The following is a 239677-nucleotide window of genomic DNA, read 5'->3' as shown; positions in this document are numbered from 1 at the left end:
AATCTGAGCATGCCAGTGAACTAGAGGCAGTGGGCACCTTTCCCAGACAGCGCCAGTCTGCTGCTGAGTTCTCAACCCTCCATGTTCAAGAAAACCTCCAGGTCAAAGCCAAGTGCTTGAAGAACACAGTATGCATACGGTAGGACAGGCCTGGAACAGTGCATTGGTTGGGGGCGGATAAGGGGGCAGAGGCAGGCAAGGAAAATAAGACAGAGAAGGCACAGTAGGGAGGGACCCAAAGTAATAGAATCAGAGGACATTTGAGACTGAAAAGTTGTTCTGGCTAGTTCAGTCCCAATGCCTAATTTTAAAGACAAGGAACGTGGTGTCCGGGGAGATTTAAGTGGTTGGCTGGAACCAGATAGGGGCAGAACTGGAATGAGACCTGAATGGTGTTAGGTGAAAAGGTACATGTTAATAACCACCCCCCCCCCCGCCAAGGAATCTAGCTTCAAATTTAGCAGTAGCTTAGGTTCTAACATAATCAACCTTGGGGCGCCTGGGTGGCTCAGTCTGTTAAGCCTCTGAGGTCAAGCAGGGAGTCTCCTTCTCCCTCAGCCCCTCAGTCAGCTCGTGGTCTCTCACTCTCTCTCTCAAATAAACAAAATCTTTTAGAATATAAAATAAATAAATAAAAATAAGTAAGAGAATCAACCTTGAGGTATTTTCTTAATGTAGTGGCCACTGTTGGTGGACCGGAATCAGGAAAGATAAAGAAAGCACCTTTTAAGAGATTAGTTAATTCATTACTGTCAATACAAAACTTTGGGCCCTTAGACCAAAGTTCAACGCAGAATCCACTTTTTAAATGATCATGCAATTAAGTTATAATCTTTTGTCAACAGGATAAGGGAAGAAGCTGCTGCTGTAAAAACATATATTAGGCAATGATCATGCTGCCTGCTGTTGCAAATAGCAGGGAGAAAGGGAAAAATTGTATAACTAAATCACAATAGCATTGATTATTTTCACTACGTGAATTAATAGAAATTACATTAAAATTTTAATAGGACTAAGTAAACACATAGAACACTATAGTAGTATGTGGACAACTCTTTCAGATCTGGAATAAAATACCCAGGAATAAATTTAACCAAGGGAGTGAAAGCTCTGTGCACCGGAAATAAGATACTGACAAGAGAAACTTGAAGGGCGCAAGGAATGGAAAGACGTTCTGTGCTCACAGACTGGAAGAATGAACATAGTTAGAATGTCCATGCTACCCAGAGCAAACTACAGATTCGATGCAGAGAGAGAGAGCAAGAGAGGAGGGTTGGGTGGGAGCCGGAGCAAAAGGAAGCAGCAGACTCCCCGCTGAGCAGGGAGCCCGATGCGGGGCTCGATCCCAGGACTCTGAGATCATGACCTGAGCCAAAGTCAGACGTTTAACCAACTGAGCCACCCAGGTGCCTCTCGAGCATTTACTGATCTCCCAGAGAAGCTGTTAGATGCTAGATAAATTGCATGCGGTTCCTGTCCCCAAAGAGCTCACAGTCCAGGGAAGGAATCAGACAAGAAAATCAATGATCAGGGTGTGATGGTGAGTGAAGCGATACACATGACAGTCTAGGGGAGCACAGAGAAGAGCAATTTAGCTAAAGGAAAGGGGTTGGTGAAAAAGAAAGGCTTCCCCGAGAAAGTAACTTGAAATTGAGTCTTCAGGCAGCCACATGGCGGAGGGTGGACACCCGTGAGTCAGATGCAACCACCAATGCGAGTACTACGTGGTGTCTGTCATAATGCAGCCAGAGGAGATGCATTCAGAATCCAAGAATGAGAGCCTGAAGCCATGTAGTGACAACTGGCCTACAAAGGAGGGGAGCGAACAGAGAGAGATCCGAGAAACAGAAGGGATGGGACCTGGTATCCTATCGGATGGGGAGGGTGAGGGAGAGAGAGGAGCCCAGGCTGCTTGTGCCACAAACTGTGAGTGGGAATGGAAGAGGAGCAGTCATACGGAAGGCAGTGATTCAGTCTGAATCCTTTAGAATCTGAGGGGCCCCTGGAACATACTGGAAGACTTGTCTCATAGGCCATCAACAGAGAGATCTGAGGTGGAGAGGCTTTCAGGAATTAGCATCATTTAGGTGGTGGTCATGGATAAGCTCACCAAGAGCTTAGATCACCCAGAAAAGGTAGCATGCTGTAGAGAGAAGCAAAGCTTTTGGACCTGTACAAACTTTCTTGTCAGGTCATTACTGTGTAACCTTAAACAAGTTTTAACAGACCCAAAGCTCCATTTCCTCATCTATGAAATAGGAATGATGATATTCATCTCATGGATTGTTGTGAGGCTAAACAAGCAGTTCATAAAGTAGGTAGCACAGTGCCTGATGACACTACCCAAGTCTTTGGGGTGGGTCAGTGAATGTCATCTCCTGGAATTGTGCAGTACACGAACTGCTCAGCTGTACAGCACGGCCCTGCCCTGATACACAGTAAGAACTTGCTCACTGTTATTCATCTAAGGAAGGGAAATAGGAAGTGAAGAGACAGGAATGAGAAAAAAGAACCCAGGGGCACCTGGGTGGCCCAGTCAGTTAAGCATCTGACTCTTGATCTCAGCACAGGTCTTGATCTTGAGGCCGTGAGTTCACGCCCTGCATTGAAGTCCATGCTGGGTGTGGAGCCTACTTAGAGAACAAAAAGAAAGAAAGAAAAGAGAACCCAAAGGAACCCCAGTATTTAAAGGGCAGGTAAAAGAGGAGTCCTCAAATAAACCTAAGAAGGAACCGCTTCTTTTAGACTGCAAAAATAAATGTAACAGTTGAGATCACAGACTGAGAAGTAAAATCCAGCCAACTACAATCTGTAACAATATTTTTCCTGAGCAATAACAGATGTGATATTACAAACTGTCCACCTGAGACTGTAGTCATTTTGATATTCATAACAGAGAATCATTCCCTAATCTGAATTATAGACCATCCTAAAGAAAAGTCAAACAAGACCTTCCCATGAACAGTAAGCAATCCACACTGTAACGGGAATTCTATTAACTTGTGATCTACCTAAAGTCATATAAGAGCAAAACCAAAGTAAGTCCAAAGCATACTCAAAGTTTTCCCTACATGGGAGGCCAAAAATAAATATAGAAATAGAACTACTAGCTTTCTCAACCTGTATGTGTAAAATGCAACATAATAATGTATACCACATTATATGTAGTATATAACAGATACGTTATAAAATGCAGAGGTCCTACATAAGAAGAGAATCAAGAGGAATTTCTTCGTTTCAAAACTGTTCTCTTTAATATAAAGAAAAATCAAGGGGCTCCTGGGTGGCTCAGTTAGTTAAGTGTCTGCCTTTGGCTCAGGTCATGACCCTGGAGTCCCAGAATGGAGCCCAGCTTCCGGGCTCCCTGCTCGGCGGAGAGTCTGCTTCTCCCTTTCCCTTCGCCCCTCCCCCCACTTGTGTTCCCTTGCTCACTCTCTGCCTCTCAATTAAATATTTTTTAAAAAATCAAGATTCATTCTTAGGCAGTTGAAATTGGTCTTCTAATATGCCTCAGTAGGCAAATTAGTAACACATACCTTAGACATGACATTTTAATTACATCCTGCACTAAAACCTAAATTAAAGAAAAAAGGTTTGCTCAGTTTCAAAAATCAGCTGAAAGAACACAAGTATTGGGAAACCAGCTTCTGCAATAAAGTGCAATTCTGTCCACAGGAAAAGATGTGAGGCAAAGGTCGCGGTGTTCTGCCACTGCTAATTGCCATTTCTCCTTTCCAAATAGCTATAACTTCATTTGCATTTTCCTGGTGCATCTAATGAGGCCCGTGTTTACACCCAGGCAAAACTTACGGAGGGTATTAAGCACAGAACTAAGAGTTAGACACAGTAAAAATAAGACTTAAGAACATTACCAAAATAGGGGCACCTGGGTGGCTCAGTGGGTTAAGCCTCTGCTTTCAGCTCAGGTCATGATCTCAGGGTCCTGGAATCGAGCCCCGCATTGGGCTCTCTGCTTGGCAGGGAGCCTGCTTCCTCCTATCTCTCTATCTCCTATCTCTCTGCCTGTCTCTCTCTGCCTACTTGTGATCTCTCTCTGTCAAATAAATAAATAAAAGAAAAGAAAAGAAAAGAAGAACATCACCAAAATAATGTGAGAGAAACTATTCTGGAGATATGCTCCCAATGATATATATGACAGTCATCCAATTACCTCTGACTTGTTAACAGAAGTTTTCCAAAAGCTGGAAACATGTCATTTGGTTCAATTTCAACCGTACAAGAGCATCTCCCAGAGCAAGTCAAAACCAGCTGAGCCCCAACAAGAAAAACTTGACCAGAATAATCTCGAGCTGCTACGCAAGAACCCATCGTGACGCAAGATAAAGAGCTTAGCCAGAGAGCAACGCTCCAAAGGGTTCAGGTGTTCAAGACTCGGACTATCCCACATATAACACCACTAGCAAGTTGGGATTATGGGCCCAAGAGAAAATGGGACTCAGCATTCTTGTCCATCACCCAACTGCAGGGAAAATGATTGCATTAGGCCTGACTTCAGATTCTCCACTAAAAGAGTCCCTGGATGGGTCAATCAGCTAAGGGTCTGCCTTCAGCTCAGGTCATGATTTCAGGATCCTGGGATTGAGCCCCATGTTGGCTCCCTGCTCTTCGGGGGCCTGCTTCTCCCTACCCCCATAACCCCTACCCCCGTTCCTGTTCTCTCTCTCGAATAAATAAATAAAATCTTCTTCTAAAAAGAAAGGTTCTCCACTAGAAAGTCCAATGAAATAGTCTTCAGAATCCTTTTATTTGCAAAGATTGCATTAATCCTTCTACGAATATTAACTTCTCCTCTGAATTCCTGCATATCAGACAATCGATGAAAAAAAAAAAATCCCCAAACAATGCTGCCATACATCATCATCCCAGACACTGTGCCAGTCGGTGGCTCTCTTTCCTCTTCTTACAAAATAGTGAATCATAAGGTCCCCAGTGAAACCAGAAGCCAGATAGAACTAACAAATACAATCTATCATCTGCAACAGATCAAAGAAACCAAATTAAGGCGTGGAAGCCACAGCTAGACAGAAGCTGGATTGGGAAATGCAGGTACCGCAAGAGGGAGGGATCCTCTTCTGTATAATGCAACAGAAAAGTCTCCCTTTCACTTGGGAAGCCTGTTTCCTTTCCACACCCTCACCTTTCCCCTGAAGTCCTCCAGACCTTCTTCAGCACATGCCCAGGTATGGAACTCTGGCAGAGCTTCTGCAAGGACTTCGCTACATATTAACAACTGTAGCAGAAGCCACCAACCCTGTGCAACAATGTTTGCACGGCCAACCCAAGGGAATCTGAGAGATCCTTCTTACAGATCAGTGTTCCTTAAGTGGATCTTTCTCATTCCCTTTGGCCTCTAGAGGAATCCTAGATTGGGAAATACAGGAAAATCAGTTGAAGCAAGAACTGCGGTTACGTGACATGTCTTTGCAAAGTGCCCTTTTCCAGATTGTGCCTGACCCACTTAACTCTACTTATCTCGCGGAAATCACAGTGCCACTAGTTGCAAGTAATTAACAATCTTGTAAGGCCAGTAGTGAAGAAAATAATTTACTGCCCAGAGTCCTCTCTGTTCAGATGCGTAAGTCTTTCCCTCCTTTCTCACTCAGATCTCTCTTTATCCCTCAACTATGGCACCTAGGGAGCACTCAAATTATTTCTATCTTCCTCGGTGGTCTGTCAGTAGTGTGTCATAGCCTGTTTTTCACTTCCCACATCAGGCCGTCACTCACCATGTGCTCAAGTTAACAGCCTGGGGTGTCTTGTAAGCATTTTTCTCTGTGATCATTGAAACGTGCACACACACTCCCCGCTAATCTCAGATCTGTGAATTAACTATTCATATTCTTTGTCCATTTTGCTTTAGAATAATTTCTATTTTTCCTGCCCATTTGTAAGAGCTCTTTTTAAATTATAGCTATTAACACTTTGCCTGAAATGTTTTACAAATGCTTTTTCCAAAAAAAAAAAAAAACTGATGCCTTTCACTGTCTGACTTATTTCACTTAGCATTATGCTCTCTAGATAGCCATGTTGTTGGAAATGGGAAGATCTTGTTCTTTTTCATGGCTGAGTAATATTCCATTATATTTATACCACCTCTACATTCTCCATTCATCTACCGATGGACACTCAGGTTGCTTCCATCTCTTGGCTCTTGTAAATAATGCTGCAATAAACATAGGGGTGCACATCTTTTCTTTTTTTTTTTAATTTTATTTATTTATTTGACAGAGAGAGATCACAAGTAGGCAGAGAGGCACGCAGAGAGAGAGAGAGGGAAGCAGGCTCCCTGCTGAGCAGAGAGCCCGATGCGGGACTCGATCACAGGACCCTGAGATCATGACCTGAGCCGAAGGCAGCGGCTTAACCCACTGAGCCACCCAGGCGCCCCAACACATCTTTTCAATTAATGTTTTTATTTGCTTCAGATAAATATCCAAATGTGGAATTGCTGGAAACTTAAGGTAGCTCTATTTTTCATTGTTTGAGGAACCTCCATACTATTTTCCATAGTGGCTACACCAATTCACAGTCCCACCAACAGTGCACAAGGGTTCCCCTTTCTCCACATCTTCACCAACACTTGTTCTTTCTTGTCTTTTTGACACTAGCTATTCTGCCTGGTGTGAAGTATTATCTCATTATGGCTTTGATTTGCATTTCCCTGATGCTGAGTGATGTTGAAAATCTTTCCAAGTGTCTGTTGGCCATATGTATGTCTTCTTTGGAAAAATGTCTATTCAGGTCCTCTGCCCATTTTTTTAATTGGACCTCGCTTTTTTTGGTGATGACTTAAAGAGTTCTTTATAAATTTTAGATATTAATCTAGGGTTTCCAGTCTTGATTAAGGGTTTCCCAAAGACCTGAATGATCTATTTCTGAATCTACTCTGTTCCAAGGGTCTATTTGTCAGTTGCTAGGCCAATACTATCTTGATTATAGTGGCTTTATAATATTCCTATATTTCATACTTATCTTCAATAGAATATTCATCAATATAAAATGTTATGATCATTTTATGCAATTTTTTAAAAACCCATGTATATTCTGTTTTTGAACTGTGGGAAATTTATATATTATGTATATTTTATGGTTTTTCTATTTAAGGGAATAATTCTGCCATTTCTTAGAACTTATTGCTTAGAAAAAAGCTTCCAATTTCTACATTTATCTCACATCCAGCCATCTCCCCGAATAGTTTATTCATTCTACTAGAGTGGCTGTTCTGTTTCTAATTTAGTCTCACATTTGGGGGTGTATACACAGTCATCTCAGCAACAAGAAAAAAAATTTTTTTAATCTCTTCCAATGTCTTGTTGCATTTCCTATAAGATTAAAGATAATGATAAATAAAAATGCTGGTCATATATATTCTCATCTAGATCCTTATTTAACTGTTTTTAGTATTTCACCATACAAAGTAAACCTGTTGTTAGTTTTTCGCAAATAGTCTTTATTATGTCTAAATAGTTTCCTTCTATTCCTCCTTAAGAGTTTTATTAAGAGTAGTACTGAACTCTGCTAAATGTTTTCTCAGCAGCTACTAATATGATCATGTTACTTTTCTTTGAATTTTTGATATAATGGATATGGTGGCTGGATTTTCTCATATTGAACCTAATTTATACCCTGCAATAATCCTTTCTTGACCATATTGTATTGTCTTATGCTAATATTAAAGGTATGCTGGTTTCGTAAAGTGAATTGGGGAGGTACTTACCTTTCCCAGTGATCTGGAAACATTTAAATAATAGTGTAATTATCTGACTTTTTTTTTTTTTTAAGATTTTATGTGTTTGAGAAGAGAACACACTCGCGCACATGTGAGAAAGAGAGAGGGAGAGAGAGACCCTGCGGACCAGCAGGGGAAGAGGCAGGGGGAGAAGCAGACTCCCCGCTGGACAGGGAGCCCGACCACACCCACATAGGGCTCTATCCCAGGACCCTGGGATCATGACCAGAGCAGATGCTTAACCAAATGAGCCAACCAGGCACCCCTAATTATCTTACTCTTAAAGACAAAATGACCATAAAATTTCTCATTCAAACCAGGACATCCTGAGAATGAAAGAAGATGCTAATAAACAATTAAAATCAAATAACGTTTAAAATATATAGTGACTGACAAAATACTTGGTTTGTGGACAAATATATTGGTGGACTGTGGTTCAATTCAGAAATTTTCAGAAATGAAACTTTAAATAAATAAAACATGTTTGCATTCATTAAAACAATTTTTAAAGTTCTTTATATGGTTTATTTTAATTTTAAAAATATGGCAAGTTAGGAGCAACTGCGTGGCTCAGTCGTTAAGCATCTGCCTTTGGCTCAGGTCATGATCCCAGGATCCTGGGATCCAGCCCCTCATTGGGCTCCCTGCTCAGTGGGAAGCCTGCTTCTCCCTCTCCCTCTCCCCTGGCTTGTGTTCCCTCTCTCATTGTCTCTCTCTCTGTCAAATGAATAAATAAAATCTTAAAAAATAATAATAATATAAAATTAAAAAACAAAAATTAAAATATGGCAAGGGAAATTATTCTTGGTGCATATTCAAGTACTTAATCAGTTTGTTACCAATACTGAATCATTGCCATTTTTATGAAAGATGTTATATTTTCAATATAATCTTATTTTTTATTTTTTTATAAAAATTCCTGGACTGTTCTTCAAAGGTATATTTCATGTTAATACATTTGACATTATTGAGCCCTCTTTTCTATAGACCATAATATTTTTAATTGAGAGATACTTTCTCTTCACTGCCCAAATACCTGGTAAGCTCAGAGAAAATTCTACTGCATGGAGTGTATTCTTAATTTGTATTTTATACTGAGAACTGTAAATATTTAAGCCAAAGTATTTTTAAAGATACTGGTTTTTTTTTGTTTTTAATACCTTTCTTGGAGAAATAGCTATACAAAAAAATTCATAAAATGAATTCTACTTATGATTCCTTTTACTGTTTCATCAAAGTTAGATCCCTTGAAATCACAGACCTTCTCAAATTCAATCTATTTTGAATTCTTGAGGAAAACACAAGTGTATCCTACTAAAAATAGTATTTCTATCAAAAGAATCTTCCCTCAATTCCAGATATTCTAAGTGCAACTATAAAATTTCAAAATTAAACCCTGTATACCGTATTTGAATTCTTTTCACTTACACTGGTCAGTTCCTACATTATAAGGATAAATTCTAGCACCTTCCTGTTTGCAAGGTTTGTTTTCCATAACTGCAAATTGCAAAACTTCAAAACCTGAATATTTCTTTTGCTTGCTCCATTAATTAATACTTCGATTAAAAATTTCTAATTTATCTCAAACAAAATACAAATTTAGAGGACTCCTTTGCAAAAGAAAAAAAAAACGGTCAATATTATCGATTAGCACTGATTTACAAAGCAGTTCTTCAAAGACTCAAAATATTTGTAAAATCTGATTGAGAATGACCAGCAAGGACAAAAAACATGTGCTGGATGCCAAAGAACTTTTCATACTCCACATCAGCTGCAACACAAAAATGTTGTAGTTCACCAACTCAGTGTATGTAGAAGAGTATTTGTGAAATTTGGCTGTTATTTCTACTTTCATTGTAGTTTGTTTGAAAGAAATAATGACTTCTCTATGCCATTATATATGCACATTTCTGTTCTATGGATTTTTTTTTTAAGACTTTATTTATTTTGAGAGAAAGGGGGAGAAAGCACAAGCACGGAGGAGGGGCAGAGGGAGAAGTACTGCCTTCTGAGCGGGGCGCCCCATGCGGGGCTCGATCCCAGGACCCAGAGATCATGACCTGAGCGGAAGGCAGACACTTAACCGACTGAGCCACCCAGGTGCCCCAATAAGATCAGTCCTTTTTTTTTTTTTTTTAATTTTATTTGTTTCACGGATTTCTTATCCTAGTAATTCCATTGTGTATACTTGGACATTGTGCCCCACCAAAGTCCTTATTTGTGTTCTCACTGAAAAAGAAATCATTTTCAGCACCTGCCAGGGGCTGGATCTCAACGTGGGGGTTGACTCCAGAAGGGTGCCAGGCAGCTTCCCCGGGGGGGCGAGAGGTGTTCTAAAACTGAATGGCATGATGTTCGTACAATTGCACAAGTTTTCTGAAAGCCTTCCAACTGTGCACTTAAAATGGGTAAAACTTCTGGTACATAAATTTTACCTCAATACAGCTGTTAAAAATATAAAATTTCAGGAACACCTGGGTAGCTCCGTCGGCTAAGTGTTAGACTCTTGATTTCAGCTCAGGTCATGATCTCGGGGTCATGGGATTGAGCCCACGACAGGCTCCGTGCTAGGCATGGAGTCTGCTTAAGATTTTCCCTCTCCCTCTGCCCCTCCCCCTCCCTCCCTTTCTTAAAAAAAAAAAAAAATATATATATATTTTTTTATTTTTTGATGGTAAACTTTTAAAACAAATTTATGATGGAATTCACAGTAATATTAAATGTTTAAACTTCAGGGGAATGGTGTTTCTAAAAGCTTTTCTGAATTTTATGAAAATAATTACACCATTCAGGTAAAAAATGTAATTGATTTTCTTTTTGAAGCATCTGGTAACTTTTATATGAAACTAGTATAATCTGTGTGTTAACTCATCTTCCGCTAATGGAGCCAACAGATCAATAGCGATGACTTCACTTTTTTTTTTAAGAGATTTTATTTATTTATTTGACAGAGAGAGAGAGATCACAAGTAGGCAGAGAGGCAGAGAGAGAAAGGGAAGCAGGCTCCCCGCCAAGCAGAGAGCCCAATGTGGGGCTTGATCCCAGGACCCTGGGATCATGACCTGAGCTGAAGGCAGACGCTTAACTGACAGCCACCTGGGCGCCCCTCATTATCATCTTTCTTAAGAGACAGAAATTCAGTATTCAATTTTTCATGAAACTTTTCAACTCTTTAGCTCATTTTCTGCAAAAGGGGACTATTTCAAAGTAAATTTTATTTTTTTAAAGATTTTATTTATTTGACAGAGAGAAATCACAAGTAGGCAGAGAGGCAGGCAGAGAGAGAGAGAGGGGAAGCAGGCTCCCCGCTGAGCAGAGAGCCCGATGTGGGGCTTGATCCCAGGACCCAGAGATCATGATCTGAGCTGAAGGCAGAGGCTTAACCCACTGAGCCACCCAGTTATCCCTCAAAGTAAATTTTAAAGTAATTTGGTTATCAATTTACACCACACAAAAATGACAAAACCACTGCACCTAGAACAGTCAGATTCCCACACTTCGCACTGAAGTCAGCCTGGCAGCTTCCTGCTTTCTGTAGGCCACAGAGGTGGGGTGAAGAGGGGATGGTACAACCATCTGGTATACCTTCGGGCAGGCCTAGGAGCACTGAGTACCTCTCCCACCAGCAGGCCTGGGACAAATTAGTGGTCCTCAGCCACCAATGTAGGAACAAGTTTCATTTCATTAGTCAGCGAACTACACACTGTCCTTTAAAGAGGGTGTAAACTAACTTGCATTTGGAGAGAATTTGGGGGTGGGGGGGGGATACAGGGTTATATTTAAGCATGTGTTAAAGTAAAAACATTCCTCACAACACACACATCACACACACTATTAGACACCACCGCACAACCTGGTATAATAAGGTAAAGGATTACCATCCCATCTTATTTCAGTGCATGCCAAAATCATGAGTCCAGGGGTGCCTGGGTGGCTCAGTAGGTTAAAGCCTCTGCCTTCGGCTCAGGTCATGATCCCAGGGTCCTGGGATCGAGTCCCGCATCGGGCTCTCTGCTCAGCAGGGAGCCTGCTTCTTCCTCTCTCTCTGCCTGCCTCTCTGCCTGCTTGTGATCTCTGTCTGTCAAATAAATAAATAAAATCTTTAAAAAAAAAAAATCATGAGTCCAGAACCAATGCCACAACAGGCAAAAACTGAGACTTCTACTGATCTGTTTGAACCTTCTGGATGAGTCGATACTGGTCATTTACGTTTTTTCTTCCATATTTTCAAATGTGTTTCTATAGACGTCTGCAGAGTTTTCATGTATATTTCTTATCATTCTTTTGGACTCCCTTGCTTATATAGTTGTGTCTGTTTTCTCAATCCTAACTTAAAAATTTTTTACTTTTCCCAATCTTTGTCTTAGTCTTTCTGCTTTTTTCTTCCTATTTCATTAATTTTAACTTTCAACTTTATCAGAACCTTTTTTTTTCTTTTTTGAGGGAAGTAGATATTCTGCTAATCTTTTCTTCATGAATAAAAGATACATATTATATATGTAATATGTGTTTATACACACACACACACACACACACATATGTGTATATATATATTTACTGTTTTAAGTTTTCCTTTGAGTAAAGTTTTGGGTATATACTATGCCCTAAAAATTGGGGTACAAAGTATAATTTTTACTGCTTTCTAAAGAATGTACCATTTCGGGACACGTGGGTGGCTCAGTTTGTTAAGCAGCTGCCTTCGGCTCAGGTCGAGATCCTAGGGTCCTGGGATCGAGTGCCACATCTGGCTCCTGGCTCAGCAGGGAGCCTGATTCTCCCTCCTACTCTGCCTCCTGCTCTCCCTGCTTGTACTCTCCCTCTCTGTTAAATGAGTAAATAAAACCTTAAAAAATTTAAAATAAGAATAAGAATAATAATAAAGAATGTACCATCTTTTCAATTTACTCTTTAATCAAAAGTTTATCTGGGAGAGTATTTTTTAGTTTCAAATGGTATTTTGGGAGGTCAAATTTTTATTATTGATTTCCAGTTGAATTGAAACATGTAATTCGGAAATGTGATCTTCAAAATCTCTGCTTTTTATATTTGGAACTGTTTTGCTTTGTTTTTGTCCAGGCTTAATCATCCTATTACTTCTAGTAATTGGGGTTCTGAAAAATCTCACATCTCCAGAGAAATAAATGGTCCCTGAAAGGCGTCTTGGCGATGTGACCTGGTGATCTGCCCTGCTCACCTAAAGGCTCAGTCGCAGTAACAACAGTTGTGTTCCAGTGTCCCACTGCAAAAGCATTTGGACTTGCAAATCCGTAATCATTACACTTCTAAGTAGGAACAAGACAATTAATTATTTTTAACAGCCGGATGATTGTATCACCTTGGAATTTAATCAAAACAAACCAAAGAGCATGCAATACTTCTGGATGGTACCCAGCAAACACGTAGTGCAAGTTTTCATTTTCCAACCTGGCATCTCAATTCCTCCTCGGCATTCACAGGTACCAGTAGATATCAGTTAACCTGCTGCCCACCTACCAATCCAGAAGAAAAACATATTCTTGCCTGTCAAGAATCAGTGTCTCAGCATGATTCACTGAACCCTGAGCTGCCGGGGGCTAGAAATATTTTTAAATGTAAGCAACTGTTAAACAGGTAGTCCCACCAAGGCTTTGAAGACTCTGTGCTCACATCAGATCAGCCCTGGTGATCTCAGACTTACACAATGAGCACATTTAATAGAGGAAATCTTGTTTAAAATCACCAAGGAAATTCCAAACTCCTACTAAAGAATTAGCGGATATTTCAACAAATATACACTTGGAGACAGGGTGTTGTGGGTTTTGGTGTTTTTGTTTTTTGTGATTTTTTTTTTTTTACAGTTTCTCCTAAACGTTCATAAAGTGGAAGCTTCCTCAGGTCTGGCCAGTTGCTCGAAGAAACAGATTATACTGTTGAGCACCCCCCGTGTGTCAGGCAGAGTACTTGGTTCTAAGTCTTTTGTATGTGTTACTTCATCTCTTCACAGAAGTAGTCATTAGAGGAAAAGATCTAAGTTCAATAACATTTATAAATGTTTAGTAGCTGATATATCAGAAAAGGCTCATTTAAATACAGATTGGGCTAGAGAGCTGTTTCATGATATAGGCCATTTGGGGTTACATTATGACTCCTATGTTTTCACCTCTAAGTCACGTAGAATCCCCTAAAACTTCCAAGATCTTAGATTGGGAGCCCAGCAAATTTTTGTTTCGAACATGGACCCATAGACCCACGTATTTACTGTGTAATAATTGCTATAAAAAATTAGTTAAATAATGACTCATCAAATCAAATGACCTATGAGATCCAATGCCACCTAAACTATTTTTTTAAGATTTTATTTATTTATTTGACAGAGAGATCACAAGCAGGCAGAGAGGCAGGCAGAGAGAGGGGGAAGCAGGCTCCCTGCTGAGCAGAGAGCCCGATGCGGGGCTCGATCCCAGGACCCTGAGATCATGACCTGAGCTGAAAGCAGAGGCTTTAACCCACTGAGCCACCCAGGCGCCCCCTAAACGACGGCCCCTAAACTGCCTACGTTTCCAGATTGATCTTCTGCCCCCTTTTCCCTTTGCATCTAAGTGCCAACCATATAAAACTATTTTCAGGGACTCCGAATTTCCCCTTCACAAATGCCCCTGGTTCTCCACCCGCCCATGCTATTGTGACCCACCTTCTTCACCTGATGAGCCACTCCTCCTGCCCCAAAATGACCCTCGTGGTGACACACCCTCTCCACTTGCACTTCCCTCCGCCTCCCCCATCAGGCTGGATGGATGGCCTCCTCCAGTCTTCCATCTTTAGTAGAATGCTCTTACCCAGAATGAAGGCACTCCTTCAGCAAACACATATTAAGCTATTACCAGGCTCATCATGAGGTGCCGGCAGAACAACAATGAACAGAACAGAATGCTTCACGTGGCGTGGCAAAAGTCAGCCATGTCTACCAGGCAGTGTGGTGCCCCGTGGTCCCAGGGAGCAGCTTTGCCCGCCTCGCCCTACACAACAGGGAAGAGCCTGGGCCACAAAGTGTGGGAAGCCGACAGACAGGACGCTGGGGAAAAGGAAGGCTGAGAGTACACCGAGAGAGATGCGTAGCAGATAAGCTTTGTTGATGGCAGAAAAAAATTTCACCAGCCCAGGCATGCCATTTAAAAAAAAAAACAAAAAACTTTCAAACTACTCATTTATAAACTTTTTCAGGCTGTACTAAAAGCAGACAATCCTCCTAGAAAGTCACCTCTAACTTTATTCCTCATCATTATTCATATCCAGTGCTTTCTTAATTCCAATGAGGCTCATTAGTAATATGTGAAAACTTCCACATTTTATCTGAAGACCAAAAGGAGCTTTTATGACTGCCCTGATAAGCGTTGGTCCCTGAAGATAAACAGTTCAGCTGCGGGAGACGTTAACACAGCAAACCGAGGACAAAGTGAGGAAGGAAGGCTCCTTCCACTCCCTGCGTAAAGCGGAGAGAGAACCAATCAAGACAAATGACAGAAACTTTGGGGTTTCTACTGGTCCAGTATGGGGTTCTTGTCAAACACTTGTCTTCCTTCCTTTTTCGTTTTGTTTTGTTTTTAATATTTTGTTACTCTGGATTTTATTTTTTTTTTAGATTTTATTTACTTAGAAAGAGAGAGCATGAATGGGGTAAGGAGCAGAGGGAGAAGCAGACACCCCACAGAGCAGAGAGCCCGATGCAGGACTTGATCCCAGGACTCCGGGGTTATGACCTGAGCCGAAGGCAGACGTTTAACCGACTGAGCCACCCAGGCGCCCCTCTGTCTTCCATTCTATGGGCCCATGTAGGCTGAAGCACTCCTCCTCACCAATCCAAAATTGTATCCTCTTTGACCAACAGAGACAGAACTTTCCAGAGTCCCCCAGAGTCTGATGCTGTTACTTAAATTCTGAGAAGTAAAACAAGCAAACACAAAACTTCCCATCTTTGCAAACTTTTTGTTACACAGACTCCTGCAGGGAGGGCCCGGGACGACAAAGAGGTGGTGGGCCCTACCTTTGGCTGCCCAAGCTGGACATGGGGAGGCAGGAATCAGAGCTGAAAAGGACACGGTCAACTTGAGTGGCCGCCTGCCCAGTTCAGGCTAATTGTTTCCGTTCAACAGTTCAGGCAGCTCAAGATGTTCCTTTGATAATCATATCAACTTCTGCCTCTCATCCGAAAACATAACAATAAATGTTCCAAACAAGCAGGAGGCAGGCACTGAGGTCTGTACCGTGCCCTGAATGACACGGGGCTTTATTTTATGCCGCATTCAAAAATTCAAATGAGGCTGAAATGACAAAGGGTTGAAAACTATTACCCCTTTCCTGCAAGGGCTTGAGTACGGGACTCTCGGCTTGGAACCAACAAATCTCTAAGTGAATGAGAGCATGCTCATGACAAACTAGTTTTTTACAGAGGAAGGATCTTTCCAACCTCTGAAAACAAATAGAAACCTGTTATTCTAGCAGTGTTACTACATTTGACACCCTCACATGCACAATCTCGTTGACGGCTCACCGCACCCTTTCGGCTGGTTTTGTCATTCCCTCTTACAGATGAGGAACCTGGGCACTGAAGAGTGAATAGATTTGGGGCACCTGGGTGGCTCAGTGGGTTAAAGCCTCTGCCTTCGGCTCCGGTCATGATCCCAGGGTCCTGGGATGGAGCCCCGCATCAGGCTCTCTGCTCAGCGGGGAGCCTGCTTCCCTTCCTCTCTCTCTGCCTGCCTCTCTGCCTGCTTGTGATCTCTGTCTGTCAAATAAATAAATAAAATCTTTAAAAAAAAGAAAAGAAAAAAGAATGAATAGACTTTCTCACGCTCAAACAGCCGGTGACTGGCGCAACGGGGACTAGAGCCCAAGACCCAGGCCAAGCGACACTCTGCTAGTACGCGCCTATCTCCCAAAGTAAACTTAGAGGTGAAATTAATCTCCCCTTGTTCTCACATCAGGAACGTTTTTGTAAGGAGGCCAAAAATAGAAGGTTGATGTAAAACATTTTAATTCTATTTTTAAACATCTACTTAGGGCAAAAGGCCAGGTGTGTTGCCAAAACAAATTAGACATTTTTCCTTATCTCAGCAGAAGCCCAATCCTAACCAAGAAGAAGAATAGAAAACATACATTGGGAAGAGAGTCCAACATGAATTCTCAGCACTGGCCTCCTGCAAGAAGGAAGAAGCGAGTTTCCTGGAAGAGGGAACAGTCAAAGTGGATGACTCAAAGACTATTTCGGTATGAGATCCTGTTTCAACCTTGCTGTCCATCTGTTTGCTGAGAATGTAAAGTTGTCTGGGTCCAAGTCAGAAAAGGGGATGAAATCATGTACTAAAAACACTTCTGCAGGATCTCCACGAAGGCACATTGGGATTACACAACACAGCCATGCAGTTAGAGGCCAGAGCCCACCTTCCCGTTACCTGTCGGGCCTCCTGTGCCGCCACGATGCCTCACCCCAGGGAGGTAAGTTCAGGGATTCAGCTAAACAAATGGGGAATGCTATAAAACTCATTATGAATCTAGTGCAGGTGAATTGAAGGGGGAAAGCAACTCAAAGAACTGCATGCAAGAAAAAATAGTTAATAAATATTTTATACACAGGCATCAAATAACTCGTAACAATACCTATTTATCAAACAGCGCAGCCACACATTTTTCCCCTCCCTAGCCGTCCTCCCCAGACTCTCACCTTTCCCAGGGGAGTTACTAAGGACAGCAAACGTACTACTCTCAAATCTATCTTACCACCCTTCCTTTGGTGGCATCTAGTACACCTGCACCTTTCCACACCTGCAGCCCACACCTGTCATTCACCTGCGGGACTCCATGGTTTCTCTCTCCCTCCTGCAGAATGAGAGAAAATGAAGGGTCCAGAAAACACCAAACTTTAGAGAAGTTCAGGGGAGTTAGCATTCAGAAAGGAAAGGAATTCTGGGCTTTAATTTTTTTTTAACATTTTTTTTAATTTTTATTTTTTTAAAGATTCTATTTATTTACTTGAGAGAGAGAGCATGAGAGGGGAGAGGGTTAGAGGAAGAAGCAGACTCCCCGCTGAGCAGGGAGCCTGATGTGGGCTCGATCTGAGGACCCCAGGAACATGAGCCGAGCCGAAGGCAGTCGCCTAACCAACTGAGCCACCCATGCGCCCAGGGCTTTAATTTTTTTAAGATTTTATTTATTTATTTGAGAGAGAGAGATTGAAAGAATGAGTAGGGGAAGGGGCAGAGGCAGAATCAGACTCCCCACCGAGCAGGGAGCCCAATGCAGGACTTGATCCCAGGACCCTGGGACCAGGAGCAGAGCTGAAGGCAGGCGCTTAACCGACTGAGCCACCCAGGCATCCAAATGCAGGGCTTTAGACACTAAAGAGTCCAGAATCCAATTTTAAGAGCAAGCAAAGTACAAGGTAATAATTAACATTTCAGCTATACTGTAGACCAAATGATCATTTACGGTCGGCTAGAAACCTAAACTTAGCCAAGTATGATATTATTTCCATAGTCAATAATGAGTTCTGAGTTCTAAACAACAGACCTGCACACAAATTTCTGGAACACCTAATATTCATAAGTTTGGGCCACCTACCAAAAAATGTAACAATAAATTTTTCTCCTTGAGTTTCTTTCTCTTTGCCATTGCAGAAGAATATAGAAAGTATACATGTGTATGACTGGGCGATGACCCTTGACCTCCTTCCTTAGGTGCTCCTTCAGCTGAGAAAGGATCGGCGACCATTTGTTCCGAAGCCCCCTAAGTGAGTGTGTTCTTCCCACTGTGCCTGATGAAAGTAAGCAGCTCTACTTCTGGTTACGTAGCGACTGTAAGGGAAAGGGCTCTCCACGTTATCATAAAGAAGAGTAAGGACGACAGGTTGGGAGAGGGTTTTATTTGATTTATATTGGCAGAGAGAGTCAGTGGGTTTCTGCTACTGTAGCCTAGGACAGACGTAGAGCTACGAGAAAGCAGGTCGTTTCTTCCAAGTAGATACTGTAAGTGTACTCGTGTGTGTGTGTGTAAAGGCAAATAAGCTATAAGGAATAAGATTGGAGGGACAGTGATGATATGATGGGGAAAATCATTGACATAAGAACATATTGGCCAAGTCTGTCATAGACTTGTTTGCTCTTCAAAGAACTATAATCATAGGTCAAACCTGGGGTGGAGGGTAGAGGGACTCTTTGACTTCTCCATGTAATAATTGGAGAACCCAGAACGGGCTATAGTCAAATCAGATGAGTGAGAAAAGACAAGAGTCAGACATTCCTACCGGTAAAGTATGTTGCTCTCAAATTCCACGGTAGCCGTGTTTGGACGAGGTAATTCTGCCTCCTTGGCTAAAGCTGACTGGACCCAGAGCAGGTACCTGTCTGCAGCAGAGCTAACCAGACGTTCTCTACCAGGAGTTTGTAATTTGGATTTAGGGACAGCTAATCTCTGTGCTTGGTTGAAGCCATGCAGCAGCCCGAATATTCTACATCTACATGAGCTACAGAAAAACCGAGAAAGAACAATAGAGCAGACGTGCGCAAGGAGGTAAGACAAGAATCGGAGGAAGAGAAGAGTGGGTTTCCCGTTCGCAGGTCCAGCGCCTTCCAGAAGCCACCTGCATCCCTATCTTCGAGTTCCTCAAGACACTCCTTGCCCTTCTATCAAATTCTCCTTGTTTAAAGCTAGTTCAGATTTATTTCAGTTATTTAAAATCAGAAACACCTTGATTAAACCACATTACCCTGGAGAAAGTCAGCATCATGTTATGAAAAGAATATAGCCTTTTGAATCTGCCAATGCTGGGTTCAAATCTTGGCTCTGTTGAATTCAAGCTGTCTCATCTAGAGTACGTTTCCCAACCTCTTGGGGCCTTGATCTCCTCGCCTATAAAATGCAGATAATGGGGGCGCCTGGGTGGCTCAGTGGGGTTATGCCTCTGCCTTCAGCTCGGGTCATGATCTCAGGGTCCTGGGATCGAGTCCCACGTCGGGCTCTCTGCTCAGCAGGGAGCCTGCTTCCTCCTCTCTACCTACTTGTGAGCTCTCTCTCTGTCCAAAAAAAAAAAAAAAAAAAAAACTACAGATAATGACTGCCGTGTGTAGTTGTGAAAACCAGAAAAACATATGTAGAGCCCCTGGCACATAGTAAATACAAATTAAATGGTAACTGTTGGTGGAACTCAACATCATGGTGGTAGGGATGGCATCATTTCAGGTACCTCAATAGGAAGATTATATATAAAACTTGTGAATACAGGGGTGCCTCTGTGTTTTCCCTTGTGCATCCCACCTTGAATTCAATGTGCTTAAATATGAACTTGGGCTTATCTACCCAGTTGCTCTTATCAGAAACACGGAAGTCAGCACTGAGTTCTTGAACTCCCAGATCTCAGCATCCTACCTATCCCCTAGTCCTGTCAATTCTACTTCTTTCTTTCTTTAAAAAAAAAAAAAAAAAAAATTATTTATTTATTTGAGAGAGAGAGAACAAGTGGAAAGGCAGAGGGAGAGGGAGAGAGAATCCAAAGTCACCAGATCTTTATTTTTTAAATATCACCTTGACTACAGTGTAGAAATATGTTGAACAGTAGCAAAATTTAATACAGGTGCCTCTAGGTAAGAATCCGCTTGGTAGTCCAGGTGAGAAATGAGACCAGTGGTTGCAATGTAGTTGGAGAAAGGTAAAAAGCTTCATCATTATTAAGAAATAGAAGGTGGGGGGGAAGAAAGAGAAAGAGGACATTTGTTCAAAAAAGAGAGCATACTGAGGAGTGGTAGAATAAGGAGTGTCGGATAGACTCCAGTACAGGCCACTAAGAAGATGGGAAGGGTCTGGACTTGAGCCCAAGGGTAGAATTTGCCCGAGATAAGAAGGGACACCTCTTCCTTAAACACTCATTGCTGGGTGAGACTTCCCAGTGGGGCATACACATCTGTATTCCCTTTGATTCCATGTTGTCCTTAGGAGAGGGATTACAAACCTTGGAATGTTGGCAAATACTATTATTCCCATGAAGACGGGACCTACTGAGAACGAATCTTACTTGGAGCTCTTGGTGCATCAGTGAGCTTCAGTACACATTCTCAGACAAGCCCCTGAAAACCTACCCCAGTCAGACCAAAGAGATAGTGATCGACTTGTCACAAGTGTGCACAGGACTTTCCCTGTTTCAGCCCTGAAATCCCTGTGTCCCAGGAAACCACACGATCCCAGCAAACTGGAACACGTGATCAGACTAGATCGGGCTCCAATGCAGCCCCCGTGCATGTTAGGGGTATGTTCCTTCTCCGTAGTAAGTCAATTACCCTCTCTAATAACAAATTATCAAGCTTACCTATTCATATTTTTAATCCAAACTAAATCTTAAGAGTTTTCTGCTTGCAGGGTAAAGTAAAACTCCTTTTTATTCCCTTCATAGACCCTCTAAGAGGCAAGGCTAATGACATAATTCATTTGCTCTATTTCCAATCTCACTCTCTAAGAACCTACAATGTCCTGGAAGACAAATCCAGCTATGGATCTGCTGAAATTTTTTGCCCCTTTAAGAAAACTAAATGATTATTCTATGCAAAGTAAAAAAAAAAAAAAAAATTTGATGCACCACAGAAAGAAAATATTTTATTTGGCCCTTAATAATTCAAGATTTTGCTTGTTTTGTTAACTGGATAAGTCTCTGGTGGCATAAATTAATTAGATACATAAATACTCAAATATAGAATGATTCAGCATTTTCATTACAGTACACAATACAATCTAGAAGGAACCTCCAGTTAGACTCCCAATATATCTAATGATTGTTGGGGGACAGAGAGGAGCCAGAGCATTTTATTTTATTTTATTTTATTCTTTTAAAGATTTTATTTATTTATTTGACAGACAGAGATCACAAGTAGGCAGAGAGAGAGGGGGAAGCAGCCTCCCTGCCAAGCAGAGAGCCCCATGCGGGGCTCGATCCCAGGACCCTGGGATCATGACCTGAGCCAAAGGCAGAGGCTTTAACCCACTGAGCCACCAGGCACCCCAAGCCAGAGCATTTTAAATAAAAGAATTAATTAGTGTAATTCAACTTGAAAATAATTAGCTAAAGTAAGATGCTTTATAAATATAAACTGCTAAATTCATACATTTAAAACAAATTGCTAAGTGACAATTTCACTGCAAAATAAGTCTCAATAAGAGAGATTATATACAAAGCTTAGTGCCTTTCAGAAGTACTGATGTACTGATATTTCAAAGTAATATATTTGTTTCACCAGCAACAAATATATTGACATAACATTGTTTAAGTTTAAGGGGCATCATGCATTGATTTGGTACACTTATATATTGCTAAGTGATTACTATGTAGCTTTAACTAACAGCCCCACCACCTTACATGAGTACCATTTCTTTTTTGTGTGTGTGGTAAGAATTGTACATTAGATCTTCCAAAGTTATGCATAATACACACAGCCACACATGCACATGCGCATGCATGCACATATCCCCCCCCCCATCTCCATTCATTTATCCATCCATGGGCACTGACATTGTTTCCGTATCTTGGCTATCATCAACGATGCTGCAGTGAACATGACAGTGCAAAGATCTCTTTGATATACAGTTTTCATTCCTTTCAATATGTACCAGGAGTGGGATTGCTGAATCATAGGGTAGTTCTGTTTTTAATTTTTTGAGGAACCCCCCATACTGTTTTCCACAGTGGCTGCACGAAATTACATTCCTACCAACAGAGCATAGGGTTCCCTTTTCTCCGCATCCTCGCCAACTCTTGTTATTTCTTGTCTTTTTGATGATAATAGCCTTCCTAACAGGTGTGAGGTGAGCTCTCATCGTGGTTCTGCTTTGCATGTTCCTGATGATGAGCGATGGTGAGCCTCCTTCCATGCACCTGTTGGCCATCTGTATATCTTCTTTAGAGAAATGTCTATTCACTTCCTTTGCCCATTTTTTCATCAGATTGTTTTTAGGTTTTTGTGCTGGTTTTTGGTTTTTGCTCAGTTGTATGAGCTCTTATCCCTAGATACATAGTTTGCAAATACTTTCTCCCGTAAGTTGCCTTTTCATCTTGTTGGGGGTTTTGGGGCCATGCAGAAGCTTCCAGTTGGACGTAATTCCACTTACTAATTTTTGTTTTTGTTGCTCTTGTTTTTGGTGTCCTATCCAAAAAATCATTGCCATGACCAACAATGAGTTTTTCCCCCTATGTTTTCTTCTAGGAGTTTTATGGTTTTAGGCCATATGTTTAAATCTTTAATCCATTTCAAGTGTGTAAGACGGGGTCCAAGTTCATTCTTTCGCATGTGGATTTCCTGTTTTCCCAATTCCATTTATTGAAAAGCTGATTATTTTCCAATTGAATATTATTGACTCCCTTGTCAAATATTAGTTGACTGTACATGTGAGGGTTTATTTCTGGACTCTCTATTTTGTTCCGTTGGTCTGTGTGTCTGTTTTTATGCCCAAACCATATTGTTTCAATTACCACAGTTTAGTATAGTTGTAAATCAGGAAGCACAATGCTATCGCCTTTGTTACACTTTCTCAGGATTGCTTTGGCTATTTGGGTCTTTGGTGGTTTCCCACAAGTTTTAGGCTTTTTTTTTTTTTTTTTCTGTTTCCATTGGAATTTTGATAGGGACTTGCACTGAATCTATAGATGGCTTTGAAGGGTATGGACATTTTAACAGTGTTAATTCTTCGGATCCCTGAACACAGGTATCTTAACATTTAGTTGTGTCTTCTTTATTTTCTTTCACAAAATTTTACAGTTTTCAGTGTAAAGACCTTTTGCCTCTTGGTTAAATATATTCCTGGGGCACCTGGGTGGCTCAGTGGGTTGAGCATCTGCCTTTGGCTCAAGTCATGATCCCAGGGTCCTGCGACAGAGCTCCGCATCAAGCTCCCTGCTCAGCGGGGAGCCTACTTCTCCCCTGCCTGCCAATCCCTTACTTGTGCTTGTACTCTCTCTCTCTCTCTTTCTGTCAAATAAATAAATAAATAACGAAATACTTACTCCTAAGTATTTTACTGTTTTTGGTATTATTGTGAGTGGAATTATTGTATTTCTTCTAGTTTGTTGTTAGTGTATAGAGATGCAGCTAATTTCTGGATGCTGATATTGTAGCCATCAATTTCACTGAATTTGTTGACGAGTCCTAGTTGGTTTTTGATGGGATCTTTAGGATTTTCTTTTTTTTTTTTTTTTTTTAAGATTTTACTTATTTATTTGAGAGAGAAAGGGAGCACGAGCAGGGCGAGGGTTAGAGGATGAAGAGGACTCCCCACTGAGCAGGGAGCCCGAAGGAGGGCTGCATCCAGGGATTCCAGGATCACGACCCCTTAACTGACTGAGCCACCCAGTCGCCCCTCTTCAGGGTTTTCTATGTATAAGAGCATATCACCTACATCTGCAAACATAGATAATTTCATTTCTTCCTATTCAAGAATGCTTTTTTTTTTCCCCCCTGATTGGTCTGGCTAGGACTTCCAGGGCTATGTTGAATACTAGTGGCAGGGAGAACAAATCTCCTGTTTTGTCCCTGAACTTAGAGGAAAAGTTCTTAGCTTTTCACTGTTGAGTATGATGTTAGCTGTGGAGCATTTATATATGGCCTTTTTTATGTTGTAGTACATTCCCTCTATACCCATTTGTTGGGGGTTTTTGTCATAAAAGATGTTGCATTTTATCAGTTTCTGTGTATATTGGGATTATGATTTTTTTCGTCCTATTACTGTGATATATCACATTGATTTGTGTATATTGAACCATCCTTGCATCCCAAGGATAAATCCTGCTTGATCATGTGCTTGTAACATGCTGCTGAATTCAGTTTGCTAACATTTCGTTGAGAATTTTCCCATCTATATTCATCAGGGATTCTGGCTTATAGCTGTATGGGTTTTTTGTTTTTTGTTTTTTGTTTTTTGTTTTTGTTTTGTTTTGTTTTTTCTTGTAATGTTCTTACCTGGCTTTGGTATCAGGGTAAGGCTGTCCTCATAAAATGAGTTTGAGGGTAGGGGTTGCCTGGCTGGCTTAGCTGGTAGAGCATGTGACTCTCGATCTCAGGGTCATGAGTTCAAGCCCCATGTTGGGTGTAGAAATTACTTAAAAATAAAATCTTTTTAAAAAATGAGTTTAGAAGTGTTCACTCCTCTTCAATTTTTGGAAGAGTTTGAAAAGGGTTTGGTGTTAATTCTTCTTTTAATGTTTGGTAGAAGTCACCAGTGAAGCCATCTCATCTTGGGCTTTTCTTTGTTGGGAGGTTTTTGATTACCTATTCAATGTCCTTATTGGTTTGTTCAGATTTTCTATTTCTTCATAATTTGGTTTAGTAAAATGTATGTTTCTAAGAATTTATCCATCTCTCCTAGTTTTTCTAATTTGTTTGCATGTAACTGTTCATAATAATCTCTTATGATCCTTTGCATGTCTGTGTTATATTCTATAATGTCTTCTCTTTCATTTCTGAGTTTACTTGAGTCTTCTTTTACTCTTAGTGTAGTTAAATGTTGCCGTTTTTATTTATCCTTTCAAGAAACCAGCTTTTAATTTCATTGATGTTTTTCATTGTTTTTCATTTATTTCTGCTTTGATCTTTGACATTTTCCCCCTTTTGCTCACTTTAAGCTTAGTTTGTTCCTTTTATTCCCTAATTCCTTGAGGTATAAAATTGGGTTATTTATTTGTGACCTTCCTTTTTTCTTAAATGTAGGCACTCTTTGCTATCAACTTCCCTCTAGAACTGCTTTTGCTGCCTCCCATAGGTTTTGGTATGTTATGTTTCCATTTTCCTTCATTTTACAATTTTTTAAATTTTTCTTTTGATTTTGTCTTATGCATTAGTGTTCAGGAATATGTTGTTTAATTGTCACATATTTGTGAATGTTCCAGCTTTCCTTCTGTTACTGATTTCTAGTTTCATACCATTGTGTTTAGAAAAGATACTTGGTATGACTTCAGTCTTCTTAAATTTGCTAGAACTTACTCTGTGATCTGTCATATGATCAATCCTGGACAATGTTCCATGTGCACTTGGGAAGAATATGTATTCCATCTGTTGGACCATCTGTTCTATATATGTTTGTTAGGTGCACTTGGTCTAAAGGATGGTTCAAGTCCAATGTTTCCTTGTTGATTTTCTGTCTCACGGATCTGTCTATCCATTAAGTGGAGTACTGAGTCTTCTACTACTATCGTATTGCTATCTGTTTCCTCCTTCAGATCTGTTAGGATTTGCTAAGTATATTTAGGTGCTCTGACTATGGATGCATATATATTTATAACTGTTATATCTCCCTGATGAATGACCTCTTTATCATTATATAACGTGTCTAAGCTTGTATGTTTTTGCCCCAACAATGTGCTGAAATGTCTCTGAACCTTGGACTTCCGCAAAGGCTTTCCCATCCGTGGGGGATCATCTAAGACAGTGCTTCCCAGGGGCTCCCGGATCATGGCTGAGAGAGTCTGGGGCTGGTTCATGGACCACAGTACCAAGGTCTATCTGCCTATTACCTGATGTACAGGATGTCAAACCTCCTCATATTCCCTTGGCCTGTGGTGTTAAAACCCACAGTTCCCACAAAGTCACTTTCGCCTCTCCATATATTTCTAACCTACTGTTTATTTCTAATGTAATAATACACCCGTTGTCATTTAATGCTCATTATTTCCAAAATACTAAGATGCTCAGATGGAAACTGCTATCAAAAGAATAAAACACAATATGTTAACTTTCTTCCATCATTCACAGTCCAATTGATTACACACGCCACTCGGTTATTTACTTCTTCTCACTCTCAAATTCCTGTTGAAAATTGATAGTAGGGATGCCTGGGTGGTTCAGTCAGTTAAGCAACTGCCTTCAGCTCAGGTCATGATCCTGGGGTCCTGGGATCGAGTCCTACATCAGGCTCCTTGCTCAGCAGGGAGCCTGCTTCTCTCTCTGCCTTTGCCTGCAACTCTGCCTACTTCTACTCTCTGACAAAAAAATAAATAAAATCTTAAAAAAAAAAAAAAAAAGAAAGAAAGAAAAGAAAACTGGTAGTAAATAACCCCGAAGAAACTGGGAGGAAGAGGGGGTTTTTGACACCAGAGTCACACCTGAAACTCTCTTACCACAAGACAAAAACTGATCTTGCTGTTGACAAACACAGCCAGGAATATTAGACATTGGTCTACAAGTCACAATGTTTATACTATGCATTCTACAATAAAACAAGGGGTTAGCAGGCTTACAACCTTGAAAAAAGGACCAAAACTAAAACAACACTCTAGGGAAGGGAGACATCATTGTCAAGTAGGTATAGTTGGTATTCTGAGAAATTGCATTGGGATTTCATCCACATCAATGCTCCTCAGAGAACTAAGCATCGATAGTATTAATGGAAAATAAAAATCTAAAGCTGCCCCTGTTCTCCCTCCATCCGGCTCAGGTACCGCTCAGCTTTAAAGGAACGAATTTGTCTCCCTGCACTCTGTGGCTAAACTCTTTGCAGTCCTCAGCAGAAGTACACTCGAATCTGGTAAAGGGAAAGGAAGTGTCACAAGCTAAAGTTTCTCTCTTTCCTCAGAAATAAAGGCACATGATGTCGCCATCTTGGGTATTGTCATCGTTATGAGGCTTTCTGGGTTCTCGGAGTATGTTGATATCTATATTCTAGTCCCCAAAATTGTTCACAATAGCTAAAATAGGAACTGTTTCAAATTAGTTCTTTTATTTTTTTTTAAAGATTTTATTTATTTATTTGACAGACATCACAAGTAGGCAGAGAAGCAGGCAGAGAGAGAGAGGAGGAAGCAGGCTCCCTGCAGAGCAGAGAGGCCAATGCGGGGTTCAATCCCAGGACCTTGGGATTATGACTTGAGCCGTAGGCAGAAGCTTTAACCCACTGAGCCACCCAGGCACCCCATCAAATCAGTTCTTTTAGATTACCCCTAGTACTATTCCTTTCCCTAACAAGGCTACGGAAACAGAACAAGTGCCTCAGTGATACTAGAAATCACAATTCTTAAAACACAGTAGTTAGTTAGAGAGACAGAGTGTAAGTTAAGACAGTGGTTCTCAACCCAGGTCACACGTTAGAATCACCTAAGGGTACTTTTTAAGAACAACACTTGTCTGTCTTTTTTGCTAAAGCAGTAAAATCCAGATCCCTGCGGGGGAAGGGAAATAGATTCCCTAAACAATTTTAATAGGTACCCAAGTTTCATCAAGAATTAGGTTTGAGGGGTGCCTGGGTGGCTCAGTGGGTTAAAGCCTCTGCCTTCGGCTCAGGTCATGACCCCGGGTCCTGGATCGAGCCCCGCATCGGGCTCTCTGCTCAGCGGGGTGCCTGCTTCCTCCTCTCTTTCTCTGCCTGCCTCTCTGCCTACTCTGTCTGTCAAATAAATAAATAAAATCTTAAAAAAAAAAAAAAAAAGAAAGAAAGAAAGGGAGGGGGGCACCTGGGTCGCTCAGTCATTAAACATTAGTCATTAAGCCTTCAGCTCCCGTCATGATAACAGGGTCCTGGGATCAAGTCCCACATCGGGGTCCCTGCTGGGCAGGAAGTCTGCTTCTCCCTCTCCCACTCCCTCTGCTTGTGTTCCCTCTCTCGCTGTGTCTCTCTCTGTCAAATAAATAAATAAAATCTTAAAACACACACACACACTTCCTGGTCCAAGATGTCCGCAGCAACTCCATCATATTCAAGACTAGAAGGAGGAGGGAAAGAGAAAGAACAAAAGAACATTGTGCCCCTCCTTTTGGACAGCCCTTCTGGAAGTTTCTAAATGCTTATCTTCTATCGGCCGGAACATGATCACGTGGCCATTGGCTGCAATGGGGGCAGGCAAGTGTAGCTTGTCACAGGGCTAAGGTTCTGCTGCTAAAAAAGTTGAAAATGGAATTTGGGAAGGTACCTTTTCGTCTCTGCCCTGATGAATAAATCAGCCTCTTAGCTTGGGCTCCCTCCGTTCCGTCTTGCTCTCTCTTGCTTGAATCAACCTCATTGTCCTATGGTGTCCCAAATCATTATTGGCCTCAGAAAACAAGAGTGAGAGGAAACACAAAGTTCTAAAACTCGACACCATTATTGTCTGCCACGGTTAGTTAAATAAACTCTGGCGCCCCCCTAGCCGGACGCCCCAGCAGGATCTGTTGTCGGACATGTCACAATGGGCTCAGTTTGCTTCACAGGCTGGGTTTAAGATCAAGGGACGTGCATTCAGTGCACAATACCCACACCCCTTCTGGGTAAGGTACACATCGGGCCGGGTCTTTTCTAACATAACCCTCGGCTAAAAATAGAGACTGAAATTCTTCCACAATCCGTTGAATAGCAGGTATACAAAGAGGCAGTCACTCTTGAAATATAAATCACCCAATTTTCTTACATCTATTTGACCCCAAGGCCATTCTTAGAGACTTTGTATGCAGTGGAGCAACTAAAGCAAGAAGCCTTTCGAGAATGGGCAGAACCACGTTGCACGGAAAGTAGGTCGCCGTAAATTTCTATTTCAGTGTCGCACTACCTACTGTATACAGCTTGCCCTGAAACGCCTCTCCCTATCCTATACCTATCCAGGCACCAGTGGCCTCATGCTGCCCATGGTTTTGGTCCCTAATCATAGCGTTCTCATTGCAAAGAGGCCGATTCCAAATCCCCACCCCCAACTGCCAATGTTTCAAACCATCCTGGGGGACACCCACTGTTGTCTCACAGCGCTGATGGTAGTGTTAGGAAGACACGCTACAGAGCATGACCCGTGCGTGCCTCTTCTAGTTAATGTCAGGTGGAAATGTGCATCTATCTGAGACTCCATTAAGAGTGTTATAAGCTGAATTCCCCCAAAAATTCATATGTTAACATCTTAACCCCCAGTACCCAGAATGTGACCCAGATCTTGGAAAAGGTAATTAAGTTGAAATAAAGTCATAAGGACAGGCCCTAATCGAATACGACTAGTGTCTTTATAAGAAGAGGAGATTAAGGGGCACCTGGGTGGCTCAGTGGGTTAAGCATCTGCCTTCAGCTCGTGTCATGAACTCAGCGTCCTGAGATCGAGCCCCACATCAGGCCCCCTGCTCAGCAGGGAGTCTGCCTGTCCCTCTCCCTCTCCTTCTGCTCCTCTCCCTGCTCATGCTCTCTCTCACTGAAATAAAGAAACAAAATCTTAAAAGAAGGAGGAGGAGAAGAAGAGGAGGAGGAGGAGGAGGAGGAGGAGGAGGAGGAGAGTAGATTAAGACGTAGGTCTGTACAGAGGGAAGACCATGTGAAGACACAAGGAGAAGATGGCCATCCAAGAACCAGAGAGGGAAACCTCCAAAGGAACTCAACCCTGCTGACATCTTGATTTCAGACTTCCAGCCTCCAGAACTGAGAAACAAATTTCTGTTGTTAAAACCGCCCACTCTGGGGGACTTGGTCACGGCAACTCTAGCACACGAATACAAGGATAATTATTTCAGATGGCACCAACTTCCTCATTGGCGTTCAGCCCCACTGAAATCAGGCCAGTTCAGCAGTTATCTTCTTTGCCTGCAGGCAGGCCTAGACCCAGTCAAGGGCAGAGTCTTGTGTTTCTCATGGATATTAAAAAAAAAACAAAAACAAAAACAGAAACAGGGTGCTTGGCTGGCTCAGTCAGTAGAGCGTGCAACTCTTAATCTCAGGGTTGTGAGTTTGAGCCCCATATTAGGCAGTAAGATTTACTTTAAAAATATCTATAATTTGAACACAAAAGAAAGCAGTACTGGATTCTAACATTAGCATAAAATAGTCATTCATAAGTTCATACTGGTAAAAATAGATGGTTGAATACATGAAGGATGGCAAAGAGTCCAGTCTCATACACAGAACCATTCCACATCATTGGGGTAGTACTCTCCCCTCAAGGAAACACAGCATAACTCCTCACTCCTTAAGTGTGAACAACGCATGGTAACTTCCTTCAAAAGAGCACTTTGGGGGAAGGGAAGAAGTGGAGAAACGTCGCAAACACTACCTCAGCCAGGTTATCAAGCCCACACCAACCGTGACAAGCCATGTTGACCATATGTACTGCTGACAGGGTGTAATGAGAGTGACACTTCTCTGGTCATCCTCCTAAAAACCCATAACACCAGATGAGTTATGAGAAAAACACCTGACAAATCCCAAATCCCAGCTGAGGGACAATTTAAAAACGCCTGACAGTGTAGTCCTCCCAACTGTCAAGGTCATCAAAAACCAGGAAAGCCTGAGACACTTTACCAAGAGGAGCCTGAGGAGAGATGAGGACTAAATGTTATGTGGTATCTTGGACCGGATCCTGGAACAGAAAAAAAGGACGGGAGGTAAAAAGTAAAGTCTGAATAAAGTATGAACTTTAGTTAATTTTAAAAAATAGTAATAAGAATCTATAGAAAAATGTGCCCTGTAGAATTTCCACAGGTCAGAGTCCTTTTTCCCTCACTGCAAGGACTCCCAGAAACTGCTGGAGTCCTGGCCAGCTACAAAGCAGACGAAGCAAGTTTGTTCATGCAGTTGGAAAGGAAGAGGGGTTCATCGTAGTGCAGAACGGAAATAAGCCCCGTACGGTTATCGGAGGCAACTTGTGGTGGGGGTCAACGCTGAAATCAAAAAGGAGCAAGGGATTAAAAAGCCGGTCATCTGACGAGGGCCAACTGGTCACCCATTCAGTGCCATTTCCTTGGTGAATTCTCTGCCCTGAGTCTGCCCTCAGCCCTTAACCGGTTCAGTAACTATTTCAACAGTATCTTGAACTTAATCAGACTCAAGGACGCTGACTCATCCTAACTAAACCCCAGGGACTATGATATAAGAAAACAAAATGCCACCTTGTCAGGCAAACCCAACGTGCTGGGCTTTGATGGGGAGGGGCCTGGGAGTCTGCATTTCTGACAGGCTCCCGGGTCAGGCCAATGCTCTTGGTCCAAGGACCACATTCTGAAGGGCGAAGGTGTGAAAAAGATACAGGGAAGCAAAGAATCCCATTTTATTGGTGCGCTGGAGATGGATGCGATCACAGGAGTGGTTGACTCCTTAATGCCATCAGGCTTTGGTTGCCTGAGGCCTCCGTTCCCAGGACAAAGACAAATCCGCTTATCCCCAGCCCTGGAGCATTTCCCAGGACGGGTCTGTGTGGACACCACTTATCTGCGCTCCAGAAACTATTACCTACCTTCCCACACTTAATCTCCCCCTCCTACCTCTGGTGGGAGAAACAGACTCTTAATAGATGTAAGTAAAGTGCCCGCAGTAACTTTATGAGCTGGTTTTGCAGACCGAGGAGTCCTTTCCTCCAAATGAACCTGCTCCATCCCGGCACCGACCCTGCGTGTACAACTTTCCTAGTTAGTCTCTAAAGAAATGGTTATTTCTCGGGGCACCTGGGTGGCTCAGTGGGTGAAAGCCTCTGCCTTCGGCTCAGGTCATGATCCCAGGGTCCTGGGATCGAGCCCCGCATCCCGCTCTCTGCTCGGCAGGGAGCCTGCTTCCCCCTCTCTCTCTCTGCCTGCCTCTCTGCCTACTTGTGATCTCCATCAAACAAATAAAATCTAAAAAAAAAAAAAAAAAGAAATGGTTATTTCTCTTAGTCTACATGGGAAGGGGGGGGGCTGCATTTACGCTGAGGCAGCAATAGAAAAGATTCTCATGGCTACGCCATTTATGGAGTCTCAGGGCAGTGCCACACACGGGTGAGGCCCTGGGCCGCAGCGGGGGACAAATTCAAACAAGATTCCCGCCCTCCTGCCGCGTGGTCATCTGAGGAAAACGGCGCCTCGTCCTCACAACAGCTCCACGCAATCCATCCTGCAAACTCCCACTTTCCCTTTAGCTTCAGCTCTCAAGAGCCTTGAGAACACAGGGGCTCCCCGCCAAACTACAAACCGCCCAACTGGTCAACCACATCGGACAACGCCTTTCCCCTGGTTTCCGTGTCTGGCCTGTCACGTTCATTCGGCCACACAGACACCCAACACTAATGCCCATCCGCGTCCGCCAGGTCGAATCAAAGCATACTGAAACAGAGACAGCTCTCCGGAATCCCTAGGCCAATCAACGGCAAGCGGGTAATGCATTTACAGGAGGTATATGAAGAACCACGATTCGAACAGATTGGTGCAGCAGGAAAGGAAGGAATGATTCCATTTCATTCATTCAGCCACTTTCATACACGCCTACTTCGGGAAAACACCACTTGGGGGGACGGGGGTGGTTCTCCAAGTCCAGCATACAGAAGAATCCGCTGGAAGGTCTGTTGAGAATGCAAATTCTGGGGGCACCGGCGCAGGGGAGGAGGGGTAGGGGGTGGGGGGTGGGGAGCTCTGTTGGCTAAGTAAGCCTCTGCTTTCAGCTCAGGTCATGATCTCAGGGTCCTGGGATTGAGCCCCTGCTCAGCCCGGAGGCCCCTTCTGCCCCGCCCCCTCGTGCTCTCTATCTCTCAAATAAATAAATACAATCTCAAAAAAAAAAAAAAAAGCAAATTGCCGGGGCTCCCTCCCCCTACCCCCTCTCCCCCACCTGCAGCGTTGGATTCAGGAGGCTGGGGCGAGCCTTTTTAATCTGCATTTTTAACCCACACCCTACATGATCCTGAGAAATACTAACTTAAGTCTGATTCTCTATTTTAGTGGATTTCAACCCTGGCTCACATTCCATTTCTGTGAGAGGATGAAAAAAAAAAAAATCCTCATGCCTATACACCAAGACCCCAAAACAATCAAATCAGAAGGTCCAGTGTCTGAGATGCCGCCATCCGCGTTTTCTCAAGCGATTCGTGCGATCTCAAGGGATTCGTGGTTAGCGTTTCCAGGTGATACTGTTTGCTGGGTTGTTAGACACCAGATTGCAAGCCCCTCCCTGAAGTTTCTGATTCAGCAGGTCTGTCTGGCGCAAGGCCCCTCCAGTCAGCTTGTCTAACAAGTGCCCCGGGTGATTTTTACAATGGGGTTTGAGAAACAGCTGAGTCAGAGACCTCCATCTCCAGCACCTCTGCTCCAATGGACCTCTCGACCAAAGTTTTAGAGACCCCATCCCATGCATCTAGTGGGCTGGGTTGTCCCAAAGAGACAGAGACAAAAGCCTGCTGCTTAAGACCACAGTGGCCTCGTTAGCCTCACTTCTACTACTAATATGACTAATATAATAAATATAACGTCTATAACTAATATATACTATAGAATAGAATAACTAATATATTATTAGTAATATGGAATTACCAATTTCTCCCACTGACTTCGCACCATGTACCAGGCATGTGGTCTTAACGGCACCAACAGATTAACTAATGTAATCTTTACGACAATGATATGAATAAGGACTCTCCTTAGTGCTAATCCATCAGTGAGGAAACTGAGGCACAGAGGTTAAGGAGGTGGCCTAAGCTCCCAAAGTCACCTAGAGGGTGAACCTGGACCCCGACAGCAGGGGACCAAGGTCCGCTCTCTCTCACCCAAAATGCTGTAACGGTGCTCAGCAAACAAGAGTTTGAAGAGCCTCCTTGCCCGTCGCTTGCCGCCAGAAAAAGAACACAGAAAGGATCCAATCAAGGAAGCTCATGTTTACCGAATCCCTACCTTGTGTTCCAAGCGCTGGGCTAGGGGCTTTGTGTATATTATTGCATCTAGTTCAAGAGTCAAATCATCAAATCCCTATTGTCATGGACACCCTACAGGAACCTCAATCAGTAATGGGAAGAGTTAAAAGCTGCAGAGTATTTTGCAAAAAAAAAAAAAAAAAAAAAAAAAAACAACCACAAAGCCTCCGAAGAACCCTTCCAAGTGGACTTGGCCGCTGGGTCCCGCAGAGAGAGCCAGCTGTGGGGGTGCGCGCTGGGCGAGAGGAGGCTGAGCCCAGAGTGACCAGGGCTGGCCGTGGAAGGGTCCGTGAAGGAGGCGGAAGCGTGGGCAGCTTTGGCTCGGAGAAAGGACAGGGCTTCCTGCAGTCTCGGGAAGGGACAGGACTTTCCGCCAGACGTTGGGCTTCTCGGGGCAGATCCGAACAAGTTCGGACAAACGGCGAGGTCCACCCACTTTGAGAACCGACTCAACAGACGCTGCCTCTGAAGATACGCCAACGTCTCCAGCTGCTGCAGGGAGACACAGGACAATTCCTTCTGTCCCGCCTGACATTTCTCCCTGAGAAGCAGCACAGGATGGACAAAAAGGGGTAGAATCCACTGCTTTTAACTCTGAGAACTTTAAGCATTTGGCAAGTGGCACGCGCTGCCTCTGTCTTTAGGGGAAATAGTGGTGAGTGCCTGCCAAGCACCACCTTTCTCCTCTCTCCGGGCAGGGACATCACGTGACGCCAGTCCCCAGCAGCACATCTGGCCAAGTGATGTGGGGAACAAAAGAAGAAGAAAAAATATCAAGTTTCCTTACTACTTAGAGCCCATAGACATGTCCTTGAAACAGGCAGAGTGACAATCTTCTAGGGACTCTACGGCCTCAATGAGGGCAGAAGGGCAAAAGGCAATCTTAGCCCAACACCCAGGATGTTGTAAGTCTACTTTCACATATAAAAATTCTTTCAGAAACTTCCTTTATTTCTACCCCCCAAGATACATGTTGGCAATCATCTCCCAAGCAGACGACCCACTGATACACATCTGAAGGGTCTCATGACTGAGGTTTGATTAGACGGTAATAAATGACCATTTCCCAACAACAGCTAGTCCTCAAGGTCCTGGGAACCTGCCTTCTAAAATTCCTTAGAGAATTACTCTCTCCCCAAACGCCCTCCCGACTTGAAAGTATATAATGGGCCACTCCCCATGACCCCAGTGCAGCTCATTCTGCCCACGGGTCCTGTTCCCATCCTTTAATAAAATCACCTTTTTGCACCAAAGACATCTCAAGAATTCTTTCTTGGCCATCGGCCTTGAACCCTAACATCCTTCCTACATCAGAAGAAGAGCAACAAGGAAATGTGCCTGGTTTCCAAGGCTCCAGACATCCAGTGCGGCTTGCCAGGTCACAGGCGACACTGAGGTCTTGACAGTATTGGAACTTAACGCTAAACAGCTGAACAGAAAGGGTCTAAAAGCAAGCAGAGACTCAGAGACACAGACAAGTCCCAGAGAGACTGAGAATGGGAGGTCTAGGAAGTTTCTAGAACACGAGCTCTTCAGTCTTTTCACGTGGGCTGCTGACAGCTCTGAGCCCAAAGACATTAACTGGATCTGAGAGGTAGAAAAAATTCTACAGGTAAATGAATCCCACTCTTAACTGAAGTAGGAATGGGAATGCATGGTTTCCACGACAGATGTGTTCCTATTCAACCCCAAGAACAAGTGAGTTAGGTGTGAGAAAGTCACAGAACCCCAGGAGTGAGGACACTAGATAAGGTAACAAAGTGTAATAAAGCCTACAAGAAGGTCCAATGAACAAAAGGAAGCAAAGCAATGATTTTCATTGAAGGCGATAATAAGAATAAATTAATGTTTGGGGGCGCCTGGGTGGCTCAGCGGGTTAAGCCTCTGCCTTCGACTCAGGTCATGATCTCAGGGTCCTGGGATCAAGCCCGGCATCAGGCTCTCTGCTCAGCAGGAAGCCTGCTTCCCCCCTCTCTGTCTGCCTGCCTCTCTGCCTACCTGTGATCTCTCTCCCTGTCGAATAAATAAATAAAATCTTAAAAAAAAAAAAAGAATAAATGAATGTTTAAGATCGTCCTACACCTCCTTCCTTCCTCCCTGAGCTCCTACCATGATTTATCAGCAAGTTTGCAAAATAACCATGACCAACAGGAAAAGAAAAAAAAGGAGAAGAGCCTGATTGAAGCTGATTGAGGAGTTTATTATTTTTCAAACCTTCCATTATGTGTTTTATTTCTCCGGGCATGTAGGGCTAAGCACATACATCAAGTAAACTAATGGTCCAAGTTTTGTGTGTGTGTGGGTTTTTGTTTTTGTTTTACCTCCTGAGTCCAAGCAGTAAGAGCTGGAAGCATTTATAATTCATCATTGTTTCAAGACAGACTACACTCACATTTCCCATCTTTAATACGTTGCATCTAAAAACCTACACCGACTGCTCTCTCTTTGCACACTGTGAAGCCAAAATCTCCTGGATGTGTTCTGGCAAACAAGGCGATACCTGCTTCTAACCCATTGCACAGTCAAAGCTAGCCACACCAAGTGTTTGCTATGTCCTCAGACAAACCAGACGAAAAACAAGCTGTTTCTAAGAATTATCTGTGCGTGCCTATGAGCAACAAACCTAGCAAATTCTTCCCCCGGCACATGCCCTCCCCCGCCCCGCAGCCCCCGCCAAAAAAATGTTTTGAAAACACCTATTAGCTTAAGGAAATGACCAGTTGGACAAATCTCTATGAGAGCAATTTGCATTGGTTATTTTCTATGTCTCTGTCTCACTTAACTATGACGATTGTGGGGGCGGGGGGGGGGGGGACTTTTTCTAGGTCCCCCCCACCCCGCCACATATCTTATATTCTTCATGGAACAGAACAAAGTCTCAAAGGCTCAGTGAACACTGGTGAAAAGAACGGAACTTGCCTAAGGTAAAAATAAAACGTATATGCATTTGTGAACCATCCTTGCCTAAAACCACAAATAAGATAGGACTGTGAGGGGCCCCTGGGTGACTCGGTGGGTTAAAGCCTCTGTCTTAGGCTCAGGTCATGATCTCAGGGTCCTGGGATGGAGCCCCGCATCGGGCTCTCTGCTCAGTGGGGAGTCTGCTTCCCCCTCTCTCTCTGCCTGCCTCTCTGCCCACTTGTGATCTCTGTCTGTCAAATAAATAAATAAAATCTTCAAAAAAAAAAAAAAAGATAGGACTGTGATTAGGCCTCAAGCACACACTCACCTGTCTCTCTACATTCACAGTCATCTGGCGCTTACACCTTATTTGGTTGAAAGGAAGACACATAGAGAGCTGTGTGACTTAATGACACTCGTCTAAGAAAACTTAGGGCAGAACCTGCTGTTAGAATTCCCGTGGAGAATCACGGAGCCGAAATGTACAGTCTCCGAGGAAATGGTTTGGCCTTTCTGAGTCTCGTTTCTCTCATCCGCATTACAGGGTTACCTTAAAACTCCTGTGGAAACTAAAGATGTTGACAATGGCTAACACTTATTCTGCATTTATTATTTGCTACAACTGCACTAAATGACATGGACATAGTATTTTCTATATTTATGTTATCTAAAATGTCCTTTCATGGAATCCTCCCAACAACCCTAAGATTATTAATTCCATTCTACAGATGGGGACTTTTATTTTATTTTATTTTAAAGATTTTATTTATTCATTTTCCAGAGAGGAAGAGAGAGAGAGTACAAGCAGAGGGAGTGGCAGGCAGAGAGAGAATCAGACTCCCCAATGAGCAGGGAGCCCGATGCGGGGCTCCATCCCAGGACCTTGGGCTCATGACCTGAGCTGAAAGCAGATGCTTAAGCAACTGAGCCACCCAGGCGCCCACATTTTGAAATTCTTAAGTACGCATCAAAGTTATTTTATAGGGCCAGCTTTAGCCAAGGGTGAAGAATGACCCACATAGAACTTTAAGAAAGAAAATTCAAAGTGTCTCACAATAAGTAAAAACCTACAAATTAATTCTTTGGAAGTTCCTCTTCCAAAACCCTTTTTTTTTTTTTTTTAAGATTTTATTTATTTATTCACAGGCAGAGATCACAAGTAGGCAGAGAGGCAGGCAGAGAGAGAGGAGGAAGCAGGCTCCCCGCTGAGCAGAGAGCCCGATGCGGGGCTTGATCCCAGGACCCTGGGATCATGACCTGAGCCGAAGGCAGAGGCTTTAACCCACTGAGCCACCCAGGCGCCCCCCAAAACCCTTTTTAACTGGAAAAGGGAGAGCATCCCTCAAGCTTGCTGATTGGAAGCAAGCTAGTAGAAGGGCAAGTCCCCAGAAGCTGAATTCAGACCGTGAGTTTCTGTGCCAACATGTTCAGCTCGTTACGTCGCCATCCTCCACCCAAGCTTCTTAGCCTATAAAAAGTTGATAATCAGGGAACCTGGGTGGCCCAGTTGGTTAAGCAACTGCCTTCGGCTCAGGTCATGACCCTGGAGTCCCGGATTGAGTCCCACATCAGGCTCCCTGCTCTGTGGGGAGTCTGCTTCTCCCTCTGCCCTTCTCCCCTCTCATGCTCTCTCTCTTTCTCTCTCTCTCAAATAAATAAATAAATAAATAAATAAAATCTTTTTTAAAAAGTTGATAATTATAACAGTGCTTAATTTACAAACCCGTTGTGAGACTTAATATTTGTTTCGGTGAGGATCCCTTTAGGTATGAGTGAAGCCCTCGGTAAACTTTTAAAATGTAAAGAGTGTGTTAATTAAATGTAAACTCTCGGGGTGACATAAATAAATGTCCGTCTCCACGTTACCAGCAGACCAGTAAAAATGAAGTGGAATTTAAAGAATAAAATAGAAAGTCAAATTTGATAGAAAGTATAAACTTAAAACGTCACTTAAACAATTAATGCCAAGTTCCTGAGCTTTTTCCAAAGCACATTTGTAACAAAACCTAAAGAAAATAGTGCAGCATGGTTGCCAATGGGCAAAGGTTAAGAATTTCCAGAGATGGGGAGAAAAGGGTATGGGGGGCGGTCTGGGTGGCTTAGTCGGTTGAGCATCTGAGTCTTGATCTCAGCTCAGTTCTTGATCTCAGGGTTGTGAGTTCAAGCCTCGCACTGGGCTCTATGCTCTGTACGGAGCCTACTTAAAAAAATAAATTTCCAGGGTGCTGGGTGGCTCAGTGGGTGAAGGCCTCTGCCTTCGGCTCAGGTCATGATCCCAGAGTCCTGGGATTGAGTCCCACATCAGGCTCTCTGCTCAGCCGGGAGCCTGCTTCCCTTCCTCTCTCTCTGCCTGCCTCTCTGCCTACTTGTGATCGCCATCTGTCAAATTAATTAATTAATTAATTAATTTCCAGAGAGGGAAGAAAAGAAATTCTTAAAAAAAAAAAAAAAATCACATTCTACCAGAGCAAAGCACAACCACCCAAAAAAGCCACCCAGAAAAACTCATTGGAAATAAGCCATTTACTGAACTTCAGTGAAGAGGCATCACTTGCTGGTTGATAAGAAAACAAAAAGGAATGAAAAATCAAAATTCTCTTGCTGCCTTTTTAAACACATGTATAAAAGCCTGAATGATGGCTTCCCTTGGAATACTATAAATATACGATCTTGGGATGCCTGCCTCGCTCAGTCAGTAGAGTATGTGACTCATGACCTCGGGGTCGTGAGTTTGAGCCCCAGGTTGATCTCAGAGATTACTTAAGGAAATAAAAAAAATTAAAAATTTTAAAAAGAAAAGTACAGAATCTTCCAGAAGCCAGTTAACCTTCCTTTAATGGGTATGGAGTGACTGACAGAGGTTCAAGCATCATTCAATCCTTTCTGTTTTGTCTTACAAAACAGAGCCTGTGAGGCAAAGTTCTGCGCACCCACACAGCTCCCTCACTTTATAGAGAAAAAAAACTGACACAAGCAAGTTAAATAGTTTTCTCAACTCCCGTATTTGTTCTTTAAAAATGGACACCAGAAGACAAACCATAAGAGTCTCTTAAACTCACAAAACAAACTGAGGGTTGCCGGGGGGAGGGGGTTAGGGAGCAGGTGGTTGGGTTATGGACATTGGGAGGGTATGTGCTATGGTAAGTGCTGTGAAGTGTGTAAGCCTAATGATTCACAGACCTGTATCCCTGGGGCTAATAATACATTATATGTTAATTAAAAAATTAAAAAATTTTTAAAAATGGACACCAGAGTCTAAGTGTTTCATTTAATGTGAAAATTACTATTTATTTAATGGGGAGTCATTGGGGGGAGGAGCAGAGGGCAAGAGAGAATCTCAAGCAGACTCCTCACTGAGTGAGGAACCCAATGCCAGGCTCAGTCTCACGACCCTGAGATCATGACCTGAGTTGAAACCAAGAGTCAGACGCTCAACCAACTGAGCCACCCAGGCTCCCCTGGAAATGACTTTCTTGAGGAATTTAGTCCAAAGGAATTAAATACAGGGGATTAAAGGGTTAAATAAATAACCTGGCTCACCTTCTTAGGATTTCAATCAGAAGCTTTTAAAGTTCCTTGCTATTTCAGTCAGGGTCTTTCAGATGAGGGAAAGTAATGATCTTTCTGTCCCTCGCAAGTTGAGGCTCATATTTTAACCCATATTCAAGTTGTGATTCTGCATCTCCCTTGGGGTAGTCACCAGACCTTGTATATGTAAATGTACGATGCTCATCCGAAACAATCTTTTCTTATGTTTATTGTGACCGTACATAAAACCATCCCCATCGTTAAATGGCAAACTCTGACCCTCTTTTGGAGAGACGTTCCTGCCTCCAAACTGAATGCATTATCCCTTTAACCTTGAAATTATTCAGGGATCAGCATCATATACACTGGAAGAGAAGCCAATAAATCCAAAGGGAGATGATTTAAGAACAATAAAACAACCTACGGGAAGCAAATAATAAAACTAACACCCAGAGTAATAACCCCCAAGTGCTTGCACACCCTTTTCAGTAAGACTTTTCCAACTTCCTGCAAGGAAACCCAGTGCTTTGGATCAACTCTCCAGGCAGAAACTCTCCCACGGGATGAGGCTTCAGAGACGCTTAAAACGGCCCAAAAAATCATAATGACACCTGCCAATTAAAAGAGCCTACTATGTGTTGAGCAATTTACCATCCATTAACCTACCTAATTCAAACAACAACCCTGTCAATTGGGAATTATCATCCCCGTTTTTGAGATGAGAAAACAAAGTCTCAAAGAGGTCAGTCATTCGCCCCAAATCACCTAGCTAATAGATGAAGGAGCCAGGATTTACTATGGAAGCCTGACCTTTCTAGTGCTAAAAGCCAGAATTCCTTCTCCAGAAATACCCTGTAAATGCCCCCCACCCTCACCACTCACCTGAAATTCACAACTTTGTTTGCTCTGCTTAAACATCTCCAGAAATGTTTCTGTTTTATCTGAAACAGTGACACACTCTTTGGCTACTTACTGCATTTGCTGAGATGAGCGTCTCTGATTAAGAATTACTGTCACCCAACAGAAAGTAGGTTCTGTGGGAAGATGCCATAGGACAGGGAGGTTTCACCCGTGCCAGGGAAAAATGAAAGGACGGGGGCGTCTAGCCAGCCTTCGGCAGCATGAAGCACACTGTCATCCCATCATAGGTATCTTTTTCATATTGGAATTAACTGAATGAATTATAGAGAGGCTTGGCCCAAACTTTTCTATTAAAAGAGCTCTTCTATAAATATATTTGGGAAACTCGCAAGTAAATATATCCCATGGATATGAAGAGACCCAAAGAATTTGCTGCTTTTCCTTAAGAACAGCTAAGGCACATTCAGAAATTCCTGGTTAGTGTTAACATTCAGTCCGAGGAGCTCATTCATTTAACCAGTATGTCCAAGCACGTATGCTGTGCCTGGGCCCGATGGTCCATTGACCACGTCCCCAGACTCCGTCAGGGAAACCAGAAGTGCCTTCCTCTTTGGCCTGAATAGTTCATGGGCTGTTTTGATTGTAGCTGGGGAAGATGACGGCTGTGCCTTCAGGGTTAGAGGAAGTGGAGTGTAAGTCCGGGGAGGACAGGTGAGGCTGGAAGGAGGTTGCTTCAGAGCTAAAAGGAGCTTTGCCTCTATCAGAAAAGCATCTAATGTTCTTTGCTCAGAACACAGAGTATCCCTTGAAAGCGTTCCTGGGTGGCTGGGTCAGTTGAGCATCTGCCTTCAGCTCAGGTCAGGATCCCAGGATCCTGGGACCGAGCCCCCGAATCAGGCTTCCTGCTCAGTGGGAGTCTGGTTCTCCACCCCTCCCCCTGCTCATGCTCTCTCTCTTTCAAATAAATGAATATAATCTTAAAAAAAAAAAAAAAAAGCTGCTTCCTCTTTGCGCTGGAGAGAAACAAGGTAAATGGGGTATACATAAGCATGGCAGGGGAAAAACTAGATAACTTGTATGTTTGAAAGACCAGATGTTAAATACCTGTTTTCCAAAGATCCTGATTACACACCAGCTTTTCAGGAACATGTCGTTATATAGAAGCAGGATGTGCTTATTTAACTAAGTGCAGAGCACAGAGGAAATTATTAGCGATGGTAGAGTTTATGTGGGAATTATCCCAGGAGCAAGAACATACCTAGAGTGTTCGCGCTGGGGTAAGTCATCCAACACCACTTCTCTACATGATAAAACTATTCTTAGTGATAATCGCAAAATGCAACATAATAACTGTGATGACAAAAAAAGCAGCACAGTCAGGGACATTTTTATTTTACTTAACTCAGTGTTGTGCCCCCCAATAATAAAGAATAAAAAAGAAAACTCAAAACAGAGAAAAGTGATGGACCAATGCCCTTGAATGACTTTAATGTATTTTTGGAAAAAAGAGAGAAAACCTTATATCTATATATCAGCCTATCTTTATATATGAATGATGAATATTAATTTTTCTATGCATAATAATATTACAGTAACCAAACAGGCTACTTTCAATAAAAATGAAGTGTCTGAAAAAGTGACAGTTTAGGTTAACTACTAAATCATCATATTGATATAACATGGCATTTTCTGGGTTTTAAGGGCATCTGGGTGGCTCAGTCAGTTAAGCGTCTGCCTTTGGCTCAGGTCATGATCTCAGGGTCCTGGGATCAAGCCCCACTGGTCCTGGGATTGAGCCCCCCTGCTCAGCAGGGAGCCTGTTTCTCCCTCTCCCTCTCCCACTGCCCCTTCCACCCCCCTCAAATAAATAAAACAGGAATTTTAAAAGTAAAATAAATTTTAATTTCAAAGTCAGTATTCAAACTCAATAAAATGTCACATGTAAACTAAAATTCACACTCACAAATAAAAACTGGACTTCTTGGGAGGCCTGCGTGGCTCAGTCACATAAGCATCCAACTCTTGATCTCAGCTCAGGTCCTGATCTCAAGGTCATGAGTTCAAGCCCCACATTGGGCTCCACGCTGGATGTGGACCCTACTTAAAAAACAAAAACAAAAACAAAAAAAAACAACCTGGACCCCTTGCCATTTGCAGCATTTCATTGCTTGAAATTTCAAGTAATCTCTGCACCCAATGTGGGGCTTGAACCCACAATCCTGAGATCAGCTGCCATGAATGTTCATTAATTTTTTTAAGATTTATTTATTTATTTGACACAGAGGGAGATCACAAGTAGGCAGAGGGGCAGAGAGAGAGAGGGAAGCAGGCTCCCCGCTGAGCAGAGAGCCTGATGCGGGGCTCGATCCCAGGACCCTGAGATCATGACCTGAGCCGGAGGCAGAGGCTTTAACCCACTGAGCCACCCAGGCACCCCATAAATGTTCATTCTTTAAAACAAACAACAACAACAACAAAACAAGGGACACCTGGGTAAGTTGCTTCTCCCTCTCCCTTTGTCCCTCCCCCTGCTTGTGCTCACGCTCGGTCTCTCTCTCTCTCTCTCTCAAATAAACCCATAAAATCTTCAAAAAAATAAAAATTTTTTAAAAAGGGAACGTGGTAGCTCGATGTTTAAGTAGGAGTTCTCCAAATTAACTGCCACATGGAAACAATGTATATGAAAGAGTAAGTAATACAAATGTGCCTATTCGCAGTTTACATAAATATTAGTAACGTGCAATGGTAACTACAGTAACTGTTTAGAACTTGGACCAACAAAAAGTTTTTTCAGGGAAGTGTATTTTATCGGTGACATTTGTTTAGATTTGTCGCTGCATGGTTACATTAAAAGCAGACCAGGAAAAAAAAAAAAGTAGACCAGCTTTTAGATGATTTTATTATTATCACAATTATACATGAGTCACCTGGGTGGGTCAGTCCGTGAAGCAGCCAACTCTTGATTTCAGCTCAGGTCATGACCTCAGGGTCCTGAGATGGAGACCTGCACTGGGCTCCACACTCAGCTGGGAACCTGGTAGAAGATCCTCTCCCTCTGCCCACTGCCCCCCCTGCTTGTGCTCGAGCTTGCTCTCTCTCTCTAAAATAAATAAATAAATCCTAAAAAAAATATCGAGCACAGTTACACAGGCAATGTACCATTGTACACTGGACCCAGGGCAGGCCACGCCTCCCTTACAAAGTCATGGCCAGGGAGGAGTTCTAAGTCAATTCTTGAGTAAGGTAAGAAACATAGACTCATTCACTAAATACAGAGTAAAGAATTACAACAAGTACAAAAACATATATTTAAATAATGCCTCCTGGGGCACCTGGGGGGCTCAGTGAGTTAAGGGAATGATTCCTGGTTTTGGCTGAGGTCATGACCTCAGGGTCCTGAGATCGAGCCCCACATTAGGCTCTGCGCTCAGTGGGGAGTCTGCTGGAGATTCTCTCCCTCTGCCCCTCTCCACCCTTGCATGCACTCACTCTCTCTCTCTCTCTCTCTCAATTAAATAAATAAGTAAATAAATTTTAAAAATAATAATAATGCCTCCCTCTCAAGAATACCAAAATACTGGAAAGAAATCTGCACTTGGATGTTGCACATACATGTCCACCATATAAAAAGGGCTCAAACATAGGTATCTTTCATATGTAAAGATACCACTGTCGGTTTTATTTTTGACTTGCCACTGTACACGCAATGATTTATTCCCATTTTCTTGAAAAAGATACTGCAGACCCAAAAGTCAACCCGTGCTTTGGCAGAGGTTACAAATACAGACACACCACTACTGGCGCGTTGAAAACAAGTTATCAGTCCATTCGGACGGCCTCACCAGGAGAACCACGACATCTGAGCCCAGTTCTCGAGCTTGTACTCAAGTATGTTATTCCCGGAATGTCACACTGGCCATCTTCTCTTAATTTCAGCAGACTGAACGCCATGACGGCTCCTATCCCAAAGAACAGCCAAGCCACCGTAAAACCTCAAGAAACCCGACATCCGTTAGCCCCTGAATCTCACCACACTGTCCGTCCGCCATGACAATTGCACCCTTGAGTGCCATCAAGTGTGATGGGCAATCTGGTGCGAAGCCAAGACTGGGGTCCTGGAATCCAAAGCGAGGCTGTAAAATGAGAGCCCTCGTGGACCTAGGTAGTAGTCTGCGTGCCCCAAATATGTGCACATGGCCCTGTTTCCTATATAGGGATTCAACGTAATTAAGTTCAATCCGTTTCAATCTGAGTCATAGTTAATCATTACCACTGTGCCAGGTCCTGTGCTAGACAGTAGGGGGACATGCTGGGGGTAAATATGATTAAAACAACCCCTCTCTCAAAATGCTCAGAGCCCAAAAAGGGAAGAGGAGAACATAGGCAGTAACCTCTTCGATATCAGCCACAGCAACTTCTTTCAAGCTATGTCTCCAAAGGCAAAGGAAACAAAAGCAAAAATGAACTTTTGGGACTTCATCAAGATCAAAAGCTTCTGCACAGCAAAGGAAACAGTCAACAAAACAAAGAGGCAACCCACGGAATGGGAGAAGATATTTGCAAAAGACAGTACAGACGAAAGGTTGATATCCAGGATCTATAAAGAACTCCTCAAACTCAACACACACAAAACAGATAATAATGTCAAAAAATGGGCAGAAGACATGAACAGACACTTCTCCAATGAAGACATACAAATGGCTATCAGACACATGAAAAAATGTTCATTATCACTAGCCATTAGGGAGATTCAAATTAAAACCACATTGAGATACCAACTTACACCAGTTAGAATGGCCAAAATTAGCAAGACAGGAAACAACGTGTGTTGGAGAGGATGTGGAGAAAGGGGAACCCTCTTACACTGTTGGTGGAAATGCAAGTTGGTGCAGCCACTTTGGAGAACAGTGTGGAGATTCCTCAAGAAATTAAAAATAGAGCTTCCCTATGACCCTGCAATTGCACTACTGGGTATTTACCCCAAAGATACAGATGTAGTGAAAAGAAGGGCCATCTGTACCCCAATGTTTATAGCAGCAATGGCCACGGTCGCCAAACTGTGGAAAGAACCAAGATGCCCTTCGACGGACGAATGGATAAGGAAGATGTGGTCCATAGACACTATGGAATATTATGCCTCCATCAGAAAGGATGAATACCCAACTTTTGTAGCAACATGGATGGGACTGGAAGAGATTATGCTGAGTGAAATGAGTCAAGCAGAGAGAGTCAATTATTATAGGGTTTCACTTATTTGTGGAGCATAAGGAATAACATGGAGGACATGGGGAGATGGAGAAGAGAAGGGAGTTGAGGGAAATTGGAAGGGGAGGTGAACCATGAGAGACTATGGACTCTGAAAAACAATCTGAGGGTTTTGAAGGGGCGGGGGGTGGGGGGTGGGGTGAGCCTGGTGGTGGGTATTAAGGAGGGCACGTATTGCATGGAGCACTGGGTGTGGTGCATAAACAATGAATTCTGTTACGCTGAAAAGAAATTTTAAAAAATATTTTATTTATTTGACAGAGAGCGAGAGGGAGCACGCAAGCAGTGGGGAGCGGCAGGCAGAGGGAAAACCTCCTCAGGGGCTCGATCCCAGGAAAGTAGAAGCAGACGTGTAACCAACTGAGCCACCCAGCTGCCGGAGTCGGAAATCAACCACCTGATCTCAACTAGACAGTGACAAAGACATCTGTAATGTCTATTTCTCTTTTTGCATACACATGAGTATGAATAAAGGACCATTTAGTTAAGACTGAAATTGTGCTAGACACTGCAATAGCTATTTAGTCCTCCAGTATGTCCTGAAGAATGTGTATCAGGTTTACAGACGAAAACCCCACAGAGAGATCAAGGTTACCTGGCTAGTGGATGGCTGAGCCGGACTGCGATCGAGGCTTACCTAATGCCAACGTTGAGGTCTTAATCACCATCCAACATTTCCTCAAAATCAGCTCCGTGCCTAAACCAATCCCTTGCCTCTTTATGTACTAACATAACACGGTTATGTTCTCGCATGCTCTGCTGTGGGACTACAGCCGATCCCCTCTCACGACGACTTCAGCCAGAGCCCCCCCTTCCCTGTGTGCTAAGCAACAAAAGGAAGAGAAACTCTCCAGCTAAAATGACTCAAGAAGGAATGAGATAACTGAATACCTTTCTGTACTTCACACACTGAAGGTTTTCCTGATGAATACAGTATAAAGAGAAAAAAAAAAGTAGTCCCAACGGACTGAATCCAAAGAAAATGTCTTCCCAAAGTTCAGAGTACATCCAAATATTACCCAATTAAAAAAATGGGGGGCACCTGGGTGGCTCAGTGGGTTAAGCCTCTGCCTTCGGCTCGGGTCATGGTCTCGGGGTCCTGGGATCGAGCCCCGTGTTGGGCTCTCTGCTCAGCTGGGAGCCTGCTTCCCCCTCTCTCTCTGCCTGTCTCTCTGCCTACTTGTGATCTCTCTCTGTGTCAAATAAGTAAATAAAATCTTTAAAAAAATAAAATAAAAATAAAATAAATAAAAATAAAATAAAATAAATAAAATTTTAAAAAATTGCATGAAGAAAAAATGGGGAGGAGATGGGGGAGGGGAAGAGACCATAAGAAATCAAAGAGCCAAGGAAATGTTCAGTTGAAAGACAGAGGATCCCACCCTCTCCAGCTCTTCCTCTGAGTTAAGACTCACCCCTCCGTGTCCCAGCCCTGCTTCTCGCCACCCTGGAGAAAAGGAAATCCTGTGTGGCGATCCACTTCACTCCTCCCATCGTCAGAAACAGCCCCTAAACAACTAAGTCTGGGATCTGTGACTGTGGCACAACTTCCTTGCTTTTTAAGGAAATTATATCAAATTGTGGTTGGAGAAAAAAAAATGGCTAAGCATTCTTTTAAAAGTTCAACAGAGTCTAAATTATGGGTTTGGACACACAAGAATTTAATCTGATTTTAAACTGAATTTGCTGAAGCCGCTGCAAAGATGAACTATGTAATTAGAGCCTCTACCCAGTTAATAGAGCTGCATGGAGGAACACAGAGTTAAGGACAGAGACCAAAAGGCTTTTTTCTGCTTTCTGCATTGAAGTCATTTTTCTCTTTGGTAACAGGAAAAGGAAACATAAATACTCTATCGCATCCTTAATGTGCAAACCTGACATTAGCTTTAAAATTATATTTCTCACAAAATGTAAATGTTACCACTTGCTGTAAAATAAACTTAGACTTTTTATGGGGGAAGGGGACTTGTTCCTTCAAGCATTACTAAATGAATTTGTTCACATTTAACATGGGTTTCACACACATCAATCAATCCATCACACTCACAATATATGTAACAGGAAAGAATTCTTTTTTTTAAAAATCTTATTTATGTGTTTGAGAGAGAGTGCGTGCACGCATGAGAGCGAGGTGAGGACCAGAGGGAGAAGCAGACTCCCCACTGACCGGGGAACCATTCATCCCTGGACCCTGGTATCATGCCTTGAGCCGAAAGCAGATGCTTAACCGACTGAGTCACCCAGGTGCCCCCTCAAAAGGAATGATTCTTAAGTCAGTGTTAAGAATTCCTTCCTGTTAGGGGTGCCTGGGCGGCTCAGTAGGTTAAGTGTCTACCTTTGACTCAGGTCATGATCTTGGGGTCCTGGGATCGAGCCCCACATCAGGCTTCCTGCTCAGCGTGGAGTCTGCTTCTCTCTCTTCCTCTGACTTCTCCCCCTGGCTCCTGCTCACTTACGCTCTCTCTCTCAAATAAATAATTTTTTTTTCTATTTTAAAGATTTTATTTATTTAGTTGACAGAGAGAGATCACAAGCAGGCAGAGAGGCAGGCAGAGAGAGAGAGGAAGGGAAGCAGGCTCCCCGCTGAGCAGAGAGCCCGACTCAGGGCTCGATCCCAGGACCCCAAGATCATGACCTGAGCTGAAGGCAGAGGCTTAACTTAATTTAATTTTAATGTTAATTAAAATTAAATCTTTATTTAAGATTTAAATAAATCTTTAAAAAAAGGAATTATTCCTTTTGAAAGTCTTGACCTTTTCAAATAATTTTAAAGCAATTGATGTCTTCTTTATTAAACATTTTTAAAAGCCCTGATTAATCGAATTATTTCCCACTTAATTTTTAGGACTGAAAAGAATCTCGAAGTTCACTAAAACGCGAGGTGGAGGATACAAAAATCACACTTACAGAAGACAAAAGAATCTTTTCATTATGTCATACCAGCCGAAACTGGACATACCTGAGCAAGTTTTAGAAACAAGGGAAGTCATGATCCCCGTGAGTTTGAATTTAAACTTAGAATGTCTCTCCAGTGCTCAAGCTAACCTCAAGATAACACAAGTATCACTGTTTCAAAATACGAAGAGAACACTTATTTTTAAAAGCGATTGGTTTTGGGACGCCTGGGTGGCTCAGTGGGTTAAGCCTCTGCCTTCAGCTCAGGTCATGATCTCAGGGTCCTGGGATCGATCCCCACATCGGGCTCTCTGCTCAGCAGGGAGGCTGCTTCCCGCTCTCTCTCTCTGCCTGCCTCTCTGCCTACTTGTGATCTCTGTCTGCCAAATAAATAAATTTAAAAAAAAACTTAAAAAAAAAAGTGATTGGTTTTAGTCTGTTCATCAAAATTGAAACACAAAAAGCAATGCCAATAATTGCAGTAGACGGTGAATAAACTTAATGGAACAACTAACCTGTTAAACAAGAAACCAGGCTTCAGTTAGTGAACTCCAGGCTGGACGTAGTGATGCATATTTAATCACTCAAGAAAGACTCCTTTGGCACATGGAATATTAAAATGTTACTCGAAGAACACAGCTCCTGTAAAGCCTTAACAATAAATACTAACTTATTCCTCCTACAAATTAGAGGTAAGACCACGCTGTTCATAATACCAACAGCAACACTGCTGTTCAGAAATTAAGGGGAAGAGTGCCTGGGTGGTTCAGTCAGTTAGGCATCTGCCTTCCGCTCAGGGTCCTGGGATCTGGCCCTGGGTCAGGCTCCCTGCTCAGCTTGAAGTCTGCAGCTCCCTCTCCCTCTGCCACTCCCCCTCCCTCTGTTTGTGTGCTCTCTCTGTCAAATAAATAAATAAAATCTTAAAAAAAAAAAAATTAACAGGGAATATTGCTCCTACCAGGTTAAAAGAATGAAAAGAGCTTAAGAAGGGAATTTTCAAGTGCACATGAAACGTGGTCAGGAACTAGAAGTTGGGACATGGAAAAATTGAAAGTAGTGAATGTAACTCACTTACCAGGAAATGATATAAAAATAATCAACGCGTTCAATAAAAACATCATGCAGAATTAGGTCAGTGACACAGGACCTAGAAACGTCCTGCTTGTCTCCCCACTCCACACATCCGCCCGTCAATGCTGGCTGCCTTCTCACCTACCCATCCAACGTTAAAAAGCTAAGAAAGAACAGGGAGGTGAGAGGAGCCCCCCCACCCCCAGAGAGTATCCAAGTACGTAACCTCCAATGGGGAGCCTTTTCAAAGTCACGGCCGTAGACATTTAGAACCGGCAGTGAGCGTGTGAGTACAGCTGAACAGAACGTCAAGGTCCCCACAAAGAACTTCTGTTCTGCCCTGCCCGTGCCCCGGAGTCAGCCTTGGAAACTTCTTCCTGTGCCTCCACCACCTGAGAACCCGCGGAGGAGGGACGGAGGCTGCGAATTCCAGCTGTCCCCCTTCCCTTCCAAGACTCCAGGTGGCCCAGGGACCTTGGCCGTGGTACGTGACAGCTACGGAGTGGGTGAGGGCGGCGTCCCATCTGGTCCCGGTTAAGACTGGCAAGGGCAAAGCCAGCTCCTCCCAGTCCCAGGTTCCTCTTCTCTCCCTCCTTCCGCCCAGTCGCCCAGGGCTCAGACACCCAGGGCTCAGACACCCAGGGGCATAAAGCTGCCGTCCACAGGCTCCAAAACGTCAGCCTCACTCCTCTCTCCGCAAATTCCGATCTGCTGAGAGCTCGTGTGGGTGAGGCTGCTTTACATTCGCTCTCCCCACCTCGACTCCCAGCTCTTTCTCACGGTCAAGTTCAGTCCATCTACTCCTCTCTGGCTTCCAGGCAGTAAAGACACGGAATCTGGGGAGAGGCTGGGGTGTGGCTTGTTTGTGTCCCTCGTACCCGATCAATCACACACACCACTTGCTGGTCTTAGTAAATAGCAAGGAGGCACCAGGGAAGACTTGGAACTTCCAGACGGGCAGGAGGAAACGCACCTCTGCTCTGCTTTCTCCCACCACCCCCCAAGGGGGGCAAACTCAGCGCCCCTCAGGCCACCTCTTTTCCAGTCTTCTACTGTCAACAAAGAAAGGCAGTTCGCATATAGCCTGCAAGAGGGATGAAGTCTTGGGCACACTGTGCTAAATGAAAGAGGCCAATGACAAAAGGACGAATGTCACATGGTTGCACTTGCAGGAGACCCCTACAACAGGCAAATTCAGGAGACAGAAAGTAGAAGAGACGCTTCTACCATGGGCTGGGGGTACTGAGGAGAGGCTGGGGTATTTCTTAACTCATTTTTAAAAAAGATTCTATGTGTTCATTTGAGAGAGAGAGAGCACAAGCAGGGTGAGGGGCAGAAGGAGAAGCAGACTCCCCACGGAGCAGGGAGTCTGACGTGGGGCTCGATCCCAGGACCCTGGGATCATGACCTGAGCCAACAGCAGAAGCTTTACCAACTGAGCCACCCACACGTCCCAGCATTTCCAATTTTCATCACGGTTTATTTCTGTGTCTGTTTTACCCACTAGTCCTTAGAGTGCCTTCGGGAAGAAACGTCCACATTCACTTCCCGCCTCACAGCACCTGGCACAAACCAGGTGCTCTAGACAGGGCTGAGAGCACCACGGCCCTGCCTTACACCCCGCTCTCTGGTTCAGCCTCTCTGCTTTCCTCCACTACTCTGTTGTGTTTCTCCCCAGGCTCAGAACAGACGTGATGAGTCATGAAGAAATTGTCTAGCAAGGCAAGTTCCCATTGGGATCTCCTTAATCTTGGTTTCACCATCACAGATGGGAACTATGAAATGCAGAGAAACTTTTAAGACCTAAAAAGAGTTATCATCCAGGAGTTACTAATTGTAAATGACTGTATACTTGAAGCATGAGGCCACAGAGACACGCCAACACACACACATACACACATGCAAAAGATTACTGACAATTGTACAAATTTAGAAACATATTAAGGATTGCTTTTTTTTTTTTTATGTCTGTAAGACAGGAGTGGTACAACTCCACCCACCAAATTATTTTCCTTCCAACTGAGATGAATGTTGCTAACATCTCATTTTTCCATGTAATGAGTACACCATTCAACAACATGTTTATTTTTAGAAGTACGACTCAGTCAAGAGGGTCAGGGTTCTACAGAAGTTAAAAAAAAACAACAACTGTGTAACAATATTGAATCAAACTCCAGATCACTAAACAGTCTGACCCCAATTACATGAGGGGCGGATGATGCTTATATCTACCTGAGGTTTTTCTCCTGTTTTCATAGCATCAGAAATGGACAAATTAGACTTCATTTAATATCTCAAGTAATTTTTGGCCTCTCACTTTTTATTTAGGCTGAAGCCCAGCAGAAAAGTCCATGAAAAAGAAACATTTGACCACCATTTTTGTCTCAAGGGAAATATAAGGTCAGGCAGCGGCTCTGAAGGAGTGTTTTCTAGCTGTTTCTAATGGAAAACAAGCCCTTGGTTAGGGGCCCCGAATGAGAGAGCCACCTACCTCCCACTTTCTTCTGAAATCAATTCCTCACAGTGTCACACAGTTTCGGGATTTGAGTTGAAGGTCATTTCTAGCCATGACATCCATATGCAAACACGAATTTAAGACTAATCAAAGTACAAGTAGAATTCAGGATTAGAGAATTCCAGACTTGAAAAAGCCTTAGGAGTTGAGTTCAAGGCCCTCACTTTACTAAGAAACAGACCCGGAATGATTAGAGGATTTGCCCAAAGTCACAGACACAGGGACAGGCTCCAGACCCCATGTCAGGTCAAATGTTTCCTATTCTCCCTGCTTTCCTGAAGCCCCTCACTCATCAACACTTATGATAAGAACAATGGGTACCACATGTGTCTCAGATAATAGCACTGGCTTAATCTATAAGGAAGGACAATGCTACATTTGTTTTAATTAGCTACATAGCAATTCCTTCCCTGCCCTGCCCCAAGAAAAAACAAAAATCTCAATTAGTGAGGGCAAATAGCCACCCTAACATTCAATGTAAGACATCCTGAAGATTTTTTTTTTTTTTAAAGAACATTCTAGGGGGAAAAAAAACCAAACCCAAAAACATTTCGAAGTAAAACAAAAACAGGATAATCACTACCTCCAGCATACAGAGGAGGGAGACAACATACCATAACATTTGTAATGAGTTTGTTCACGTTTATGGAATATCAAAACTGCCAGCTATGGACTTATCTAAATTTGACCATCATTCACTATTGAAATGTGTAAGCTCAGTGTAGAGCCCTGTGTGCTTCCTGGGGACATTAAAACAGGATTCTTAATTAGTCTAAAGCGCCCTCTAGTGTTCTTATGTGAAAACTTCCTTTAGGATCGGTGCCATCCTACTTAATGGTTGAGAGTTCCTTTGCCCCGGACGGTCCTGGTTTAGGGCCTATTGTCCCGCCAATATTTGCTGGATATTTTCACTTTAATGGAGAATTACTACTCTGTTGGTTTAATATCTGCTGGATATTTTCACTGCAATAGAGAATTACTACTAATAGTCACATTAAACGTGGAATTGGCTAAGTAGCCCCCAACTTTGTATTTCCAAGCTTCCCCGTGGGCTTGTCCAGGACTGTGCGAGGCGCATGAGCATTGCTATGAACTGAATGTTTGTGTCTCCCGAAGTCCTATGTTGAAGCCTTAATCCCAAGTGTGATGGTATTTGAGGTGGAGCTTTGGGGAGGGAATTAGGTTTAGATGAGCTCGTGAGAATGGAGCTTTCTTGATGGGACGACCCCTCTTCCCGTTTGCACACACAGAGGAGAGGCCATGGGAGGCTGTAAGAAGAGGACAGCCATCTGCAAACCGGGAAGGGGGATCTCCCCAGCCACGCGAGCTGCCAGCACCTTGATCTCGCTCTTCCCAGCCTTCAGAACCGTGACAACTAAGTCTTTGTTGTTTCGGCCACTAGGTCTACGGCACAGTGTCGGGGCAGCCCGAGCTGCCTGAGAGGAGCAGTGAACAGAGAGTTCACTCTAACACGTGGTTAAATCTGGAGGATGACCAGCAACGACCCAGCTCCATTTTCCCCGATCTTTCCCAAACACAATGGAGCTAAGACTTTCTTTTCAGAACTGAGGGCATTGGCTTACAGAAGACAACGCGCTCAAAGCGGAGCCTCCGGGACAGCTAACAACCTCTCCAGCCTCTTGGCCACAGGGAGAGAACCCAGAACCGCCCCATGCTCTTGGGCTCGGCCCGCTGGGAGGGCCACGGCCACGGGGAGCTCCGCAGGATGCATGAACCACAAGGCGGGGACAGTGGGACTGTGGGAAATCATGGCTCAGGGGCGTGTGACAGACTTGCAGGGCACAGACTCCAATCTGGACACTCCAGCCATATGACCTGGTCATGTCTTAGAAGATGCATATCTACAACTAATTACATTATTGTCTGGTGATGCTCTTTTTTTTTAAATTTTGCAATCAGCGCTTTCAGCCTTAATAAACTCAAAAGGGAAGCTTCTATTTAGTAAAATATTAAGTGCTGTATTTCTGCTTCTCAAGTCAGTTAATGACGAATGGGAAATTGCACAAAATGTCATCATTCCCAGCCCCCTACCCCCTGCCCCGGACTGCCATGGGGACACAGTGCAATCAATAACCGGGGAGGGCGCCTGGGTGGCTCAGTGGGTTAAAGCCTCTGCCTTCGGCTCAGGTCAAGATCCCAGGGTCCTGGGATCGAGTCCCACATCGGGCTCTCTGCCCAGTCGTGAGCCTGCTTCCCTTCCTCTCTCTCTGCCTACCTGTGATCTCTGTCTGTCAAATTAAATAAAATCTTTAAAACAAAATAAAAAAATAAAAAAAAATAACTGGGGAGAAAACCTAAAAACATGAATCTGCTAAAGCAGCATCATAATGGACATCAGAAGTCTCGAGCTTATCGAGGGGCTCCCAGGTGGCTCAGTCAAATTAAGAGACTAACTCTAGATATCGGCTCAGGTCCTGACCTCAGGGGTAGTACGATGGAGCCCCAGGTCAGGCTCTGTAGTCAGCACGGAGTCTGCCTGGGATTCTCTCTCCCTCCACCCCTCCACCAGACACTCTCTCTCTGTCTCTAACATAAATAAATAAACCTTTAAAAAGGAAAAAATAAATTTTTTAAGTATTTTTGCAGTGATATAAATAATTTTAGTAGAGCATGGTGTCCACGGTAAAAATCACTATCTTACTAAATTAAGAGATCTCATGTTAAATTAAGATATCTCATTAAATTAAGATATGGAGCAGAACTGGGCACCTAGGTGGTTCAGTTAAGCAGCGAACTCGTGGTTTTGGCTCAGGTCATGATCTCAGGGTCATGGGATCCAGCCCTGTGCTGGGCTCGCCAGCCGGTGTAGAGTCTGCTTGCTCCGTGCCCCCCAACCCTGCTCACATACGCTTGACGGCTCTCTCTCTCTCTCTCTCAAATAAATAAATAAATAAATAAAATCTTTTTTTTTTTTTTTAAAGATACGGAGCAGAATTATAACTGGAATTGGCGAATTGGCTATGGTGCAAAATGTAAGTCATCATTTCACCCAAACAAATTGCAAATAGAAGCGATATTTTTCAAATTTTACAAATTTTGAATGTGCCGAGTAAACTACATAATTTTTGTGATGAAGCCGCTGTCTGATCAAAAACAACCCAAAACCCACGACCGCACGACCCGGCAATTCCACTTCTGGGAATACAGCCCAAGGAAATGCAAACACTACCTGGGAAAGGCGTGGGAACCCCCGCGTTCACTGCGGCATTACCGACGGCCGAGAAGCCCGAAGCAGCCGCGCGTGTCCACCAGGGGACGGATGAACAGAGAAGCTGAGGTGCACGCACAACGGAAGAGTACTCGGCCGTCAAAAAGCAACAGTGAGGAAATCCTGCCGTGTGAAAACACGTATAGACCTTGAGGGCATTACGTTATGAAATAAGGCAGAGAAAGACAAATACTGTATGAGCTCATGTATGTATGTATGGGTGCATGGTAGGAAGGAGGGAGGGAGCGAGGGAGGGAGGGAACGAGGGAGGAGAAGGAAGGAAAGAGAAAAGAAAGAGAGAGAGAAAGCAAGCCTGCTTCTCCCTCTCCCACTCCCCCTGCTTGTGTTCCTTCTCCCCCTGTGTCCTCTCCGTCAAATAAGTAAATAAAATCTTTACAACAAAACAAAACAAGGGACCCCTGGGTGGCTCAGTGGGTTAAGCCTCTGCCTTCGGCTCAGGTCATGATCTCAGGGTCCTGGGATTGACCTCCGCATCGGGCTCTCTGCTCAGCGGGGAGTCTGCTTCCCCTTCTCTCTGCCTGTCTCTCCGCCTACTTGTGATCTGTCTGTCAAATAAATAAATATTTAAAAACAAAACAAAACAAAACAAAAGTTACTCCAGGGAGATGGGTAGGGGACGGATGAAGTAGGTGATGGGGATTGAGAGCACACTTGTCATGGTGAGCATGGAGTCATTTACAGAATTGTTGAATCACTATATTGTACATCTGAAACTAATATAACACTGTATGGTAACTGTATAGGAATTAAAATTTAAAACTTAATTTTAAAAAGGTACTTCAAGGGGAAGCAAAAAAAAAATCAGTGTCAAACATCATATTTTATCTGATTAATACATTGTATTCACTTAGTTTTAACCTCCTAACTCAGTTCTTGTAGAGATATTGGGGTTTTTTTTTAAAGGTTTTATTTTTTTATTATGATTATTTTTTAAGATTTTTATTGATTTATTTGACAGAGAGAAACACAGCGAGAGAGGGAACACAAGCAGGGGGAGTGGGAGAGGAAGAAGCAGGCTTCTCAACAAGCAGGAAGCCCAACATGGGACTCAGATCCCAGGACTCTGGGATCATGACCTGAGCTGAAGGCAGACACTTAACGCCTGAGCCACCTAGGCGCCCCCTAAAGGTTTTATTTTTAAGTCATCTCTACACCTAATGGGCTCAAACACACAACCCCGAGATTAAGAGTCACACGCTCCTCTGACGGAGCCAGCCAGTCACTACAAGAGATTATGTTTCTTAAATAAAAAATATTATGGTTTACAGACAAGAGTCAATTGAAGGTGTCAACAATGTCAACTTTATTTTTTTTTATTTCTTTTAAAGATTTTTATTTTATTTTATTTATTTGACAGAGAGAGAGATCACAAGTAGGCAGAGAGACAGGCAAAGAGAGAGGGGGAAGCAGGCTCCCCCCGAGCAGGAAGCCCGACGTGGGGCTCAATCTCAGGACCCTGAGATCATGACCTGAGCCAAAGGCAGAGGCTCAACCCACTGAGCCACCCAGGTGCCCTTTAATTTCTTTTAGAGTGAGAGAGAACTTGCATGTGCAAGGGTAGGGTGGGGGGGCGGGGAGAACAGAGGCACGGGGACAGAGAGAATCTTAAGCAGGTTCCAAGCCCAGAGTGGAGCCCAAGGCCAGGCTCGATGTCACGACCCTGACATCATGACCTGAGCTGAAATCAAGAGTCAGACACCCACCGATTTCAACTTCATTAACATAAAGTACTTCAAGAACTGTTGCAGATATTAGAAATAACTAAAAAATAATATGTCCATACCAGAAAAAGATCCTTCTTTAGAAAAATGTCAGGAACCTGCCCATTAGAGCCAGATAGGACTGAAAACTCATGAAGTATGTGAAAATGTAACCAAAATAATCATTCCACTTATTTTTCATGTTCAAATAATACCAAGGGTTTTTATTATTATTATTATTATTTTGCTTTAATACACATGGATTTTTTAGTTTTTGGAATGAATTGCATTTCTTAAGTTTGTAAATAGACCTATCCCTTAAAAATGATTTTTGCCCCGTACCCCCCAATCACCATGTTCTGCTGCCTTTCTCCCCGCGTTACAGGACACACTTCTGGCACACACAGAATGGGCTTCCAGCCACTGAGTGGATTTGCTTCCACCATGACCTCGGAACCCATCACCCACGTGACCAAGGCTAGGCACAGCTGGCCCGGACTACAACTGAAAACCCAGACATCAACTGTCCCAAAGAGCCTACAAGAGTCACTTGCCCCATGCCTTCAAGGTCCTGGTGCCTTCTGCGTGCCTGCTCTTGCATTCTGCAAATGCTTGTGTTTGGCTTTCTGTGGTGCCCTCCACACGGAAGGCCAAATTCTAAGGCGGAGATCTCTTCCATTAACGTGAGTTAAATGTTACTTGACCTCAGACCTCACTGTCACTAAAATCACAAATTCCTTATAAGTCCTTGGCTATCTTCTAGAACAGGAGATGCTGTGAAAAGCAAGAACAAACGTTTAATTATAAGTTTAGTCATTAAATTCCGCACGTGGTCCATATTCCACTCTGTCCCTAAGTGTCACGGCTGAGACTAGAAACTCAAGACTACGATTGTGTTCTTTCTTTTTCCTGAGGCTTTCGCCTTGTTTCAGTTGCCCTAATCTTGTTTGAGATTAGCGTGCCCTTTACCGAGAAGAATAAAAAGGAAGACATAATTCCCAAGATAATTAACAAGGTGCTACCAGACAATGAAAATATATAATTAAGTGGATGAAGCCAAAAATCTTTTTTATCGACCAAGGATAGTAGAGTAAGGTTTGATTTAGATCAGGGGTGCCCCAAAGTGGGGGTGAGGTGTGACTTGAGACAAAGATTTGATTGCAAATAGTCGGTTAGGGAGGGAACAGAGTTGACTTTCCAGAGGTGCCTTTCCAGACACCTGCAGCGGAAGTCCCCGGGGCAGTAAATGGTAAGATCTGAAAGGAAGTGGGCAGGACTCTGACAGTAGGGGCCGTGCCCTTCCAAACACCCAAACAAATCGTCAAAATCTAATAGTGACGGATTTTCAGTATTCATAGCCAAGGAAAACACCGTAGTTCTAATTTTAAACATCCTTTCCCAAACAAACAAAACAATTCTGGAATATCAAATAATTTAATATTATTAGATAAAAGGGACAGAAATATTTAATTTTAACTTCTTTTTAAATTTTTATTTATTTATTTATTATGAGAGAGAGAGAGAGTGAAAGAGCGAGCGCACATGCATGCAGGAAGGGGGAGCAGAGACAGAAAGAGAATCCCAAGCAGACGCCCCACTGTGCGTGGAGCCCCACCCAGGGCTTGAACCAACAAGCCTGCTCAACCGACTGAGCCACCCAGGCACCCCTAATTCTGATTTCTGTTAGGCTTTGGGTTGCAAAAGATTTAAAGAAAATCCAAGAAATCGGCCCTACCGGAATATAACAAGGATTTCTCAGCCTAGTCAGAGCCCAAAAGAGTGTCAAAGAATCATTTAGTGACTGAGCTGGAGGTGAGTATAAACACCTAGAAACTCAATTCAGTTGTGCATTTCGCTGCATCAAAGAAGGGAAGGACTTGCCCATGGTCCCCTAATCATCGATCCAAATGGTTTTCTTATTTAAAGAGAAAAATTGGGGTGCCTGGGTGGCTCCGTCAGTTAAGCATCTGCCTTTGGCTGGGGTCATGGTCCCAGGGTTCTGGGATCGAGTCCCATATCAGGCGGGGAGCCCGCTCTCCCTCTGCCTCTGCCTCTGCCTGCCGCTCCCCCTGCTTGTGCTCTCTCTCTCTCTCTCTTTGACAAATAAATAAGACTTTTTTAAAAAGTGAAAAATCAAGGTTTTCATGTGGTTTGCTTGTTGTTGGTAATTTATGGACTGTGCAACAGTGCTGTTCTCTCTTTCACATACACATACACAGGAGGGAAGGAAATATGTTTCCCTGGAAAAACACTGATAGGAACAGATTCTCTAAAACATCCAAGTTCAGGCCATTGAGCGTTCTGAAATCCACCGAAAGGAATGCAGTTTTCTCCAGATACCAGATGCCGAGTCTACAATGTGTTGAAGAATTTCTCACCTAATTTTCACCGCTGAATACCGCTCACCCATTTTACATCTACCCCCCCCCCCCCACGGCAAGAAAAATGACAAGCATTCCCAGGGTCACATCCTGGGTGGATCTCAAAGAGTATTGGAAATAGCCCACACAGCTGTTAGCATCTCCAAATACACAGTCCAAGGCATTCAAATGCCTGGTCTGCAGTGCGGGCGGTGAGACAAGAATACAGCTCCTTTTTTTCAACCAAAGATAAATGCCATATTATGCCTGGAAGAGCCAGGGTCAGCCGAGCTCCCAGGCAGAGAAGAAGATCACCAGTGTCAACGGCAGGAAACGGTTTCTGGGAAGGATGCACAGCTTTGACTAACTGAAGACCTTTCGAGGCCAAAACAACGTGGTTTTGTTACATTTTGGAAAGAAAAGTACTGCTCTCCCCTTCTTTTTAAAATCAAGAACTAGCTTTTGAGCAGGGAACCTGCTTCTCCCCCTCCTCCCTGCTCATGCTCTCTCTCTTGCTCTCTCTCTCTTTCAAAGAAATAAATAAAATTCTTAAAAAAAAAAAAAAGAAAGAAAGAAAGAAAAAAGGTGGCTCAGTCAGTCAGTGAAGCGTCTGCCTTCGACTCAGGTCATGATCGCAGGGTCCTCAGATCAAGCCCCTAGTCGGGCTCCCTGCTCAGCGGGAAGCCTGCTTGTCCCTCTCCTCTGGCTTATCATGCTCTCTCTCATTATCTCTGCTGCTATCTCTGTCTCTTTGTCTCAAATAAATAAATAAAATCCTTTAAAAAATTAAATTAAGAACTAGCTTTTGGGGTGCCTGGGTGGCTCAGCCATTAAGCGTCTGCCTTCGGCTCAGGTCATGATCTCAGGGTCCTGGGTTCGAGCCCCGCATCCAGCTCCCTGCTCAGCAGGAAGCCTGCTTCTCCCTCTCCCATTCCCTCTGCTTGTGTTCCCTCTCTCGCTGTGTTTCTCTCTGTCGAATAAATAAAATCTTAAAAAAAAAAAAAAGAATAGAAGAAGAACTAGCTTTTAAGTATATACAATAAAATGTCAGCTCTGGTCTTCCTGAGTGATGTAATTTCAGTGATTTTCATGTTCTTTACATACTTAAGTGTCACTTTGTTTTTTGACACACATGTATACTACTTTTATAATCAGAAAAAAAATTATGTAAGCTAGGGCGCCTGGATGGCTCATTTAAATGTCTGCCTTCGGCTCAGGTCATGATCTCAGAGTCCTGGGATCAAGTCCTGCATCGGGCTCCCTGCTCAGTGGGGAGTCTGCTTCTCCCTCTGCCTACTGCTCCGCCTGCTTGGGTGCTCTCTCTCTCTGTGTCAAATAAATAAATGAAATCTTTTTAAAAATTATTAAGCTATATATTGACTTTGAAAAAAGGAGGGAGGGCGCCTGGGTGGCTCAGTGGGTTAAAGCCGCTGCCTTCGGCTCAGGTCATGATCCCAGCGTCCTGGGATCGAGCCCTGCATCGGGTTCTCCGCTCAGCGGGGAGCCTGCTTCCTCCCTTCTCTCTCTGCCTGCCTCTCTGCCTACTTGTGGTCTGTCTGTCAAATAAATAAAAAATAAAATCTTTAAAAAAAATAAAATAAAATAAAATAAAAAATAAATAAATAAATAAAAAAGAAAAAAGGAGGGAAAGACAAAATACGTAGAGAAAAGAAAAAGGAGTAGAAGGAGTGTGAACCCCTCCATTCATTCGACAAAGAACTCTTGAGTCAGAGACCAAGGGAGGGTCGGGCTCTCGACTGTGGTGTTGATAAGGAAGCAGAGAAGGGGCTTAGAGCGGGGGTGGGGTGGGGGGAGCACCACCCGGCGAGCAGTCAGAGAAGGCTGGTCTGAAGAAACATTTAAACTAAGAATCAAAGCTGACCCTGGGAGGAAGAGTGGGGAGACAGCACGTGCGTGAAACCCCGGTGTAGACCTTGGTGACTCCAAGTTGACCAGGAGGGCTGACATTTAGAAAGAAAGAGGCACAGTGGAACGGAGGGGGGCAGATTAGAGAGATAAGCAAGTGCCAATTCCTTCCTTTGGGCCCCTGAAAGCCCAAGATAAGGAATTTGTGTCTTAATCTCAATACAGTGAAAGCCGTGAAAGGATTTTAAGCAGCGGAGTGAAGTCTTCTGGTTTTCATTTTAAATTGGTCATTGTCACTGCCCCGTGGATTGCAGGGGAGACAAGGGGCAGCGGCTGCTGTATTCGGAGCAGCCAGACTGCCTTTTTCACCCCTGCATTTGTTCCCTACCAAATTCTCTGCAGCCTTAGATCCTGCCCACCTGGCACTGCTGCCCCCAAACTGGCAGAATCCTACGCACTCAGCTCCCAGGCGCCCCTGCGATCTTCAGCCCAAGCCCACGAACCCATCCCAGGGAACGTCCCCGTGTTCCAGGCTCCTCTGGGAAGATGAAGCCCTATTCCCCCATAATCACCATCTTTTTTTATTCCTCTACTTAACCTTCTCGTCCAAACTCGTGCCACCTTCTGTGTTCCTGACCTCAGGGGTCACAGGGTTTTCTTTGCAAATAATTTTATTTCCCGGGATTGGGAAACAACCGAGGTTGAAAAGGACATTAGAGATGTTCTAATTCAACCGGCAGGTTTTTAGGACAAGAAGCACGCCTTGTATGGTTAAAAGACTTTTTCAAGGTCTCAGAGGTTAGGATTTCTGACTTCTTTTTTTTTTTTTAATTTACTTATTTGACAGAGAGAGATCACAAGTAGTCAGAGAGGCAGGTAGAGAGAGAGGAGGAAGCAGGCTCCCCGCTGAGCAGAGAGCCCGATGCGGGGCTCGATCCCAGGACCCCGGGATCATGACCTGAGCTGAAGGCAGAGGCTTAACCCACTGAGCCACCCAGGTGCCCCAGGATTTCTGGCTTCTTATTTAGAGTTCCTTGCATGAGTTCAAAGCAATTTTTTTTTAAGATTTTATTTATTTACGTAACAGAGAAAGAGAGATCACAAGCAAGCAGAGTGGGGGGGAGGGAAGCAGCCTCCCCGCTAAGCAGAGAGCCCGATGCGGGGCTCGATCCCAGGACCCTGAGATCATGACCTGAGCCAAAGGCAGAGGCTTAACCCACTGAGCCACCCAGGCACCCCAAAGCAATTTTTTTTTTTAAATGAACACTTGGCACGTGCTTCGTGTTTGACGGAACAGATCCACACACACCATCCTGTAGAATCATTAGCAATAGAAATAAACAGTACTCCAAGTACAGATGTAGCAACATAGTAGATAGAAACGGGAGCCTAAGAAGGATGAAGCATTGAGAGAGAAACTCAGCCAGGCTCAGACGCAGGTCTTCTGACTCCAGGCACAGCATAAACTACAAAACAAAAACAAAACCAAAAACAAACAAAACAACAACAACATAATGGCCCTATTGATGGGTGCAGGTAATTCAGAGTCAAAATTAGAGGTTTCCTATTTCTGCTCCTCATTTCGGTTCATTATAGGTTCATGTGTATTCGTTTTATGTTTCTTATGAAGATCAGACTTTTTTTCTGTTTTGCTGTGGTTAAGGAGGGACTTTGTCCAACGCTGGGAGCTTATTGCAAGGAGAGTGAGGCGCCTTCTGAGCAGGAGATAAAGTCTAAAGAACAAAGACAATGAAGAAAAGAGATGCAAACTTTGCCGATTTGTGGTTGAGCCAAGGCTTGGGTGTGGATACAGACCCAATGCCATAATAGCAAATACCATGGTGGAAAGATGCCCTCTAAAATTAGTCTTCTTGTTTTACGTGAAGCTTAACAGCAGAATTCCATCGTCGTAAAAGAATGTGGATGGTTCCATAAAGTTCATTATTAAAAGATCTGAACGATGGACAAGTTGGATTAGTTGAACTGTGGCTTTTTTTTTTCAGCATTATTTGAGGTTAGAATTTCAAATCCAATCTCAAAAAAATTCTAAGTGACAAAAAAATATGTCCTTGATGGCTCTGCAGGATGTGGAAGAGATTACTGGTTCAGAGTAAATATATTTTGGAATGCATTGCATCCTGATGCTACAATTAGTTCTATTCTGGTTCTGAAAGTGGAAAGGGGTCAGGGGCCCCACATAACTGACACTTAGCAGCGGCAGCTGACACAGGCTGGGCACCCAACCCTCCCCCAGGAGAAATGGCTCACTCTTGACCTCAGAACCCAACAGAGACAGGTTAGAGGATACTTATGCAAGAATTCTCTTTAATTTTTTTCATTTTGTTGAGCTTAAACATTTTTTTCCCCAAATATCAAACCTATCAGGGTACCTGGGTGGCTTGCCTTCCACTCAGGTCATGATCCTGGGGTCCTGGGATCGAGCCCCACTTCGGGATCCTTGCTTCTCCTCCTTCTGCTCCCTGCTGCTTGTCCTCCCCCCTCAAATAATTAAATACAAATCTTAAAAAAAAAAAATCAAACTTATTATTGTCAACAACCCCATAGGGCATGTAGGTACAGTTACCTAAGTGTCTCGTAAAACCTGTCAAGTGTGAATGAAAAATCAATCCACACTTACCTCAAATGCTAAGTACCAAAAGAATAGAGCTCACTCCCTTTGTGCATAGTTGGTGAGCAAAAGTCTATTCACTGAAAGTCCAGAATAATGTAATTAGTAAAATTTTCCTTTTTCCCCATTGTAATGAGAAGTAGTTGAAACACATCACTGCATAAGTTGAAGGCAGACAGCACAACGGTCTGATTTACATCTATCGTGAAGTGATTAACACAGTCGGTTCGGGTAACACCCATCATCTCTTTTCTTAATATCATCCATCTGACTTGGAGAAAATAACTATGGTAACACCTCAAGCAATCAAAAGTACTAGCTTCTAGGGTCGCCTGGGTGGCTCAGTGGGTTAAAGCCTCCGCCTCCAGCTCAGGTCATGATCCCAGGGTCCTGGGATCGAGCCCCACATCGGGCTCTCTGCTCAGCAGGGAGCCTGCTTCCTCCTCTCTCTCTGCCTGCCTCTCTGCCTACTTGTGATCTCTGTCTGTCAAGTAAATAAATAAAATCTTTAAAAAAAAATAAAAAATAAATAAAATAAAATAAAATAAAATAGCACACGTCCCACTGAAAATAATCAAGCAAAATGCACATATCTCTCATACCGTCAAATCTGAACACATTTCAGGACAGCCCTGCTTACCGCAGTCCCTCCCGTTTTCTCTTCTCTCCGGCTAAGCCACCCAAGTTGTGACATGTGGATTCTGGCTTAGCTCGGTTGAGTGTGGTGGCATAGAGGCATCAGTGAAATACCTCCCCCACATACCTTTCATACCTATGGAGAGACCCCAAGACTGCAGTTCACAAACATACAGAAAGCTTACAGTATGTGAGCTTGGCCTTGGGGCTTACACATTCCTTCGAGTCAAGTGAAACCTGCCAGGCGCTGGGTCACCTTTCTAACAGGCACTTCCTTGTTAGTCACCGGTGCTGACGATGAGGTTGAAAGGACTAGTCAAAGACGACAAGGTTATGCCTGCTAAATTCAGTCTTCTCCAGCATTTTAAAGCACTGAAGGGGTGCCTTTGTACATGGGACTTCAAGCCCAATAAGAACTCTTGGGACTGAGGCATGTTTGTATTTGTGTTATTTTTTATTTCTTTGGGTGAGCGCACTGAGCTAAGATATCGAATGCCCTGAGCTACCTATTTAAGATGTAGATGAAAGCAAAAAACGGAAATGTTTTAGGAATATAAAAATAGGTAACGCTAGTCAAAATGTCACACGGCTGCTTTCTTAAAAATTGAGTTTTACATAAAGATAATTTTATTTGCCACTGAATTTAAATAAGTGCCCGGAGCTCTGTGCAATGCAGGTGGCTTCTATTTTCAGGCAGTATCTGATTCTTAAAAGTATATTTTACAACCAACAAGAATGACAGTCATTATGAGTAACTCTCCCCATCCTTCTATATCTCCGAAATAAAAAAATATCATGCTACAATACTGATTATATTCCCTTGCAACACAAAAAAAATAATAAATAGAGATGAACAAACCAGAACATTGTCTGCATGAAAGAAAACAACTGAGCTGGCTTGCAAAGATCCCTTGGACCCTTTACCAAGCCATCAGTACAGCAATGAAATGAACATAACTTAGATGGGCACCCCCCAGAGGCCAGGGGCTGTGGCTGGATGGTTCTGTGTCCCACCTACTTTTTTTTCTCTTTAATATTTTTTTTAAGGTTTTATTTATTTATTTGACAGACAGAGATCACAAGCAGGCAGAGAGGCAGGCAGAGAGAGAGGAAGGGAAGCAGGATCCCTGCTGAGCAGAGAGCCCCATGCAGGACCCGATCCCAGGACCCTGAGATCATGATCTGAGCCGAAGGCAGAGGCTTAACACACAGAGCCACCAGGGCGCCCCTCTCCTTAAGATTTTATTTATGATATTTGACAGAAAGAGAGAGAGCACAAACTGGGGAAGGTGGGGGTGTGCAGCAGGCTCCCTACTAAGTAAGGAGCCCGATATGGGGCTTGATACCAGGACCCTGGGATCATGACCTGAGCCAAAGGCAGATGCTTAACCCAATGAGCCACCCAAGCACCTGAGTGTGGCCCACTTGTTTTTGGGAAAACAAAGTCAAAAGCCAGAGCAAGAAACCAGTGACAGTTTCCACCATGAAGGAACATGGCAATTGATCCTGAAGGCTTTGTCACAGGAGCCTTCCATCCACACTGACGGCAAAGCAACCCAATGATTTGAGAGCAGAGGTTTAAGTGCACCCACTGTTGCTCTGTGATCAAAACGAGAGGCTAATTAATGTTCACCTGCCAACACTTTCCCAAAGTCCGAGAATTCAGACAGAGCAAGGCAAATTTGATCAAGTCAACAAATCTCATGAAAAAGCGTTAAAGATCTGGGCATCCACATCTCTACGAGAAATTGGAGAAACTAAAAAGGCAAATCAGACATGACAGACATACAGTTGCATTACATCCCCAGGAAACTTCTTCTGCGTGCCAAAGAAGAAGAAATTCTTAAATACAAGGAAAATAACCTAAATACCAGAAGAACCTGGAAAATCTGTTTTTAAAAAAATCATGGATAGCACTTACAAATGCAGGGGGGCTCTGACAGCATAATGTACCATATCCTGAGACAGTTTTAAGATGCGGATGATTTAAGCATCATTTATTCCTCGAATCATTGTTATTCCGAGATATACTTAGACGTGGTTCTTATATTTTAAAATTTTGTGGAAGAGCCCTAACCCAAAATAGTTAGCAGCATGTTACTCTGATTTCCTGGAATTACAGACCCACAGATCTAGAATGATATTCGGGATGATTTATTTCAACACCTATTTTTAGATGGGTGTCCTAATACCCAGACAGGATGAAGGTCATGCACTGGCAATATGAAAACGAGGACCCAGATTCCCTGATTCTTAGTTGCATTTACTGAATCTTCATTGTGATTTAAAATGACAATAACTCAAAAAATGTTGAAATGGGCTGCAGCAGTCATCCCATGCACGGATTGCTACCGTGGGTGACTAAAAAAACCAAAGTGGAGAATCAAGTTAATGATATAGAAACAACTGTCCACAAAAAAAAAATTTTTGTAAATTTTTAAAAAATCCTCAATAAGCAAAAAAATTCATATTTTGTTTTTGCCCTAAATTGTTAAATGTGTTGCCCGAACTTTACATTTTCCTTTAATGCTATACGCCTAAATTAGAAATATTTTCTTCCTTAAAAGAAAACACCTTTTGGGGCGCCTGGGTGGCTCAGTGGGTTAAGCCTCTGCCTTCAGCTCAGGTCATGATCTCAGAGTCCTGGGATCGAGCCCCGCATTGGGCTCTCTGCTCGGCAGGGAGCCTGCCTATCCCCCTCCCCCCGCCCCGCCAACCCCTGCCTGCCTCTCTGCCTACTTGTGATCTCTCTCTGTCTCTGTCAAATAAATAAATAAAATCTTAAAAAAAAAAAAAGAAAAGAAAAGAAAAGAAAAGAAAACACCTTTTAGCAGGTTTGTACCCGGAGGTCCCAAATAAGTCCCAAATCTCAGTGGCTTAAAAATTTTTTAAAGATGTTATTTATTTATTTGACACACTGAGAACGCAAGCATGAGCAGGGGGAGAGGGAGAAGCTGGCTCCCCCGCTGACCAGGGAGCCTGATGTGGGGCTCCATCCCAGGACCCTGGGATCATGACCTGAGCCGAAGGCAGAGGCTCTACCAACTGAGCCACCCAGGTGGCCCCAAAAGAGGTTTCTGAATAAGTCATAGAAATAAAAGCTATGGCATAGGGAACACAGTCAATGGTCTTGTAATCTTGTTGTATGGTGACAGTGGTGCACCTGTGGTGAGCACAGGACAATGTAAAGACTTACGGAATCAGTACGGTATATGCTTCAAACAAATGTAACATTGTGTGTCAATTGTACTCAAAAAAAATAATTTTTTTGAAAGGTTATTGGGCTCATGCTTAGAGTGCATTGCAGTTCAGCAGGGGGCGCTGCATGTCGTTATCATTCAGGGATACAGACCGACGGAGCACCTACCACAGAGGCACCTGCGTGGGGGGGGGGGGCACTGGGTGACTCAGTCCTTCCAGCGTCTGCCTCCGGCTCAGGTCATGATCTCTGGGTCCTGGGATCAAGCCCTGCGTCGGGCTCCCTGCTCAGCGGGGAGCCCGTGTCTCTCTCTCCCTCTGCTCCCCCCACTTGTGCACACACACACACACACTCTCTCTCAAATAAATAAAAATCTTAAAAAAAAAAAAAAAAGACACATCCCCAGAGGGCCTTAGACAACATGGATTAAATACTTCCTCTCAGAAGCAACACACAATTCTTGCAAATCACTGGTGAAACTCATCACATGATGGGGCTCCAGAAATGGCGATATTGAAGGCAGAACTCCAGTAGTATTTGGGGAAGAGCATTATTGCCACGCCCCATATATTTCTGAAATGTGAAAAACTGGAAACTGAACTTCTGTGATTGAATACACAAATATATGAAGTACCTAATTTTTTTTTTAATCATAAGCAGAAAGACGCCAAAAAGAAGGTCCCTAAGCATCAAGAACCTCCACCAAGAGCCTTTGTTCAACCACCAGATAACCAATGACCCTGGCAAACCACGTCAGTTCCCTCCCTTGTAAAATCACCAGATGAGAAAAGGGGATTTCTAAGGTCTCATCTAGCCTTGGGTGACCTACAGTCCCAACTGAATGAGTTAATGAGTCTGTGCAGGCAGACCTCCCTCTGGTTGCATTAACAGGGTGAAAATCAAGATACATTCTCTTGAAGATGCAACATTCAAATATAGAGAAGCCTCAGCTGCCAAAAACCAGGCAAAAATGGTAATTATTTGGTTGCTTTTCTTTTTTCTTTTCTCTCTCTCTCTCTTTTTTTTTTTTTTTTTTTTGGCTTTGTTTTGTTTTCCAAATGGTCACAAAAGTAGAAAATCTCACTTTGTTCAATGCAAGTAGGTTGCATTGGGTTTGCTCCAAAGAACCCTACACAAACATCTAGGAATAGTTTCCCCAACCAAAGCAAAAGGTTTCTGTTCGTTCTGACTATGCTTTACTGTGCTTAATGCACTATCTTTCTGTTATTTATTTCTCTCTGCTTATATTTGTGCCTTTTCTTACAGGGTTGAGAGAATTCTAAATTCTACAAGGCCATAATGTAACATTATATTTTTCCTTAATGGGGATCAGCCCGTGACATTTTCCCTGAACCAAGGTCATTCTGTTCAGTCAGTTGAGGAGATAAGGACACTCATATTTACCATTGATCATTAAGAATATTAACAGAAAGAAGTTTTGATTTATGTAATATGGAAAGGGCAGTAGAAACTCCTCTGAGAGAAACGAAAATGTGAAATCAGAAATAGGACTCCCTTTATTTTTTTTTTAAGATTTTATTTATTTATTTGACAGAGAGAGATCACAAGTAGGCAGAGAGGCAGGCAGAGAGAGAGGGGGAAGCAGGCTCCCCGCTGAGCAGAGAGCCCGATGTGGAGCTCGATCCCGGGACCCTGAGATCACAAGTAGAGCAGAAGGCAGAGGCTTAACCCACTGAGCCACCCAGGCACCCCAGGACTCCCTTTAAAAAGTGAATCTTTTAATAAAAGATAGATTATAAAGCAAGTCAACTGAGCCCCAAATACTTCATTTGAATCTTATGTTATTAAATATCTTGATCTGTGCTGTTAAGAAAGCTGGATTTAGGGGCGCCTGCGTGGCTTAGCTGGTTAACCGTCTGCCTTTGGCTCAGGTCATGATCTTGGGGTCCTGGGATCAAGCCCCAAGTTGGGCTCCCTGCTCAGCAGGGAGTCTGCTTCCCCCTTGGTCCCTCTGCTCCCCCTGGGCTCTCTTCCCCACCTAAAATAAAATCTTTAAAAAGAAAGAAAGAAAGAAAGAAAGAAAGAAAGAAAGAAAGCAAGCTAGGGTCTAAAGAATGAAAACAGAGCCCCAGTGAGCTACTGATCAGCTCAGATGGATGATCTCAACTGAAGTTAAAACTAGCTATGCTCTTTTCCCTTCTACAAATGATGGATTCCTCCGTGGGGTTTCTTCCAACTATCTAATATAAGGAAAAAAACATTCTTGCTTTGCCGTTGTCTCCAGGAGCCCGCTTTATCTCCCTGAAAAAGTAAACATTTATATTCGCATAAACCTCAAGATTTGTGAAATCATGTTTCGAAGTTATTAAACATGACCAGGGTGGGACACGATGCCAAGTCATAAATTGTACATGCTGGTAATCACACCTTGGAGATGAATGTAAAATAAACTTAGTGGATTTAAAGAAATTATTTTCCTGCCTGAAGCCACATTTTGATCCCACAGTCACCGCGCACACCTCCTTGTGGACCCTCCAGCTTGGTGTGTCTCCCCCTGCCACAGCAGTTTGCAACTAACTTGAATTATCATTAAAGAGCTTCTCACGGATTTCTGAGCCCAAAGCACAGGGCACTGCATTGTGCATTCATCTACATCACAGAAAAGCAGAGGTTTGTTTTGAAAATAAAGGTCTACCTAAAGCCCAACTCATTAAATCAGAAACTGAATTGCAAGTTGGTGGTGATGAAAGAGGAGATCAGAAAGAACTCGAACAGAATCACCGAGGCTTAAATTGTCTAACGACCTACGTGAACCAAGACAATCTTTTTTTTTTTTAAAGATTTTATTTATTTACTTGACAGACAGAGATCACAAGTAGGCAGAGAGACAGGCAGAGAGAGAGGGGAAGCAGGCTCCCTGCTGAGCAGAGAGCCCTATGCGGGGCTCGATCCCAGGACCCTGAGATCATGACCTGAGCTGAAGGCAGAGGCTTAACCCACTGAGCCACCCCAGCGACCCGAACCAAGACAGTCTTGGTTCTTAGCCTAACCAGGAAAGTACATGAGATGACCCCCGGGAAACCTTCCAAACACCCAGACCCATCCACACCATGCACACCTCACCCCCGCGAACTCAGAAGGCAGCATGCGTGTCTTGAAAATGTTCCACAGAAGGATTCCGATAGATGCCGTTAGTCTGCAAATTCTAATTTCCCAAGGCCCTTCCAGCGCTAAACTCTACATTAATAAGTGGAACCAACGAGAAGAGAGCTCTACAGAGTCGAATCAATAAGGCTTTGCCAGCAATCACGATTTATTGATTACTGGTGGCGTCGCCATGAGAGAGAACCCACACCTGGGCTCTGTCTTGGGGAGCAGCTGTCGCAAAGGCCTTCATACTGGATCTGTATCTCCCTGAGAGCCTGAGTAGACGAGGGGAGTTCGGTTTGGCCCAAGTTCAGATTCTTGCTTTCTCATTAGTAGCTGCATAACTAAACTTGCACTGATTACTAAACTTAAACCTGGGGGCGACTGGCTGGCTCCGTCAGAGGAGCATACTATTCTCGATCTCGGGCCATGAGTTCGAGGCCCACATCCTGTGCACAGATTACTTAAATAAATAAACCTTTAAAAAAATAATAAAAGGTGGGGCACCTGGACGGTTCAGTCGGTTAAGCGTCTGCTTTAGGCTCAGGTCACAATCTTGGGGTCCTGGGATGGAGCCCTGAGTCAGGCTTCCTGGTCAGTGGGGAGTCTGCTTCTGCCTCTCCCTCTGCCCCTCTCCCCACTCATTCTTTCTCTCTCTCTCTCAAATAAACAAAATCTTAAAAATAATAATAAAAATTTTTAAATAAACTTAAATCGTTTTGAGCCTCAGTTTTGTGGTCTGTAAAATGGGGGCAAGAATCCTCTCTTACCTGCGCACAGTACCTCACAGAGCTTGACACACAACAGGTGTGGGCTACACGTAACTTCCAAGCATAACCTACCTCCTTCTACTTCTGTCTCATTTCTCTAAAAATAAGCCTTTTCCTATGTCTTCAAAGCTTTTCCTCCATTATAAAGCTAATAAAACATTTTGACTTAGAGAGAAAAATCTATAAAGTCTTCATTATTCCCACCAAATGATGGAAAGGTGTATTACAGAGAGATGAACCACTACACCCAAAAACCCACAAGCATCAGCTTATTTATTACTTTTTTCCAAACCCCACACCTCACCTCGGCCATCTTTTCCAGGTCAAACCTGGACAGGTGACTCTCTCTCCAGTCTTTTCTTTTTTGTTCCAGTATCATTGACCGTATTATTAGTGTCGGGGATACAATGTAGCGATTCAGCCCTCCAGTCTCTCTCCAGTCTTGATAATGAGGGTAATGGAACAAAACCACGGGACTAACATTTTATCCTCACGCTCAAGGGGAAGGGGGTTCGGGGAGGGAAGGTGCAAAGATCTTGGGAGGCATCTCAGAATTTTATTTATCACAGTGAAACGGCAACACTGGGAGATGAAATACGCCCCAGGTCGTGTACCACCTCCAGCACTTTGCTCCTCTCCCTGGGCAGAAGGAGCTGCTGGGAGCACTTAGCAGAGCCCTAGAACAAGGTGGCATTGCTTGGATCCATTGGATCAGGATCCTAAGGGCACAGCTGCGTTCCCTCTAGACCCACAGCAGAAGGACTCATGTCCTTGTGCCAAGTCACCACTTTCTTCCCTCTATTCGGGTCAATCTGATCTTCTACTTCTGGATCCAAAACTCCACTTCTATGGAATAAACTGCGCTTGTTCTCAGTCAGTGTAAATACTTTACGGGTGAATCATACGTATTTTTCAAGTTGTCTTTTCCACTTTTAGGAATACATTAATAGAAACATCATTTAGATCGTTCCCTTGTCACTCCTTTACCATTAAAGACTTTCATTGACTAACTTGGCAAATTCTGGGAAGATAATATGGAAGCTAATAGTTTAAAGCCCTTTTAAAATGCCTAAAAGCGGAAAAGAGAAATCCATTAGCATTTTTGTTTATTCTAGAATGTATTGGCTTATGGGCATCATCTTTACTGTTTTACAGGAACACATGTTTTCTTTTCTTTTTTTTTAATTGATCAATGGCAGAATACAAATGGCGAACAGTTAATCTTAGCCATTTATGGCTTCTGTGATTCTTTGGAAACAGAAGGGAGAAAATGTCTTATGGGCTTATTTCATAAAGGCCATATCTCAGATCATTTCCCCAGCTGTGAAACAGACTGCAAACCTTATTCTTAAATTACCTGATATATATTTTAATTGCCTGATTAAAATTCTCCTAGCATCCTTTTCAGAAATGAAAATAGTTATCGTGACATTTCTGTTTAATTCCTGGAAGAACCCGCATTCCCCTTCCATCCTCTTGTCAATTATGGACCATTGAAAAACCCCAGATGGTTTCTGTGCGCAGCGAACAAGCAGGACTCGTGGGATAGCATCAGAAAATGACTTTATCTCTTTTCTCCATTGCCTCTTTTAGTATGTGAGGTTTGTTCTTCCCTAGTCCTCGGGCGAAATTCGGGACAATTGTCATGACTTTTTCAGCTCCTCTTAAATAATGAGGACACTTGAGTCACTCTAAATCCCCAAAATCGATCGTCATTCTGTAATTAATGTGTCGCATCATAAAAAGCACTCAGACTTCCAGCTCACATAAAGTTAAGCGTCTTCCTACAGCTGTGATCTACCGAACATCTTTACGGAACACTTTCCCCTTGTACTGGGAAAGGTAGACAAGGAAAGCGTCCTCTCTCTTTGGCCAGATTCCTTACAGAGGTTTATGCCACTTCCTGATACCAAAGTGGGCATGACTTGGGGGGGTGGGCACGGGGAAGAGACTGCAGGAAAATTCTCCCTTGATTAATAATCTAATGCTGGTCATCTGTGAGCTTGGTAGGTTTTTAAAGGTTACTTTTTCCTCTTGAGCAGGGTTGGGGATGGTGGTGAGGGGACTGGGAGTCGAGAGATAGAGAACCTCAGCTCTACCCCCATCGCCTACAGATCGCTTGGTGCACATGCTAACTGATGGCTCTTTCCTCAGTTTACCCTGCTGGGGTCCAGGTGGTCCTCTTGCATATGACCTGAGATGACCTCAGGCTTCAGAATTGGGTACCTTTGGTCCTTGGGGAACGATCCTGAAGTCTGTGCTCTCTTGAATTATGGCACAATGCACCTACCGTCTCTGTTGATCTACGAGGAGAGGAGCTGGCCAGTCTCTTGTCCTTTAGATTTCTCAGGCACCAATCTCTCATCCACTACACCTCCCAATCATTAAACACTCCAATGGTCTGCGGAAAACCCTTTTCTTGAGTTGAAGAGGCACGACCTCACAGCCCTCTCTCAAGGTGGCCAGGAGCGGGGACTCAAACCCACTCCCAACTCTCTAAAAATGATCTTCTTTTTTCTTTTTTTTTTAAGATTTTATTTATTTATTTGACAGACAGAGATCACAAGTAGGCAGAGAGACAGGCAGAGAGAGAGAGAGGGAGAAGCAGGATCCCCACTGAGCAGAGAGCCCAACGCGGGGCTCCATCCCAGGACTCTGGGATCATGACCTGAGCCGAAGGCAGAGGCTTCAACCCACTGAGCCACCCAGGCACCCCTAAAAATGATCTTCTAATCATTATTTTCTTAGCCTCTCTGGCCTGTTTTATCAGCTGGAAGTGGCCAATGAGCTAACCACAACCAGTGTGAAGCTGATTTTCCTGTTCTTCCTCTTGTACTCAGCACTGTGGTCTTACATCTGACTTCGGAATATGGCCTTTACCGTCTTGAGTCACAGCTAAAACCGAAGACTCAAAAGGTTCCATCTAGACACCCCGTGACATGGGGACTCCTATTTCTATCGTTTGATTCATTTTTACTTTTTTCCAGTAGAAAATACACATAGTCTGTTAGCTCACCAACTCCTGCGTGCAGGGCTTGAACTCCCAAGAGGCAAATAATTGCAGAAAGCAAGGTGTAGACCCCAACCCATGAAGCATGAGAAGACAAAGGCTGAAGTGGGGTGGGTGCAGAGTTCCCAACTCGTATGCTCCCTGCACGCTGGGCCGAGTCCATGAGTTGTGTCCTCCCAGCCCCAATCCTCCTGTATGACAGCGCCATGTAGCATCGTCACCTTGGAAGTCATCTTAGGTTCCTCCCTCCCTCCCACCTGCCACCTCCAATCAGTCACCAAGTCCTATGAATGCTATTTATAAGTCCTCCCTCCTATCTGGCCGCTCTTTCCATCTCCTTGCCACTGTTTTCATGCAGGTCCTCATTACTTCTTACCTATGTTTGTTTAAAGATGGAGTGGGGCATGCTTATGTAATCGTGGGAGAGACTCAACAAAGAAGAAGAGACGGAAAGTAGTTGAGAGAGAAGACGATGGGCGAAGCCAGATCTCTACGGGAGAAGAGAGGTGGAACCTTGAACCCAGAGGGCGAAAAGTAAATCTTGGATGGAAAAAAAGAAAAACTTTACCATCTGAGAGACTGACTTTCTCATAAAGTTAAATGTACTCAATTTTTTCATGTCAATATTTTCTTTCTTTCCAGAAATAAGTTGGTATCAGATGGTCATATTTTTAATGTCCTTCCTTGAAAAAAAATTTTACTTGGCAAACTTTCATACCTTTTTTCTACTGAAATTTTGCTATTTCTTCAAATCACAATCTGCAATCTGGAGTATCCATCTAGCTACTGACTTCTCTCTCTTCTTTCCTGTCTTATCCCTTTCCCTTAAGGGAGAACCATGTTTTCATTGGCTGTTTACACTTCCTACCCTCCTCCCTAAACATGTTAATCAACCTACTGCTGTCCTCCTTCTACTGCCTCTCTGCACGCAAAGGGTCCGTGTCTGAGGTCAGTCTAACCACCTGCCAAACCCAACACTCATGATGCTAACGGGAGTTCTGTTCATCTGAAATGTCTAAATTCCCTTTGATTCTCTGATTCCAATTTCTTCTGATCTTTGTCCTTCACTCTGACCACTCCTGCTCATCGCTTTTTTTTTTTATTTTAAGATTTAATTTATTTATTTTAGAGAGAGAGAGAGCAAGCATGAGCAGAAAGGGCAGAGAGAGAAAGAGAGAGAGAGAATCTCAAGCAGACTCCAGGTTGAGTGCAAAGCCCGAGATGGGGCCCAATCCCAGGACCCTGAGATCATGACCTGAGCCGAAACCAAGAGTCATTCACTTAACCCACAGTGCCACTCAGGTGCCACCTGCTCGTCTCCTTTGTTGGCTTTTTCTCCTCAAGGCTTCACTGTTGAAGGTCTCTTCCTGCTCCAGGCTCTCCTGGGGCCATCTCATCCATGCCTTCTACCACAAATTATGTTCTGACAATTCCTATGTAATTATCGCCTGTAACCTGTACCATTCTATGCAGTAGACATTATTTCTTCCAGGTGAAGAAATGAGGTTAGGGACATTAAAGTAATTTGCAAAGCTTCCATTACTAGTGTTAAGGAATGTATCCAACCCACAATCTTCAGAACCCAAAGGATGTGGTCGTTGAACTCAAAAACAACTGTTTTAAGGATAATACAAGGTAATGTATAAAAGTGATTGAAAACAAAGTTTTTTGTTGTTGTCATTGTTGTTTGAGTAATCTCTATACCCAACATGAGGCTTGAACTCAGAACCCTGAGATCAAGAGTCGCTGGTCTACTGACTGAGCCAGACAGGTGTTCCCAAAATTTTCTATTCTAATGAAGTTCATGCGTTATATACTAAAAAAAAATTTTTTTGTGTGAAGACCTAAGGCTCTTTTCTTTAATACCATCAGTCTCTTGCTCCTCCTTTCTCTCTGAGGTAGTAAAGTAAATCATTGCACATTTCAACCTCCTTTTGTCACCAACCTTGGAATCAGCCAGGACTCCACATCATATGTGCAGGAGCCCACCTTAACTTCTTCAAGGTAGAGCAAACGGACAGAAAATACTAGGTATATGAAAAGACTGTACTTCAAAAGGAGACTCTTCTAAGGAATTACCATAAACAATATGTACATAAAGTTGCTGTACAGTCCAAACATGGATGGATCTACGATGTGGTAGACTCAGAAGGAAAAAGACGTCATAGCTATGAAGCCAAGGTAGGTAACCACAAAGTAGGAAGGATCTGAGATTAGGAAAGACAACCAAAAATATCAATGCCAACTCAAAAGTTGCAATGGGGAGAGTAACGTATGGGAAATAATTGAAAATCTCAACAGAGTAGATGATAGCCTTGAGAAATTCTGCCAGTGTTCAGAGAAAAGGCAAAAAGATTACATTTATTAAATGAACAATGAGATATGGGAGATGAATGCATAAATATATGCATGTTTCCAAAAAGAAAGATATCAATAAAGAAATCACCACAAGAATTGAATACTGAGATGAAAAATAGATTTTAAGTCTTCAAATCAATACTACTCAAAGAGTACCAGGGAAAAAATAAAACAGACTATTATCATGATACAGCCTGGCCAAAAAAATATATATATATATTATTATTATTTTTTTTAGTATTAGGGAAATGAATACAATGCTTTAAGCATCCAGACAGAAAAACAGACTACCTACAAAGGAATAGCCATCAGAAATACCCCAGACTTCTCTTCTGCAACCCTCATTGCTAGAATTCAATCAAGCCCTATCTAGAGAGCCTTGAGATAAGGACTATGACCCAAGCATTTTATATAAAGCAAGAAAAATAGAAAGTAATCTCATCTGTGCAAGGCTTTCTGAAAGCAATTTCTTAAAAACATTCTCAGCTACATATGGCCTAAACATTTTACTTGAATACATACTTAAATTTGTTATGGCATGAATTTAAGGATGGAGGAATGGTAACGTTATTAACCAGGTATAAGTAATAGAATGCCTTAAACGGAGTTAAGTCTAAATAAATTTGGTCAATATGGGTATAAACCTTAAAGAAAGTGTTAAAAGTAATTCTTCTTAAAAAAGAGATTATTTTGGCATTTATGAAATAATAATAAATTTGATTTTAATAACCCTACATTATATCACTAGATTTTTTTCAACAAAAAACTAGGACATGGAGGGGACGGAGAAAGAGAAATAGTAAATGTGTCCAATTTCTCGCCTTACAGAAAGAAATCTGTTAAATATCATTTTTTCCTGGCACTGTTTAGGGAAAACGAGCTCATAATTATTTTAAAAAACAAGCAAAAACCTTAAAGGCTGCAATAGTTGGAAATTTTAAGAATTTTTTTTTAAGATCAATACCTTTTAGCTATCCGAGAAGAAGGAGCAAAGAAAGTATAGTCCAGGGGCACCTGGGTGGCTCAGTGGGTTGAGCCTCTGCCTTCGGCTCGGGTCATGATCTCAGGGTCGTGGGATCGAGTCCCGCATCGGGCTCTCTGCTCCGCGGGGAGCCTGCTTCTCCCTCTCTCTCTGCCTGCCTCTCTGCCTACTTGTGAGCTCTGTCAAATAAATAAATAAAATCTTTAAAAAGAAAAAAAAAAAGAAAAAGAAAGTATAGTCCAGACAGCTAAAGAAAAAATGTTGAATAACATGGGCAATTTTTGTATTGTTAATTTAAAAAAATAAATAAACAATGCATAGAAAAAAAAATCTTAATTCTGTAACAACATTCATATATGCATATATGTTCACATGTATAAAAGTTATGAACCCAGAAAAGTTATGCCGAAGTGTTAGATGTAGCTATGTCTGGGTAGTGGGATCAGAGGCGATTTTGACAGTCATCTCCACACTCCTCTCTGTCTTCCAAAGCCAAAATGTAAGTCCATTGCCTGATACGCTCCTTGGCCTTTTTCATAAGCCTCCTTGAAAACTTAAAGATATTTATATACACATTTATATACAATATTCCAAACACTCTTACGTCTTTCTGCTCACATGGTTTCCCAGAAAATAGTGGTCAAGGACTAAAGTATGCTCATGGAGAGCAGGATTTCAAAAAGAAAGAAGAGTCTGCACTAATGAAGTATGTTGGGGAAGAAGCATTAAGCTACAAGAACTTTTTTGAAAAGTGGGGCGCGGGGTGTGGGACTGGAATGGGATGCTGGGCTGGCTTCCCCTGAGGCTTCTGCAGCAGCATCGGGGCCATGGGGGTGGTGAGTCTGGCTGGGGCTGAGGCCAGGGAGCTCAAGGAGGTAAGGCCACAACAAGGAGAGGATCCCTGTCACCAAGCTGGGCCACCTGGTAAAGGATATGAAGATCAGATCCCTGGAGGAGATCTGTCTCTTCTCCCTGCCCATCAAAGAATCTGAGATCATTGACTTCTTCCTGGGAGCATCCCTCAAGGACGAGGTTTTGAAGATCATGCTTGTGCAAAAAGCAGACCCGTGTAACCCAGCGGACCAGATTCAAGGCATTTGTTGCCACCGGAGATTACAGTGGACACCTGTGTCTGGGGGTCAAGTACTCCAAGGAGGTAGCCACTGCCATCCGCGGGGATATCACCCTGGCCAAGCTGTCCATCGTCCCACTGTGGCGAGGCTACTGGGAAAAAGATCAGCAAGTCCCACACTGTCCTAGGCAAGGTGACTGGCTGTTGTGGCTCTGTGCTGGTGCATCCCATCTCTGCCCCCAGAGGCACTGGCATTTATCTCAGCCCCCGTGCCCAAGAAGCTACTGATGATGGCCGAAACTGACGACCGATACTTTGTCAAGGTTACTTTTGATGCCATCTCCAAGACCTATAGCTATCTCACCCTGACCTCTGGAAGGAGGCAGTGTTCACCAAGTCTCCCTATCAGAAATTCACTGACCATCTTGTGAAGACCCACACCAGAGTCTCTGTGCAGAGGACCCAGACTCCAGCTGTAACCCCCTCATAGTTTTATACAAGAAAAATAAAGTGAACTACAGCTTGAAAAAATAAATAAAAATAAGTAATAAATAAATAATTGGCAGTGAGACATACCATTGGCAAGAATACTTCCCTAGAGTCTATATGGTTTCTTGAGATTGGTGCCTACCTATCAGGACAAATTCTTTTATAAGTGACAAAAGATAAAGGTCTCAATGCTAGGATCTTGGGATGGTAGACCTTTAAGACTAAAGATCTTGAAAGACAAACACATCAAGAAATCGGACTTCCAAAACTCAAGCCTTAATTAAGTAGGGTTTTGAAGGCTATAAACTCCAACGATGGCTTCCATTATTTCAGATTGCAATCGCTAGGGAGCGTTCTGAAGGCTAACCATTCCTGAACGCTACAGGGAGGGAGTCAGTCCCCATCCCCACTGCATGGTCCCCCACACTACCCTTCTCTATATACTCATCCTTCTCAGGGCACTCCTTTTCTTCCACAGTCAGCCGAAGCAGTCCCCAGCCACTAGGAACTAGCATAAAGTATGTCACCACCTTTGTCAATGACCTATGTTGCCTTTAAGGTGACACTCTCAGATTCACAGGAAAGCTAGCTGAGATTTGCAACTGACTTTGCTGTCTTTCCTACCTTATTGAACTCATGTATAAATTCATTTTGAACGAGCAGATTCCCCAGTACTACAAGAACTGGAAAGAATATAAAATGTAATGCCTACTTTCAAAGTTTGGATTATGGTTTGTGAGTGCTTCAATATTCATCTGTAGGAAGAAATTATTAGAATCTAGATGGCTTCTAAAGTGCCTTCCAATTTTAATACTCTATGATTCTATTATTTCTACAGAGCTGAATCAAGGGAAATTAATATAGCCTGATTAAGTAAGGCAGTTTGAGATCGAGGCTACACGGAGGCTGCTCTCTCTGTGGCTCAAGGTATTTCGTAGAATGCTGTGCTAAAAATGTAATGGCATTCTGCAACCAATGCAAACATGTTCTAATTGATGGGAGGGGGGGAAAAATTCAGAGTGCCAGCAATTCCTCTGTGAGCTAGCGTGGCAGGGAGAGTGTGGGGATCAGTGAAGCATCAAGTTACAGACCAAATTGAAGGTCTGAAAAAAGAGTGGCAAGGTCTAACCATCCGCTGTCTGAGCTGCCAGACTTGGACCTACCACCCTTAGTCACAAAGGACTGCTCCGCGCATGCTAAGCACACAGCTAAGGGCTCCAAACATCTTTTATTAAAAAGGCCTTCAGTTCCAAATAGATCTTTATGGAATTATTTCCTTGAAGTTTTTAGTTCTGTCATATTAAAATTTCCATGAAAATGTAATCAAAACCTAATGCTTACAGTGTTCTGCCACAGAGAAAAATATTGTGGGGTTTTGTTCCTATTAAAAACATGTGTTACGTATATATACATAATTATGTAAGTCCCAGACCCAGTGTACACACATCTATACAAAAACCTTAGGAAAATAATGATAATCGTTTGGCCTAAGCCAACAAAACTCATAACATAATATCGTACCCTGTCCATAACACCCCTCATTAAGCCAATGCTTTGAAAAGGTCAGCAAGCAATGAATACTTCTGCATATTTTGTGGCATAGGCTGCAAACGCTAGATCTATAGGGATGAATTAAGGTCACTTTTAAAATTCAAACACAGTATTTTCTCGACTTGGTTGGCTGAATCGTGTGCATCTGCACTCTTTTTCCTAGGGGGAAGTTAATTTTAGAAAGGAGGAAAAGTTTGCCAGGAAAACAATCATATTGGCTCAATACCTAGACAGTGACTCTTTTCTTAAAAGTTCAAAATGCTTTACAGACAGTCTCCTACTTGTCCTTAATATCCTTGAAAGCAGGTACCAAATACCATTCCTGTTTCATAATGAGCATCTCATTTCATAAAAAGTGGTATGATTTAATATGATACCAACGGAACAGTATTTTTTTTTAAATGAGTCCTTTACCTCAATTTTCCAAAGACAGATAAAATAAAAATATTTCTTTTCCCTGGTAGCTACTCTGAGAGTTCGGTAGGTACCTAGAACAGTTCAGATACAGATATATACAAAAAGCAGCAGAAATATATGCATGGCAAAGTGCGAGATGGAGAAACATTCAGTATCTGTATAAATTTAAATACAATATAACGTACATACACTCTCAACCAACTCAGGTAGAAGAGCTTGGTTCAAATAATTAGGAATGTGAACAGAATCTAAATTAATTTATATGATAATTCTTCCTTCTGTTTTCCTAGGGATACAGTGCATTTGGATCTTTGGCTTTAAAGTAACCAATCTGTAAAGACGACAGTGGTCATTGACAGAAAGTCCATGCAAGCACAGAGGAGGAAGATTTTCTGATTTCCATGGGAATAGGCCTCAGCCCTTTCTAATCGCCAGAGTACTTTTGAAGGAATTCTTACATTGAAAAAAACTGACGTTTAAAAGCTAGCTCTTTAACAAGGGCTCTTAGAAGTATGGTATTTCTCTCCACCCTCTGTTTGAGTTCCAAACCAACGTTAACCCTCCCTTCCCAAAACTGCCAACTCAGAACCAACCACCCCACCAAATTCATCAGCATGAAAGAAACCAGCTTTCGCTCTGTTTTTATTCTCCAGGTGATGCTTCCCAATGGTTGGGTGTCCCCTCTCCCACTTCTGCAGACCTTTAAGATACTTTGAAGAGATTGGGGTTGGGGGGAGGGAAGCACATCGCCATCCCCGGGAGTGCTTTTTAAATGCACAGAAGCCTGCGTGTGCACCCCCCCCCCCCACTCCATTTCTGAATTAGTATCTGAGCGCTTGAGTAGGACCTACTGCTTTAGGCTGTGATAAAGTTCTAGTCACAGCGCAGTCCCCCAGAAAACCTACTAAACTCATCACAGTATTTCATTTTCCGGGGGGGGGGGGGGACCCAAAACAAAAACAAAAACAAACACACAAAACCAAAGAGCCTCAACCTATTGTTCGGTGCAGATAGGAAGATAAGACGGCACACCTACTTTGAACCAACGGTCATCATCGCCACCCCCACCCCCCCACCCCCGGCAAAGTTAGGCTAGACACAGGAGGGGGGGCGGGGGTAATGTTTTGATAGAAGAGCAGTTGTGATACTCCGACCTGGAAATTACTGCAGAGTCTAGGGGAGAACCGTGCGCGGGTGCTTGCGCCACACACCTGGAGAAGGGTCAAGACCTCCCGCCTGCCCTCCCACCCTCTCCCTACGAGCCCGGGAGGCGGGTTCTGGGGGCTGCCCGGGGGAGGGGGGCACAAGAGAAGGGGTAAGGGGAGAGGAGACGGGGGTCCTGCGCAGCTGGCCGAGGAACGGAGTCCCCGCCGCCCACCCTCCCACCCCCCCCCCCCCCCGGCCCGGGGCTCGCTCCGCGCGCAGGACACCGGGGCGGGCGCGAGCGAGAGAGGCCGACCCGGCACCTGGTGCGGCTGGCCCGGCAGCCCTCGGGGGAGGGCGCACGCCGCGCCCCTGCTTACCTTGCGCGCGAGGTCCGAGTCCGGAGCGGGGACGCAGGGAGGGGCCGCTGTCAGCTCCTCCCGGCGGCGCTTCAGGTATCAGAGGCGCGCGGGTCTCCTAGCTACCCGCCGCCCCGCGCGCCCCGGGCCCCCTCCTCCCGCCCGCGCCCCCGGCGCCCGCCCGCTCATCCCCCTGCGGCCGCCCTCCGCCGCGCTCCCCTTCTCCCCCTGCTGTTTATTCCGGAGAGCGGTGGCCCCTCTCCCGAGCCTTCCCTCCCCCAGCGCGTGCACGCACACACCTCCCCCAGAAACGCTCTCTCTTTCGGAAGGGGCAGCGACGGTGGTCCTTGAAATTCTGGGGCTGGGCGATTTCAGAGGAACCCTTTTAAAATCTTGGATCTACCCAATGAGGTTCAAGGGAGGCACCACGTCTAATCGTCCCTGCCTCCATCCCCGCTGGCCTTTCCCACAACGGCACTGAACGCTTGATATTCTTGGAGCTTGTGCTCTGGGGATCTCCGGCCAGTCATTTTAATTTTTCCAAAAGAACTCCTTCCATTTTCCTGTTTTAAAAATGTAGACGTCCCCACTATTCAAACTTGGGTTGCCGCAACTTCAGATTGGCCTCGGGAAGGCTATGCTGCGTTCAGCTGTGCAAGACAAGGCAGGTCTCTTCTGCCAGCACTGCGGATACCTGCCACCTGTTAGGGCCCCAGGTCTAGGCGAGAGCAGTTCATTACACCTGGCTTTGGTTACTGAGTACGTCTGCAGCCTCCGTTTCTCAGGAGAGACACTTCTGAAGCCAAAGTTCCGGGAAGGAGCAGGGGGACGTGTGCAAAGAGAGTTCTAAGGCCGACCAACTAGCACTGGGCAGAGCATACCCAATACCATGAGAGAGAAGAACCATGGGAAGGCATCTGTGAAAACATCACCGTGTCATTAACATGCAGGGGCTGGGAGTGACATAATCCCTATTGGGCATGTGGAAGGTGCTTTGTTAAATGGCACTCCATGGGTTCATTCATTCATTTGCCTCTCAGTATCTGTATTTATGGAGTAGGTTACAGGAAGTGTAGCATTATTCATAGTCGGTCATGCCAGTGACAACTTAAATGATGCCAGGAATTACCTTAAGAAGCAACTAGTTTATTACAGAGCCTGGAAAATGTAAATCGCTATTAAAGAGACTCTGGCCTTTGTATTTATTCTGCCGATATTTATCAAATGCTCGCTAGCTGCAGATACCGCGGGGTGCTAGGGGTGGAACAGTGAACAGGAAAGGCAACATCCCTAACCTCAGGGAACTGAACAGAGGGCTATACAGGTGAACAGGCTGTTATTGAAAGCAGATGTTCTGATGGCAGGTGGCACGCGAGGAGGGCGCTGTACGTGAAGCCCAGGGAATGTGGCTTTTAAGCTGAGACCTGAAGACTGGATATAACATGACTAGAGACGGGGGAGTTTCCTAGTAAGGGGAGAGCACGGACATGCCCTGGGATGTTTATAGCAGCAATGTCCACAGTAGCCAAACTATGGAAAGAAACTAGATGTCCATCACCAGAGGAATGGATAAAGAAGATATGGTGTATATATATACACACACACACGTGTGTGTGTGTGTATAATGCAGCCGTCAAAAAACGAAATCCTGCCATTTGTAACGACGTGGATGGAAATAGAGGGTATTTTGCTAAGCGAAATAAGTCAATCAGAAAAAGTCAAGTATCATATGATCTCTCTGATATGAGGAACTTGAGAGGCAGGGTGGGGGTTCGTGGGGAGAAGGGAGGGAAAAAATGAAACAAGATGGGTTGGGGAGGAAAACAAACCATAAGAGACTCTTAATCTCAGAAAACAAACTGAGGGTTGGGGGGGATGGGGTGGCTGGTTGATGGACATTGGGGAGGGTATGTGCTATGGTGAGTGCTGTGAATTGTGTAAGACTGATGATTCACAGACCTGTACCCCTGAAACAAATAATACTTTATATGTTAATTTAAAAAATAAACAAACTTTAAAAAAAGAGAGAGAAAGAAAGCTAAAGGTAAGGAAGAGCATGGCAAATCAATGAATTTCAAGAAGCTCATTTTGGCTGTTGGATTCTTTTTTTGGAGGAGGGAGTGCCCGTGGTTGGAAGAAAGAATGGAGAGACATAGCTAGAGAGGTTAAAAAGAGGCGAGATCATGGAGAGTCCGCGAAGCCATATTTTAAAACTGCATTTGATTCCACAGACAAGAGGGAGGCACTGTAATGTTACCAAGCAAGGTCACGATGAGATCAGCTTTTTGCTTGAGAAAGACCATGGGTTGCAAGCAGAGAACAAATGAGGGTTGGGGGAGGGATGGGAGGGACTCGGAGAAGAGCTCTGGAAGGGGTACATGCTCAGTGAGTACCTTTCCAGATCTTCATGCCTTTGAGGCATCTAAGTTCAGTCCTATGACAAGTCCCCCGAGAGACAAAAGTTTCCTGAAGGGACTCCTAGAGGGAGAGCCGAGTAGCAGTGGTAAACGGTGACATGCCACGGAAGGAAATGGACATCAGAGATTAAAAAAAAATGTTGTTTAGGAAACATTTTATTATATAGTAACTCATACAGTTCAAGGATAGAAAGCACGTTGATCTGTAACTGACTAGTAGAATAAAGGAGAATTTGACACACAGGAATCACTTTGATATAGATTCTAAAGGTCCTACTGTGTGACAGCAGACGAGCATGTTCCCACCGCAGCTCCCCTCTCCTCTTGAGAGTTCTTTGATTCCTATTACCGCTCACTCCTACCATCTAATCATTTGATGACCTTCCTCAATTTGAACCCTTCTGTCTGAAATCGAAGTTCACGCTAGTTCTACGGGGCTATGCTCTCTAGATTTGCTGAGGTCTAGACATTGACGGCTGGGAGCTCCGTTACCTCGTCGTTACCTCGAGGCAACCTGGTGAGCTGTAATCAGGTCTAAAGGAGGGCGTGAGAGCCTGGGCTGGGGTGTTGGGAGGCAATGGGACTCATGCTGGGCCCCCCCCCACCTGATTCTGAGAACAAATGGGCATAGGTGAAGGTGGGGGAGGGGGAAGCAGGTTGACCTTAGGTCGGCCAAGCCAGAGCAGGACAGGCAAACATTTTTTCCTTAATTGTTTTGAGGAACCTCTACACCCAATGTGGGGCCAGAACTCACAACTCTGAGATCGAGAGTAGCAGGCTCTCCCCACTGAGCCAGCCGGGCACCCCAGGACAGCCAAACACTTTGCCCCTAGATCACTCTCTTCAGTAGTCTTTGTTGTTGTTTATTTTTTTCTAAGATTTTATTTTTATTTATTTGACAGACAGAGTGAAAGGAGGAACACAAGCAGAGGGAGTGGGAAAGGGAGAAACAGGCTTCCCACCAAGCAGGGAGCCTGATGCAGGGCTGGATCCCAGGACCCTAGGATCATGACCTGAGCCCAAGGCAGCCCCTTAACGACTGAACCACCCAGGTGCCCTTGTTGTTGTTTATTTTAAGATAATTTAGTGTTGGGTGCCTGGGTGGCTCAGTGGGTTAAGCCTCTGCTTTCAGCTTGGGTCATGAGCTCAGGGTCCTGGGATCGAGCCCCAAATAGGGCTCTCTGCTTGGTGGGAAGCCTGCTTCCCACCCCCGCCCCCGCCTGCTTCTCTGCCTACTTGTGATCTCTGTCAAATAAATAAGTAAAATCTTTAAACAAAAAAAAAAAGATAATTTGCTGTCTTCTCTCTCTCTCGCCAGTTCTATTCCCGTCCATTTTCCTTCACATTTTTTCATTTTCATTTTCATCACATTTTTCATTCTCCTCTCTTTAACTTTTTCTTCTCTTTCCTTCCTTCCTTCCTTGATTCATTCCACAAATATTTTTCTATCTAGTATTGTTTTGTATCTCAATAGTAAGTGCTGGATATACAAAGACAATCAAGGATTAGGTCTGCCTTAGACTAGAGTTCTTTCTGAAGAGCTGCATTACTCTTGACTCCTCAAACACACTTTCTTTTTTGTCCTTTAGGCTCGTCCTTGAATTCGTAGTCAGTGGACGTATGAATTAGAATACTATGGTTGCCAGTAACAGAAATGCAGTAGCAGGCCTGTCACCTGGAAACCAAAGGCATGGATACAGACAGGCTCCCTCAACAATCAGGAACGGGGAATGAAATATAATCACGAATCTTTGTTCCTCCCTTATCCTAATTCACTTTCCTCTTCACTCTCTCTCTCTCAATTCCACATTGAGATTGAGGGGATTAACCCGCCTTCCCTAGGTCAGATGGCCACTCAGGGGGGACCAGGGGTCAGGGTCATGATGTAAACACGTGCCTGCCAGAGTTCTTCATGTAACTATACAGGTGGCGGCCAGCACAGAATTGGGGATAAAAAGGAAAGTGTGTTTGAGGAGTCAAGAGTAATGCAGCTCTTCAGAAAGAACTCTTAATGAAGGTTTGCTGTAAGGGTAGACACACAAATAATTACAACATAATTTCATAAGTGCTATAATAAAGATATGAACAAAGTACTAAGAGAACAAAGTGCGGGGGGAGAAGTTGTCTCAACTTCAGAAACACGAGGAATGTTTCACGGAGAAGGCAATGAGTTGAGTCAGGACGGCTGAATTTATGTTTGCCAGACAAACGTACTAGCTAGTCTGTAGCATTTGCAAGATTATCCCTTGTTTGGTGACTAGTTTTTCAGTGAGGTGAGGGCTTCAGGCAGAGACCAGAAAGGAGTCTATGACAGCAGTGAGGGAGAGAGCTAATATGGCCTGAGAGATAAGGAGGGGTGTGTGGGACATGTAGACATTTAGAATCCGGAAGACTTGACATGAGGAGTTGAGAAAAGGAGTTGAAATCATCCAAAGATGATTTCAAATAGTGAATTCTGAGACACAAGGTGGACAACAAAGCAATGAAATGAATCAGTAGAAAGGGGAGAGCTTTGCTAGAGAAAGGGTTTCATTTTTGATATGTTGATTCAGATATTGACACGATATTGAGTGAAGAAATCCAATAGTTGATGAGTATAGGGCGCCTGGGTGGCTCAGTCGGTTAAGCAACTGCCTTCTCAGGTCATGATCCCAGGGTCCTGGGATTGAGTCCCACGTTGGGCTCCCTGCTCAACGGGGAGCCTGCTTCCTCCTCTCCCACGCCCCCCTGCTTGTGTTCCCTCTCTCACCGTATCTCTCTGTCAAATAAATAAATAAATAAATAAATAAATCGAAAAAAGTTGTTGATGAGTAGGCTACTCAAAGAGAAAGTGTGTTGCTAAATACATTGATTTGGACTTTGTTGATCTAGAGGTCATTGATACCACGGGTATGGATGAGAATACCCAGAAAAATCATGTGTAAAGAAAGAACCAGGAGCTTATGTCCCTGAAGGACATCAACAACAGATGCAAGACAGCCAGCAGAGGAAAGGAACCAAGAGAAAGCAATGTCATGTGAGGACACTGCCATGCAAAAGAAAGGGTTTTTGAAAGAAGGGGATGGTGGGGCATTGGTTGGCTCAGTTGGTAGAACATGTGACTCTTGATCTCAAGGTCACATGTTTGAGCCCACATGGGGTGTAGAGATTGCTTAAAAATAAATAAACTTTAAAAAAAGAGAAGGTGATGGTAAGCAGTGCAAATGCTGTAGAGAAACTAAGCAATAGTATAGGACTATTCAAAAGGAGCCTTTCACTTGCCTATTTGGGGATGATTGCTGGTCTTGAGAGAAGTTTTGCAGAGAACTAGGAAAAGAAAATACATTGCATTCTATCAGGGCAACACTGAGGTTTTGAAACAGATAGATCTTTGTTGTGAGGGCTGCCTTGTGTATTATACAATATTTAGCAGCATCCTGGGCCTCTACACACTAGATGCCAGCAGCTCCTCCCCAGGTTGTGGCAACTGGAAATGTCTCCTGGCAATGTCAAATCCCCGGCAGGCAAAATTCCCAGCCCCATCCCACATCAGAACTACTGCATTAAATTGAGAAGTGGCTGGGACAGTTTTCTTTTCCTAATTTGCAAGGAGGTGTTTATTTTAAATTTAATTTCATAAATGGAAAATGCCTTATGGGATAAATACTTTGCCCAAGCCTTCTCTAGCTCATTAAGAAATATTTTATTTCTGAAAGCCTAAATTCAAAATAAAATCTATAGGACGATTTCAGAGTTAGGTGTATTTTTTTTCTATTGTGGCAGATAGGATATCAGTCACGGTCCAGGGGTAGGGATTGGAGAGATGACAGGGTAGCAAAATAAGGGGCACAAAAAAAAGTGGAGGTGGTGGGTATGTTCCCAGTCTTCATTGTGGTCACGGTTCTATGCTGTAAACATAGGTCAAAACTCATCAGTGGGGCATCTGGGTGGCTCAGTGGGTTAAAGCCTCTGTCTTCAGCTCCGGTCATGATCTCAGGGTCCTGGGATTGAGCCCCGCATCGGGCTCTCTGCTTGGTGGGGAGCCTGCTTCCCTCTCTCTCTCTGCCTGCCTCTCTGCCTACTTGTGCTCTCTCTCTGTCAAACAAATAAATAAAATCTTAAAAAAAAATAAAACTCATCAGATAGGATACTTTCTTTTTAAAATTATCATTATTATTTTTTTAAATGTAAACCTTACCCCCGACATGGGGCTCAAACACAGAGCCCTGAGATCAACAATCACCTGGTCTACCAACTGAGCCAGCCAGGTGCCCCTGGGATGCTTTCCTTATGTAGGTTTTATTTCATGCCAGTATACCCCATTAAATTTTAAGGAGAGAAAGAGAGGGAGAAAAAAAAAACAAGAAAAAAAGATAGGTTGCCTGTATGAATAGCAAGGAAAAGAAGGTGATGAAGCTGGACAAGTAAACTTAGCCTCAAAATGTCACGCAATTTGTTGCAGGTTTGAATTCGGTCCTATGTGGAATGGGAGCCAACCGAGAATGACAAACATGGGTGTGATCTAGACATACCTACTACCTAAGAGAACACCCCATTTCGATAATCTTGGGACAGTGGTGATGATTCTAGCCAGCTTGTAGTGGAAAACACTTTACTGCCTCTGAGGTTCTGATCTGGCCCACAGAGGTGGTATTAAATACAATCTAAGCACTGATGATTTTTTTTTAGAAGTATTAATCTAAGACTTTTTTTTCCTTTTTAAAAAATTTTTTTAAATTTTTCTTTTTTTTTTAATATTTTATTTATTTATTTGACAGACCGAGATCACAAGTAGGCAGAGAGGCAGCCAGAGAGAGCGGGGGAAGCAGGCTCCCTGTCGAGCAGAGAGCCCGATGCGGGGCTCGATCCCAGGACCCTGGGATCATGACCTGAGCCGAAGACAGGGGCTTTAACCCACTGAGCCATACAGGCACCCCTAAAATTTCTTTTCATTGTACCAGAATTCATTGTTTATGTACTACACCCAGTGTTCCATGCAATACGTAAGCACGGATTATTAACCCATAAGCACAAACGCCCGCTTCACCAGAGCTGATTTCCCTATTTTACAGTGAAAGATGGAAATAATACCAAAGCTCCGTGCTTCTCTATTTCTTTGGTTCCATTTAATGGAACAACTGATAGAGATATATTCATGCACTGTGTTACAGACAATGCTTGATAAATACAGAGCAAAATTGGGTACCAGGGCCAAAATCTGGTAATCACTTATCTTTTGTCCTCCAACCTTTATAATCTCACCACCATTTCCCTCAACTTCTCCTACGGCTTACCTTGAATGGTCTTCCCTGGCCATTGTCAGAGCTGAACTATCTAGTTTATCACCCAACTGTTGCCGTCACATATTTTCAAACCTAATCTCAAATTACTAAGCTGTGTACTTTGGCTAACTCTTTCTACCAAAATAGAGTATGATATCTTGTTTTTAGAAGGACCAAATGTGTAGCTATATTTATGTTTATGACCAGGTTTAAATAAGAATCTGGTCATCCGTTTACTCAAGCCATGTTAATTTACTGAGCTGATATTCCTGGAAGGTCTTTAAATAGCATTCAGACAACAGACTCATGCCCCTAAGAACCCAAAGGGTTCATTTCAATTAAACAAATATTTCTGAAGTATTTACTGTGTCAGGCACCGTGCCAGGAACTGGGAGAGAATAATAAATAGCATGGGCCCATGAAGCTTACAGTCTGGGAAAGACAGATATGCGTGCAGAAGGGCTAGATATGTATATGAGAAAGGCAGATATATGTGGGCAGTGTATGTAAAAATTTTCTCGATTGCTCGTTGCAATTATCAGTCCCTTAGATGCAGAGACAGCAATGCTCACAATTCTTCCTTAGGTGCCCCCATGTTGCCTGGATTCTTTGCAGTTCGGTGGGGTCTGGTGACTCATCTGGCACTGGCCAATGAGCAGAACCACAGAAGAGCAGGAATGAATTCTCCTCCTGCGCTATTCCCCTACCACTTTGAACTCCAGACACTGTGAACTCCAGGCACGGGGGTCCACAGGACCAAAGTAGCCTAGAGCAATGAGTAAACCACAAGGAGGGAAGCCCTGGGAGTTCCCTCCACGGACAGGGAGCTTTATAGCCTGAGAAATAAAACCTTTGAGGTTAATCAAAACTGTTGAACTGCTGTTGAGTGAACTTTTGCTGAAATAGCCTGTCCTGTCCTCATACATCTTCTCATTGAACAAAAAGCATTCTGCCCTTCGCAATGAGAGTTTAATGTGTCTGGCATGCATTCCTTCAGCATCTGTTTACTAACCACTTACTAGGTGTTGGGCACTGCTTCAGGGGCTGAGAATTCCGTGATGAATAATCCAGTCCAGGCAGCTACAAGGAGCTAACGTTTTAGCGGGAAAGACAAGCCAGTTTTTAGGTACTGAAATTCTCTCTTTTTTTTTAAGATTTTATTTATTTGTCAGAGAGAGAGAGAGAGCGCGCGCACAAGCAGGGGGAGCAGCAGGCAGAAGCAGAAGTGGGCTCCCTGCTGAGCAGAGAGCCCAATGTGGGACTTGATCCCAGTGTCCTGGGATCATGACCTGAGCCAAAGGCAGACACTTAACCGACTGAGCCACCCAGGAATCCCAGGTGGTGAAATTCTGGATCTTGCCGCATTTTCACCAAGTCTCTCGTTGCCTTATTTCCCTCCCTGCTCAGCTCAGATTCTACCCTCCATCATTCCATTTAGTGTCCTGTCCATTTCTTCACCTCATTTCTCTCCTCTCCTTTTTTCGTACTTGGCTGGCAAAATCCCAGCCTGGTTAAACCCAAATCTTTGCCATCTTCAGAGCTGCTCACAAGTAGATGAATGCAGCTGGACAAAAGCCATAATCCTAACTAGTCCTTACTTTGACCTCATGGCCACCCATCTCACTGGGTCCACCTTGAAGCAAGCTGGTAATCATACTACCTTCCCTAATCTATCCTTCCCATTCTCCGACATGACTAGCCTCTCCTGAAAGCTCCAATGGTCCTCTCCCACACTCGTGGTGATTTGGCTCCTGATTTCACTGAGAAACTTAAAAGAATAAGAACTTCCTTTTTAAAAATTTTTTATTTTTTTATTAACATATAATGTATTATTAGCCCCAGGGGTACAGGTCTGTGAATCGCCAGGTTTACGCACTTCACAGCACTCACCATAGCACATACCTTTCCGAATGTCCATAAGCCTGCCACCCTCTCCCTACACCCCTCCCCCCAGTTTGTTTTGTGAGATTAAGAGGCTCTTGTGGTTTGTCTCCCTCCTGATCCCATCTTGTCTCATTTATTCTTTTCCTACCCCCCCAAGCCCCCATGTTGCATCTCTACTTCCTCATATCAGGCAGATCATAGGATAATTGTCTTTCTCTGATTGACTTATTTCGCTCAGCATAATATCCTCTAGTTCCGTCCATGTCGTTGCAAATGGCACGATTTCATTTCTTTTGATGGCTGCATAGTATTCCATTGTATATATACACCACCTCTTCTTTATCCATTCATCTGTTGATGGACATCTAGGTTCTTTCCATAGTTTGGCTATCGTGGACATTGCTGCTATAAACAAGGAATAAGAACTTCTAAAACTCCACTACACGAGCCAATCCCCACCCAGAGTCAATACCTATATGCTCTACCTTCCCTCTTGCTACTGTGTACAAACTGCCCACTGTCCCATCTAAGGACAACTCCTACTCTGTGTACCAGAACCCATCTCCTCTGTGGTAGACATGGAGATGGGCCACCCAGATCTCCCTTCAAGGAAAGGCCTGCCACCAAGTTGCAGAGCCCCCCCCCCCCCCGGGGTCTGCCGTAGCCATGGAGTCACTTTGCCTAAAGTCATGCCCTTCCTGGGGCAGCTTGCATGTAGTGACTGAGCAAAGCGGGGTTATAAAAGCCCAATGAGGAAGGACACTATGCAGAGCAGCGCACACTCCAGAGCTCCCCATGGGATTCGCTAAGGCTTTGCCAGGTCTGCCTCAGTTTGACCTCTTCCTCTGCCCAACCTTGCATCTCCCCCTTCCTTTCACAGATATTGGTCCCCCATAACCAACTGGCACCCTACCTTCAGCTTCTGCATCCACCTACAGAGATCAGCCCCTCCCTGTCTTTCAGCACGAACTTTCCACTCTCTACTGATTCATCCCCATCATCACATAAATATTTGGTAATATCTTCCTTCTTAAAAACCAAACTCCTTTTGATCTACTTTCCATTTTTCTGCCCTGCTTAACAGCAGAATTCCTGGAAAGTGTCTGAATCCATTCCTTGCCTACCTGTTTCACTAGAACCCCACTTGTGGCACCTTCCACGTGCCACCTCCCCAGAAGCAGCTATTGTTGGTGTCACTGGTAACTCAGCATTGTTATGTCTAATGAACAAGTCTCAGTTCTCACCCTGCCTGGCCTTTTAGCATCTTCTGACCCAAGTGATCACTCTCTCCCTTTTAGACACTTCTTAATCATTTGCCTTCTGAGACACAACTCACACAACCCACGATTCTCCTCCCACCTCACTGGATACAGTAACTCCCTCTCATCTCCTTTGCTGGTTCTTCTTCCTCTCCTGAACCTCTCAACACTGGAGAGCTCCACGGTATAATCTGGACCTTCTCCTCATCTATACCAATATTCACTGTTAATAATCTCTTCCAGACTCAGGGCTTTAAATACCATCTACATGTTGACAACTGCTAAATTTATGTCTTGACTAGAGCTTCTTCCCCTGAATGCCAGACTCTCACATCCAACTATCTATTCTGATTCTCCACTTAGATTAATAGGAATCTCAAACCTAGTACTCCAAAACAAAACAATTATTCCCTTCCCCATTCCCCATCCCCAAAGAACAAAGAAGACTTCCCTCCCATCCCCAACTCTTAAGGTCTTCCTTATCCTTTAGTAACTAGCTACTTGGTTCTTCTGGTTATTAAACCAAAAACCAAAAGTCATCATTGACTCCTCTCTGCCTCTAATAACCCACATTCAATACTTAAAAGAATTCTTTAGAATTTATCCAGTCTTCCTCCAGTGTTCTCATTTATTTATGGTCTGTTTCCAAATGTCATCTTATTAACAGTTAGCAAATACGTAAAATAAGATCCCATCCCCCCTACTGGTTACTTCCTATCTCCTTTAACCTGTTTTATTTTTATCACAATTTGTCATTCAGCATTTTCACTTGTTTGTTCATTGTTTCGACCAGAATGCAAGCTTGAAGATTGCAGAGACTTAAACTTCTGATCTCTAGCTCCCAGTGATGAGTGGGAGGTAGGTAGGTGCTCAGCAAACACTTTTGAATGAACACATGAATGAATGCAAAAGGATGGGAAGGGACTAGTGATGATATTATGGGGTAGCAGAAGCACCTGGGCATAAAGCTAAATGATGTGAAAGTGCAAATCGTTTGAAGATTCTGAGGGAAAAGTGGTCCTGGCAGGAAAAAAAAGCAAAAAGCTCAAAGGTGGGAATGAACTTGGCTTTCTGGGGGAACCTCAAAGGCTTGTGTGGCCACAACAGCCACAGGTGTCAGAGAGGTGAGACTGTCAACAACTGGATTGCATAGGACTTTATGAACCCTAAATTTTTTTTTTAAGATTTTTTTTTTTTTTTTGACAGAGATCACAAGCAGACAGAGAGGCAGGCAGAGAGAGAGGAAGGGAAGCAGGTTCCCTCCTGAGCAGAGAGCCTGATGTGGGGCTCGATCCCAGGACCCTGGAATCATGACCTGTGCTGAAGGCAGGGGCTTAACCCACTGAGCCACCCAGGCACCCTATGAACTGTAAATATTTTGAATTTTATTCCAAGTATGAAGAGAAACCACTGGAGGGTTTTAAGCAAGAGAGTACCCAATCTGATAATTTAAAAAAAAAAAAAAATCACCTTGGCTGCTGTGCCAGTAGCAGGGGGTGGGGGTGGCAATGTGGAAGCCACCTGACCAGTGAGAGGCTGCTTCCAAATCCAAGCAAAAGGGTGGACGGACAGGATTTGAGTGGCATCAGAACAGAGGGGAAATTGATATAAAATTTGAGGGTAGAGATGACAGAATTGGCTTATGTTTTCGGTAGGGGCACAAAAGGAAAAGAGAGGATTCCAAGAAAAAGTCTAATTTTTACCATGCAATCCGGACTCCATTCAGGCAAATTTAACTTGTCATATTTCCATTAAGCCCATGGACTAAAAGGATCCTTTGGGCCCCTAGTGGTTGTGGAGTAGGGAAAAGAAAGCAAGGGAATCAGAAAGGGGGAGCTTTTGAGGAGCGAAAATACTGCGTTCAGGTTTTGAAATGTTGAGTTTAAAAGGTATCTGCGCAGCTGGCCTGCAACTCCGGGAGAAGGGTCTGGACTGGGCAATACCGTATTTATTGTACGATCTCCCCCACCTTTACGGGTCTGAACTAGGCAATACCGTGTTTCCTCTATTATCTCTCACACACCCCCCTACACTTAAGGGTCTGGATTGGGCATTGCCGTATTTACTCTATTATCGCCCCATAGTCACGGGTCTGGACTGGGTAATACCATACTTCCTCTATTATCTCTCACACACGCACACACATCTACATCCACAGGTCTGGACGGGGCAACACCGTGCTTCCTCTATTACCACACTCACACACACACGCCCCCCCCCCCCCCATTTACAAGTCTGGACCGGGCAGTACCGTATTTCCTATATTATTGCTCTCTCTCTCTCACACCCCTCTGCATTTACAGGCCGGGAAATCGCGCGCGCACACACATCCCCCTAATTTACAGGTCTGGACATAGATTTGTCTTTGGTGACGTGAACTCTCAACGTCGTAGGGTCTTCTTCCTTTCGGTGCAACTTACAATCCATGGGGTCCTGAGAAATACGGCAGTTTCAGGACTCACCCCCAGCACGATCTCTGGAACCTATAGGAGACCACCCATTGAGTAATTCCTCTCAAGCTCTGTGACACACTGTAGGTAGCGACTTCCTGGGATAGAAACTTCTCTGCCACCAGCCGCCCGCCCCCTCCCGGGCCAGGCTGCCCCCCCTTTCCGGGAAGGAACCGAGGAGACAATACCCAGGCAGGCCCCCTAGCGTTCTCGCGATCAGCCCAGTCAGGCCGGCCTGCCGCCCCGGACGCGGCCCGCACGCTTCGGCAGCAGAGATCCCACGAGCCAGGCTCCGAAGCGCAGGCGGCCCCAGAGCGCGCCGCCCCTCCGCCCCCAGCCCGGGCGACCCCGCGCGGCCGCGCCCCGGCCCGGGCTCCCCGCGGAGGCGCCCGGCAGCCCCGCCTCCCCCACCCGCGCGCGCCAACTCCCAGCTCGCGGCCCTGATTGGCCGCCGCATTCCCGCTTTCCTTCCCGAACCGCCATTTTGAAAATCTTGTTGATTCGGGGGAGCCGAGAGCGCGGCGCGAGCGTCACGCCAGAGAGCGGCCCGTGCGCCTCCTCCTCGGCGCTCGCCGCCGCCTCCCGAAGCGTCTTCGTGCCTTCGCGCGCCAGGCCCGCGGCGGCCGGCACCCGCGGTGAGGGCTGCGTCGGGGCGGGGGAGGCCGAGAGGGCGCCGCGGGCCCGCCCGCCCGCACCGCCGCGGCCATTTGGACGGCGGCCTGGGGCGGGGGAGGGGACGCGAGGCGGCCGGCGGCGGCGCGGGCGAGCGGGCGGGGGGCGGTGCGGGCCGGGCGGAGGGAGGGGCGGCGCGGCGCCCGCGGTTTCCCGCCTCGGGAATGCCCGGAGCCGCAGGGAAGTCGCCCCTGGGGAGTGAGCGCGGCTGTCCCGGCCGCGGGAGGAGGCAACTTTGAGGTCGGGTTTCCCGCGGCGCGCGGCGTTCCGGGGCCGGGAAGCGTCGGGCGGGTCGCGGCGGCCGCCCCGCTCCTGCCGCGGGGAGCGAGGGGACCGAGACGTGTGGCTTCCTGGCCGCCCGCAGGTCCACAGCATGTCCTCCTCGGGCCCAGCTGCAGAGGGAGAGGGAACCCCCACCCAGCCCGCGTCCGAGAAGGAACCCGAAATGCCCGGCCAGAGAGAGGAAAGTGAAGAGGAGGACGAGGACGACGAGGAGGAGGAGGAAGAGGAGGAGGAGGAAGAAAAAGGTGGGAGAAAGTCGGGTTCCTGGTGATGGATTTCACAGAAAACCCTTCTGTCCCCCCCTTTTTTTTGCGCCCGGAGACGCCAAATCGGAGAGAATGTTTGCGAGCTGTATCCCTTTTTGGGGTTGTGCAGCAGCGGAGCATTAACTCGGTGGGTTCCAGGTGGTAGGAGATAACGTGTTAGCGCCGTTACTGCGTGTCTTGGAGTGCGGTGGACTTGTGGTCAGCAGTGCGTGCTCGCAACGTCTTCCCATGCGACAGGACGTTTCTGAGTTTCAGATCTGCTTTTTTAAAACCGCTAGTTTTTGAAGTCGCTAGGGCAGCCGTTTTTAATTTTCATCTTTTGCTAATGTAAGTACAGGTGTTGTTCTGTCTTTGGACGTTATGGCGAGGTCGTTCCTGGAAAACCACATGAAGACTTAAAGACGTTATTTTGCTAGTCCTGGAAATACTTGGACAACTTTGGTGTCTTTGCGGAACGTCAGCAGAGGCCTTTCTCAAAGGCTCGGGGGAGTTAACTTTCACGGGGAAACACCAGTGAAAGCTGTTGCTGCTTGAGAAAGTAGTTAAGTATGAAAGCAGTGAGCTGTGAAAGAGTTCCGAAAGCTGTCTCAGTTTTGGAGTTGCGGAAGAGCAGTATTAACCAGTATTTATTTACCTGGAGGCATGAAGAACCCGACAGAATTCGGGGGAGGTACAGCATCGCTTTCCCCAGCACGCGTGGGTCAGAGCCAGCTTCTGAAAACGTCTGCAGCCACTTAAAAATCCAGATCACAGTTCTTAGAATTCTCTGATGATATTAGCCCAGTCTAGGTTTGTTTCGCAGGTGGCTCTAGCTCAGCCATATTTAGGAAGAAGTTGGAAGTTGTTTTTTCCTAGACCCGGGTTCAACTGTCAGTTTCTTTTAAGTCTAAAGGCGCCCATGGTCAGCGTTTTATGAGTACAATCTGGGTTGAGATTACATGGTTTGTTTAAAGTGGTAGGTGTTCTGAGAAAGGAGCACTTCCACACTTTAAGTACAAAAATGCTTAGGAAAAATATACAAATTTACTTCTAAATTACTCATAATGCAGTAACTGAAAATTGGCTGCAGGATCTCAACTAGTCCAAAATTTTCCTCCGGCGTTTTTTTTTTTTTCCTCCCAATTTTTTGTTTTTTAGTGTCTTTTTAAAGATAGGGTTGTGATACCACTTAGATGATGCATTCCTATGTGTCAGGAAAAATTGTAGAAATCATGTAAAAATATTACAAATGGCAGATATAGCAATGCTTGGGGAACTGACGGTAGCTGAAGTTGTGATTTTTTCCCCCCCCAAATTACCCCGAAGCAATTCTGTACTTGTTCTAATTGCTTATTGTTCTATTCCCTCATTTGAGGTGTTTGTGGAACAACTAAAATTGTTAAGGTTTTTATCCTGGTTAGCCCTGAAAATTTAATTCTGCAGCTGACGCATCACAGAAACAAGGCAGTGTAGTTTGTGCCAAATAAAGGTGGGATTGACTTGACTTGGGTGGGGGAGGAGCTAGAAAAGATGACTTTCAGGTTTCTGTCTTCCGCAGCTGAGTTGACAATATTACTGTTTTCTGAAAGATAGAACTCACAAAGGTGAGCGTGTTTGGAGATCAGTATGACTTCTGTTTTGAGCGCACTGCATTAGGTACCTATAAGACAAGAAGTGGAGCTGTCCAGTTGTTGCCCCTGATAGCTGATTTGAAACTCCTGCTAAAGAGAGAGCAGGAAAATCATTAGCTTATGGATGGTAATCAGAGGTGAGCAGGTGGTTGAAATCACTCAGGGAAAGGAAGTAGCATGATAACAGGGTTTGCGGTAGAGTACATTTTCTTCACTCTGCACACCATTGCAGAATATACCTGCTGGAATCCCTTTATCCTTCCTAATTCTTTCTGTGCAAATCCTTACATCGCCAAATCTTACCTATCCTTCAAAGCCAACTCCACTGTTTTGATCCTTTTTCCTTAATCCAAAAATAATTACTCTCTTCAGCTCAAAGAACTTTTATTTGTAGATTTCCTTTAGTGTTCTATCATCTTCTGCTTGGGGTATGTTTGTGTCTCATCACTACCAGTGGACGTATCTCTTTCAAGAGTTATTCAGTGTCTTAACCATCTGTTCATCCCCCCCTTTAGTATCTAGTGAAGCTTTGCACAAAACAAGAATTCAGTTGAATGAACGAAAGGACCTTCAGTGATAGTGTCCTCTTTTTTTTATCTGAATTTATCTCAGTAGTTAAATCGTTTTGGAAATTTAAGCTCAATGTTTTGTTTTAAAGTATATGTTCTTTATCTTCTAGTCTCTTTTTTAAATAAAAGCATTCTGTACTATAAACAGTTTAACTTTTTTAGAACGATTTATGGCCGTTGTTATAAACATTTACTGAACCACAAAGTGACGTCCACCCCGTCAATTGCAGTAAACGTAAACTTCTAGAATTTTACCCTATTTATAGCAATTTCAGGCTGCTCTGCCTTAGCTAAGGTCTTTCTTTTTCTTTCATCTGCTTACTGAATTACTGCTTTTTTTGATATGTTTTTGAAGTTGTTGTAATCTCTGTCTAAACTTGCTGTTTGATGAGGTACCATAAACTAAATCACAATCAACAGAATTAGGTCTAATCAAAAAGTAGGCTTAGTGAAGGCTGTGGTGATTTTGCACAGTGACTAGACTTTCATTGGCAACAGTTGTAGTGCAATAAAACTTTGTTCGCTTTGTGATTTTTTTTTTTTTAAACTGGATCCCTGGTGAGGTTGCCAGGTGAGTAAAATGCTACTCTTAAAAAAAAAACTTGGTGATGCTATTAACTTATCATTAAGTATATTCATCTTTCATCATTTGCTTCTCAGAGTCTTGGTCAGAAGAGTAAGGTATTAGAGGTTTCTGCAGGGTTTTGCTACATGTTTATCCGTAGTGTTAACATGTTTTTTAAGCTTTTAGCTATTTAAGAAGTATTAAATTAATTTCTAGAAAAAAGTCTCATCGTGGAAGGCAAGAGGGAAAAGAAAAAAGTAGAGAGATTGACCATGCAAGTCTCTTCCTTACAGAGAGAGCCATTTACCATTGCACAAGGTAAGTTTGTTCTTTTCATTTTATGGTAAAACTGCCTGAGTGTACAAAATGATGGTCAGCAGTGCTTAGTTTTTAGTGTTGACTAAGTAGTTATATATTATGGGTATAATTTTATTTAGTTTGCTCTATTCAGCAAAAGCTGTATGTAAATTATACTGTAAAATAATTGTGATTAAAATGACTTTGTAAATGTATTAACACATAAAGGGTATTTAATTATTACAGTGTTTGTTTTTTTTCTTTTTTTCTAGGAAAGGGACAGAAACTTTGTGAAATTGAAAGGATACATTTCTTCCTGAGTAAAAAGAAAACAGATGAACTTAGAAATCTACATAAACTGCTTTACAACAGGCCAGGCACAGTTAAGACCTTTTTTATATCTTTAACCTAGTAACATATTTATGAAAAGAAGCATAATTTTAGTTCTGGAAAGGACTTCAGCAATCAGCTAGTTCAATTTCTGTACCATACTAGTGAACAAGCTGAGACACATATTAAATGATTTATTGTAGAATATATAGTTAGATATTAGCAGTAGGATTGTAATATCCAGGCTTTGTCTATAGTTATTTTTATGCCAAACTGAAATTTCAAAATGTGAAATCCAAATAGTGGTGATTTTTAGTGATCTTTAAATGTATTGAATTTATTTTTTGGATATATTTAGCTATTCAGAATAAGTGATACAGTATAATTGTATCTCATTTTGAGCATATATCTGGTAAATTAGGTGGTAATTTTTTGTCAGGAAATTTGTCAGAACAAATCAGTATATCATTTACCAAATTACACTGTACACACAACTTCAGTATTTTGTATAATTGAGGAAACTTTGCTTTGGGTTATGCATGGGCAAAGTGAAGCTTGCAGTTAGAATCAAATATCTGGAGCGTGGTATAATTTCATGTCATCCTCCCCACAGTCTGATATACGCAGGTCTTATTACTGCTAAATGGTATTAACTTTTGGAGGTCCTTTGTTCTTTTCAAAGAATAAAATCCATGACTGACTGATTTGGGAAATAAATATTACTAGTGACTTGCATTATTTAAAAAAGGAGTTTTTCTAAGAAGTAACTTTCCACATCCCTCAGTGTTGTCAGATAACATTTAGTTGTGGTTTTATAATTGCCAGTAAGAATTCCTAGATGGAAATTCATTCAAAGTGAAATTGTTATTTTTGAAGAATTAAACTTACAAGCCTTTTATAACATTAATACTTTAGTAACAAGTACAGTTTTCAGTTGTGATTAAGAAGTGCTGAATAAACCACTGTTGTAAGTGGGAGACAGATACGAAAATAAAGATGTTGGCTTTGAATTTTTTTCTTATGTACATCACTGGGTAATAAATAGCATTAATAATAAGGGAAACATTTTCAGGTGTCCTCGTTAAAGAAGAATGTGGGTCAGTTCAGTGGCTTTCCATTTGAAAAAGGAAGTGTCCAATACAAAAAGAAGGAAGAAATGTTGAAAAAGTAAGTTATTTTCATAAGTATTGTGTTTTGATCAATGTGTTACAAGTTTATTTTTAATCGTTTAAATATGACCATTTAGACTTTTTTTTTTAAGATTTTATTTATTTGACAGAGCGCACAAGTAGGCAGAGAGGCAGGCAGAGAGAAGGGGAGAAGCAGGCTCCCCGCTGAGCAGAGAGCACGATGCGGGACTTGATCCCAGGGTCCTGGGATCATGACCTGAGCCGAAGGCAGAGTCTTTAACCCACTGAGCCACCCAGGCGCCCTTCATTTAGACATTTTTAGTAGACTGCTAATTCTTTGCTTTAAGTGCCAAGATCTGACTTTTCTTCATAACTATCAACTTAGGATGTTCATTACTTTCTAATAATGAATATTAGTATTAAAAACTCATATGTAACGACGTTTCTACTTCTTAGAAGAACTATATACACAAGTTGTTCATGTAGTCCAGAAAGTCAAAGGGGAATATAGTGAAAAATCTCCCCCACTCTTGTTCTCTGCCAGCCACTCTGTTCCACGAACTTACAGGTACCATTTAAACTATTTTGAAGATAATTTGATAGGAACACTGTTCTTTACCATAATGTAAGCAAGATGTTATATTAAGAGCTTTTGTTTGTTAAATCCCCTATAGTTTAAGAGTTCTAAATCAAAAAGATGATTACCTGTTTCTTCATCAAAATGTTGTAATAGTAGGAGTGCTAAGGGGGAAAATGTAGTATTTAGTCACCAACCTGAAACATTGTCAAATCCGTGAATTTTATAGTGCTGCAAACCTTTTACATTATTTCCTAGGGAATTGACTTTTTTTATTTTTTAAAGTAGGCTGCATGCCCAGTGTGGAGCCCAGCTTGGGCCTTGAATTTTGACCCTGAGATTGAGACCTGAGCTGAGCTCAGAGTCAGATGCTTAACTGACTGAGCCACCCAAATGCCCCAACTTCATTTATTCTTTTTACTATCTTTAAAACTTAATTAGTAAACAGTGTTTTCAATTTATCAATGATCATATTTGGTTACATTTTGTGCATTGGTCAAGATTATTAGGAAAGTACTTTAGATTTGGAGAAACATTAGATTTTTTTTTTTTAAAGATTTTATTTATTTATTTGACAGAGATCACAAGTAGGCAGAGAGGCAGGCAGAGAGAGAAGAAGAGAAGCAGGCTCCCTGCTGAGCAGAGAGCCCGATGCGGGGCTCGATCCCAGAACCCTGGGATCACGATCTGAGCTGAAAGCAGAGGCTTTAACCCACTGAGCCACCCAGGCGCCCGAAACATTAGATGTTTTTTTAATGTTTGTACCTGAGCCAGTTTTGTTAGCTATTGTCTCTTTATGTTGTAGAGAATATTTATAAACTTCGGTGCATAATAAATTTGGTTTCTTTCATTTTCTGTTTTAGATTTAGAAATGCCATGTTAAAGAGCATCTGCGAGGTTCTTGATTTGGAGAGATCAGGTGTGAATAGTGAACTGGTGAAGAGGATCTTGAATTTCTTAATGCATCCAAAGCCTTCTGGCAAAGTGAGGACCAATTTTTATTATTTCAGTAACAAATCAAGTATTCATAGTCTTTCCTTACTTTTTTTATGGAACAATTTAGTTTGTTAGCATTTCTCGTCAATATTCAATATTGCCTTCTGCATTCAAAGAATATGCCTCTGTTGACATATCTGCTACAGTTTCATGATAGAAATAACATAGAAATAACATAGAAGCCACACAGATACATCCTCTCATCAGATAAAAAAGATAAGATTCAGAAAAATAATTATTCACTAAATTAAGTTAAATGGGCAGAAATACAAAGTTCCAGGGTTATATATCTAGAAGGCACTGGAAGAACAGAAACAGGTTGAGTTGAGGGTGAGGTGTTGGATTGGTTAGGGAGGGTGTGCAACCTTCCACCAGGTCAGGAAAGATGGACGGGGATATATTAGAACTGGATGATTTCTAGACACTAGAATAAGGTTATGAAAATAGAACATTCAAAAAACAAAAAACAAAAAAACCCCAAGCTGACTCTTACAAGTTTCTTGGATTGGCTTTCCAGAATCAGCAGAGCCCAGGAGCTGAACAGGGAAGTAAAATGGTCTTACACTTTCCCCCATTCTTCCTTAAATTTAGATTAGGTTTGCCTGAATTGTTTAACAAATGACATGACTGACTTGAAATGTCTATTGAAGTGTTAACTTACCTGACCCTGCCTTTTCAGTTTGTTTGAAGTTTGTTAGTAAATATTTTTAATTTTCTTCCTTATTTTGATAGTAAGGAAATTATGAAGAGATCGAGAGGACCTAGGAGTTCAGGGGCATACCTTCAGTGAGGGGAGAAGTCATAAAGATGAGGAATCAGAAAGTAGCTCTGGGACTTTGGTTTTATCTGCTGCTGGTCCAGTCAATCATTAGCTGCGCAAAGACTGATAAAGGATATTTTCATAAATTGTCATGCAGCTGAAAACCCAAGGGCCGTGGTAAATCTTTTGTTTCGGTGTTTCAAATTGGCTTAAAGATGAGAGATTATCTGTTTTTCTAAGTTTTTACTATGGCCAGATTGCAATTTCATGTGGCGATTGAATACCATTTCTCCGGAAGACATTACTAAGTTGCTTAGGTTACGGGGGATATGTTTATATTCTTTTCCTCAGTGATTTTTTAATTGTTGGTTTTTAGGACCTGATTACTCTCTTAAAAATTAATGAGGACTCCAGAAGCTTTTATATGGGTTATTTTGATATTTACTGTATCATAATAAAAACCAAAAAAATTTTAAATTAATGGTAAGCCTAGTACATGCTAACACAAGTAATATTTTATATGAAAAATAACTAGACTTCCCCCAAAATTGGAAGAATATATTTTTACAAGTCTGTTCATGTCTGGCTATTCTCACTTGCTTCTGCATTTCAGTCTATTGCACATGTGACTTTTTTTACTTAAAGTATGTAAAGGAAATCATCTTCTCACAGGTAAGTAGTTAGAAAAAGGAATATTTTAAAAACCTGGAGATAATTACCTGTTTTCTCCTTTGATACAGTACCAAAACTCCACAGTAGTAGTTTATTAAAGGTTCATTATAATGTAGGCTCTGAAACCAAGTCAATGAACTCCTGGGCTTTTTATCTATGATTTTGTAATTGCACTCACCATTTGGAAATTATTGGTTTTTCTGAATTATGCGGATCTTCCAGATGTGGGCACCTTTCCACTAAGCACTGTCAAAAAGTCATTCATTAATATAACCACCATCTCATCAGAAGAATCTTTAGGTATTGGGGGACTGTTAGTTCTTGGTGATAGATGTGAGTAGCCCATGTAAAGTTTGGACATTTGTCATTGGCAGTAAATACCATCAGTTGTTTTCCTTACAGTGACAGGTCGTCTTTATTTTGAACACATGTGTTTTCACTATCGAAGTCTGAATAGGCATACTTTGACAGTTCTTTTATGAACGGTGTTTCATGGAAGAGGTAGCTAGCTTAGCTCACAGCTCAGTTGTGCACGGGATTTTTCTTGAGAAAACCAGTGAAGTTCAGTGTGTAGTGAACATATTCTATGTGTACCTCCCATTTTGTTACAGATTGCATAAAGACACATACAGGTTGAGAGTTAATACAATATTTACTGCTTCATCAAAGACATTCTTAAAGGAAACACCTTTTTTTTTCTTTCTAGTTTGTGGCTGTGAGGAATACAGTGACTGTTAGCACAGTTGGTGGCCTCCGCCGCCTTTAGTACTAAGGTGCCTGCAGTTTTACAGTCACCTTTGCCTTTGCATAGTCAGTACAAATGTCAACACGGTGAAAAGAGAAAGTACATAATGTCTTGATATTATTATGAAAATAGTTTTGACCTCGTGGGCTTCTGAAAAGGCCTCAGGAAGCCCCAGGGTGCATGAACCATATTCTGAGAACCACTCTTTTAGCCTTACATAATACAACTCTTTTTAAAAATTTTTTAATTAATTTAATTTTATTATTTCAGTGTTCAAGATTCATTGTTTATGCACCACACCCATGCTCCATGCAGTATGTGCCCTCCTTAATACCCACCACCAGGCTCACCCATCCTCCCTCCCCCCATGGAATCCAGCTCTTACACATCTACTTTCTTTGTAAGATTCTGCGAGAACTAATCCTCAATGTAATGATAATCAATCTCAAGTTATTTTCTACACTACTGTACCTTTTTGTCATTTAAGAAAAACACTATAAACTTCTTAGTACTAGTTTCTTTCTCCAAAATAATAAAATTATTGAATTAACATTGTTTTACTATCCTTTTTTTGTACTTCTACCTTGATTATCTGTTTTTCAGATTTTGTTTCTAAAAAGGGATGATGCTTTTGAGACTGGATTCTGGTTAATAGAGTCAACTGTTTTTAGAACCAGTATAAGAAAGCTCTAAAACATTTGTGTATTGTTACTTTTTTTTAAAGCTCCTTACTTATTTTTGGAAGTTGTATTTTTTTCATTGGTTACTTGAATGATTTAACGTATTCTTCCACTTCCTGCATAGATTATCCTGCACCCATCATATTACTACTGAATCCATATACAGATCTTATTCTTACTACCTGTATCTGGTTCCTGAACTTAGATAGTAAAGGATACCACATTTTTCTAATATATTTGAGTCCTGGATTTCATATGATAGTTTGGACAATGAGTCACCTTTGTTCCAGGAAGATCAAAGAATTTATACAAATAGATTCAGTTCCTGGTACTAGTTTGTAATGGTAACAGGTCACATAATAAGGATATCTATACACATTCAAGGAAGTTTTTTAATAGACCCTTATAGAGAAACCCTCTGAGAAATATCACTGGTCTACTAACTTAAAATTCCTGAAGTGACCTACATTGACTCTTGCCCAGTCTGCCTTTAGGAAGGATAGGTTTTTGGGGGGGTAGCTAGAGGCTGTCTTGTGGATTGTATATAGCCTGAGAACACTACATACACAAAACAGCCACCTTTTCTTAATTTTTGTGCAGGGGACAGTGATCCTTAAAACTGAAACATTCTAGAAGAGAAAGAATCTGTGATTCTGCTAGCTTCATGAAAGATTTTTCCTAAAGTTACCTCTAACATTTATACAGTTGCATATCATAAGGTTATGTTACCAAATTTTCCTTACTGTTTCTGCTTATTATAGAAAACAATAAAGGCAAAATAAAAACAAAAGATACCTATTACTTTGGAAATTGTAATTCTTCAGGGTAAATTTTTTCAGATCTTTTATGCAAGGTTATTTTATGGTTTTCAGTTTCATAAGCTAGCAAATACTCCCCTAAGAAAGCATTTAAGAATTAAATTTGCTGGTTGATATAATCAGATTGTTTGATCTCATGATCTCTGCTTTTTAAATATGCGTGGTTTAATTAAATATCAGAGTAAAAGCAGTACATGTATTTTGTGGTTCTTAATTAGCTTCATAATTAACATCCCAACACTAATTGCATATTTAGAATCATCAATGAGAGTATAATTCTGGCATTACTGAAAGTAGAGCCCAGAAGTAATATGAATATAAACTATATAGTTCATAAATTCAGGATGTGTAAAGTGAGGTTTTATTTCCTTTATGGATGTCTGCAATCTTTTGATTGGAGGATCCCCTAAAGCAAAAATCTCCTCTGGCATTAATAGGTTTTTGGTTTTTTGGATGAGATTATTAATCAATTAATTTTTTATTAACGTATAGTGTATTATTGGTTTCAGGGATACAGGTCTGTGATTCATCATTCTTACACAGTTCACAGCATTCACCATAGCACATACCCTCCCTAATGTCCATCACCCAGCTACCCCATTCCTCCCACCTCCCTCCCCTCCAGCAACCCTTTTTGTTTCCTAAGATTAAGAGTCTTTTATGATTTGTCTCCCTCTCTGGTTTTGTCTTGTTACATTTTTCCCTCCCTTCCTCTATGATCCTCTGTCTTGTTTCTTAAATTCCTCATATCAGTGAGATCACATGATAATTGTCTTTCTGTGATTGACTTATTTGGCTTAGCGTAATGCCCTCTAGTTCCATCCACGTTGTTGCAAATGGCAGGATTTCAATTTTTGATGGCTGTATAATATTCCATCATGTGTATGTGCGTGTGTGTGTATATATATGTGTTGTATTTTTATGTGTGTGTGTATATATATATATCTATATGTAGATATATAGATCTCACATCTTTATCCATTCATCTGCTGATGGACATCTAGGTTCTTTCCATTGTTTGGCTGTTGTGGACATTGCTGCTATAAACATTTGGGTGCATGTGCCCCTCTGGATCACTACATTTGTATCTTGGGGTAAATACCCAGTAGTGCAATTGCTGGGTCATAGAGTAGCTCTATTTTCAACTTTTTGAGGAACCTCCATACTGTTCTCCAGAGCGGCTACATTAGCTTGCATTCCCACCAACAGCACAGGAGGGTTCCTCTTTGTCCACATCCTTGCCAACACCTGACTTCTTAATTTTAGTCATTTTGACTGGTGTAAGGTGGTATCTCATTGAGGTTTTGATTTGTATTTTCCCTGATGGCATTGACAGTTTTAATGCTTATAGCAATGAAATAAATTACAAGTCTAACTCAAAATATTGCCTTGATAAGGTGTAAATAACTGTCTGAGATTAATACAGTGTGTGCTTGGGCTTCTAATCCCATGTCAGAACACAGAGTATGTATTTCAGCATTTGTGAAGAGTCTTACCTAGGTGTTAGAACACAAATGAAAGGGTATTGTGGACAAAAAGATCAACTTGACACTTCAGAGATGAATTGTTCTCTGTAAAGCTGCTAAGTTTGGAAATACTTCTTGAGACAGGAACAAGAATGATTGAGTTGATAAGTAGTTACCAAAAATGATTGACTTGGAAATATAATCACCCATTGGTGTTATCTTTATTTTATTGTACACAGCCATTGCCAAAATCTAAAAAAAGTTCTAGCAAAGGCAACAAAAAGGAACGGAACAGTTCTGGAATGGCAAGGAAAGCTAAGCGAACCAAATGTCCTGAAATTCTGTCAGATGAATCCAGCAGTGATGAAGATGAAAAGAAAAACAAAGAAGAGTCTTCAGATGATGAAGATAAAGAAAGTGAAGAGGAGGTAAAATGTTGGGTGTTTTGGGTTTTTTTTCCCCTCATTTCTTTCCATGGGGAGAGTTAAATATTCCTGTCATGTGATAGGTATAGCCAGGAAACAGTCTAGAAACTGTTACTACCATATTGGTTGTTTTTAATTCCAAAGACACAAAAATAGTTAAGTATAGATCTTTTCTTTGTCTTACTGGAGCTTTTGGTTTTATGGCCATGTGAGAGTTTGAAGTTGGAGGAGTGAGGTTGGCTGGATTTGAGCTGGACCTTGAAGATTAGAGTAGGTAAATGGGAAAGGAGAGCAGTGCATGTACTGAACAGGAACCCAAAGAAGCAGATTGTTTGAGAATTTTTTTACATTAGTATTTTATGATTGATTTGAGGCATTTTGTTCTGTTTTATGGAAAAAAGCAAGGGGTTTAAGGACCCCAGGTTTTCTCAACTCATTGGGGATTATTTAATGAGAAGAATAGTGTTTGAAGTTTATTTGATGGGTGGGCAAGTTTTGTATCACTTAGGAATGCCTGCCGTTTTCTTTTACTTGGGCATATCTGTAAAATTTTGAGAATATTTAGTTTTCCAAGTGAAACTTCAGGAGGAGGAGAGCCGCTGAGCCATTTAAAAAATTAGCTTTACCCTCTTGTTGATACATATCCTCAGATGATTTCTTATTATGGTTAATAGTGTTTTGGTAGAGACTGTTTTAACTTTGTTCTGGTGTCTCCTTCAGTTGTCAGACCTTGCTATGTAAATTGGGTCATCTTCCTTGTCTTATTTAGGGACCTTAATTGGCTTTTTTTTTTTTTTTTTTGGCTTGACTTTTTTAAGCCAGGGTGATTCTTTGTTGTGGAGGGCTGTCTTGTGCCTTATAGAATGTTTCTCCAATAGAAGACAATAGCACCTTCCCCTACAACCCCCTGAACCTCCAATTGTAAATACCAGAAATGTCTCCAGACATTGCCAAATGTCCTTGCGGGTGGGGGCAGGAGGATCACCTCCAGTTGGTAACTCCTGGATTAGAAGGAATAAAGATGGGATCAACTCTGATTTTGTGTGTGTGTGTGTGTGTATTTGTTTTTAGGCACATAAAATACATGATTGTTTTAATGTCAGTTTTGTAAAGACAAAAAAGACTTAGCTTCTATAAAGCTAAGTCTGAAATGCGTAATAATTTACAAAAGAATATTACAGGTCTAGCAGGTATTTCATAATATATTTTTGGAGCAAAGGAAGATGAGAAATCTCAGCTCTAAGGTTTTTTATGGAATAGATTCTAAGGACATCAAGAGGGAAACAGGTTTGTTTATATGTGAATCTGTAATAATAGCAATTTTGCAGTAATAATCATCCTTATTCAACAGATTTTGGGTTGTTACTACATGTGTTCACTATGCTTCCTAAAACCTTTTTAAAGGCAGATTTAAAGCATGAAAAGTTGTCATAGAATATAAACATTTAATTTTTCCGTAGAAGCAATGTGATTATGGGTATGGGCTTTGGAAACTCTTTTGGGTACAAATCCCAGCTGTATCTTGGAGTATGACTTTGGGCAGATTACTTATAAACTGTATACCTCAGCTTCTCATCTGTAATAGCGGTTGATAACAGGACCAGCCTCAAAGGGTTGATTTCAGTGACTTTGTTTAAACCACTTAGAGCACTGCTTGGTACAAGTACTGTGTATTAGCTGCTGCTACTACTAGTAGTATTAAGATAACCTTTTATCATATGTAGTATTGCTAAACCTAGGCTTCCTGTCGTTGCTAAGGTGCAGGTTAAAAGGTGAGGGTGTTTTATACTAATTTTCTTTCTTGCTTTCCAGATGATTGTCCTATTCTAAGTAGAATTACTTGGAAGTTTGTAATATAGATGACCTCTGATTTGTAACCATATTGGTTCCTGAACAGTGATCACAAGTGGAACTGTCCCACTTATAAATCAAAGCCTTTCTATGGGACTATAAAAAAGGATCATTTGCTAGAAACCCAGGTCAAATGGTGAAAACCCATGTAGGAAAAAAAGAAAACAAATAAGACTTTTACAGTCATATAAAGTCACACAACATAAATGCTGTATCAAACGCTCCATTCTCCTCTTTGGTTTTTGTCCTTGGACTCGTACTGACAAACATCCTAAAATACAATCTAGTAAAATCTGGGCCGAGAAATACTCTCTTTTTTTTTTCTTGATAACTCTATTATTCATGGCTCTAAAGGCTATCTCAGATTTAGGACTGTTCTCAAAAAACTTTATTTCTGGGGTGCCTGGGTGCCTCAGTCGGTTGAGCGGTTGCCTTTGGCTCAGGTCATGATTCTAGGGTCCTGGCATTGGGTCCCTGCTCAGTGGACAGTCTGCTTCCTCTTCTCCCTCTGCCTGCCACTCTGCCTGCTTGTACTCTCTATCTCTCTGTCAAATAAATAAATAAAATCTTAAAAAAACAAAACTTTATTTCTGATTCTGTTCCTATGAATGGTAAGTACTAGCAGGAGGAACAGTATTTTTATGGTAACTGTGTTTTCCCTTATTTTTCCATTTTTTTGAGGACTTAGTTAAGTGTTAACTTTGTTAGGGACTTCACAAGCAGCATTATGTTTTATTATTACTATGAAAGGATGTCTTTTTCCTTTTTCTTTTTTTTTTTTTAAGATTTTATTTATTTGACAGATATTGAAAGTGAGTGTACAAGCAGGGGGAGGGGCAGGGAGAGGGAGAAGCGGGCTTCTCACTAAGCAAGGAGCCCCATGTGGGGCTTGATCCCAGGACCTTGGGATCATGACCTGAGCTGAAGAAAGCTGCCTAACTGAGCCCCCCAGGGCTCAGAGGCCAAAAGAGTTACAGGTTGATAGGAAAAGTTGTGAATTGCCTGTAGATAGAATTTTTTGGTAGATTCTTTTCATAGAAAATTACCAAGTTAATATTATTCTGTTTATTTCCTGAGACAGATTTTTCCTTTAAATAAAAGACTTTTCCCCCAGGGCACGTGGGTGGCTCAGTGGGTAAAGTGTCTGCCTTCGGCTCAGGTCATGATCTTGGGGTCCTAGGATCGAGTTTTGCATCGGGCTCCCTGCTCAGCAGGGAGCTTGCTTCTCCCTCTCTGCCCCTTCTGCTCTCCCTGCTTGTGCTCTGTCAAATAAAGGAAAAAATCTTGAATTTGGGGGGGGGGGAAAGGCCTCTCCCCCATTAATATATTCTTGTTTTATTTTAGATTCTTAGAGTAAGTAACTATGTATGAAGTTGAGTAGATAAATGCTATCTTTTTTTTTTTTTTAAAGATTTTATTTATTTATTTATTTGATAGACGGAGAGCACAAGCAGGCAGAGAGGCAGGCAGAGAGAAAGGAGGAAGCAGGCTCCCCACTGAGCAAGGAGCCCGATGCAGGGCTCGATCCCAGGACCCTGAGATCATGACCTGAGCCGAAGGCAGCGACTTAACCCACTGAGCCACCCAGGCGCCCCGATAAATGCTATCTTTGATTTCCTCTGTCAACTGAGGGCTTTGGACTAAATAATCTATGTCCCATAGATAAAGTCAGGACTCTGAAGCAGAAATCCAGTTCGAGTTATAGTTGTCCATTGACCAGTTATGTGAGGTTGAGTGTTACTCATTCATCTGCTCATTTTCAGATGTAGCTGTGTGGAAGACTAGGATATTTGTAAGTTAATTTATTATCTCTTAAATGTAAGATTGAAGTCACTGGCAACCACGTAGTTAAAATAATTGTCAGGTTTTTTTTAAGTGTTTTGTAAGAAAACGTGTCATATATAAAAGGCTGTTAGCCAGTAATTGCTAAGACATTTTGTTGGAGGTTCTCTGTACCTGGAGTTCTGTTTCTGTAATAGGCAGTGAGTGGTTCACAGCGGTTTTAAATCCTCCTTTTCTTTCTTTCTTTCTTTTTTTTTTTTTTTTTTGTTTAAGATTTTATTTATTTGACAGATCACAGAGAGAGAGGAAGGGAAGCAGGCTCCCCAGTGAGCAAGGAGACCAATGTAGGGCTTGATACCAGGACCCTGAGATCACAACCCGAGCCAAAGGCAGAGGCTTTAACCCACTGAGCCACCCAGGCGCCCCAAATCCTCCTTTTCTTAAGAAACCCTTTCTTTCCAAGAGTGACTTTATTAAGAGTTGTTTTAAACTTACCGTCTTGGCTCTTGGACGTTTGCTTAGTTAGGGCAGTAGGAGAGCGGTTTAGAATTGGGAAATTTGTAGTGTAGATGAAATTTCTTAAAAATGAGGGAATAGGGGGGCGCCTGGGTGGCTCAGTGGGTTAAAGCCTCTGCCTTCAGCTCAGGTCATGATCCCAGGGTCCTGGGATCGAGCCCCGCATCGGGCTCTCTGCTCAGCGGGGAGCCTGCTTCCCTTCCTCTCTCTCTGCCTGCCTCTCTGCCTACTTGTGATCTCTGTCTGTCAAATAAATAAATAAAATCTTAAAAAAAAATTAGGGAATAGGAAAATGACACGTTTAGGTATTTCCTATAAAGTTATTCTGAAAATCATCTGTTTCCTATACTGGATTAGCATCTTTAGGAGAAGATTGCTCATATGAACCAGTGAGCTTAAACCATGCTTAGGTTTGTCATTTACCACGGGTGTTAGACCTTAGGCATAGAGAACTGCTGGAGAGTACAGAATGGGAAGCATGGCTTCCCACCTGAAGAAAACAGTTCTGATAATCTCTTAGACCCTTAAAAGCATACTTAGTTTTTTAAAATTTTATTCTAATACTCCTTCTGTTTTCTTAGTATTTTTATAACACTCTTACAAGCTGGAAAAGTATACAGCAAACTGAATTATTACTTGGTATTTAAAATTTATCTGAATGTACTCATAGGTATCAGGAATGTCTTCAACTGTAAATACTTCAAAACCTTACTAGTAATGTCCAAAACGGGAGTTCTTTTTTCTTTCATGACAGGAAATCCACAGACAGGCGATCTGGGGGGCCAGTACATCAGCTCGAGAAAGGTATCAAGAATTTTAGTATCCTCTTTGTTCCTGAGCCGCCATCTGCATATGTGGCACTTAACCTCATGATCACAAGATGGTGGTTTTACCTTTAGACCTTGAATCCTTGCTCCTGATAGAGAAGGGCAAAGGCTTTCTTCTAGGAATGTGTTTGCTTTTTTTTCCCCCAGAGGGGATACCTTTTACCAGCGATCTCTGTGTATGTTGCCTTGGCCAGAACTTCATCACGCCTCTACCTCTAGCTGCAGGGGAAGCTGAGATCCAGGTGGTAGCTTTCTTACATCAGTGGAGAAAAGCAAATAAAGAGGTTGATTGAGCCATCCTACCATGTTTGGCAGATCAGAGAGACTTTGGTTACCTTTTTTGGTAAACATATATTTGGACCATTCAGGGAATTATTTGGTAGTAGTGGGAGGGTGAATTAAAAAGTTTCATTAGTTCCTAATTATTTTCTTAAAAAAAAGAGAGCCCCCCACCTCCACCCCCATCTCATAATTTGATAAAGAGGATTTAGAAAACTGTATCAATTAAAATCTTTTTCAGGAAGGCAAAACTGAATAATCATAATAAAATCTTAGACTTTAACTGGCTTTCATATCTTTTGTGATACAATGAGCCTTGCACATTCTTTACTCTTGGCAGTCTTGAGTTTTCTCAGCCAAGTTGTTCAAAGAATAGTGTATTTTAAGCTAATTTTTATTTTGTTCATCTGTTCACCCAGTACAACCTTTCTGCTGTGAGGACAGGATTCTGGCTCTGTGACAGGCGTCTTTTTTGGAGACCCTCCTTCAAGAGCCCTGCTGCCTATAAAAGATAGGTAAGCCTTTTCTCCCAAGATTTTTTTTTTTTTGCCTTCCTTCAAAAAGTACTTGTGTCCTTCCTCTGATTCTATACCTTCATGGTTATCAGAGATAACAAAAAATCCTTTTCAGATTTTAAAAAATTTTCTGTTACTAATCTTTTACAAAATTAGATCATAGTACGAGGTACTATCTGAAATTAATGGCAGTTGTCAATTTTTGTGTTTCCCTTTTGTCTGTTTTGCATTAAAATTTACTATAATACCGGATGGTTCTGTTTGAACTACTCACAGCAGATTCAGAAATAATGAGCCAGAACCTTAATAAATCCAAGACAATTTGGAAACTAGTCTTTTCTTAATTTTTTTTTAAACGTAGCCACCTAATTTTTTCCCACGTATTTTGATGAAAGACTCAAGTCTTGACTCTTGTTTGATTAAGTAACAAAATGTTAGTTAACTTTCATGAGTGCCTCCAGCATTTTTCCTTTGTAATGCCACATAATCGGTTTGCTATAGTTACTAAAATTTTCCAAAATATTTTGAGATTCTAAAGCAGGGTTGTCTGATGTTGTCACTTTTACTTTATTCAGTTCAATAAATTGAGAATACACTAAGTGCTATTGAGGTTCCAGAAAATAATTTCTACCCAAATACCATTCAAATGATACTTAATATAGGATTCCCAAAGAAAATATTCCTATCCCTGAGGGAAAGCTCTGGAGAGAAATAATACAAATGCTGGTTGAAATTGACCTTGGGAATAGAAAGGGAAGTTGGACATGTGGACAGAGAGGGGGAGCAAGAAAGCCCAGGGTCCCTCAGAGAGATACACTTGTTTGTGGTTATGTAATGTGTCCAGAAGTAAAGCAGTGAGAGATGAAGCTAGAGCAGTGTGCACTGAAGCCAGACTCTGGAGAGCTCAGGAGGTTGGGCATGTTGGGAATAATAGATGCATCATTCTTGTTTATTCAGAATGATGGTCTTGTTCTACCTGAATTTTGCTGAGGAGGGAAGAAAAGACCTGGCCTCTGTCTGCTAGGAATAGTCTACCTGGGGAGAGGTACTCATTCAGTAAGTGTTTCTTGGTAAACACAAGGAGCAGACATCCTGAGACTCTCCGACGTGCCGTGTAGTTTCATATCTTGTATCTTGGTCAGTCTTGATTCCAAGAGTGAGGCTGATATATCCTCTATTGTGCACTCCAAGGATATAATAAATACATATATATATAGTATTAAAGTACAGTTGACACACAATGTCACATTAGTTTCAGGTGTAATATTTCTTAATGTCTTGTCCATATTACTCTTCCCAGAGTGGCTAGTGCATATGCTTCTGTCTTCAGAGTTGTCTATATAGAACTACTGATTTAGATTCAAATTTGATTTTAAGCAAGAGCTTTTATTTTTTTTAATTTATTTTTTCAGTGTTCCAAGATTCATTGTTGATGCAGCATACCCAGTGCTCTATACAATACTTGCCCTCCTTAATACCCACCACCAGGCTCACCTAACCCCCCACCCCCACCCCTCCAAAACCCTCAGTTTGTTTCTCAGAGTCCACAGTCTCTCATGGTTCATCTCCCCCTCATTTCCCCCAACTCCCTTCTCCTCTCCTTCACCCAGTGTCCTCCATGTTATCCCTTATGCTCCACAAGTAAGTGAAACCATATGATAATTGACTCTCTCTGCTTAACTTATTTCACTCAGCATAATCTCTTCCAGTCCCATCCACGTTGATACAGAAGTTGGGTATTCATCCTTTCTGATGGAGGCATAATACTTCATTGTATATATGGACCATATCTTCTTTATCCATTTATCCATTGAAGGGCATCTTGGCTCTTTCCACAGTTTGGCGACGGTGGCCATTGCTGCTGTGAACATTGGGGTACAGATGGCCCTTCTTTTCACTACATCTGTATCTTTGGGGTAAATACCCAGTAGTGCAATTACAGGGTCATAGGGTAGCTTTATTTTTAATTTCTTGAAGAATCTCCACACTGTTTTCCAAAGTGGCTGCACTAACTTGCATTCCCACCAACAGTGTAAGAGGGTTCCCCTTTCCCTACATCCTCTCCAACACATGTTGTTACTGTCTTGTTAATTTGGCCATTCTGACTGGTGTAAGGTGGTATCTCAGTGTGGTTTTGATTGGAATTTCCTTGATGGCTAATGATGATGAGCATTTTTTCATGTGTCTGTTAGCCATTTCTGTGTCTTCTTTGGAGAAGTGTCTGTCTTCTGCCCATTTTTTGATGTGATTATCTGTTTTTTGAGTGTTGAATTTGAGTTCTTTATAGATCTTGGATATCAGCCCTTTGTACTGTCATTTGTGAATATCTTCTCCAATTCCGTGGGTTGCCTCTTTGTTTTGTTGACTGTTTCCTTTGCTGTGCAGAAGCTTTTGATCTGGATGAAGTCCCAAAAGTTTATTTTTGCTTTTGTTTCCTTTGTCTTTGGAGACATGTCTTGAAAGAAGTTGCTGTGGCCGATGTCGAAGAGGTTACTGCTATGTTCTCCTCTAGGATTTTGATAGATTCCTGCCTCACGTTGAGGTCTTTTATCCATTTCGAGTTTATCTTTCTGTATGGTGTAAGAGAATGGTCAAGTTTCATTCTTTTATACATAGCTGTCCGATTTTCCTAGCACCATTTATTGAAGAGACTGTCTTTTTCCACTGTATATTTTTTCCTGTTTAAGCAATGGCTTTAGATAATTTAGTAAGTAATGTCTACTTGGGATTATTTAAAAAACTAAAAACTTTTGACATAAATATATATAATCTAAGGAATTATCTTATTGACAAATTTATCTAGTTCCTGCCTTTAACCTATATAGCTCCAGTAATTTATAATCTGGATCAGTAATTGACAACCATAGCCCTGTACACCAGATCCAACCTATGGCCTGTTTTGTGCAGCCTAGAAACTGAGGATGGTTTTTTCCATTTTTGAAATATTTATGAAAATAAAAAATGAAGATTGCAACAGTAAGCACATGTAGGCAGCAAAGCCTAAATTAATTACCCTCTGGCACTTTGTAGAGAAAGCTTGGTGAGAGATTCAGACTGTAAATTTATCTGTCATCTTAGAAGATTTATAGCTGGGTGAGTCTGCTGCAGGGCAGCAAGGCCTCACCCTTGATGATTTACCTGATGGTCTCTCTCTCTTCTCTTATATGTGCGATCTGTATCAGTAAGTTGTGCCATAAGACAGTTACGTTAAAAAAGCCAAGAAGTTTGGCTTCTGTTGGTAGCAAACATGTTCTAGCAAGCAGAGTGGTGCTGATGACATAAAACCTCAGGGTTGAGAATTGATCTTCAATAGTTACCTGGTTTCCAAGAGTCTTTTCCCATCTCAATCTTCCAAATAATTACATAGCAACTACTCAGTGTCCGTTTCTGAGCTTGAGCTGGAGATCAAGAAACATTTGGGTCTCTGCCTTCGGCATTTGGTAGAGAGGGAGAAGTCAAAGATCAGGAGGAAAAAAGTATAGTAGAGTGTAACTTAAAAGCTAAAAAAGATTTGGATAAGATAATACGGAGGTTCAGAAGATAAAGGGTATTTACCTCTTTCTAGGGACGTTTGGGGAGCAAAGATCAGACAGGAAATCCTCACAGAAGATAATGATTTCATCTGAGCTTTTAAAGGATAAACAGGAGAGGTCAGCAGAGTGAAATAGATTTGATAAAAACTATACAAAGTAAGATTACACCAAGGCACATCTTAGCTTTAAAAAAAAATTGTAGAGAAATGATCCTAGGGCCCCTACAAAATTTGGAGGGTAAAAGCCAAAGAGCCCTAATGCAGAGTTTGGTGATCTTTGTTGCTATTTTGCATTTTCTACCAACTTTTTTTTAATTGATTGTTATTGGTAACATTTGTATGTAATGGAAAAGTTAAATTTAAGAACATAAATAGGTTATGATATCACTGGCTTATTTCTGTCATTTCAACTCTGGCTTAAAAGACATGCATTGGTACGTTAGTCATTTCTATAAGCAACTAATCTGTGGTAGGCATACTGAACTTGTGAATCAGGTCTTCTTACTATCTATAAGGCATTGGCTGTCAACTACTCAGATGTTTTCCTCCTTTGTAATGAAATAAACTGTTTTGTCTTTGGATTTTTTTTTTTTTTTAAGCTCACATAAGATAGTGTATGTGAAAGCAGGACTATAGAGATGCCTTTTTCTTTTTCCTTTTAATTACATTTTAACCACGTCCTGGGTTCAGAGTACAAGTAAACCACATCCTAAAAATGATACAGAAATGAACATGACAAATATTTAAATGGCTGCTTTATGCTAAACATTTTTAAGGTTGCGGGGGACTGATAGAGCTAAATAAGGCAGTCAGGTGTCTCTTCTCATGGAGATTGTCAAATATACCCTTAAGAAACTTGTGATAAAGGGGTGCCCGGGTGGCTCAGTCGTTAAGTGTCTGCTTTTGGCTCAGGTCATGATCCCGGGGTCCTGGGATCAAGTCCTGCATTAGGCTCCCTGCTTGGTGGGGAGCCTGCTTCTCCCTCTCCCACGATCTCCCTACTTTGTGTTCCCTCTCTCGCTGTCTCTCTCTCTGTGTGAAATAAATAACATTAAGAAAAAAAAAAAAGAAACCTGTGATAGGGTGGGAAAACAGGCTGTAAGTAACTAGTTTAATAAAGCTATATATTTAATGTTTATTTTCTCTGCTACCTTACATTGACTCATTTGATCCTCACAACAATTCTGCAGATATGGCCAGAGTTCATGGAATTTCCAATGCCTTAAGGTGTCATTTTAATGTAAATTATAAAATGCACCCCAGTCAGATACTGCTGAGATGAAAAAATGTGGGAAAAAAATCTTAAATTCAGCAAAATCTGGTGTTATTACCTCCATTTTACAGATGAGGAAACAGGCCCGGGGAATGTAAGTGATTGGCTTGAGAATACAAAATCAGTCGTAGTAGAGTCAGGATTTGAACCAGGAAGTTTGGCTCAAACCTGTGTTCTTACTCACTGCTTCGCATGAAGTAGGTATATGTGAATTGTAGGCCAGGTACTGTGGGGCCACGGATTAGTCAGTTGGTGATAAAATGAAAGATTCAGGGGCAGTGACCGGTGGGCTGGATTTAGACTCATGAGGGAGATTTTTCCTAAGTAGAGGAAGGGAGTAAGTGAAGTAATGAGGATTTGAACGTTCCTGTAGAGTATAAGTGGGCACACTTGCACTCTCTTTCTTAGCTCTCCGGGCCTCTTTACCTCCAAAATACCAGATTATTCACATTCCCTCACCTACCAGAGACTGTCCGTTGTGTCCCAGCACCAGGTCCTTGGGATGCCCCACTGTTCAGAGCAGCCTCCTCCTGTACGGACCTCTGGTTTGCCATTAGGGCAGCGTGGAGATGACTGGGTTCATCTGCAAGGCTAATGGGACTTACTCTGATCGCCTCTCTGCTCAGGACAAAACCTGAAGATAGGTAGTTCTAGAGAGTTTGGTTAATTTTACTACTACCTTTTCACTGCTGCTCCATGCCAGCATTTACCGCTTTTCTGAATTCCTGCTTCCATTTTGTCACAGAAGAACTTGTAACTGGTTACTAAAGATAAGTGAAATCTGGTATCAATGACACAGTTTATTATTACAGGGCTGGATGTTTGTGGGTCCAGTGCTGTCTACCAGAATGTACTGAAATGAAATAAGCATAGTGCACCATGGTTAGTTAACACAGGGGTCACTGAGCTATCTTACTGCTTTGGTTCTGTGTATCTATTCTCTGTATGTGCCTTGCTTTTAAAGAAAACTTTAAAACTTCCAAGTGACTGCATTTGTTTAATTAAAGAATTTCTTTACAAAAAGCAGCACTGATGATAGTAATAATAACTCATAATAATTTATAACTCATAACTCAACTCATTAACCATTTCCTATGAGTCTGACACCATTAAAAGTAGTTTCCATGTATTAATGCCTTTACTTCCCATAAAAACCTTTAAGTACTATCACATTTCCCTCATTTTGTGAATGAAGGAACTGGGGCCAGAACCCGAAACCAGGCAGCTATCCTTCAGAGCCTACACTCTTACCCATTAGGTTTCTATAGTGCGTGTGACCGTATGTGTACAATGTTTCTCTCTCTCTCTCTCTATTTTTTTTAAGATTTTATTTATTTATTTGACAGAGATCACAAGTAGGCAGAGAGGCAGGCAGAGAGGGCGGGTGGAAGCAGGCTCCCTGCTGAGCAGGGAGCCTGATGTGGGGCTCTATCCCAGGACCCTGGGATCATGACCTGAGCCGAAGGCAGAGGCTTTAACCCACTGAGCCACCCAGGCTCCCCCAATGTTTCTCTTAATAGGCTGGTTGTTCACTTAAAAAACTAGGGAACACTGTCCCTGCTAGATGATGATGTGAGATACCGAAAGAAGCATAGTTTTAATTCTTTGTGTTTGTCCAGTGGTGATGTCTTGTGGACATGGCTTGATTCTCCTTTATCACTATCAGTTTTTATCACTGTGAATTTTTATACTTTGTCAAACTAGTACTACTCCCGATTTGCTGGTTTTAAAGTGGTGCCATATTGTGTGCCTTTTAAAATTTTAATGATAGCTATATATGCCCTGGCCTTAAAAGGCTCTGGAAGTATTTTAACTATGTGATTCTAATTATCTAATTTGGATGGGGATCAGGTAATAATGCTTAGAATGTTATCCCTTGCTCACCCTCCCCAACTCTTTCTTACTTTCTTGTAAAGTATTTCGGTCATCTACAGGTCAGGTTTTATTGAACTTTGACTAAAATGTGATACATAATAGTGATTATTCGAAGTATGAAATACACTAATAGAACTTAGGAAATTTTAGTGTTCCCTTTTAGAGTTTAATGGGTTTCTTATGAATTAGGTGGAAACTTAATAAAACTTAGTTCAAGTTAGTCATAGAGAATTAATGAACCAGTGATAACCTGTCGAGCACCCCCCAATATTTGGAATACCTCCAAGAATTAGGAAATAAGTAAAAATGGCCTCTACTTTTAGAAAGCATTTCGGCCCCTTGCCACCTCTCAAATGCACTTTTTTAGCAGCAGTTAAATTAGCTAGGTTAGCCAGCTGCCCAACACCAGTATGTGTCCGCGGTAAGACAGGCTTCTGCTGCGGGTGTCCTGGGGTGAATACATAGCGACGGCAGTGTGCCCAGAGGAAAGAGCTGCATCTGAGCCCACTTAACTCCTGGAACAGATTGGTCTGTGTACTTTAACTTTCTTCAAGAGTTTTTTCAAACCAATATCCATCTTTTTTTTTTTTTTTTAAGAATTATAATCAGAATTGTAAGTGTAAAACATTTGGAGAGCCATTCTGTCAGAAGTGATTTGAAGTGTTTTAGGGGTATAAAGATGAGATTTTACGTTACTATTTGTTTATATAAGATGCTTCTACTTTGGGGAACAAATTAATTAATTAATTAATTAATTAAACATTTATTAATTAAACATTAATTATTAATTAAACATTATTAATTAATTAATTAAACATTAATTCATTTAATTAATGTTCCCCAATTTCAGAGACCATAGTTGGGACAAAGTATAAATTATAATTTTGTCATTTTAACCTATCCATGTGTATATACTTTGCTTTTGTTTAATCAGCTGTGAATCAGTGTTGAAGAAAATAGGTTCTGGAGTCAGATCTAGTTGAACCTCACTTACGTATTTTGTTAAATATGTGGGTGTGAGCAAAGTACCTCTCAAGTCTTAGTCTCCTCAAATGTTCAGAAATAGTTACTGAGCAACTGCTGTGCGTGGTGCACTATTTTAGGAGTAGAGACACCTCAGTGAACTTAAGAGTGTTAAAAAAAAATCGTGGTCCTCATGGAACTTCCATTCTAGCTGGGAGACAATAGAAGAATATTAATAGCACCTACATTCTAGAGGTATTTTTTAAGATTAAGGCAGTGCATATAAAATTTCCTGTTTATAGTTTGTAAAATTTGGGCATCTTATTTTTAGTGTTTGATTCTTGTGACTAGTTTTGTGTTCGGATAAAGTGAAGTTTGTTGAGGATGTTGGTCATCTCAAGTTGATGACTAGTAATAATTTTTCATTGGTGAAATTGAATACATTAATTTTCTCTAATATTGTTGAGAGGTACAGAGGAATAGAGGAATGGAATTAATCTCATCGATAAATGTTCTTTGCTTTCCTTTCCACCAGCCACCAAAAAAGACATCTAAAAGAGAAAAACCTAAACAGAAAGCTACTTCTAAAAGTAAGAAAACCGTAAAAAGTGCTAATGTTAAGAAGGCAGATAGCAGCACCACCAAGAAGAATCAAAACAGTTCCAAAAAAGGTATGTTAGAATGACACATTTTCAGCAACTCTAAAGGTAGAACTCATGTGCTCTAACAGTTTTGAAGTGTGTGTGGAAAATAAACTGCCAAGAAAATTGCCTGGGGGGGAAAAGGTATACCAATTTTTTTTTATAATTGTAATTTTTCAAAATTGACAAAAATGTCAGTGGATGTTATATACCTAATTTATGGAGTGGTGATGTATCATCTTACCTGATAACCCTTTTGAGAATCTAATGAAAGCTTATCTTAACTTTTAGAAAGTGAATCCGAGGATAGTTCAGATGATGAACCTTTAATTAAAAAATTAAAGAAACCTCCTACAGATGAAGAGTTAAAGGAAACCGTGAAGAAGTTACTGGCCAGTGCCAACTTGGAGGAAGTCACGATGAAGCAGATTTGCAAGGAGGTAATTGGACAAATACTTGGATCATTTTGCTTTTATTTGAAAAATTCTTCCACGCAGCCCTCAGTTCAAAAAGCAGTTTTCTTGTGTGGATGCCTTCACTCGCTAAATGTCTGCTGAACTGTTACATGCCAGGCATCCTTACGGGTGCTGGGATGCTGCATTCAGTCAGTCGAAGTCTCTGCCCTATTGAAATTACTTCATAAATAACAGTAGGATGTGTACAGTGAAGAAAGTTGAAGTGATACATTCCAAACCACAGAGAACACTTGCTTTTCCTGATCTGGAAGCTATTTTTACTGACGCATCCTTAGATTATGTTAATTTAGAAGAGCAGTGTTGGGGCGCTTGGCTTGCTCAGTTGGAGGAGCCTGTGACTCTTGATCCTTGGGGTCGTGAGTTTGAGCCCCATGTTGGGTGTAGAGATTAAGATTACTTAAATAAATCGGTATTTTAAAAGACAGTCTCATGCGGGACGCCTGGGTGGCTCAGTTGGTTAAGCGGCTGCCTTCGGCTCAGGTCATGATCCTGGCGTCCTGGGATCGAGTCCCACATCTGTCTGCCTGTGCTCGCTCGCTCGCTCGCTCTCTCTGACAAATAAATAAATAAAATCTTAAAAAAAAAAAAAAAGACAATCTCATGGACCACCTTATTTTCAGCGTTACTGTTATAAGACGGTATAGATCAGGTTTTCAGCTCAGACTTCTGTGAGAAGTTTTTCTGATACGCAGAAAATAAAATGTCCTAGTCTTGAATATGATTCCATAGAGATTCCATACCCTAGATCAAAATTGGGAGATTTTAGAATCTAGTGTGTCATGGTTAAACCAAATTAAAATTTCAAATGTACTGAAGGTGAAATATTCTATACTTTTTTAAGATCTTGATTATTGTTTTTTTTCATTCAGCATTCACTGAGCCGTACTGTGTACCAGGCACTGGGATGGATTTGGGGGTAAAGCCGGGAAATCTGTTACTTGGCTGTTGGGGGCTTACTGGTAGGTGAGATAGGAGGTGGCTGTTGCAGTGAGTTGGGGACAGTTGGTGGGGACGGACTGGAAGAGTGCAGAAGGTGGTGCACCGCCACAGAAGAAACTGCACCTGCTTGGGCCTGGGAAGGGGAAAGAGATCCTAGAGCATCAGCTGCGCCATACAGTCGAGCAACATGGACACGTGTGCATAAAATAGGACAGTGACCACAAGGAGTAGTAATTTCTTTGGCTGAAGACTAGAGTTGGAAAGAAGTCTTCACAGGAGTTAGGGAAGAAAAGGACAAGTTTCGTAGAACTCATAATATGTCTTATTGCAGAGTTTAGTTTTTTCCCTGAAATTAATGGGAGAATTGGGAGGCTCAGTGGGGTATTGGGAGCTGATCGGCACGGGCCAACATGATCTGATTTTTGAGAGTCATCCCAGACAAATTGAGGACAGAATAAAGAACAGGATGATAGTCAAGAAACCCCGGTTTATTATAAACAAAGTTACAGGGTGGCCATAACCAAGTCAGAAATCAAGAGAGCCTGGTGAGCGTTGGCTCAGCTGTGGGTGTTAGGGCGCAGCTACATTAACCATCTAGGGAACAGAACAAAGGGTACATTCTGAAAAAAGTTTTGTTCTAGACATTATGAGATGAGGTGTTGGGAACATCCAAGTAAGAGATTCTGTGACCATTGTAATTCTTCCAAGGTAGGAGAGACAGACAGACTGGGGTACTGCTGGGAGTTAAATCCAGAAGCCTAGATTAGATAAGGTGGCCCAGGCAAGTAGATAGAGGTAAGCAAAGGACAGAGTCCTGGAAACCACTCACATCAGAGTTGAGAAATGATTTCTACAAAATACGAAAAACTGTAGAGAGGTGCTGTCAAAGCCACGAAAGAAGGGAGACAGTTTCCAGAAAGGGAAGGTCATGCCCTCCAGGGGACAATGGGCAAGGGCTATGGAGAACAGCTAGGGTTCGGGGAGGGGGGCTAGAAATGCCCTGTAAACATGAAAACACACTTTTCCTACTTGAAGATAAAAGTTTAAATATTTTTGCTTATTAGCTTGACAAAATACAAATACTAACAGTTTTCATGCTTGGCAAGGGCATAGGGAGACATACTCATGCTTAAAGTTGTAACAACTTTGGAGAACAATTAAGTAGTATCTTAAAATTTAAATTGCAAATGCCCTTTAACCTAGCAATTCCATTTCTAGGTCTCTATGCTAAAGACATAGTCACATCTGCATGGAATGATTACAGTAATGTTCAGCATGTCTGTTAATACTGAAAAATCAGAACCTAACTGGCCATCAGTAGGGAAATGTTTAAACTGGTACATTGGTATTTTTGGAATTTTATGTAGCAGTTCAAAAGAACATGGAAAAACCTCCCAGGTATTGTCAACTTCTTAAAACATATAGAATATTACCCCATCTATGTAAATACCAAAGACAATATTGCCATTGATACATTTATGTATTTGTGTAAAAACTTGTTTTGAAAGGTCTGGAAGAATACACAGTGAACCGATAAGTGGTTTCCTCTGAGGGGAGGGACAGGGGCAGAGTGGAAAGAGATGAGTTGTGTGTCTTTGACTTTTGTGAAGACATTTTATGTAATTTTTTTTAAAAAGATTTATTTATTTATTTACTTAGACAGAGATCACAAGTAGGCAGAGAGGCAGGCAGAGAGAGAGGAGGAAGCAGGCTTCTTGCTGAGCAGAGAGCCCGATGCAGAGCTCGATCCCAGGACCCTGGGATCATGACCTGAGCCGAAGGCAGAGGCTTTAACCCACTGAGCCACCCAGGCGCCCCGACACTTTATGTAATTTTTTGAGGGGATCACTAACAACATGGAGAGGTCAGGTGAGGAGGACTTGTGGGGTTTTTTGGACTCAGCAAGTAGGAGATAATCATTCACATAGTAAGAGGAATTTCGAGGATGGTAAATGCAAGGGTTATTTACCGTTGGATTGAGAATGAATTACTAGGGAGGAAAGTGAATATATTAAAGCTTCTGTTTTGAGCAGCTTGCTTTAGAAAGGAAATCGTAGCTAAATGGGGGATACAAGCTGATGAAAGATTTTTAAGAAGGTCATGGAGAGAAAGCACATGCATATATTAGGCTCGGAGACAGTGCTGGGATGGCAGGGGAGAGTTCCGGAAAGGGTCCTGGCAGAGGTAAAGGACATGGGGGATATTGATAGATCCAGATACAAACAAGCTAGAGGGGAAGAGGTATGTCAGAAAGTTGAAGGAATGCAAAATGGTGGCTTCTTGGCCAAGAGCGAAAGGGAGAAAGCGATGAAAAGGCCATTGACGGGAATGAAGGAGGGCCTGATGTAGTATTTGGAGGGATTGCTAGAGAGGCTCTGGCGTTGGATACCATGAACTTGAAATGGGACCAGTCTTTCATTCTTTTTTTTTTTTTCAAAGATTTTATTGATTTGAGAGAGAACAAGTTGGGTGAGGGGCAGAGGGAGCAGATGCCCCGCTGAGCAGGGAGCCCGACTCAGGGTCCCTGAGCTGAAGGCAGACGCTTAACCAACTGAACCACCCAGGCACCCCGGGACCAGTCCTTTAAAAGTTGTGTAGAAAAGTTGGTAGGTAGACCAGTTCCGGGTCAGAGTTGTGCAGGGAAAGAACAAGGGGGAACGACTGGAGTGATGTAAATGATTGACTCCTCGCAGGAATTGGCGGACTGCAGCCTGTGGGCCGAATCTGTCTTCCCATCTGTGTTTGTAAATAGTTTAATGTGACAACAAGCACATCCATTCTTTCCAGCGTGTCTGTGGCAGCTTTCACACTGCAGTGTCATAGTTGAGTGGTTGTGACAGAAACTGTTCCTGGAAAAGCTGAAACCATTTACTGTCTGTCCCTTCACCGAAAAAGTGTCCTTACCTTCACTGCCCCTCAGGAGTGAGGCCTGTGGTGCGAATGGAGTCAGCCCAGGAGTCATCATGAAGTTAGGCGGCGGGAGCCAGTTGACAGAAGAGAGGGATATCTGGAAAGGTCTAGGCGTAGAGCACTCCTGAGACCACCCAGATCTCGGGGATTTTACTTAGGGGAGGGGATGGGATGGTGGAGTGGAGGCTGAGGCTCGTCAGAGTTCAAGTTGAGGAGCCTCAGTGGTGTTGGAGGACGTAACAGAGAAGCGTAAGGGAGTCTCTAGGAAATATCGGACAGATAACCCGCCAATATAGAGAGCTTAGTCCCCTTACCTGAGATCTGAGTGTTGGCCTCACCTGCGTCTGTTACCTCCGCTGAGATTCCCAGTAGCGTGTACAACAGTGAGAACGTTGACACACTGATTTACTGTCTGCTCATTTTGGGTCTCGTGAGCGAGAACCCTGAGCGCACGTGCAGCTGTTTGTACACAGCATCCGTTTCTTTATCCAAAGGTGTAAAGCATATCACTGGATTTCTAAATCTACTTTTTTTTTTTTTTAAGATTTTACCTACTTATTTGTCAGAGAGAGAAACAGGCAGAGTGGCAGGCAGAGGCAGCGAGAGAAGCAGGCTCCCTGCTGAGCAAGGAGCCCGATGCAGGACTCGATCCCAGGACCCTAGGATCATGACCTGAGCCGAAGGCAGCCGCTTAACCAGCTGAGTCACCTAGGCATCCCTCTAAATGTACTTTTAACCTTTTCCTTTTTACCATAGGTATATGAAAATTATCCTGCTTATGATTTAACTGAAAGAAAAGATTTCATAAAAACCACTGTTAAAGAGGTAAGTATCTCCATCTGTTCTAATTTTGAACATCTGAGACAAAGGAATGATGTATATCAAATACTGCGTATTTTTCAAAATATTCATGTCACTAAATTTATCATTTGACCCTCAAATTTTCTCAAAATAGGTGGGGAAAATATTTTTCCCATTGTAAAGCTTAAAAATACAGTCCGAACAGTAGTGACGAAAGCAGTGTCAGGCTCGCAGTGTACGTGGGCAGCTGGGGGCGTCCCCAGTACTCCCACAGCCACGTGAGCACAGTTGCTGTCCCCCAGAGGCAGAAGATCCACAGTAGCTAGAGTTTGATATTGGTCCCAACAGATTTCCCAAGGTCACAGTTTAAAAAGTTGGGGGTGGGGGTTATATGATTTTTGTGTTTCTAATGTGCTTTGGGCATAGGAAAATGATGTTTCTCTCATTGCAGCTGATTTCCTGAGGCAGAGGAGACAGATGACTTGTCCCATGGATGTAAAGATCTGATTTATACCATTATACCAGCAAAGAGAATGTATTTCCTTTTCTAAATCCCTGCAGGCATTGTGTTGGTAGAACTTATTGCCGATCTTTTTATCTTGCGTGTTAAGTAAATTTGAGTTTGTTGTTTTAAATTGCATTTCTATGCAGTTTTTAGTTTAAAATTTTGCATGGCAGTAACTGTTCCTTGCTTTTATAGCTGCATTTTGTACATTTTGGATTTCTTTATATGAGATCGTAGATTCTCGAACTGTTGTAGTTTTTAGTGCGCTTAGTAGTAGTCGCTTGTTTCGGACATACTTTTAATCAAGTAGAACAAACTATTACTGACATTTATACATGCAGAGACTATGGCAGTATTTAGTACATGAAATATTTTGAATACACATCTGTCAGTGGTGGTGTGTTCATCATATTAAAAATATACAGGCTTCAGCTATTGAGATTAAATTGGAAATTTTCTGCATGTGTATATATGTCAAATTGTCAGCATGACAAAAGTGACAGATGTTATTTTTGTATTTTTAAAAACAAATCTGTTGTATATAAAGTTTTTTTATTTCTTTTGTGCAGATCAATTTTTAAACTCCTCTAGGTAGGTATCTTTACAGTTACAAACTATGAAATGTCAGTGTTCGGCCATATGGTATGACGGAGCAGTGAAAGTCAGAATTCAGTGGAGAAAACACTGAAGGAACAGATCATTCTCTGCTTTGCCTCAGAAGTGTCATCAGTTTGTAGTTTTAGTGTTAATTCTGCAAGTGTCTATAGATACATTTTATATTAGGGATCAACCAAATCAATACATCAGAACTTCAAAATTTGGGGACAGGGTGGGATTAAGTACAAGCACATTTGGCTTATAATAAATGAACTGATTTTTATTAACTGCTTTTGCCCACATAAAATGCTGATATTTACAGGAAACTGGGCCACCTTTATAATTATGATAAATGTACCAAGTATAATACTAGAAGATAATGTGTAGGCAGTAGTGGGTATCTCTGACACAATATTTCTCAAAAGTGATAAAAGACTTATTTTTAACATTAAAGAAGTTTAATGTATTTGTGGAATCAGGGCTTTTGGGTTTTAAATTTTGGCCAATCAGGATTCTAGGTGATCAGTATACAGACCACTCCTGAATGAGACTATTTTGTCTTTTAAATTGTCTTAATCAGTTTATTGAATAATCTCTGAATTTTAAAGTAAAACAGTGCTACTTATGAGAGAACTAGGCCTTTGATAAACCAGTTGAGCATTTAAAATAAAAATCCATCCATAAAAATGGTATGTGTTGACTGTTAGGGTTTTTAACAGGTTTGACTTGTTTTATTGATAAAATGCAAATGAATGGAGTAAACAACCAAATGAGACCCAAGAATTGGCCTTTGATTTTAAATATTTAATTTGTTCCTATAAACCTTGTCAATAAAAATAATAAATCCATGCTCTCGTCTCCTGCATTAATGTCTTATGGTTTTTGTAGCATTTCCCCCCCAGCTGAGGAATTCAGAACAGGTTTTTAGGTGGATTTAGCCCCACGACCCAGTTAATTTGGAGTGCTGTTCAGTGATAACTGCCCACGGTTACATGAGCACGTACACGATGGAGAGGTCACCAAGGGAAACCGGGAAGTGATCTCACAGAAGGTAGGTGACTATAGTTAACAACTGTTTAGATCATTTACTTGAAAGGGGGTGAGCAGAGTAAGACCTAGGAACTAAAAACAAAGTCTATAGAAGGTTTGGAGGAGAGGGGATGGGTGAGGTTGCATGCAAGTTCCCGGGGAAGGTGTAGCTGATACGAGTGCACTCGTCACCATACAGTACAAAGAGTATTTGAAAAACAAGTCTAGTTTTTATTAAGTAGTTTTACACAACCAGCTGTTCACAATCTGCAGTTAAAACACTGTGTATTCACTGCTATTCAATTACAAAATCTTCAAACAGTGAAAAACCATAATCAAGAGGAAAAGAAAAGTACCGTGGTTCCTTAACGAAAAAAAGTCAAATGATGTCACTTAAGACAGGAAATTTTTTACATACACATTTACTGTACTTCAGCTAACGAGGTTTGCTTATAGCACAGTACAAGTTTAAGTGCCCAGAGACTAAACAGTTGTGAGCCATTTCAAACTTAAAATACTTTGCATTTACCACTGAACACATGCTATTCTTTAAACGTTTTAATACATAGTATTTTAAAGCAGAATACTTCCCAATCAGTACCAGTGACTCTCATCAGATAATCCAAATCTCAGCATTTTGCTGTGTTAACCCAACTTTGAAACCGATTTAGTGCTATTCGCTTTTCTGTGTTTGTATCATACTCTGATGGGGATGGATGTGTCTAAGTTCTGTGTAAAGTTTGCATAAAATACTATTTCTACTTACAAGCTGACTTTAAATTTTAAAAATACCTAATATTTTGCAAAGTCTTTAAAACCATTTTGAGTCCCTTTTTGAAGCAGACTAATGTAATTGAAAGAACTGTTCAGACTTTTTAAAACAAAAGCACTTAAGTTACCATCCACTTTTCTAATTTGGCAAGATAAGCATCCGGAAGACCCTGAAATCGTTGTTTTAAATGAATTATTTTGTCATGAGTGAAAAAAGGAAAAAGTATCTGCCATGTTCTCAGGCTTTTAAGATATGGCTTTAAATGTGTAATATTTACCAGGATATCACATTTTTCTGCAGTTTTCCAGTGGACCTGCCTATGGAATACTGAAAACATAATGCTGTAAAAAATACTCTTAGAGTTTGAATCTGTTATTTTAAAAAGAGGCAGTAGAGGGAGTTTTTTATTAAAGTATTCTGACAAGAAAGATCTTTTTGCTAGTGGTTGCCAAAAGTAAGGCTATTTAAAGTGTACCATCCACCCCAATTTGGCTCTTAGAAAAAGAGCCATATTCTAACTGGCCTAAAGTATGAAGACTATACTATAAGGAATTGAAAATTCTGCTGTTTTGCCAATGAGTGCACAAATCTAAAATGTATCACAAAAGATACCTGAATTTAAATTTTTGAATAACCCAATGGAAAGAAATATGTACAATATAAAACAGTCTGGAAGTTTCATTTACTTTCAGCTGAAGAGTTTGTGCTGTATCTGAAACAGAAAGATTTGTATCTAAATTTTAAGTAAAAGCTCAATATTGGAGCTTTATGAAAGTCTTAAGGCTCATTGGCAAAGATACTAATAAACTGTCACAGAAGAAAAATACGTGGCTTTATCTGGTATTCTAATGATTGCTGCTTGGTTTCTCAATGTTTGAAAACTGATGAGTCCAACAAAATGTCAGATTTAAAGGGAGTCTCCAACCATGGAAGAAATCCTACCCAAAATCTTAATTTAAGGTTCTCTTCTGCCTTATTCTGAAATACAGAAGACTTAGCCCTAATCAGCCTATGGAAAAAGCAAATCTATGTGCTTTGAAAGGATTCTTGGGGCTAATGCTCTCAGAGAAGGTTTTCCGTTTGGTTTTATGAAAGTGAGGTTTAACATGTGTTTCAAACTTTACCATTTGGGGCACAGAAGAAAGCTGGGTCCAGACAAATTCTATTCAAAATGCTGCGATCTTGCTTGCTTCTCGAACGCCACTCAAATACGCCCCTGTAACAGTCTGTGGAAAATGCCTGTTTGTTGCCTGTAAGAAATAATTGCATAATTGGAGGTAATGTATAAGGATCTCAAATGATAATAAATAATCAATACAAGCTTATACTTTCTCTGACCCTCAAAGATAGACGGTACTCCTTTGTGCTCCTATGAACACTACGCCCCCATCACTGCCCCTGAACTTCTCTGGTTATCCCACCATACCTCACCAGATCATTCCACAACTTACTCTATAGTCCTGTGAGGTACTGTGTGCCGGTCCTTAGGATACCACCTCTCTATACCATGTGCTGGAACTAAGAGGAATGACTAAGACACAGCCGCTGCCCCACCCCCACCAGACAAGTAATCTCGCTGTTCGAATCGGCAGTGAGGGAGGCAGTGAGCACGAACCCCTCCATCCACAGTTGGAGTTTCGCTAGACGGTGGCAACAGAAGGACAGAGCTGTGTAACTCAACAAGAAGGGGAAAGAAAAGGTGAGGACCGGGAATGGGAGAAGGCCCCTTTCCAGGAGACCAGCTGGAACACAACCAGCAAGCCAAGAAGGGGAAAAAAGTCCCGATCTGCGCCTTTGCGGGCAGGAACAATGACCCGGTCTGGGAGGCAGCTGTGGGAGAGCTGGTGAGCACGCCTCGGAAGACGGGGATGGACACAGAAGAGCTCTGTGTGAACTACGCTATGTGCCGTGTCACCCGGATGAGTGGCTGGGATGGAGGGAAAAGGTCCGGGGCCAAAGACGTCAATAAATGGGCCGTCCAAGTACTAGTGGGGGAGAGGGGCAGAAACTTCACAGGAATAGGTTTAAAATTGTTCTTTAACTGTGAGGAAAGATCTGTAGGTCAGGAGCCCACCCGAGCTGCTGCCGGAAGCAGCTGACCGGCTGCCCAGCCTGTGGTCCTCTGGTCCCACGAAGCTGGCTCTGCAGCCCAATGACTCTACGACAGCCGGCTTTTCAATGATATTCTTCTGCAGTCCCCCAAGAGTCAGGAAGAGAAAAGAACACCCACTCCATTTTCGATGACACTAGAAGACGTGTGTGGTCCTAAGCTAACATACAAAGTATGAAAACCTGAAAGAGGGCTGAGAACTGCCTTTACTCTGCTCCGCTTGGGAAGGGTAGTGGTGGGGCAGGGTGGGGGGTCAAAAGCAACCAGTTCACCCCCAAAGAATGTTTTAAAATTCTCAGCCACTGGAGGCATCAAGAACCACAGAGACAGAGGTTGGGCGTGAGTGAAAACAGGGCTGAAGGCTACGAAGAGCAGTTTGGACCCTCACCCGCTTCCCCGCTCCCGCCACCACAACCGGAGATCTGGGGAGACAAGGGTGAGGCACCGAACCATATGGGGATTGAGTCAAGTCTTCATAAGTAAGAGCAGAGCTTTCGGCTCCCAGGATGTCAGGAGCTGCCACCAAGCAAAGAGAAACTACATGTTCCCAGAGGAAAGAGCTATAGATAGATACACTGATGTTTGCGGATCCAACTGGCCGCTGGCAAGCTTGCGGGCGCTCTCGGCAGGCTTTTATAAAAATGCCTCGCTCAGATCTAAGCAGTCAAGGGTGGGATATCTGGACACGTGGGAGGCAGAGGCTAAAGGAAACAAAACAGGAACTCAGGAGTCATGAAGAGGATGCTACAAAAAGAATAATCCGAGGACAAGAATGTCCTCATAAAAGACAAAACTTACAAAGTCAGTTCAAGGGTGGGAAGGTGAATCTCCCCACAACACGGTAAGATAACAGAAACGAGTAACAGCAAAGAAAAAGATAATCAATTCAGGAATTCCAATATAGCTAACAGAAGATCTAGAAATAAGAGGGGAAAAAATGTGGGGAAAGAATGATCAGAAGTGAAAAAACCAAGTACTGAAGGATAGGAGTCTCTAAATTACACAGAAGCGAAAATGGGCACAGAAAAAATTAGTGGTAAAACAGCAAAACATTTCTCAACAGAAATAAACCAAGACAGAAGGCCTGCCACTTCATACCCATTACGATGGCCATTATCAAAAACCCACAGAAAATCGTGGGGCGCCTGGGTGGCTCAGTTAGTTTAATGTCTGACTCTTGACTTTGGCTCAGGTCGGGATCTAAGGGTCATGAAATTGAACCAAGCACCAGGTTCCCCCGGTCAATGCCGAGTCTGCCTGAGATTCTCCCTTTGCCCCTCCCCACCCACACTCTCTCAAACAATAAATCAATCTTTAAGAAAGTCTCAAGTGTCGGAACCTCTGTGACTGCTGGTGGGGCGTAAACTGATGCCGTTATTGTAGGAAACAGTGTAGTGGCTTCAAAGAGTTAACCGGAGAGTTAGTGTATGACCGGGCAATGCCTCTTCTGGGCATATGCCCCAGAGAACCCAAAGGAGATTCCTGAAGATAATGTGCACACCCGTGTTCACAGCAGCAGCTCAAGCACCCAGGACGTGAATGCGTACACGAAATGTCATCTGTCAGGCGCCTGGGGGCTCAGTGGGTTAAGCATCTAGCCTCAGCTCAGGTCATGATATCAGGGTCCTGGGATCGAGCCCCATTTATCAGGCTCCCTGCTCTTTGGGGAGCCTGCTTCTTCCTCTCCCTCTCCCTGCTCATGCTTTAATAAATATTTGTTTTAATGGGATCTATACACACAATGGACTATATTTAGTCTTAAAAAGGAAGGATATTCTGACCCGTGCCACAGTCTGGATGAACCTTTAAGAACATTCTGCTGAGGGAAATAAGCCAGTCACGAAAGGACACACACGGTTCCTTCCACCGGGAGGATGAGGCACCCAGAACAATCTGTAGAGACACAGTAGAGATGTGGCGGCCAGGGGCGGAGGGAGGGGGAGCAGGGAGTGTTGTTTCCCTGGGACCGACTTTCAGTTCCGCAGGATGAAGATGTTCTGGAGGGGACAGTGGTGATGGGGGCACAGCAGCGTCAGTGTATTTGATCCCACTGAACTGCAGACCTGAAAACAGGCAAGATGGTAAAAGCCTCGTTCTAGATGGAAATGGGCACTGTGGTTCATGGTGTCTGGAACCTGACTGAGGCTACACCGAGACGCAGGGGCGGGGGGTGCTGCCATCCCAGCAAGTGTCCCACAGGGGTGACCACGAGACCCCCAACGGTCTCTGCGAGCTCATGCAGTGTAGCGGGAGTAATGAGACTCTTCAATATTAGAAACAAGGAAGAAAAATACTTTTAGATCATTTTCCCAAAGCACAATCCACGTAGTTCCTACGGTTTGACTTCTCGGGCCCTGACATAAAGAAACTGGATCCCAAAGATGACAGGTGGGGAGTCTGGGACGTCTGTCCACGTTACGTGGAGCTCAGAGAAGCCCAACCACAAGAACTGTGGGTTGACTGACAGCGACAACTGCCGACTCAACAGAAGTTCTTTACGGACTTAAAAAAACTCACGATGGTAAACTGTACATCGTGCATAATCTACCACAGTTTAAAACAAACATTAAGAAGAAAGGAGAGAGTAATCTAGAAAACAAAACGCCAAGCCTGGAGAGCAGAAAGGAGGGGTCCCAGAGATCAACCAGTGCAGACCAGTGCAGACCAGTGCACCCGCCAGGGGACGCCAGGAAGGGGGTTTCCAAAAGTGGAGCGAACGTGCCAGGTCCCAGGGACTCGGTGGTGCTCTGGGGAGGACAGTGGGGCAGGGGGCCTAGCACTGAGCTACTGAGCACGGGGGCCACGACGACCGTCAGAGCCGCACAAGCACCTCAGCCCTGCAGGGAGCCACGTCACAGGAGCACGGATGCCCTTCCCAAGCGTGAAAGCCCCACACCACACGGGCCACGTCGTCAGCCTGAGGGGAAGCCGGCGGCCAAAGTCTGCCTCATCACATCAGAAGTCAACATGGAAATGTTTGGAAACAGAAGTAAATTCCCGAGGAAACGACAGAAAGCGTTAGAAACAGCTGTCCTGGGAGGGGGCGGAGGGTGTTGAGGGGGCATCTGTTGTCCTGCGTCATGACGTTTTTGGTTTGTTTGTTGGTTCTTTTTACGCTTGATTTGAGGGCGAGACAGTGTGTGTGAGTTAGGGGACAGGGAGAGAGGGCGGGAGAGAGCGCAGCAGCCTCCATCCCCGCGGGGAGCCCGACTGCCGGGCTCGATCTCACCACCCCGAGATCAGGACCTGAGCTGAAATCAGAGTCAGACGCTTAAGGGACTGCGCCACCCGCGTGTCCCCAGTGTCAGAACACTTTGACCATATCCGACTTTGCTTCGAAACCCTGGACACACCCCACTTCAACTAAAAGAAAGGAACCAAGTAAAAGGCGTCCGGTTCGGGACCCCGACACGCACCTCGCCGGCAAAGAAGACTGTTCCTTGTATCTCCTCGGCGATGATATCGTAGGCTTCTCCGCTCCCGCCCGTCTTCACAAAGCTGTATGCCATCTGGATCCAGGGGTCTGTGCTCCACCGAGTGACAAAATACTTCGTGGGATCGGGGACTTCCTGTGTCAACAGAAGGAACCACGGACCAGGATCGAAGAGGGATTGAGACAGCTGTGGCCTGGAGCGGTGACCCCCAGGCCCCCGCCTCTAGAAATGGGATCGTCCCTCTGCACTGTCCCCTACCGTCCCCCGCACCCACCCAGGCCCCGGACTTGCGTGGCATCCTCTAGGCCCCGCCCGAACTCTGCAACCTCCCGACATCTCACGTCTACACCCTCTCCAGCCAGAGACGCAGGGCCCCCCACCCAGCCGGCCCTCGCCAGTGGCTGAGACTCGGGGCGGCCTCTGCGGACGCCCGGCGGGTGCTGCGACGGCAGAAGAGGGGCGGGTGGGCCAGAGCGGAAGGGAAGGGGGCAGTCCTGGGACAGGCTGGAATTCTCAACAGCCTCCACAGAACGGCCATAGGATGCTGTTTCACGTTCTGCGCCTCTGACAGGAACCAGCAGGGAAAATATTTCTACAGAAACAACGTGCTCAGTTCCAAATAACTAGCATAAAAACAAGTTTTGGGGCAAAAACCCCAAGTGAGGGACAACTATAAGATGGAATCACATCACGTAAAATAAGCAACACCCTCCCCCCACCAGGGAGGCCTCTCTAATTTATGTAATTTTTGAGTCATTTCAGTTCTTTCTACTCCCACTCCTTTATTTGAAAAAGACAGCAGCCGCGCCATCTCTAGGTCTCCAGAAGTTGTGAGATTTGGTAGACCGGCAACTAGGAAGTACCCTGAGCTCCTCGGAGGAAAGACAGAGAAGGGATGAGCTGCGTCTGTGGCGTGGGCGAAAATTCTGGACAATATGCCTTTGGAAGGGAAGCTGTCAAGGCTTGCTGGGGTGTGGGTTAATCCCGGACGACGGGGAGATGCGGAGCTTCCGCCACCCCCGGGAAGGCAGGGCCGTGGCGCTCGCTGCAGCGCGCACACACTCAAGCGGGAACCGCACAGAGATGAGCACGGCCTCTGCACGAGTGACGCGCAAATTCGTCAAATTCCTGACGTGGAGTCCCCAGCAAACAGCCACGCTCCGTGGATTAGCATAAAAAAGGGAGGGAGGGAGGAAGGGAGGGAGTGCGCGATGTGAGCAAAAAAGGAAGACAGTGGCGCGAAAGGTGGTAGGGATATCGCTGCCGGCTCGTGTGTGTCCCCCTAAAACTCCTATGTTGCCGCCCCCAGCCCCAGTACCTCCGAAGGGGACGCTATCTGAGAACGGGCCGTCCGTGAGGGAATCACGTTAGAGCCTCAGGGTGGGCTCTAGCCCAGGAGGACTGGTGTCCTTATGAGAAGAGGGGAGGACAGGGACAAGCCCAGAGGGAAGGGCGGGTGAGGTCACAGGGAGAAGCGGCCATGTGCGGGCCAAGGAGGGCGGGCGGCCTCCGCAGAAACCAGACCCGCCCGCACCTGCTCTTGGACTTCCGGCCCCAGCCCGGGGAGAAAATTCGAGGCTATGGTTTAAACCACCCAGTCTGTTGTCTGCCACGCCGGCCCGCGCGGACCGGCGCAGGCACAGAGGCGGGAGGCTGGACCCGGGAAGGAGGAAGGACGCGGCCCCGGCGATCGCCTTCATCCTTGGGGCTCCCGCTGCGGAGAGCGCGCTGGTTCTCTGACCTGCTCCTTGAACAGCTCCCGGAGGACGGCCATGCACAGCTGCAGCACCTGCTTGTCGTCCAGGGTCCTGACGGACGCCACGGCCTCCCCGGCGACCACCGACATCAGCACGCTGTGCTGCTTCTGCAGACGCGAGAGGAAGGCACCGGCAGTTCACGTTCTCTGCTTCCAGGACGGAAGTCCCCAAATCCCCGTGCTCACAAGCACCCCCTGACCCCGCAGCCCGTCCCGCCCCTCCTCCTCCTCCTCTCAGTCCCCAGCCCGCTTCCCTCTCAAAACTCCTTATTCATCTAGACATTGTGTCGTTCGCGGCGGCGAAGCTCAAGAAGGAGGCAAATAGGAAGTTCAGGGATGCTCTAGGCTTTCCCCTTGTACGAACTCGTTCTAAAAGAAACAGGATGGAGAAGGGACGTCTGCAGGTAAAATAAGGGGAAAATCCTTCTCATATGGTAAAGAAGTTTTGCCCATGGCTCCCAAGGGAAACCTTTTAAGATGAAGTTTCTTGGGAGGAAGAAGAAAAGGGAACAACAAGGGTGATCCTTGTGCAGGAACCAGTAGTACCTCTCCCGTCGCAGCACGCCCCTCGACCTCCGATCGCATCGGGCGACCCCCAGCCTGCCCTCCTCTGGGCCGCTCACAGGAGGACCCTCGAGAGCGCTGTTCAGGTCCCACTCATCAGCGTGCTGCGCCGACTCGCCCCAAGAGGACGCCCCACCGGCCCGAGAGACCAGTTTCTTAAGCAACTGATCCATTGCCCGGGGAGCAACGACAGCCCTTGAAGAGCACACGGCAGACGGCGGGGCTGCGGCAGGACAGTGTCCCAGGCCAAGCATCCTCAAGCACAGCAACACGGGCCCAGAGCATCCGCCGTGCCCATCGGTTCCGGAGCGTGACCGGATTCTAACTGCGGCAGGCGAACTCAAGCCACATTTCACCAGCGACTTACCTGGGGATCCATGTCGTAGAACACAGCGAAAAGCCCCCGCTTGCTGGCGCTAGGAGGTACGTGACCAAAAAAGTCAGCCCCTTGAACTTTACTGTCCCAAAATCGGTAAGGGAATTGCAAGGCAATCTGGAAAGTGAGCGAGAGAGAGAGAGGGTCAGGAGGCTCCGGGATCAGGAGCACGGCAATCTCTAAGAAGCAACCTACAGTTCTCGGCTGACGAGCCAGGCACGGAAAACAAACCTAAATGCTCCCTTTCCATGCACCTGTCTCGTTTGTTCTCTTGTGAGCATCTGGCTTTTTGTGCTGTTCAGTCCCATACTCCCACCGATGACAGTGGGACCCACCAGCAACCACCAGGCTGATGTGAAGATGCAAAGTGAATGTCGCTACGACCAATTCTCGCCACCCCTAGGGCCACCAGGATCCCCTGAAGCCCTCGCATTTCTGCTAGAGATTTTAAAGGCAGAGGAACTGAAACTCTCTCTTCACTGGGACCAATTAATGGAGGGCAGGCATAGAAAGCAGCCCCCCCCCAAAAAGAGCTACCTTGTTTACATATTTATATGCCAAGTTAAAATTCTGAATAACAAGATTTGTTTTCCTAACGTCAAAATTCAGACCTTGGCCCAGCTTTCCCCCTCTCGTTTTGTCAGTATCCTTCTGTATTCTTCATGAATGATTATTCAAATGAAAAGAAAATCTTTGAATTTTATTTGAATTAAAAAATTATCCCCTACTTCCCAATACCAGAAGTTAAGGAACTCCAGTCACCCGGCTTCAGTAACTTGTCACCTTTTCAATGATGCCTGCACCTAAGCTGTTGATAGCCTTCATCTTCTTGTCTGACAGCGGTGGGTTAAAGTGAATGGCACCCTTCTGCAGTAAGGCCAGTGGGACTGTGACTAATACCTGTGAGAAAAAATGAACAATGAACACACAAAAGCAACTGAACCCACCACCACAACCACTCAGTGGGTTCATTTCCAGGAAAATCTCAACACACAAAAGACATTTCTCCCTACTGCCAATCATGAGACTGTCAACGTCCCATGTTATATTGGGAAGAGCGAGGGCCGTCATGTACCATTGGCCAGGTTGTTCACTGCACAAGGGTGCCTGGCTGAGCAGAAGTGGCATCCACATGGAAGAACTCACAGAAAGGTCTTGATGGTTTAGAATAACCCTGGGTAGAAAGGGTCAATAGATCCCAATCCTGAAAAGCAGTACTGTAATAGGAAATGGTCCTAAATGTGTAATCAGGAAACTATATTTGTGTATCATATCTGACACTTTCTAGTGTGCGGCCAATACCTGCCCTGCTAACCTCAAAGAACTGAGGTAAGGCTTAAAATGAAAACTCTTACAACATACATCAATACGTTACATGGTAAAGCACATCAAAAACAGTACAGAGTATTACAATCACAAAAAGCCACAAAAAAAATTTTTTTAAGGAGAAAACAATATCGCAGGGTCTCCAATGGTTCACAAAATCATTTAGGAGAACTGAAGTAACAGGTGCTAACAGAGCCTTCAAGAATGACTCTCCAAGTCCCATCACAGAACCTGGCCACAAAGAGCTGCTGTCTCTCCATACAGTCGGGACATCTCTGGCTCCAGAGCCACGTTACCATGACCAGCGCCAGAAGCCATCACTCCTGCTGCCGGCTCGAGAATCGTGCCGCTTAGAGAACAAACTGCACCAGCAACGTGGGCTCCTGAGGCCCTGCCTTGTGACTCCCCAGCGGAGAGGGATTGGACCCTGGGGCCTCCACCGGCCCCGCTGCAGAAGAGCCCGACACCCTGACCGTCCTGCTCGTCAGAGGTGAAGCGGAAGCCACACTAGGGCTTTCAGGTCTCCCACTAGTGTGGCTGAGTGGCTGCACCATCACCATCCAGAACCTCAGCCGCTAGGGAGTCTGGGAAGAGTGTGTGTGTGTGTGTGTGTGTGTGTGTGTGTGTGTCTACTTCCACCATCTCTGCTGGGGGGGAGCACAGCAGGAGCAGCGCGCAATGGAACTGAATGCCAACCACTCTAGCTACCAGAGCCCTCATCAAAGACTGAGTGTGCTTGGCTTGAACCCCAACTCCAGGATCCCAGGAAGGCCGGAGTTCTTCCTATCATTGTGTCACTATTTTCTGCCACAGGGAACATGTAGAAAGTATTTTCAGTGTCATCATCATGCAACCAAAAATAAGATGGAGGGGGCGCATGGGTGGCTCAGTTGGTTAAGCATCTACCTTCAGCTCAGGTCATGATCCTGGGATCGAGTCCCATGCCTGGCTCCCTGCTCAGCAGGAGCCTGCTTCTCCCTCTCCCCCTCCCCCTGCTCCTGGGCTCTGTTTCTCTGTCAAATAAATACATAAAATCTTTTTTTAAAAAGGGAGCAATTATTCTTTTGGATGCATAGGAACTTCAAGGAAATAAGACCTAGATTTATTTTTTAAAGATTTTATTTATTTATTTATTTGTCAGTGAGAAAGTGACTGTATGAGCAGGGGAGCAGCAGGCAGAGCGAGAAGCAGACTCCCCACTGAGCAGGGACTTAGTCCCAGGACCCCGAGATCATGACCTGAGCTGAAGGCAGGCACTTGACCAACTGAGCGTCCCAGATCTAGATATTTTCTTAACCAAAAAGCTTTCAAAAGCCCATGAGCTAAGGTAAACAGGCAGAAGAGATAAACAGAGCTGGCCGGAGACTCACACCAGCTCTCGGGGCAAGCAGCCTGGAGACCCGCACTACAGCTTTGTTTGTAAGGGTTTCTCAGTGCGTCAGGCTGGGGCGGTCATCCTTCACTTACAAGTTGGTTTGGAAACTTCCAATTCAAACCATGTGAAGTGTGCAGACTACCATAAAAATAAAAAGACTTTAAACATTTCGTAACAGACTCTGAAACACGGCTCTGCCCTAATACCCCTGGAGAGCCAGATCCAAAGAAAGGAAGGCAAAGGTGCCTGGTTAGGGTCAGGCAGAGGGTGACCCAGCAGAGGGTGACCCAGCAGGGGCCGCCAAGAGGCAGAGTCACAACATCCCAGAGCCATCAGCTGATGTACAATTTTAAAAAGAGGTATTTAAAAAAAATTTCACCACTAGGAGGAGCCTTAGATATTAGCCTCTCACTTTGGGGCTCACAGTAGAGGACACTGTTTGTTGCTGGCCTGGCCGCAGGCTGGACTGACCCGGGGAAGCATTACAGACATGACCAGCCCGAGTCACTGAGAACCTGTGCAGGGAGGAGTTCTGGCTGCAGTTTTTCTTCGTAAGCCTCTCACGGGCGATTCCCACGTGAGCCAGGACTGAGAAGCACAACAGTCCGAAGACTGCATCCTACCAGCCCCAACGCCCCTGCTAGCCAATGGCGGGAGTGACAGGAGAATCTGCCCCATGGGCTCATACCCTAGGCCCTGTCTCTTCACTTGATGTGCGATCCTTAGGAGCATCATGGGCTGTGGAGTATCTGGAAATAACTGGCAAGTGCAGAACACAGCTAATCTAGGAACCAGTGATAGTCACTCAGTTATACATTTTGGTCCTCATTTCAGACATAAATAAACCGAAATGAATTCATGGGGCTTATTCATCCCCCTCTGCTTCATGGAAGCACTCCTGCTCTCCCCAACACCACAGAAATCTCCGTGTGACATCCCAGAGTATAACACCTTCCACTGTCCACCTACTGAAGTTTATAAAAAATCCCAATAATATAAAAGTACTCCTGCCAGTTTCAAAATGAAAACACAGAGCTGCCTTGAACAGAAAAATGATCCCACGGCAAAACATACAAACTAAAAAAAAAAAACCCCACCGCCAACTTGGAAAGTACCAAATTAAACAAAATAAACTTTTTTTTGTAATACACAACTTCTCAGAGCCTTTCACACACTCATACTTAACCCAAAAAGTAGACTGCAGTATGTAATACTTTTCAAACTCATTCGGCCAAAGGATTTTTCTTATTCAACTCTCAGGACTCATGTACCAACGCACTTTAAGAAACACTTTTCGAAATTCCACCTACCATGAAATCCATATGGTGTTAGATCAGTTCTATCAGATCCGCAGACCCACACAGGATGGAGAGGAGATAGGTATATCTTCAGGACTCAATCTCCAGGCAGATTGCCAAAGGCAAACTACTTGGTGGAAAACACGGTTTTCCCAGACCCCCAAGCCCCTAACAGCACCAGTGAACTTCTAGCACCTACCTTTTGTGCTGTACACCCTGTCCCGTCCGTAATGGTAACCTGCACTTCATCTCCAGAATAATCAATGCTCTGTACCTGCTCGAGAAAAACAATCATGAAAACCATGAGGGACAGAGCCGTACGATCCAGGATCCTCTCCAAGTATATCATGCGGATTTCTATCTCCAAGACGCCAAAGAATCATTTCCTGGCATTCAGAGATCTGAACGACATTTACAGCTTACTTCAGGGAACTCTCACCCAGTCATTAAAATTTATAAACACTGTCAGAATATAGAAAATCTTTAAAATCATTTATCTAAAGTGAAGCACACACATAAGTTACAGTCTCTGTGATCAGAGCAACGCACAGTGCGAACACATAGGGACAAAGATGCAAAGGGAAAATTTCCAAATGAACACAGATGCAGTGTCAGGGAGGTCACGAGACTCCCACACACATGAGTAACCAAGATGCATCTGCACCACTGCTGCTTCCAAACAGCGGGGCTACCTAACGAACGAGGTCACGGCAAGCACCTGCCTCCTGTGTCATCCACGCGCCCCACGCTACCCATCCTCCAAACACGAGGTCAGTTCAGAGCGCCCGCCCTCCAACGCTGTCGACACTCACTGGAGATTCGAGCCGAATGTCTAGGCCTTCTGCCAGTTTCTCCATGATTACGGAGTAGCCAGGCATCAGCAGAGTGTGGTCACCAGCGAACTGGGCGAAGAATTCGTTGTGGTCCCAGGAGCGAGCAGACACCTGGGAAACGATAATGTGCAGGAAAGCTTATTTTCTGGGTCTATCTATCTATCTATCTATTTATTATGTAAACTCTACCCCAATGGGGGACTTGAACTCATGACCCCAAGGCCGAGACGGGCATCTTCCACCAACTAAGCCAGCCAAGCACTCCAGGAAAGCTTATTTTAGAACAAAAGGGAGACATGATCTGGACCTGGGTACCCCTCCTTGATAGCAAGGTATATTGTGTATCAACAATGCTGAAAAAGGAGAACTCGATGAATAAAACTGCATTTAGAGAACTCCATCTATAAGCATGCCAACTGTCGCCAACGTGGCATTTCCATAGAGGCTGAAATCCTGCCTGATTTTGGAAAACAATGTTACTCCGATGGCAATGGTGAATGCCTGGGCAGCTCAGCTGGTTAAGCATCTGCCTTCAGCTCAGGTCATGATCCCAGGGGGTGGGGTGGGAGGTGGGGGTGGGGGGGGGGGTCCTTGCTCAGCGGGGAGCCTGCTCCTCCCTCTGCCTGCCTCTGCCTCTCCCTCCCTCTCTCTGTGACAAATAAGTAAAATAGTACAAACAAACAAAAAAAAGAATCAAATGAAAATGCAGATATCCTGATTTGGATAATAAGCCAAGGTCATCTGTGGAGCCTCGATTCAAAATATAGAAAATCTGAGTATCAAGACCACAGTTGTTACAGGAATGAGGCATGTTTAAATCTTCAGCAAGATTCACAGACCACACCTGCAAAGCTCCTCTATTTCGGTCTCTGGAGAGCAGCGCTCAGACCACGCAGGGCTCCCCAGGGCCGCCTGCAGGGCCTCCGGCGAGCGGGGCGCGCAGGGGAAGGAGGGCAGCCAGCCCGCCAGGCGCTGGGCCCCCGCGCAGATCCAGCGCCAGGGCCCTTCTGACACGTTCTCTGAAGAAAGGTTTCTCCAGCTTTCACAACACAACAAGGTCTAAACCACGGTGGGGCGACTTCGCTCAGAAGTCATGGTTTTTGAACTTGCAAAGAGCAGAACCCGTATTTCCTGTTTACCTAGAGCGTCCCACGTTCAGGGCCAAGACCCGGCCCAGGGACACACACGCACCAACACGCGCAGAGCCCGGGTCGGGGCCAACGCCCAGCACATGGAAACACGCGCACCAGCAGGCGCAGAGCCCGGGTCGCAGCCGGGACCCGGCACACGGACACACACACCGACACACGCGGAGCCCGGGTCAGGGATGAGACCGGCACACGGACACACGTCCCAGCCCGCGCGGAGCCCGGGTCGCAGCCGGGACCCGGCACAGGACACACGCACCGACACACGCGGAGCCCGGGTCAGGGCCGGGACCGGCACACGCACGGGCGCGCCCCAGCCCGCGCGGAGCCGCACACCTGGCGGAGGCTGCTGCCACAGGCGTACTCCAGGTTGCTCAGGTGGAAGTGCAGCACCTGCTCCTCGAGCTCGCTGAACTGGATGCCGGACTCCGTGATGAACGCTCGGTAGATCTCCTCTATCTTTTCTGTAACGGGAAGGGAGCAAAGCAGAGCAAAGAGCGGTCACGTCATGTCCTCATCCTTCACCCTGCATTCTGTTCCTCCTGCGACCCCGCCAACCCCCAAGCGGCTGAGGTCCCTTCCCAAGGAGACCCGGGGTGTGTGCGGTGGGGGGACAGGACATCTTGATAGGTTGGTTTCACGCAGGAAAGCAAAGCTTATCTTAACTGGAAACACAGGCTGTAGCTCTGCATCTTCAACCATGTTTCGTTTCTGCCTAGTTGAACAATTTCTTCTTTCTGCTCAAGTTTGGAGGGGGAGGTACCCCCTGTGCCCCCAGAGAAAATTCCTCCTCCCTTTCTGGTCCTACCACCACCACCTCAAGCCCAGTTCTTAGAACATCTCACCTCAACCCAGCGCCCTACGATAGACTAACGGCTCCATTCTCTCCAAAACAAGAATAATCCATCGCGGGCTTTCATCGCCTGAGCCTTCTGCCTCGGTGCCTTTTAATTACTGGTTTTCTACCGCCTGTGTAATAAATTCCCAAACCCACAGCCAGACCAAGCCAGCACATTTTCAGCCTTTCTAAAGATAGCACCTACTACCCGCCGGCTCCCACGCTCTGCTGAGTGGCAGCCGGGTCTCTTCCGGGTAAATGCCAACCGTGGGAGGACTGCTGCCACCTCTCCCCTCACTGGCTGGCCCCCCGCGGCCTGGCCCGGCCCCCTTCCACTCCAGCATCCGCCGGCCACCACACGCCTTGGGAATCCTGCTTACTAGCAACTCCCACCTTCATCCATTCCACACAACTGGAATGTTCAACTACACAGACGCACAGCCCTGTGGTATCATCGCTCGGCTCTGGTCTTAGATTCCCTTTGTGGGGGGATGGGGTGGGGGGAGGCTCATGTCTGACAAACTGTAAACATCTTAGCACATGGCACTTCTTCGTAACCTTTGCCGTGAGGACCACCAGCCCACATGTACGCTGTAGACCCAAAGCTTCCTTCTATCAAGTCTGTGCACTTGCTCAACTAGAAACGGAACTGAAAGCAAGTTCAGAAAAAAAAAAAAATTGACAACTCCAGGCTCTCATTCAAATTTATGCTACATCGAGATATGGGGATGGCCACAGCACGTCTGGGTCTGTGCTAGGCTCCGGCCCCCAGACCCCAGGGCCTTTGTGCGACCTTCATTACCATCTTGCAGTCCCATCCCTGCCTCCTGCTACGTGGTTTCTATTTTCCTTTAGGTTTTGTAGAGATTCGGGAGGAACCAAGATTTCTAAAATGGTATATAAAATTAAGTATTAATAGACTGGGAAAAGTCTTAATGTGATTTTTATGTAAATTACACTTAAAAGCGTTAGTACATATGCTCTCTGAAATTAACTCTAGCTTCTCGGAATTTCTATCTGGATGTTTTCAGCAAAGTGCTAATGAGCTGGCGTCTCCGCTCAGACACTACGAGGCAGGAGAGAACCGGGACCTTCTTTATGCAGACACGTACGCACCGTTATTAGAGCTTTCCCAGATAATATTAATTAGAAAAAACAACTTACATGGTTGGTGTCGCAGACCCTCCCTTGATAACTTTTCTTAATTGGCCAAGACAAAGCAATATTGTTAACTTTTTTACCTGGTGGCCCCGAGAAAAGGGTGTAAGAACCCCCCCACCCCGCCCATCCAGCAATTACCACCCACGTGCACAACACTCACTAAATTCTGAGCACATTCACCAAGTCAGCCTAGGAACTGTCCCCAACTCCGGAAAAGTCAACAATGTCCCCCTGAGTCTGGACATTACTTCCGTTTGATTAAATGATCCCTGTGCTGCCCAATTTCTGAAAATGTTCTGTGAGAGTCCATAGGGGATCACTTACAAATAAGGGTGACTGGAGGGTCTCAAGCAGGAGGGTGAGGGGAGGGGAAAGAGAGGGGACAGTGCTTGCTACTGAGACCTCTACCCCAAACAGTGAGGGAGCATATACCAGGATGCAGAACTAAGAACCCTTTCAAGGAAACATACACCTGAAGCAAATTAACATCCTGAGAACAGAGTTCAAATGATCACACTTGAAGAAACCACAATAGGCCACCAAAACCCATGAGTGGTACATACAGGTCCTAAGAACTGTAGGCTAAATGAACATCAATTTAAGAAGCAAAATGGTCAAATCTCCACTGGCACCTTCGTGGAAATGAGTGTTTACAGACAGTCAAGTTTTCCAAAGAGTACAATCAACTGAGAATATTTGGTCCAATCAGTAACAAAGCCTAACAATTTTGAATTAAAATTTTCCAATTGCAAGACATATTCTTACATTCCTAAATAAAATAAAATAAAAAAAAACTCAAGCTATTGCCCCCCAAAAGGGAAAAGAAATCCTAACATACAAAAACTCTTTTCATCTAGAAGGGACATTATGTAGGGACTATTCACATGAGGCCTCTACCACGTTTCCTTAAAATAAGCTCCTCTGGGAAACTGAAAATTAAACATTTAAGTAAATCTTTTAAACATCAGCTATTTTATGCAAAGTAAGATCTGAGTGTGTTCACGCACACAAGCCTGTACAGGTCCTTGAGGAAGTTCTCCACAGAGCGTTAACAGTCCAGAAGGAAGGCTCCTAGGACTTCTCCTCTGTGTGTGTGTGTGTGTGTGTGTGTGTGTTTTGACATAAGCTCTACGCCCATCGTGGGGCCTGAACCCATGACCCCAAGATCAAGAGTCGCAAGCTCTACTGACTGAGCCCGCCAGGTGCCCTTCACAGGACTCCTCCGACGGCAGACGTCCGAGCACACAGGTGGACGCTGCGGAGTTCATCAAGCTAGGGTGACAAGGGGACTCCAATGGAACATTCAGAACGCCATTCTCCCATACCTCCTAAAGGAACATCTTGGAGCTGAGTCTTATCCTTCCTCCACTCAGAGACAACATCCAAGAGAGCATTAAAATGAAAATCCATGCGCTTGTCAATGGTGGGGTCAGTTATTCGTCCACCTTCCTGAATTAAGTCACATCTCTCTCCAAATTTATGCATGCTGATGCCAAGCTTCAAAATAATAAGAATAAGAAGGTGAAAATTTGCCCTGGAAAAAATACTTACAGGTTCTAAGCTGAAATTAGACAGAGCTCTCATGGAGAAAATGGTCTAGCAGTTCTCGAAGAGAAAGCTAAATGTGTTTCCTGGGGGATGGCAGCAAAGGGAGGCAGTGAGAAAAAGAGCATGAAATCTACGAGACCTTATTTCAGGAGAAGGTGAAGTGACAGCAGCAGCGTCCATGCCATGCACTCTACAGCTTTGCGGGCAGTATGTATTAATGCTCCCAATTCTACGGCCGAGCACGGCCTCTCCTTGCTCTGACATTCCAGCCCCACTGTGGACTCTCCCATAAATGAGCACGCAACCACACAGACACTCATGGAAGGTGATGTTGAATTTACTGTCAATAAATCATACTTCAGGAAAAAACCTTGGGCCTACCGGGTCTTCAAAGAAGCTATAGAGAGCTTCCCGATAAAAGACAGAATGTCCAGGTAAATTGGACTCTCAGATGAACAATGAGTAGTTTGGGTTTTGGTGTCTGTCTGTTATTGTTTTTGTTTTTTTAGTGTAAGTATGTCCCAAATGTTGCATGCAAAACATCCCATGTAATATTTGGGACATACTTATCCTAAACACAATACTTGTTGTTTATCCAAAAGTCAAACATAGCTGGGCATTCTGTATTTTTACGGGCTCCATCTGGCAACCGTAAGATGAGCTAATCGAGTGGCCTGCAAATAACACACAAATATAATTAAAGATCTCAGAAAAAAATTTTTATGCACGCTACAGTTCCACCTTCTCCGAAAGGAAGAACTGTAACTACTTTTGTTGACTTTTCGGGGGGGGGGTGAGGAGGGCAAGAAATCATTTAGGGGTGGTTCTGTATCATTTAGAAGCATTACTAATACTATACACAGGCAAAATGAGACCATTTTTTCTTCTGATTATCTACAACACAAATGTTAAAGAAAACCCACTTGTTCACACATTAATGCTACTGGGTTGTTGATACAGCCGTTGACAATCTGGGCTCCTCTTCCCACTGTGACGCCTTTAAAAGATTTATCATCCCATACTCGGCCTCCAATTCGGTCTTTGGCTTCCAGGACAGTTACCTAAAAACACCAGCAATCAGGGAAGCTGAATAGCGTAAGAAACCGTATTAAACGCAGCGCTATAAATCCAGAATGACACACAGTTACATAAGTTCCATATCTGGTTAATTATGGTACCACTCGGTAAAAAACTTTAAAAAGAAGGTAGTGTGAACAGAAGCCAATGTAGATGTTGAAACAAACCATCCAGCTTTTTTTTTTTTTTTTTAAGATTTTATTTATTTATTTATTTGACAGACAGAGATCACAAGTAGGCAGAGAGGCAGGCAGAGAGAGGGGGAAGCAGGCTCCCCGCAGAGCAGAGAGCCCAATGTGGGGCTCGATTCCAGGACCCTGAGATCATGACCCAAGCCAAAGGCAGAGGCTTAACCCGCTGAGCCACCCAGGCGCCCCAAACCATCCAGCTTTTAGCAAGGAGGGGAGTGAGTGGTCTGCTAGCGAGATCCCTCAAATGGTCTCGTCTCCAATCCCATAATAAGATTTGATGAATTACCACATGAAACGTACTCTGAAAGTTTTTACTTAATACTAGTCCATAAATTAAAAAGCACTGTAAGAGGGGCGCCTGGGTGGCTCAGTGGGTTAAACCTTCTGCCTTCGGCTCAGGTCGTGATCCCAGGGTGCTGGGATTGGGCCCTGCATCAGGCTCTCTGCTCAGCGGGGAGCCTTCTCCCCCCGCCCTCTGCCTACTTGTGATCTCTGTCAAATAAATAAAAAATTAAAAACAAATAATAAATAAATAAATAGCTAGCACTATAAGAAACCAGACTAAAGAGGTGAGTTTTTCCTATAAAACGTCTCTGTGTCGAGCAAAATGCCTTCAGCTTTGCAAATAGGCCTTAACTTCCCTAGGACAGGACTACTGTTAAAAATAAAAGTGTATGAGGGGCACCTGGGTGGCTCAGTGGGTTAAAGCCTTTGCCTTCAGCTCGGGTCATGGTCCCAGGGTCCTGGGATCCAGCCCTGCATCGGGCTCTCTGCTCGGCAGGGAGCCTGCTTCCCCCTTTCTCTCTTTGCCTGCCTCTCTGCCTACTTGTGATCTCTGTCAAATAAATAAATAAATAAATAAATCTTTAAAAAATAAAATAAATAAAAGTGTATGAAAAAAAAAGTGCACGTTGATCATACTACCCAAGTATGACCTGGTGGGCCTGGCCTAAGCAGGTTGGCCCCACACCCAGACAACTTCACCTCCCCCAAATTTTGCACCGCATGAGGAGCTGCTGGTGGTGGACAGCTCTGACAACGAGCGCCACGCTTCCCTGGGTGGCAGTAACCCAGGGGATATGTGACTCCTGCTCCATTTCACTTCCGGATCCCTAACAGGACTCTTTCAAATAGCTCAAGGATGTTCCCCAAGTCAACCCAACTCAGTTACTCCGAGAATCTCTTTCCTAACAACAGAAGGATGGGTGGTCTCTTTGGGGTCTCTCTCATCACCTGGTGACCAAGAGCGGAGAAGGGGAGAGCTCCTCTGAATATTCTTATTCCTCATTCTCTCCAGCAAGGAAGGTTACAACCTGAGGTTCTAACCCTCCCCATCCTCTTTTCTCTGACTTCATGCAGATTAACACAGACCCATCCGTGTCTAGTTTTGTTTTAGTGTAAGAGGAAGGCACTGTATTAAAGACAGCCCCCTAGACTCTGGATATTAACAACCTTCCTTGCAATATCATCTGTGAGTTTCCCTAACAAAGACAAACAAGAGATCTTGGCCCTAATATCTAATGCTGGAATAAATAAATGATCAATTCAAACACGTCCTAACTTCATACCACTCAGAAAATACTTTAAAGCTTTTTTTTTTTTTAAAGATTTATTTATTTGTCAGAGAGAGTGAGCACAGGCAGACAGAGAGGCAGGCAGAGGCAGAGGGAGAAGCAGGCTCCCCGCCGAGCAAGGAGCCCGACGCGGGACTCGATCCCAGGACCCTGGGATCATGACCCGAGCCGAAGGCAGCCGCCTAACCAACTGAGCCACCCAGGCGTCCCACTCAGAAAATACTTTAAAATGCAAACACGCTTCCCATAAATCCAACTCAGGTTCTTCTGTTTTGTGAGGAAAATCACGTAACCCAAGACTTACATCTTCCATTCAACCGAGGAAAACTTCTCTTAGACACAGCTACTGAAAACTTTTCTCATCTCTGAAACTCCTCCAGCAGAGAGGACACCGTGAACAAGCTGTCATTTCTTTCAGCCAGAGAAAGGTGCTAAGACTCATTCAATTCTACCAAACTGATTTTCAGGTTTGGTTTAACCGAAAACCAAAGTCCTTGAAAAATAAGTTTTTTAAAGAAAGAAGTGTGTCAGACTTAGAAAGTCACAAATTGAGGGGTGTGGTTCCTTCAAATGAATCTAATGGAAATGAGATTCTGAACTGCACGGTATTTTTTTTTGTAAGTCTCTATTTAGGCTAATTCTGAACAACTGGAGTAAGGCCATACCCCAGCTAAAAACTATACTACTTTGGAGAAGCAGGCCACCTCAAGTACGTACAGCCCTTTAGAAGTCATGTAACTCTGTCTGAACCGTGGATTAACCAATTCAGTCTTGCTTCCAGAAGCAAAGATTGTGTTCCAAAGTAAGACTCCAAGTGTGCCTTTGAGGGGCACCTGGCTAGCTCAGTCAGTCAAGCACGCGACAGCTGATCATGAGGTCACGGGTTCAAGCTCCACATTGGGCACAGAACTTACTCAAAAAAGGATACCTTTCATTTGCGTAAGAAAAATTACTGCGTGTTTCAGAAAATTTTATACAGGAAACAGTGAATTTCCAAGCTGCTATTTGTTGTCTCAAACTATTACAAAAACAAGGACTTTTCCCCAGCGTGCCGTCTGTGGTGTTGACTAACAGCCCGTGGAGAATTTCTGCTTTAGTTTCTGCACAGACTCCCTTCTGATTTGCTCATTAGGAGTCTAAAACCCTGTCCTGGGGCGCTTGGGTGGCTCAGTGGGTTAAAGCCTCTGCCTTCGGCTCAGGTCATGATCCCAGGGTCCTGGGATCAAGCCCCGCATTGGGTTCTCTGCTCAGCAGGGAGTCTGCTTCCCCCTCCCCCTGCCTGCCTCTCTGCCTACTTGTGCTCTCTGCCTGTCAAATAAATAAATAACATCTTAAAAAAAAAAAAAAAAAAAAACCCTGTCCTAAAGCTGCTGAGAATGGCTATTCCCTCCACCTTTCTTTTATTAAACCCATTTCAAATGTATCTCTCCTAGGAGCAGTTAGAAAGATTATAAAAGATATACAGTGATTTCTCATTCTCCACCAAAATCAGAAACCAGTTTCTAAATCTTAGAAATTCTGGACCAAAGGGCACGGTTAACCATCTGTTATCAACTCCATGTCCCCAAAACTCTTACCTTAATTCCAAAGTTATGCAGTTGCCTAGCAGCTGCTAATCCTGCTGGACCAGCCCCGATAATGATGACTGATTTCTTTAAAAAAAAAAAGAAAAAAGAAAAAAAATTTTTTTTAAAAGGATCCAGTTAGAGAAATGAAAGCAATATACTGTTCTAGTTGTTCTAAGAAGGTACTAACTGCCAAGCCACATTAGTTCACCTACATCTCTTGGATGTTCATAGAAAATTACTTTCCTAAAGAATATGGATGCGTGTAAGTAAGTCCCTCCTCTTTTCCACAGTCTAGGGGACCGGTGCCTGACAGTCTCTTCCCCAGAGGAGCACAGTCTACACAACACTTACTCTGTAGCGTCTGTGGTGATCACGTGACTGTCACTAGTATCGTTAACTAGTACCCACTAATGCTGTTGTTGCAGACTAGCATTTATCGTGATGGCGGTCGTGTTACCGTGAGAGCCACAGTCACCTACGTTGTGGTAATCTTTAGGAAGAAGATGCTGGTCGGTGCCGACGCTGAGCACTCCCGTGTTGATGAGACCTTTCCTCGTCATAAAATAAAGGATCCTCTCCACTTCCTGCACGCACCGGATACGCACGAGACCCCGGACAATGATGTGAGGAATACATTTCTGAGGGGTAAGAGCTTCCTGTGTGTGGAAACAAAACCAGACTGTTAAGACAAACAGACGGAACTCTGGGCTCCTCGAAAATTGAGCAGAATTCCTGTGTGACCCAGCAGGCCCCCTCCTGGGTGTCCACTGAAAAGAACTGCAAACGGAGGCTCATACAAAATTCTTACTCGCGCTACTCAAATTGCCAGAAGGTGGGACTATCCAAGGCTCCATCAACGGATGATGGACAAACCAAATGGGGGTAGATCCGTACGTGGGCCATTATTTGGCCATAAAAAGAAATGAGGTACTGATCCATGCTACAACGCGGAGGAATCCTACCAACTTGACTCTGCGTGAAGAAGCTACTCACGGGAGGTCACATGCTGTAGGATTCCATTTGTAGGAACAACTCGCCATGGGCAAATCTAGAGATGCAGGAAGTAGATCAGTGGTTGTCAGAGGCCGGGGGGAGGGAGGAATGGGGAGTCGCTGCTTACTGGCTGTGAGGTTTCCTCTGGGGGTAACCAAAAGTTCTAGAATGAGATGTGGGGATGATTACACAACACTATTTCATGCCACTGACTGTACCTTTTACAGTGGTAAAAATGGTAAATTTTACGTTGTCTTTTTACCACAATAACAAAACCAACCAAACCAAACCAAACCAAAGCCCTCTTGGGGTACTCAAGTCTATCTTGTGTCACTAAGACATAGTAGGATCAAAGGGGGTGGGGAGGATTGCCTGGTGAAGGAAGAAAAAGGGAGAGAGGGACAAAAGGAAGACACGGCAATTTCTACACCATCAGGTCATCTTCTCCTCCCCAGGAAGGGCAACTACGGGGACCATGGGCTGACCACGTTGCAGATTCGTTCCTGACTCAACACACCACACAGTAAGGGCCACAGCAGCCCATACTGTCACTTATCCCAGCAGCAGAAAAACCTGGGTTCTCATCACTGATAAGATGTGAGGAGACAGATTTAGGAATGTGTTAAAAAAAAAAAAAAAAAAGCCATTGCCTTTTCCTGCACACCCCACTGTTGTCAAGGCCTTGGAACGTTTCAAAGATACAAGACTAACATAGCCTTGACCCACGGTCATGAAGTTAGAACAGGCTCAAGAGTGGGGGTCCCAAACTCTGGCTCATCCTCTACTTGTCCCCAACCCCCCAGCTCTGAAAGAACCGAACCACACACAGGAAGAGGACTTACAGCAGACCCGCGACCAACACGGGGTTGAACTGCGTGGGTCCACTCACACGTCGACATGTTCGATAAGCACAGTGTGGTACTTAATAACATTTTCTGTAGCTTACTTGCTTGTAAAAATAAGTATATAATATACATACAACATACAAAATATGTGTCAATCAACTGTTTACATTATTGGTAAGGCTTCAAGTCAACAGGAGGCTATTTGTAGTTGAGTTCTAGGAGGAGCCAAAAGTTATATGTGGATTTTTGACTGGGCTGGTGGGGGGGGGCAGGTGTCAACGCCACTAATCCCCACATTGTTCAAGGGTCAACCGTATTCAAGAAATAACATCGGCTTGGGTTGGGGCAGAAGGTAAAAAACACTTGTTTGTAGTCATGAATTCTAAAAAAATTTTTTTTTTCTAAATCTTTGGTTCTTTCACTGCAAATATATTTGTGTTTTCCCACCAGAATATTAAACATAAAGCATACTATTTTATTAAATATTAAAATAGATCCAGGCTGATAAGGTTCAGGATTTTTTCGTGTAAGGTTCTTCGCCACCATAAATCAATTTTCAAAGTCGAACCAAAAGAAATGTGAAGAGAAGTGAATCCAAGGCTGTTTCTGAAGAGTTTATCTTTACAACTTATTTACAGGAAATTCTGACCACAATTTTGTTCAGTTCAGCAAATGTTTATTGAGCACCTACCTCCAGCCTGCTGGGGAGGAAATGAACAATTCTGCCTCGTCCAACCCACTCACAGAATTCGAAGAAACTACATTAACAGCCATGAACCGGGTGAGGCCATCTCATACTGGATTCTAATCCAGTGAGACAGCAAGGTCCATCTGGAGTATCTTTCCTGAATCAAGGTTACTTTTGCAGCCTTGCCAAATGTTCTGCATTCAGCAATCACTCAAATAATTGCAGGAGAAATTAATAAATCAGAAAAATACTAGGGTCAGGAAAGCCTTTGTTTAGATAATAATAATAATGATAACAAAAGCTCCTATCCCCTCTCATGTGGTCTCCCCCCCTTCCCAGGTGGGGGCTGTATGAGGCCCCTAACATATCTTCAGTCCCAGCAGACAGCAAAGCACCAGTAAGAATCCCTGCCCTCAAGGGATTATGACGCTATCTTTAATGTTTTATTTTTTTTCCTCTCGGCATTCACGCTGGGAACTCTCTGAACCAAACTTTGCACCTTATACTCAATCACTAGAGAGTCCAAAATTTGGACATATGGTCTCAAAGTGGTGGTTCCCAGGATGGGGAGACTCGGCGCCCGGGAAGCAACGCCTGGGGACATTGTTGGTTGTCACAACCGGGGATGTTCTGGTATCTAGGGGGCAGAGGCCAGGGAAACCACCAAACATCCTACAGGGCACCAGGCAGCCCCCACATGACGAATATCCACCCAGTGTCCACGGTGGGAAGGCAGAAGAGTCCCTGATCTCAAGCCCCCCCGGCCATACGGCAGCCCCCCTCCCTCCAGAGCAGCCCCGGTCTGTGCATGGGTGGGCTGGGCCCTCCCTCCACTCACTTTGCAGTTAGTGTACCACAGGGCGAGGGTGAGGTTCCGCAAAGCCAGGTACATGGTGGGATCTCGGGAGTACTCTGGGAACTCGTAGAGCTCGTCCAGCTCCATCACGTCCGGCCGCACGCACAGGGCTTTGCCACACTCATTGGGCTGGTAGAAAGGCTGGAAGTACCGGTTCATGCCTGGAACTGACAGAAGGCACAGACGCACACGTCGCACACCCAGGTAAGCGACCAAGCAGGCACGAAGCGGAAAGGACAGCCTCAGCCAGGGCTACAGTCTGTCCCGCAGGCACATTCGCACTCCCCCTGCCTAGTTAGATGAAATACACGGGAACCGCGTATTTCTCCCATTCTTTCTTCACCAACTGAATTTCCATGGTATGGAAAAAACAATTTTTTTTTAAGGTTTTCATGGGTGTTAAACACCTGCCGTAAAATCGATCACCTTATCTGTGTTTACGTGTAGTGTTGAACCGGGTTAAGGATATTCACACTGCTGCACAACACGTCTCCAGAACTTGTTCTCTTTTAAGACTGAAACTCTGCGAACGCCAGCTCCCCACGGAAATAAATTTTAAAAGTAACCTTCACTGGAATTTTTCTGATTAGAACATGAATCAGTTCACAGAGGTACAGAACAATCACTGACCCCAGATAACCCTTGAGCTGTGGGTAACATTTAAGGCTACAGTCTATCCTCTGTGCTGTTTCTATGCACAGAGACTATTAATGTATCACGCACTTGTTTTTTAAAAGCCAGAAAAATATGTTGTTTCCTAACCTGATTTTCAAGACCACCGTCCCATGTCATTAAACACTGGGACTTCAACAGACACAGCGTGTCTTCCTATTATTTAACTACTCCTCCGTTCCTGGGCACTTAAATTTCATCTAATTATTTTACTATTATAAGCAATGTCATGTAAATCTTTGGATTAACCTTTGAGGATTTACTTTGATAACTATTTACGACAAATTCTAGAATAAAGGAGGGTCTATTTTAAGGTTTTTGACTCACGGCCAAATTGTCCCTCCCAATATCCATACCCACTAATAACATCTGAGTGCCTGCTAAGTGCGGGTTAACCTTCGTTAACCCTGGTACTTACCACTTGGGCTTCAATTCGGGCCACATCCACATTTTTAGAGGGCTCAGTGTTCTCAGTTTAAAAACTTTAAAATAGGGTGGTGCATTGGTGGCTTAAGCAGTTAAGCGTCTGCCTTCACTCAGGTCATGATCTCAGTGTTCTAGGATCAAGCCCCGGCATTAGGCTCCCTGCTCAGTGGAGAGTCTGCTTCTCCCTCTACCCACCCCCCACCCCCACACTTGTGCTTGCTCACACTTTCTCTCAAATAAAATATTTTTAAAAAACCTAAAAAAAGGGGCGCCTGGGTGGCTCAGTGGGTTAAAGCCTCTGCCTTTGGCTCAGGTCATGATCTCAGGGCCCTGGGATCAAGCCCCACATTGGGATCTCTGCTCAGCGGGGACCCTGTTTCCTCCTCTCTCTCTCTCTCTCTGCCTGCCTCTCTTCCTACTTGTGATCTCTGTCAAATAAATAAAATCTTAAAAAAAAAACCTAAAAAAAAATTAAAAGAGACCCTTAAAATAGGGCTTTCAGGTCAAAATCTATTTGCATCATCAAACATAAAAGTTTGTTAGTTTGTGGACAGGGGAAGGTCTAGAACTCTTGCTGGGACACCAAGAATTCGGGTGGAGAATTTTAAAGATCCATTTGGAGTAAGTGGTCAATGGTATATCTGGTCTGACCTGAAGTTTTGGATTTTCTTCACTGATCACTTCATTGAGATTTTACATGGCATAATTAGAAGCAAAAAATACTCAGAGAAAAAAGAGGAAAAGGCTGCTCATATGGTCAAAACTTTCTCCCAGCATGTCAGAGTTTTGAGTTACCATCAAAGGATGCAGCCACTCAAATATCAATGACCTAACTCATCAAACTTGGTAGATACAATTCCTGGACCAGTGTTACAGACGTCCCACGGGACGGACCACCTATGTGGACATGAACCACGTGATATATGCAAACGCTATGACCGAGCCACAGCACAACCAAAGCCATGAAATCACACGGTGCTTTAGGTCACGTTGCACACACTTTAAAAAAATCTTTTGCGTTCTGCTCCCCCACCCCATTCCAGGAGAAGCGGGGGCGGGGGGGGGGGGAGGAAAGCAAGGAGGGCCAGAACCAGCTCTCACCCAGCGAGGAGGGGACGCCCTTGGAGTGCTCCAGCCTCCCGGGGCTGCCGCTGCTGGCCGCGCGGTGCGTGCTGGCGCAAGACGGGCTCATGCCAACGCAGTCGGGGTAGTAGGCAGAGAGCAGGGGTGCGGCCACGCTGTCCTTCAGCAAGGGAGGGAGGATGAGCATGGAGTACCACCAGTGGTTGGACACTTCCGACACTCTCTGGAGCGGGGCAGAGCGAGAACAAGAGGCACAATGGCAGACAAGAAACAGACACACAGGCTTGGCTGAGGACGGACGGCTTCCTGCCCCTTCACCCTCCACAACCCCGCACCAGAGCTTGGCACACTCAGATTTAGAAATAAAGATGGCCCTTGGTGCCCGGAGAGAAGGTTTCCCAGCAGAGTTCTTCCAGATCGGCCGCAACAGCCTCCTCCTGTGCTCTGCACCCACCCTCCCCCAACCCCGCCCCCGAACACTGACCAACCCCACCCCCAAGTCAGTCTCCCAGCTGCATCCACGACAGCCTTCCATCCCCGCAGCGGCATCACAGGTAACGTAACAGCCAGTGCAATCCCCTAACTGCAAGCCTAGGTTTCAGCCTGACACGAGAAACTTCTCTCTGTTCAGTAATCCCTTATCACCCAAACCCGCCCCCTTCACTAGGGATCTCAAGATGACGGAAGGCATAAAATGGGGCGGAAAAAGATCGTCCTCCTGAGAAGCCGTCAAGCAGGACTCCTTTTTGCTAGAAGCTACTAAACACTTGCAGAGGAAGAAATACGTGACAATTATCGAAATAAGACGCTAAATGTGGAAATGAACAAAAAAGCTATTTTTGGTCTTAAAATATGTGATCACATTCCAGAGCTGATTTAACACATGGAGTCATCGGATCAAAGCATCCCCACGATGACTAACTAACGACTGCAGTAAGAATAAACTTTCCTTGGCTTCCGGAGCCACTCTGCCGCCAAGCCCAAGCTCGATGGCCTTTTCTAAATGTGATCTTGAACGCATGTTCCAAGAACTCTAAGAATCTGGTACAGGAGAACCTTGAGCCCCGGGCACCTCTGGTGTCAGTTCTCCGGGCTCCAAGCACGTGCCACCTGCTGTCGAGCCGGGCTTTGTGGCCTCGAGGTCCAGAGGGTGAGCCAGCCTGCAGAAGTATTTTGTTTGCTCCTCGGCTTTCATGGGGTGCAAGTCTGGGGCCAGCATTTCTCAGTTTAGGACGAGCCCCGACACCCGCTTTAAGTGACTCCCAGCGGCTTCACACATTCATTTACCTGCTCAGCCGTGAAGGCATGTCGGTCTGCTGTAAGCTCTCAAGGCTGCCCTCGGCCGGCCTGGGCCGTACCGAAAGAGAAGAAAAGCTTCAGTTCTCCCCGCAACACACCAGGGCTGCCTCTGTGGACACCTTCCCAGTGTAGCCCCAAGGAGAGAGTAAATGGAGAGTTCAGATCCCAACACTCCAAACGGACCGTGCAGAGGTAGGAAAGGAGATGCCTCAACAAACAGGAACCCAAGTTCTCCGGCTTCCAGGACCCAACAGAAGCCCTGCCCTCCTACTACCTGCTCTGAGTCCTTCCTCCCCAAGAAGCCCACTTGACCATGCTCCGAGTTGTCTCTGCACGGGGGTGTGAGCAGCTCCAACAGCCACCCATGAACACGTACTCCGTTCTGCTATTCTGAGCGTGTCACCCCAGCACACTCGCCAGTCCATGGGCACCTGGCTGTCACTCTGTCGGGACACAATCAAGAACCCCACTCTCACCAATACATGTACCACGTAAGAAATCGTACTCGATACAGTCAGTCCATCAGCATCTTTACAGCAGGTTGAGTAGCGTTCCCCCCAAATCCACGTCCACCCATAACCTCAGCACACAACCCTGTTTGGAAATGAGGTCCTTACAAACGTCCTCAGTCACACGGAGTAGGGTGAGGTCTAACCTCAGTGCAACAAGTGTCCTTATAGGAAGAGAAGGGACAGAGTGGGGAAGATGCGCAGGGAGAGGGTCACGTGAGCCCACAGTAACCCTGGGACAAGTCAACCAATGCCATGGAATGGTGCTGCTGCCGGAGGCAGGAAAAGGCTAATAGAAGCACCCCCAGACCTTCGTGGGGGGTGGGGGGGCACAGCCCTGCTAACAGCTTCACTTCAGACTCCGCCTCTGAAACTAGGAGGCAACATGCTTCTGTTGCTTAGTTTATGGTAATGTACTACAGCAGCCCTAGGAAACTAATAAAGGCACTCAAACCTTAGAACCTGCTTGCAAAGTGAACCTGGGGCTGCCTGGGGGGCTCAGTCGGTTAAGCGTCTGCCTTCAGCTCAGGTCATGATCCTGGGGTCCTGGGATCGAGTTCCGCTTTGGGATCCTTTATTTATTAGTCGGCTTCTCCCTCTGCCACTCCCCTGCCCCCCATGCTCACTCTCTCCTCTCTCTCTCAAAATAAATAAATCTTTAAAAAAATAAGTTAAAAAAAATTTTTTAAATAAAAAAATAAAAGTGACCCCAGAATCCACAGGCATAGAACAGGGGTAAAGCAGAAGATACGGCTATAAACCTGCTCTAGACTCTTCCTTAACCCTACACAAAAGTAAATAACTGGCAGATGAAATCCAGGAACTCTTCTGCCTCTGCCCTAAAGTTCAGAGTGTTCGGTGTGCAAAAGGGTCTGAATGCTAGCGGACAGACTCATCAGGCATTGCAAATGTACTTAGCTATGTTTTCCTTTGTATCTATCTGTCTACCCTAAACCCTAAAATTATCTGGGCCACTGCTTTCCTATGGAAATGCTTGAGGGTACAATTAATTATTAAAAATACGTGGGGGGAGGCACCTGGGAGGCTGAGTCGGTTAAGTATCTGATTCTTGATTTCAGCTCAGGTCTTGACCTTAGGGTTGGGAGCTCCAGCCTGCTTTGGGGTCTGCGCCGGGCATGGAGGCTACTTTAAAAAAAAATGTGTGTATCTCACACATCCCTTTATGTAACAGAATGGATTTCAAGTAGATTTAATAGATGTCACTTCTCCCTTTCCCTAAAAAGCAACCACGGTCCCCAAGTTTCAGACATGTAGAAAAACCGCAAATTAACACCTCTGTATTACTGAAATGCAGAATAACTCAGAATCTCAGAATTTCAGACACTCAGAAATGCAAGACACCATTTTTCTACAACAGCGTGGGATCTGCCACACCGGCTGGGGAGAAACGAGACGTGAGGAGGCTCGGCCAGCCAGATGCGCTGCTTCCCCTCCCTCCATGGGCAGAGACAGGACAGAGCAATTACACTGAGCTCAGAATACACAAGAACACTCTCTCACGGCTGAATCTGGGCCAAGACCATCAAATTACGGGCCTCTCGTTCTTTTCTTGGAAGGATTCAAGCGGAGATAGGGTCCCAAAAGCCACCCATGAGAAACAAGGATGATAAGGCTGATCCGTGGACTAAGGCAAGCTACCCATTTCTTTCTTTTTAATTCCTTTTAACATGCGGCAATATAATTTTATTTTCCTCTATAAGGGAGGGAAGGATCACCCATGATACCATGACTCCTAACATTTTCATTACACAGGTGTCAGGTTAGAGCAAAAGCCTTTGATTAGCAACCAAATAGAGAGAAACTTATGAAACTGATATTGTCACTGACAGATAGTACTTTTATCATCGAGGGCACAATGAACCGTGGTCTAGGATGTGCTCAAATACTCACTAGATCCTCTGGAAGGGAACAATGATCTGAGGTCTCGGGCTGCAAAAGAAAACCAACTGTTAATTAGATTTACTTACTACAGGCGTTAAGTGTCCCTTTGCTTTCAGTAAGACACCCCTCTTCACCTGTGCAGCGGGTAAAAGTGACAAGTGGGATAAAACAATGCAGCACTGAGGGCGTGGAGGAGACAGCTACTGCCGTAAAGAGGTGCCAGGTGGAGAGCTGAAGGAGCAGAAGGACTTCGGGGGCAATTTGACAAAATACACGACATTTAAATGTGTGATTATTTGACACTACCTTGCACGCTGAAGACATACAAGCGATGCACCCAGCAATTCAAACCTGGCTAGTTTTTTGACAGGGGCTCTCAAACATGTGCACCCATGGAAGTGTTAGAAATGCTCGGGAGCGCCTGGGGGGCTCAGTCAGTTAAACATCAGACTCTTGGTTTCAGCTCAGGTCGTGATCTCAGGGTCCTGAGACTGAGCCTTCCGCAGGGCTCCCCCCGCTCAGCGAGGAGTCTGCCTGAGATTCTCTCTCCCCTCTGCCTCCCCCTCCACTCACTCTCTTTCTCTTTCACTCAAATATATAAATGAAATATAAAAGATTTTATTTATTCTGGGGGGTAGGGAGGGAGGAGGGGCAGAGGGAGAGGGAGAAGCAGGCTCCCCGCTGAGCAGGGAGTCAGATGCGGGACTCGATCCCCGGACCCTGAGATCATGACCCGAGTTGAAGGCAGAGGCTTAACTGACTGAGCCACCCAGGTGCCCCAAAATAAATAAATCTTTTTAAAAGTGTTCAAAGGAGCACTATTTGTAATAGAAAAAAGCTAATCACAGCCCAGAAGTCCGCCAAGAGTAGAACAGTGTTCTGTTCAAACAACAGCCCACTGGGGCACCGGAGTGGCTCAGTAGTTAAGCCTCTGCCTTCGGCTCAGGTCATGATCTTAGGGTCCTGGGATCGAGCTCCACGTCTGGCTCCCTGCTCACTGGAGAGCCTGCTTCTCCCTCTCCTCCCGACTCATGCGCTCTCTCTCACTACCTCCCTCTCCCAAATAAATAAAAATCATTAAAAAAAAAAAAACAACAACAGCCAATGACACAGCAATGTGAAAGAACTGAGCACAAACCACACACTACCACATGGGCACACCGCACAAACATAACGGCGACGAAGAGACCAGGCCCCGGAGAACGCACACTGTGTGACTCTACTTACACCAAGTCCAGTCAGCCAGCACAGAGAGTAGGGGAGCATGGGACGGAGGGCGTGAGTGGAAGGGGTACAGGGGGGCCTCCTGCGGGGCTGGGAAAAGTTTGATTTCTCTACTGGGAGCTGGTTAAAGAGGGACTCTCCGAAGCGCCACTGAGTTCCGCATTTTGATTTGTACGTGCTCTGTTTCTATGTTATACTTCAGTAAAAAGGTTACCTAAATCAACTGAAGACCGGCATACCATATGGCCTGGCCAATCTGACCCCTTGGAACATTCCAGAGAAACTCTGGGATGCCTGCTCCAGGGGAGGCGTGCAAGATTGCTCGCGTGCACCTCACGGCCCCAAATGAGAAACCACCCTCGCGTGCACGAGCAGAACAGATGCGCTGCGGCAGGCAGGCTTATGCACGGCCACACTGCCCAGCAGGGAAAAATAATGAACCAGGGCTCAAGCATCGACATGGATGCTTGTGGAGAAACCTCAGTGTTGGGTAAAAAGAGCAAGTTGCGGAGGAATACAAACAACAGGACATAATTCATATCCAACACAGAAATATAGAAAACTTTACATGTTGTTTTGGTTTCATAAATATGCATGAACTCTGTAACAAAAAGCAGAGGCATAATACATGCAGAATTCAGAACACTGCAGAACACTTGCAGGGGAGGGAGAGAAACAGAAGGACCGAGAGGCCCCCCGGGAGATACAGAGGCCTCAGCAAGGAACGCTCTGCTTCTAAAACGGGGTGCTGGGCACCCGAGTGCTTGCTTTAAGTCTCTGTTCCTTACATATCGTTAGAAACCCGCTTTTGTGTCGATGTATTAGTTCATATTAAAATGACCATATCAGGGTGCATGGCTGTATCAGTCAGTAGAGCCCATGACCCTTAAATCTCAAGGTTAGGAGGTTCAAGCCCCAAGTTGGGGATGAAGCCTACTTAAGAAAGAAAAGAAAAGAAAAGGGAAAGGGAAAGAAAGAAAGAAAGAAAAAGAAAATGACCATAAATACTTTGACACAGAAATTTCATTTCCTGGAATTGATCCTACAAGTAGACTGACAATGGCATAGATACAAAGCTATTCACTGCAGCACTGTCACTAACAGTAAACACAATTTCTTTCTTTTTTTTTTTTTTTTAAGATTTTGTTTGTTTGTTTGACACAGAGAGGTAGAGAGATCACAAGTAGGCAGAGAGGCAGGCAGAGAGAGAGGTGGGGAAGCAGGCTCCCTGCCGAGCCGAGAGCCCGATGCGGGGCTCGATCTCAGAACCCTGAGATCATGACCTGAGCTGAAGGCAGAGGTTTAACCCACTGAGCCACCCAGGCACCTAACAGTAAACACAATTTAAAAGTCACCTAAATACCCTTTAGTCAGGGTAAATTCATCAGGATATATCAACTAAATGAACTTGTCTTACGTGGTCTTTAAGAACAAAGAAATATTTGTGTGCTGATATGGAAGCATCTTTATATAAAGCAACAGGGGTGCCTGGGTGGCTCGGTTGATTAAGCGTCCAACTCCTGATTTCAGCTCAGATGGGATCTCAGGGTCGTGGGATCACGCCCCGCTTCAGGCTCCAAGCTGGGCATGGAGCCTGCTGGAGATTCTCTCTCTCCTGCTCTGTCTCCTGCCCCCTCTGCCACTCCCCGCCTGTCTCTCCCCTTCTCTAAAAAAGATATATTAACGACCAAAAGCAAAGCCCCAAAAGAGCAGGCGGTGCTCACTACCGTGCTGTTTAATACTGGTTTACAAATAAACCTCTCCAGACTTTGTCCTTGACAGAATGCCAAGCAGAAGACCAAAGTGACTCTGGGTCAATAAACACCGTTTCAATAAATATTTCAAACGTTCGGGCTACAGATGGCAATCAGTCGAGACTGGAGCAGTAGGTCTCGGAGGGGGAATCTCTGGAGGCGAGAAGGAGATGAGAAAAGGGATGGCATCGTCAGAAGCTGGAATTTAAGACCGCAAACCCTTCAACTTTAAGATGGTGGGAGGCAAGAAGAGAGAAAGACAATTAAGTTTTCAAAAATGGAAGAGATCTGACACCTCAGAGCCCCTGCTGGGGAAAAGTGCCTGCAGTTAAAATACATCCAACCACGTGGAACCCCAATAAAGAAGTGGGGACAGAAGGAATCGTGGTACCAAAATTGTGGGGGGCAGGAAAGCCCCGTGAACACAGAAACAAGAGTAAACAACGGAGAGATTATGGTGACTGGGAATAAATGACCCAAAACACTAACAGGCACCGGGAGTGAGGAAAAGGCGGGGTGGCCCGAAGTATGATGTAATTTACTTTTTCCTCTTTCGTGGCCCAGTGTTAATGAGCATCTAAGACTGAAACACGCAATTTAAAAAAGAAGGGAGGGCGATTCCAACCTCCCAGCATTCTCGTCACATATCTTCTTAATCTTTCAGGGAGATTTTATTTTTATTTTTACTTTTTTTAAAAGATTTTGTTTATTTATTTGAGAGAGCACAAGAGCACAGAGTAAGAGGGAGAGTCAGGCTCCCCACTGAGTAGAGAGCCGGCCAGGGGGATGCGGGACTCGATCTCAGGACCCTAAGATCATGACTTGGGCCAAAGACAGACCCTCAACGGACGGAGCCACCCAGGCGCCCCTCAGGGAGATTTCAGAAACTACTATTCCTTGTGATGAAGAAATTGTTACTGCACATTCAGCAAGTTCTTAGTTCACTTTGGCTTCTTTTTCTTATGTTAAGTTTGGTTGTGTGAAATGCAACCACGGAACATCAAACCAGTACGTGCAGTAGTATTTTTCACTCCAAAGTGGTATGTCAGCCAGACCTTCTCCTTAGACACACTGAGGGGATGACAATGGTTATTTCATGATGGTGACCGCATGAGTCACCGCATTGTTTTTTTTTGCTATCATCTTTGTTCTTTTCTGTATTGTTTCAATGTTTCAAAGATGAGCACATGTCATTTTTCTAAAAAAACAAGCTCATTCTACAGAAAACCTTGGGGTTTTCCCAAGCAGCTCAAGTTGAAGAAAGTGAAAAAGACATGGACCACAGGAAGGAAAATCAAGTAAACTGGAAAAAGGACACAGATGACCTGAAGAATGAGTAGAAACGACGTCGAAATTGTACTTTCTGTTATCACAGGTGAAAGAGAAGAGGGATGGCGCAGAACTCCAAACCCAGCTAAACCAGAGCCAGGACAAATTATTTTCACATAACAAAATTTATTTTCATATAAACCCTGTATGTAAAACATACTTACTGTTTAGTAACATAACATTATCAGGCAAGTCATCCAAGATATCTGTTTAATCCTTTAGAACAATTGTCTGGAAGCTTCACAAAAGCAGGTTGGGTGAGAATGGCCCCAAGGATAGTATCTATTAAAATAGTCTGCTATTTTTGACTGCTCCCTGGCTGAGCTCTCCTTTGAAATACAACGGAATCCACTTGAGACGTCATCTGAGGCACAGGTGCTAGTCGTTAAGCTCAGGACACACAATACTGATCAGCTCGCCGGACACTCGAACCCCGATTCCCGTCTCTGGACCCACTCAGCCCGGAAAATGAATTACCCAGCTCCCCAACATCAGCCCCCTCTCTCCTTTTTCTCTCCTGTCCCACAAACGGCTTCTGCTCCAAAGGTCCAGCCCAAGCGCCAATTCAGGTGCTGAACTGAATGGCTTCTGCACAGAACTTGCGAACTCCGGGACCCTGGTCCCCCAGGCTTAGATCTGTGCTTTCTACCCTTCACTCCCGAACTGCCAACATCAAAAATGAAACAGGGCTACCACCACAGATCCCACTGAGAGGAGAATAAGGGAACAGTGCAAATAACTCTAACAAATCTGACAGTAAAGATGAAATACATTTCTTCAAAAACACAACTGGCTGGCTCAGTCGGTGGACAGGTGACTCCTGATCTCCAGGTGAGCATCTGAGCCCTGCACTGTAAAGACTGCTTAAAAATAAAAATTAAAATAATTCGGGGCACCTGGTTGGCTTAGACGGGTAAACTAATCCGACTCTTGATTTCAACTCGGGTCATGATCTCAGGGTGGTAAGACATAGCCCTGTGTCGTCGGCCTTTTTACTGCTTAAGATTCTTTCTCTCCCCTTCTCTGCCCCTCCCCCACCACCTGCATGCCCATACGCACCACCTCTTAAAAAAAAATTTTTTTTAATTAGAAAAAGTTTAAAAACGCACAGAACACAACTATAAAACTGATAGGATAAACCATGTGACTAGTCACAACTGTTTAAGACACTGAATTTATCATTTCAAAACTCCTCCCAAAGAAAACTAGCCCAATGTCTTCACTACTGAATTACACCAAACAGTAAAGAAGAAATCATTATCAACCTTACACAGACTTTTTAACAAAACAGAGGAGAAGGATCTACTTCTCAATTCGTCTTATGGAGCCGGCATACCTCGGATACCAGAACCCAACAAGGATATAGTACAAGAAAAGAAAAATGACAGATCGTATTCATCACGAACACAAGTGCAGAATTCCACAACAAAATATGAGCAAACAGAATCCAACAATACATTAAAGGACAATATATTAAGAACAAGTGGGATTTCTGCCCCCATCCCCCACCACCAGGAATGAAAGGTTGTTTCACATGCTAGAATCCAAGCAATTCACATTAATAGATTAAGGAGAAAAACCCACACAATCATCACAAAAGATGCAGAGAAAGTTTCTAACAAAATCCAACATCCGTTCATGACAAAACATTCTCAGCAAAGTAGGGAAAGAGAGGAACTTCTTCAATCTAATCAAAGACGTCCGTGAAAAGCTACAACTGGCACTATACACAATGATAAAATACTGAACACATTTCTCCTAAGTCAGGAACAAGAAAAGATAGCTGTTCTCCAGCCTCCACTCAACCCTGTGCTGATGGTCATGACCAAAGTAATAAGGCAAGAAGAGGAAAGAGCCAAAAAATTTAGTTTTTAAAAGAAGCACAAGAGTTGCTATGATGGTAGAAAATACAAAGTAATCTATGAAAAGATCTTTGAAATTTAATAAGTGAATTCAAGAAAGTCTCTGGGCAGAAAGTGAACATATACAAGGAACTTGTATTTCTACATAATTGTAACAAACAACTTGAAAATAAAGTTAAAAATAAATTCCACTTATAAAAAAAATAAATTCCACTTATAATTACAGAAAAAAGCAAAATAGCTAGAAATAAATTTAACAAAAGACACCCTCAGTGAAAACTAGAAAAACACTATGGAGAAAATTAAAGACCCTGAAAACATGGAGAGATACACCACGCTCATGGATCAGAACAGACGTTGGGAAACACTTTCTGGAAAGGGCTAGACAGTGAATACTTTAAATCCTGTGTATCGTACGGTCTACATCACAAACCCCTTATCATTGTAGCACAAAAGCAGCCATAGACAATACATAAGGAATGAGCATGGCTGTATTCCAATAAAACTTTATTTTCAGAGGGGAAGATGACAGCAGAGGAGGAGGACCCTAGGCTTGCCCCGTCCCACAAATAAAACTAGATAATCAGCAAGTCATCCTAAATATCCCAGAAATTCATCTGAAGACTGGCAGAACAAACTCCACCAGTAAAGTGAGAGAAAAGGCCACACTAAGGAAGGTGGGAGTGCAGAGATGCGGCCTGGAAGAGAAACGGATCCTGGCCACTGCAGCAGGGAGGAGGGGCTGTGGTTGCAGAGACCGGCAAGAGACAGACTAGCCCACGGGGGGTGCACAGGGAAAACGAATCCCCATAGCAACTGGCTTGGAAAGCAAGAAAGACCAAATCTCATGAGTTCTTGCAATCAGCAGGACTTAAAGTCGGGAGTTCTAAAGATCAATGGAGTTGGCTGGGATACAGCGAGGAAGCTATCTCGGTTACTCTTAGAGAGAAGGAAGGGCGAGGAGTCCTCAGACACGCAGCACGGAGGGAAGAGGGATCTGAAGAGCCCCTGGGGCACAAAGTGGGGAGGTTAGTTGCTCATCTCAGAGCGTGTCCCAGAGAAGCAGTGATCATGGAGAGACCCCTCTGGGAACAAAGGAACTGGCAGGAGCCATTTCTCTTGCCCATCCTCGGCACCGACACAGAGACACCCACGGGAACCAGCCCAGTCCCCACACTCCTTACCTAACTTGCTTAAGTGAAGCCTCTCCCCAGCCCTGTGTTCCAGGAGAACCAACCAGCCCAGTCACATCTGCCTAAATCCCAGCATGGCGGGCCCGTGTCCCCCCAAAAGCCAATGCAAACGCTACCCACACTGCATCACCCTAGCCTGGAGGTTTCTGAGGCCTCGGTTCTGGTGGCAGTGATGACGGTCCCATTTCACAAGCAAACCAGAACACATCTAGTTAAAATGCACCACATCAGGCCAGGAACAAAACACTGCCCACAACAGGCTAAGAGGGCCTCTGTAGAGGACTGGCCTGAGGGAATACAGTGTCCGGACACAGCTGCAGAGTGCTCACAAACACACGCTGGAGATAGTCCCAGAAGTGCCAGGCCTTGGGGACCAGGAGACACTACAACAGCAGGGGACTGCAGGACCTTTTCTTCATAAGGCCATTACCCTCAAGAACAGATGTAGCTGATTTTCCCAACACACACAAACAGGCACAGAGACTTAGACAAGATGAGAGGACAGAGGAATGTGTCCCAAATTAAAGAAAAGGACAATGCCACAGCCAGAGTTCTAACAGAACAGAAGTAACATGCCCGATAGAGAATTTAAAGCAATGATCATAAAGATACTCACTGAACTTGAGAAAAGAGTAGAGGACGACACTGAGACCCTTGACCCAGAGAAAAGGAATAACATGGCAGAGTGAAATGAATTGGGAGAATTAACAGCAGGATGAAAGGAGCAGAGAAAAGAATTAGTGATGTAGAAGACAGAGTAATGGAAAGTAATCAAGCTGAACAAAAGAGAGAAAAGACTTATGCAAATAAGAACAGACTTAGAGAACTCCGCGACTTCATCAAACGTAACAACATTCCTATTATAGGAGTCCTGGAAGAGGAGAGAGAGAGAAAAAAAGAGGCAGAGGATTTACTTGAAGAGGTAACAGCTGAGTGGCACCAGGGTGGCTCAGTCAGTAAAGAATCCTACTGTAGATTTTGGCTCACGTCCTGGTCTTAGGGTCATGGGATCAAGCCCCAAGTCGGGCTCTGCACTCAGTGTGGAGTCCACTTGTCCCTCTCCCTCTCCCAGCCAGCACATTCGCTCCCTCCCTCAAATAAGTAAATAAATAAAATCTTATTTAAAAAAAAAAAAGAAAGAAAGAAAGAAAAGAATAGCTGAAAACTTCCCTAATCTGGGGAAGGGAAGAGGTAACTAGATCCAGGAGGCACAGAGAACCCCCAGTAAAATCAACAAAAGCCGATCCACACCAAGACACACTATAATTAGAATGGTAAAATATAGTGATAAGGAAAAAATATTAAAAGCAGTAATACAAATGAAGACAGTTATGTGGAGAAAGGAAACCCCAAAAGGCTAGCCACAAATTTTTCAGCAGAAACTTTCCAAGCCAGAAAAGAGCGGCGTGCTATAGTCAAAGTGCCGAATGGGAAACACATGCAGCCAAGAACACTCTTTCCAGCCAGGCTATCATTCAGAATAGGAGGAGAGGTAAGGAGTTTCCCAGAGAAACAAAACCTATAGGAGTTCACGGCAACTAAACCAGCCTCGCAAGTAATATTACAAGGGACTTTTTTTGTTTAAGTTTTTTTTTTTTTTTTTTTTTATTTGACAGATCACAAGCAGGCAGAGAGGCAGGCAGAGAGAGAGGAGGAAGCAGGCTCCCTGCTGAGCAGAGAGCCCGATGCGGGGCTCGCGATCCCAGGACCCTGAGATCACGACCCGAGCCGAAGGCAGAGGCTTTAACCCACTGAGCCACCCAGGCAGCCCTACAAGGGACTTTTTGAGTGGAAAGGAAAGACCAAAAATGGTTGTATGAGGAAACACACAAGCAATAAAAATGAGTATTTCTGTAAAAAATTAGTCAAGGAGCACACCAAATAAAAGGATGTAAAACATGATACCCTATACCTACGAACGTGGGGAAGACAGGAGAAAAGACTGGGTTCAAACCTAAATGACCGTCCACTTAATAGAGACTACTATAGGACTAAAAGGTTTGTACAAACTTAATTTTTGGTAACCACAAATCAAAAACCACCAGCAAATATGCAAAGAACAAAGAGAAAGAAATCCAAATATATCTCTAAAGAAAACCAGCAAACAATGAAAAAGAAAGGATGAGAGAAAAGCTTCAAAGCAAATGACAAAAGAAATAATGAAATGGCCATAAATACGTATCTATCAATGATGACACTGAATGTCCATGAACTAAATGCTCCACTCAAAAGACATAGTGTGACAGAATGGATTAAAAAACAAGACTCGTGTACATGCTGCCTACAAGAGACTCATTTTAGACCTAAAAGCAGATTTAAAGTGAGAAGATGGAGAAATATTTATCAGGCAAGCGGATCTATAAGAAAGCTGGAGTAGCAATACTTCTATTGGACAAAATAGACTTTAAAAGAAAGCCTGTAAAAATTAACAAGTCAGGGAATGACAGATGCTGGCGAGGATGCAGAAAGGGGAACCCTCCTACACTGTTGGTGGGAACGCAGGCTGGTGCAACCACTCTGGAAAACAGCATGATGCTTCCTCAGAAAGTTGAAAATAGAGCTACCCTATGACCCAGCAATTGCACTACTGGGTATTTACCCTAAAAATACAAATGTAGTGATCCAAAGGGGCACGTGCACCCAAATGTTCACAGCAGCAATGTCCACAATGGCCAAACCATGGGAAGAACCTAGATGTCCATCAACAGATGAATGGATAAAGACGACATGGTATATATATACAAGGGAATACTATGCAGCCATCAAAAGAAATGAAATCTTGCCATTTGCGACGACATGGATGGAACTAGAGGGTATTACACTTAGCGAAAAAAGTCAATCAGAGAAAGACAATTATCATATGATCTCCCTGATATGAGGAAATTGAGAGGCAACGTGGGGGGTAGGAAAAAAATAAATGAAACAAGATGGGATCGGGAGGGAGACAAACCATAAGAGACTCTTAATCTTACAAAACAAACTGAGGGTTGCTGGGGGAAGGGTAGTAGGGAGAGGGTGGTGGGGTTATGGACATTGGGGAAGGTATGTGCTATGGTGAGTATTGTGAAGTGCATAAACCTGGCAATTCACAGACCTGTACCCCTGGGGCTAATAATACATTATATGTTCATAAAAAAAATTTAAAAAAAAGAAAGCTTATAATAAGGATCAAAAAAGGACACTATAATAAAGGGAACAATCCAACAAGAAAATATAACAATTGTAAATATTTATGCACCCGGGGCACCTAGGTGACTCAGTTAAGTGTCCAACTCTTGGTTTGGGTTTGGGTCACAGTCTCAGGGTCAAGGGGCTGAGCCCCACATTGGGCTCCTTGCTCAGCTCAGAGTTGGCTTGAAATTCTCTGTCTCTCCCTTTCTTTCTGCACCCCCCACGCTCTTTAAAATAAATAATTTTTTTTAAAGATTGTATTTATTTATTTGACAGACAGAGATCACAAGTGTAGGCAGAGAGGCAGGCAGAGAGAGAGGAGAAAGCAGGCTTCCTGCCAAGCAGAGAGCCCAATGTGGGGCTCGATCCCAGGACCCTGGGATCATGACTTGAGCCAAAGGCAGAGGCTTTAACCCGCTGAGCCACCCAGGCACCCCTAAAATAAATAAAATCTTTAAAAAATATATATTTATGCACCCAACATAGAAGCTCCCAAACACATAAAACAGTTAATAACAAACACAAAGGAACTAATCGATAATACCAAAGTAGCAGGGCACTTTAACACCTGACTTACATTGATGGAGGGATGATCTAAACAGAAAGTCAACAAGGCAACAATGGCTTTGAGTGTTACACTGGGACAGTATGACAACAGTATCTCTTAAACTCTTAAGAGATACATCGAGAACATTACATTCTAAGGCAGCAGAATACACATTCTTTTCAAGTACACACGGAACCTTCTCCAGAACAGATCACATATTAGGCCACAAAACAAGCCTCAACAAATTGAAAAGATCAAAGTCACACCATACATCTTCTCTCACCCCAATGCTATGAAACTAGAAGTCAAGCCCAAGAAAAAATCTGGGAAGGGCATATGGACATGGAGGTTAAATAACATGCTATTAAACAATGAATGGGTCAACCAGGAAATACAAGAAGAAATTTTAAAAGTATATGGAAACAAATAAAAGTGAAACACAGTGATTCAAACCTTTGAGACACAGCAAAAGTAGTCCTAAGAGGGAAGTATATGGCAATAGAGGTTTATCTCCAGAAGCAAGAAAAAGCACAAACAACCTAACCTTACACCTAGAGGAACTACAAAAAGAACAAATGAAGCCTAAAGCCAGCAGAAGGAAGGAAAAAATAAAGATTAGGGTGAAAATAAGTAATATAGAAACAAAATATACAATAGAACAGATCGATGAAACCAGGAACTGGTTCTTCGGGAAAAAAAAAAAAAAAACCACAACAAAAAGACAAAAAACAACCAATAAAATTGATAAATGTCTAGATGGACTCATTGAGAAAAAAAGAGTAAGGACCCAAATCACAAGCGAGAGAGGAGAAATAAAAACTAACCCTACAGAAATATAAATAATTGCAATGGTATATTATAAAAAACAATATGCCAACAAACTGGACAACCTAGAAGAAATGGATAAATTCACATGAACCTATAACCTACCAAAACTGAAGCAGGGGGAGGAGTCAAGATGGCGGAGAAGTAGCAGGCTGAGACAACATCGGGTAGCAGGAGATCAGCTAGATAGCTTATCTAACCATTGTGAACACCTATAAATCCAACGGGAAATCGAAGAGAAGAAGAGCAACAATCCCAGAAACAGAAAATCGATCACTTTCTGAAAGGTAGGACCTGCGGAGAAGTGAATCCAAAGCGACGGGAAGATAGACCCCGGGGGGAGGGGCCGGCACCCGGCAAGCGGCGGAGCGACGGAGCACAAAATCAGGACTTTTAAAAGTCAGCTCCACTGGGAGACATCGCTCCAGAGGCTAAACTGGGGGGAAACCCAGGCGAGGTCAGCATAATCCCAGGACCCGCAGGGTCACAGAAGGACTGGGGATGTCTGAGTGCCGCAGAGCTCGCAGGTATTAGAGCGGGGAAGCCGGCTATAGCGACAAAGCCGAGGAGTGAGCCCTAAGCCCGGGGTTACCTTGTGCCGGTCGCAGGCTGGGTGGGCTCGGAGCGCGGCCGGAGGCCACGGAGACAAAAGCGACCCGGCGCTTTTCTCCAGCTCCAACAATTGACTGCTTTCCTCGAGGCACGACCGCAAGCCAGGGAGGCGGGGCTATTGGGCGCTTTGCTCTGAGAGTGCACTGAGGAGCGGAACCCCAAGCTCTCGGCTCCTCCGGGCCGAGAGATTGGGAGGCCACCATCTTCATTCCCGTCCTCCGGAACTCTACGGAAAGCGCTCAGGGAACAAAAGCTCCCGAAAGCGAACCCGAGCGGATTACTTAGCCTGGCCCCTGGCAAGGGCGGTGCAATTCCGCCTGCGGCAAAGACACTTGAGAATCACTACAACAGGCCCCTCCCCCAGAAGATCAACAAGAAACCATCCAAAACCAACTTCAGTCACCAAGAACAGCGGAATTCCACAGCAGGAGAAAGCAAATCCTACCTGGACAAAATGACAAGGCGGAAAAACTCACCACAAAAAAAAGAACAAGAGGCCGTACCGAAGGCTGGAGACCTAATCAATACAGACATAGGTAGCATGACAGATCTAGAGTTCAGAATGACAATTCTCAAGGTTCTAGCCGGGCTCGAAAAAGGCATAGAAGATATTAGAGAAACCCTCTCCGGAGAGATAAAAGCCCTTTCTGGAGAAATAAAAGAACTAAAATCTAACCAAGTTGAAATAAAAAAAGCTATTCATGAGGTGCAATCAAAAATGGAAGCTCTCACTGCCAGGATAAATGAGGCAGAAGAAAGAATTAGTGACATAGAAGACCAAATGACAGAGAATAAAGAAGCTGAGCAAAAGAGAGACAAACAACTACTGGAACACGAGGAGAGGATTCGAGAGATAAGTGACACCATAAGACGACACAACATTAGAATAATTGGGATTCCAGAAGAAGAAGAAAGAGAGAGGGGAGCAGAAGGTATATTGGAGACAATTATTGGAGAGAATTTCCCTAATATGGCAAAGGGAACAAACATCAAAATCCAGGAGATGCTAAGAACGCCCCTCAAAATCAATAAAAATAGGTCCACACCTCGTCACCTGATAGTAAAATTTACAAGTCTTAGCGACAAAGAGAAAATCCTGAAAGCAGCCAGGGAAAAGAAGTCTGTAACATACAAGGGTAAAAACATTAGATTGGCAGCGGACCTATCCACAGAGACCTGGCAGGCCAGAAAGAACTGGCATGATATATTCAGAGCACTAAACGAGAAAAACATGCAGCCAAGAATACTATATCCGGCTAGGCTATCATTGAAAATAGAAGGAGAGATAAAGAGCTTCCAGGACAAACAAAAGCTGAAAGAATTTGCAAACACCAAACCAGCTCTACAGGAAATATTGAAAGGGGTCCTCTAAGCAAAGAGAGACCCTAAAAGTAGTAGATCAGAAAGAAACAGAAACAATATACAGTAACAATCATCTTACAGGCAATACAATGGCACTAAATTCATATCTCTCAATAGTTACCCTGAATGTTAATGGGCTCAATGCCCCAATCAAAAGACACAGGGTATCAGAATGGATAAAAAAACAAAACCCATCCATATGCTGCCTACAAGAAACTCATTTTAGACCCGAAGACACCTCCAGATTTAAAGTGAGGGGGTGGAAAACAATGTACCATGCTAATGGACATCAGAAGAAAGCTGGGGTGGCAATCCTTATATCAGATCAATTAGATTTTAAGCCAAAGACTATAATAAGAGATGACGAAGGACACTATATCATACTCAAAGGGTCTGTCCAACAAGAAGATCTAACAATCTTAAATATCTATGCCCCTAACATGGGAGCAGCCAACTATATAAACCAATTAATAACAAAATCAAAGAAATACATCGACAGTAATACAATAATAGCAGGGGACTTTAACACTCCCCTCACTGAAATGGACAGATCATCTAAGCAAAAGATCAACAAGGAAATAAAGGCCTTAAATGACACACTGGACCAGATGGACATCACAGATCTATTCAGAACATTCCATCCCAAAGCAACAGAATATACATTCTTCTCTAGTGCACATGGAACATTCTCCAGAATAGACCACATCCTGGGTCATAAATCAGGTCTCAATCGGTACCAAAAGATCGAGATCATTCCCTGCATATTTTCAGACCACAATGCTCTGAAGCTCGAACTCAATCACAAGAGGAAATTTGGAAAGAATGCAAATACATGGAGACTAAACAGCATCCTTCTAAAAAATGAATGGGTCAACCAGGAAATTAAAGAAGAATTGAAAAAATTCATGGAAACAAATGATAATGAAAACACAACAGTTCAAAATCTGTGGGACACAACAAAGGCAGTCCTGAGAGGAAAATATATAGCAGTGCAAGCCTTTCTCAAGAAACAAGAAAGGTCTCAAATACACAACCTAACCTTACACCTAAAGGAGCTGGAGAGAGAACAACAAAGAAAGCCTAAACCCAGCAGGAGAAGAGAAATCATAAAGATCAGAGCAGAAATCAATGAAATAGAAACTAAAAAAACAATAGAACAAATCAACAAAACTAGGAGCTGGTTCTTTGAAAGAATTAGTAAGATTGATAAGCCCCTGGCCAGACTTATCAAAAAGAAAAGAGAAAAGACGCAAATAAATAAAATCATGAATGAAAGAGGAGAGATCACAACCAACACCAAAGAAATACAAACAATTATAAGAACATACTACGAGCAACTCTATGGCAACAAATTTGACAACCTGGAAGAAATGGATACATTTCTAGAGATGTATAAACTACCACAACTGAACCAGGAAGAAATAGATAACCTGAACAGACCCATAACCAGTAAGGAGATTGAAACAGTCATCAAAAATCTCCAAACAAACAAAAGTCCAGGACCAGACGGCTTCCCAGGGGAATTCTACCAAACATTTAAAGAAGAATTAATTCCTATTCTCCTGAAACTGTTCCAAAAAATAGAAATGGAAGGAAAACTTCCAAACTCATTCTATGAGGCCAGCATCACCTTGATCCCAAAACCAGACAAGGATCCCACCAAAAAAGAGAATTACAGACCAATATCCTTGATGAACACAGATGCGAAAATTCTCACCAAAATACTGGCCAATAGGATCCAACAGTACATTAAAAGGATTATTCACCACGACCAAGTGGGATTTATTCCAGGGCTGCAAGGTTGGTTCAACATCCGCAAATCCATCAATGTGATACAATACATTAATAAAAGAAAGAGTAAGAACCATATGATACTCTCAATAGATGCTGAAAAAGCATTTGACAAAGTGCAGCATCCCTTCCTGATTAAAACTCTTCAAAGTGTAGGGATAGAAGGCACATACCTCAATATTATCAAAGCCATCTATGAAAAACCCACCGCAAATATCATTCTCAATGGAGAAAAACTGAAAGCTTTTCCGCTAAGGTCAGGAACACGGCAGGGATGTCCGTTATCACCACTGCTGTTCAACATAGTACTAGAAGTCCTAGCCTCAGCAATCAGACAACAAAAAGAAATTAAAGGCATCCAAATCGGCAAAGAAGAAGTCAAACTATCACTCTTTGCAGATGATATGATACTATATGTGGAAAACCCAAAAGGCTCCACTCCAAAACTGCTAGAACTTATACAGGAATTCAGTAAAGTGTCAGGATATAAAGTCAATGCACAGAAATCAGTCGCATTTCTTTACACTAACAACAAGACAGAAGAAAGAGAAATTGAGGAGTCAGTCCCATTTACAATCGTACCCAAAACCATAAGATACCTAGGAATAAATCTAACCAAAGAGGCAAAGAATCTATACTCAGAAAACTATAAAGTACTCATGAAAGAAATTGAGGAAGACACAAAGAAATGGAAAAATATTCCATGCTCATGGATTGGAAGAACAAATATTGTGAAAATGTCTATTTTACCTAAAGCAATCTACACATTTAATGCAATCCCTATCAAAATCCCATCCATTTTTTTTAAAGAAATAGAACAAATAATCCTAAAATTTATATGGAACCAGAAAAGACCTCGAATAGCCAAAGGAATATTGAAAAAGAAAGCCAAAGTCGGTGGTATCACAATTCCAGACTTCAAGCTCTATTACAAAGCTGTCATCATCAAGACAGTATGGTACTGGCACAAAAACAGACATATAGACCAATGGAACAGAATAGAGAGCCCAGAAATAGACCCTCAACTCTATGGTCAACTAATCTTCGACAAAGCAGGAAAGAATATCCAATGGAAAAAAGACAGCCTCTTCAACAAATGGTGCTGGGAAAATTGGACAGCCACATGCAGAAAAATGAAATTGGACTATTTCCTTACACCACACACGAAAATAGACTCAAAGTGGATGAAGGACCTCAATGTGCGAAAGGAATCTATCAAAATCCTTGAGGAGAATGCAGGCAGCAACCTCTTTGACCTCCACCGCAGTAACTTCTTCCTAGGAACATCGCCAAAGGCAACAGAAGCAAGGGCAAAAATGAACTATTGGGATTTCATCAAGATCAAAAGCTTTTGCACAGCAAAGGAAACAGTTAACAAAACCAAAAGACAACTGACAGAATGGGAGAAGATATTTGCAAACGACATATCAGATAAAGGGCTCGTATCCAAAATCTATAAAGAGCTTATCAAACTCAATACCCAAAGAACAAATAATCCAGTCAAGAAATGGGCAGAGGACATGAACAGACATTTCTGCAAGGAAGACATCCAGATGGCCAACAGACACATGAAAAAATGCTCCACATCACTCGGCATCAGGGAAATACAAATCAAAACCACAATGAGATACCACCTCACACCAGTCAGAATGGCTAAAATTAACAAGTCAAGAAATGACAGATGCTGGCGAGGATGCGGAGAGAGGGGAACCCTCCTACACTGTTGGTGGGAATGCAAGCTGGTGCAACCACTCTGGAAAACAGTGTGGAGGTTCCTCAAAAAACTGAAAATAGAGCTACCCTACGACCCAGCAATTGCACTCCTGGGTATATATCCTAAAGATACAAACGTGGTGCTCCGAAGGGGCACGTGCACCCGAATGTTTATAGCAGCAATGTCCACAATAGCCAAACTGTGGAAAGCGCCTAGATGTCCATCAACAGATGAATGGATAAAGAAGATGTGGTATATATACACAATGGAATACTATGCAGCCACCAAAAGACATGAAATCTTGCCATTTGCGACGACGTGGATGGAACTAGAGGGTATCATGCTTAGCGAAATAAGTCAATCGGAGAAATATAACTATCATATGATCTCTTTGATATGAGGAAGTGGAGATGCAAGGTGGGGGGGGTTGGGGGGAGGTAGGAAAAGAAAAAATGAAAAGATGGGATTGGGAGGGAGACAAACCATAAAAGACTCAATCTCAAGAAACAGACTGAGGGTTGCGGGGGGGAAGGGGGATGGGAGAGGGTGGTGGGGAAATGGACATTGGGGAGGGTATGTGCTATGATGAGTGCTGTGAAATGTGTAAACCAGACGATTCACAGACCTGTACCCCTGGGGATAAAAATACATTATATGTTTATTTAAAAAAAAAAAAAAAAAAAAAAAACTGAAGCAGGAAGAAACACAAAATTTGAACAGACCAATTACCAGCAAAGAAACCAAATCAGTAACAACAAAAACAATAAAAACTCCCAACAAACAAAAATCCAGAACCAGATGGCTTCACAGCTGAATTCTACCAAACATTTATTTTTTATTTTTTAATTTTTTTAAAAGATTTTATTTGAGAAACAGAGACAGCACAAGCAGGGGGAGAGGCGGAGGGAGAGGGAGAAGCAGACTCCTCATTGAGCAGGGAGCCTGACATGGGGCTCAATCCCAGCACTCTGAGATATGACTTGAGCTGACAGCAGTCATTTAACCGACTGAGCCACCCAGGCGCCCCTCTATCAAACATTTAAGGAAGGTCAATACCTATTCTTTCCAAACTATTCCAAAAATTAGAAAAGGAAGGAAAACTTTCAGATTTATTCTGTGAGGCCAGCATTATTACCCTGATACCAAAACCATATAAAGACACCACAAAAAAGAGAATTACAGGCCAGTGTCTCTGATGAACATAGATGCAAAAGTCCTCAACAAAATACTAGCAAGCCAGATCCAACAATACATTAAAATAACCATTCACCATGATTAAGGGAGACTCATTCCTGGGCTGCAAGAGTGATTCAATATTAACAAATCAATGTGATACTTATTGATAAGAGAAATGATAACAACTATGTTCTCATTTCAATAGATGCAGAAAAAGCACTTGACAAAGTACAACATCCATTCATAATAAAACCCCTCAGGTGCCTGGGTGGCTCAGTTGGTAAGCATCTCCCTTCAACTCAGGTCAAGATCCCGGGGGGTCCTGGGATCGAGCCCTGCCTCGGGCTCCCCCTCGGTGGGAAGCCTGCCTGCTTCTCCCTCTCAGACACCCCCTGCTTGTGTTCCCTCTCTTGCTGTATCTCTCTCTGCCAAATAAATAAATAAAATCTTGAAAAAAAAAAAAAAAACCCTCAAGAGAGCAGGTTAAGAGGGAACGTACCTCAACATAGTAAAGGCTACGTAGGAAAAACCCACAGCTGGGATCGTCCTCCAAGGGGAAAAACGGAGCTTGCCCTCTAAGATGAGTACGACAAGGATGCCCACTCTCACCATTTTTATTCAACAGAGCATTGGAAGTCCTAGTCACAGTCATCAGACAACAGAAAGAAATAAAAGGCATCCACATAAGTAAGAAAGAAGTAAAACTTTCACTGTTGGCAGCCGACAGGATGCTACACACAAAAAACTCAAAAGACAACCCAAAAACTGCTAGAATGGATCAACAAATTCACAGGATACAAAATTAATCTATAGAAATCTGCTGCATTTCTACACACCAATAATGATGAAGCAGAAAGAGAAATTAAGAAAACAATTCTAGGGGCACCTGGGTGGCTCAGTGGGTTAAAGCCTCTGCCTTCGGCTCAGGTCATGATCCCAGGGTCCTGGGATCGAGCCCCGCATCGGGCTCTCTGCTCAGCGGGGAGCCTGCGTCCCTTCCTCTCTCTCTGCCTGCCTCTCTGCCTACCTGTGATCTCTGTCAAATAAATAAATTAAAAAAAAAATCTTTAAAAAGAAAACAATTCCATCAACAACTGTACCCAAGATAATAAGATACCTAGGAATAAGCATAACCAAAGCAGTGAGAACCTGTACTCTGGAAACTGTAAACCAGTGATGAAAGAAACTGGAGATGACACAAAGAAAAGGAAAGACATTCCACCCACATGGATCGAAAGACCAAATACTGTTAAAATGTCCAGACTACCCAAAGCAATCTACATATTTAATGCCGTCCCTATCAAAATACCAACAGCATTTTTCACAGAGCTAGAACGAGCAATCACAAAATTTGTACGGAACCACAAAAGACCCTGAATGGCCAAAGCAATCTTGAGAGAGAAAAGCGAAGCTGGAGGTGTCACAATTCTGAACTTCAAGTTACGTGACACGGGTGTAGTAATCAAAACAGTATGGTACTGGCAAAAAACAGACGCATATATCAATAAATGGAGAATCCAGAAATAAACCCACAATTACATGGTCAGTTAATCTTTGACAAAGCAGGAAACCTATCCAAAGGGAAAAAGTCTCTTCGACAAATGGTGTTGGAAAAAGTGAACAGCTACACGCAAAAGAATGAAACCAGGCTGCTTTCTGACACCATACACCCAAATAAACTAAAAACACATTAAAGACCTAAATGTGAGACCTGAAACCATAAAAATCCTTCAAGAGAACACAGGCAGTAAATTCTGTGACATTGGCCACAGCAACATTTTCTAGGTAGGTCTCCTGAGGCAAGGGAAACAAAAGCAAAAATAAACTATTGGGACCTTATCAAGATAAAAAGCTTCTGCACAATGAATGAAACAGTCAACAAAATAGTCAGCCTATTGATGGGAGACGGTATTTGCAAATGACTTAGCTGAAAAAAGGTTAGCATTCAAAATATATAAAGAACCGATACAACTCAATACCTAAAAAAAAAATCCAACTAAAAGTGGCCAGAAGATATGAACAGACATCTGTGCAAAGACCACATCCTGATGGCCACCAGACACATGAACAGATGCTCAACATCACTTATCAGAGAAAGGCAAATCAAAACCACAATGAGGTATCACCTCACACCTGTCAGAATGCTAAAATCAAAAACACAAGAAACAACAAGTGTTGGTGAGGATGTGGAGAAAAAGGAACCCTCTTGCACTGTTGGTGGGAATGCAAACTGGTGCAGCTGGTGTGGAGTACAGTATGGAGGTCCTCAAAAAGTTAAAAACAGGGACACCTGGGTCGCTCAGTGGATTAAGCCTCTGCCTTCGGCTCAAGTCATGATCTCAGGGTCGTGGGATCGAGCCCCGCATCGGGCTCTCTGCTCAGCAGGGAGCCTGTTTCCCTCTCTCTGCCTCTCTCTCTCTGTGTCAAATAAATAAAATCTTTAAAAAAAAAAAAAAAGTTAAAAACAGAACTACCCTATGATCCGGTAATCGCACTAGTGGGTATTTACCCCCAAAATACAAAAACACTCATTCAAAACGATACATACACTTGTTTGTTTACTGCAACGTTATCTACAATTACGAAATTACAGAAGAAGCCCAAGTGTCCATCAGCAGATGAATGGATAAAGACGTGGTATACACACACAGTGCGATATTTTTCAGCCGTAAAAGAAGAATGAAATCTTGCCTTTTCTAACAACATGGATGGATCTAGAGAGTATAATGCTAAATGAAATAAAAGTCAGTCTGAGAAAGACAAATACCATATGATTTCACTCATATGTGGAGTTCAAGAAGCAAAACAAACAAGCAAAGGAAAAGAAAAAAGAAAGGAGCCCAGAAACAGACTCTTAAAGATACAGGACAAACTGGTGGTTGCCAGAGTCGAGGTAGGTAGGGGAAGGGAAAGTAGGTGATGGGGATTAAGGAGCGCATTTATCATGATGAGTACCAAGTATGGAATTACTCAATCACTAGATTATATACCTGAAACTAATATAAAAAAAAAGTTAGACATTTTAAATACTAACTGCCACATGTCAGTATACCACCTATGTCAGATTCCTAATTGCCCAAACATATCCATTCATTCCTTCTTCCTTACTAAAAGGATCCTGGTTTTGTTTGATTTTGCTCAGTTACACTTCCTTCATCTCTACTGTTGTTCACAGAGGTTGCATGATCCTGTTCTAGCAATGAGATGTAAAGAGAAATCCACTGTTGGAACTTCTGGAAAGATACTGTTTTACCAATAAAAGAGGACGCGGCACCGCTGGCACACCCTTCTCAGCCTCTGCCTTTCTCAACTCTTCTGCTTAGAATTTGCACACAATGGCTGACAGTGCAGCAACCATCTCCTGGTGGGACTGGAAACTAGAAGGGAGACTTCCCTGGGCAGCCACACCAGCCCTGGACAGGCTAGTTCCAAGCTGCTGATCATGAGAAAAAAAAAAAAAAAGTCCTCAATTGGTTAAGCCATCACAGTTGGGGTCCTGTTATACATAGTCTGATGCAATCCCAATAAAATGACCAATACAATAAATGAAAAACACACACCATCACTCTTTAGTTACAACTAAATAAACCGACTCGTTAATTCCAAAGGAAAACCGACAGAGGTCATACCTTAATAGTAGTATTCAATTTCATACCACATCTGTAGGTCCTTGCTATCTGTGGAGTGAGATGGATTTCCTTGGTAAGTTGTCTCCATTTTCTGCACTCGGGTTTTGTACACTGAACCTAGATGGAAAGCAATATGTCAAGGTCAGTGAGCTGGCTAATCTTGAGCTAGCATGGCCATCCTCCTCCACTCGCTCTGCCATCTTTTCCACAAGATCTGACCAGCCTTTTTGTACTTCTAAGTACTTTTTCCTCCCTCTTGCATCACCACCACCCATATAACCCATGTTTACCCCATTGGGGTAACGACTTCTGATTCAATACTAGCTCAGGCCGCAGGAAAGTGCAGAGGGGATCTGAACACTGTTGTCAGAAGGGCTTTCCAGCTCTAACCTAAGGAAATGATCAAGAATTCAATTTAGCCAAAAAGTATCACATAAATGCAGTGTGATATTCTGAATGGGATCCTGGAACAGGAAGGAGGACAAAACTGATGAAATCCAACTGAAGTCTGTAATGTTGTTATTAGTACCGTACCGATGGTAATTTCGCGGCTTTACATTATGGTTGGTGAATGGTAACATTAGAAGAAACTGGATGAAGGATGTATGCGAATTCTCTGTTACTATCCTTTTAACTTTTCTGTAAATTTTAGATTCCAAAATATAAGATTTTCTTTTAAAGTGTGTAGATATGCATATGGAAAAAATTAAGCTGGATGCCTACTTCACACACATAAAAAAATTAACTCAAAATGGGGGTGTGCCTAGGTGGCTCAGTTGGTTAAGCATCTGACACGTGGTTTCAGCTCAAGTCTTGAGCTCGTGGGTTGTGAGACTGAGCCTTGGGTCAGGCTCTGGACTTGGTGGGAAGTCTGCTTCAGACTCTCTCCCCCCTCCCTCATCTCCTCCTCCTGCTTATGTGAACTCTCTCTCTAAAATAAATCTTAAAAAAAAAATTAACTCAAGATGGATCAAACATCTAAATGAAGGCCTGAAGTGATAAAAATCTTAGAAGAAAAGATCTTCATGATCTGGGACTTGGCCAGATTCTTGGATAGAACACCAAAAGCACAAACAGCAAAAGAAAAAAAACAGATAAACTAAACTTCAAAATAAAAAATTTTGCACATCAAAAAACTATCAAGAAATGAAAAGACAACCTATAGGAGAAAATATTTGCAAGTCATATATCACAAGGGTTTAGGATCTGGAATATATAAAGAACTCCTACAATTCAATACTGAAAGATATAAACAACCCAACTAAAAATGGGTTGTTTAGGGGCGCCTGGATGGCTCAGTTGTTAAGCGTCTGCCTTTGGCTCAGGTCATGATCCCGGGGTCCTGGGATAGAGCCCTACATCGGGCGCTCTGCTCAGCAGGGAGCCTGCTTCTCCCTCTCTCACGCCCCATGCTTGTGTTCCCCCTCTCACTGTGTCTCTCTCTGCCAAATAAATAAAACCCTTAAAAATAAATAAATAAAAATGGGTTGTTTTAAAAAGATGCTTTTATTTATTTTTCTCATCTGATTGCTGCATAACGAAATAAAAAGCATCCAAATCGGTAAGGAAGAAATAAAACCATCACTATTGGCAGATGACATGATACTACACACAGAAAACTCTAAAGATCCCACAAAAAACCTATTAGAATAAATGAGTTCAGGGAAGTTTCAGAATATAACATTAATATATAGAAATCAGTGGTGATTCTACACACTAATAATGAAGTGGCAGAAAAAGAAATTAAGAAAATAATCGCATTTACAATTACACCAAAAAGAATAAAAATACCTAGGAATAAGCTTACCCAAGAAAGTGAAAGACTTGTACTTTGAAAACTATAAGACATTAACGAAAAGAACTAAAGATGACACAAAAGGAATGATATACCATGCTCATGGAATACTAACAGTAATACTGTTAAAATGTCCATACTACCCAAAGCAATCTACAGATTTAATACAATTCCTATCAAAATACCAAAAGCATTTTTCACAGAACTAAAATAATCCTGAAATTTGTATGGAACTATGAAAGACCTCAAACAGCCAAAGCAACCTTGAGAAAGAACAAAGCTAGAGGTATCACAATCCCAGATTTCAAGATAAACAACAAAGCTGTAGTCATCAAAACACTATGGTACTGGCATAAAAACACAGAGGTCAATGGAACAGGATAGAGAGCCCAGAAGTAAACCCATATTTATATAATCAATTAATCTACAACGGGAATCCAAGAATATACAATGGGGGAAAGACAGTCTCTTCAATAGACGGTGCTGAGAAAACTGGACAGCTACATACAAAAGAATGACGCTGGACCACTTTCTCTCACCATACACAAAATAAACTCAGAATGGATGAAAAGATCTAAATGTGAGACCTGAAACTGTAATACTTCCAAAAGGAACCATGGGCAATAAAGTTCCTGGACATTGGCCTTAGCAATATATTTACGGATAGGTCTCCTAAGGCAAGGGAAACAAAAGCAAAAATAAACAATTGGGACTACATCAAAATAAAAAGCTTTTGCACAGTGAAAAAACTATCAGTAAAACCCAAAGGCAACCCAGTGAACAAAAGACATCTGCAAATAACATATCCAGTAAAGAGTTAATATCCAAATTATATAAAGAACTTCTATAACCCAATACCCAGAAAACAAATAATCTGATTAAAAATGGGCAGAGGACCTGAATAGACATTTTTCCAAAGAACACCTACAGCTGGCCAAGAGACCCATGAAAAGATGCTCAACATCACGCATCATCAGGGAAATGCAAATCAAAACCACACTGAGGTCACCTTACACCTGTGAGAATGGCTAGTATTAAAAAGGCAAGAAATAATTAGTATTGGTGAGAATGTGGAGGAAAAGGAACACTCGTGCATTGTTGGTAAGAATGCAAATTGCTGCAAGCACTGTGGAAAACATACAGTTTCCTCAAAAAATAAATAGAATCACCATATGATCCATCCAGTAATTCCACACCTGGGCTATCTACCCAAAGAAAACAGAAACACTAATTTGAAAAGATACACGTGCCCTATAGTCACTGTAGCACTAACTAACATAGCCAAGGTATGGCTTGTCCAAGTGTCCATCAAGAGATGAATATAAAAGAAGTGGTATATATACACACAATGGAATATTACACAAACCTAGAGAAGAATGAGATTTTGCCATCTGTCACAACATGGATGAACTTAGAGAACACTGTATTAAGTGAAACAAATCAAAAATAAATAAATACCATAGGACTTTGGTTATATGTGGAACCTCAAAAACAAATGAACAAAAAAGCAAAAGAGACTTTTTTTAAGATTTTATTTATTTATTTGACAGACAGAGATCACAAGTAGGCAGAGAGGCAGGCAGAGAGAGAGAGGAGGAAGCAGGCTCCCCACGGAGCAGAGAGCCTGATGTGGGGCTCGATCCCAGGACCCTGGGATCACGACCTGAGCCGAAGGCAGAGACTTTAACCCACTGAGCCACCCAGGCGCCCCCAAAAGAGACTCTTAATGACAGAGAGCAAACAGGCTAGGAGGGAGGGGTAAAACAGGTAAGGGCAACTAAGAGCTACAAACTTCCAGTTACTGATTAAATAAGTCACAGAAATGAAAAGTATAGCGTAGGGAATATAATCAATAATTTTTAAAAAATGGGTAAAAGACTTGCACAGATATCTCTCATTACAAAAACATGAATCAAAACCACAATGAGGGGGCCCCTGGGTGTCTCAGTGGGTTAAAGCCTCTGCCTTCGGCTCAGGTCATGGTCTCAGGGTCCTGGGATCGAGGCCCGCATCGGGCTCTCTGCTCAGCGGGGAGCCTGCTTCCTCCTCTCTCTCTGCCTGCCTCTCTGCCTCCTTGTGATCTCTGTCAAATAAATAAACAAAATCTTCAAAAAAAAATTAAAAAAAATAAATAACGTATTTACTTAATAGATACAATCACTAAATTATATTGTCAAAGAACGGCTAAATGGAAAAGTAAAATTAAATCGATAAACTAAAAGCTACAAAAAATTATATACAAAGTGTGATTTTCGACCTAACTAGGATCTGTACACTTCTTCTTTGTACTATGTGTTACCGTTTCCAACAGAAATAAAAAACGTGATGTTTTAGCAGACCCAGAAAGAAGACTAAGTGTAGTAACAGAAAGATTTCCTAAAAATCAGTCATGTCATCCATTCCTGTCTTTCGTCCCACAGATGTTTTCTGGGACAATACACTATTACACTTCTTACCCAGTAGGGGAGCTGCTGGTCCGCCATGAAAGCTTTGGGACTAGGTTCAGTTTTTCCATTGCTCGTCCATATTTTTTTCCAGGCCATATATTTGTCATATCCGTCCTTATGGCTGAAAAGAATAAAAATAAAATATATCAAGCTGGAAGTTCACCAAGGTTTCCAAACAGGAGGCAGGTCAGCAAGTCTTCTGTAAAGGATTTAACTGGTCGTATCATAAAGAGAGGGCAAGGTATCTCAGACCCCTTCAAACGGGTGGTCAGGAAGGGTGCGTTCCTTCTAGTTTAGTACACAAAACTAGGAAGACAGGATGGCTCCCCACAGTTCCCAGTCTCCTCCCCCAAATCTCTGCATCGCTGGCCCCATGCACAGTCACAGAACAGCAGAGCAGGGCCCAGATTTTTCAGAACCTGCAGACTAGAACCTCACGGCAGGTGCCTTCTGAGCCCCGAACGTGCACACACATAGCACCCACACACCCAGCCACTGCATGAGAGTTCTGCACAGCTCTCGTCGGCTCAGACATGGCTGAAAGAGTGGAAAAATTCAGTAAGCCCGGGGGCTCCTTCTGCAGGCCCCCTCGCCCTCCCGCCACATCCCCTCCACCACGCAAGTTCCAGCAATTAGGGAACAAACCTTCGGTAGTAATGGTCAAAGCATTCATTACAGAAATGCTCCCCACAGGAGAGGTGATACCATCGGGACGTGTAGCCGTTTTTGGCACATCTGAAAATAGCAAAAAATGTGTAGCTTTGGTAATGAGTAAGCATTCCTTCTCGCTTTTTCAAAAACAAGTCTTAAGCACATCCTAGGAGCCCATTTTGTACCATGTCCACTTAGAATCCCAACAGCTGAGAGCGGATGACGGGGAAACTTAAAAGGATGTCAGATCCACAATAAAACCTGACGAAGACACAGGGACTTGAAGACCAGCAGTACCTAACCCAGCTGGCTGCAACCACGAGGGCCCGAGGGCCTGGGGCTCAGAAGTTTTATCGAGACACCCCAGGGCAATGAGTTTTAGGACATGAAAAGGAGTGTCGCTATGCTAAGCAGCCGGGTACAAAGGAGACAAGGACAGTTTCCAGCAGGAACATATGGCCCAACACTGAACCACCAGCTGCAATCCGACCATCAAACAGGCTCTCCAGCGACCAGAACCTGTCGTCACACGGCCATGAACGTAGCCAAGGAAGGAGCTCCGAGGCCACTGTGAACACTCACCATCTCCTCTCTGTGCTTAAAAAATAAAAATGGGATTTGTTTTCCAGGTTTTATTGACTTGGAAGCCTTCACTGAAGATTTCTCTTGGGACGAAAAAGGTGATGCTTGGGTTGTCCCCATAAAAAGGACAAGAGTGAAGGGAGCTTCCTGGTGTCTGGGAGACCTGCATGTGTCTGCTGGAAGAGGAGGGATGTTTTCTAAGAGGAGGGGCAGCGCAGGGAAAGTGACACATGCTGGTCCCCACGGGGAGCCCAGGGTCCTCTGTACTGCATCCCTACCCCTGACCCCCCTCCCACCCTCAACCCCCAGGAGAGGGACAGCCAACAGCGGGCAGGACCAGGGACACTGACGGCAGCTGCTGAGAGCTGCTCTGACTAGGTCTCGGGTGGAGGGGAGAAGCACCCAGGAGGGTGTGGGACGCACGAAATGCGGGACGAGTCTCTATTCTTAGATGACTTACAGTATCTCTATCTATCTTTAGGGAACCGATCTTGCAGGCTGATCCTCCCACCAGGAATGCTCTCCCGGGCAGGGCGGGGAGGCCGAGACACGCCTGCCGCACAGACCTTTCCGAAGCGCTTGCAAAGCACACGGGACACGCTACGGTGCAGCCTGACTTCTCACATCTCCTGTATTTCTTCTCTGACCCGCCATCTTCGTCGTCATCTGTCGTCTCCGTTGCTTTCTTCTTCGCCTGAGGAAGAACCCGCTGAGGTTACACAATTTCCCCGGAACGGCCCCCGGGGTGGGGGATGGGAGGTGGGGGAGGCGGCGGAAGGTTCAGGACAGAAAGAACCTTCACCTTGTGAAGATCAACAACACCCTGCCAGTAGGTGAGGGGTTGACAGTACAGCAAGTTCCTTGAGACGGCAGGGCAGTGTGCAAATAATTCAGACTTGCTGCAGATACAGAAGCAGCACCTGAACGACAGGTCTCTGAGGACAGAGCTAAAATGCGGGCTAAGAAATGTTGAGGCTTTCTTGGGAAAAAGGTGTACCAGTCAAAACAACAGCCGCTCTCAAATCAAAAAAAATCAAAAAATTTTTAAAAGATTTTATTTATTTACTCGAGAGAGAGAGTGAGAGAGAGCATAAGCCAGGGGGTGGTGGTGGAGAGGGAGAAGCAGACTCCCCGCTGAGCAGGGACCCTGACACGGGACTCGACCCCAGGACCCTGACATCAACAAGGCAGACATTTCACCAACTGAGCCACCCAGGCACCCCCAAGACTTTTCTTTCTTTAATTAGAGCAGTCACATCTTTTCAGTACTGCACTTTTAAAAAAAATGGAATAATTTTATTTTTTTTAAGTTTATGTATTTTTTTTTTAAGATTTTATTTATTTGACAGACAAAGATCGCAAGTAGGCAGAGAGGCAGGCAGAGAGAGAGGAGGACGCAGGCTCCCTGATGAGCAGAGAGCCTGATGCGGAGCTCAATCCCGGGACCCCGGGATCATGACCTGGGCCGAAGGCAGAGGCTTTAACCCACTGAGCCACCCAGGCACCCCAAGTTTATGTATTTATTTAAGTCCTCTCTATACACAGCACGGGGCTGCTCACAACCCCAAGGTCAGGAGTGGCACACTCTTCTGACTGGCCCAGTCAGGTGCTCCCAAAAGCTGAATAATTTTAGAAAAAGAGTTACATCATTCAATATTTTTCTTTAAAAAAAAAAAAACAACACAGCCCTAGAAAAGGGATGGCAGCAAGTAACCTGCCAACAGCAGCCAACCGGCTACACGCTGAAGTCCACATTCCTGTGAATGACGCCAAGCCCAGCACGATCTGGCCTCAGCTCACATCCTGGGAGCAGCCACACAGCTGTGGTTCTCTAACGGCTCACGCTGATTCACACTCTATGCCCCTGTCTTTGCCACGGCCTCTGCCAGACACACTTTTTTCCTACATTCTCTCACTTTACCACACCACGCTGTGATTGTTCCAAGGGGAATTTCTCCGCTAGGCTGTAAGTTCCTTGAGGACTGGAAATGCACCTTTTCATCTCTAATACTTCAGCCCCAATCTTTCTCATGCTGTGGGGCACCGGGCTCGCTCAGTCAGTGGAGCGTGCAACTCTTCATCTCAGGGCTGAGAGTTCAAGCCCCACGCTGGGTGCAGAGATGACTTAAAAATAAATAAACTTGGGGCACCTGGGCGGCTCCGTCGGAGAAGCAGCCAACTCTTGATTTCAGCTCAGGGCCATGAGATCAAGCCCTGTGCAGGGGCTCTGCTGGGGTGTGGAGCCTGCTCAGAATTCTCTATCTCCTCCTCCTCTTCCTTGGCCCCCCCTCCCACCCCTGCTTGCACTCTTTCTCTAAAAACAAACAAACAAAACCCAACAGGTGCACTGATGAACTAATGAATTCTTACCTGCCTACCGGAGCTCCTCAAAGGCAGGCTATCCGGGGAATGATCAAAAGATGCTTTTTTCTTTGTCCTCCTCCGTGGTGTTGCCATTGTTTCAGAAAATCTTCAAAAACAAAATTAAATCAAATAAGTAAACAGTAATACTTTCAGCACTCTGGAGCAAAGCTATTATGTGGTTTCCCAGGTAAGAGCACATGCTCTGCAGTCAGCCTGCCTAGTGTGAAGCCACTGCTTTCAAGGTCCTTAATCTAAGACCAAGCCTCAGTGTTCCCATATGTAAAATGGGCACAAGCGTGTACTCTAGTAGTGGTGTGAAGAGTAAGATTATTTAAAGCACCAGACCTAGCATACTATAAGTACTTAATAAATGCTGTCTATTCGTAGTATATACATTTAAAAATGTAAAAATAAGAACCACCACACAGATGACCAATAAACCAATTATACTGTTTCTAAACTTCAGTGAGTGAAAACACCTGGTCTTTGTCTGTTCCTCTCCCTCTGTGTCTCCTCAATAGCACCTGAAATTTGATCTTATTATACTTTACAAAGAAAACTCACTTGCTCCTTCTCAGTACAACCTCAGGAGCACTGTCCAGTCACTATTGAATTTAGGAATCTGGGTTAGACAGTCACTGGTATCTTCTACTAGAAAAATTTACGATCTTAACGATAAGCGTTAAGATCTAAAAGCTATAAGAAAAGTCATGCATAGTAACCATGACAGATTAAGTATTATTGAATTAGTATTTCTCAATTAAATAATAAAAATGCTTACCATAAGTATGCAATAACATACAGATTTTACAATCATCACAATTCCTTCCCTGATCTGTGCATTTACTATACACACACACACACACACACAAAATAACATGAAAAAAGGACATACCTATGGGTAAGGAATTTGAAAGTGGGAAAGTGTTATAAGTCACAAATTCCACAAATATAATCTTCACCTTGGAGTAAAGCTTTGAGGTCCTTGCAATCCTACTGTTTTGTATCCATGAGTTGTACCAACATTCATAAGAGCATTTTTCATGGATTATTAACATCACATGTGAAAACTTCATTCGCCACCTACACTGACTTTGAGAAATCCTCACATCGGTGGTAAGGAGAGCCTTCCTCTAACAGTCTTCACTTTCTCAATATCACTATGTTAGTTATGAACGCAAAAACCCTATTACATATTCTGAAATGCATTAGAGTTAAGCATTAGATAAGTCGCCTTTTGGTTCTATACTTCTCATTATACTGGATAAAGCACTCCTGATGTAAACAGAACTACTGTGTACCTGTAATTCTTACACCCAAAGGCTTTCTGGATCACATTTATATTTTCAAAAGACTGTCCAAACTAACAAATCTCTTTATATAATACATATATTCCACATTATTCATAAAATGAGCCACAAAGCACATGTAAATATGTGTGTGTGTGTGTATACATACATACATAGTATATGTAAATGTATACTATGTGTAACGATTGCAGCAAAAATATTTGAGTCTAATGTGGGGTTTGGGAGCATAAATATAACCAGCCTCATTTCATGCAACATTTGGCCCTGTCATGTAGGAATACTGGCAACTCAAAAGAAAGCATAGCTTCCAGAAATTTCAACAAACATTTTAATCCAAATGTGTACTGGAAAATATTTATTTAATTGCAATGAAGAATTATATAATTCAAGAAACTAAGAGGAAAGGAAAACATTAACTATAAAAGCCACTGTTAAATCTGTGTTGTCTAGGAAAAACATAAGACATTTTTAGTGTTCGTACACTTTCACATTTAATTATATAATTCACAGTGATATTCCCTTTTCTTTTTTTTTAAATTTTATTTATTTATTTGACAGAGAGAGAGAGAGATCACAAGTAGGCAGAGAGGCAGGCAGAGAGAGAGGAGGAAGCAGGCTTCCTGCTGAGCAGAGAGCCCCATGTGGGGCTTGATCCCAGGACCCTGAGATCATGACCTGAGCTGAAGGCAGAGGCTTAACCCACTGAGCCACCCAGGCGCCCCTCCCTCATCCTTTTCTGACACTATAATTTCTGTTTTCACTATTGCTGGGGTTTGGGGCTTACAATGAGGGGAAAAATTGTTAAGTTGGAAGAACTACCGCTTTTGTGCTTCTCAATATAATCTTAGAAATACTGAGCACAAGTGCTAACAAACTAGCATACTCAAAGTGCTCTCCCCTTGTTTTTCAAACTGACAAACACACCTAACTAAATATAACCAATCTGTTTCATGTTCAATATCATTATATAAGCATATCTCCTCTCAATTTTAAATGCGTAGCTTTGTTTTTCTTTTAAAGTGACAAAAAAGAAGAAAAAAGTGAGTTTTTTGGGGGGGATAAATATATACATGGACATAGTAATGTCTCGATTTCTATTTTAATAATTCCCAGGATTTTTTCTGAAGTAGCTTATTATTTGATTAAAAAACAAAAACAAAACCAAAAAAACCACCCAGAATTCACAAAAACTTGAATCCAAAAGACTTCAGGCCAGAATAAAAATGTAGAGTGGCACCAGCATCATGTCTAAAAATGAGACAAACTACCAGAAACTTCTTCAGAGACAACAAAAACAAGAATTTCCCTCCGGGCCGCTGAAAATACGGCAGGACTAGCACCTTACTGTACCCACGCTAACCAAGTTTCCCGAAATATGGACCCCGTTCAACTGCCTGAATGCCTTTCTGACGACTTTCTGTGCTGGAAAGGCAATTTCATTATGGATGGTCATTTTCTCCTGTATCTCCTGAAGAAACCTTCCCTCCCGTCCCTTCTTCCACTACAAGCCATTAAAAACAACAAAACAAAACAAAAACAGAAACACTGACCGAGCAAAACGCAGCAGCCCTGAGCGGTGCGCGTACCTGCAGAGAGAGGGGCTCCCCACATGGAGCGGTCTGGGGACGCCCGCCCCGCCCCCCCCCCCCCCCCCAGGGAGGGCTGGGCCTCCATCTGGCTGGGTTCCACATTACGGAACCTTAACTTTCTACAGCTGGGCCTGCCTCCCTTCCTTCCTCTTTCACCTGCCAGCTGCCGGGCTGCTGACGAGCAGCCCCGGTAATCGGGCCGCCCCCTCCCGGCCCCCGGGGCCGCAGGAGTCACCCCAGCAACCGGGCAGTGCCGCTCGCGTCCGAACGCGTGGTGGCCGCGCCGGAGCGTCCCTACTCCACCTGCGCGGCGGGGCGGGCTCCTCGCCGCCGCACCCCGGCTGGGAAGAGCACGCCGGGGAGTTCCCACCCCCGGACTGCGGGCTCTCCGCCGGCCGCACGCACTCCCCAGGTGACGGGGCTCTGACAGTCCCCCGGAGGGAGCCCCCACGTTCCCGGCGCCGGCGCCAGCCGCCTCGCCCTCCGAAGCGCTTTCGCGTCTCTTCCCCGAAGTCGGAGAAGCAACAGCCTCCGGGGCTCACCTTCGCGCGGGAGAGGTGCGCGGAGTCGAGAGGAGAAGGCGCCGCTGCACAGAAAGGAGGCATTGGAGGGGCGTGCAGGGAGACCCTCAAACCCCGCGCCGGGTCGGGGAACCCCGTGGCCGCTACACGCCAGCCCAGGAACCCCCCCTCCTCCCTCAGACCCCGCACCCCCTATCTAAGCCGGGGAGGGCGGGGGCAGCCCCCGGTGCACCGCTCCACCTCCCACCCGGCCGAGGGGCGCCGCACAGACGGAGAAGGGCAGCCTGCACCCCAGCCAAGCCGCTTTGTGCCGAGCTGTCACCCGAAATCCGCCGCCGCCCCCGCGCCCGCCCCCGGAGCCGCGTGCCCCGCACCTGGGAGCGCGGGCGAGACGCTGCGCGCCGCCCGGGGCTGCCGGCGCCCCTCCGGAGCCGCGCGCCGCGCGCACAGGACAGCAGGATCCGCGCCGCGAGCCGCAGCCCCCGCTCGGCCGCCGCCGCCGCCGCCGCCGCTTCCGCCCCTGTCACGGCGTGACCCGGGGTGGGAGGAGCCGGCGGGACCAGGGAGGAGTAGGGTCCCCGCCTTCGCCTTCGCCGCGGCGCTCGCCCCGCCCTGGCCATTTCCGCCGCTGCGCAAGCCGGGGCGCCTGGGGCGGGGGGCGGGGTCTGTGCGGGGGGAGGGGGCGGGCCCGGGGGCGGGGCGGAGGCGGGGCGCGCGGGCTCGACCCTGGGGGCCCGCGGCGGCGCCGGAACCAGCTGCAGGCTGCTGGCCGCGCGCGAGGTAGGCTTCCCGGGGCGCAGAGAGGGTGCGGGAGAGTTGGCACGACTTCCTAGGTGCGAGCCTGGGATCGGATTCCGGACTGGGGCGTCCAGACGAGCGTGGGCAGCCCGGCAGTCCGCGCCCTGAAATGGGGTTCAGGAAGCAGAATGGGACCTGGGAATAACAAGGTCGAGCAATGAATGACCTTTCTGAATTCATGATTTAAAGTGCCCCCCCAAGCATCGTTCTGTATTAGTGGTTTTTAACATAAGAGAAGTACTTGCTAAATAGTGAGTGATGCTCTGGGGGCGGGGGCGGGGGCGAGGGTGGGGGTGGGGGAGTGGGAACCCGGGTGCTGTGAATAGTCCGTCTTGCTCCAAGGTTGTTAGGCACGTGTATGCATATCTAAAAACTCACTGAGCCGTATTCAAAATCTGCGCACTTTAGAGAAGTTATTGTTCAATTTGACAACATTTAAAAATAAATCTAAAGCAGAAACATGTTTTTTTTTGAAAAAGTGAGAGAGGAAACCAGACTTGAGAGTCCATCGAAAGAGGACTTAGGCGGCCAAACTAGCACATCTGCTCCTTCCGTGTATGGGTAGGAACAGCTGTAAACTTCGCCTTTCCTGATTCTTATAACTTGCACCTTTAGCTTCTTACAGAAACTTTTTCTTTCTCTCAAAAAGCACGCGGGAAAGCACACATTGAGATGCTATTAGAACAGCTAAGAAGTGGTTAAATTATGTACATGATGTTAACTTACATTTCTAGTTTGTGTGAAAGGGATAGAATTGTCTAATTTCAGATTGCCCTGGCTCTGTGTTGAAATTATGCTTCCCTTTTGTTTTAAGTAGAGAACTGCTTTATGAAACCTTGAGCGCAGGTTCCAAAGTCTCTGGCTGAAGATGTAGATGGGAAAACTGGAACTCTCTGTTGCTTTTCCCTGCTCAATATAATCAGATACTTTGCTCTGACCTCTCAGAAAACTGAGAGTCACCTCCTGACATCAACAGGACCTTACGAAAGCATTTATTGACAAATACTTTCAGAGAAGAGAATTTATGTTCCCAATGGCGGGGGGAGGGCTTCTCCTTAACTCCTAAGCACTCTGGAACCAAATTTTGCAATAAAGGGAACTTTTCCTGAAATACCTCCTTGTAGGTGATGTTTGCGATTCTCTGATAAATCATTAAATTAGATCCGCCAGTAATAGCATGCTAGTATAATCCAAACAAAATTAGTTTCACTGATTCAAAGGGAATGTTAGAATTAATCCAGTTATATTGTCCTTAGTATTACAGAGTTCACATTGAAAGGACAGACATTTTCCTCGTACCTTCAGGTAGATTTGCAGTTATGTTTAGGTGTCCTTTTTTTCCCCCTCAGTTCCTTTGTGTGCTTTTTCCCATGCAAAAAAGAAACTGTGAGAAAATTATTTGATTATGGAATAGAGATAGGACATCAAACCCACATATCTATTTTCACACCCTCTTGAAACCCCACTAGAACAAAAACAACATTTTTTAAAGGCATAAACCACTAGGGTAGAGAGAACAGATGAGGAGATAAATGCAATAAAATTTTGAAATCTAGAAAGCAGATGGACAAGTGGAAAAGGATTTTGCAGACTGAAGAAAGCTAAATTCTAAACCAGCAATGGGAACAGCCAATAAACATCCCTATTTGCATTACAGAATCCCCAAATGCTCCAGAATTAGAAGAGTTTCCTCCAGGATGTAGAAGGGTATGATTGAAACCAGAAACATTGCTTGAAATTCTGGTTCAGAAAAGGCTAAATCCCCAGATCCTTTTCCCAACTTCCCACAACAAGGTAACTGCCTGTCTCTTGTGGCACCAGCAGAGTTTGGGGGAAGGCTTTATCCCCTGCAGAAGGTAAGGAATCTGGACAGGGGAGAGACAAATATACAGTTGGGGATTCAAGTACCATACTGAAAATGGAGACTAGTTGAACACAGGCAAACCGAATGATGGGACCCTCTCTCCCTTCTATCCTTTTCCTCATGTGGCCCCCAAGACTTGATCCTTACAGTAGGGTTTGGGAGAGCCATCTATGGAAAGTCTGACCAGTCAAAAATAGTAGTAATAATAATAATAATAATAATAGGGGCGCCTGGGTGTCTCAGTGGGTTAAAGCCTCTGCCTTCGGCTCAGGTCATGATCTCAGGGTCCTGGGATCGAGCCCCGCATCGGGCTCTCTGCTCAGCAGGGAGAGTGCTTCCTCCTCTCTCTCTCTCTGCCTGCCTCTCTGCCTACTTATGATCTCTGTCTGTCAAATAAATAGATAACATCTTTAAAAAATATATGCTCTTGAAAATGAAAGACTAATGGCAGGAAAGAAAAGGCAAATAAAAAGAAATTTTATTTAAAAATTAATAGAAAGGTAGTAAGATAAAAATTAAGGTGGTCTCTGAGAAAACAGAGCAACAAGATGAAGAGCTGGAAAATAGAAAAAAAAATATGAGAAATTTGTAATACTAGGTCATGAGGTTCTACGGGCAGTAAAAGGGGTCCCAGAAAGAAATAGAAACCAAAGAGGGACATAAATCATCTAAATAATTCAAGATTTTTTCCAGCATTGAGGGATATGACCTTCTAGATTCAAAGAACTCAGGAAAATGGTTGAAAACAGAAAACAAAAAAGAAAGCATAGAATTATGAAATTGGAAAAACTAGGGGCAAAGAAAAGCCTTGTGAGAGAGGAAAGCATATTGGCCTCATGGACTATATCAGAATGTCTTTGAACTTAAGCAACATCTCTGGAAGCTAGAAGACAATGGAATGACTTTTTCGAAATTGTGAGAAAAAAATGATTTCTAACCAAGAATTTTATACCTAGTAAAAATACCCATCAAGGATTGAGAATAGTATGTAGATATGCAAAGTCACAAAAACCTTTTTTCCTATGCCCCTTTTCCAGAAAGCTGTTGGAGGTCGTGTTTTGCCAGTGTCAGGATGGTTTAAAAAAAAAAAAGAGGAAAACATAGGATAAAAGAATCAGGAGATTCATCAAAAGATAAATCTTCAGGGTGATGATCGAGAGAGAGAATGCTACCTATGCAATGAGTGTGGAAAGCACCCAAGTCAGAAGTCTCTGGAAAGTCTCCTCCAAGAGGGTGATTTGGTAGAATATCTGATATCAAAGAGATTGAGAGTATTTTTTTTTAAAGATATTATTTATTTATTTGACAGAGAGAGAGAGAGAGAGATCACAAGTAGGCAGAGAGAGAGAGGGAAGCAGGCTCCCTGCTGAGCAGAGAGCCCGATGCGGGGCTTGATCCCAGGACCCTGAGATCATGACCTGAGCCGAAGGCAGAGGCTTAACCCACTAAGCCACCCAGGTGCCCCGAGACTGAGAGTATTGACACGATTATTGGGGTAACTGGTGGAGCTTGGAGCTGAATTGGTAACGAGTACAAAGGAATTTTATGAAGGAAAAAGCAAGGCGGTTATTAACTACGGAATAAAAAAGTTGTGCACAAAAGGAAAAGTAATCATAGAATACTATGTGCTTTAGCTATGAATAGTATTTACCTGGTCATAGTCATGGGTACCCCAAATATTTAATCAAACATAGGCAGTAGTCGGAGGAGCACACGACTCGTGATCTTGGAGTTGGGAGTTCTAGCCCCACATTGGTTGGAGAGTTTATTTAAATAAGTAAATAAATAAACTTTGAAAATAGGTAGGCTGTGTCTATGTTGAAAGGCTGGGGGAAATGAGAAGGTGGCATGTGTGTTGGGAAGTTGAAGGAGAGCGAAATGGGTATCTCTTCTCCATGTTATCTAGGAAGGAAAAATCAAGAAGATAGAAAATAAGCATGCTATTCTGAGATACAGAGTTAGATTTCTAGACTCAGCTAAGGGAGTTCAGGATGGTTGCCTTTCTCACTCAGAACGGGGGCTGCTATTTTCACAACTCTGAATCTCTTTCAGTCATATGCATTACAATGGCTAAAAAATAAGAAGTCAGCTTGAAATGAAATGTTAAAAACTGAAGAGCGAGATGCTAGAGAAAATCCTAAGCTTACAAATATTATAAAGTGTGGCCTGCCTCTTTCTTTGTTTTTTCTTTTTCTTTTCTTTTCTTTTCTTTTCTTTTTTTTTTTTTTTTTTTTTTTGGTCCTCTCCTTTTAAAAAACTTAAGCCCTTTGGACTCTAACATTAAGATATAATTCTATTTATTTAAAGCTCCTTCCTAATATGTAACAGGAGTTGTGCCTCTACCATCAGACTCACTGAAAAGTAATTTTTCAGATGACTTTTCTTTGGATGTGGAAATTATTTTAAAAGCCAGACTGATAAGGACAATAGGTTTGTATTTCATTCATCAGTAGAATTGCCATGCCCTTGAATGACAGCGACCCGAATATTCTCAGTGCAGGTGTTGGAGCTCTCTGCTTGGAAGGCAAAGGTGTCTCGGGAACCATGGAGGGTACGAGAACTTTCCTTGATGTTAAAGAGTACCCTGACCCGGAGGTACAGAGAGATCGAGTATTGACTCTGGAAGAATGGCAAGAAAAGTGGGTGAGCCGCAACATTGGATTCCATCAGGAGCAAGGGCATCAGTAAGAAATGTTCAGTTTATGACAGAGTAACACTCTATTAGAAACCGACTTTGGGGGGCGCCTGGGTGGCTCAGTGGGTTAAAGCCTCTGCCCAGGCTCCTGGGATCAAGCCCCACATCGGGCTCTCTGCTCAGCAGGGAGCCTGCTTCCTCTTCTCTCTCTCTCTGCCTGCCTCTCTGCCTACTTGTGATCTCTGTCTGTCAAATAAATAAATAAAATCTTAAAAAAAAATAAAGAAGAAACTGACTTTGGAAATAGAAATAGTAATTTAGGGACACGTTATTGGGCAGATTTTACAAAGCACGTGTTTAGGTTTTCACGTTTTGGCATCTCTGCCGGGTCACAGGTTGATGGGCAACCTTCTCTCTTCCCAGGGTGTATAAATAAGAGTGTGACTTGCACTCGCAGGCGTCTCAGATTTATGAAATACATTTTTCTTTTAGGGCCCTGTAGCATCTGGGTATTGGTCATGTATATTTATATATACAGCGGAAGCCCACATTTATGTATATATCTCTTTATACTGAAAAGTGGTGTTCTTTTTTTTTCCATTTTTTTTTTTTGGGGGGGGACAGAGAGAGGGAGCGAGCATGAGTGGGGAGGGCCAGGGGGAGAGGGAGAAGCAGGTTCCCCGCTGAGCAGGGGACCTGATGCCGGGCTCGATCCCAGGACCCTGGGACCATGACCTGAGCCGAAGGCAGACGCTTCACCGACTGAGCCACCCAGGCACCCCATGAAAAGTGGTGGTGTCCTGACTTTGCTTGCTGACAGTATGTGTTCAAATGCAAAGTGTTATCTGTGTGGTGGCGGAGGAGAAGCTGAGAGAGGTTATTACGAGAGCTAGGATGCTGAATAATGGATCGGTAGTACGAGGCTTCGGAACAGTAGCGGTATATCTGGGCCAGCGCTAGGTAAAGCGGTCAGGCTTATTCAAGGCAACCGCCATGACTTTCCAGGGGACAACATCATCATCATCATCATCATCATCATCATCACCACCATCACACCTGCACACTGAGTGGTAGCTGGGCATGTCCTCAGAGCCATCGTATGGGTTATCTTTGTCATGTGGGTGACCTTAGAAGAGCCACGTCTCTACTGAGGGAATTAACTACAGAATTAAAGTTCTCAGAGCTTCACGGTCTGAGACCCTCTGGCACATGTTTACAGAGCTTCCCATAAAACGAGTGTTGAAAAATCCACTGAGTCCAGACGCTCGCTATCTCTCTTTCTCTCTGTCTCTCTCTCACACACACACATTCAGAAAATTAAAGAATTTTCAAAACATCGAGAAAAAATAACTTCAAGTTACTAATGAGGAAAGCCCCGGGGATAAGTCAGATTCCCTACTCACTAGATATGTGGCTAAGTGAGTTGTTTAACCTCCCTCTTCCTTCATATGTAAACTGGAGAGAAGAATAATGAATGTTTTCTACTCTGTAAAGTTGTGGGGAATATTCAGGGAGATGATGTATGATGAGTACTTGGCATCATCCGAGTACGGTCCTTTCCTTCATGCACTGGGCTAGCAAAAATAAAAAATATATTTTTTCCTCCCCAGGCTATTAAAGAAGCATTTGGATACTTTCCTTAAGGGCGGGAACGGACTGAGAGTATTTTTTCCTCTTTGTGGAAAAGCGGTTGAGATGAAGTGGTAAGAGCAAATAAGCATTCATACACTTTCTTTTCTTGATGACAAATGTGTCGAGTGAATATTTAATAGGATGTAGGTTGTTTAAAAATCCCATTCTCAGGAAATGCACAGGGATTCTTTATGTTCAATAGACTATCACTGATGAGTTCATAGAGATAAGATTCTCAAACAGGAAGACACAACACAAACCACTGGTGTGGTCTCGTCTTTCTGTATTGGGTTTCTAAGGAAAAAATATATATATAGTTTGGAACCAATGGTGGGATTTCAGGGGGTACAGAGGACCAGCTTTCTCTCTTATGTCTGCAACATCTTTGTACACAGTTTCATTTTTGAGGTGGTTTAAGAACTTGGCTGAGTTAATTTTAGATATTTTTAATGGAGGTGGGCAGAAAAACTCAAAATGAATTACAACTCTTTGGCAAGACACTGTGTAGCCCATGGTTCAATCTAGCTCTCCCTTCCCACTACGAGTGCATAGGCAATTATTTTCAAGAATCATTTTATAAAACCAGTGATGAGGAAAGTAATTCTTGTGAGTAATTCCCTGTGAAGAGAATTCGCTTTAGTAAGCCACTGTTACTACAGATTACCCTAAAGTCACAAACCCAGCAGTCATTTTCTATACGGAACTCAGCTGCGGTGAAAATGCATGGACACTATTTTTTTTTTTTTTAAGATTTTATTTATTTATTTAAGAGACAGAAAGTGCAAGAAGGGGGAGGGTCAGAGGGAGAAGCAGGCTCCCCGCTGAGCAGAGAGCCCGATGCAGGACTTGATCCCAGGACCCTGAGATCATGCCCTGAGCTGAAGGCAGACGCTTAGCCAGCTTAGCCACCCAGGCGCCCTGCACAGACGCTATTATACACATCAAGATGTACCACTAAATTATAAGCTTGAATGTTGAGAATTGTGGCCATTAGGCAGGAAAGAACATTTCAAAGTATTTATAAAAGAGATTAGTATATGAAAAATCTAGTAACTTAGAAATGCTCTGTTTGCTGTATAAATGTAGGTGGCTGCCCCAGAGAAACCCGAATGCGTTCGGAGCTGGTTTTCCAGGGCAGATGTGGTCTTCTTACAGGCAGCCCACCCACGTGCTCCACTCGTAGCTGAGCGTTTGGGACACGGCCGTGGTGGCCTCAGATTCCGGTGCGGCCACGAAATTAATATTTAAACTATATCACTAGACTTAACGCCTCCCCGACTCACTGGACTAGAAGAGTTGCTTTGAAAATTACTTGCAGGGGGGCGCCTGGGTGGCTCAGCGGGTTAAAGCCTCTGCCTTCGGCTCAGGTCATGATCCCAGGGTCTTGGGATCGAGCCCCATGTCGGGCTCTCTGCTCAGCAGGGAGCCTGCTTCCTCCTCTCTCTCTCTCTGCCTGCTTCTCTGCCTACTTGTGATTTCTGACTGTCAAATAAATAAATAAAATCTAAAAAAAAAAAAAAAAAAAAAAAGAAAATTACTTGCAGGAAAACCATTAACTCTATAAACAGATTGTCTTACTGTCCTGTGGTGAAGTGTTAACAATTGAGGGCTAGCAGAGGTTTAGAGACAAGATTAGGAAATGGAATGATAAAACAGACAATCAGATGTGCTTGTCAAATATCTGGGGTCTAAAGTCATTTGTAACAAAAACACCAGAACTAAGCCATTACGATGGTAGGTAAGCTTTTGTATCAGAGGGATTTTCATTTATGTATCTAATTTGTGTCTTGTGGTCTGTCCACATATCGGGCGTAAATAGGTAACTATGAGATGAGGCCCAACAGCATTAAAATAAAATGTTTAACGCCTTTCCTTAGGTTTTGCTTTTTTTTTTTAGTTTTTTTTGTTTGTTTGTTTTGTTTTTTAGTTTTTTAGTTCTTTTTTAGTTTTTTTAGAGTTTTTATTTTTTTGTTCCTTAGGACATTGTAGTCCAACATAATTCAGCCTATGTCAGTCTCTAACAGGCTCTGCTTTTATCTTCAAATGTATATAAAAATCCTCACAGCCAGGGTTCCTGTGTGGCTCAGGCAGTTAAGTGTCTGCCTTCCGCTCAGGTCATGATCTCAGGGTCCTGGAATTGAGCCCCGCATCGGGCTCTCTGCAGAGCAGGGAGCCTGCTTTTCCCATTCCCTCTGCTGCTCCCCCTGCTTGTGCTCTCTCTCTCTCTCTCTCACTCACTTTCTTTCTCTCACATAAATAAATAAAATCTCAAAAAAAAAAAAAAAAAGATTCTCACAGTCAGTCTGGGTAACTTCGTATGGAGAATTAAAAAATACTACATTGTCCTCAAGTGGAGGCGCTTGGCTAGCTGAGTTGGAAAAGCATGCAGCCCTCGATCTCACAGTCATGAGTTCGAGCCCCACATTGGGCATAGAGCCTACTTAATAAAATAAAAAACTCAATTATTTAATAAATAAGTAAATAATAAAATAAGACATTAGAAGATATTCCCTGTATGTTAACTCACAAATTCAGTCAAGTTTGTTAATGTGTCTATTTTAGAACTGTAAACAGTTTATGCTCTGACCTTGTTGAAAGTGATAGTCTTGTGCGGGTAAGAGGTACAATCAGTTCCCCTCTATCTCTTGTTTTGAAAATGCTAACTTCAGTCTGACTGCATTGATAAGTCAGGGAACAACTTGAGCATGATGTGAATTTCACATTCGCTTATGTGTCATTTTGTGTGCAAGAAGCTTGAGGTAAGAGTAGAAAACCACACGCAGATGAATGCAGCCTAGTGTGAAGGGACAGGACGCTCCCAGGCACACTCCTCCAGCAGCTCCCGGACACCTAGCCTGATCTGTGTGCTGTGAGCCCCTCCCAGCCACCGAACGTCCCAGTAATATCCCCCCGACCCCCTACTATAGTGCACAGTAACTAGCCAGCTGCAGCCCTGCCAACACTCTGGGGTATTTATATATTTTGTAATCATTCTATATGTTTTGTAACCATTTAACATGGTTAAAATACCCTACCATCATTTCTGTTAGGTTTCTGGAGCTCTCTCTCTTTTTTTAAGATTTTATTTTAAAAGTAATCTCCACACCCAACATGGGGCTCGAACTCACAACCCAGAGATCAAGAGTCACACGTTCTACCAACCGAGCCAGCCAGGCACCCCCCTGTCTTTCCTCTTTTTAATGTGGCACTGGCAGGGTTTTTTTTTTTTTTCCCCTTATGCATTATTTATTCAGGTTATTTCTAAAGTGTAACTGTATATTTTTGAGAAAATCCTAATTCACAGAGACAAGTGATGGCAAATGTGTAACAGCTTTTTAAAAAAATTTTAAATTAAAGTATAATTGACATATAACATTGTGTTAGTTTCAGGTGTATAAGATAATGATTTGGTATTTGTAAATCTGTACTTACAGAATTTTTTTTTCTTGTGATGCGGACTTTAAGACCTACTCCCTTAGCAACTTTTAAATATTATTAACTGTAGTCACCAAGCAGCGGATTACATCCCCATGGGGCTTATTTATTTCATAACTGGGAATTTTGACCCCCTTTGCTTGTTTTGACCACCCCCGACCCCCACCTCTGGCAACCACCAGTCTGTTCTCTGGCTCTATGAGCTTGATTGGGTTTTTTCTTTTGTCAGATTCCACAAGTGAGACCATACAGTATCTGTCTTTCTCTGTTTAACTTACTTCATTGAGCGTAATACCCCCAAGGTCCATTCCTGTTGTCACACGTGGCAAGATTTCATTCTTTTTTGTGGCTAAGTAATATTCCTCTGGGACAGAGGTTTTCAATGTTGGGCTCCACCCCCCCCTTTTCCCCATTAGCCTTTTGACTTTTATGGCTTGATTTTGCATAGCATAGTGATTTTTAGGGATGCCTACGTTGCATTATAGCAGAACTGACTGTGTTTATTTAATTTGACAAAAATCAGTGCTGTGCCACTAACACTGTTTCCTCTGGGGTCCACGATCCCACAGCTGTGGATCCTGTAATTATAAAGCTTACCAAGAAAACACAAGTTATTTGCATATGGCATGGATAGTGTTTATTGTTGGTAAATAGAAATTGTAAGATTGTAAAAATGGATGCTAATGTCCTAGAGCCCTATTCTCTAGTATGGAGGCTACTAGCTATATGTCGCTATTTCAGTTTAAATTAAGTCACGCTGGGGGTACCTGGGTGGCTCAGTTCATTGAGCCCCTGACTCTGAATTTAGGCTCAGGTCATGATCTCGGGGTCGTGAGATGGAACCCCACTGAGCCCAGAGCCTGCTTGAGATTCTCCTTCTCCCTCAGCCCCTTCCCCCCCACCCCCTGCTTGGCATGTATGCACACTCTCAAAGAAAGTCTTTTAAAAAAATAAATAAAACAATAAACTAGGGGCGCCTGGGTGGCTCAGTGGGTTAAGCCTCTGCTTTTGTCCTGGGATCGAGCCCCACATCGGGCTCTCTGCTCAGTGGGGAACCTGCTTCCCTCACCCCCATCTGCCTCTCTGCCTACTTGTGATTGCTCTCTGTCAAATAAGTAAATAAAATCTTAAAAAAAAAAAAAAACACCAATAAACTAAATCACACTAGCCACATCTCCAGTGCTCAGCAGCCAATGTGGTTAGTGGCTGCTGGACTGGATGGTACAGGTGCAGACGCCTCTATCAGCACAGAGAGTTTTGAAGGGCAGGGCTGATTTAGAGAAACTGAAAAGCATTTCTAATCCACAGGATACAGGGAGCCTGGGTGGATCAATCGGTTGGGTGCCTGCCTTCGGCTCAGGTCATGATCTCAGGGTCCTGGGATCACACCCCATGTCAGGCTCTCTGCTCAAACAGGAGCCTGCTTCCCCCTCTTCTTTGGCCTCTCCCCCAGTTTGTGCTCTCTCTCAAATAAATAAAAACCTTTTTTAAAAATCCCATAGGATGCTTTTAAATTAGAAACTCTTCTAATCAAACCCATCTGTAAGTAGATCAACATTTTAAGGTATAGTTTTCCAAATTTTTAATTTTTCCTGAAGTCATATAAATCAGTTTCTCAGAATTCCATGTACTAGTAAGTTTCAGAATAAATAGATCCACTTATCTACAAGTTCTACGAAACCCTGTGACCCCAAATTCATACAAATCCCTTAAAGTTAAGGGAAATGAATGTTTATAGGGATATACCCTTTTATTTAATACTGTATTTGGAGTAAAAATGTAAGTGTAAATATATGATTTCATGCAGGTTTGCAGACCTAGGACACAGTGTCGTAGGTGTGGAAATCAGTGAACTTGGGATACGGGAATTTTTTACAGAGCAGAATCTTTCTTACTCAGAAGAACCCATCATGGAAATTCCTGGAGCCAAAGTTTTCAAGGTTTGTCTTGTTTTTGGTAAATACTGATTTCCATGTCCCCATGAAAAAGGTTTTTCTTAGCATGGGTTATTGTACAAGTGTCACGTGACTCCACTTTCCCACACAGATTCACCGGGACATTATAGAGTTTAAGGAGCTAGGGCTGAAAAAGATAGGTGATCGCCAGACACGCAAATATGTATACAACAGCTGATATCAAAGTCTGTCTATACTCCTGATTTTGGTTTGCATTTGTTTGATTTTTTTAACTTATAAACAGGCATTTCTGAGAATGTCTTGTGCCACGCCCTGCATAAGACACTGAAGAGATAAAAACACAGTCCATGCCCTAAAGAATCTCTTCGGTTAGGAGAGAAGAAAAACACAGAGGAAAGCTGTTTGTCATACACAGAGCTAAGCGTAAAGACACAGAGCAAAATGGGAGCAACGAGGAACCAGGCAGGAGCAGGCGGGAAGCCAGTGCGTGGTCTCAGATGCCCGGGGAGGCTGGTCCTTCATTCTGAGTGGTAAAGATTTTAAGGAGGAGCATGACTCGGCTGGATTTTTCTTTTGAGACGAACCATCCTTGCAGCCTCGAGGAAGAGAGACCAGATGGGAAGCCGTGAGCGGAGGTCCGGGGAACAGCTCTCGAAGGCTTGTCCTCGGAGGGCCATAGGGTGTATAGAGGGACAGGCAGATCAAAGCAACGTTTAGGATGTCAGATGGGCAGGATTTAGGATTAACTGAGTGGGGATGAAGGGGGAGCTGAGTTTGCATCTCTAGCCCAGATGACTGGAATGGACCACGGAGAATAAAAGAGAAATAAGCTGAAGGGGAAGAGAAAATGAGTTTTGTTCTCAGGATGATGAGTTTGGGGACCCTGGCTGGCTCAGTGGATAGAGCACAAAACTAAATCTCCAGATTGTGAGTTCGAGCCCCATGCTAGGCACAGAAATCACTTAAAAAGAAAATGGATGAGTTTAAGAGAACTGTGGAATGGTGAAGGTATAGGTGGCAAATGGCTTTCTGTCTGGGGGGCAGTGGGCAGCGTTTGGGCTGGAATAGATTTTCCAGCCAGTGATAGATCTGGGAGTTGTTTTCATCCTGTGATCACAATGAGCCAGGGGAATGGCTTTGCCTGCTTGGGGTAAGAATGTGGGAATAAAAGACCACCCAAATGAGAACAAGCAAGGCTGGTTTTTGTTTTGTTTTGTTTTGTTTGTTTTGTTTTGTTTTGTTTTGAGGGGACAGCTTCTGAAAAAGCTCAGAGACAGGCAGGGGGTGGGAGAGTTTGTGCTGGAAACCACAGGGAGGCCGATTGGAGGCTGTGGACACCAGGGAGGCAGAGGTGAGCTAAAGAGAGGGGGCATCCTGTGGGATTGTTTTGGGGAGTGTATTTGGCCTTCTCTGGTTAATCCTGAGTTGGAAGGGGGAAAGGTGATGAGTCTTAGGGAGGCTGGCAGTCACGGACACGTCATCGAGCAGAGACTGTGGCTTGGCTTCCCAGGCTGGCTGCTACAGTCGATCCAAGCTCTCTAGTCCGACAGGGTCTGGCCATCGTCCGTTGGTACATTCAGTCTCTCACAAGGTACTCTGTTTTCTAAATATTGAAACTAATTGCAGGTCAGTAGGAGGCTTAATAGTACTTTATTGTACAGCTTCCTCCCACCCTGTTCTCAAATCATCCCAGGAGTTAACTCAGTCCAAAGACGCCAGTCCTGGAGCAGTGGCTCTCAGCCTCGGGGGCACGTGTGCAAAGGCCTCGTGTGGATCTTACAAAATTCCCACTCCCAGGGCTCACCCCAGACCCACTGAATCAGAATCTTTAGGGGTGGAGCTCAGCATCAATGCTGTTTAAAGCTCCCCAAAGTTGACACTCACCGGCTGTGCTCTTTGCCACCTCGCCCGCCCCTCTGGGTGGACCCCCCCAGTCCTTCCAGACTGGCCTTTAGAGACCCTTCCTCTATAGTAAACCCCTGTTGGTGCCTCAGTTCCAACACATGTCCTGACCTCTCCTTCCTTGCTCTTCACCAAGCCCCCAACCCCCAGGCTTCTCACATCCCCTGGACCCAGCAGAATCCATGTCCCTTTATGCCCCTGGACTGCACCCCCAGCCCCCACTCCTGTAATGTTAGCAGACGCTCCCCGGGCAGCTCCCCGCTCCATCTTGAGTCCCCACATTCCCGGGCACGCAACCAGAACAGCCCAGGCCATCCCGTCCTTAACGCATCCCCTGCCCACGCCTCTCTGCTCTACTAGGCTGTCCTCACTGCGGGCAGAGCCCGAGTCAGATCCACACCTGCTCCCTAGAACCCAGGGTGGTCCTGTCCACCAGGGGCTCAGGCAAAAAACGCCCACTAGCTGAGGAATGAAAGAGAGAAAAGCCAGGAGTCCACACAACTGTACTTTGCACAAACGCCTTTCAAAGTGTCTGACCTTCCTCTGTCAGCCTGCCTGGTCATTGGTTAACCCATTTATTTACCTTTAACAGTGTCAAAATATCAGGATTCTGCTAAAGTCAGTATTGCTAAAACGGAACAAGCCCCCCAAATAATCTCTAACTCATCTTCAGGATTAACCTCTCTATGATTTTTCTCTTTGAGTGGATCCCAAAGAACCCCAGACAGGCCAAAAAAAAAAAAAGAAAAGAAAACCAACTAACCAAACAAATGCAACGAAAGTAAAAAACACAGCGCTGTTTAAAAAAATTAATTATAAGAAGGTTTTATTTTATTTTCCGTTAAAAAAAATTCCCTGCTACAATTACATTCTTCATGTTTCATTCCATATTCTCTCCCCACCACTTTTGCTGTGCCTTTCCCCTCTTATCTTTCCTTAACCATCCAGGTAGCTCCTAACTAAACAGCTTTTTTTTTTTTTCCTTGACTTTCATTACAGAGCTCTAAAGGGAACATTTCGTTGTACTGTTGCAATCTTTTTGATCTTCCCAGGTAGGACTGAATCCTACGTCTGTACTTTGAATGCCCTGAGTGCTCGCCAGGCAGTGCTGGGGGAGGGGGGGCTTTTGCTGACCCTCGCCCACTTGGGGTAGCATAGATGGTAGTCTCTGGCCTGTACTTCTTCGGACCACAGCCTACCATGACTGCACACCTGATAGCTTCGTCCTTGGATAGCTTCCAAAATATGGAGAACATTGTTATGACTCGAGGCTGGGCGGGGGAAGGAAGGAAGAGCAAGACAGTGTCTTCGCTTCACACCTGATCGGTTATAGAAAGGACTTTCTAAGTGTAGACGGTGGTCTTACCTCCTGAAAGGCCCTGATGCTTCCTCTGGGGGCTGGGAGCAGGTTGTCACAAATTGCCCTGTAGCTCTCCTCTGCGCTCCCAAGTCAGAGCAGAAGGGGGAGGCTACTGCCACCAGCTCCTAAAGCTGGAAGGAGCTCCTCACACCCACATTCACGCATCCCTGCAGAAGCCAGGAAAGCAGCCAGAGATCCGGATCCCTTGACAGCTGGTGCAATACCAACATTTGCCACTAGGGACGCTGTGCTGCTTGTTCGAGACTCGATTTTTTTCTTATGTAAGATGTATTTCTGTTTCTTTTTCTTCCTGCTAGAGCCAATATTGGCAAATTTGACCGGATCTGGGATAGAGGAGCATTAGTTGCTGTGAACCCAGGCGATCGTGAGCGGTTAGTAATTTGGTTTCTTTAATTACGCTGGCTTTCCCTTTTGAGCCTTCTTCATTTAACACGCTGTACTTTTCATGAGCTCCAGAAAATCAGTTAAGACTTCCACTAGTTTGAAACAGCTTCTTGTATCTGGAATTAGAAGACCTAAATTAAGTACCATCTTTGTGTAAAAAGGATAGGATTTGGCCGTGGCCGTGGGGAGCTGGTACAGGCTTGTGGCTCTGTCACTTCCAAGCTATGTTGCCTTGATCCAAGTACTCAAGTTCTCTGTTGACTCCTCTGCAAGATGGCGGGTGCCTGCTAATAGGGCCCCCACCTCCCCTACCCCCTCCACTAACCTCACCTGGCACCTGTCTGGGGCACCTGCCATGTGACAGGCATTGCTTGAAACACTCTATCAACACCTTCAATCCACCAAACAACCCTGTGGGGCATATGCCCCATTATTCCCATTTTACAGATGGGGAAGGATGGAGTGTGGAGCCCAGCACGGGGCTTTTTGGTCAAAGAGATCAGCTTGCGGGTGCCTGGGTGGCTCAGTGGGTTAAAGCCTCTGCCTTCTAGTCAGGCTGCTGGCACGCGACAGAATCCAGACTCAGACCCGGGGAGTTTGGTCGAAGCCCACACTCACCATCCCTGCTTTATTCTCCCTGCAGGAGTTGTGGGGATGAAAGGGAGGGACGTGTGTGGAGTGCCTGGCTATTCTCCATAGCTGTCTGAATATTAGCTGCCATTATGTCAGAGCTTTGGTTACTGATGTTTTTGACCGTTCTTACTGTACTTACTCTTACGAGAAAATAAAATTAAAACATGAGAAAGCATACGGAGTAAAACATGGCCACTCCTATGTACTTTCCAATCCAAATAGCACTCACGTACTTACTGGGAGATAGCATATAAATGTTGAATTATATCGTGGGATGGAGGCCAACTCTTAACACGTGTCCCAAGGCTTGCATTCCACGTCAGTGAAATAAAATTTTTATTTCTTAAAAATTAATTATTTCATGAGTCAAGCCGATTGCCAAACCTAATCTTCTTTAAGAAGACCATGCCACGGGGCGCCTGGGTGGCTCAGTGGGTTAAAGCCTCTGCCTTCAGCTCAGGTCATGATCCCAGGGTCCTGGGATCGAGCCCCGCATCGGGCTCTCTGCTCAGCGGGGAGCCTGCTTCCCTTCCTCTCTCTCTGCCTGCCTCTGCCTACTTGTGATCCCTGTCTGTCAAATAAATAAATAAAATCTTTAAAAAAAAAAAAAGAAGAAGAAGAAGAAGACCATGCCACATTTTCTTTTTTTTCCTTAAAGATTTTAAGTAATCTCTACCCCAATGTGGGGCTCGAACTCACAGCCCCAAGATCAAGGGTCCCCTGCTCTACTGATGGAGCCAGCCAGCCCTGTGCCCCTCATGCCATATTTTCTGTTCTTTCCTTTTTTTTTTTTTTTCTTTTTCTTTTTTTAAGTAGGCTCCACACCCAGCCTGGAGCCCAACGCAGGGCTTGAACTCACAACCTTGATATCAGGACCTGAGCTGAGCTCAAGAGTCGGACACTTAACTGACTGAGCTACCCAAGAGCTGCACACATTTTCTTAAGGTTTTCTTTATTTTTTTTTTTTTTTTTTTATTTATTTGTCAGAGAGAGAGAGGAGCGAGAGTGAGCACAAGTAGACAGAGTGGCAGGCAGAGGCAGAGGGAGAAGCAGGCTCCCTGCCGAGCAAGGAGCCCGATGTGGGACTCGATCCCAGGATGCTGGGATCATGACCTGAGCCGAAGGCAGCTGCTTAACCAACTGAGCCACCCAGGCGTCCCTGCACACATTTTCTTAATACATATTTTCCTTTAGTGATAATTCACACTCCTGTGTTCCTTTTTCTTTCTGTCGCCACTCCTCCTCCTTCTCCTCCTTCTGGAAGCTTCCCCTTCCTCACACGCCTAGAGGCCATCATTCCCTACGGGACCATCCTCAGCGTTTGCTTGTGTCTGCCTGTCCCTTACCCTTGCTTCTTTCCTGAGCCCTTCAATTCTGTTACTTTCATTCAGTCATTGAACAAACATGTACTAAGTTCCTGCCATGTTCTAAATACACACTGTGCCCCATGTTAGGGAAATGATGGAACAAATCGTGCCTGGTACCTGCCTTTCTCCTTGTTCTATTTCCAGCTCTGTTCTTCACCTGGACATCCACATCACATTTCAACATCTGCTTAGCATTTCTCGTGTGACGTCTGTGTGCTTTGGCAACTCACGGTATCCCATGCAGCGGCTTTGTTTCCATAAAACACCACGTATGTCTACTAAACCCACATCTGCTGGATGTCTACCCTTGTCGGTGTTTCCCTCTCCCTGACGATGTTTATCCTCGTTTTTGATTAGTCCTTGCAGGGGCTTTGATTTGTGGGCTCAAATCCACAGGGAGGGGAGCAGACTGGAAGTCACAGAGCTCCCTCGAAGGGCAGACCGGGCACACTGTCTAATCCCCGCCCCCAGCTGGCACCCTCTGTGTCTAGCACACAGTAGGAGCTTAACAAACACTTGTCAAATAAATGAAAGAAAGCCGACTAGACTCAGAGCAAAGGAAAGCCACTGTTTCCTACAGCCACGACCACCTCCTCTGTCCTAGACATAAAGGCCATCTATGTGGAACCACAATGAGTCGTGAGACCATCTAGAAGCCTTGTTTAAGGCGTTCAGTTCTAGCTTAGCCATAGACTCTGTGTCCTCCCTGGTTCCTTCTCATTCTTTTCTCGAAGCCCAGCCCCGTGTGTGTGTGTGTGTGTGTGTGTGTGTGTGTGCATGTGTGTTTGCACAGCCCCAAGCACACCTGAGAACATGTTGGCTTTCGTTACCAGAATAACAGCTTCTGTCAAGCCAACAGAAAAATATGTTTGTTTATCTTCATCCTGGTACTTCGCATGTTCGAACCGTATCTCATTCCTGTCATTAATACCCGCTTTGACGGCACACAGGCAAGTCCTGAGGTGTTTGCTGCTGGGCCCCTCAGCTGTCTGGCTTGACATAAATCACTGGGGCAGACCTCTCTCATTTTTCTGAATTTTTTGGAAAATGGCTGAGAACGTCTGCATTCCAAAGGGAAGGAAATGTGTCAGTCCTAGGAAACCCGGCCAAACCAGTCTGACTGATCACCTTCATAGGGACAGCACTTCCTCCTCCTTTTCTTTTTAAAGATTTATTTTTTCATTTTGAGAGAGACAGAGTGTGAGCAGGTGGGGGGGGGGGGCATAGGGAGAGAGAGAGAGAATCTCAAGCAGAACTGAGTGGGGAAACCAACGTGGAGCTCAGTCTCCCGACCCTGAGAGCGTGACCTAAGCGAGACCAAGAGTCATTTGGTTAACAGACTGAGCCACCCCAGTGCCCCACTTCTTCCTTCTTCTTAAGACCAACAATCAGAAAGTTAAGGTTTTTCTTTTAAAGATTTTATTTATTTATCTGAGAGAGAGAGCCCACTCGCGAGCATGGGGGAGGGGCAGAGGCAGAGGGAGAAACAGGCTCCCCACTAAGCAGGGAGCCCGATGTGGGACCCTGAGATTGTGACCGATCGTGACCGACCTCAGACGCTTAACTGACTGAGCCACCCACATGCCCCAGGGTTTTTTGTTCAAAAGTTTGCTTTGGTCCAGCACTTTCTCTTGGAAGGATGTGTGACCCCCTCGAGGCAGCCCTAACTGGGGGAGTCAGCTAAAGAGAATAACAAAAACTAACCCGGGTGCTTACCTCACACCAGGCAACATTCTAAGCACCTCATGTGTGTAAACTCATCAAATAGGCACCACAACCTGTGAGTCGGTTCCTAGTCTCATCCCCATTTTACAGATGAGGAAACTGAGGCCCGCAGAGGTTAAGAATGTGTCAAGCTCATGTAGCTGCTAAGCGGAAAGGCTGGGCTTCGAGCCCTGGCATCTGGTGAAGCCCACACTCCTAGCCCCCATGTAAGCCCCCCCGTCCCCAGTTTCTCACAGAGCCCGGGGCAGGGGTCACGCTTCATCTAAGCTCAGCAGAAATCCGAGTGCCTGGAGCCAAGGCGCCTCCCTCGGAGCTGGGCAGGCTGTCCGTCTCTGTCTGTCTGTCCCTCACGGCATCTCTACCTCCCTGTGCCCGTCTCCTCCGTCCTCTTGCCCTGGCCATTCGGCTTCCCCACCTTCTCCACCTCTGCTCCCGCATGTCTGACTTCTTACAACCCTCAGGGCCAACCAGCACACCCCACGAGAGCTCCAGCTCCAGCACAGTGATGACAGCTAACCAGCACCGCCTTCCTGGGGCTCTCGGTTCCGTTTCCCAGCACAGTCATCAGACTGGCCCAACTCCACATTCTGTACTGGGCCCAGCTCCTGCTCCCGGTCACTGTGCTGATGGGCCCCGTCCCAGGCAGTGCCCCCATTCTGAACCCATCAGACCCGGCCGGGACGTGGCATCACCTGCACCCAGGACACCTACACAAAGGACTGGGCCAATAGCACCCAGGGTTTACGTGGTATTTGCTGGGCTTTGATTTCATACTCCCTTGAATTTTTTGTCTGTCTTTTTTTTTCAAATTTATCTATTTTGGGGGTGGGGCAGAAGGAAAGAGAGAGAATCCCAAGCAGACTCCCCACTGAGCCTGGGGCCAGATGGGGGCTCGAGCTCAGGACCCTGAGATCATGACCTGGGCCGAAAACAAGAGTCGGAAACTTAACCCACTGAGCCACCAGGCGGCCCCGTTTATTAGTCTTGTCCCTCTCCAACGTGATAGAGGAAAGGGGTTGTGTTTTGTACTTCTCCCACATGCCCCTGGATATTGTTACCAATAACCAATAACCAGCCCCCCAGGATACTGTTAAGCTGCAGCATCCCGGGCCCTACAGCAGACCTCCTGGATCGGGCTCTGAGGATGGAACTCAGGCATCTTGGTTCCAGCAACGCTGGGGTGACTGGTCCCCAGCTTGCTCGGGGACGCCCTGCCCCAGAGCTTTAGTGCTGCGTGTGTGCGTCCAGAGACCCGCATCAGGCTGGAAGGAGCCTCTGCTTGGCTACGGGTGACGTCTTCCGCTCTGATGGGCTCTGGAAACCCACCCCCGTTTGAGTCCTGTCTTTACTCTTGCCCAGCAAAGGCAGGTGATGGAATTTGCTGACTATTTCTGACATTTAGGATGCGAGTCGGTTTCAGGGGGTTGTTACGAGAATGAAACTCAGTAATGTAGAGGGCCGTGAACCTGGTTTCCCTCCCTGCCCCTCACCCCCCGCAGGCTTTGCCTTCGTGGAGAAATGTAACCTCTTACCCTGTTGTGTTCTTTCCAGCTATGTGGATGTCATGCTGTCCCTAACGCAGAAAGGGTTTCACTACCTCTTGGCCATTCTTTCTTATGATCCCACTAAACACGCAGGTAAAGTTTCTTTTGTTTTTCTTTTTCTAAGATGTTGCCTCATTTCCTGATTTAATTCTATGACACGGATAGCGCTATTGGCTCCCAATGTAGATCACAAGAAGAATACTGCTTTTTTACCCAGGAAGAAAAGTCTGGTTTGGGTAACTATAAACCTTTTTCCCCTCTTCCCACCTGATACACGTTTTTCTTGTCTTCCGTTTCGTTCACGGTTCCCAGCTCAGACTATAGAAGACAGGGAGAAATGGATGGCCCTAATATAAAAGAGAGCTCTCACGAGCTCTGGAGTAGGAGGAAGACAGACTGTTTGCCCTGCTTGAATATAGCCTGTGTGTTTCATCCCCGCTGTGGGGGACGTGTTAGGTGCACGCCTGCAAACACACACACAGACACCGCCTCTAGGACAACGGGTGAGACATGGATATGGGGTGATAGGAGGTGTGCAGAAAAATCCCTGCACTATTATGGCTTTTTACTGCTGAAATTTTACAATTTATTGCACTCTTTAATAATGATGGTGGTTTGGAACTTATCAAAGTGAGGTTTTCTCCTGGATTCCTTTTGATGTGTTTCAATGTTGTAGACTTAACCTTTGCCATGACTGATCTTTTATTTCCAGGAAGAAGGGAAAACCAAATACATAGACTTTTATTGTAAAAATCACCTTTTTGATTTTTTAAGAGTTTTTAAATTTTTTTTTAAGTGCGGCTTTTTATAAATAATTACAGAGGCTCGTATTTCTTTTTTCTGTTTGAGCAAGTCAGATCTTAAAAGCTCATTAAAAGATGAGCCCTAGTGTCCATAATTAAGTCTGGAACAATCAGGTGGAAATGGAAATTAATGGAGACAGACCTCAGCCCTGCTAATCTGATTTAAATTCCGTTCCTGAACAGGAAGCTTAAGGCGGGGCTTGTGGGCAGAAAACACAACAGGCTCTGTCTGGGGCTGGAATTCAGAACACCTCTTGAAAGGAACAGAAGCTAAATTTTCTTTAAAGTAAATGGCCTGCAGCGAACTGGGAGGGATGTGTAGAGAGTGATTGAGTGTAGGAGTCACTGGAAATCAATACTCCAGAAGATGAAGGAAATGCCAAGGAATTTGTTAATGAACTTCATTCTGATTTTAAAATCCCCAAGTCCCTAAAACTAGACAGCAGCATGCAAAAGAATGAAACTGGACCACTTTCTATACACAAAAATAAATTCAAAATGGATAAATGATCTATATATGAGACCTGAAACCATAAAAATCCTAAAAGAGAACACAGATAGTAACTTCTTTGACATTGACCGTAGCAACTTCTTACTACATGCGTCTCTTAAGGGAAACAAAAGCAAAAATGAACTATCGGGACGTCAGCAAGATAAAAAGCTTCTGCACAGCAAAGGAAAAAAATCAACAAAACTAAAAGGCAACCTTTGGAATGGGAGAAGATACTTGCAAATGACACAGCTGATAAAGGGTTTGTCTCCAAAATTTATAAAGAACTTATAAAACTGAACACCCCCCAAATTAAATAATCCTGTTAAGGAAAGGGCAGAAGACATGAATAGACATTTTTCCAAAAAAGGCATGGAGATGGCCAACAGACATAGGAAAAGATGCTCAACATCACTCAGCCTCAGGGGAATATAAATCAAAACCACAATGAAATATCATTTCACATGCCTGTCAGAATGGCCAAAATTAACAACACGTCAAACAACAGGTGTCGGCGAAGATGCAGAGAAAGGGGAGCCCTCGTGCACCGTTGGTGGGAATGCAGACTCGTGCAGCCACTCTGGAAAACAGTATGGAGGTGCCCCAAAAAGTTAAAAATAAAACTGCCCTACAACCCAGCAAATGTACTATTTGGTATTTACCCAAAGGATACAAAAATACCAATTCAAAGGGATACATGCACCCCCAATATTTATTGCAGCATTATTTACAACAGCCAAACTATGGAAAGAACCCAAATCCCAAATGTTCATCGAGTGATAAATGGATAAAGAAGATGCGGTATATAGATATAGGATGGAATATTACTCAGCCATAAAAAAGTGAAATCTTGCCATTTGCAACAATGTTCATGGAGCTAGAGATACAATGCTAAGCAAAATAAGTTAGAGAAAAATAAATACCCTATGATTTCACTCATATGTGGAATTTAAGAAACAAAACAGATGAACATACGGTGCCAAAAAAAAAAAAAGAGAGAGAGAGAGAGACAAACCAGGAAACAGATTTTTAAGTGTAAGAACAAACTGAGGGTTACCAGAGGGGAAGTGGGTTGGGGGTGGGGAGACAGGAGTGGGGGCATGGGGGTGGAGTATGAGTGATGGGAATTAGGGAGGGCACTTGGCAATGAGCACTGGGTGTTATGGGGAAATGATGAATCACTAAATTCTACACCTGAATATTACTCTGTATATTTACTAACTGGAATTTAAATAAGAACTTGAGAAAGGAGAGCACCCGAGTGGCTTAGATGGTTAAACGTCTGCCTTTGGCTCAAGTCATGATCTCAGGGTCCTGGGACCGAGCCCCGTAGCATCGGGCTCTCTGATCAGCAGGAAGCCTGCTTCTCCCTCCCTCTGCCTTCCTCTCTGCCTACTTGTGATCTCTCTCTCTCTCTCTGTCAGATGAATAGATAAAATGTTTAAAAAGTAAAAAAAACTTGAGAAGGGAAAAATAAATAAAAGATCCCAAGTCCCATGGCTGATCCAGCTGTGTCACCTAAGCTGGAGATGGACACCCAACATTGGCATCCCCTCAGTAAGCCAGTCTACTTCTTTGGTATGACACATGCAAAGGAAGTATCGGTCACGTCCTCGCCAATCCGAGAATTAAGCTGAGTATGGAATGATTCTACGTAAGTCCCCGGAAATCAGCTGAGCAGTGGGCCCTAAGGATTTCTCTCTAGAATTAGATCTGCAGAAATTCCTCTTCACCTGCTTTCTCTTTTACCTAGGCCCACCATTTTACGTTCCGGATGCTGAAGTCAAAAAATTATTTGGTAAGTTATTTCTATTTTAAATAAGGTCAACAATTAACTGTTTGAGCTGTTACCACCGATCTGTCTCTGGAAGTCTATAAATTCTGGAAGGCAGAAACCCTTTTACTGATGAATATTTTATCCTAGAAAAGGGACCGATCTCTGTCATACGCCTTCTTAGCTAAGTGGTGTGCTTGTGTGAGAGGCATTGGAATTCTTCCAGACAGAACATGTGTTTAATATGGGTCTTAGGAGTTCTAAGTGGTAATAGCACTCCAGAGGTCAGTTTGCCCTTAGCGTGTCCCCATTTTCATTAAAAACAAAAGGGGGGCGCCTGGGTAGCTCAGTTGGTTAATTGCCTGCCTTTGACTCAGGTCCTGATCCCAGGGTCCTGCCTGCTCACCGGGGAACCTGCTTCTCCCTCCTCCCTCTGCTCCTCCCCCACTCATACGTTCTCTCTCTCTCTCTTGCTCACTGTCTCTGTCAAATAAATAAAACCTTAAAAAATAAGTTCTTAAGAAAAAAAAAGAGGGGCATGTGGCTGGCTCAGTTGGAAGAGTATCTGACCCTTGATCTCAGGATCATGAGTTCGAGCCTTACATTGGGTGTAGAAATGCACTTAAATAAATAAAACTTAAAAAAAAAAAAAGAAAGAAAAGAAAAATCTTCAGTAACACTACTTTTATAAAATGATTTGATGAGTTTTTAGAAGAACCCCGATTGCATTCTTTTTTTTTTTTTTAAGATTATTTATTTATTTATTTGACAGCGAGAGAGGGAACACAAGCAGGGGGAGTGGGAGAGGGAGAAGCAGGCTTCCCACTGAGCAGGAAGCCCGATGCAGGGCTCGATCCCAGGACCCTGGGATCATGACCCGAGCTGAAGGCAGAGGCTTAACCCACTGAGCCACCCAGGTGCCCCACAGTTTTTTTTTTTTTAAAGATTTTACGTATTTATTTGAGAGAGAGTGAGTGCAAGCAGGGAGAGGAACAGAGGAAGAGGAACGAGTAGACTCCATGCTGAGTGCGGAGCCTGACATGGGGCTCGATCCCACGACCCTGTGATCATGACCTGAGGCAAGATCAAGAATGAGATGCTCAACCAAATGAGCCACGCAAGTGCCCCTCCATTTCCTTCTTCATTAACATTTTTGCTTGTTTCCCTTTCTTCTTGTTACAGGTTCAGTATGCAACATTCATTGCCTTGAGAAGGTTGATGTTTTCGAAGAAAGACATAAAAGTTGGGGAATTGACTACATTGTTGAAAAGTTGTATCTATGTACGGAAAAGTAAATGAGAAGTAAAAAACAAGTGATATCAACATGTTTTTGGGCAACTGACGGTTATGCTAAGGCAAGAAACTACACTGATGGCTCTTGAAAAAAATTGTTTATAAATCATATCATAGATCTTTGCTCACAAATGTGCATAACTTTATAGAAAAGAATACAACTAAATTGCTACCTTTAGAAAGGAAAGTGTAATTGGAGAGGGTCAAAGAATATACCTGTTTTACTTAGAGATTGCAAGAAATTTTTTACAACCAGCATGTGTTGTATAATTTTAAAAAATTAAAAATTAAAGGGGCTCCCAGCTGTCTCAGTTGGTGGAACTATGTGAATCTTGATCTCAGAGTCATGCGTTCGAGCCCTAGTTGGGTGTGGGGATTACTTAAAAAATCTTCTAAAAAAATAATTAAAAATTTAAAATAATTTTAAAAAATAAATTAAAAATAATAAGTAATTTTTAAGTAAAAATAAAAATAAATGCAATGCATGTAACTTAAGGAAACAGAATAGGCAGAGAAATGGATACTTTTTATGAAATTTAGAACCACTGAGGCCATGGAACACTTTACTAAGGTTCAAGGTAAAAGACCAAGAAATTTATTTGAAATATTAGCTTTACTGTAAACCCTCATCTTATCCTCAATCTGAGCAGCCCTTTTCACATTTTTTTTCTCCTTAGATAATTTTATGGGTAACAGAATCAAGAAGCATATTTTAAAATGTATTAAACAAACCAACCTATATGGAAAAGGATATTTTCCCCAAGCCGTTAAAAAAGTAAAAATTTTTGGGGTGCCTGGGTGGCTCAGTGAGTTAAAGCCTCTGCCTTCGGCTCAAGTCATGATCCCAGGGTCCTGGGATCGAGCCCCACATCGGACTCTCTGCTCAGCAGGGAGCCTGTTTCCCCCTCTCTCTCTGCCTGCCTCTCTGCCTACTTGTGATCTCTGTCTGTCAAATGAATAAATAAAATCTTAAAAAAAAAATGGTTACTTGATGGTGTGTGTGTGTGAGAGAGAGAGAGAGTGAGTGTGTGTGTGTGTGCGCGTGCGCTGTTGGTAATGGGGAAGTTTATAAACCCCTTCAACTTTGATGAAATCTACAAACACTCTCCCCGGAAATATGTCATAAGCAGAACACTGAGAAAACTTCCTTGGGCTTCAGAGCTGTCGACCTCCCCACCACTTCTGCCCCATGTAGGAAGTGCCTTCTTCGATGCTCTCAGCCACTGGTCTATTCTAAGGCAGTTAAATGGGAGTCTCCAGTCTCACAATGGTCCTTGCCTCTCTGCGACCTGCCCCCATCCAGAGCATGGGGTTCCAGAACCCATGACCACCCGACTCCGCCTCTGTAGCCCGTCAAATGAACCAAGGATGGACAACTGACTTGAGTTGGGCCAATCTGATTCTCTTCAGGGATTGTCAGGATTGTGGCCGGAAAAGCAAGGTAGCCGCTGAGAGGAGACACAACTGAAGTGTGGCCCCAGGGACTGCAGAGCCACCACAGTCCACCACCCAGTCCACCACACGGATCAGCGTGCTCTGGTCCGCGGAGAGAGAAGTGGAGATGGGTGCTGGAGAGGGGTCCCCGGTGTTCCGGGTTTCTGTTTCCCCCCCTTCCTAAAGCCCAGCTGCACTGGGGAGAACGCCCCATGTCCCTCTGATACAGACCTCTTTTCTCTTTCTTGCACCCAAAGAATCTTAAATAAAATTGAGATATTTTATGTAGCTGATTTTTTTTTTTTTTTTTAGAGATTTATTTATTTGAGAGAGAGACCAGGGGGAGAGGCAGAGGGAGAGGGAGAGACGCAAACTCTCCACTGAGTGCAGAGTCCTACGCCGGCCTCCACCCCATCACCCCGGGATCATGATCCAAGCCGAAATCTAGAGTCTGGTGTTCAACTGGCTGGAGAGACCCAGGCACTCCTGTATGGGTTTTGTTCTTGTTGTTTGTTTTTTTACTTATTATGTGCCCTCATTGGGAGAATACTGACCTTTTAAAAAGTCTCAAATGGGGGTGCCTGGGTGGCTCAGTGGGTTAAGCCTCTGCCTTCGGCTCAGGTCATGATCTCAGGGTCCTGGGATCGAGCCCCGCATCGGGCTCTCTGCTCCACGGGGAGCCTGCTTCCCCCTCTCTCTCTGCCTGCCTCTCTGCCTACTTGTGATCTCTGTCTTTCAAATAAATAAATAAAACCTTTAAATAAAAAAAAGTCTCAAATGGTAGATACACTATATATAGTTCTAGAGCTACTGAATTGTTCCTAACGTTTTCTAAAAATGACTTTTATTTAATTTTGGATTTTAAAGAATAGCTTTGCTGAACCTCTGTGCCCTGCCAACAGCGATTTACAAAATGCCTGCCCTAAGTAGCAGGCACACATTCACGAGCATGTGCAGTCAGTGTTTTCGTGGCAGGCGGGACAAAACAAGAAAAGTGTGTAACAGTCTACTTGGATGGGTGTGGAAATAAAAATACAAAGCTTTTCAAAGCTTTATCGCCTGCCTGTGGTGAGCTGGAGATTGGGTTGTCTAAAGGGTTAATGGTGTGGGGACCACAGAAGGTTGCCTGAAAGAGATGTGAGGGCTACTGTCCCATACAGGGGATTTCTGGGCAAAAGAATAAAGGGACAAATAAAAACATGACCCACAGAAGTAGTCCAAATAAATTTTTCCCATTTTTCACTGCAGTGCATGCCCGTCATTGTTTATTTGAATAAGGAAGAGTGATTCAGAAATGTTTATGCAAATATGTATATATGTATATGGTACACTTTCTTTGAAGGTCTGTCTTTTAAAAAAATAAAAATGGTCGGGGCGCCTGGGTGGCTCAGTCATTAAGCATCTGCCTTCAGCTCAGGTCATGATCCCAGGGTCCTGGGATCGAGCCCCACATCGGGCTCCCTGCTCCGCCAGAAGCCTGCTTCCCCCTCTCCCACTCCTCCTGCTTATGTTCCCTCTCTCGGTGTGTCTCTCTCTGTCAAATAAATAAATAAACTCTTTTAAAAAATTAAAAAAATAATAAATAAAAATGTCTTTCCTCCTGACAGCTCTGACTTTCCCTCCCTTCTTATCTGATGTGCTTTCTTTTTCATCAAGTGTTAACATTACAAATTCACCAGAGTGGCTGAGTTGATGGGGACAGGATAGAATTCCATATACATACCTTAAAGCTCAAAGTCACTCTGCTGGGTTTCAACAAACAGCCACATCCCAGTTTTGTTCATTGTGTGTCGCTTTTATGCATGAACTGAAAAGATACCTCTAAAAACCTGTGACCCCTGGGACGCCTGGGTGGCTCAGTTGGTTAAGCAGCTGCCTTTGGCTCAGGTCATGATCCCAGAGTCCCGGGATGGAGTCCCACATCGGGCCCCTTGCTCAGCAGGGAGCCTGCTTCTCCCTCTGCCTGCCACTCTGTCTGCTTGTGCTCACTTTCGCTCCTCTCTCTCTCTCTCTCTGACAAATAAATAAATAAATAAATCTTTAAAAAAAATTAAAAAAATAAAAACCTGTGACCCCTAACCACTGGTCTTAACAGACATTTGTTTCACTATTGGTTTTTTTTTTTTAAAGATCTTATTTATTTATTTGACGGACAGAATTCACAAGTAGGCAGAGAGGCAGGCACAGAGAGAGGGGGAGGCAGGCTCCCTGTGGAGCAGAGAGCCCGATGCGGGGCTCGATCCCAGGACCCTCTGATCATGACCTGGGCTGAAGGCAGAGGCTTTAACCCACTGAGCCACCCAGGCGCCCCTCAGTGTTGGTGTTTAACTCTAGGAGCTCGAAGGAAGATAATCAAGGGAAGTACTTAGCAATAAAATAGACCATGAAACATTAACACTTATTTATATTGAAATAATAATAAAATAATACTTTCTCACGGCAGACAAACTCAGGAAACACAGGAACGTCTAGAGAAGAAACACAAAAGTAGCCGAATCCTATCACTAGAGAGAATGACTGCTAATTCTGTGTTGCATTTTCCTGTTTGTCTGCTCCCACCTGGGGAGGTTGCGGACGCGTGTACGTCTCTGCCAAGTTGTGATCCATTCCGACCTGTACTGTATCTTTTCTGTCTTCTCTGCTGTTTCATCTGCCCTTCCCTCATGTCACTAAGGATTTTTGAAAAACAAGATTTTTTTAAAATAGCTTCATCACGTCCTACCATATGGCTGTACCGCGATTATGTAATCTTTCCCCCCCGAATAGATTTGTCCAGAAAATGTAAGTAGTCTTGCGTGTGCTAGAGAAAGATGGACGGATGACTGAAGGCGGTCCTGTTCCAAGGACGCGTGGGCTCTCCGGGCACGGGCTGCACACGGAACGTCATTCTACAGTGTCCTAAGCCTGCGTTAGGGCCGCGTGCGGGGAATGGCCACTCCCACCAGGAGCGAGGGTGACACCACTCAGCCAGAGCAGGTGGGAAGAGGAGAGAAGACCGAGGATGGCACCCTGCGACACCTTTTTAAAATCGAGAAACATTAAAACGTCCAGGTTCCCGTTGCCCACCGTATGTCCCGGCTCGTTTTCCTGCAGGCGCTCCAGACATCCGAGCTTGGATCAGCGTTCCCACCTCCGCCAAATCTCTCGCCCCTGAGAAAGCACACACAGCGGGCACGAGGGACAAAATCAGAGAGCTGGTCAGAGTGGGTGCCGGAAGACAAGACGGCCTGGGGGAGAGCAAAGCCGGAGACATCCCCACAGCCCGGGGCAGCGTCCACGGAATCACAGGCTGGCCCGAAACTCAAACCTGCCCAGCGCGAGAGGGACTCAGGTTGGCAAAGGGTACTCTCGCTCTTGGGGGCTCGTAAGCCCGTGCAAAAGCTTCTGCTGTCTTTGCTCCTTCTTTAGAAGGTTGTGCATCTCCTCCCTGATCGAGATGCTTCTTTTCTATGGGCTTTTTCCCCTTCCTTTCTTTCCAGTCACTGTCAGGTACAGACTGGGATGTAACGGCGTCATTGGAATCATTCCAGGATTCCTTCGAAACTGCACGTGAGTGGCATATCTTGCCACACTTGCAAAGCTAGGAGTCCATGCGCCTGAGCACGAACTCCCTCCTACGATTCATCAGCCTCACCTCTGCTGCAACCACCCTGAGCTAGGTCCCCATTTCCCCTCCCCTGCCAAGTGCTACTCCGCACACAGGTCAGCCCCTGACTGCAAGTTCTGCTCTACAGATCTTTTCGCCCCATACCCCTCAGCATTCTAGGTAGAAGCAGGAAGGCATGGGCAGGCCCTTCCAGAAACTTCTAAGTGAGGCATATTGGAGGGAAGTGTGGGGGGAATTCCATGGAGATCCAGCCACGAGGGAGGAAAGATTCATCATAGGAAGCTCCAAATGTTAGAGTCAGACTCAGGGCATTGCTTTTGTTAGTCAGCGTGTGTATGCATGCATGAGGATTAGACTCGATAAGGTATTTGAAAAACCTATCAGCATTGACTCTAGAGATAAGCAACATGTTTAGCACAGTTCCTGGATAAATGCTACTTTAAAATAAAAAAGCATTTATTTATTTGAGAGAGACAGAGAGCATGAGAAAGAAAAAACGAGCATGAGCAGGAAGGAGGAGCAGATGGAGAGGTGGGCTCCCCACTGAGCAGGGAGCCGGATGCAGGACTCAATCCTGAGATCCTGGGATCATGACCTGAGCCAAAGGCAGATGCTTCACCCACCTGAGCCAACCAGTCGCCCCTAAATGCTACTTTTTAAGATTTTATTTATTTATTTGACAGAGAAAGAGAGATCACAAGTAGGCGGAGAGGCAGGCAAAGAGAGAGAGAGGAGGAAGCAGGCTCCCTGATGATCCTGATGTGGGGCTCGATCCCAGGACCCTGGGACCACAACCTGAGCCGAAGGCAGAGGCTCCAACCCACTGAGCCACCCAAGCGCCCCTAAATGCTACTTTTTAAACAATGTTTCCTATAATACTAGAGAATCTTGAACAAGAAGGTACAACATCTGGGTTGAATACCTGTAAGTTGCACCCTTTAAGCATTCATCTGATCATCCTTCCATAAAACGTTTGTTGGGCTTTTTCCGTGTCTTAGGTGTATGCTAGCCATTGGGGATAAGGTGTCTCACAACAGCAGACGTGGTTCTTGCTCTCCTGGGACTTTATGTTTCCCAGAGATAAGAGCAAAAGAAGGAGGGGATGAAGATAAAGAGGAATTTGGGGTTTGTACAAAAAGGAAAATTGGACTCTATGTTTTGGTAAAGCAGAAAGACAGGTGGGGAGGGAGGGACTGGCTGGGTTAGGTAGAGAGTTTGTATTTCTTTCCATGGAGAGGCAGCAAACTATGGAGAAAATGGCATCTAAGGGTGCCCAGTTAGAACGTGGAGATCCTCAACTGTGGGACTCAAACATCCACGTTTTTCCTTTGGAAGCTCTGTGTAATTGAGAAAACCTGAACTCCCGGTCCAATGCCCCAAACAGATGTCCACACTTACGTTGAGCGTCAGAGTCTTGACAGTACGTCATTGGGATGGATGGTCTGCGTGCGTGCCACCGTGTTTTCCAGAACCACTGTGCTGTCTAACCACCACGTGGTAGAGCGATTACTGCTAACGTTCTTAAATAGGTCGGATTTATGGACGCTTTTTCTGGTTTGCCTCACGGAAGGCCTCTGCCTTTTGGTGCAGTACTCCCAGTTACCCCGCAGGGGGCAGCAAAGGATAAGAAGAAGTGGGAGCCCCAGGCGGCCCGAGAATCGCACGGAAGGGTCGGCTTGCCGCTCTGCCGTCACTGAGCCGCGGTCTTTGGGCCCATCTCAAAACGTGGTCAGAGCAGAGGCGAGTTACAGGAAAGTCGCGGCTCAATGAAATCAGTCTGGAAAGCATCTCGGGAAGGCAATGTATTAGAGCACAGACTTTATCCATGCAGCAGCCGCCAGCCACGTGCGGAAACCGAGCGTTTCACGTGGGGTCTGTCTGAATCAGGATGTGCTGTGAGTGTAAAACACACACTCGATTTTACTTAGTACGAAAAAACGGCCGTCAAATTTTGTTAATAATCTTTATAGTGGTTACATCTTTAAATGATATTGTGTGGGGTATTTGGGGGTTAAATAAAATATGCATCAAATTAATTCCACTAGTTTCTCTTTTACTTTTTAAAGGGTGGTTCCTGGGGGGCGCCTGGGTGGCTCAGTGGGCTAAGGCCTCTGCCTTTGGCTCAGATCATGATCTCGGGGTCCCGGGATCGAGCCCCAAATCAGGCTCTCTGCTCAGCGGGGAGCCTGCTTCCCTTCCTCTCTCTCTCTCTGCCTCTCTGCCTACTTGTGATCTGTCTGTCAAATAAATAAAAAAATATTTTTAAAAAAATAAAAATAAAAGGTGGTTCCTGGAAATTTTAATATTATATATGTGGCTCTCATATATTTTTTTTTTCTTTTTTTGGAGAGAGCGAGAACAAGTGGGGAGGGGCAGAGGGAGACAGAGATTCTTAAGGAAGCTGCACGCCTAGCAGGAGCCTGACATGGGGCTCGATTTCAAAATGATTTCATGACCCTGGGATCAATGACCTGAGTCAAAATCTAGAGTCAGACACTTAACCGACTGAGCCACCCAGGGGCCCCTCTGCTCTATTACACAACACTACCTCTAAAAATTTGGAACTTTTGGCATCCTGAATGTATTTCTTCCCTTCCTTTGGTTTGTTTTTGCTTTTTTAAGTACACTGCACCCCCAACACGGGGCCGGAACTCAGCACTCTGAGATCAAGAGTTGCATGCTCTACTGACTGAGCCAGCCAGGCTCCCCCTGAATGTATATATATATATATATATATATATATATATATATATATATATGTATTTTTAATTTTTTATCTATTTTTAAAAGATTTTATTTATCAAAGGAAGAGAGAGTGAGCGAGAGAGTGCACAAGCTGGGGGAGCAGCAGACAAAGGGAGAAGCAGGATCCCTACTGAGCAGGGAGCCCAATCCCAGAGCCCTGGGATCATGACCTGAGCCAAAGGCAGACGCTTAGGCGACTGGGCACCGCCCCCCCCAGCGCCCCTGAAATGTTTTTCTTGACTCAAAGATTACTTCAGGAAGTAATTTCTATTTGATGTGATTTTAGTTACATTAAAGCTCCCCTCAGGGGCCTCAAAGGGGATACGAATCCCGTTTTCTCAGAAGTCTAGCAAATAAGAGGATGAAGGTGATAATATAATGATTTAAAATGAAGGGAAGTGATCTGGTATGTGGTCTTGTAAAATTCATGTCCATGCAAGGCATTGTGGGGAGGGATGGGGAAGACCCGAAAGATGAGAAACGGTAGCATCACAATGGATTCCTGAGGGAGCTCATGTTATCTCCCGTTTGCAGACCTCCAAGCATTTGGTACAGGGTCTCTGTTTTCGGCCTTGCCTGAAGCGGGAGGAACCCCGCCTGGTGCTGACCGGAAGGGACGGCAAGTGAGTGGTTTTCAAACTTAGCTGCCCATTAGAATCACCCGGGGAGCGTTAACGAATTGCAGCTGCCCAGACCGCACTCTGCACCGGCGAAACCTCCCGAGGAGGCCTGGGTATTCACCACGTGCCAGGTCTACCGAGGCCGAGAACCTCTGCGATGGGGGGGCTCTGCAAACAGCCGGGCTTCAAATCCCAGCCCGGTCCCTTCCTGGCCAGGTGACCCCGGGGACCCATACTTAGCTCTGTGAACTCTACACCACAAAAGGGGTGAGGAAAATAACAAGCCCTTTATAGGATTGTGCTGAGCTTTAAAGAAGCTAATCCAAGTCAGCCACTTAAGAGAAGGCAGGCGCGGATTATGAAGTGCTGTAGCGACTAGGACCGCCAGCGTTCTCATTTCATATGCCTCTGGCTGACCTTCCCAGCCCCGGCTCCCCCGTCGGGCACTCATTCACCTAGACCGTGTCTTCTACTGTCCTTCATCACGGCTTTGTTCATACGCGAATTCCTTTTTACGAGTATTCACGAAGCAGCTACTTTACGACAGGTGTGAGGAAGGCAACAGGCACACCGGCCTCACCCCCTCGGTTTTCCCCTCACGGGTCTGCGTTTCCCAGTCAGATCCTAAGGGTCACGAGCTGTGAGACCGCGCTTTGTGCCTGGCGCGCCCTAGCCCGCAGCACCCAGCGCCCAGCACCCAGCGCCACCGGCTGGAGACTGCAGGGCACCACCGCCGGAACACGGCGTTCTAGTTCCCGCCTTGCCACGTACAGCCTCGGTAACCGGGAGCAAACCCCGCGAGCTCCCCCAACAGCTGCGCTTCCTCGCGAGTCCGGGGGCGATGACCCGCCCATACCGTCGCGACGTCGCGTGGATACAGCTCGCAGGCGTCCACGCCCGGGCCCTCCCGCGTCAGTACCACGCGCGCCCACCAGGGGTCAGCAGACCGCGCCGCCCGGCGGCTGCGCGCTGGACCCGCGACGTCAGCACCGGCGCCCCGCCCCGTGACCGTGACCGAACGCGGCGTGCGCACGCGTCGGCCCCGCGGACTGGCGGCGGCCCGGGAAGGCCGGCGGCCGCGCGATGGGGTCCGAGGCGTCGGGGAGCGGGCCGGCGCTGCAGGAGCTCGTGCGCGAGGCCGAGATCAGCCTGCTCGAGTGCAAGGTGTGCTTTGAGAGGTTCGGCCACCGCCAGCAGCGGCGCCCGCGCAACCTGCCCTGCGGCCACGTGGTGTGCCTGGCCTGCGTGGCCGCCCTGGCGCACCCGCGGACGCTGGCCCTCGAGTGCCCCTTCTGCCGCCGGGCCTGCCGGGGCTGCGACACCAGCGACTGCCTGCCGGTGCTTCACCTCCTGGAGCTCCTGGGCTCGACGCTCCGCCCAGGCCCCGCCGCCCCCCGCGCCGCGCCCTGCGCCCCCGGGGCCCTCACCTGCCACCGCGCTTTCGGAGGCTGGGGGACCCTGGTCAACCCCACGGGCCTGGCGCTGTGTCCCAAGACGGGGCGGGTCGTGGTGGTGCACGACGGCAGGAGGCGGGTCAAGATCTTTGACTCCGGGGGAGGGTGTGCTCACCAGTTTGGAGAGAAGGGGGAGGCTGCCCAGGACGTTAGGTACCCGCTCGACGTCACCGTCACCAACGACTGCCATGTGGTTGTCACCGACGCCGGCGACCGTTCTATCAAAGTGTTTGATTTCTTTGGCCAGATCAAGCTCGTCATTGCAGGCCAGTTCTCCTTACCTTGGGGCGTGGAGACCACCCCTCAGAACAGGGTCGTGGTGACTGATGCGGAGGCAGGCTCGCTGCACCTGCTGGAAGTCGACTTCCCCGCAGGGGTCCTTCAGAGGACAGAGAGGTTGCAAGTTCATCTGTGCAGTCCCCGCGGGGTGGCCGTGTCTTGGCTCACCGGGGCCATTGCTGTCCTAGAGCACCCTTTGGGTCTGGGGAGCGCGGTCAGCAGCACCACGGTGAAGGTGTTCAGCCCGACTATGCAGCTAATCAGCCAGGTGGATAGCTTCGGGCTGAGCCTCTTTTTCCCCTCCAGAATAACTGCCTCGGCCGTGACCTTTGATCACCAGGGGAATGTGATTGTTGCTGATACTTCTGGTCAGGCTGTCGTATGCTTAGGAAAACCTGAGGAATTTCCAGTCCTGAAGCCCATCATCACCCACGGTCTTTCCCATCCGGTGGCACTGACCTTCACCAAGCAGAATGCTCTTCTCGTGCTGGACAGTGCAGCCCATTCTATAAAAGTCTACAAAGCGGACTGGGGGTAAAGGGGTGCGGTGCGGGTCCTGGGGTCTGCAGGCACAAGCCCTGGAATGCCACTAATGTATTGTTTAACCTTGGATCAGTTAATCTCATCTCTCCAACAGGGATCATTCTAACTGCCTGGCAAGCTTACAAAGGTGGAGGTAATTATTAAAGAATAATAATAAAGAAATAAATCTACCATTTATTGAGTATGTGCTTCCTGTGCTGGGAAATTTGCAAATATTCGCTTGGTGTATTCTTACAGCTGTACGCAGGGAGGTAATGTCTGTTATTAATCCTATTTAGAGATGAGGAAAACAGAGACCCAGAGAATTCAAGTGATGTTCTCAAGATCACATTTATTTACTGTGACAGTCACGATGGGAATTCAACTCGGACTCCCCAACCCCTTGCTCTTAAATAACAACAGATATGGGGGGGAAAATGTGACTGTATATTGCACAGGCAGATGTTTCTTTTGGTTGGATGTGCAGAGAAAGGAGACTTTCTAGAGAATTCGAGAGACAAACAGGGTTGTTGATGGGCTGGAGTCATTCAGCTTGCGGCTTCTTTGATGGCCACATTTGCATGCCTGGTAGGAGAGGCCTGGAAGGCGGTCCTGTCACACGGGCGCGTTCCTAGAGGGAGAAGTCTCCACAGCCGGCTCCGGACGGGATCTGCCTGTCTGCCTCTTCATAATCAGTGGCGACCTGAGCTCTCTTGTGCACTTTTTCTCTGCGCCCCTTAGCTTGGTCCCACTGTACACACTGTGTTCTCAGTGACCAGTTCCCTTGATGCTAAGCCAGCGTTCAGAGCCCTGGGAAAGCCGTGACTACTTCCTGAATTGAAATAAAGCTTTGACCAAGATAAGGCCTGCTCCTTAACGTTGCAGTCGGTAGAGCCAGTAGGGCGAAGTTTCAGGTGAGGTGGCCGGTTCTTTATTAACTGTGTGTTGTCGGAGAGTGTCAACATCGCAGAGTTTAGGGCTGCTGGGATAGTACCAAACCACGGGGACCTCAGAAGCCGCAGCAAAATAAATTTTTTCTCAGGGAGAAAATACTGGTTTTGAGAGGTAAGAGTTTGCTTTAGGAAACAGCTGATTTTTTTTTTTTAATCAACAATAGGTTTCTATTGCACAAGCAAGTTTAATAGATATAAGGGAGGAACCGGAGAGAGCCCCCAAATTAGGAGTAGGCTGTGTTCCAGAAGGTTGAGTTTGTCCTCTGGAGCTAAGAGGGAGACCACGGTCCGTGCCAGTCCTCAAAAGCCCGTTGCCCTTTCAGTGCTTCCCTCATGTCCAGTAAGGTTGCAGGGACCCTGGACCCCCACTTGTAAACGCGTTCCACACAGGGATTCTGGGGACAACCCTGTTCCCCCACCCTTAGGGGCCATCTTTAGGTCAGTGACCTCACAGCTATTCTCAGCTGTGTAGCAAGAAAAGCCGCCTCAGGCAGAGACAGGGGTTCAGGCTTGGTCATTTGCAAGTGGGACAAGTGACCTTTAAGACGTCTTCCCTCAGGAACAATGACATTTTAATGGCCCCAGAGTCAGCCATTCAAGGGGCTGTCTCCTATCTGCAGTCACCAAAGGCATCATCTTTGACTAGAGAGCTGTGCTAGGTCCTTTTCAGACAGCCCTGGTAGGACAGGAGGAGAATTTGCAGCGTGTAGGGTGGTGCGTGGCCCGGGTCCGGCTTGTCACCGTGTCACGACCCAGCCGGAAGGATGGGGTGTGAGTCCTTGGGAGATGTGAGAGCGAATCAGAGAGATGAGAGTGAGTGGCCTCGCTGACGACCTCCAGCTGGCGGGTGGGCAGGCTCGGGAGTGGGGAGGACGGGATACGCAGCAGAAAGACACAGCAGCCCCTCCAAGAATGGTGTCATGAAGGAGCGGGGCTTCCCCGCGAAGACACGAAGCTTCTGGTGCTGGTCTCTGAGCGGCCTCGGCTGAGGGAACAGATGCTGAGCTCCTCTTCTGACCCGCATCCTTTAAAGCCAGCTCGTTAAAGGGCTTGCGGACATGCCCAGCCCGCTCCAGCCTAGGGGCGACGGGAGGGTCTGAGCGAGGCCGGAGCAGCCGATTGCAGCAGGGAGGGAAAGGCTCGGAGGTGATGGGGGAGAGCTGGGATGACCCTCCGGCCGCTGGAGACAAAAGGATGTGACCGGGAGTAAATGCAGATCAGTCTCTTCCTGAAGGTCCCCCTCGGTGGTGGTGTGCGGTGCCTTAGGCCGGCACTAACCCCCCTCCATGCAGCACCTGGTGAGTCCCTAAAAGCAGGTGCAGACACTCTGGCTCTGGGCTCAGCAGTTCTGGTATCTTCCATCTGTTCCAGTTTCGCCCAATTCCTGATCCGTGAGTCATCCGTGTTTGACCTTGTTCCGCCCTCTGACTCGCCACCTGGACTGGTTTCCTCAGTCTTTTTCCTTGGTATTTTCTTTCTTTCTTTCTTTCTTTCTTTTTTTTTAAAGATTTTATTTATTTATTTGACAGAGAGAGAGATCACAAGTGGGCAGAGAGGCAGGCAGAGAGAGACGAAGCAGGCTCCCCGCTGAGCAGAGAGCCCGATGCGGGACTCGATCCCAGGACCCTGATATCATGACCCGAGCTGAAGGCAGAGGCTTAACCCACTGAGCCACCGGGGCGCCCTCCTTGGTATTTTGTAAAGACTTCAGGTCCAGATTCATAAACCTCCCCTCCAGCAAGTCCTCACTCTGGATCCCAGAACCCAAGCCATCACCATGGTGCTAGAGCCTTATCTAGACCTTTCCTCGCTCCACACTGAGGGGGGTCTGCACCCACTTAGCAAATTAGGCATCTTTCTGTGGAAGAAGCATTACTCCATAGGCCTCCGAAAACTGAGGAGAACACACTGGTGAGTGTGTTTTTTAATTTTAATTAAAATTAATTAATTTAATCAACCTGACCCCTGCCCCAGGAAGGAGAAGGGCACACTGGGGGTCAGCGCTCCACTAATAGTGACATGCTACAGTGATGTCTCACGGTGACTAGGGAGAGGAACTCTTTTCTTGAAGAATATGTAGAAAATATGAGAGCAAGTCTGCCAAGACCCACAACTTTTCTTTTGCAACAGAAAGTGCCCAATAAACATCACATTTTGGGTTTGATTCGTTTGAAGAAAACTGAGCTTGAACCTCCTGATTTGGATGCCAGGAGTAGGAAACGGTTTCTGAGGGGGGCACACTCTCCCCAATGCCCCACCCCTGACACTGGCAGGGCCTGAGACCACGGGTACACACGCGGAGACCCACAAGCCATGAGTCTAAATATTTCAGTTACCAATGGAGCCAAATCTGTCAAATAAAATACATCCGATCCTCCTCCTTTGACAAAGGTAAATATAAATGTTTAAGACACACTTTCACTACAGTCTGGGAAGCCAGGTTCCGTTTTAGAATACTTGGATGGAGTTTATGCTCAATTTTAGAGTGTCGCATTTTAAAGAAAGATCATGATAAGCCGGAGGATGTTTAAAAGGTCTGAAGAAGGGGCTTTGGCTGGCTCGGGAGAGCATGTGACTCTTGATCTCGGGATTGTGAGTTCGAGCCCTACACTGGGTGTAGAGATTACAGAAAAAAAATAAACTTTAAAAAATAGAAGTTCTGAAGGAGAATCTAAACAGCATGTTTTTTGTCAGCCTCTAACAGCTAGAATGCAATCCATGAGGCAAAGATGTTTGTGTTGTTCCCAGTGGAATCTCTCCTACCCAGAGTGCTGCCTGACACATGGTAAGCGTTGGAAAAACTCATTGAATTAATATATTTCATCCCAAGGAGTTTTTCTAGACCGGGTATTCCTTTCACCAAGAAAAGGGAAGTGCTGTCAGTAGCTGGGTAGTTCAGGGAAGTTGATCCAGAATTAAAGCGATGTGTGGTGAGTTTGCAGAGTAACCTGCAGAGAGTCACAAAGCTATGGTGACATTGTGGTAGCCTTGGTCGGGATTGGGTGGAGAATTTCATGTTCTCAGTTGCCACATTTCCAATCTCACCGAGCACCCGGGACTTTGAGGGATGGGATTCCCTGAGTCACATCTTCTGTCGGATCCTGAAGGACAGAGACAACCCCGGTGTGCTGGTTCTCCAACATCGAGCAGTGGTATCAACACCCGAGGGAAGAGACAACTGAAAGTACTTCTCTCCCCCTCACCTGGTGGTGGACTTGGACCGTGGCAGAAGTCATCTCAGGGTTAAGCTAGCTAATAATCCAAAAAGAGGATTCTAGCTCCCGGGAGCCCCTCACACAGCATGGGCTGCCCAACCACGGACGTCTGTTGACTGACTGGCTGCAAATGGTGATGGACGGCATACCCCTGACAGTAGCTGAAGAGCAGCTCATATCTTCCCACAGAAATAATGACATAAGAGGGGGGCTAATCTCCTGACAAAGGACTGGGATCAAGTCGGTCAGTGGTTTAACTAGCAATGTCTTCAAAGTAGTTATGACAAAAATCTGAAGTCCCATATAGAATGACCATGTGAAATTATGCATCAAACCATTGCAGGTCAGGACTGGAAAAAAAGCTTCGGAATGATTCCAGTGACGCCCGAGGCCTACAGAGTCATGAACGGGCTGGTTTACATCACACAAGTCATTAGACCCAGGACCAGAAACTGGATCTTTCCTGAGTCCATACTGACCCTTCTCAAAGGTCAAGGGCTAGGGCTACACACATGCAGACAGCCATACTTGCATGTAAGCACTGGTACTAGCTCTTTTACTGGTAAAGTTTTTTGTTTTTTGTTTTTTAAGATTTTATTGACTTATTTGACAGACAGAGAGCACAAGCAGGCAGAGAGGCAGGCAGAGAGAGAGGGAGAAGCAGGCTCCCTGGTGAGCAGAGAGCCCGATGTGGGGCTCGATCCCAGGACCCTGGGATCATGACCTGAGCTGAAGGCAGAGGCTTTAACCCACTGAGCCACCCAGGCGCCCCACTGGTAAAGTTCTCATGTTCTTTACAGATAGAACTGTTTATCCCAAATTTCCTTTTTTATTTTTAAGATTTTATTTATATATTTGAGAGAGAGAGAGATAGAATGAGCAGGGGAAGGAGCAGAGACAGAGGGAGAAGCAGACTCCCCGCCAAGTAGGGAGCTTGATCCCGGGACTCTGAGATCACGACCCAAGCTGAAGGCAGACACCCAACTGACTGAGCCATCCAGGCACCCTGTCCCAAATTTCCTTAAGTTGGCTTATATCTATATTTTTTTTCTTAGATTTTATTTATTTGAGAGAGAGAGAGATAGCGACAGAGAACACAAATGGAAAGGAGGGAGCCAGACTCGGGGCTCGATCCCAGGACCCTGCGATCAAGACTGGAGACAAAGGCTAGGTGCTTAACTGACTGAGCCATCCAGGCGCCCCTGTTTCTTTCTCAAATAGCACCCAGGTTTGCATGCATGCTGACCCAAGAAAACACCACGGTATTTCCAAATTACCAATGAGACCAGGACCTGGAGGCCAGTCTCTTTATCATTGCACACGTAGGCCCCTGAGTCCAGAGTCGTGAGGCTTTGCCCCAAAGGTGCCACATAGCTTCATTGTGTCTCATGGTCACCAAATATTTCATGACCCTTGTTACAGAAAGGACCCCTTTGGTTCCAAGGCAGCGTGATGAAGAAACTGAAACATACCTAATATTTTCGTTTAACACTTGGAAATTTCTCCACAAAGCTGATCATTTCTTTGACCCTCACAGCATCTCTGAGGTAGATGGGGCAGGTCTCATCCGGGTGACTTGACCAATAAAGAAATAAAGCAGAGACTGACAGAGATCGCATCCTTTCATGATTACACCACCAGATCCTGTCGTGTTTGGGTGTCGGGGTTGCGGGGGAGCAAGTGTTTTCTCTAAATCTCCCTCCAGTGAGTCTCTGTGAAGCCAGGATGGCGTCCCACTGCTCTAGAGAAGAAACACACCCCAGCCATCCCTTGGTGGGCTCCCACCTACTGTTGACATCAGTTTGTATCGGCCCAGGTGATGCTCTTTGGGAGGAATCGTTGCCACCCTCCTGAGTTTCAGAGCTCCAGACTCTACCATGGATGGGTCCCT

The 239677-nt window shown here is 44.2% G+C and overlaps 4 protein-coding genes and 1 pseudogene across 11 annotated transcripts; 4 read left to right on the top strand and 1 right to left on the bottom strand.

The window, feature by feature from the left end:
• The first annotated feature begins 80065 nt into the window (after window positions 1–80065).
• Window positions 80066–80730, top strand: LOC308344419 (small ribosomal subunit protein uS5-like; annotated as a pseudogene). Its single transcript has 2 exons — window positions 80066–80113; window positions 80169–80730. The product of its transcript is annotated as a small ribosomal subunit protein uS5-like (transcript).
• Window positions 80731–97927: 17197 nt separating this feature from the next.
• DEK (DEK proto-oncogene) lies at window positions 97928–131530 on the top strand. Of its 4 annotated transcripts, none has more exons than XM_080805386.1 (11): window positions 97928–98175; window positions 98577–98739; window positions 101721–101822; window positions 102074–102183; window positions 103204–103298; window positions 104702–104822; window positions 110215–110403; window positions 124349–124484; window positions 124746–124894; window positions 129536–129604; window positions 130032–131530. In XM_080805386.1, exons 2-11 carry the CDS (start codon window positions 98586–98588, stop codon window positions 130041–130043), a joined length of 1137 nt encoding a protein of 378 aa, XP_080661512.1. In that variant the 5' UTR covers window positions 97928–98175; window positions 98577–98585; the 3' UTR covers window positions 130044–131530. The 4 variants fall into 4 exon arrangements, with proteins under 4 accessions (XP_080661512.1, XP_080661514.1, XP_080661513.1 ...); XM_080805387.1 differs by lacking the exon at window positions 97928–98175 and adding an exon at window positions 98320–98452; XM_080805388.1 differs by lacking the exon at window positions 101721–101822 and having other exon boundaries at window positions 98011–98175.
• Window positions 131531–131923: 393 nt separating this feature from the next.
• Window positions 131924–197897, bottom strand: KDM1B (lysine demethylase 1B). Its single transcript, XM_080805385.1, has 21 exons — window positions 197756–197897; window positions 193968–194067; window positions 192164–192291; window positions 191010–191099; window positions 190374–190485; window positions 186123–186239; window positions 163943–163981; window positions 160242–160446; window positions 158025–158209; window positions 155140–155316; window positions 154670–154744; window positions 151174–151311; window positions 150028–150199; window positions 147040–147167; window positions 145535–145666; window positions 144922–144996; window positions 141507–141623; window positions 140715–140840; window positions 139769–139891; window positions 138010–138162; window positions 131924–133733 (listed from the first exon to the last, which is right to left on the bottom strand). The coding sequence occupies exons 2-21, from the start codon at window positions 194052–194054 to the stop codon at window positions 133650–133652; spliced, it is 2463 nt and encodes an 820-aa protein (XP_080661511.1). The 5' UTR covers window positions 194055–194067; window positions 197756–197897; the 3' UTR covers window positions 131924–133649.
• A 180-nt stretch (window positions 197898–198077) lies between these two features.
• Window positions 198078–223351, top strand: TPMT (thiopurine S-methyltransferase). Of its 4 annotated transcripts, none has more exons than XM_080806066.1 (9): window positions 198078–198161; window positions 202539–202727; window positions 204289–204381; window positions 209553–209685; window positions 212563–212615; window positions 213241–213315; window positions 218605–218690; window positions 221644–221688; window positions 222847–223351. In XM_080806066.1, exons 2-9 carry the CDS (start codon window positions 202588–202590, stop codon window positions 222957–222959), a joined length of 738 nt encoding a protein of 245 aa, XP_080662192.1. In that variant the 5' UTR covers window positions 198078–198161; window positions 202539–202587; the 3' UTR covers window positions 222960–223351. The 4 variants fall into 4 exon arrangements, with proteins under 4 accessions (XP_080662192.1, XP_080662194.1, XP_080662193.1 ...); XM_080806068.1 differs by having other exon boundaries at window positions 198080–198161; window positions 202539–202682; XM_080806067.1 differs by having other exon boundaries at window positions 198084–198161; window positions 202544–202727.
• A 9030-nt stretch (window positions 223352–232381) lies between these two features.
• On the top strand, window positions 232382–233809 carry NHLRC1 (NHL repeat containing E3 ubiquitin protein ligase 1). The gene has a single exon (XM_080806401.1). The coding sequence runs from the start codon at window positions 232447–232449 to the stop codon at window positions 233632–233634; it is 1188 nt and encodes a 395-aa protein (XP_080662527.1). The 5' UTR covers window positions 232382–232446; the 3' UTR covers window positions 233635–233809.
• Window positions 233810–239677: the final 5868 nt, after the last annotated feature.

This window comes from Martes martes (assembly GCF_963455335.1).
Source record: "Martes martes genome assembly, chromosome: 6".
Taxonomy (NCBI): domain Eukaryota; kingdom Metazoa; phylum Chordata; class Mammalia; order Carnivora; family Mustelidae; genus Martes; species Martes martes.
Note: the sequence above shows the minus strand (reverse complement) of the source record. Positions and strands in the feature narration are given on the sequence as shown.

Coding starts and splice junctions, on each gene's coding strand:
- KDM1B (XM_080805385.1), bottom strand. CDS start 194,054: ATGGCAACACCACGGAGGAGGACAAAGAAAAAAGCATCTTTTGATCAT. Junction 158,210..160,241: donor GGGCGTCCCCTCCTCGCTGG/GTGAGAGCTGGT, acceptor GCCTTCTGTCAG/TTCCAGGCATGAACCGGTAC. Junction 138,163..139,768: donor GGGAGCTGTTCAAGGAGCAG/GTCAGAGAACCA, acceptor CTGTTGACACAG/GAAGTCCCCGATCCCACGAA.
- DEK (XM_080805386.1), top strand. CDS start 98,586: ATGTCCTCCTCGGGCCCAGCTGCAGAGGGAGAGGGAACCCCCACCCAG. Junction 98,740..101,720: donor GGAGGAGGAGGAAGAAAAAG/GTGGGAGAAAGT, acceptor ATTAATTTCTAG/AAAAAAGTCTCATCGTGGAA. Junction 110,404..124,348: donor ATAAAGAAAGTGAAGAGGAG/GTAAAATGTTGG, acceptor CCTTTCCACCAG/CCACCAAAAAAGACATCTAA.
- TPMT (XM_080806066.1), top strand. CDS start 202,588: ATGGAGGGTACGAGAACTTTCCTTGATGTTAAAGAGTACCCTGACCCG. Junction 209,686..212,562: donor CTGGAGCCAAAGTTTTCAAG/GTTTGTCTTGTT, acceptor CTTTCATTACAG/AGCTCTAAAGGGAACATTTC. Junction 221,689..222,846: donor TGAAGTCAAAAAATTATTTG/GTAAGTTATTTC, acceptor TTCTTGTTACAG/GTTCAGTATGCAACATTCAT.
- NHLRC1 (XM_080806401.1), top strand. CDS start 232,447: ATGGGGTCCGAGGCGTCGGGGAGCGGGCCGGCGCTGCAGGAGCTCGTG.